Source organism: Phycodurus eques, chromosome 8 (assembly GCF_024500275.1).
Source record: "Phycodurus eques isolate BA_2022a chromosome 8, UOR_Pequ_1.1, whole genome shotgun sequence".
Classification (NCBI taxonomy): Eukaryota; Metazoa; Chordata; class Actinopteri; order Syngnathiformes; family Syngnathidae; genus Phycodurus; species Phycodurus eques.
The window spans coordinates 15,816,516-16,104,873 of NC_084532.1; the positions used below are offsets into that span (position 1 = coordinate 15,816,516).

A 288,358-nucleotide genomic window follows, 5' to 3' on the forward strand; every position below is an offset into this window, starting at 1 on the left:
TTTTTTTCCCACATTCAGGGTGGCACGGTAGACGACTGATTAAGCACTCCCGCATCCCAAAAACATGCGTGGTAGGTTAATTGAAGACTCTAAATTGCTCGTAGGTGTGAATGTGAGTGCAAATGGCTGTTTGTTTCTGTGTCCTGCGATTGGCTGGCAACCAGTTCAGGGTGTACCCCGCCTCTCACCCGAAGAAAGCTGGGATATGCTCCAGCACGCCTGCGATTCTAGTGAGGATAAGCGGTACAGAAAATGGATGGATATTTTCACATTCAGTTTGATCATTTCAGATTCAGTTTGATATATTCAATTTCAAATTAGCTGTGACTGACATCAGGGCACTGTAAGGAATAGCAATCGATTGGCGTTACAGCCAAGGCCGTAAGGGAACGTCGACCTCCTCAACATGGCTGTCACGAAGGATAGCCAGGCTGCTACATTGCCCTGGCGTCTTCTTTTGCTTTCAGCTTGTCCTGTTAGGGGTTGCCACAGCGTGTAATCCTTTTCCATGTAAGCCTATCTCCTGCATCTTCCTCTCGAACACCAACTGCCCTCATGTCGATTTACGTAATGCCACTGTGTCTCTTAATATACTCTCTCTCTCTCTCTCTCTCTCCCTCCCTGGATGTGTCCAAAAGTCTGCTCTCTCTAACTTTGTCTCCAAAACATCTAACCTTGGCCATCCCTCTGATGAGCTCATTTCAAATCCTATCCAACCTGGTCACTCCTCGGGAGAACCTCAACATCTTCATTTCCGCCACCTCCAGCTCGGCTTCCTGTTGTCTCTTCAGTGCCACTGTCTCTAAGCCGTACTTTGTCCTTCATCCTAGTGGAGACTCTTCTGTCAAATAACACAGCTGACACCTTCCTCCACCCATTTCAACCTGCTTGGACCAGTTTCTTCACTTCCTTACCACACTCACCATTGCTCTGGACTGTTGACTCCAAGTATTTAAAGTCCTCCACCCTCGCTATCTCTTCTCCCTGTAGGCCTCACTCTTCCCCCTCCACCCCTCTCATTCATGCACATATATTCTGTCTCTCCTCGGCTAATCTTCATTCCTTTCCTTTCCAGTGCATACCTCCACCTTTCTAACTGTTCCTCCACCTGCTCCCTGCAGATCACAATGTCATCTGCGAACATCATGGTCCATGGGGATTCCATTCTAACGTCATCTGTCAGCATCACCACGGCAAACAGGAAGGGGCTCAGGGCTGATTCCTGATGCAGTCCCACCTCCACCTTAAACTCATCTGTCACACCTCACCACTGTTCTGTTGCCCTCATACATGTCCTTTACAATAGGTCACACTTTTGAGCATACAAAAGATAACTACATGCCGATATGCTACATGTCTGTTTAATGAACATTTAAAACAGTTATTTAATTTAGAAATATAGGTCTTATTTTTTTCTGCGCATTTTCATGTCAGGCACACAGGAAACACTAAACACATTAGAGACAATATGCTTATAAATGTTCATCATTATGTAAATCCATGAAGTGTCAAACATTGCACCTGCAGTATACATTACTGCATCTCAGCTACTTATGGCCTTGTTGCATATCTGATCATCATAAACTAAGCAATATAAAACCATCTCAGTGTTTTTACAATACTCAAACTTGCTTTCTAAAAATAACTATTGTGCTCAGTTTTGTTTGAGGTGGAAATGCTGTAGTTGCAAATTTGATAGTTTGGCAAATGTTTGTTGATCTTATAACACTGATCAAATCTATTTGTCAAAGAAACACTGGCTGCTCTTGTCCAGTTAGGAGCCGATATGTTGAGGACGGCATTGTCTTCAAGTGAATCTGTGGGGAAAATGGGGAGAAAAAAAACAACTTGTCTTTGCAACCCAAAGAATATATTTAATTGTGAGTGCTTGATCCCTTACCTCTCCTACTGCATTAGTAAGGATCTGAATGATCTTATCGTGTGGTGTGGCGACAACGCTCTGTCCATTGATTTCAATGATGCGGTGTCCAACTCGGATGCCTCCTCTTTCTGCTATACCACCTCGCATTAGACTGCAGATCTGAGTGAAAAGATTATGCATTTTATTTTAAAGGTAAATAGGCACAAATAAGTACATGGCGATAACGGTTGCAAGTGTTGCTCTGCAAATATTTTCACATTTATTCATAACTTAGGTTATAATTGATCATATTGTAAATAATTACATATTTTTATGTCAAGATAGTTAATGTGTGAATTAAATGTAACAAATAGGGAATGTCATAAGTTTATTATGGTTGACAATCTTGTAATGTGTTCATGTCCGGAACAAATTTTAACTGTGTTACTACTACAGCAAAGTTTGAGAGCGCGACATCGACATCATTTTGTAACTACGTATGTCTACCTGTCACTCATGCTCCAAGTTATGCTGACGTTTGAAGCCAAAGGGACGATAAATAAGCCTTAAAATAACTTTCTGTGGATTACTGAACTTTTTTTAAACTCTTTTCTTGGCAAGCAGCCAACGAGGTATTTTTGTTTTTCCGATTTAATTTTATGTCGACGCTGTGCGTCTCATTCGTAGTGTTTGTTACTTTATAAATGTCGTTGTCAATGTGTGAGCAAGATGTGCAAAAGATAAAGACGTTGAAACAATAAAAGAACCGCCTGTATCTGTGTTGCTGTGGAGAGCTAAAACCGTGCTGGAGCCTCCGCTATTTGTTCATGCTGGCCAATTTACTGTGTGGTACTAATTTCATTCATTCATTCATTCATTTCTTTATATATATATATATATATATATATATATATATATATATATATAATCAGTATCTAGTTTAGATTTTTGTAGATGAGCCCCATGTTGATCCCAAATATGCAGAGACAATACAATAAAACATGAACATGACTTACAATGCCGTCCTCCACACTGAAGCCTAGCTGATACTTGGGATCTGGTCTCCTGATAATGGCCATGGTGACAGGAGGGCAGTGGACAATGCTGAGCTTAACATACTTCTGGCTTTTCAAGTCCTAAAATAAACACACAATTTGAATGGCCGAGTGCTCAGTGCAACGGTCAATGTTATAATCAAGTCTGTAAAGCATCATAATCCATAAAATATCTTATATTAATTAAGGGGATTCTTGACCTAGAATGATTGTCGTTTAATCACACTAAATTGTCTGAAAAGCACCTTGAAGGTATAGTATTTTTATTTACTGTGCACTTTTTTGTACAATTTCAATAAAATTATTTTAATTTATGGCAGGATATCATTTTTATTTTTTGGGTGTAGGGTTTTTAGTGCTCTTCCTTAGTCTCTTACCTGGATTATATTTTGGCAGGTGGTGATGGGCAGGCCCACCATGCTGGTGCCATTGACGGACATGATGCGATCACCGATACTGAGCTCGCCACAGCGCTCAGCAGGACCTCCATGAAGGAGGTTGGCCACCATCACTGTGGGAACGATAGAACCCCAGCCTGATTCCACCACTGCCAAACCCAAAATTTCCCCTGGAGCCTTGGTGATTGCAACCTGAGCCACAGAAAGATGGTCTTTTCATTATTAGAGTAATGAAATACTTTGACTCAGTTGCGGTTTCTGATATATGCCATGGGCAGCTGCCCAAGGCAGCATCAAGCGCAGCCCATTGATGATCGGCCAGCCAGCCGGCGACTTGTTTTGGAACGGATTCAACCAAAATGACATCCTGACCACATTTTATTCCACCGTTAGCGTACTTTCAGGATTCTACACACACAAATAAACCTTTGAGGACCTAAGAAAGGTGGGTCTAAACAACAGTTTGGCCAAGTTGTCACAAATACTGGTAGGCCTACATACCTCTCTGATGTTCTGGGAGTCAGAGAAGTGGGCCAGGTCTCCATTGTAGAGCTCCTGACTTTCCAGGTAGTCGCTGTACTCGCCAGGCCGCAGATCGCTGGCCTTGATTCCACTGGCTTGAAGGAACTGCTGGTAGGCCACTCCGAATGCCTGGCCAATAGCCTGAGCTATGATCTGAGCCTGCATGGAGACACATAGGCCTTTTTCAACCTGCCATCCTCAAATCCGATTTTGCTCATATCCACATTGTGTCCATTTGGACTTAATAAAATTTGAACAGCAAAGATCACATGAATTCCAATTTGATCGATTCGAGATGGATCCCAAGCGGAGGTGTTATACTGGGTCGGGACGTAATCAAAATTGACACTTGATAAAAAGCACTACCTCTAGTTATTTGATTTACGAGCGCCCCCGATGTATGCGTTTTTTGTGTTAGGAGCCAGCGCTCGGCTGACTTTTTTTTGCTTTGTGTTGCGAGCAAAATTTTTACTTAGGTACGAGCTCCAGGAACTCCCCCACTAGCTGGCGGCAGGAAGCGTCACAACATCCGCTGACAGTCTTGTAACGTAACTAAGTACAAATACGTTATTACTGTATATAAGTACAATTTTCATGGATCTGTACTTAACGATGTTATTTATATTTTTGGCAAATTTCAATTGTATTGCACTATATTTAATAATTGAAATGCATACTTTTACTCCGATACATTTCCCCCCTTAAAAAATTACTACAAAATAAAATCTGAGGAAATTGTTCATTGGTGTGATGCCTGAACCGCGGAGCACAAAGCGTAAGAAAAGTCTTGCCTGTACTGGGGTGTCCATGATAATGAGAGACATAACCAGGAAGTCCACTGTAAATATTAAGCGAGAACATGTGTTATTACTGTGCATTTAGGTACCCAACATTTTGTAGGACAGCATGTGCTAGGGTGGTGTGTTCACAGCCAACTTTAATCATCTCCAACCAAAGCAGCTCATCTCATTCCCTTTGAATGCACCACACGAGTGGCACACTGATAGTCTTTGACATAGCGGAAGATGAAACTGATTTGCTCGAGTCCGGGAGGTCGAAGCACGCAAAGTACGATTAAGGAACTGCAAGCAGACCTCCGTGGGTGGATAATGTAAATTTGGTTAGGGAGGAGATCACAGATCTGAGCTGTGAAGTGGGCACCTGGAGACCGCCCCCCACACGCCCACCCAGATCGTTTGTATATGTGCTCGTCCGCCCCACTTGCCATATTGGCAAACAGGCGCAACCACAAAATCACATCCTGATTTTTGCTTAGTTGCGCAGTTCACAAAAAATAGAGCCCTAAATGTTATCAATTTGAAATTTTATTTTGTACGAGACTGTGGGGGTGTGCCCGCGAGTATACAGCAGATGAATGACATCTCGTAATCACGCCTTCTGTCTCTGATTGGTTTATTTAAACTCCCTGCAGATGAAAGTGAGGAAAACATGGGGGGGAAAGGCAAAAACAACAACTGTTATTAAGTGAAATAAATTAAGGAACTGAGGAAAAAACATTTCTTTGAATTTTATTTTGTTATTTTATAACTGCACATTTCTTTTTACAGTACAGTACTATACAGTGCTATTTAAAATATGTTACAAAAAATGTGGCATGTTTTTTGGGGGAGCTGGAAGGGATTAATGGCATTTCGTCCATCCATCCATTTTCTGTACCACTTATCCTCAGTAAGCTTGAAATAATAAAAAAGTGTTTTTCTTAACACATTTTTATTTAAACTCTCTGCAGATGAAAGTGGGGGAAAAGTCAAAAAAACAGACACCCACCTGTTCCCAATTAGCCTGTTCACCTGTGGGATGTTCCAAACAGGTGTTTGATGAGCATTCCTTAACTTTCTCAGTCTTTTTTGGCACCTGTCCCAGCTTTTTTTGGAATGTGTTGCTGCCATAAACTTCTAAGTTCATGATTATTTGCTAAAAACAATAAAGTTTGTCAGTTTGAACATGATTTGCAAATCATTGTATTCCTTTTTTTATTTATGTTTAACACAACGTCCCAACTTCATTGGAATTGGGTTTGTAATATATATTTTTTGGGGGGGGGCTCATCTTATTCACAGTATCCCAACTTATTGATTTCTAAAAGACACTCTTCCACCTTCTTTCAGTCTTGCCAACTCTGGGGAGGACTAAAACTGGGACAACCGCCAGACCCTTTTGAAATTCAAGAGTGTGCCTCTACAGACGAAAGAAACCAGGCAACTGAGGCCGAATACAATAAAAGAGAGAAAATGGGATCCAAGGAAAAGGAATAAAAACACAATTCAAAGTTACCCTGCCCTGTGTGAAAACCTAATAACTGCTTGGACCATCCTCAGCAGCAACAACTGACAATGAATCCTTCACATCTCTCTAGAGATATTTTGGCCCACTCTTCCTTGCCGAATTGTTTGAATTGAGCAGCAATTGAGGGGTTTCAAACATGATGGGCCTTTATAAGGTCATGCCACCGCATTTCAATCTGACTGACTCGGCCACCCCATGATGTTGCTGTTGTGTTTTGTATCATTATCCTGCTGCAGAACCCAAGTGCGCTTCAGCTTGATGTCACAAACTGATGGCTAAACATTCTCCTTCAGGATTTTTTGACAAAGAGCAGAATTCATGGTTCCACTAATCACAACAAGTTGTCCAGGTCCTGAAGGAGCAAAGCAGCCCAAGACCATCACACTACCACCACCATGTTTGACTGTTGGTATGATGTTCTTTTTCTGAAATGCTGTGCTACATTTACGTCAGATGTAACGAGACACACACCTTCCAAAAAGGCTCAAGTTTCATCTCGTCAGTCAATATAATATTCTCCGAAAAGTCTTGGGAATCATTCAGATGTTTTTTTTTTTTTAAAGTAACACAAGCCTTTATGTTCTTTTTGGTCAGCAGTGGCTTTCACCTTGCCATGGATGCCAGTTTTTCCCAGTCTGTTCTCGGTAGTCTATATAATATTCTCCCGAAAGTCTTGCAAATCATTCAGGTTTTTTTTTTTTTTTTTTTTTTTTTTTTTTACAAAAGTAAGGCGAGCCTTTATGTTCTCTTTGGTCAACAGTGGTTTTCGCCTTGGAACTCTACACCATGGATACCATTTTTGCCCAGTCCCTTTCCTTATTGTTGTGTCATGAACATTGACCTTAACTGAAGCAAGGGAGATTCTGCAGTTCTTTAGAAGTTTTCCTGAGTTCCATGTGTCATTGTTATTCTATTGAGGTAATCTTTGTAGGCCGGCCACTCATGGGAAGGTTCAGCACTTTTACATGTTGTCTCCATGTGAGGATAAAGGCTCCCCTTATGGTTCGCTGGAATCCTAAAACTTTACAAATGGTTTTTGTAACCCTTTCCAGACTGATAGATGTCAAGTACTTTATTTCTTTACTGTTCTGGAATTCTTTGGCTTGTGCTGATTATGTTGCAGCTTTTTAAAATCTTTTGTCCGACTTGATTTTGTTGGGACAGATTCTGTTTAGGTGATTTCTTGCTCGTACAGGTCTGGAGGTAATCAGGCTTGGGTGTGATCATCCATCCATTGTCAACACCGCTTACCCTGGTTAGGGTCGCGGGGCGCTGGAGCCTATCCCAGCTGACTTCGGGCGAAAGGCGGACTACACCCTGAACTGGTCGCCAGTCAGTCGCAGGGTACATATAGACACGGACAACCATTCGCACTCACATTCACACCGTCACTGAGTGGGAACTGATCCCACGCTGCCCGCACCAAAGTCAGGCGAGTGTACCACTACACCATCAGTGACTTAGGTGTGATCAGTGAAAATTAACCAAAAATTGTGATTAGCCACAATTAATTCATGATTTAAAAAATGGGGTCATTACTTCTTCACACAGGGCCAGGTAACTGCATATTTTTTTTTTAATAAATGAAATCACCATTTTTAAAACAGCATTTTAAGTTCACTTGGGTTATATCTGTCTGATATTTACATTTGTTTGAGGATCTTAAACATTTAGGTGGGGAAACTATGCAAAAATATAAGAATTTAAGGAGGGGGGGCAAATACTTTTTCACAGAACTGTATAATAGGTGCTGTGAAAAGACAAAACTTTAATGACTAGATTATGTAAGGCCTGTTACACACTGAGCGACGTGAACCATCGCGAAAAAATTACTTGTGTACTCACACCCACACATCGAAGCGAGCGAGGGAAGTCTGGGCATCCCTGCTAAAGCTACTGCCCCCGCGACCCGACCTCGGATAAGCGGTAGAAAATGGATGGAAGCTTGTGCAGTTTTGGTTGGCTGTTACATCCGCGATGTTGCAACGCCCGTCATTCACAAAGGATTTTAATTTTCACTTGCTGCAAAACCAGTGACCCATGGTCAGCCACTCATGAAAACTAGTTGCCAACCCCACACACTGCACAACCGTTCAGTTGGATTTCATTTACCTCAGTGTTTTCCACATATACATTTATTTATGATGGACCACCACAAATGAATTTTGGCTCCCACTAATAGATTTTGGCTTTTGCTGCGTGGAGACTTTGCCGCTATGTGCTTCTGTGCATCTGCTAATCGATACCACCGCTTTCCTTTCTGATACGAGACTGCAAATACAGTACCTCAAATGACTGACGTATCAAAAATATCTATCTTTGTCTGGCGGGCCTAAGGTTGTGTAATTTTGGTTTTAACTGGATAAACTACCTTGGAACAAGCAATGTAACTGACATACAAAGGGTAACGTGAACACAGTAGAAGGTCTAAATATTTCCATGTTGAGAACAAACTTACATCCACAGAAGAGAAGACGTGGCAGATCATTAAGTACTTCTGAGGCTTGGAGGAGGAGGGGGGGGAGGATGAGGACGAGGCAGTTTCATGGCCTTTACGCTTCCTGCGTGCCATCAGGACCACAATATCACCAATGTCTGCGATGTAAGAAATCATCTGCAAAGAGTGATCCATCATGGCCTCCTGGGTGGAGACAGGATACATGAAAAGTACATTTTGTTGAAAACCGGATAGAAAAGTCTGGTTTCCCTTGAAACTGGCTGAAAGTTTATCATTTACAATAAGTAATAGATTACGTTTCTCTTACATACTCTTTGTCCGACGGAATGTCTTCCTAGGTCATATTTTTTCACAAATCGATACTACCGGTCAGTGCCCATGTCGTCTGTTATTTTTACACCTTTTTTTTTTTTTTTTTTTTTTTTTTAACAGTTTTGAAAATAGCTTGAGAGCAAATCTCAACTCAATTGAACACTTCAACAGTCGTGACTCCACTTCTTCCTTACTACGCATTATGTCTGCTCAAGATTAAAAGTTGCAACGAGTCGGAAACTGATGTCTGTTTTTTATAAAATAACGAGCCTAACAGACAGTCTAATCAGCTCATTGTTTTTTGTATCGTATCACTTACCGCTCTTTGACCTTTGAAAGAGAGTTTAGGAAGATGAGGTACCAGTAACCACAATGCCTTTTCTGTTGTCGGGGGCTTAGCGCTAACATAGACTTTGATAAAAGCGCTGCTAGTGGTCCCGTGTCTGTGTCATTTTAATCAATGACAGCATATTTCAGTATTTTCTTTAGCAAATTAAAATAGCGATTGAACATAATTTTGGGGAGGCATTGTGTTGATGTTGGTGTGCAGCAGGATATGACAGCAATATACAGTATAATACCAACTTTAACGATGCGGTGTTTCGTAAACCGCTATTGATTTCCTGAAAAGTAGTGGTTTTAGATTTGGAGATGGAACGAGTCTGACAGAACGTGACTACATGAATAATAGCTTGTCGATCTGTTTAGCTACAAAACATTAAGGGTAATTATTTAAATTAAATTAATTAAAGTCTTAAAATAGGTTAACTGTTTTGTTGGCATATTAGCTCCCCCCAGAAAAAGAAAGAAAGAAAAACATTTGGGTGAGATTTCATCCAGAAAAAAAAAAAAAAAAAAAAAAAAAAAAAAAAAAAAATCACACCTGTGTAACAGCAGCGAGAACTTTGATCCTCTGAGTGGAAACAAACAGATCCACCTCAGTCATTGGCTGGGTTTCCCCTTCCGGAGCCTGACACAAATTATAAAGGATCAATCAGAAGACCCTCAGATGTAATGTACAGCTGATGTCATATGCAAAATTTTTACATTTACAGCATGAGCACACAGTGAAGTTTACCTTAATACGGTCCACCGCCTCCTGAGCCTGTGCCATACGGGCATTAGTAGATGGGTTCTTCTCAGATTTTAGCTGCGTGGAGCCCAGGTACTTGGCACCAAATATGACTCCATCTAAGAGGTCTTCGGGGTCACATGGACCAGGTACTAGAAGGTAACGCACAAAAACACATAGCATGTAAAATCCCTGAAACAAAGGTTCGGACAAGTAAACCCATTTTTGATCCAGTTGATAAAGTAGTTCAATAGCGATGGATCGCTTCATTTGCACATCACAAGGCAACACATACAGTACTGCAATTGTGACATGACCTGGGAAAATAACTGTTCAATTATCAGATTCCCACATTTTGTTCATTATGTAAATAGCACTGCAGACAACGTACATATATTAAGAGCCTACAAATAGGCAATATACAACCTCTTAGAATTTTTCCTTTTTCCTTATTTAACACTGGAAGGTAAAGCTAAAAATATGTACCTTGGATAGCCTCTCTATTATGAGAAATATACAGAAAGACTTACCATCTTTGTATGAAGGATGATCATCAGCATTCTGTAATAACAACAATCAATACTTGAGTTTTCTAATGAATTAAGAAGGGATTAAATAAATTAAATTAATGGTACGGTAAATTATGCTTTGGCCCACTCAAAGCCAATTCTGATCATTATTATTACACAAACAAAGTTAGTAACAAACAAGTACAAGAGAGATGGCATTAATTTGTGACTCTAACTTACATTAGACTAACAACTATTTCTAAGGTTTCACCAATCAATACATCACAATATGATTTCATGAAAAAAATAATCATCTACACAACCTCCGATGGACAACAACACACATTACACTACTGTCACTTTAAGTACTCCACATGGAAGAAAAAAAAGAAATCATTCTATATCCTCTTAACAACTACTGCAAAACTGGATGAAGAATGTGGCGTTTGCATAAATGAAGCTTACAAACATACACCATTAAATGTTCTATTATTATTTAATGTGCAAAATAAACTTATTATGACAGCTGTAATTTAACCAACCTGCTCGCTGTCTGCAGCAGCTTCCTCCCCTGGAGCCTCTTCCTCCAGTTTCACCCACACCGGCTCAGGACCGCCACTGTCTGGCAGCAATTTGACAGAGTCTTCCCTGTATTGATGCTGCTGACCATTTCCATACAGCCCCCAGAAACTCTGGGCATCTTCCCGGGTGTAGGAAACGGACACTACAGAATCCATTTCCCCTGTGAGGCGGGGGCAACTGGGATGGGGTGTAGCGCTGATGTCTGTGCACTGCAGAAGTCCCAACACATCTCTCTGGTGGCTTTCAGAAAACAACAACCCAGTGGTTTCAGTGCTGTCGTCCGATAAGGTTGATAATGAAGAACATGCCTCAAGATCACAGAGCCCCGAGTGTGGATGCTCATCTGAGCAGGGTGGTGTTCCGGGATGAGGATGAGCTTCTTTCCCCATCATTTGAAGTTGGCAGAGCAAGGTTTGGATACGGGTGTGGTCTTCATCGCCTTTGATTTGGTTAGCTTCCTCATCCTCCACATCTGCATCATTATCATATGTTGTCGGCTCATGGTTATCTTCATCTTCCTCCATTTCCCTCTCCTTTTTCAACTCTGTGTTTTTTGCCTCACGCTCCTGCTGGTGCACGTCAGGCGAAGCCACGGTGCCGTTCACGTCTAGCTCACCTGAGCCAGGAGGAGAGAGGAAGCTGGCGTCATTCAGTTCTTCTGTTGAGCCTGCTTCAGTGGAGGAGTTGGAATTCCAGTCTAATGGAGGAGGCTCTATCATGTTGTACGGATCCAACGCCACCATCCGTGAATCGAGCGCCACAACATCTGACGCTCCATCAATAGAGGTCAAGCTCTGCATGTCTGAGGGTGCAGGGGGTGACACATCCAGAGTGCCGTGGTCAGCGTCCATTTTACACGGAGCCTGTTGGAAGTCCAAATATGCCACGCTGTCATTCACAAACTTGGACATTAGCTAAGTGTCTGATTACACTGGAACGCGGAGCAGCAGTGCAGATGATGAATCTGCTCCATGCTTTTATTGCTCGTCTGGAGCTCTTTGTAAAACACATGGCCCTTGGCCATCGAGATAAACAGCACAAAGTACACTGACAACATGTACGAGGAAGACTCGCACAGTTATCGATAGACAGACTTTGTGTCTATTCATTAAACTATGGAACGGTAACACTAGGTTTAGGTGGCGTGTGTTTAAATGCTTAATATCAACGCGGTTAGACTGAAACTTTCGAGCTGTTTAATTCCACAATTCTTTTCTTGAATTGGAATGTGGTTAAAAGAGTGAACGCGACTCCCGAACAAATGAAATATAACAATTCGCGAATTCAATAAAGACGACAAGCACTTAAACTGAACCGCGAGCTAACACACGTTAGCACTGACGACGCTGCGGGGAACTTTGAAAAGTGGGGCCACAACGATCAACACAAGCTAACAAATATTTGGTCGTAATTCAACGACGGGAAAGGGAAAGGACAACTCACCTGATAATTCGACTCTCGGACTTTCTTTGTGTTCAGAGGGAGATAACTGTTGGTGCCGCGACATATAAATTGGCGTGTGTTGGGTTCTTACCCAGAAGGAGATTGTATTCGTCATACTAACAACAGCTAAACCATGAAATGTGGTATTTTCAAACAATTGGAAGGACGCGATTCAGCTGTATAGTCAAATGGTTTCTCTAATGTTCCGATCCCGAAGATACGAGACTTCAATGTTTACTCGCTGAAGCTGTCTGTAATTGGAGTGCATTCAGGCGTTGTTTAAAAACCCACCCACGAGGAAGTTTTGCAAGCCAAATGAGTTAGTTTGACATTTTTCAAATTTTTAAATTAACTAGTTTGTTAGGATATATTAATTAATATATTTATATCCGGCAATAATAGCAGTGATAAATACGATTTTTATCGTAGTCAAGACAGGGTAGTATTTGTTATTCTTAAATCCTGTATTACCTGAATGCATCACTAGCTCAGTAGGTAACGTCATCAGCGTAACTCAGTCATGCTCAGTCGAACAAGAACATATCGATCTAAAACGTATTGATTTTGTGCCCATCCCAATAAATATGTAGGACATAGTGAACATGTGATTCGTTGTATTAGTTCAGTTGAAAAGGTGAAAGTTATTTATTTGATGGATTAGCTAAGCACATAAGTAAATATTAGGACCAGTCTCCTTCTGTTTTGGAAAATAAACTGCGTGAACTCTGTTGAACTCCCTGTCTTGCCACTGAGGTGGATTTTTTTCGCCTGTGGTTCTGAGCCGATGGTGCCCCATGGAGAACACCGGCTTTCGTTGGGCAGGAATGAATGAAGACTTCGACACACCGGGGCTTTTGGGCCAATTAGATTTATTGAACAAGCCTTAGTGTCGTAGCCGCTGCTTACAAAGCCAGGACAAAGACAAAATCCCCCGAAACTCCTGAATGCCAGTTTATAAAGGTTTAATTATCTGGGCGTGGAATTAACCGGAATGGCCATATTTGGAGTGTTCTGATGGCCACAAGGTGGCACTATGTGTCCATGAAATACCCACACCCGCCTGCTGGCGTCGAACGGACTGACCAGGCGAACAAATGGTACCCTTATCTTGTACAATGCAAAACAGTCCTCTTTGAAGACCCGAACCCCTGTTGGATAATTTATTTTAGTTTTCATTTCATTAATAGGGGGGGCTCAAATAGACATTGAGTGTTGGGGTCAATCAAGTGGGCTTCAATTCTTTTGACAAGAGTGCAGAAATCAAATTTTGTGTTCTCTGTAGAAGTTCATTAATTTCATAAATGCAAAACATTTTTTTAAAGGTAAAACAAGTAAAACAAGAACATTCATTCATTCATTTTCCGTACTACTTATCCTCACTAGGGTCGCGGGCGTGCTGGAGCCTATCCCAGCTATCTTCAGGCGAGAGGCGGGGTACACCCTGAACTAGTTGCCAGTTGTAGGGCACATATAAAAAAAACAAAAAATTTGCACTCACATTCACAACTATGGGCAATTTAGAGTCTTCAATTAACTTATGTGCATGTTTTTGGGATGTGGGAGGAAACCGAAGTACCCGTAAAAAAACCACGACGCACGGGGTGAACATGCAAACTCCACACAGGCAAGGCCAGATTTGAACCCAGGTCCTCAGAACTGCGAGGCAGATGTGCTAACCAGTCATCCGTCATGCCTTATTATTATTATTACCCGTTATTGTGAATTATACTCATCCATGCATCCATTTTCTGTACCGCTTATCCTCACTCGGGTCACGGGCGTGCTGGAGCCTATCCCAGCTATCTTCGGGCGAGAGGCGGGGTACACCCTGAACTGGTCATACAAACAAACAACCATTCGCACTCACATGCACAAAGGGGCAATTTAGAGTCTCCAATTCATGCATGTTTTTGGGATGTGGGAGGAAACCGGAGTGCCCGGAGAAAACCCACGCAGGCACGGGGAGAACATGCAAACTCCACACAGGCGGCGCCGGGGATTGAACCCTGGTCCTCAGAACTAACCAGTCGTCCACCGTGCCGCCCCTGAGTAACCCATTCTTTGCAAATGATGTGTGACCTCTGGGCCTGAACCCCTAACATCTCAGATACTTGCTGTTGTGTGCCCAAGCCACGTGACAACCCCATTCTTTGCAGGTTGTGGGGTTGTGACCATGGACATGACCTGGGAAATATATGAAGCCGTGAATCCTTTGCAGCTGCCCTGGCAAAGCTCACGGGACACGGTCACACGCACAATCGACACGGGGCGTGGTCAGAAAGGACAATATTCACAGGTATGATCACAAATTATGATCTTTGTGCATGCGTAACTAAACACAGGACCGACATGGATTACATTTAACATGAGTAAAATCAAGTTGAAATAGATTAAAAAAAAAAAAAAAACACTCCCACAACTTAAAACACAGGAGAAACACAATTCAACACAAGAATGGTTGTTAAAAAATAAAAGAGAAGAAATAACTAAACAGAAGGCAGCAGGAGATTTTGTCCTTCAATACCAATGTACATGTTCAATAAGAACATTGCGCGCCACCAGTTGCCAATCCCTTATCTACATCATATTTATCTCTCGACTCGGGAATTCTTTCCTTTTCAGTATCGAAAATAGTATTATCTTTTAAGATTTATTGTGGATATCCCATTGCTTTAGAACCATTTTGATTATACTACTACTCTCCATAGTCCTTGTGTGACGCTCATATTCTGCTCCAATCATGTGTAATGTTCTTTTTTACTCATCCTTAAAATCTTTACTACTTTATGTACTTCTTATTATTTTGTTTCAGCATCTCATGTAAAGCATGATACTATTTTTGTAGGAGTATTTTATTCAGGATCACGTAGTCTTCAAAGGCATGCACATTTCGTTCCAAAGAATAATACAATATATACTGTGCTTTTAAAATGTGTATACAAAAAAGGGATTCCACCATCCTTGTTGTTCTCACTTCATTCGACTATTCAAACTGAGGTCGTTGGAACGTCAGTTTGTCGGTTGATGTAGTTCATTTAAAGCTTCATTTACTGCTGCTGTTCTCACCAGTACATTCGTGCTTGTCAGCTTCTTGCTGACGAGAGAATCTTTTGTAACACACGCCACAGCTGAGCGATTTCCCACCAGCGTGTATTCTGCTTACATGTGCCACCAAATGTTCTTTTTGAACAAATTTTGAACCACAAACTGAGCAGACAAAGGGTCTTTCTCCAGTGTGTGTTCTCATATGTCTCTGTAAATTGCCTATTCGAGTGAAACTTTCCGCACAAACTGAGCAAAAAAAGTGTTTTTCTCTAGTGTGTGTTTGCCTATGTATTTGTACACCAGTCTGAGATGAAAATCTTTTACTGCAAACAGAACATGAAAACGGTTTTTCTCCAGTGTGTGTTCTCATGTGTATTCCAAAGTTGCCCTTGGATGAAAATCTTTTTCCACAAACTGAGCAGGGAAAAGGTTTTTCTCCAGTGTGGACCTTCATGTGGTTGGTCAATTGCTGATTACGAGTGAAACCTCTGCCACAATCTGAACAGGAAAATTCCTTTTCCACAGCGTGTATTCTCACGTGCAGTGAGAGTGCTTTCCTATTTGAGGAATTTTTACCACAAAATGAGCAGGCAAATGTTTTTTCCCCTTTTTGTGTTTTGTGTGTTTTCACATGCGTTCCCATATGTTTTCTCAAATGTTTCCATAATCTGAATCTTTGAAAGCAAACGCGACAGAAAATTTTGTACTGTGTGTTGTAAGGGTCACCCTTAGTGTCTCTTTTGCTCTTCAAAGGTTTGTCGTCGACATCACTCTCAGAAGAGTCTGAGTCTGCGTCTTCATCAACTTGCCGAAGTGGACCCGAGTGGCTGTCTAACTCTAATCCACTCCCTGTGGTTTCCATCAGTTTCAGTTTTTAAGATACTGGTTACAGGTTCCACCTTTCTTTTCTTTTCCTTTTCAATGTGATGAAACTGTGATTGTGGAGGTCCACATTCCCGCTTCACACGAGTTGAGGAGCACTTTGCAATATCAGCTTCCTCCGGTGCTTGAAGCTGCTCTTCCCTTTGAAAGGAACGGAGGTCGTTCTTTTCTTTAATGTGAATGTGTTGGGGGTCTGGCACCTCCTGCTTTACACTGAAGGTCCATGGCTGCTGTTCAGGAAGAAACTCATTTTTGCGAGCCAGCATCTGATGGATGTCTGCAGAGCACAAATAACAAAAAGAAAGCAGATAATTTGCAGGTTATAGGTTCACATCTATACTACAAAATGGCATTTTACACTGTATGCTGTCAGTATGACACCCATCAGCTTCTGATCTGAAGCTGCAGGTTAGGGACTCTATCTGCATTCTCCTCACTTTGATCACGATGAAGCTGCGAATACTGAGGTTCACTGTCCCACTTTGTGACCTCCATTCCGTCCTCAATTATTTGATGTTAATTCCCCTCCTGATTGCACCAGCGTTCTTCCTCTTTAAGGCGTGGGAGGGCTCTCGCGCCGACTGCTCCACGCTGGAGGTCTACACCTGCTGCTGATGAGGGAGAACCTGTTTTACTTACAGGGAGCTTAGAGTCATCTGCAGGACACAAGGAATACAAAATGGACCATAGCTAGGATCATTTCCATTTCCAAGTAATATGTATCTAATATACATGCGTATATAGTTGATTGCAAGCCGAATTCTTGTACTACAGTTAGTGTTGCCAATTTGGAGAGACATTCAGTGACTTTTCCGGCCACTCGAGCAACTTTTTTTCAAAAAGCAACTAATTTCCATTAAAAAAAATACACAACAGCAGCCAAGTCATTTTCACATTGTAAGAAAGAATCCCTATGGAAAGTGTGGTGTATTTTTAATAGCATCTGATTTAGTACAGCATAGTGCCTGTAAAAAAGTATCTTGTCTTTGAACTAATTCAAAGAGGGCAATTGCATTCTTGAGACCGTTTGTTTATCCAGCAGGTCTCCCCCGCTGTTTACAGGACAATACGTCCTCTGGTTAAGTCAGGAGCTGAACCAGAAAGTGGGACTACCATTTGGTATAGTGGAGGAGGCCCAACACCTTGACTTTTGGGCACGAAATGTGGACTCGCAGGGATGCGGTTAATTTATAGACGAGAGAGCCACCTTGTGGACAGAAGTGGAACAAACTATAGGTAAGAGGAGGAGCCCTGCCATTCAAACCCACCCAGTGAACCAACGACGGTTGGTCTTTGAGAGTACGCCCACAGATTTTCAAATATTCAGGTTCGAGAGTCACTCTATGGAGGTTGAAATAGCCAAACATGGGACCAATAACAAAGTCACTGAAGTTACTTGCGTTGATTTTCCAAGTAACTTTTTTACGTTACTGATTACTTGATTTTAAAAGTAACTAAGTTACATTAAAAGTTACTTTTTTAGTTACATTCAGCAACTGGTGACAACACCGCCTCAACATAAAAATGTCAATACTTTATTGGAAGTGCATTTTTAACAGTAATTTTAAGTTTTTATGAAAACTAAAATGAAGACAGTCTTTGTTGACTTCACTTAAAATAAATAACTCTTTTTATTTAAACATTTAAATGAGGGAAACTCCAATTTACACTGACGTATATATTTTGCAAATCACACATTAAAGGAGTTAAAAGTACTCTTTCCCTTAATATTTCAAACCTATTATTCTATTCTTTCAAATCTTGCCCGATGGCAACCTTGCACCCGATGGTTCGCCCCCTGAATTATACTATTCAGATTCAGTTTTTAAATGCAATGTTACAAATTAAACAATATGAATTCAAATTACGTTTTTCAAATTCATTTTCTAAATGCAATTATTCAAGTTGAACAATTCAAATTCAAATTTAAGCGACCCAAATTCAGTTCCTGCTGGTACATATTTCACCCCATAGCCTGTGGCCTCCACAGGAGAAACCTCACGATCGGGAAAAATATTCACCTAAAACATAATTACATTTAAACTAGTTATTACTACTTACTCTGCAAACGCACAATTTTGGTCTTTCAATAATAAGCATAAATGTGGTGTGCATGTGGTTTGCAGCGAGTTGTCATACATAGATTACTTTACTGGGAGAAAATCTAGGAAAGCACAGCTGTATCAGGAGAGGTGAGGTTGAAGGTGAGGAATAGCAAATATGGTTATACAAAGGTTATATGTGGAGTTATAAAACGTACCGCGAGAGGTCAGTAAAACGCCTTTTATGTTCATGGTTGTGCATAGTGGCATGCTGTACATTTTAAAAAGCTTTTGTATAGTTATTTTATTTAGTTTTGGTATATTATTGGATAGTGGTATATAGGTGGTCTGTATTACAAAAAACAAACAAACAAAAAAACGGATTATATGGTAGGCAAAACAGCAAAAACAAATTCACAACGACTGCAGCAAAATGTGGCATACTTCCATCCATTCAATTCCTTTACTGCTTCTCCTCACTAGGGTCGCGGGCGTGCTGGAGCCCATCCCAGCTATCTTGGGACAGGAGGCGGGGTACGCTCTGAACCGGTCACCAGCCAATCGCAGGGTACATAGAAACAAACAACCATTTGCTCTCACATTCACACCTACGGGCAATATAGAGTCACCAATCAACCTACCACGTATGTTTTTGGGATGTGGGAGGAAACCGGAGTACCCGGAGAAAACCCACCCAGGTACAACGAGATCTTGCAAACTCCACAACAGGTGAGGCCGGATTTGAACCCCAGTCCCCAGAACTGTAAAGGCTTCTTTATACACGCGTGGACGGCGAACGCGCTGACGTCACTGCGGCTGGCCCACGCGCGCTGTTTTGAAAGTGTGCTGCAGTTCCCCTCCAAGTCGGGGGTGTCGCTACGGCTGGTATTGGATAGGACACCACAGGGTGGAGTTTCCTCTGAATTTATTTTTCCCATTTCCGGTAGCCGTTTTTACTTTCGTTGCAGTAACAAGGAACAAAGCAACAGCAATTTAATTATTATTATTATTATTTTTAAGTACAAATGTAAGACACATTTGGAAGGTCATCTGGTTACATCCGTGTAGTCTGCCTTTCCCGCGATACAGGAGCCAATCACATTGCAGCGGGGCGTGTCCTATCAAGAACTCCAGCGTGCGTGGCAGCCGAAGGCGCGGGACTTTGGCGGTCTAATCCCCGGCTAGTACGCCTGCAGAAACTGCATTTTGGAATGTGGGATTCATAATCACGCGTCGGCCACCCAGCTGCAATATTGCACTTTGCCGGTTGAGATATTACACAATTGCTTCAACGAAGTAATGTCTCAACATAAATGAAGCATTTTCAAAACTAAACAAAAAACAAAGTAGGCTAATCTTGTCCGTAAGAATGGAGTACATCCCACCTTTAAAACGTACTTGCACTCAGCCCAACATACACGTGCGGATTGGCATCGACAGACAGAACGACAAATTTCAAAGTGCGAGTCATTCAATAGAGACAGTTAAAAAATAATAATAATAATAATTAAAAAAAAAAAAAAAAAGCTTACCGCGACAGGATTCAAACACAACGCTGCCCCGTCTGATGCATACTGACATGAGCCGGAAATGGCGAGACACGAGAGAGAGGAAAGAGGGAGGAGAGAGAGAGAGAGAGAGAGAGAGAGAGAGAGAGAGAGAGGGGGGGGTTGCCAACACGACTGACGTCAGCCCCAAGTGTAAATGTTTTTAATTCCAGGTCAAAAATTATTCCTTTTTCCCCTCATGCGTACGATTGAGCATTTTAGAGAATTGTCATCTTTTAAAAACGTCTTTCTTGCACTTTAAGTTCTTTTAGAAATTTTAATGAGCTGTCTTATTTTCCTGTATCTCGTTTTTTAAAAATGCTCTTAATCATGTAAAGACATTGAGTTGTGTATGAAATATGCTATATAAAGAACTTTTCCTTGCCTTGCCAATAAGTACATTTCTACCATCTGTTGAGCTGCAATGGCTTACACACTGCTCATCTACATTAATAGTTTAAAAGAGATGCTTGGGTTTTCAGATTTTTATATGTAGTCACGTTGACCATTAAAAAAAAAAAAATCCAATGCTTTTTTTTTTTTCCTTTTCTTGTTTTCTCAAAGTTCTTATATTCTCATGTCGTCATTTCCGGTGGCAGCTGGTCAATAAGGGGGTAGGGGCGCCAGCTGGGTCACTTTAAATCGGAAAACAAAGTTAAATTATGAAAATGAAATCCTAATAATAAAAATCCATCCATCCATCCATCCATTTTCTGAGCCGCTTCTCCTCACTAGAGTCGCGGGCGTGCTGGAGCCTATCCCAGCTGTCATTGGGCAGGAGGCAGGGTACACCCTGAACTGGTTGCCAGCCAATCGCAGGGCACATACAAACAGACAACCATTCACACTCACAGACACACCTACGGGCAATCTAGAGTCTCCAAGTAATGCATGTTTTTGGGATGTGGGAGGAAACCGGAGTGCCCGGAGAAAACCCACGCAGGCACGGGGAGAACATGCAAACTCCACACAGGCGGGACCAGGGATTGAACCCGGGTCCTCAGAACTGTGAGGCTGACGCTCTAACCAGTTGTCCACCGTGCCGCTAGATATAACATGTATAACAATATTAAATTCACTCAGAGAAATAGTTCCATATGTAAAAATAAATTGTTGGTATGTCAAAAATGAGCCATTTGAGTTAAATAATTGACCAACCAAAAGAATGTTATTAGAAAACCAGTGAGGGTAAAATAAGGATGTTTCTGGATAAAATGTCTTTATTATTCCATAAGTAGCATCTATATGGAGCGTAACTATGTTTATAAATCAATAACCATGAAAGTTGGATAGTTTTCTGGGCAGTTATTGAATATTATAATTACAAAATAAAAGGAAATGTAGGCCCCCTAACTTGGGGAAAAAAAAACTTGGGTGAATGGGTTCTTAATGAATTGCTTTATCCATCCATCCATCCATCCAATACCTGAGCCACATATCCGCACTAGGGTCGTGGGAGCGCTGGAGCCTATCCCAGCTATCATCGAGGAGAAGGTGGGGTACACCCTTAACTGGTTGCCAGGGCACATATAAACAAACAACCATTCACACCTGCGGGCAATTTAGAGTCTTCAATCAACCTAGCATGCATGTTTTGGGGATGTGGGAGGAAACCGGAGTGCCCAGAGAAAACCTACGCAGGCACGGGGAGAACATGCAAATTCAGCACAGGCGGGGCCGGGGATTGAACCTCGGTCCTCAGAACTGTGAGGCCCTGGGGACGACCCAGGACACACTGGAGAGACTATGTCTCCCGACTGGCCTAGGAACACCTTGGGATCGCCCGGAAGAGCTGGACATAGTGGCTGATGAAAGGGAGGTCTGGGCTTCCTTGCGTAAGCTAACGCCCCTGCGACCTGGCCCCGGATAAGCGGAAGGAAATGGATGAATGGGTGGATGGAAAATTAATAGATCACATCTAAGAAAATTGCTATATTTTGTGCAGTGTTGCTCAAAGCGTCCATTACTCAGTACGGCCTTTTTCATCATAGTCTCCCGCTTTCATCTCGATCAAACCAACGAGAGAGGAGATAGTACCCATCAGGCCCACTAGCCATGCAGGGAATTGTCCTGCCCACAGGAAACCATGTGGCATCCAGTGGATGGCATTACTGAGGTCTGTCATACATCCGAGGATCGAAAGCAGCTCTGCTTGCATCTGCCTATGGATCTGACAGCGGCTGTGGGAGGTGGAAAAGATTATTTCAGACAAAATATATCTCAGATGCTGTCCTTCATTACTCTGGCCAGGGGAGTTATGAAAGAAAGCTGTAGCTACACCACCTGCTTCCATCTTCGTCACATTTACTAAGCTTCCTCTTGAGAAGCATCATAACACGGAGTGACCTGAAAAAAAAACACACAAGTTGCATCACAATTGAATTCTGAATGTTAGTGTAGTGTATTTTTAATACGGACTTGAAGAGAGACATTTTTACAGTATAGCAGGATACCTGAAGAAGTGTTGCCTGCTTCAAAGATCTCTCTTTCAATTTACAGCTTCAAAGAGGGAAATTGAATTATTGAGACCAAATCCTTATCCGTAAATCCCCCCCCCTGCAGTTTACAGGACAATATGTCTTCTGGTGTAAAATCAAAGGTTACGACCGCCATTTGGTGCGTCAAATCCTGTCTCATTCATTACTTTGGGTTTCGGTTGAGTCAATGACAAGAGGACCACCTGATGGACAAAATGTCACACCAAGAGGAAGTACTTGTACAATTCAAATCTTAGTGAACCAATCAGGCTTAAGGGCGGTAACCTACGAGTACGCCCACAGATGCGAGATTTATAAGCTTGTGACGGAAATTTCCGGGGTTGGCTGATAGCAAATCTGACCATGAAAATAGCTGTTAAAACACAAAGGCTTGTCAATAAACCTGATTTAGCCCAACCGCCTGTGTCTCGGCGTATTCTTTGCGTCCACTCGAGATGCACGCTTTCTCAGACCCAGAAATCCACCTCATCAGCATGAACAATTCCCAAATCATCATAAACCTTGGTTGGTTGGTTGCTAATTTCATGCTGCCAATCTTATTTTGAGATTGTTGTCACATCTCTGTCTTGCCACTTATGCTGTACATTATTCGTGCTCTCACTGTAGTAGTCTCGTCACTCTGCACTATTTGCACATCTGTTGTTGATCAATACTGGCCACTCATGTGCTTGAGAAGTATCTGCACCATTTGCACTATTGACGCTGTTCCAGATTATCACACGACTAGTCACTTGAAACTGCCTAAATTCTCGGTGCCATTTGCACAATGGTCAATGTACCAGATTATCGCTTTATTGGTTATTTCAAACTGCTCTCCACTGCTAGAGGACATTTGCACAATTGTCAAAAAACTTGTATCTGCATTACCACATTACTGGTAACCTTTCATTGCTTAGTGACTCTCCGTACTGTGTTCACAAAAGTATTTTATGTCAAATTGATGTCTGTTGTCATACTAAAGGGGCTTCAACTACCGGAGACAAATTCCTTGTGTTTTTGACATACTTGGCAAATATAGATGATTCTGATTCCGTCATGTCAATAATGTCTGTAGACAATAGGCATCAAGATACTTCCAGGTGGGAGAAAAGTGTTATGGCAAAATGACAAAATATAGTCTATATACTCTTTTATTGTATTATGCCATATATTATATCCCATTGTTTTGTGTGTGATGATTTTATGACTTCAATAGTCCTTTGTGCTTCTGTTCTTGTGTGGTCTAGTAGCTAAATTGTTTCCTAGTCTTAGTCCTTTCTGTCATACTGTCTCGGTGACTGTACCAACCCCTTTTTGTCTCAAGGACAAGATAACTCTGTGAATAGGTCTTTCTTCCCACTTTCCTCATTCCCCTCCCATTTTTTTCTTTGGTTTAATAAGGCATTGTTATTCCGTGTTCTTCACAGACGGCAGAGACGCGGGCACCTGTAAGCGGTCTTGACTCGCTCTCTCTCTTTGCAAAGATGTATTCTTTTTTTCTTAAAGGGACAGACTGAGTATCCCATCATTGGGTTTGTGGAAGACATTTTGTCACAGGTACCGTTTGTAGAAAATGTTTGTTTGGGCTGTCTTTGAGTAATTTAGCAAATTATAATGGCTAGCCTGCTTTCTTTTTTTTTTGTTTGTTTTTTTGTTTTGTTTTTTAAACATGCCCTTGGCATTCACTTCCATTGAAAAATAAATAAATCACCATTTCATTAATGATGGAGCCCTTGTAGGCATTTTAGGACTCTTTTTGCCCTTTTATCAGGTTAATTATGCCTGGATTCCCTCCACATCTATTTTTGAATCAACTTTCCTGTTGGTAACATCTTTTTTTTGCAGCTAACAAGTCACACATTCAATCTATGGTGATAGAGCACAAGGCAAAAATCATAATTCAAGCTATTCGGTAAGGTTTTTGCCATCCGGAAGATTACGTGACGTCAAGACGAAAGGCAATTGGACAGAGGACCTGAGAATAGCAGAGAGACGACCTCACCTAAGGATCCCCAGCAGCAGCGAGGTTCCCCACAGCACCGTGCCGAACAGCCACCATCTGTCAGACTTCACTCGAACGAGGTGAGCATCAGCGGCCCAGGCCACGTGTTCACACGGGTAGTAGAGCTGGTCAGCCACATTCGCAAGCACTGATATGCAGCGAACGATTCCATCTTTCTCCTTCAGACGACATATAACATGAGTTGGTGATGGCATCACGTGAAAGCAACTTGACATTTAAGCAAACATCCATCCATTTTCCTCATTAGGGTTGAAGGTGAGCTTTGGTTTGGTTTGTCCAACATATCAGTTTACAATACAGTACATGTCATACGTGTAGGCTGGAGCCTATCCCACCTGACATTGGATGAGAGGTGTATGGCAAACAATTCATTCATTTATTTACAGTACATTTATGTATTTGATATCTAGATTAAGGTCCATGTAATAGTACGCTCTTTGTCCTTTTTTCCGGGAGAACTAAAGAGAGGTCTAAATAGCCAAAATGTGGGACCTTTAATACACACACAGCAATGACAAATAACTACTTTTGATAGCATAAGTCAATGAAAATAAGTTGTTCAACGATTGTTCTGCTTATTTTAAAAAAAGAGTTTGGTAACAAAAATTTTGGTAAAAGCTCAATGTTATTAAACGTGAAGACAATTGCAATTTTTGTACAGATTTAGCGGGTTGCAAGTTTGACACCTGTAATTTAAAGTGACTTCAATGAACCAAACATGCATGTTTTGGGAATGTGGGAAGAATCCAGAGTATGGGGAGAACATGCAAACTCCACACAGAAAGGCCAGAGCCGAGATTTGAACCCAGAACCTTTGAACTGCGGGGCAACCGTGCTTATCATAATTACACCATGCTGCCCAATTAAACAGATTTAACTATTTGAATTGTTTCACTACATTTGCAACCTGTGCCACCATAAGAAGAAGAAAAGGACACCTTGGCTCCAAATCCATAACTGTGGGAATAAGCCAGCATGGACAGATCATCAAGCAGCCTCAGCACCGTCCTGCAGTGGCTTAGCTGAGCAGAAAATAGAAGCAGACTTTTTCCAAGGTTGGGGGACGAAGCATCTGCATCTGCCTTGCGTGAAAGAATGCCTCCGACCAGCTGCGAGCCATAGCGGAGCGCCCTGATCTGCAAACAGAGTCACAAACAAAAGACTTCAGTGACATGTATTTCATGTTCTTCACACGATATTTGACTTATATATTTTGTTGAAGTCATAGTTACATGTTATTCATTCTTTTGATTGGACAATATAACACTGACCAAATATATTGGTTTGTACACAGTATTTCCTCAAATAAGAGCTTAATTGATCACCAGGTGCATCAGCCATGCCTCACCGCAAATAAACGCCTTTTTTTGGCCTCAGGAAGAAAAATAATAGAGTGGAATTTTCCACTTTTTTTTTATTATTCAAATGGCATCAGAAACAATGTGTGTGGTAGACATAGTGGTGGTATTTTAAATCTTGATATAATTATTCTGATTTCATCCATCCAGTTTCTTGGCAGGTACATCACAATACACTAGTATAACAATATAATTATAATACCTAATGTAAAATAATCACACTACTGTATATCTTTATATCTTATTACGGTAAACCCTCCTTCATTGCAGGTGTTATGTTCCAGGACCCACTTAACCACAATAAGTGAGAATCCGTGAAATGGAAACATACTTTTTAGACACACTGTTTTTATAACAGTTACAGTACTGTACTTTTTCAAAAGGTCCTTAACACTTTTAAGACAATACAAACACATTTAAAGACATAATATATTGAAAGAGAGCAAGAGCAATGGATAACGCAAAAATATTGGACACATATATATATTTGTTTAATTGAGTAAGAACTATAGTAACACTTAATAAAATAAAACGCGAAATACCAGGACTGCGATACTGAACCGCGATATAGCAGGCGTTTACCTTATTTTTATTTGATGTAACACGTATATAGAGTGGTTCATTCATTCATTAATTTTTCGTACCGCTTATCCTCACTATTGTCGCGGGCATGCTGGAGCCTATCCTAGTTATCTTCGAGTGAGAGGCAGGGTACACCCCGAACCGGTTGCCAGCCAATTGCAGGGAACATTTAAAAAAAAAAAATAAACATTCTCACCTACGGCCAATTTAGAGTTTTCAATCAATCTACCATGCATGTTTTTGGGATGTGGGAGGAAACCGGAGTACCTGGAGAAAACCCACACAAGCATGGGGAAAACATGCAAACTCCACACAGGCGAGGCTGGAGTTGAACCCGGGTCTTCGGAACTGTAAGACAGATGTGCTAACCAGTCACCCACCGTGCATAGAGTTATTTGTGGGAAATTCTAAAAATCCATTCTTATTAAATATATTTTAAAATATGATTCGTGCGTGCGTGCGTGGGTTTTCTCCGGGTACTCCGATTTCCTCCCACATCCCAAAAACATACATGGTAGGTTGATTGAAGACTCTAAATTGCCCATCGGTGTGAATGTGAGTGTGAATTGTTGTTTGTTTCTATGTGCCCTGCGATTGGCTGGCGACCAGTTCAAGGTGTACCCCGCCTCTCGCCCGAAGATAGCTGGGATAGGCTCCAGCACGCCCGCGACCCGAGCGAGGAGACGCAGTACAGAAAATGGATAGATGGATTTGTAAAAATAAAGGCCTTAAGCTCCTCAACTGTAATTATAATAAACACTTGGTACTTTCTCAATTTAAAACAAAGTACCTGGTCAATATTAATACAGAAAGGAAATTCAATTCTATATTATATAGCACTATAGAATTGTGTATTATTATTAATTAATATTACGATAGCACGATAGTGTATTTGTGTTTATCCTCCTCACACTGATGATCACGCAATTCAAAAGTGCAGTTCCACAGCTAGATAATTCGAGTTACAGTACTGTTTACTTACAATTCAGATGAGTTTTTCATACAGTATATGACGAGTGCGCGAGTTAATTTACACAGGTGCGGATTGACAGTTAGCTGTATATTTCTATGCTGCTGCTTACAGGCCACGAGGACACACGCACACACACACGCACGCACCACCACAAACATACTGATCACGATGAGGCTGCGACGAGAGCAGGCGAGAACTGGCTTGATAAGGAGCCGCTGAGGCAAGTGACTGTTATTTGAAAATTCCACGGGAGAAGGGAGAGAGCCGAGTGGCTCCCCCAAAACAATACTGTGTTGTTATTTTGAGTGCAGGTGAAGCATGGAACGAGACACAATACTCACGACTTTATCCCTTCCCCTGTAGGACTCTAAAAACTCTACAAGGCAGTCGACAGAGTGCTGCATGTCTGACACTGACACAAGGTCACAGTGTTGTCAAAAAAAACAAATGAAGTGTACGAGGCTGTCATGCTTGTGTGTAAAACATCGTTCACTTTACATCCTTGTTTTTCGACTCGTCTGTTGGACTTCGACCACGAAACCGCTCAGACTCAAATAGTCGATCACCGAGCTTCTCCATCTGCTGCTCTCCAGTTTGCGCTGAGCACTACTGCCCCCTATTGTACAACTAGTTTATTGCTCAGTTGACAGGTTTAGATGATTTTATCATTCTTAAATATATATTTGTATATTATTTCATGTAAATATTTCTAATTATTCTTGCTTTAAAATTGTTCCTCATTTTTACTATATGTATTTATTTTGTATGTTTCTCGTCAACGTCAGTTGGGGAAGTCGCCGTCATCTTTTGTTAACAATGGTGTCACGTGCATCATAGACAAACGAAAATAGCGAGCAACTCTTTTTCAGCACACTTCATTTGACTAATGGCTTAAATACTAATGAAGACAACATATCAGACAAACATTTACTTAAATAAGATGATTTATTCGAACTGACCTCAGAGGTTAAGCTAAACAAAGGCTCCAAGGATAGTGTCCATTGTATACAATAACTTCACTTCAATGTACACCTCTCCTCATTTGATCGTCGATATGAAAGCTTGATGCTCTTTTGTTTGTAGCCATAACAACTCTGTAACAAGCAGTTTTTGGTTCTCAGGTTTATTTAGCTTTACTATACTGTAGTCTATTTCTAGTCATGTGTCTCTACGCAGGCGTGTCAAACTCATTTTTGTCTCGGGCAGCATTGGAGTTAGGATTTCCCTCAGAGGGCCATTAGAACAGTGAAACCATATAAATGTTTAATCACCAAATCATATTATTACCATCACACAACAAATTGAGGGATAACAAGTTTTAAAATCAGAAGACAAGGATAATAGATTGTTCAAGTATTGTTGAAGTTACAGTTGAAGAAGGGTTCGGTCACAGAAAAACATTATTGTTTATTATTATGACAATTTGGAATTTGGGTACAGATTTGAGCAAAAATCACGGAAGTTGACACGCATGATTTGCTTTCGCGGGCCACATAAAATGATTGGGCGGGCCACGTCTGGTCCCCGGCCTTGAGTTTGACACCTATGCTCTGCAGTATCTGTATTGATGTATTTATTTATTCGTGTGTAGTTCGACATGGAAATAATCAGTGTGCAGTGTCGTCGTGTGGATCTGAAAGAGAAAAGGAGAAACGCGCTAAGAAAATGGATTTCTATGGTCAATCATTGCTGTCATTTAAGTAGACATATAACTCACCATTGGTGTAATCAACATCGTCATAAACGTCCCCTTCCCTGCGAATGAGGAGGGAAAGTTGTAATGATATTTATTGTCATGACAGTTTCCTTTTATTAGTGTTGTATTTTGTTCCTATACAATCCCTTGACTACTTCAACATCAACAACATGTTTTCCATTTTTTCATGTTATGACATTCATATACTGTGGCATCACAGGTTACGAATTAAAATTGTCCCGTTCTCAATCCGAGGTAAGGTTTCCCATTGAAGTCAATGAAAATGCAGTTAATCCATTCCAGCCACAGAACGGCACTATAGTTACTTATTTTGATCGATGTGTGGTTAAAAATAAATTCTGTGCATATAGAAATAGGTGAAAACACAATTTAAGATGATGAAATAACAGTGGGTTCGCTAGCAAATCACTATGCGGTGTCTTAGCCTTTTCAGGAGCAGTAATGTTTACATTCACCGTGGTTACTGCTAGCCCTAAATGGCCAGCACCTTCCACAATGCAGCCCAGCTTTTATGTTGCATTTTAGGCACACACAAAAAAGATCTTCGAAGCACGGAGCCAATGATATTTATGGAGCGTGAGAAAAAGAACACATTTCTGAGCCTTCCGTGGCCATTCCAAGACGGTTCGTGAACCGAATGTTTCTTTAAAAACATTGTTCTAAACCGAATTGTTCGTGAACCGGGTTGTTCGTAACCTGAAGTTCCACTGTATGCAAGTTAGAAAGTAAGAATAACTCACAGTGGAATAAGAAGCTTTCTGGATACGTAACCATCTGTAAGAAATAACACAGGAAGAACCTTACAACATCCTATTTTTGAGCAAATGTTGACATTGTACACTCAACTTTATTTTAAACCATTCACCTGTTAGAAAGTTTCATATACCACAAAAAATACATAAATATGAACTAGGGGTGAGAATATGCATGAATAATCTCAGTGTTTGTATTGTTCCAATGAAAACGGGCTTTCTCATTGATCTTTACACAAACTTCAAGTTGCATTTCATACAAACACCTCCAGTCATAATAACAATCGCAAAAGTGATGTGTTCACTGACATTTTCCCGATGTGCGGTTGTGGCACAGCACTTTCTTGCTGTTGGTGAGCTGGATGACATCCAGAACGTCCCCCAGAGACACATGGAGGTCCTTCCCTCCTGGCTTCTTCATAACAGCGTTAGGATCCATCGTCACGGTGTGCAACACCGTTAGTGGACCCTCGTACTGGCACGTTTAGCACAGGTAACATCGAGAATCATTTGTCTATTTGTTAAAAACTTTTTCACAGCACATTCTGGCATAATGTGGATAATTGCCCAACAATAAAACTATGAGTAATAAAAAAGTGCAAGAAAATATTTACCTTGAATTTTTTCCTTAGCTCCTTTTCCACATTGGCATCAATGCTGAAAAGAAAAAAACCCAAAACATTTTCTGTCATCTGATTCGAAGTTACAGCTTTATCAATGCCAGCCCTAAATCAGATTTTTAATGTGAGTGACTTCCTGTTTGTGGAGGCAAATGATCCAGTCGATTGCCCCCAACCAATCAGACGGAAAAATGCTGACGGTGACAGTTTGAGCATGGAACTAATTCAGGCATTCATGTATATTTCCGAAGAGAAATTTGGTTTTGATTATACGAAGAAATTTGAGGCCAACCAGATTGTGCTCGACTTTGGAGGATCCATTGAAATGCAAAACATAAAGGTGACACGTAATATGAACTACCGCTACCCTCTACATTTACAAATAAATAAATTGTGCACCTTATTTCGGATCGTGGTGGTGGTGGCGGAAAATCCTCAGCTGATAGATGAAAGTCATCAGAGTAATCTGCAAACACAAATAAAATGGTTATTTTGCTTGTCTATGCATGCTGTGTATAGACTTGTCTTCCAATTCTGTGAATTTTGTTTTGTGAAGTACTTCCAATAGTCATTAGTTCAAGAATATTCCACACATTTGTTGAATTATGCTGCGTAGGTTAGTTTTCATATCACTGTTGAAATATGTAATATTAACGTGAATTGATTGTACTTAATAATAATAATAATAGCTTTTATTATTACTGAAGAGAATAAGTGTTGTAGAAAATGTATACACATGTGACTATTACACTGATCTGTATGATTGTGGATTTAAAAAATGTGCATGTGTGTGTGTGTTTGTGTACGTGTGTGTGTATGTACACTAAAGAGCAGTCAGTGCCCACCCAAACCTTATGATTTATGATTATTATTTATTTATTTATGATTTGGAAAAAATAAAAAATAAAATACAATTTTTACACATCTATAAAGGATATAGGATTTTGATATATATGTCACCCCTTTAAGTTCTTTAACAATGCGTTAAACAAAAATCCTTGACACTGTTTGGGGGGGCCGTAAGCAGCCGTTTAGTTTGCTTAGGCTTCAGGCTGGCTCTGAGAGTAGTTTTATCAGGATTCACAGTAACTCCTTTACAGTACTTGTATAGTGTTTGCACTTTGCCACTTACTTTGACTGTGACTCAAACTGCAAATATGAAGAAACAAACATGTTACTTAAAAGGGCCAGAAAGAGTAGTACAGTACAATTGATCAGGTGCACATGAAAGTTTGCATCGTCTGAGCATTTTTAAGGTTAAGAGCGCCAATGCTGCAGGATAAAGATGACACTGCACCTGTTCATGGACTCCATATGTAACTGCTGTGGTGGGTCCGGAGGAGGGGGAGGTAAAGGTGAGGCCTCTGTTCTTCTGGATTGGAACAATTTACGCTTCACTGCCTCATAGTCAACATCCACACATTTGTTACTGATGTAACCATCTGTAGACAAGGAAACAGAGACAGTATATAGGGTTGGGCATCGAGAATCGTGAACCGGTTGGAACCGGGACTAATCTTCCCGTTCTCCCGGAAAAAAAGTAAAAATTACGGTTCCCAGTTCTACAGTCTGGCGACCCCGAAGAAGAAGGTGGCAAAAACCAAGAAAGAAGAACGCGCACAAATACGTGCTTGTGCCCAATGGTGGCGGTGAACAAAAGTGTGTCTTAACTTAGTTAAAATGAAAGACCAGTCACGTCAGTGCAACACTTGGAATACGATTGTACTGTGCAAAAGAGGCTTTCACGATGTGTGGAAGTCTAACGTACTCCCTCCCGCCTCGACCCTCAGCCTACGCCGCGCTGAAATTCAGTGAATTAGGTGAGTGTAAAACAATAAAATATGTCTATGGTAACATTGAGGCAGCTAACAAGGTAAACGGTGGGTTGCACTTTTGCACTGATGGTTTTTAGCGTTTTTAGCGTTCATTTTAGTGTTCAAACCAACGTAAGAGCCGAAGACAGAAAAAAAAAAGCTTACCATTGAGCTAAAACTTCACCAAACGTCAAACTAACGACTTTACATCACAATGAATTGGGACAAAATTCACCAAAACATCTCACGGTATCACAAACGCTAACCTTGTCCCTCATCGGTGGGTGGGTAAAGGAATCAACGTTGAATGGCATTTGGTTCCATTCATAACTCTTTTTCTTGCCTTCTAGGTTTACTTTCATTTTCAAATATCACCGGTGTAGTGTGAAGTTACTTTCCGTGCGTAAAACAGGAAGTCAAGTTTAAACTTGACGTGATAAAACAGTCCCAAATAACTATTGAAACAATGCTATATTTAACGTTTAGCTGAAACATTAATTAATGAATATTAAGTCAATTGGGTTAGTTACACACAAATTGCCTTGCGTGTGTGTTTCTGGGTGTGATTGTGCTCATTGTGTTTATGTTTTTTATTGCTCTCCCGGTGTTTAAAAAATGGCTCACAGAAAGTAAACATACTGTAAAAACCTATGAAACATTGACAATAAAATTGTAAATAAATCACTATAAATTACAAAAGAAAGTCTGTGGTTTAGTGGGGCACAAACACTGTTGTCAATATTGAACAACATTCATTTTGTGATATACATGAACTATTGCTACGCCAAGCTAGTCACTAAAAGAAATTCTGGAAAGACCCATAAGAATCGGCCCCTCAGTTCATATACCCAAACGACCTCAAGTGCCAAGGTTGAAACTCACACTTTCCGTCCAGGGAGCGAGCCAGCCACTTGCCCTCTGGGTTATTCCTCACTCGGAGGATCTCCACCATCTCGCCTTGGTGCACTCTGAGGTCCAGTTTGCCTCCACCGTACCAGTCGTGACGAGCTCTGGTGGTGTGGAGAATTTCTTCCTCAGCTTGCAGCTAAAGAGCAAGAGAAGACATGGAAGCTGATGTCTGGGGTCAATGTTTGTGTTTCAAGATGGACGGATGTTACATAACAGGCGCAACCAAGGATGGGTATCGTTGGAATCGTACCTGGAATTTTCTCCTGAACTCATTTTCTCTTTTCTGTTCCTGCGCCACCTTTCCAGCATCCCAGTTCACCCGCACTTGATCTCTGTATCGTTTAGTATTTGTGGAAACAGTACAACCAAAAGAACCTCAGTGTTAGAATCATTGCTACTTGTTGTTGGGCTAACACTCTTAGAGCAATAACAAAAGCCTAGTTACACGTTTACGTTGCCCGTTGCACATTCAACAACTGAACACATTTCCTAACACGACACTTAAACGTTGATTATCCTGCTGTGGGAAAGTATTACACAAACAAATGCGAACAACTGTTGTAATGTTAGCCCTGATGCTAACACAAACTGAAATGTGTTCTGGCTATTCCACCAATATTGCAGATCACTAAGGTGGTCTGTGTTGCCATGGCAACTGAAACACAAAGGTTCTTCTGACAAGCCTTGTGTGCCATCAAAAATATTTCCTTCCATTTTTTGCTGTTTTTGGTTTACTGGTAAACCTTTAAAGTGCAAACTTACTCATCAATATGCTCGTACACATCACTTTCATCCTGCAAAACAGATTCGGTGCATTTTCAAGTCAATAATAAGCACTTTCCAACATATTATGTATGTCTCAGAATGCATTATTGCAAAGATTTGTGAAAGGTTTTTTTTATATATTTATTTAGGCAGCTTTGCCCCAAATATTAAAAAAAATTTTTAATTCATAATATTTTACCTTCACAGATTATATACTGTCTTTATTTCACATTTGTAATAGTTTCAATCACATGGTTTTGCCCTTACCCTATCTTTCCACTGTGAGGTGCTGTTCCTCCTGGATTCTGAGAAACAGACAAAGGAATAAATACATACAAATATGGTCAACTGTGCTCATCAGTCACAATAAATTAAGTAAACGGCTGAACTGTTAGAACCCAAAGCAGGTAAATTGGCAATCATACTGGATCTTTGGAAGTGTCTTTAACTTAGTATTTTATGGCTGCAACATGTTCCAAAAAAGCTAGTACAGGTGGTAAAAAAGACTGAGAAAGTTGAGGAATGCTCATCAAACACCTGTTTGGAACATCCCACAGGTGAACAGGCTAATTGGGAACAGGTGGGTGCCATGTTTGGGTATAAAATGAGTTTCCCTGAATTGCATTCACAAGCAAAGATGGGGCGAGGTTTACCTCTTTGTGAACAAGTGTGTGAGAACATAGTCGAACAGTTTAAGGATAATGTTCCTCAATGTACAATTGCAAGGAATTTAGGGATTTCATCATCTACGTTCCATAATATCATCAAAAGGTTCAGAGAATCTGGAGAAATCACTGCATGTAAGCGGAAAGGCCGAAAACCAATATTGAATGCCTGTGACCTTCAATCCCTCAAGCGGTACTGCATCAAAAACCGACATCAATGTGTAAAGGATATCACCACATGGGCTCAGGAAAACTTCAGAAAATCAATGTCAGTAAATACAGTTCGGTGCTACATCCGTAAGTGCAACTTGAAACTCTACTATGCAAAGCAAAAGCCATTTAACACCCAGAATGCCGCCGGCTTCTCTGGGACCGAGCTAATCTAAGATGGACTGATGCAAAGTGGAAAAGTGTTCTGTGGTCCGACGAGTCCACATTTCAAATTGTTTTTGGAAATTGTGGACGTCATGTCCTCCGGGCCACAGAGGAAAAGAACCATCCGGACTGTTATGGACGCAAAGTTCAAAAGCCAGCATCTGTGATGGTATGGGGCTGTATTATTGCCAATGGCATGGGTATCTTACACATCTGTGAAGGCACCATTAATGATGAAAGGCACATACAGGTTTTGGAAAAACATATGCTGCCATCCAAGCAACGTCTTTTTCATGGACAAGAAAATGCCAAACCACATTGGCTTCGTCGTAAAAAGAGTGCGGGTACTAGACTGGCCAGCCTGCAGTCCATACCTGTCTCCCATTGAAAATGTGTGGCACATTATGAAGCGTAAAATACGACAACGGAGACCCCGGACTGTTGAACAGCTGAAGCTGTACATCAAGCAAGAATGGGAAAGAATTCCACCGACAAAGCTTCAACAATAATATATACTAATATAGATAACAATTTAACACAACGTCCCAACTTCATTGTTAGTGGGGTTGTACATAAGATTTTGATTGCACTTATTTTTACCTTTGTCCTCCAAGCTTGCAATGTCATCATAAGTGTCATGGTTGATGTCAATGTCCCTGCAATGAACAACACAATATCTTGGGTGTAAATTTAATTGCAAGACAATTGTTTTGTTTTGCTGTTGGTTTTATATACAAATGACGATTTCCGTAAGAAATTCTGGACTTACATTTTGAACAAGTCAGTCTGACTCAGACTTGATCGAGATACTAACAAATACTCACGCAGAAGTAACCTGGTTCTGCTGCCTGCTGGATTTGATGAATTGTGAAGGAGGATTTGATGGACTGGTCACTCCAGGTAAAGATATTTGTCTTGCTTCTGAGCCTGAGGAACCGGAGGAGGTGACAATTTTAGAAAATGATCTGCGTACAATTTGGACTCTTCAATAAACCTAATATGCATGTTTTTGGAATGTGTGAGAAAATAGGAGTACCCAGCGAAAAACCCACATAAGCACAATGACAACATGAAAATTACACACAAGAAGGCCACAGCTGAGATTTGAACCCAGAACTTCAGAACTATGAGGCAGACACTCCTCCCGCATCAATTAATTATTGCTTCATGTGTCATTATTTTTATGCCCAATTTCTTTTAACTAAATGTGAAGCGTGAAGTTAACAACCTTCCGGAAGCATCCTCAATCCCTTAATTTTTAGAATTTATTTTCCATTTTTAAACGCCCTAATTGAGTTAGATATCATCAGAACGTAAGTAATTACGTTTGAATTTGATATAGTTTTGCTACGTAGCGCTAAACTTCTTTTTTACACTTGTCAGTTAAGAATGATTAAAATTGTACTCAAAATAGTGGCTGTGCAATCAATAAAGGGTTCCTTATGTCAACATTTGACGCTGGAACAGATTAATTCACATTCTATAATTTCCTATAAGAAAAATTGTACATACTAAAACAACTTTCTCCCCAAATGGGGTTTTGAGTTGTCCTTTGTCCGATTGGGGGTTTAGATTAAGGGATGTTGTCAGTCTTTGTCAACTGTGGGCCTGTGAAGCCCTTTGAGACTCTTTTGTGATTAAGAACTACACAAATAAACTTGACTTGACCCATGTCCAGATATAATCAAATGTTTATAAAAATATGAGGGGTGTACTCACTTTTGTGAGATACTCTATGTTCTCCAGCAACCAGATACAGACTCACCCTCTCTTGTCCTCCAAGCAGGAAGTGGCCTAGCTCGCTGGGTGACTCTCAGGAATTGCTCCAGTTCAATGTTGTGTGGTCGCCTGGGTTTTAAGGGAAGGGGCCCCTCAGGGGGAAGTGGCTTCCTCAGTGGGATGACATTGCTTGTGCTCCTCAGTCGCAGTGGGAGAGGAGTTAAGGTTGGAGCTGCAGGCAGGGTTTTGGTACCTGCAGGCCCCCTCAGCATCATTTTTTCTAGCATCTCACCCGTCTGCTTGATCTTATTAACACCTGAACACTGGGGGGATGTTCTGACTCCTGTATTTGGAGGCGGATGAGGGGGAAAAAATGGCTCAGAGGGATTGGAGGGCGCCTTTGCTTCTTCTCTTTGGAACTTCACCACATCTGGACCAGCCATATGTGGAAACACTGCCGCTGAAACTTTAGGCAGGGAATTGTCCTTGTCTGCTGATGATGCTATTGCTCTCATGAAAGCAGGCTGTGGAGATTTTGGGAGAATTGCTGTCCGGGCTGCTGGTGTGCAACGCGCTGGCGCTGCTGCTGCTGAACCTGGCCCTCAGAGCCTTGACGTCAACGCTCTCTTCCTGACAGCAACAAGAAAATACATGTTTGTTTCTCAAGCAGAACGTTAGTAGTTGTATGCAAGCCCACATAGTGCACAGTAGTCAGCAAAGTGCAGCACACATTTGAAAAATCAAGAATGGCACAAGAGAAAAAGCATCAAACTTGTCAGATACTGAGGGCAATCCCTTGTGCAAAACCTGTTCGGGTCACCCCACTCATTCTCAATAGAATTTAGGTCAGGGGCTTTCTTTCTTTCTTCTGGTCAACGTCATTTCCTTTTCAGCTTCAGCTTTCTAGCAGACATTTGGAGATTTGGGATTCAAACTGACTGGTATTTGGAAGTGTTCATGAATTCCTCCATCTTGACCAAAGTCCAGTTCCATCTGATGAAAAGCAAGCCAATTGCATACTGCCACAAACATGCTTCACTGTGGGCTTGGTGTTGTTATTTCTACATTTTATTTTCTGCCATCTTTTTAAAATAACATCAATTCAAACAATCCATTCAAAAGAATGGGGGGAGGGGGGGGGGATGTGTGATGACAGGATGACAACCACAATGATTATTGTTGTTTCCATAATTCAAAAAGGTATATACTTGGCAAAAATAGATCACCATAGCCACAGTGACACATGGCAAAGGTTCACTGTGAGTATGATGTCAAGGTGGAAGAAATTCAAAACACTTCAATGGTCCAATACCAAGCACAAGAATGGCATCGACGAGATGAACAATTTTGTTTTTTTGTAATGGCCAAGCCAGAGCCAAGACATAAATCGAATTGAACATCTGAAGAGAGATGTGCCCACGAGAAGGCTTTTAGCTTTCATTAGATTCATATTGTCAACTTTAGTACTCAGAAAGATTTAATACAGTACGTTAAAGCAAAAAGGGCTTCAACAATGTAGTGTTTCGTTTGTGCGTGCTTTTACTACTAATTTATTGTCCCTTTCGTGCCCCCCAACCCCAGATTATTTGTTTTTAAATTTAATTGTACAGGTTGTAAGTGAAAATTGAGGCCGAATGATGTTCATTTTTTTTCACATGAAAAGGACTATTGTAGTTTTGACAAGAATGTGTTCACTTTTCAGACACATGACCCAATTCAAAACCAGATCCAAGTGTTTTAAATGAGACTGCTATCAACAAAACTTCAGACTTGTATCTCCTTTATTGAGGATGATTACTTATAAAGAGAGAGTTGACAACACCCCAGTGATAGAAAATTTAAATAATGGCCCAATATAAGGAATCTTTTGAGTGAACATCTAAATGTAACCTTTGAAGAGCCAGGCGGCGTATGAAGGAAGTGTACACAACCGCACTCTTCATTACCTCAGCCAGCATCCTGCGCTGGTTGCTATAGAAATGTTGGTGTGTGCTGGAACTGCTGCACCAAAAAGCTGCAAGACTCGCTTGCTAGCCGTCTTGCGTGCATAGAACAAAGGGAACACATACAAACTTTGCTTTCGATCTGCACTGACATGCAGTTTTGAGAGTTTGATTGCACGCACTAACTGGACAATTCATTAGGTACATCTCCCGTATATGATGAAATGAAGCTGTGGATCAAACGTTTTTTTTTTTTTTTTTCAGTGCTCAGCTTAATTCGCATGTCTGTTCGGTGCGTGTGTGTCGCTTTACTTGGTAATGACCTTTTTTCTAAATATAAATAGAGTAAATAAATAAATGGTTAAGACATTTTCAGTGAAGCAAACCTAGATTGACCTGCAGATATATGTAATTTAAAATACGTTTTTTAAAATAAAAGTACAATCCTGGACACAGAGCATATTTAAAATGCTAATAATGATACAATACTTAAGAGACAAATCAATGAATGTAAATTTTAAGCAGGGGTTGTGGTTTTTCCAGTCAATCAAGCCCCACTCACTCCAGCTCATTCAGTCCTTGCTTAATCTTGCAAAACAACTTTGTTGTATTGAAAGACAAGACAAGAAGAACATTGTGAAGTACTCTTACCATAATTCTGTTCGGTGATGCCAGAAGTGTCAGAGCAGTTTGGAGGCAAAGCCCTCCATGTTGTGCAGCGATGGCGTTACCAGGTTAATGTGACCTGTGTCAGTGGGCTTGTTGAAAACCAGGAAGTGACAAACACAAAACCACCTGGAGCGCCATAACACAGATACAAAAATGAAAACCTTTTCATCATATATGTGTGTATGTGTGTGTGTGTGTGTGTATATATATCCATCCATTTTCTGAGCCGCTTGTCCTCACAAGGGTCGCGGGAGTGCTGGCGTCTATATATATATATATATATATATATATATACATACACACACACACAGTTATATAGTTCTTACTAAGTAATCATAGTAATATTTTTGCTGGCTAAATGTTTTATTTAGAGTAATGTATTATTTATGTTTGAATGCGCTGCCCATAAAAAAAAGAAAAAAACATTATTATTGTTGTTAACAATTATTATTTTATTATTTAAAATAAGGTGGAACAGTGGATGCGTAGTTAGCACATTCTCTTCACAGTTCTGAGGTTGGGGGGTTTGAATGCTTTGTGGGGTTTGCATATTCCCTCTGTGCTTAAATGGGTTTTCTCTAGGCAGTCAAGCCTTCTTCCACATTCCACAAACATGCCTGTTAGCTTTATGGAATACTCTAAATTGTCCCTAAATTGCGTGAGTTGTATGTCTCTACGGTATGTGGCTGGTGAGCAATCCAGATTGTGCCACACCTCTTCCCCAAAGACAGTTGTGACCCTAATGAGAATGAGCTTTCTAGAAAATGGATGGATGTTTAAAATCATCGTTCATGATGACTGCACACAGAAAATGCGGGTGAGGTGCTCATTCCACTGTACCTGTTAAATTTGTCAATGCCCCTTATTTACAGAAAGAAAGGCAAGGCAGGAGTGCGGGAGTCTCAAAAGAAGAAAAAAAAATGCCATTTTCAAAAAACAGCCAACAAGGAACGTGGATAAAGCAAAACTAAACAATGTCCCACAACCCAAACCAAAGTAACAACGAAACACTTAAATACCTAAAACTGGAAACAAACTATCACTGGTGAGAAGGACGTAGAACAGATAGGGACAATGACACCTGACAATGACATAACGCAAAGACAACGACAAGAAGTGAAAGAAACCAGAGAACTAAATACAAACAGATTGACGAGACAACGAGGAACACATGGACAAGGCACGAGTGGCTGGAGAGAGCTGATTGGTCGACACAAGGTAGATGAGAACAGGTGGACACAAGAACCTAATGAGCACACGACAAACATGGAACACAGGAAAACATGGACCAAAACTAAACACAACCCAAACCAAAACACAGACCACAACAAGATCAGGTGTATTCTGATATCTGATATCAATCTATTCATGTTTTTGTTTGCTGAATATACAAAATGTCATGAAAGAAGGCAAGCCTTTAAATTTTTGTAAATGTTAAATAATCCATAAAATGCGGACATATAACTGTTTAGAAAAGAAGTAATATAGTATTTACCTGAGGGTGCTGCTTTTCCCCTTCTTTTTAATGCATACAGTATTTTGCATTTAATACAGAACAGTGATTAATCATTTTGAATCCTGAGCCTAAACTACATATTTACAATTTCAGTATACATGTAAAGAAAATATACTTTCAACCAGATAGCAGTGTTGACCCAGGCATAAACGCTGCAGAGGGCCTGAAGGAAGTATAAATCGTATTGAACTTCATGATGATTTTAGGTAGCAGAATTTTTTTTAGATCAAGTCAGATTGTACAGGAAAAACGTAAATAGTGTCAAATGAGGTGATCTGTTAGCAGAGTGATTCATGGGCGTTTCCTGCGTTGCAGAAGTCAGAAGATGATATATTCATTTGAAAGGGGTGTAGTGACGGAGGGCTGCTAGTGTCCACTGTGAGCTGCGAGCCTTGAACACAAATCTTGTTGACCGCAGCAGGTGCTGTAATGCCTGCTGATCCCCACGATGACACGTTTATAGGCGCGCTGGACCAGAGTGTCTCAAGTGGACTTGTCCCCCGGTTCCCCAAAAGGCCTGGTTGCTGGCCGCACGACATGTTGCTGGGAGAATACGGGGGTGTGGTGCATCGAGCGCCCTCTATCGGCTGTGTGGGGAAGATGGGGAGGAGCTGAGAGTTGGACAATATTTGCTGCTGAGGTTCTGAAAGATAAGACAATTTTCCAATGTGATCATTTCGCAATTAATGCTCCAGTGTTAACTACTTCCTGAAACACACTTAAATGATCGTGTTGAAAAATCTTCTTTCAGCATTTGCATGAAATGGACAGTTTTTATTTTTGTGAATGGTAATACAGACTGGAATGTAGCCATCATGTAAATAGGGGTAATTTATAGTCATGGTGTTACCTGGAAGAGGTGAGGTGGGCAGGAATGGTTCAGACAAATGGATGGAGCGTTTCATCGTCTCAGAACCCTGAAGAAACAGAGTGAGGGTGTTTGTTTTATTTATTAATTGAAGCTAAAAACCTATCTCATCATATTCTTTAAACGAAGCAAGCCAAAACAAAGACATCCATCCGTCCATCCATTGTCTTCCACTTATACCGAGGTCAGGTCGCGGGGGCAGTAGGTTCAGCAGGGAAGCCCAGACTTCCCTCTCCACAGCCACTTCCTCCAGCTCTTCCGAGGGGATCCCGAGGCGTTCCCAGGCAAGCCGAGCGACGTCGTCTCTCCAGCGTGTCCTGGGTTGTCCCCGGGATCTCCTCCCGGTGAGATGTGTCCGGAACACCTCATCAGGGAGGCGTCCGGGAGGCATCCTAAACAGATGCCCGAGCCACCTCATTTGGCTCCTCTCGATGTGGAGGAGCAGCAGCTCTACTCAGAGATCCTCACGAATGACCGAGCTTCTCACCCTCTCTCTAAGGGAGAGCCCGGACACCCTGCGGAGGAAACTCATTTTCGGCCGGGATCTCGTTCTTTCGGTCACGGCCCACAGCTCGTGACCATAGGCGAGGGTAGAAACGTAAATGGACCGGTAAATTGAGAACTTCGCCTTTTGGCTTAGCTCCTTCTTCGCCACAACGGACCGATACAAAGTCAAGCATCACTGCAGACGCTCCACCGATCCGCCCGTCGATCTCTCATTCCATTCTCCCCTCACTCGTGAACAAGACCCCAAGATCTCTGAAACTCCTCCACTTCATCCCCGACCTGCAGAGTCCGACTGAGGACCGTGGTCTCAGATCCCGGCCACTTCACGCTCGGCTGCGAACTGCTCCAGTGAGAGTTGGAGATCACGGCTTGATGAAGCCAACAGAACCACATCATCTGCAAAAAGCAAAGATGCAATACTGAGGCCACCAATCCAGACACCCTCTACGCCTCGGCTGCGCCTAGAAATTCGGTGACAAAGGGCAGCCTTGGCGGAGTCCAACCCTCACTGGAAACAAGTCCGATTTACTGCCGGCAAGGCGGACCAATTGTGTCGCAGACTTTTTAGCAACCACAAACTAGCTTATATAATGTTGATAGCTAAAAATATATGTTACCATTACTCGAAATACATTTTATCTAAAGTGTTGCTTTGAGATGGCCAGAAAAAAAAACCATCAATAGTTATTTTCTGACCCGTGTCAATGTTTCTGCGGAACACTGTAGAAAGTCTTGATCCACTTTTTCAAACATCTCTTTAATAGTGTCCAGGACAGGCTTTGCCTAGAAAAAAACATAACAAAACTTGAATCTGAGTAGCGTACATTAGTCACACACAATATTTTAAAGTGCCTAAAAAATTGAATATTATGACAAAAGACTTCCTTCCACCAAACAAACAATAACATTACACAAAAGAGTGAAAAATGTCAAGGATTAAAAATGAAGGGAATATGTGAAAAATCCGCTGTCTTCAGATGGGAGGTCTTTTTGTTTTATTTAAATATAACAATTACTTGTAATCAAATGATTGGTTCTCCATCCTTCTACCTGAAACATTATATTCATACCATCACTCAGTGGGAACTGAACCCACGCAGGTATGAACTTGAATCTTTCTTTCACTGCTTATAATATTTCTACTTGCTGCCATCATCGGTTACATAAACATTATAGAGGACTTCCACCAATAATTCAAATACCAGTATTGTAAATATTTTGTGTGGCTTTGTGGGTTACCAGATGGGCCATCTTGACATAGATGAGGCTGTAGGTGTCTGCTTGTTGGTAGATGTAGGCCAAAGCTGTTAGATCCTGCTTGTCTTTGACGAAGGAACTGATCCTACTTCTCTCGTGCTCGTGTTGAAGAGCCTGAAGGACAAAAGCAGGCCGCTTTCAGCTTGGGGCTTTGTTACGTGTATTTGAAACAGACTATATCGTATTTCCAGCAACATGAACATCTCTATTGTATAAGTTCTATGAACATGTGCAAACCTCAAAATGATCAATTCCGTTCCAACACACTGCATATTTTTGTTATTTATTTCTTTTTCATTTCATTGAGTATCATTCGGCTGCACGGTGAATGACTGGTTATATATATATATATATATATATATATATATATTTTTTTTTTTCATCTGCAAATAAAATGTTTTATTCTTCAGCCTATTCCAAATGACTCGTTGGAATTGTACAGCCCAGAAAGAGGGAAGCTGGCCTTAGTGTGGTAATCCAAGCTGGTGTATGCTGGATAAACACAATGGTTGAGTTGCACAAAGTCAATACAAAGGTTTTTCATGTGACTCACCCCAGTTTGCTCGTCCAGAATCTGCAAGCTTCTGGAGGAGACTTTGAGCCAAACGCTCTGCTTGTGCTTGCCCCGTTTCCTTGCAGCTTTCTCCATTCGCTGCAAAGCAATGGTGACTTTCAACATCCACACTTTACACTTTACACTTTACTAGTGTCCAAACGTTTGATTCTACAAACCGCGTACAGAAAAATAAAAGTGAGCGGGGCCACTTTGGCATTCTTCACCTTTTATTCATTTACCATAACACACTAAAACCATTTGCTCACTGTAGGTAAGCATATGCTCAGAATCATATTTTGTAATTATTAAAAAAAAAAAAAAAAAAACAGGTGATAAATTAAAAAGTCAAGGATTATTCAGGATTTTGGGTTCTCCAGCGGCCCTGTATCCCACTCGAACCAAACTGACCTTGACACGGACAGAAAGTGGAACAAATGATCTCAACTCACAATCGATTTGCTGCTGTAACTGAATTATCTTTATTCGTCAGGGTGTTATTAGTAAAAAAAAAAATCTTTGCATTTTGTGCAAATCTAAAAAAGCTCCATTTAAAACCAATGTAGTGTAGTAGTAGTAGTAGTAGACACAACTAAAGAGGCAAACGACACAAGCCGTGGCAATTTTTATTTTTAGAAGATGGTGTGAGCTGCCAAAAACTGTCCGGCGAGCCGAAAATGGCCCCTGGGCCGTAGTTTGAGCACCACTGTTTAATGTCATTGCCATTCCCACAGTAGTTCTCGCAGGCAGCTAAAGGCTAATATGTCCTACCAATATGTCTGAGTGAATTATATAATCAGTCACCCTATGTCAAAATTATTTTTGCCATGTTCGCGGCATGGTGGGCTATTGGTTAGCAAATTATGGACGTCCACTTCATATTTCTTTCAAAAATCTACACAAATTGCAAATTGTATTCACTTTTGATAACGATATTGCAAGTAGTTGAAGAAACTCGTTGACTATTGAATTCAAAACCAGTTATCCATCAATTTGTTGGATATATGCAATAATGTTGAGACGTTAATTCATGTATATGGTTTCCCAGTCACAGCGGTACTATGAGGGGCATCATAATTACAATGTGGCCCTCGACATATATAAATGTCATATATGTGTGCAGCGATTGTCGAAAGACAAACCCAGGGTGTAGCCTGCTTCTCACCCAAAAGTAAACTGGGATAGGCATTGACTCATCTATCATCCATGACCCTAAGAAGGACAAGTATTATAGAAAATGAATACATGGAAATACTGGCCACAGTATGGTAGTAGTCATACCCTAAAACGCACAATGTGAAGCAAAATATGGACATAGGAACTTGTTTTGGGCAGCATGGTAGAGGTCTGTTTCCAGCAGCACACACATTTTGACTCACGCTTAGACAAAGAAAAGGTCTCACAGAAAAATGAGGGCGTGTGAGGGTTTTTGTTTTAGTACAAGGGTTTTCCATCAATAAGGGAACTTTTTTTTATGTGTGTGAGAGGATTTTTGGTGTGTGAGTGAGTGAGTGAATCTTTTGGGGTGTTTGTGTGAGAGCTAAATGTTATTTTTGGCCTTAATGGAACCTCATAAGGTTGTGCTACTCATCGGAGGAATGCTTGTTACTTCACAATGGTGCTACCGAACACATATTAACTACTTAGAAACTTAGTGTCAAATTCAAGGCCCGGGGGGCAGGACACATATAAACAAACAACCATTTGCACTCACGTTCACACCTACGGACAATTTAGAGTCTTCAATTACCCTACAGTGCATGTTTTTGGGATGTGGGAGGAAACCAGAGTGCCTGGAGAAAAGCCACCCAGGCACGGGGAGAACATGCAAACTCCACACAGGCGAGGCTGGAGTTGAACCGGGATCCTCAGTACACTTCACTCGCTTCAGTGACTTTTAATTTAAAATCAAATTTGTTGTTTTATATATATGATGATCAATTTCAGGAGCAATTATGTACATGTAATAATATGATGAGGTGACTATACATTTAGCAGTATATGGTTTTCACAGTCATACAGCCCTCTGAGGGAAACCAAAACTACGATGTGGCTTACGACCAAAATGAGTTTGACATCCCTGCAAGTACAAAGTCGTGTCTCGTGACAGTTTCATGTAAAAATGTTTGAAATCAACCAATCAAATCTTGATTTTATATACTGTAGCCTGTTGAATGCATGCACGATTAACTAAATAATAAAAATGTTTGTTAATATTAGTTAGCTGATCTTTGCTCACACAGTCAGCCATGAACTTGTTGTAATATTATGTCGAATGCTAAAGTACAAGCTGCTGAAGTGAATTTGCACAAAGGCTTTTAATGCATTTTTTTCAATTAATGCATTATGTTTTTGATACAAGAAAAGCTCATTTTAAACTGAAATTTATTTATATTTGTGCTTGTATTTCCCTCACTGAAAAAGTTTCTAGACAAGAAAACACACTTTGTTGCTATGCACAATGTGAATTTAAGAAATAAAAACCATTGACTGTATAAAAAAGGTAACCAATCGGTCAGTCGTAATTAAGTGAAATGTTTTTTTTCTTTTTTTACATTCATACGGTAATTGTTCTTTAACCAAGCAAAAAGATCTAGCTGAATTTTGATATTTGAATTTTCAGTCGGATACTCAAATACTAAAATATTCACGCGCTGCAGCCTTACATTCAACTCAGTTGTTTAATAAAACCCTCGCTTCAGGTTTCAGGTCCCTGTGGGATTAACCTGCAAAAAAAGTCCTCCTCAAAATTACAAAGTTGCATCTCAAATGAAGTCATTGATTAGCAAAACTGACCCTGAAAGTAAAAAAAAAAAAAAAAAAAAAAAAAAGATTCGAGCCTTGTGGCGGAGATATACAGTCACCTACGAAACATATATTAAATTACCGTGGCTTTAAAAATGTGGTCGAGTTGTGATTCCAGTGAGGTCAACTTATTTTCGATACCTTTAGTCTGATCATGGCGTCCTTGCACATCTTCTCGCCACTGGCGTTGGGTACCGTTTCCACACCAATCAGCTTGGCCTTGAAACGCAAACCACCTCCAAGAAAACCTGAGGTAGCATCAAGCAAATTATGGTTTCTTTGTCTTATTAAATTGTCTTACGATCCATCCATTTCCATCGCGCTTGTCCTGTTCAGGGTCGCAGGAAATTGCAGCTTATCCCAGCTGACTGGGTGAAAAAACATACACACTGGAATTTGCCAGTTAATCACAGAGCACATTTGTCCTTACTCCAGGCACAATCCAGTCTACCCCACCTCACGCCTAAAGTCAGCTGGAATAGGCTTCAGTTACCCGAGACTTTAATTAGGAAATGTATGGATGTATTACAACAAATGCAGGTTTCGGGTCAGGTTTTGTGGATTTGGCTGTAAAGATGTCGACAAACAGCGCAGGCATGTTGGTTTTAAGAGTAGGTTGACTCTTAAAAAGCATTGCAGATATGACTGGGGAAGGCTTTTCTTTTTTTTACTGTAAAACTAAGGAATTTCGCTGTGCAAAGTGCATTAGGAAGAATACAAACAATTCAAGCAAAAATGGACAATTAGTGTTTAGCTTGGTAACGATATTCCTGACATGTGTTGGCTTAAATTGAATCATACAATACTCAAAACACTGCCCTGCGATTGGCTGGCGACCAGTTCAGGGTGTACCCCGTGACCTAGTGAGTTGTAAGCAGTACAGGAAATGGATGGATGGATGGATGGACCACTCATAATGTACTGTTTTGACCATTGTTAATCTGCTTGATGATGTCTTTGTTGGTTTGTCTATTAAACTATACAAACAATTTCCATTTATGATGTGGCTGAGTGCGAGCCCGTTCCATATTTGTGATCATCCGACATCTGGATAGAACAACGTATTTTTTCCTTTTTGTTGTTTAGGTATTGATGATGGTATTCCAGAATGTAAATGGTGGGGTGCTATCCGTCTAACCTAACATTTCACATCATTGTCCACGACCCACAAAGTTGCCAGGTACATAACACAACAAATGACAAACAAATACAAAATGGTTTGCAATGATTTTTGTGAGAGAAATGAATTTCCATTTTCCCTTCTCCATAATAAAAAAAAATGGTACAGCTCACCTCTGTGAACCAGGAAGTACTGTAGCCTGTACGGATAGACAAACGAAACCATAGAGTGTTTTTTTTTTTTTTTTTAACCTAGGCAGAGGTGTGGAGATTTACGTACTTCTTATCTCATTAAATTCAACTTCACGCACTCTTCCTTTTTTGACTTTGCTTAGATTTCTCTTGGTGCTTTCTCTTTTAGCTCCTCAATAAATGACGTACAAAAGCTTAGACACAGTATCACATTCCAGCAAGCTTTTACAATGCTCACTATCAAAAGGATGACCTCTGCAGGGGTACGAGCACACAAAAACAAGTGTGTCCTTTTAAAATCACCGCTGCTCATAAACGCAAGGTGTGAGCTTGCGTGAAAAGGGAACAACATCACGACAGAATAAACAGCAACAGAGGCTCCATTAAATGGTGTCCGTGCTCCCCTCACGTGACGTAAGTTCAGTCAAGCAGTTCCGGCTAACTCCATCCCAAAGCTTCCTAAATTCCAGTAAGGCTTTTCTGTCAGACGTCAGCAGTACAACAACTGGAGCACACGGGACACCCAGAACACAAATACTGTCTCAGATCTGACAAACACACCGTGACAGGAGTTTAATTCTGCTCACCAGCCACAATCTTACATACTTGCACAGTCAAATAAGGTCCAATACATTACAAGACCTTTATCAAAAATTCCCCATGCAAATTTTCATTAGAACCGTCAGAGAGGTATTCATTCAAAATTCAATGATAAACATTTATTGTTGTTGTACAAGTGCTCTGCATCGTACTGAGAGTTGTTTCGAATAGTTTGCCTCCCTGGTACCCGAACGAGGTCAACAAAATATTAGTTGAGGGGCAGCATACTGTATATAGAAAATCATCACACATTTTTGGTAACTTCCAGGCAGCTGGAACATTATGACATTGATCGCGAATTATCATCAACTCTGCTTGTGTTGCTGGTTACAGTGTGACGTCGTCGTCACACTGTAACCTCCAACGCGTACCTCTTGCGTTGGACGGCAGCCATGTCTCCACGTCGGTTTGTTGAAACGCAGGACGTCCCCCAACAGAATGCTGCGGCTCCATCATCACAAGTCCTACCGGGAAATCCTCAGCCAGTAGACGCTGGAGAAAAAAACTAAGTGAAATCTAATTGAAATTAGTCCTTCCATCCATATTAATAGAGGAAAAAAAAAATAATCCCAATTTTGGATTTTTTAATTGGGAAGACTGAAAACCAAATCACAAGTGAAATCAAGGTTTGTTTGTCTGACATGCTTGAAGCATATGTCCCTGGTATTTGTCTCGCCTCAAGGCTGAAATGGCTGAGGGTCAAAGGTTGCCCGAGACTCATTAGTCATACATTAACATCTGCCGGGAAGCTCACATTCATGAGACCTTTTGAAGAGGATCGGCAGATTATGGTCCGGTCATGTATTTCTCTAAGGGATGTTCTTTGGCTGGGAAAGGAACCAGAGCCTATGCAGAAAAGATTTTTCTTTTTTTTGCGTGTGTATCATAGGTGCACTTTTGTATTGCCGGAAATAGCTGCTCACTATGGGGTTTTGTGTCTAAGCCCTGTTTGCGCCAAAAATTCAAAGAAGTATTATGGCCACACAGAGAATAATTTAACGAGCGAATGTCAAAATTCCTACAATGACCTAACCACAAAACAAAGGAACAGAACAGTCTGGCACAAGTAGAACAGGAAGGAAGTTAAATATATGTTAAAAACACTCCCGTTTATGATGGCGTTGTATTATTTTATTGTTTGTGAAACTTGCACAAATGTTACTTGACAAGATCTTCTGTAATCATCATCTTAATGGCTTTGTTTGTAACATTTTAACTTTATTTTTGGGAAGTTCCCAACGTACTCTTAAAGTGTCATTATTTATCTTTTTCAATGCGCCTCTCATAGCACAAGTTTAGAAGGAACGTTTGCGTGTTTGCTTCTTAATTTCCACTACAGTTGCAAAGTGCACTTCAATTTATGGGCAAAGCAGTAAACACAAATGATTTAGCAGGAAACATGTTTTAACTGATAAAGACAAGGTGACAAGCTCATGAAGCCTCTCACGATACTTGCCAACTTTACAGAACCAGGTTTGATGGTTATGAGCCATTTTAGGATAAGAGAAAGTGCAAGCTCTGCTTTTATACAAGTAGTTGGGTTTGAAGTGTGAACTCAAACAACCAAGTTTTTTTTTCAAAGATATATATATATATATATATATATATATATATATTTGCTAGAGGTTCGGTAAAGTTGGCAAATACAAAGTTGCAAAGTAGGCAACACTGACAAGCCGCTCACATCAGACGCATCATGGTAACAGAAGCTGTGCTTTCGCATTTGCATGAGACAGAAGAGGCCCTTAAAACCGAGTGATTTCAACCAGAGTGTGACAAGTGGGTATTAAGTGTACAATAATTCTTTTAGGCAGAGGAATTTATTATTTATTTATTTATTAAGACACTTGGGAATGCTTTTAAATTGGGGGGGGGGAGCATATGTTTATTTTAATGTTGTATGCTATCAGTACTGATTATCGACCTCTTGAGTGGAAACATCTGGTCCTCTGTAAGACGTCCTTCACTTGCACGTGTTGAAATCTGTTGAAGGCAGACTACAGTATTTGTATGAGCCAAGAGGTTTTCCTGCACATCTTCTCAGCTATTTTGCCTAAAATTCCCAGAAAGTGAAAGGGGTTTGTATCAGATGATCCCCAAATCTTCTCTAAATAAGAAGGATTATTCCTTAATTGAATTCCAAGCAGTGGCTATTTAGGCCACACTGACAGGAAGGCAGACGGAAAATGACGCATGACAAACAGGACATTGTGCCGACTGTCGTCATCACACTGTAGAGTAGTAAATATCAGTAGGATAAATACTATTGCAAACATAAAAAAACTATTGGTGAACGCGAACATTCATATTTTGAAGATGGATGCAAAGAAAGTTACATGTTTTCAACATCAAAACTGGAATAGCACTTAACGAAAGTCAATTCGTCCATCTTCGGCCTATCCGGGGTTGGGCCGCGAAGGCAGCAGCCTAAGCAGGAAAGCCCAGACTTCCCTCTTCGCAACCACTTCATCCAGCTCTTCCAAGCCGATCACAAGGTGTTCCCAGGCCAACCGGGAGAAAGGGCTCTATTTTCCTGACTGTTGTAAATCCAGTGCTGAGCTCGGTGTAACTCGGTGAGAAGGCGTTTTGGACCTAATTTCGTGGACCGGCATACATCAGCGCATTTGAAATTGGGACGTCTGCACTGGTGCGGACGTGTTTACAGCTGACTTCAATCTTGTCCATTCGAAGTGGCTCCTCTCATTCCCTTTAAACACGGCCCAATAGTCTCGCTGGCAAATTCAATTTGACCGCGGACCTCATATATCTGTATCCCCTCCAACGATCATTTGTGTGCCCCCCCCCACCCCCCACCATAGCTGCGTGCATTTTAAAAAATTAAACAATGATGATGATGATGATGATAATACTAATAATAATGCGTAGATGGTTCCACGGCCGGTGTCGAAATACGTCTGTCATCGTCCGCAGAGCTCGCATTTCTGTCTGCCTGCATGTGCCCCAATCTAATTAATCAAGATCACGTTAGACCATCTGCGCCAAAACTAATCGTGGTCCCAGCAGGTGTAAGTTTAGACAAACTTTCTGAGAACCAAAGTCACACTCCGCCAAGCGCATCGGCAAGGAACGCACCCTCGCTGCGTCGACACACTAATCTGCCACATTGGCAAACGTGCAGCGAGTCTTGCGCTGGCGCGAAAATCAAGATAGGCCCACTTTTACGCTCAAGAGCAGGTCTAAAGTCCAAAGTCTCTCCGATTTGTCCGGGGTCTTCCTTAGGCCTCATCCCTGTGAGACCAATCTCTGACACTGCTTGTACAGGGAACGATCTGCATCAAGGGGTCTTGTACCCTATACCCTAAAGGACTTCCAGAGGGACAAGGTCAAACGCCTTCTCCAAGTCCACAAAGCACATGTAGACTGATTGGGAGAACTGCAATGATCATGCTGAGGGTGTCGAGCTGGTCCCTTGTTCCATGGCTGGGACAAAAACCTGACGGACCCTCGGACACTGTGTAGACAACGTTACCAAACAATCCAATATGTGCCGGTTCTCGAAAGCTAACGCTGTTAGCTAATCCTAAACTGTGTATCCGACAAAAGTCATTGCAGCTCTGCTTACTTTTTGGCTTTGTCATGATAACAGGAGCAACGCACTCATGGGGGATTTGGGGTTTTGTGCTTGACAGTGCCTCTGCAAGATAGTGTTTCAGATGTGTGTGCAACAGTGGGGCAGGACTGCAGAGTGGCTCGCTTAAAGACACAGACAAAGACACACTACCGCTTTTCAGCGATAGGCAGGAAACAAAAGAGTTACTCGGTTGAATAAGTTCACAATAGTTGGATTGGCAGAGACTCAATACTGTTTGTATCCAAGCAATTAAAAAGTCATATATGTCCCCTTTAAATAAATGAAGGATGACCTGAAAATGACCACACAAACAAGAACGCTAATGACCAACAGATGCATTTTAGATTCCTCTGACAACATTTTGGAGTCCTCTCTCACGACGGGAATCCTTCAGCGAAGACCAAAAGTTGTGCTAACATTCAAACATTAAAGCGGATCATAACATGGGACAACTGTTACTTTCATTTCCAGTCTACTGTGTTGACTGCAATGAGATGGAGGGCACTTTCCTTTTCATGCAAAGTGTCCTCTAACGGCATGCGCTCACCAGAGTTGACTTGTGAATGTTTTTTAATGATACAGCCATGGGTAGCACGGTCAGTCTCTTATTTATAAATACACTTTGGATCCAGTTGTGCTTACGCTTATGTAACTCCAGCCCCCCTTCAACTTTGGACTCCCTTGGGATTCTCCCATCGTCTTGACTCACTTCCCTTCGCTACAAACCTCAAGTACCACCAAAAAAGTCTTTCTGCGTGACAGTACAATTACATCAAAAACCATTTGTTTGTATCCATTTTTATGTTTGCCAGAGAGGCAACTCAATTTTTATGACCAACATCTGTGAGACAGCTGTTTTGCAGTTGTGCTGCCGGTGTTAACAGACCAAATTATGCATATTACATATTTGTCACATGGTGAATAAAAAACATTTCACTTTCACATGTTTTTGCTTCTGTGACGGATTTGCTTTCCTGCCATTGTTGTCACAATTCAATGCTTTGTTTGCATGTTTAAAAGGTGATTTCACTGAAAACCATTGAGTAATATGTTTAACTTGCATACCGTGCATGAAAACGCTAAATTGACTAATCAGTTTTCAAATACCGTGTTACGCCTAATAGGCACATACCCATTTTTAACATCTTAACTGAATTTTCAAACATGAGATCGACACATGACAAGGATAAATTCTACAAACGTACTTGACTAATAAAAGTGATTCTGCTTCTGATTCAACTCTTCGAGTCAAGCGATGGAGTTTCCAGGCTTTGGCATCACTTAAGTGCTGTGTTGTCCTTAAGAGGCTGCCAGCTCACTTGCGTCTGCAGCAGCGAGGAGGTGAAGTTTACCTCTCGGCTAAGTGCTCTACGTGCTCTTTATGGGCAGGCTGCAGACAGAAAACCTCAGCGACGCTCCTCATTGTAAACATAAGTCACACTGTCTAAACGTGCGATGGCCACAAGAGTCGCAGCAGGCTCATTTTGCCGACGTGCCGCCTGCTTCTCATGCAACCATTTACAGACATCTCATTTGCATTGCAGTGCTATATTTGACCAAAATATGTAACACCGCACGCTTGCATGTATAACACATCCAAAAGACACTTCGGTTTATGATAATATTGGTGTCCAACGACATGTACTCTTCAGTATCAAAATCAAATCGCACTGGTTAAAGAGCACTTTTCATACAAAGACATGCGTCTCAAAGTGCTTTACCTAGTTCAAATCAATCCCTGCGCCCCCCACTCATCCACACAGATACATATATGCGCACACAGAGTTAAAAAAAAAAGTAAGAAAATAATAATGTAATGACGTATGGCTGGGTACAAAACTCTTTGAGGACGGTGCCACATAGAATTATGTCAGGAGGTCCTCGAGAGAAAGTTGTTACCTCGAAGACTTTGGGGGAAAGGAGCGTAAGGCCAAAAACAAGTTCTGAATATCAAGAGAAGGTCCTCGAAAGATCAAACATAAATGTTTTTCGCTTTCACCTATGAAATTGTATTTATGTTAATTGTAACGTTGTTCAGGTTTCAGTCTTCGAAATGGAAACTACAGAAAAAAGAGGGAATCTTAGATAAACACCCTTGACAAGCTGAACGAGGTAATTTTCCATTGAGTGTGTCACTATATATTTTTTTCCTGATATTAAAACAAATACAGTATTTTGTTCCTTTATTTCTACCTTCCCCAATGTTAGATGACTGCAAACGATGTAATAACGTCAAGCATCCATCTGCAAAAATCTACAATTGGTTTGTGCATGGAACAACGGTATGGAACCACAAAAAGGACAAAAGTTCATATCAACTAATATGAGCGATGTCTTGTATTTTAAATCTACGTTGCTGCATTTGATGGGAGGTGCCCTATTCTTTTGCTCTATACAACAGTATTTCTAAGGTCATACAAGTGGAAAAACGTGCGGTTTAAATTGCACTAAGCCCGAACCCTAATTTGTGCCGTCAGCATATTACGCAACACCGTAAGCGCACGTCACGAGACCTCGGTTTAGTGAGCATCAAAGGATTAAACTTGTTGTTTGCTTTTGCTTTTTGCAACACATACTTCAAAATGGGCAACCGTCACATGTTAACGGAAAAAAACAAAAGAAGATTCACCAGAAGTTACGTGAAGGTACACTCACATTTAAAGCAAAAACTGCAGCTTCACAGACATGTCGTCACTTGTCATCGAAGTTCATGTAGAGGGATTTATTACTTTTACATTTTACGGTGGTTAGCTTATTTTTCCACTTGTGTGACAATTATGGCTGTTGAAAATTGTACGTTTCTTGCAAAATTGTTTATGGGCCAATGTGGCCAACCAAACTAAACGAAACTGACAAACCTAACAAGAAATTAAAACATATATATACTCCACAAAAGACCAAAAATAAAGACATAAACATCTTTTTTTCAAGTTTAAAATGATTTATTTTCCAGATTTGTACATTTTGAAAGAGGTCAATTTGAACTGCAACATAACAGAAGGGTGATTTTTTTTTCTTTTTCTTTTAAGAATACTTTTTTTTTCAAGTTTAGGCTTAAGTTTGTGAAGAGGGCCTAACTTTATTTAAAGTGCACTTGTTTGACAAACGTGTTAAAAGTTAAAACATTGGTTGTATTGTAAATAAAGGTTTTAACGACAGTTTAACTCTGGAACACATTTATATTTAGTATATTTTGATTTCCATGGTTTTTCCTTGGGAAACAAATGAGGTTCTACTAGTTTATTATCTTTGTTTTTTTATTTTGAATGTTAATCAGCACCAATAATTATTTGCTGCAAATAACCAAAGGAAAACCTTGGGGAGGAAGAGTGTGTCCCTTGAGCTCCAAAAGACTTTTGTACACAACATCCGGTGAGAAGAGATCTCTTCGGTCCAGCCGAGGCGGAGGCGCGGTGACGTCATCGCCGACGGCTGCCCAATTGCACGGGAAAAGTGGGAAACCCGGCGGTTTTGCGGTCCAATCAGCGCGCCGATGGGAGGTTGGCCCGCGAAAGCCCGCAGCGTCCCGGCCGCGTAAAGACGCGGCGAAACGCGCATAAGAGGACCACGCGCAGTCAGCACTGGCTCAAGTGCGAACTTCGGGCCCGAAAGGCATGCTGCTGACAAACGCGAGCTTCGCGCTGCGGTCGCGCACGACGCGTCCAAACTTCACGCACGCCTCTGCGTCCTTGAACGACACTTGGCCGGTCGAGCCCTGGAAAGAAGAAATGGCTTTGCCGATACTGATGTTCGCCGGGGGCGCCATTGGGAATATAATAGCAGTCGTCGTTCTGTCCATGTCGAGACAGGACAGGAAAAGTTCCGCGTTCTACGCGCTGGTGTGCGGTCTGGCTGTGACCGACCTGCTGGGCACCTGCCTGGCCAGCCCGCTGACCATCGCCAACTACTTGGACCCGCGGGTGCTCCGAGGCGGGGCCCTGTGCGACTTCCACGCCTTCTTGCTGCTCTTTTTCGGCTTGACCGGCCTCGGCATCATTTGCGCCATGGCGGCGGAGCGCTACCTGGCCATCTGCTGCCCTTACTTGTACCGGCGCTGGGGCGTGGACCGCCGCTTCGCGCGGACCTTCCTCACCTGCGTGTACGCCGCCAACGTCCTTTTCTGCTGCCTCCCGGTGACGGGGGCGGTGAGGGGCAGCTTGCAACCCTCCGAAACGTGGTGCTTCGTCGACCTGAGGACCCCCGAGCCCGTGGCCGCTGTGTACTCGGTGCTGTACGGCGCGGTGAGCGTGCTGCTCATCGCGGGGACCACCGCGCTCAACGTGGCCGTGTGCGGCTCGCTGCTGCTCATGCGTCGGCGCAGCGTGCGCAGGCGCACCGAGGGCGGCAGGAGCAGCGTGCGGGCCAGGTGGAGGGCGCTCTCCTCCGCCGCGGAGATCCAGATCGTGGCCGTGCTGGTCGTGACCTCGCTCGTGGTTCTGGCCTGTTCGGCTCCGTTGGTGGTGAGGAAGGAATCGATTTCGTTTTCGTTTCTTTCAACGAACCTGAAAGCCGCACTTGCATTAAATGACTTCGCTAGTTAAAACTTGTTCCTCCGCCATTGGAGTTTGTAGCTCTTTTTGGGGGGTGCTTAACCACCCCTAAATTGAATCCCAGCACCCCTAAGATTTGAGAGATTTTTTTCATTGGTTTCATGACTGTGTGTCCTTTTTAAACGAGCTACAAAAGTGTATAACCACACAGTACTTGGTTGAAATGTAATGTTTGAACAACAAAAATATAGCACCCCCCCACGCCTCAAAAACGGTTTGTTCCAGCCAATCCCTCGCCTCTCTTTCCGACTTGGCTCGGAGGCTACCTGCACGTGGAGCAACATGCTGCCTTCTTGTGAGATTCAGGGGTGGGGTAAGTACCTGGCTCAAGCCAGGAGATGTGGAAATTCAATCCATTCCTCTTTTGCTGTGCCTCAACATTGTTCTTCTCTTTCATGGAAATGGGAACGGAATCGTGTCAAAATAAAAATAAAATAAAAAAAAAACAGGGAAATTGATCTGTCACTGATGGTGTAGTGGTACACTCGCCTGACTTTGGTGCAGGCAGCGTGGGTTCAGTTCCCACTCAGTGACGTTGTGAATGTGAGTGCGAATGGTTGTCCGTGTCTATATGTGCCCTGCGACTGACTGGCGACCAGTTCAGGGTGTAGTCCGCCTTTCGCCCGAAGTCAGCTGGGATAGGCTCCAGCGTCCCGCGACCCTAACCAGGATAAGCGGTGTTGAAAATGGACGGATGGGTGGAAATTGATCTTGCCTGGCTCAGCGCCCCTAAACCTCTGATCCTATAATCGCTCCTAATATCAATCAAATCGATTAACATTTCATGAAAGATGACAGGCGGCATGGTGACCGACTGGTTAACACATCTGCCTCATACTTCTGAGGGCCCGGGTTCAAATCCGACCTCGCCTGTGTGGAGTTCGCATGTTCTCCCCGTGCCTGCGTGGGTTTTCGACCGGGTACTCCGGTTTCCTCCCACATCCCAAAAACATGCATGGAAGGTTAATTGAAAACTCTAAATTGCTCGTAGGTGTGAATGTGAGTGCGAATGGTTGTTTGTTTGTATGTGCCCGGCGATTGGCTGGCGACCAGTTCAGGGTGTACCCCGCCTCTCTCGCCCAGCGTCCGTTGGGATAGGCTCCAGCACGTCTGAGAGCTCAGTGAGGATCAGCGGGACGCAAAATGGATGGCTGGATGAATGAAAGATGATAATATTCACTTATACGAAGGTGAAAATACATTGGCAGCCAAGCTAAGTCTGCATTTGCTCAATTCATTTATGCACTTAAAGGGGTGTTTGCAGTTTTAAAACTGCTCGCAAGATTTGAACGTCGCCTCACTTAACTAATCCCTCCTTCCTTTGAGTCACTGAGCAAAGCCACGCCCCTCACCGACATGCACGAGACATGCACTATACGTTAGCCACGGCTGCTACGTTGGTTGCATGACTTATTCGTACTAGGGTGTTCATAGTACTTTCAAGCTGAATGTATAAGCAATTAAAAATCAAAAGATGCGATAAACTTACCTTTCAGGCAGAAATGTTGCTAGTTCCGTTTCGGTTCGGAATCCTTTCAGCTGCATGTGGCCCCTCCACCTCGAAAAGGCAGCTTCTATGTCCGCCCCCGTTTTGCCTCGGGATTTGTCCAATTCCTTCTTTTTAGCTGGCGGTGGATATGGCACCATAGTTTCAGAAAAGCTCCTGAAGCCCAAGGTAACAGGTCAACGTGAGGTCACGGAGGCGTGCCCACAATGAATGTGCCCACGAGTGCACGGAAAATGATTGACACCTCGTTGGTCACGCCTTCTATCTCCGATTGGTTGTTTTAGCTCGTGTGTGGTGGTTTCTCCAAAATCAAATTAGCGGTGCAAGATGGAGTCAGAGATGGCAGATTTTTTTCACAGATCATTTTACTAATGTACTGCTGCAATTTTGCAATCTATTGCTATTTGTCTTTATTAAAACCCTCGCAATTGCGCGACAGACATCCTGACCACTAAGGCAGCCTAATGACCGCATTAAGCATTATTTGGGAGTAGCGAATCAAACCAAACTAAGCTTTCTTCAACAACATAATATCAAAATATTAGATTGCAGTTATTAAATAATGCTTTTGTCTTTCAGGTGCGCGTGTTCGCCAACCGTCTGATGCTGAAAGACGACCCCGAAGCCGACCTGGAAGCCATCCGGATCGCAGCCGTTAACCCCATCCTAGACCCTTGGATCTACATCCTCCTCAGGCGGTCTCTGTTTCGCCGAATACTAAGTCTGTCCAGACGATGTCGAACTCGCAGCAGTAGCGCCCTGACCACGCAAGGGCGTCTGTTTTATCCCGAACACACCAAAGACAGCAATGTGTTGAGTCAAATGATGCACACTAGTCTCAGGACTTCGCTTCCTGCGGCCTCTACTGTCTCACCACCGCACGTGCACTCTGTTGATCTTAAATTCAGAGACTGAAGGCTTGTTTGTTTGTTTTTTGCTTGAAGGAGACGCACAGACACTTGTGCTACCTGGCACTTTTGGAAAGGGCCATTAAGGTCCAGAGAAATTCTTCTTACTGTAGTCTACCACTCAGGGTCAGAGGGGAGCTGCTATCCCAGCTGACTTCGGGCAAGGGACTGATTACGCGTCGGACTGATTACCAGTCAATCACAGAACTGACAGACGAAGACAGGCAACCATTCACACACGTTATAAAGAGTTTTCGGTGTACAGTACCTCACATACAGGTCTGTAGAAGGAAGCTGGAGTACACGCAAGCACAGGGAGAAAATGCATACTCCACCAAAAAAACAAAAAAAACAACATGCCTTGTTGGATGTTTAAGTCATAGGACGCTATGAGGACCAAGATGCTTACAGTAAAGTATAAAAATAAGAGAGGGTTGAATATTTATTTGCATCATTTACTGTCACCCAGCATTGACTTGAATCTAATTTTACGTCTGTATTTTCCTCATGTTGCATCAGTCCTCATCGGCTTACCGCTTCGTCCACCCTTTGTTGAGGGCCAAATTGGACGTTATGGGACGTGTCCTTGGTTCCTCCTAAAATCATGATTTGAGCTCGTAAGAGCATAAATATTCTGTAATTCTAACATCTTTGGGATCGCTACTGGGTGGGGAAAGAAAATACTTTTGCCTTCTGTGCAATTTTAGCCACATTAAAATAAGGTCAGACTCCAAAATTCCTGCCTCGCTCCAACTTTGGAAATGCTCTCAAGATCAGGAAGTTAAAAAAAGAAAAAGGGAGTCTGGAGCCTCAGGGCCATCCATTGACATTCTTATGTAGGCTCAGATGTTTCTTTATTTAAATGTCCAGTGTGTGATCTATTTTATTTCATTTATTTAAAACCAGCAATGCACAAATCTTAGTTTTCACGGGAGTGCATTGTGTGTGTGTTTTTTTTTTTTTTTTTTTAAGTGTTTAATCTACATTGAAAAACATTTTAAAGTGGAGTGAGCTAACCAGATGTGCAGTCTGTTTTCCTAAGAAGGGAAGGTTCGAAAGGTTGGTAGTTTAATCCAAATATTACTTCCCAAACATGGAGCTGGGGTATGGTCACCACTGGCACAAGTATTATCCCAGTCTAACGAACTGCTGACGTCAGTGATTTACGTAAGGACCAAGGTGATAAAAGTATTGAAATTAATGTTGTACATGCCTTATTTGTAAGGTTTTCTTCTCCCATTTTTTTGAACAGCCCCATTAAGTTATCGTATGTAATTTACAGTGTAAGATCATTTGGTGCCCCCCCACTGAAAATATATTTACCTGAGGAAAGACATTACATTACAGTTCAGTCCAGTATTCTATTTATTTTTTTTTTACATTTAAAAATAGCATTTTTTAAAAAATCAGAAGCAGAGACAACTGCAAAACAATTTGTACCATGACAACCATAAATAAAAATCTATAAACATTAGCTGAGTAAAATCTCACAAAAATAATAATCATAGTTTTACAGAGAAACCACCCCCTACTAACACATACTGTACATCCCAGTGAGCAAACTTTGTCCTAGGAAAATTAGCTTTGCAAATTGGGCTCACCAAGTTCTTAATAAGCGTCCATTGGACTCCAACTTGATGCTGACAATAAGAAAGTTCAAGAATAAACTTCCAACAGGGCCAGGCCTCCATCCTGCGGTCCTTTGCTTTTGGCAACATCAAGGAACAAAATATAAACAATGGGGGGGGGGAAAAAAAGTCAATAGAATAATTTGCTTGTTCGTGATTAGTATGCATATAAGCAACCACTTGCAGCAGAGAATTTACACCAGATAGTATCTGCGAGGCCACATAAAGAGTGGGCCGTAATTAACTTCAAGCTTGGAAAGTTTTCCGCTTGGGAATAAATACTACACGTCTGAATAAAGATAATTATTAAACCATTTGCGTCAGTTTTTTTTTTATTAAACTTATGATTGGCTGTGGTCTTCCTCATTGGTACTTCCCCTTTAATGCAAAAATGATGTACACTCACTGGCCACAACATTAGGTACACTTGAAAAACCTAATGAGATCCAATACAAAACATCCAGCCAGTTTTGATTGAGAGGTATTATTTTAACAATATGTTTACGGTTGTAGTTTGCAGCGGTGTACAATTGCCTTTTTTTTTTTTTTAAATAAATATTGCTTGTTTGTCATTTTCAAAGCTCCTTTAAAATCGGCTCGCTTGTCTCCTGTTTTGCATGAGTCAGATTAGTCACATTATCTTCATTTTAATTTAACAGCAGCAGATGAACAGATTTTGGGGAGAAATCATGAGACAAATAAACAAATACTTCAACTGACAAAAGATATCTAAAGTGGATTTTTAAAGATTTTTGCAGATACTGCAGCAGTAGTACACACACACACACACACACACACAAGAGAATAGAGTAGTAACTATAGCCAATCATATTTGGTAAAATGCTACAAATGTGAACTGAACTATACCATTATTAACCAAAGTCGGACCTCCTTGCAGAAATGTAGATTTTTGTTTTTTGCCCCTCAAGATTATGTGAACAAAATGTGCACAGAACAAAAATAACAAGTAAATTTACATAAAATGTTCAGACATTTATGCAATAGAAAATTACAGTAGAAAAACGTATGTACTTCATATTGCTGCATTTAAATGCTCAGTGTCAATTTGAAATAAATACATGATGATTGATCAATTGTTTCCATGACACTGATATTGAGCAAAATCTTTTCGTCCATCTCGTTTGCCAGTTCAGTTGACTATTGCACAAACCAAACCTATCCAGGGACTATTAGAGATGGACGTTTCACCTTTGACCCTCACGACAGAATATTTTGTTCTTTCAATATGTACAAACTAGAGACAGTTTATTTATAATTAAAAAAAAAAAAAAAAAGCAACTTTGGTTCGGGCTGACACTATGCCTGGCAGGACAGATATCCCTCTCTGCCTGAGAAGCATTGATGATGAATGAATATTAATGATCAATATGAAAATAACTCATTTAATGGACTGATTCATTCATTTTCATAACTCGATCGCTACACAGCAATGCCCGCCCTTGGAAAAAAGAACCACCACCTTGGTGTTTGCAGCTGCTGGCATATTTTAAAAGGAAGCTTTACAGCGTGTACCTAAATTGCTTTTTTTCCAAACATGTCGACTCATAACGACCAATGCCAGGTATTGGAACATTGTGAGAAGGTGCTCACTGACCATTCTGGGGATCAGAACTCGTCTCACACTTAATTCTAATCAAAGTTTAATCAGATTTGATTGCCGTCTGTGTGTCTGGGCTCAACTTCATATGTTAATATTTTACGTGGCTCGTTTATCTATTTTTTAAACAGAGCTCTAAACTTTTTGAAAACTGTTTGTTTCAAAAGCAGTGTCTTCCAACAGTGTTTTCCTCCTCTTCCCAAGACACACAAAAAAATAAATGCCTAAAATCTAAATATTAAGGCGTTCCTCTATGTTTTGTTTGTTATAAAAATTAACATGACAGGCGTTCTACGTGAGGTCCTAGTTGGAGATGATAACATCCCCTTAGAAAATGGACAATTCAAAACCCATGTTGCGAATGCATCTGAAAATGTCCGGTATGAGTGTTGTTGCGCACCCAGCCACTCAAACAGTCAGGACCAAAGTAACAGACAGGAAAACACCGAAAGGTTTAGACATAGAGGAGCGTGGGAGAGGTCACGTCACTGGCCCCTTCATGAAAAAAAAGATGTCTTTTGCTCTTCCTGTGTGGAACACAGTCTCATGTGTGAAGCCGACCAGAGAAGAACTGCCGCAGGGATGGCGGCTACACAAGCACATGAATGTCTATGAGAGCGAGTCAGAGCAAGGACAGTCTCCCCCTTTTTTGTTTTTTCTTTTTTACACCACATACTGGTGGTTGCTGTTGGAGTTTGTCGTGTAGGTTTGGCGACTGTATTGGAAGTGGTCGGTCAGCACGTTGTTCCAGCTATGCTGCTGCAGTGATCCATGGGAGAAAGGCACTGACCCGTTGGCCTGATGCTTTGGGAACACTGGGTTGTCAATGGACATCAGGTCCTGCTTGCTGCTTGGGAGCAGTTTCTTCTCTTGGTTAGCGTCGTACTTGGCCTGTTGACAGAGTTGGGCGGATGACATTTAAAACATACTGATGGGTATGATGTCCTTAAACAATCAGAGTATCATTCGCTTCTATAATTTTTAAATGGCAATTAAAAAACAGCAATTAAGTTTTTTTTTTTTAATTGGTTTTGTAATCTCACACCCAAAAAAAAAAAAAAGAAAATGAAAGATTTTTCACATTTCAATTTTAGGCTCCGATCAAAAACACAAAATGGAAAAATGGGCCATCGGACTTAATTTGATTTTAATATTTAATTGGTGAGGTTTATGTGACCCGGAAGGTTCAAGCAAAACTTGGGACTATAAGACAACATGACAATTGCTTTCACCACTGTATGTCTATCCGATCGCATTGTTGTCAACATATTCATGTCCACAGGGAACATCACATGTGGACTAGTTGACTTGGGGCATATAACTTTCATTCTTCTTTCAACCACTGTGCAATGATACTCAAGGAACCGTGTGTATGTGTCTTGTTGGTTTTGGGGACGTGGCCCACAGAAAGTCAATACAGTATGGTGCAATTAGACCGAGCTTAAGGAAAACATTCACAAACTGGTTCTGACTTGCAGCAAAAGCATATCTTCCGTGTCAAATGTAATGCATGATACCGATCACAATAATAATTCAAATATGTTCGTCCTTGATGGCTGATGGATTGTGGTCATGGTTATGACTAAAATTGTGGTAGCTAACAACTTAACATATATTTACTAATGCTTGTTGCTAAACCTTCCAGGTCACATAAACACAACCAAATAAACATTCAAATCAAACTCAGTCCTGTGACTCGTTTTCTTTTTTATTTCATATTTTCGATTTGAGCCTAAAATGTAAATACGAAAATGTGTCGTTTGTGTGAGTGTGTGTGTTAGTTACTTTTCAGTTTTTTGGTTCTTTTGATTGCCAAATGAAAACGGACAGAACGAATGATACACAGATTTTAAACATGTTAAATTACATTACAAAGTTTGGCTCCACGCCACAAAGTTTTCCCCCAGCATTATGCATCTTATTTGTAGAGTCTCGAGCCCACGAGTGTCACATTCTCGTCTATTCTTAGCTTCTCTTTAATTCACCAGAACAGTGTTAACTGTTCATAAATCTTTTGCTGAGCTACATGTTGAAGCGTTAATTGTTCACGTTTGAATCAAATCCTTTCACTGGGAACTGTGCAAGAACACAACCAAAATTGTAACTTTGACAGTTGTGCAATGTTACAGCCTGCAGTGAGGAAATCATATGAGATGATTCAGGTATTTTCCATAGGTGACGTGCAATTTAGCGAAGGGAGTGGCTTGAAGTTAGCGAGGTAGTGATAAAGAATGTCGCGTATTACAAGTGCCAGGTGACTCACCTTGTTGTAGAGGAAGACCCCGACGATGGCCGTCATCATGCCCAGCACATTGGTGAGCGTGACCGGGTTGCGCAGCATAAACAGGGAGATGCTGATGACCATGATCCTCTTGGTCGCATTAGCCACGGCGTAGCTGAGCGGGCTAACCAGATTGAGCACGCTGAAGGCGATGACGTTCTGAGCGAAGTTGCAGAAGCCGCTGATTAGCAGCAGAACAACGGTTCTGGTCCATCCCGACATGTCCCACTACGAGGACAGGACATGACATTCAGACATTGTTCAGGGTTAGACAATCCGGTCAAACGCAGCAAAAAAAGGAACAAATACACACCAGATCATCATTGACGAGAAAGACGGAAAGGTCAACCAGGACCCAGGTGGGCAGCATGAATATCACGGCATTGAAGCCCAAAATGTTGAGAAGCCGCAGGTGGTGGATCCGTGTGTCACGCAACACCTATAAAAGAATAAAGATAATTGAAAACACCCTATAAAGCTTGTGTTGCACGTCAAGCCTCGTGAGATGATAGAACCTCATTCCAAACCAACTATGAGGCAGGAACTGCAATAAAATTTCCTGTGAGGAGGAGGGAATGCTTCATATGTCTGGTTCGAATTTGGACTTTTATCTGTGCTCTTATTTGACGCGGCTTATATGAAGTAGTCTGGTGGAAAATTTGAGAAAAAACACCCACGGGAAAGCACATGTTCACCTTCTATGCAACAGTTACGTCATAAACTTACACATGTGTCAACAATCTCAGTGCATGTACCTTTTTGGAGAAGATATTCTGCAGAGAGAAGCAGAGCGTAGCAGCCAGAGCGCTGATCAGGCCCGAAACGTCGAAAGACAACTCTGTCACTGTAGCCAGCAGCACTCCGCCAATGATGGGGATCAGAGCTACGTACACCTTCCATATGGGCCGCACACAGATCGAAGAAGATGCAAACAATAAAACACAGTTGAGCTATTTGGTAAAGGAAACCACTAAGCAGGTTGGAATAATAATATCAAGGGGCCAAGATCTTTTTGACTAGTGCTAATAAGTGTTATACAGTTCAGTTGTGATTTCAGTTTTTAACACTCACATTGGAATAACTAAAACCAAATGGTTATTGGACGTTCCGCACGGAGCAAAATTTACCACCTACATCTTGCTACTGGGAAGCTGCTAACAATTTCCCCCCCAAAAAACATGAACACAAATACAAAAAGAATGTTAACAGAATGTCAACATAGTAAACTACATTAACTGCCTTCCGAACTTCTATTTATTCCATCTAGATGTAAATTCTTATACTAAAATTCAGGTACAGCTGTATACAACTAACATATAACAACATGGCGCTCTAAGAGTATGACACTCCTTACATAAGTGGATGTGGTTACAAGGTTACGAACACCGCACAATGAAATTCTTTGTGCAGCGCACTTAAGACATACGTACTCTTTTTTCATTTGATTGTTTCAAAATTCAAAAATGTTTTGAAATATTTTACTGGTATTATGACTTCACAACTGTGTGAGCTTTGGTTAGGGATAGACTACACCATGTTCCAAGTTACGTACAAATTTCGGTTACGTCGCCGTCGTAGAACCACAACTCTGTCCTACTGTTGTTTCGTGCGCGAACATTTCGTTCAGAAGAACGAATCTTTTTGTGAACGAACTGAACCGAACCAGTTTATGAAATGATTCGTTCTTTTATCTTGGCCGCCACCGTGAGGCAAGCGAGTCGGCTGGGAGCGGAAACGGAACTGCTGAAGCGTTCTGTCACTCACTTATGAATCTTCGGTGAATGACCAATGAGCAGACAGCGTGCAGGCGGGGGCGGGACTTCATTAAACGTACTGCCATGTGATTTGCGATTTGCCCGCGTTGTCACTCACTTCGGCGAATGACCAATGAGCAGCCAGCGTCAGGCAGCGCTGTGCAGGCGGGGGAGGGACTTAAGTGAACTGAGTGAGTTGTTCAGTGAACAGGTGTACTGAGGAACTGATTAGTGATTCGTTAAAGGGAGGGGCTTAAGTGAACTGAGTGATTCGTTCAGTGAACTGGTGTACTGAGGAACTGAAGAGTGATTAATTCGTTCGGTCGCGATCCGTTAGACACGAGTAACTTGTTCGTGGAACTTCTTGGTTTGTGATCCGCTAAGGAGCAATGTACTAGTACGATGAGTGATTCGTTTGTGCAAGGAATGACGTACTACGCAGTGAACGTAGTTCAGGAGTGATTTTAACCGTAAGTCCTGACGTCCTCGTGAGGATAGCTTTCACTAGCAGCTTCAAGCTAACGGCTAATTTTTGAGTCAGTCAAGCACAGGAAAACCAGCATGGATTTAAAATAAATGTAAATGAATAATAAATGTATATACGTGCACATACATATACTTCTATCTGTGTCTCTAATGCGATTATTAACGCTTTTTATTTGATATTATTATTATTAGTAGTAGTAGTAGTAGTAATAAGGGATGGATCTTTAACGGAATGAGGAAGCAGTTGAATGATTTTGTAAAAAATAACTATTTGGTGAATTAATCTTTTGAACAAATCTATTTAATGAACTGATTCGAATGGTTCAGTACACTCAAAAGAACTGCCGTGCCAGTCACTACTCTGTCCTAATTGTCGCTGGGATGAATACATTTTTTTTTTTATTATTTTTTTTTATAAATCTGAATAAACTGAAGATCCCCTGTAATATTTACTAGAGGCCAGGACTCTTTACCCTCTAGTCAAACAAACACCTTTCTGCACTAAATTCTACATGACCATACTGAGGATGATGGCGTAAGTACAGTATTATAGAGTACTTGTATTAGATAGTTTGTCATTTAATTTACCGAAAGTTTAATGTCAAGCGATACTTTCGGCAGTCTCTCGCTCCAGTCAAACAGGACCTGTGGACTAACGCGTCATATTCAGCTCCATTCCCAGTCTGTGTGAACACTTGTGTGCAAAGTAAACATGACACACGGATGGAAGACGCAACAATCAAGATCTCGTTCATCCGCCTTTGTTCCAATACTAAGAAATCGGTCCGTATTTGAGTTGACAGTGAAAGACTACATGCATATGGGAGGGAAAACGACTCTCCAAGCAGTTATTTTGTGATTATATTGTTTTTTTTAATTGGGTTAGATCTAGAGGTCCCTGTGATTGGCTGGCGACCGGTTCAGGGTGTACCCCACCTCCCACCCGAAGATAGCTGGGATAGGCTCCAACAGCCCGCGACCCGCGTGAGGAGAAGCGGAAAAGAAAATGGATGGATGGACATCTAGAGCTGCAACAATTAATCGACAACTAATCAATTATCAAATTAATTTACAACAATTTTTAAAATCAGCTGTTTAGAGACCTTGTTTTACTTAAAATTATCCAAATCATCAGAATTTCAGCCTCTCAACAGTAAATATTTCTGTCGCAGACTGATTATCTTGAACATCTATCTTATCTAAAACATTTGAAAACATCTGCTTTTACAACCCCATTTCCAATGAAGTTGGGACGTTGTGTTAAACATAAATAAAAAACAGAATACAATGATTTGCATATCATGTTCAACCTATATTTAACTGAATACACTACAAAGACAAGCTATTTAATGTTCAAACTGATAATTTATAATTAATTTAATCAACTTTTAATTTTATGGCTTCAACTCGTTCCAAAAAAGCTGGGACATGTGGCAAAAAAGGCTGAGAAAGTTGAGGAATGCTCATCAAACACCTGTTTGGAACATCCCACAGGTGAACCGGCTAATTGGGAACAGGTGGGTGCCATGTTTGGGTATAAAAGGAGCTTCCCTGAATTGCTCAGTCATTCACAAGCAAAGATGGGGGGAGGTTCACCTCTTTGTGAACAAGTGCGTGAGAAAATACTCGAACAGTTTAAGGACAATGTTCCTCAACAAACAATTGCAAGGAATTTAGGGACTTCATCATCTACGGTCCATATCATCATCAAAAGGTTCAGAGAATCTGGAGAAATCACTGCATGTAAGCGGCAAGGCCAGAAACCAACATTGAATGCCCATGACCTTCGATTCCGTCAGGTGGCACTGCATCAAAAACCGACAATGTGTAAAGGATATCACCACATGGGCACAGGAACACGTCAGAAAACCAATGTAAATACAGTTCGGCCCTACATCCATAAGTGCAACTTGGAACTCTACTATGCAAAGCAAAAGCCATTTATCAACAACACCGACAAACGCCGCCAACTTCTCTGGGCCCGAGCTCATCTAAGATGGACTGATGCAAAGTGGAAAAGTGTTCTGTGGTCCGACGAGTCCACATTTCAAATTGTTTTTGGAAATTGTGTACGTCGGGTCCTCCGGGCCAAAGAGGAAAAGAACCATCCGCAGTGTTATGGGCCAGCAGTCCAGACCTGTCTGCCACTGAAGATGTGTGGCGCATTATGAAGTGTAAAATACGACAACGGAGACCCCGGACTGTTGAACAGCTGAAGCTGTACATCAAGTAAGAATGGGAAAGAATTCCACCTACAAAGCTTCAACAATTAGTGTCCTCAGTTCCCAAACGTTTATTGAATGTTGTTAAAAGAAAAGGTGATGTAACACAGTGGTAAACATGACCCTGTCCCAGCTTTTTTGGAACATGTTGCAGCCATCAAATTCTAAATTAATGATTATTTGCTAAAAACAATCAAGTTTATCAGTTTGAACATGAAATATCTTTTCTCTGTAGTTTATTTCATTAAATATAGGTTGAACATGATTTGCAAATCATTGTATTCTGTTTTTATTTATGTTTAACACAACATCCCAACTTCATAGGAATTCGGGTTGTACTTTGGAAAACAAGGTTCAACATTTTTGCTGATTTTCTGACTGATGTTACGGACCAAACAGTAAGCAAATCATAATCACAATTATACCAATCAACCATAATCAATTTATGGCGGTGCATTTTCTGCACAGCCAATTGGAAATGATGTTCCGTTTTTGAACAAACTGAAGGAAATTTAAAAATGTTTTCTTTATCCGATTCATCAATTAATTGAAGAAAAATAGTCAACAGATTGATCGATTACTAAAATAATCAGTTGAAGCCCTATTACATCGTAGAAACTAAGGAATTGCACCATTATTTACACACCCACCTGAAAGGTTCTGTCTGATCAAAACATTTTGCTTCAGGATATTTTAATTATGTCAATGAGTAGCTTGGTTTATTCACACCCATATTATGTGACAATTTGTCAGACAGGAAATCATGCTTACTCAACCTTAAGCACAGACAACTTAAAACAAAAGTAATTTTGTTCTATTTGCATCAACCCTAGTAGTTACTTTGGCACCGGTCACAAGAGGAACTAAACACTCCTCACCTAGGGTTTCAAACCCCCCCCCTATCCTGAGGGGCTGATGTCTCATACCTATAATGTAATATGAGCTGTGGTATAGTCGCACACTGTGCCACATCACCACTGCAGAAACAGTGCTGACAAACAGAGCAAGCCTTGTTGGCTGTACTCAAGCTACTCACCTTGGTGGTTTGCTTCTCCCTCATTATAACTCTTGACAAGAGCACAACCCATATTGGCATTGTGGCCTTGACTAAAATAAGAGACAAAAAAAGAAAGTTGGAAAAGGTCAACATGAAGTTATGAAAATAACAGACAATTATTCACAATATAACCAGGCCCTACAAAACAGCAACTCATGAAACACTAAAATATAAATTTAACCCTATTGTTGTGAGCTTGGGTGAGTAAAACATAAATCTACAGACTGAGCTGGTTTGAAAACTTTGCAATGAAAAATACCACCAAATAACCTTCTGCATTAACAGAAGCATGGAAGGACCCAAGCCTCAAGATTCAACTGCATGGTGGTGGGTACATTTTTCGGGTTTTACATGGATGAAAACTCATTTTGGTTGTTGCTGTTTACAATATCTAATGTGTGAAAAGTGGTTGCTAATTATTTATTTACAGTATTCAAAATCATCATTGTTGCTAAGCTTTTGGTGCATGCATCAGTCACTTTGTTTTGTTTGTATTGTTTGCTCTAACTAGTGGCAAAGTTAGCCGGTTCAGTTTCATCAACCCAGATGCACCATCAGTACAAATTTCAATAAAATTGTTTCAAGACAACAAATGCGCCACATACAGTGTGAGCAGCATTGTCTGGGTGTACAAACCACTTTTTACAGTGTTTCATGATACAGTGCTATTATTTTAATAACACCATCATGGCAGAAACACTAACTCAGTATGCAAGTTTAGTTCTAAACCAGAACAAAGTAAAACCACAATAACAAACACATTTTAAAATTAAAATCTCTCTGCGTCATCAAAACTAAACATTATTATTTCCAGTAAAGCATGCCGTCTCCTGTTTATATGTGTAATGTTAACAGCATTAACTACAAAAGCGCACGCTCATTATCTTTTCAATAACTTTTGATGTTGCTCTTGTATTGGATCTCTGATGAAAGTGTAGCTAATCAAGTATGTAGTGTAACAGACTGAATTGTTCAAGACACTACAAAATATCAAGTAACTCGATAAAACTGCAAAAAGATCAGCGCATTTTGACTTTTAGCATTGCTCCAAGGCTTCTTAATGTCTGTTTTAATTTGAGTAAAATTAAGCATTTAATTCTTTCAAACAGCAGTGTGCCGAACTATTACTACCGTATTTTCACGACCATAAGGTGCACTTAAAAGTCTTAAATGTTCTTCAAAATGGACCGGGCGCCTTATAATGCCTTATGTGTGCACCGAGTTCCAAAATCTGTAAATGTTGTTGTGTGACTTTAATGAGTGCTCCGCTTGACGTTCAAAGTGAAGTGAGCGGCGTGGGAGCCATGGTTGACAGATGGCGAACACAGCTTTACTCAGACTAAGAGTCTTGTAAACGTGTAACGTGAGTACATTGTTAAATACTTCAATAAAGTACAACCGAACTCAGTTTTGCTCCCGCTGCCTTTTTAAAAACCTTGTTTTAGTGTGCATGCATGCTACCATATGTTTTAAGCCAGCGTATGTTTTACCATGCCTGCGCCCAATAATACGGTGCACCTTATGCACGTGTTCAAAACAGAAATAGACCCCATAACTGAGACTGCGACTTTTAATACGGTGCGCCTTATGGTCGTGAAAATACGGCACTTACTATTACTACTACAACAACTATGGTGTGGTGAAATATCAAGAACCTATACTAGCTTTTTCACTGTTTTTGCCCTCAGGCCAAAGCAATCAAAGTTTTACTTTGGCACCATCGTGTAGCATGTTGGTGTCAAGGAACTATGCTAAAGTGAGTTGAGGAGCTTTATTTAGACAAAAGTCATGCTTTGCAAGCATCTTGGTGCCAGGGAGCTATGTTGAAGTGAGTTGTGGAGCTTCATTTCTACAAAAGTTATATTTTGCCACCATCTTGTGGTATGTTTGGCAATTAAACCTTTGTAGGGGTGTCAATTGCAAACATATTTGCAATATTCGGGACAGGGCTTAGCCCCTAAACTGGAACATTGTGCTGTACTTAAGTCATGACATAGGAAGATGTGGGACCAACAGCCAAACTAGAGCAAATCTTTCTAAGTCACTTTACCCAGTGATGTAATTGTAATAAAATGCTACAAGTATACCCCATTAAATTCTGATGACTATCTTTAGTAGATAGTCATCAGAATTCCTGATAGTTACATGACACACAAGTTGATTAGCTACAACAAAACGTAACATGACTTGGCATGGAAATACAATCATTGATCCGGTGATTAGCAAAAGGTAAATACGATGACAGAATGACCATGTTTTGAAATAGCCCTTCCTCCCTCAATTTCACTTCAGTGGTAATTACGTTCATTAGCTCGCTAGCACTCGTGTTGATAGGAGACCAAATTGTGTATTTTATGACTCAAATGACGACGGGCAATGCAAACTAGCACCATTATAACTAGCCACGTCCGTTTACAACGTTCAAGGCAGCGGACTAAAACGAGGCCCACGCGTTAGGTTAAATATAGTGCCGCGTTAGCGAAAATGAGCTAACGTCAGCCGCTGCTATAGACACAGAAGACACTTGGCTAATTGTGGACTTACCAGGTGTGCGCGTATGAAACGGGTACCTTCCATATACTGAAGTGAGCCGACACCGATGCGAAGTATTTCCCGAAAGCTAAAGGCAGAATAGTCCACCAGTAGTACCGCTTGGGCAGTTCTGTTTTGGGGACTCCCCACGCCCGCAACAGCGGCGGCAGGAAGACGACGATCGAGAAAATGTGAAAGAGAGACACCGTGACCGGGTACGGGAATCCATTGAGGATTATCTTGTTGATGACGTTGCCGCCCGAGCTGACGGTGTACCAACATACGCAAAGAACAACTATCCGGAAGCCTTCCCTGACCTGAGTCCTTTCCACCGCAGCCATTTTTCAGAGCGGAGTCAAGTGACGCGTCACCGGCGGCGTGGTTGCTGCGCTGCGCCGGCCACTGAAAGCGAGAAAGAGGAGGGGGCGGAGAAACCCAGAAAACCGGAAAGCAAAACCTATGGAATCAAAGCCTAAGACACTCACCACCTCCAGCACACTGCTTCCGGTTCAACTGGCTTCACAATAAAAGCTCAACGCCTGTACATTTCAAATGGATTTGAGGCATTTTCATCTTCCTGATTCACTTTGCACTAGCTTTGACCGTAACATTTTTAAATCGCAGTCCTTCGCTGATGGAAATCTGACATGGGAGAGGACTGCAAAATGTTTTTAGTAGGGGAAGGACTCGATTAAAAATTTAATGAAATAGAAGCTTTGTAATAAATTAATCTAGATTATTTGCATTTGAATCGTATAACAATATTTGCTCTAAATAGCAACATTGTTTAAGTTCAATGGATTTTATTGGGTCGGCACGGTGGACGACTGGTTAGAGCGTCAGCCTCACAGTTCTGAGGACCCGGGTTCAATCCCCGGCCCTGACTGTGTGGAGTTTGCATGTTCTCCCCGTGCCTGTGTAGGTTTTCTCCGGGCACTCCGGTTTCCTCCCACATCCCCAAAACATGCATAAATTGGAGACTCTAAATTGCCCGTAGGTGTGACTGTGAGTGCGAATGGTTGTCTGTTTGTATGTGCCCTGCGATTGGCTGGCAACCAGTTCAGGGTGTACCCCGCCTCCTGCCCGATGACAGCTGGGATAGGCTCCAGCACGCCCGCTACCCTAGTGAGGAGAAGCGGCTCAGAAAATGGATGGATTTTATTGGGCGACTGAATCAAATAATTGACACAGACAGGAATATTGTTAACTCTGAAAAAAATGCATTTAATTGCATTGCAATACAGAACAGTAGAAAAAATAATATCCCAGTACCATTTTAGGACAGTTTTTTTTTTTTTTTTAGAACAGTATTGTCTTTAAATGTTTTTGTTGTAGTTTGCGTGGCTGTTGAAAAGTTGGATCATATGTCTTAGTGTTGAAGTTCTTCAGTGGTATGAAAACTTTTTTTTGCACAATTTACACAAAAACAAGCTTATCAGGGCTTCCATTGGGTAGTTTAAAAAAAAATAAAATCTAATTGCCATTCATTTTCTTTACCGCCGTTTCATCCAATTCCTCCATTTTGGTAACTGACCTCTAATGTGTGCATCAATGTAATCGTTGTACCAGGAAATCGTGCACTGACAAAAGTTCTGCATTGTGTGAGAAACAAAATGCGAACTAATTCACTTCTTTGTCATTAATGAATCACAATTAATGCATTAAAGTCCCACCTCTAGTTATTAGATAAACAGGCTTTCACTTGTACAGTACTTTTCTACCTTCAAGATAGTGTTTTAACACTGTCTCCTCATTCACATTCTGATGACGCTGCATCAGGAGTAACTAGGGAATAGGGGGTCAGTAACTTGCTCAAAGACACTTGGTCACAGGAGCTGAGGATTGAACCCACAACCTTTGGGTTGGGAGAAGACAAATCTACCACTTGAGCCAATCTAAATTGTAATCATGGATAAAAACAGTGATCATGATTATTTTGACTGATATTGAAATTCAATTAATAAACACGACTAGTCATTGATTTCAAACCTTATTTATACTACTACCAAAACTTTTAATATAATTTAAAGGAACAGCACGAAAATAAATTTGTAACAAGTAAGATAATATTGGTGGCACAGTGGACAACTGGTTAGCACATCTGCCTCACAGTTCTGAGGTCCCGGGTTCAAATCCGGCCTCATGTTCTCCCCGTGCCTGCATTGGTTTTCTCCAGGTACTCAAGTTTCCTCACACATCCCAAAAACATGCATGGTAAGTTAAATGAAGACACTAAATTGTCCATAGGTGTGAATGTGAGTGCGAATGGTTGTCTCTATGTGCCCTGCGATTGGCTGGCGACCAGTTCAGGGTGTACGCTGCCTTTCGCTCAAATTTAGCTGGGATCGGCTCCAGCGCACCGCGACCCCAGTGAGGATAAGCGGTACAGAAAATGAATGAAAGAATATAATTATAATACATTACAATGATAACAATAATATAAAAAAAAAACTATACACACTGCAGCCCAGACTTGGAGTTGTTGTTTTTTTAACTGTAAGCCATGCTACTCTCAACGCAAGTTCGCGTCTTTCATCCTCGCCAGTGTTTACATTCCTCCCCAGGCTAACACGAATGCCGCACTGCTAACGCTCACTGAACAAGTAAACAAAAAAGCACCCAGATTCACCCCTCATTATTCTTGGGGACTTTAACAAAGCAAAACTCAACCGCGGATTCCCTAAATACAAGTAGCACATTGACTGTCCAACCAGGGAAAACAATATTCTAGGCCATTGCTCTACCACGGTAAATGATGCATACTGTGCTATCCCTTGCACAGCTCTGGGCTCGTCTGATCACTGCTTAATTCACTTAATACCAACATACAGACACAAAATTAGATGTGCAAAGCCCATGGTGAAAACAGTGAAGAAGTGGACCAAAGCAGCAAAGATAGAACTTCAAGACTGTTTAGACTGCACAGACTGGAGTGTCTTTGAAACTTCCAACTGGCAAATATACAGTGTCACATGCACATACAGTATATCAGTTTCTGTGAAGATGTGTGTATACCAACAAAGGGATTTCGCACATTCAGTAACAAGAAGCCATTGTTCACTGCCAAACTTCAGCAACTTCGCTAGGCTAAAAAGGCACATATCGAAGTAGGGACAGCCCTGTGTAATCGCGCTAGAAATAAAATGACAAAAGAAATAAACACAGAAATGAGAAATTATGCAGCAAAGCTGGAAAAAATTTACTGCTAACAACTCTAAATCAGTCTTGCTTGGATTAAAATTGCTAACCAACTACAAGCGACCTTCCCCCCAAATTAACCTACCATGCATATTTGGGGATGTGGGACGAAACCAGAGTACCCCAGCACAGGCATGGGGGGAACATGGAAACTCCACACAGGCAAGCCTAGATTTGAACCCAGGTCCTCAGAACGGAGGCAGTTGTGCTAACCAGTCGTGCACCGTGCCCCCTAGGAACAATATACAGTATGCCTGGTAATATTGTCATACAGTGTTCCCTCGCTATATCGCAGTTCACCTGCTGTGGATTCAGCGCATTGCAGAGTTTCTTTCTATATCGCACATAATTCATACCGCAAGACTTTGAGTGTATGCTGTCATTATTTTTTTTTTGGGGGGTGGGGGGGGGGGGTAAAATAGACACTTCCTAGCCTTAAAAAAATAAAAATTCATTATAACATATTCCATAATTTGTCATGCATGAAATTTCTTTCCCCGAAATATTAAATACTGGCCACTCATGCCAGAGTAGCATCTGCTCCATTTGCACACTGACTGAGGAGTATCTGCAACATTTGCACAATCAACATTGTCCCAGATTATCGTACTAGTCGCTTGAAGACTCGGCGCCCTTTGCACAATGGTCATTGCACCGGACTATTGCATTAGTCATTCGAACTGCCCTAAGTGCTAGAGGACTCTGCATCGTTTTGCACAATTGTCAAAAAGATAATAATACTATGTACCTGCATTACCAGATAACTAGCAAACCTTTACTGCTCAGTGACTGTTTTTTTTTTTGTCAATGTCTTTATGTCTCAAAAGTGTTCTCTGTCAATTGACTGTCTGTTGTCGTACTAGAGCGGCTCCAATTACCGGAGACAAATTCCTTGTGTTTTTTTTTGGACATACTTGGCAAATAAAGGTGATTCTGATTAAAGCAAAATAGCATGAATGTATAAAAAGTATAACCTTGTGCTACTGAGAGCTGATCAAGTCAATTTTGAAAAGTAGTAGTAATACAAATATGATATAGTCTGGGGAAAAAAAGAGGCAGGAATGGGTCTTCACTTTTTATTAACACATATCAACATGGTGGTAGTAAACAGCAAATATCAAAATAATGCAAAAGGAAACATTCTGTACATTTACCAAGGTGCCTTTTTTTAATTTATTTTTTTAGGACAAAACAGTTCAAGAAGGCAGATAATATCTAGGAATGACAAAGTACAGTACTTTATCCAGCATGTCAATTTACATTTGACTTCCACTCGAGAGTCCATACAAGTAAACAGCATAATGCATTTCGTCATTTCAATGTGCATTCTACTAGTGAAAGGCGAAGGCAATAAATGAACTTAAACTGCATTATCAGAATGGCTCACATTTTAGTTTTCGAAGGGATGGCTGACAAATAGCAGGTATAGTTTATAGTCACAGAAACACTTCAGAACAGTACAGTATCAGTACAGTATCTTTATATTTTCCAGTGTAGCAAACTTTTGTTGCACTCCTATATGCAAGGTGACATCTGTAATTTTCATGACACTTTCACAACTATCACTCATTTGCAAGTACAGTACTGTAATCCCCTTGGAGGGTTCAGCATGAGGCAGTATTCAAAGAGAAGCTGTAAAAAGAAACAAGGAAACAAAAACAAAATTTCTTCACAGCACAGACACTGTATAGGTGTACTGCTGTCTAGTAACATTAAATAATGTCTACATTTCAGTCTGTCCAAAGTCAACCTCAGATTATTGCAATAGAGGAGATGGGAGGTAAGAAGATCATGGCGAAGCGAGTTTGCAGGCAAACAGTCCAACCAATGACTGGTGTACGCCCATTTAAATTCTCATAGTGCCACAAATAACTCATTTCGTATCACATACATTGGAGGTCCTACTGGTGTTACTGATAGAATCTTATTAGCGCTTCAGATGATCTTTAGAAGTTGGAGGGAATAAAGAATATCTCACCAATCCTGTAGAATCATGATCCAGCCTGTATTGTATGTACAGTTAAGAGGGGGGGGAAATTATTTGAACCCTTTGGGATTTCTTAAATTTCTGCATGAATTGGTTAAAAAATTTAGTCTGATCGTCACCTAAATCTCAAGGACGTAAACAATCACAGGACGGGGAAGAAAAAGTAAGAGAACCCTTGGATTTAATAACGGGTTGACCCTCCTTTAGCAGCAATAACCTCAACCAAATGTTTCCTATAGTTGTAGATCAGACGTGTACAATGATCAGGATGAATTTTGGACCCTCTCTCTTTGCAAAACTGTTGCAGTTTCAGGAGGATTCTTGGGATGTTTGCTTTGAATAGTTCTTGAGGTCATGCCACAGCATTGGGTTGAGGTCAGGACTTCATACATAAACTCGTATAAACCTGGCAAAGTTTCAAAAGTATCTATAAAAGTCTGGATGTTCATCATCAGTCCAAGGTTAGAGAAATTGTCCGTAAATGGAGTAAGTCCAGCACTGTTGCTTCTCTTCCAAGGAGTGGCTATGTTGTAAAATGACTGGAAGATCACAACGCAGAATGTTCAATGAGGTAAAAAAGAACCAGAGGTGGGAACAAGCCATTGCTTTGCAAGTCATAAGTCTCAAGTCTTTGCCCTCAAGTCCCAAGTCGAGACAGGCAAGTCCCAAGTCAAGTCGAGACATGCAAGTCCCAGAGTCAAATCGCAAGTCCTACACTTTGAGTTCCGAGTAGAGTCATTTTACTAACAAAATAAACATAGTTTAACATATATTTATATTTAATATGTATTATATACTGTCCATCCACCCATTTTCTGAGCCGCTTCTCCTCACTAGGGTGGCGGGCGTGCTGGAGCCTATCCCAGCTATCATCGGGCAGGAGGCAGGGTAGACCCTGAACTGGTTGCCAGCCAATCGCAGTGTATACTGCATTTATATATTTAATCTTTTAAAATCCATATCAAAACAAATTTGATGAATAAGTGCATTGAACCTTTACAAGAAAAGGAGGGGGTGGGTCAAAATCTTTGCACCTTCAACGGTGGGGCTTAGTTTACTGCCCCTTCAAAACCGATTGATAGTAGGTTTTCAGTTATTCCATGAAAATGCTGACTTACTTTTTCCTCACTTCTGAAGTGACATCACACAGACCTGTCACAAATAGGAATTTTCATCCAGTGGTGCTGCAATTATTCTACTGACAGTCCCATCGGAATAATCAAGTATAGGTTTTAACCTTTAAAATATATTTTTGCTTGGTTAAAGAGCAATAACAAATACACAAGAGAATTTCACTTAATAATGAACGACCAATTGGTTTCCTCTTTTAAGATAACCAACAATAGTTTTAATAAATTCACATTGTGCATATAGCAGGAAACTCCATTTTCTTGTCTACGAACATTTCTAGTGAGGCAATTTCAACCAATATTAATAGACTTCAGTTTAAACTTGACATTTCTTGTTAGGATAAAAAACATGACCTTTTTTTTTTTTTTTTTTAAAGATGAACTCAAGTTTGTCATCTTAATATAAAGGTACAATATTATCCAACTGTGGTATATCAGTCAGAGCACTAGGGGGCACTGTGTAAAAATATTACATAAAAAGAGGCAAAGAAAAGAAGATTAAAAAAATTGTCGAATAGATGCAAGCTGTGTGCTGATCGATTGGTAAATAAAGTGAAACCCACAAAACAAGAAAGCAAAAAAAATATTGTGTGGTTTAAACAACTGGAGATGCTATATTGCAAAACAACAGTTAAGTTGTGGAACATTAAGCAAGACAGCAGACGACGCCCCCCCCCTCCTCCCCCGCAATGTGTTTACGAGATAAACGAACAGTTAGCTTAGCTTCTACGATTTCCTTGTCTACTGCTACTTTTTCTTCTTTGTATTTTTCAGCAATCAGAATTCCCTGTGGCACCATGTTGCCTCTCACAGGTTAGTCTTGGTTACTATGACAGACATCTGGTTTGCAGAGGAGGAGGAAGGAGATTATCAGTGGAAATGTTATGTCTGTGGTGAGTTGTGTTGGTCATCGAGTAAACCACACGCTATAAGAGCAGGAAGCAAACAGTTGTCCATTTTTTTGCTTGTCGTGTGGGGTCGCTCACATTTTAAAAATCGGTGTCAGAACTCTGTCTGCGTGTACGCCACTTTCATTTGAGACCTCATAAAAATAGAGATTAAGACCTTGTAATCTGCATATCTGAACATGCAGCACCATTAACGTAATCTTCCACTGCTGCACCAAAGGCAACTAAGAATTTCCCTAACACGCACTAGGTGTTCAAATCCAAACAGACATACGGCAGAATGTTCAACCTGCTCCCGTCTCCATGTGGATCTAAGGAGATGCACTCTGTCCACTTGTACCATTCGCCCCGTGTATCATGGCAACCGTTAACCCCTGGCCATTGCTCTGTGTGTAATCTCCTCAAATCTTTACTCTGGACCTCTCTGCTCAGTCCAGGTATGTCACTGCTTGGGAGCGCCGATACCAACACGTGCGTTTCTTTGTCCTCTTCCCTTTGTCGTTCATCTTTCTTCAAGTACTCTGTCATGAAAAGATGTGTACTGGGAGAGTGGACGCGCGAAGACGACAGCATGCTACTCTGCTGGCTAAAGTACGACTGGATGATTTCGTTCCTCGACAGCTCTTTCCAGTTAGTCTGTTGGAATAGACAGAGAGGAACCGGTGGATTGTGCTTTGGTTGCTCTGTGCACTGAGGCTCAACTCTGTGTGCTAGTTTTGCCTTGTCAGCCAGGGAAGAATTTTTATTGGAGGAGGGTTGGATTTGACCTGTTACGGGGTTAAATGTCAGTCTCCCGTCTTTGAACCTTACAGGTTTATTGTTGTCCTCTTGAACCGGTCTGTCTGGTTTCATCACATAGTCCTGAAACCTAAAGCTGCATCTCTTGTTTCTTGCATCAGTAAAAGCACTGTTGTCCTCCATACAGTGAGAGCTACTCTGAAAGTCCACATCAGGAGACTGTGAACCCTGAATGCAGTCATTTAACATCTGAGGGGAAATCCTCAACCCAGAAGTGCAAATATTCTGTGCTGGAGCTGCAAATCCCTGCCTCACACTCTCAGGAACGTGCAACATATCTTGGGTGATACCAGGTTGATGCTGCCCCCCGGAGGAAGTTTGCCTGGCTTGCTGCTGCTGTAAAAAGGATGTTTTTTGTAACTTTGCAGCAGTCAGAGTCATGCTGAACCCTCTGCCACTTGGGTGAGGTTTTGCAGATTTAACATTTAGCAACTTGTCACTGTTCTTTAAGTCAGAAAAGTCCTCATCTTCAGTCGGATACAAATAATCTGAAGAAATGTCAGCACTACTGTAAACTCTTTTGTTTGGCAGCTGCTTTTGGCTTCTATCATTAAACGCAAGTTTGGATATCTTGGCTGGTGACAGTCCTTCCTGGAATTCTTCAGTGTGCCTCCTGTTGCGTGGTTTGTTCGCTTCAAGTAAAGCGCAGTTGTTGAAGTCATTCCTGCTCTTTAATTCCAGACCTGCTTTACCTGAAGTTAGAGCAGTCGCTTCTTTCGGGATGCAAGGGTGAACTAAAGAATTGGAAGCCCATGATGCCTCATTGTGGCTTTTGGAAAACACTCCACTTCTCCCAGGACTGATCAACTTCTGCCATGTCCGCAGAAGCCTCTTGGCCCTTTTTGCAAGATCTTCGTTCTTGGTTTTCTTGCGGACATCATTGATGAGTTTTCCGAGACGAGTTTCCTTTAGAGAGAAGATGGATGTTTTGCCTTGTAATTTAATCACTGAAAACCTAAGTAAAATGTCACTGTACATTAACTTTAAAGTTGTTCTTTTAATAAAATACCTCCAGGGCCTCTTTGGTGATGGGATACTTCTCCAAAAAAGAGATCACCTCCACAACAATCACCATGTTGCATATCTCCTGGAAAAACACATTCATATTATAGTACAGAAATCTCAAACCATTATGTGCACTTTCAATATGTATTTGAATAGCCTCTCAAATGAGCACCTGCATATCCAGCTGCAGTGTACTTGTACTGGTTTCAGGCTCAAGTGAGACGAAATGCAAATGTGCTGTTTTGGTCCAAAATTAAAAGCATGAGAACTCTACTAAAAGGAGAAATGGTGCTTTATCTATCTGTATATTTACATAACAATATATTTTCGACACAAAAACTTGTTCACGTAATAGTTGTCATAGTTCAATACTAAAACCACCTAAGCAGTTTAATACATTTACCATATGTGCTTAAAACTCTCAGTATGCTGGTTAGTGATATGTGGATCAATATTGAAATTTTGATAATGCCGATACCAGATCCTTAAACTCAAGAATCCATTCTCAAATCAAAACAGATGCCTTTGATCCTTGGATTTGAGTGATATTGTACAGTACAGTACAGTATATCATTAACTGGAACACAGTACAAAGTAACTACACTGTTGAGACCTGGTCTACCTGATATGCGGTTGGTGGGAACTACTTTTTCTCCCGCTTGGGTAAAATAATGTGTAAGTGCAGCGGCATGCCACACTACTCAGTCAGTCCAAGTATACCTCTGTACAATGGCATTACGGCAGAGCGTACAGAGGAGTCATGTGTGGAACTATTTCAGCTCCAAACAGCCAAGACACAGTTTGTGATGTTTGTGGAAAATGGTAAGGAGTTGTGGCAACAGAACAAATGTTGTCAAACACCTTCTGTTGGACCACAACACAGAATACAATGCATTTATAATGAAGTGGAGTCGCCGACAAAAGAGGAGAGCACAGTGTCGTTCCTTCAGTGCTGCAGGAAGGCACAATCCAGGTACAGAGGGGGAAAATGTGGTGTTTTAAGTGTCACTTTGCACTGTTGTTGTTGGAGGAGTTCAAATTATAAATACAGTTATTAAATAAGTAACAGAATAAATATGTGCGTTTAAAAAAAAAAGATGCATGATATCATCTTGCAGTAATCTGTATCACTGAGATATCGTCACACAGGCAAAAAGGCATAGCTTTATTCAGGTAAATTTTCCTCCTGAATTGAACATTTCAAATCGATAAAGACTTGTGCCATTAAATTATACAGTTGCAATAAAACAGCCATGGTGAGCTTAGATAAATGCATACTAGAAAAGATGGATGAAAAACAATCACATTTCATCTATAAAATCTAACAATTATTATATATAAAATAACTAATTTACAATCATTATTAAAATGAATATTTTAATATGTATTGACAAACTTGTGCAATTATTGTGGCATTTATTTTATACAGTTTGACCCCTGTGAAATAAAGAGTTTAAAATAAAGTCGGCTAATGTCTTTGTATTATTTGCAGTTATGATTTGAAATACAGAACACTTGTTGCTTTTTTAAACAAACATTATTAAAGTTTATTAAATAACATGATCAAATATCATTAAAGTTTGCAGTGATGTAGGACTGTGCTGCGTTGTGCTTAATGAACCGTTTCTAACATTATGGTCAACTTCAATTCTGCTTTCGCGATCTCCCGTGCTGAACGTTGCAAGTTACACGGAAGCAAACACAAGCCAAGTGAGCCAGTGGAATGCTTGACCTTGCTCTGAATTAGCAAGCAAATATTAGTCAGTCGCCCACTGTTCGACCTCTCCGGTGACCACAACTCCGAAGGCTTGAGGCGTCCAAACTCGTACAAGTAGGACAGCGGTGTACTCACGTTGCTGTGGCCGTCGATGGCTTGCAATAGTCGGTCTCTCATCCCGTGTGGCGTGCCTGGAGCCGCTGTCATCGCTCCACAATAGATAACGGCCACAAGTCCGCTGACAACTCACATGGTCGAAGGACGAGCCTTTACGAGACCGGACATCATATTCGTCATTTTTTTTTTAGTAATATTTTTAAAAAAAAACTTATTTTCGCTGTTTACAGCTGAAACGACACCGCGGTGGTGAATATTGCTCGAAGGTAGCGGCTAGCCTCGGCGACTGGCAGCTTCCATGTCCCTTTAACCCCGCTCAGTTTTACCTTTTGGATTGCAGAGGAGCATGATGGGAAATATTACGACAAACGCGTCACCAACGTTTACAATGGTTGCTATTCAACCTAAAATGACTTGCTCACTTATTACAAACGCCACAACTGTTTAAAATGTAAATAACAATACTGACATTTATGTATATTTTTTTTAATTATTTTTTTTTCAGATTATGTATCCTACAATGTGTGATATTCTCTGTGGTGAAATTAAGGTTTTTCTTCCACATTATTCATTACATGTTCACATAGTCTTTGCAATAGGCCTACTACTTGAAGACGTCCTGAAATTACTTGGATTCCTTCACAAACAAAGTCATAACAATAGAAAAACAGTTTGTTAAACTAGCCATCCATCAATTTACTATGCCACTTGTTCTCCTTGGGTCACGAGTGAGATGGAGTCAATCCCAGATGGCTTTGTGCAAGTGCACAAGCAATTACTGCACGTTTTCATGTTTTTATTGGACACATCATTTAAGCATTAACAACGCAGGTTGGAAAAGGTATGCAACGTAGAAGGCCGTTGTGACTGAACACAAATGTTTCATCGCCTCATCATATTATTACATATACACAACAAACTGAGTGATAACTGGTCTTGAAATCAGATTATTTCTTCAACTTTTGTTCAACATAATAGTTAAAGGTGTTTGGAATGGTCCAATATTCCTCCTGACCGTTGCATGTTTCGTTGAACTGCAACTACAGGAACCATAACTATTTGTATGGTATGAGTTCAAAATTACTGTTTTTGTCTATTGTTGTGACTTAGATGAATCTCAGATCACACTTTATGATCAATTTATCCATCCATCCATCCACATCAATCCATCCATTTTCAATACCACTTATATGCAAAACTGTTCTTGCAACAGGGCTCGTCCTACATGTTTGAAATTTAAAAATTCCATACTTTTTCCAGACATCTCAGTAAAAAATTCTAATAGTGTCTTTGCATTTTTGTCACCTATTTTGTTTTCTTCGAATTGATTTAATCCTTCTCGTTTGTGAGTGGATTTATTTCTTAGAGTAAACTTTGTGCCGCTTCTGTCTCTTCATTTTTCCATCAATTCCTCAGTAGCATCCCTATCCCTATGTTGTAATCACCAAATAAAGTAAATGATTAAATCACTCACATTTGTTTAAAATTCAGTAATTTCTGTCCTGAGTACTTTACATTTACTTTTCAGAAAATCTGATTGGCAGGTTGCTATGTTTGCTTGTATAAGATAACGGCTAATGGTGCTGCATATTAATTTAGAACAATTATTCTTTTGACAGGAACTACTTGAGACATTCGAAGGGTGTACATTATCAGCGATTGAATTTCCTGAGCCAATCAGAATCGAGCATGCACCCAGACCATGGTATAATACTGAACTCTCACACAAACATAGTCACGTTTCTAAGTGCCTTAAATAAAAATTATTTAAAAAAAAATCAATCTATATTTTTTCAAGATAGAATTTTTGGTTGAATTGCTCTAACAGTCAGTTGAATAGAATATTCTTCTATTCAACAGTTTCAATTTTCCATACTTTTCCAGACCTGGAAATTTATGTAATTAAATTCCATACTTTTCCATACTTGCGTAGGAACCCTATTGCAACTGTATGTATAATACATACACGACAGTAGTAGAGTGACACAAAAAATCCTTCATTCTTGGCAAACAAAAGTGTCTCATTCATAATGTACTTATTTTTAGAATTCCTAAACCTTGCTGATTCAGAACTGTACATTTAATTAATAAAATGTCCAAAAACCATTATTTTCCCCAAGAAGTTACTGTAATAATTTATTTTTATTGTGATACATTTACATTGCAGCGAACATTTACTTACAGGCCCAGAGTAGTGGCTACATGTAATGCATCAATAAGCAAAACAGCAGAAAATCTAAAGCTAGATACCTCTTAGATGTGTGTCAAATTTATAGATGTAGATCATGAAGAAAAGAGCCTTTAAAATGATGTTTCAGTGTGTCACAAAAATAGAAGATTTAAGTGTACAACTAAGAACTGGTCATACCAAATTCAAATTCAAGATAGAACGGGCAGCGGGAAACATTTACTATTGTGTTGGTTTTCAACCATACTTTAAAAATAGGTAAACTAAACAGACACAAGAGAGTCCATTCATTTTATGCAATTTACGCACAAGTACAAGAATAACGTGAGACAATAGCCGCCCATTACGAAAGGATTACAATGTCAAACCCCCTATGATGTGTAGGATGAAATAAATAAAGAGATACATTTCTATTTCTATACATTTCTGTAGAATTGTAGAGGTGAGTTTGAGGTTAAAAAATGAAAAAAATGCAGATTTATTTAAAACAAAACAAAAAAGTATAAGTCCATCTTGAAAAATCAGTCATTGGGTGGTAGTCCAGCTACAGCCACCATTGCTCATGATCCAAACAATCTGTCAAGATAATTTGTAGACAAAAGCAAAACAAGTTCAAATTCAATTTAATTCCATTCAAAATTGTGGTAGGGATTGAAAACAAGATGAGTGTTTTGAAAGTGCACTTCTAAGCATTAAAATATAGACAGTGATGGGTAATTCTAAAGAGCACATGACTACTAACTACAACCCCAATTCCAATGAAGTTGGGACGTTGTGTTAAACACAAATAAATACAGAATACAATGATTTGCAAATCATGTTCAACCTATATTTAATTGAATACACTACATAGACAAGATATTTAATGTTCAAACTGATAAACTTTATTGTTTTTAGCAAATAATCATTAACTCAGAATTTTATGGCTGCAATATGTTCCAAAACACTTTATTACATCACCTTTTCTTTTCACAACATTCTATAAACATTTGGGAACTGAGGACACTAATTGTTGAAGCTTTGTAGGTGGAATTCTTTCCCATTCTTGCTTGATGTACAGCTTCAGCTGTTCAACAATCCACGGTCTCCGTTGTCGTATTTTATGCTTCATAATGCGCCACACATTTTCAATGGGAGACAGGTCTGGACTGCAGGCAGGCCAGTCTAGTACCAACACTCTTTTACTACGAAGCCACGCTGTTGTAACACGTGCAGAATGCTGTTTGGCATTGTCTTGCTGACATGAGCATGGGCGTCCATGAAAAAAACATTGCTTGGATGGCAGCATATGTTTTTCCAAAACCTGTATGTACCTTTCAGCATTAATGGTGTCTTCACAGATGTGTAAGTTACCCATGCCATTGCCACTAACACAGCCCCATACCATCACAGATGCTGGCTTTTGAACTTTGCCTCCATAACAGTCCAGATGGCTCTTTTCCCCTTTGGCCCGGAGAACACAACCTCCACAATTTCCCCAAAAAAATTTAAATGTGGACTCGTCGGACCACAGAACACTTGTCCACATTGCATCAGTCCATCTTAGATGAGCTCGGGGGCAGAGAAGCTGACGGCGTTTCTGGGTGTAAATGGCTTTTGCTTTGCATAGCAGAGTTTCAAGTTGCACTTATGGACGTAGCGCCGAACTCTATTTACTGACATTGGTGTTCTGAAGTGTTGCTGAGCCCATGTGGTGATATCCTTTACACATTGATGTCAGTTTTTGATGCAGTGCCGCCTGAGGGATCGAAGGTCACGGGGATTCAATGCTGGTTTTCGGCCTTGCCGCTTATATGCAGTGATTTCTACAGATTCTCTGAACCTTTTGATGATATTATGGACCGTAGATGATGAAATCCCTGAAGTCCTTGCAATTGTACATTGAGGAATTTTGTCCTTAGACTGTTGGACTATTTTCTCACGCACTTGTTCACAAAGAGGTTAACCTCCCCCCCATCTTTGCTTGTGAATGACTGAGCAATTCAGGGAAGCTCCTTTTATACCCGATCATGCCACCCACCTATTCCCAATTAGCCTGTTTACCTGTGGGATGTTCTAAGCAGGTGTTTGATGAGCATTCCTCAACTTTTTCAGTCTTTTTTGCCACCTGTCCCAGCTTTTTTGGAAGGTGTTGCAGCCATAAAATTCCAAGTTAATGATTATTTGCTAAAAAACAATAAGGTTTATGAGTTTGAACATTAAATAGCTTGTCTTTGTAGTGTATTCAATTAAATATAGGTTGAACATTATTTGCAAATCATTGTATTCTGTTTTTATTTATGTTTAACACAACTTCCCAACTTCATTGGAATTGGGGTTGTAGAACTACTATTAGAATAATATAACTTATAAATGCCAGCTCCTTGTGGCACATACATACATCGTCTATTGCATTGAATATCTCTTTTGTTAATAAATTTGTCAATGAGATGTTAGTCACATGTTGTGGGCGTGATATGTCAGCATACTAGTAAAATCAGCTTTTCACTTGGTTGAAGTGTTTGACTGAACTGTGAGAGAGTGAACTGGGACGTCCTACTTTTTGCTGACCACTTATGATCGCATTGGAACGCCTTTGAACTAGGGATGCACCGAAAAATCAGTCACTGAAGAATTTTGGCCTAAAATGGCCCAAAAAAGTGCATTTTCGGACTTGAAAGAGACTCCTTGAAAAAAGAGGATTTTGTGATGTATATATACTTATTTAACTGAAAGAGAAAAATAATTTGTTGTTTTCACTGTCAATTGTTGAGATACGTAAACACCGACAGTGAAATATGTTCACAATAGGAGTATAATAATAGCATGATCAGAAAACAACATGATATAACAAATACATTTCACATAAATTCTCTTTGCTCAAAAGAGTGCACAAATGTGGAAAATACAGTATTTTCACTCACAGAATCATGCAGAACATGATGAAAATGTTCCACAGTGCAATGAAGATGCGAAAGTATCGCAGGCTGAGCAGGAACTCTCGGATGTTGTCACCTGCAGATAGAAGATATTTAGACTCACAAACAGTAAATACATCCACACTTTTATTTTCTTACACATTGATACTCACCTGTTGTTTGACCTCTGGACTCATCTCCAAATCCATGTGATTCTTTCTTTTTGCTGTAGCAGTGTTAACACAATTCAACTCACACTGATCAACGTCAATGTTACTTTACAGCTACGACGTTGGTCTTACACTAATAATATGACTAATTTTAGTCATTGTACTCACAGTTTGAAATTCAACACAGCTCCTGCATTGATCAACAAGGTGCTGGAAAAGAATAAGACAATTAGGCTGTTATGTGTGTTGTCGGCGCACCAGGTAGCTGGTGAGGTGGCATTAGCACGCAGCTAGTTAGCCTGTCATTTAGATCAACAGTTTGCTTCCCACGTACATAAAAAAGCGACAATTGGGCATGTATGGCATTTAAATGTGTTGAACGTATGTACACATGAGTGAATCGATTACATTACCCAAATAACAAGAGATCTCCGATCATCGTGTCAACATCACAGTTAACGCCTCACTTCCGGTTTCGTCACAACGCAGTGTGACCAATAGCATTTTAGCATGTATTATTGGTTTATTTTACCCTCACTTCTGTTTTCCAGGTATGCATTTAAACAACAATTTGGTACACTTCTTCGGAAACTGTTTGTCCACAAACAGACAAACAGACTTCATAGTCAGTCAAAACCGGGATCAAAGACGATGACAAAACAACATAAAATAGACAAATAGAGAGAGGTAAGGCCAACTGCATTTAAAAGTCTTGATTGATTAATTGAGAAGGAATAAGGCAGAAAAAAACAGGAACAGCAGCAACATGGAAGAACCTGAACTCGGCAGCATTAACAATGGCAGCAACAAATTAGGAGAAGAAAGATATTCCTCATCCATGGTGTTATTTAAGAAAATAGTTTGATATTGTCAGCTTCAATAATTATATGTGGCGAATGCTTTTTCTTGTGCAAAAACCACCAGCCTTTGGTGTTAAAAAAATTATCCACCAAATCTTTAAAAAAAAGAAAAAGAAAAAAGAAAAACAGACAACAATGTTTTTTGTTATCTTAGCTCATTATGTATTTTTGGCAACTCAGTGCACATTAACAAAGCTATGGGAACAGCTTTTTTAAAAAAATATATACAAGCTACATGTAGTAGGCTAGAATGTGTTTGCAGTATACAAGCATTACAAGGTAATAAGGTACACTATTAACACATTCACTGCCAGCCTTCCCAGTTAACATGGATATTTGACTTCTAAAGCCGTCAATGGCAGTGAATGTGTTTATAATAGTTGTTAGATAATAATGATGGCTCATTATCAAAAGGGAAAATTGCTTATAATTGACTGTAAAATTTCATTTGTACTTCTTACTTTTGAACTACATTTCAGAGTCTGTGCTTTTTACACAGCAATTTTGAAAACACAAATTTAACACCCTCAGAGTTGACATCAACACTTACCCAGAGTTTATATGGCAAGTTGCAACCACTGGTTCGGAATTAAATCAATAATTTTGAAAGAGTAAACTTTATTAACACTGTGACAGTGTTAATAAATAACTCCAACAGTGTAAAATAATGACTTCATATTGGACTAATTACCGTTATTAACAGTGTGAATGTGTTATTTAACAACTCAGAGAGCGTAAACTATTTGTATACGATAGTGTAGTTAAAATTACACTTTGGGAGTTAAAATCACCTCTCAAAAATTGAACCCTAAAATTTGAATACTCCAGGTTTTACTGTTTTAAGTAAGGAGTCGAATCAATTTTTTAATTTTTTTTTTTACACAACTATCAGTACTTCTAAGTAGGCTGAATATACGTGTGCCCCTCTGTTGGCCGAGAACTCTTTTTCATGCAAATATTGATTGAAAATGTGTCTTTAACTACTGCGTTCAGTCGTTCCGATGTACGTGCGAACATGTATTACGTCGTCAGTTTAGGAACGGACCTGCGTCGTAAACCGAGGACCGAGGAAACGCTGCACTCGTTTGTCCATTTGGTGTTGTAGTGCCATCTAGAGTCAGCAAGTGGCCGCTTTTGTTTTGTAAGCGGTTGCTTCCATTTACGAGAGGATTGATAGATAACATGTATCGTTCGTGTTTTATCACACGGGGGGCATAAGAACATCCGATGATATGAGGACACGTGCAGAGCCGTTTTGGATGTACAGTGTGTGTGCGCGTGTGTGTTTCTCCGGCAGACAGCCCCCCCCCCCCCCCCAAACCCATCCCCATCCCCCACCCCACCTCCCCCTCCCAATAATGTGCCGAAGACGCCAGGAAGCGTTGTTGTGGCAGCTGCCGAGCAACCCTGTCGCCTAAAAAAATCGAAGCAGCTGGTTCCGTGCACATGCCATGATGGGGATGAAGATGATGATGATGATGATGATGATGCAGGGATGAGTGGTATTAATAGGAAGGCTTGAGCGTCTCAGCCTTTCAGTGTCGAGGCCAGGCGGGCCCCGTGGAGAGTCCGTGGACCGGGTTGCGGGGAGTGGGTCTTCCGATCCTGACAAGAGCGATAAAAACATGGATGTGCTGGCTGCCCTCCATTTGGAAGATTTAGCACAAGCTATCTCCAAAATGGGAATGTTTCCTGTCTTTGATTTGGCTTATTACATCGTGTCCATCCTCTACCTCAAGTATGAGCCAGGTGAGAGTCAGAACGAACACTTTTCTATACATGAACGGCTTGCTTTATTGATTTTTCATGACAAACACATCATGTATGTGGGTTATCTGTGATGTTTTCATCACAAAATAAATAAAGCTGCATTTTTGTATTTTGCTATCCTATCAGAAATGTGTGCATGTAAATGAGTGTTCCTTTTAATAGTTAATTTCAATGCATTTCTTGTGATAACCACACTCTCTTTCTGATGACTTTATAAGGCCATTGACCCTTTTCCATAAAGAGTTTGACCTGTTCCATAAAGTGTGCAGCTGTAAAAGTTCTGCTTGCTTGAGTCTGAGCCCATTCACATACACACAGGGAATCACTGAAGTGAATTAAAGCACTTAGGCTACTGACATTGTCCAAGCTTTAAGTCCTTTGAGCGCCAGAGCCCGAGGTGAATGAAATGTGAGAGAAGGCCCCCGCGTGCCAGAAACTTGGGCGAAAAATAGAAGAGCCTGAAATAGATGTCAGAGGGGCTTGCAAAGCCCCCCTCTGCTCTTGTAGGCTTCAGGACTAACTGTGTGCTATGTGGAGTGAATGTTAAACATGAAACAATTTACTACGCTTTGTACTGAAGGAAACAAATGCCTCTTGGTTTCTCATTGGTTGAATCCTCACTGAAGAGGGTGTAAGCACTGGATTTGTTTTTTAAATATAGTTAATGCTTTCGACTTTTTTTCGTTTTTTTTTTTTTAACACTTGTTGCATGTCCAAACAGTTGTCTGCATTTGATCTACCCAAAAATATATGCAATTTTGGAGCTGATTAAACACACTATTGAACTGTCATGATGGAAGTTGGCATATGCTGCAATCCGTCCATCCATGCATCCATTTTCCTTTGTGTTTGTCCTCATTAGGGTCGCAAGTGAGCTGGAGCCTATCCCAACTGACTTTGGGTCAGCCAATCTCAGGGCATACAACAGAAAAACAATCCTTTCACAGTCACGTTCACATCTATGGATAATTAGGGTCTTCATTTGACCATTTTGGAATGTGGGCGCAAGACAGAGTACGGCTATAAAATCCAGCACAGGGAGAACATAGAAACTCCGCAAAGGAAAGCCAGAGCCCAGATTCAAACTCTTAATTTCAGAACCAGTAAACCACATGTTGTCCCACGTAAGCCAGAACATTTGAATGTAATTTTAAATGAATTATAATGAAATTCAGTTTATGTCATACTGTACATTGTTTTTGTGTCGTATGCCACACAGAGAACCAGATCACAGACATGCAGGCATGCATGGAGAGATGTCAGGATTAAAGGGCCCCCAAACGGTGCTGCGGTGATTAAAATGAGGGCGTCGGTGCCTTGCTTAAGGACACCTCGACAGTAGTTAGGAAACAGGACTAGCATCCCCCTAACATCGAGTTGCCATGGTGTTTACAGTTGAAGTCAGATTTTTGGCACCTTTGGATTGTAAATTGTCATTGAAAAGTCAATAATTCAGGTCCATGTCCTTAAAAGAAGAGAAGATTTGTGTTCTTAACAGAAGCTTGCAATGAGTCTGACTGAGTATTAGTAGGAGTGAGTATGCATAGCTATGAAAGAAAGCGGCGTTTTCTGATAGTGGTACTACAAGTTGAATATTTATCTCCCTAAATAAGATGTTTAAGGTTGGGAAAATAATCGATCTGTGCGTATACTCGGCTTAAATGTGATTACACGTTTCGTGAGACTGAGGCCGTAAATTCATGTCATGTTTACTTGGAGAAATTTTGACAGTCAAGTGACTCGTGCTGCGTTGATTTGAATGACTTTTTTTTTGTTTTTTTTGTTTTTACATGAGTGCAGCTTCTTTGCAGTGCACACTGTAAGACCTCAAGGTGGTCAACATTGGTGTAGAACTAGGAGAGACAAGTGTTGGGGTCAAGGGTTTAAGACATGGCTGCCACACGCGAGGCGGGGGAGGAAGATGTGGAGCAGAATCTATTTCTAGGATGGCATCGGATTGCTTTCAAAGTGAGCACCATGACACCCTCGCACACCTGTTGTTAGACATTTGTGAGAAGCAGTTTGCTCACAGCTTAATTAACTCTGTGTGTGTGTATGTATGTATGTGTTTGTAATGTAACGTAAGGTAGTTACCCACTTGCAAGTAATCTTTGCAACAATATGTTTTCTTAAATTATTCTGTTTTCCAAGCAACCCACTATAATACTGTGCAGTAAAAACAACCAACGATACGTTTCTGTCTATAATTCACCTGACTGTTAGTTCCTCATCAGCTGCTCAATACATAAATGAACAAGTCTTCTAACAATATTAGAAACAATGTATTCTCATTGTCTTTCTTTTTTTTTACCCAATGTGCACTTTAAGCATTTTTTTGCGCCAGATGGGTTGGTAAGCAGTCAACTAACAAATGCGTAAAGATAAAAGCGTCCTATCGGGGTGTACACTTGATGATGGTCTGGGTGTGACCATAGATACAGCACGTAGACACACACGGCTTATACAGATAACAGCTTGTGAAGGACATTGCATGATGTGTAAGGTCACAAGAACTAACAGAAGCACCAGGCACCCAAAAATGGCTAAGAAGATTGGATTACTTTTTGGTCATCTTATTGTTGTTGTTGTTATTGTTTTGTTTGTTTTTGCAGTAATTAAAATAAATATGTAAAGAAGATGTCCTCTCAGGCCCAATGAATCCCAAATCCAATCTGAGTATTTTTACATTAAAAGACAATCTCCCCATGGGAGTCTTTTGAATGGAAAAGGTCATTTTATTTTGAAGTGCCTGTAAACTAACTCCTGTGTTCTGTTTTTTTTTTTTTTTTGGTAAATATTTTAAATATATTGTAAGATAAGTATTGAAAATGTGCATAGACTCAGAACAATTTAGTACTGATATTGCTGGGATATAGAGTAAAACTCTCTTTCACCTTCTCAATTGTTCAGATTTTCTGGGTGGGGCTAAAACAGGGACACGCTGACCCAAGAAGGGAAGAGCATGAGTGGGCCAACCCCCACTATATACAAAACGCCGTCTTTACATTTGTGAATACTTGGTTTAATTTCAGGTGACTTAGTAATAATGCCTTGGCCCATTTCTGCCACAACTGTACATCGTGCAAGTAGCCATCGACAACCCGAAAAATGTGTTATTTGGGATATAGTACCTGTGGCCCACGCAGCGAGCCGACCGCGAGTTGGACGGCCCCACTACGAAATGGCCCGCTAAAAGCAGCTAGTAGCTATTAATCACTTGTGGGCTTGTGGACCCGGCTGACCGTCGCTGGCTCCGTCCAATATTCCACAGCCTCGCTCCATGTGCCGCACGCAGATCCACACATCAGAGACTCTTAAGGGAACGTTAACAGTCTATTACGTTTGCTAGCCCACGAGCTAATGAGCTAGGGAGCTCGCATGACCGCGGTGAGCGTCAATACGTCAGCGGCTCTGTCTTGTTGTTGTGTGGGTCCCCTCCCCACATAAGAGACACAGGAAAGTTAACACAGCGGCCCTCGTTATTCAGCCAGTATTTGATTTACAGGGCTCGTCTCCATTGCCCTCAGCGGACTTGCCCACACAATCCTGCAGATCGAGGGTAGGCCTTATTTCTCATGATTTTAGAGCCTTATTTTACATACCGGGAGGAGACCCCGGGGACGACCCAGGACACGCTGGAAAGACTACGTCCTTCGGCTGGCCTGGGAATGTCTCGGGATCCCCCCCGGAAGAGCTGGATGAAGTGGCTGGGGAGAGGGAAGTCTGGGCGTCCCCGCTAAACCTGCCCCCGCGACCCGACCCGGATAAGCGGTAGAAAATGGATGAAATGGATGGATTTTACATACATGGTGATTTTTTGATTAATTCAAATTTGGCGGCCTTTTTATAAACCATATTATTTGTGCTTTGTCAAATATCCAAGACAGTTTTTTGGTCCTTTTTCAGGCATTTTAATAAACAACCCTTGTGTCAGCATTAACTTTAAAAAAAATATATTATTAGTAATACCCCTGTGTCAGTGTCACTCAGAACTGAGCAAAATTATTATCTTGGTATAAGCAAGATTTTTAATACAGCTTTTCAATGGAAAAGACAGTGCCTCCATGGAAGTCTTTTTAGAGGAAGTGGAGGGTGGTATTATGCATGTTGGAAAAGTTTTAAACACGTCAATGGCACTCAGGGGTGGGTGGGTGGGTGTTAGTGGGGTTAGCGACTTTAGCAACTGAAGTTTATATTTGAGGCACCAGCTTCTGACAAGGATTATGAGTCCACAATTAAAAAAGTTGATGAATCTTCTTTATTTCTCAAGCTCAAATGATCTGACTAGTACTTCTAATTCTGATTCTACAGCTTCTATTCATCTGTCTCTGTGTTGTGCAGGCTCAGTGGAGGTTTCTCGCCGGAGTCCCGTGGCCTCGTGGCTCTGTGCCATGCTCTACTGCTTTGGGAGCTACATTCTGGCCGACATCATGCTGGGAAGCAGCCCTGTTGACTATTTCCAACACAACAGCCACATCCTGCTGGCCTCTGGTGTCTGGTGAGAAAGGAATCACTTTTAATCCTTTAATAAATTCACTTTTCCAATACAAGTCACATCAGATTTCCATATGGAAACACCTTCCACAGTTGTTCACCGGGCTTTCTATTAAAAAAATCATCCATCCAGCCATCCATTTTCGATACTATAAACTGTATCGATTATCTTGTTCAAGGTTGCGGGAAGCTGGAGCCTATCCCCCGCCACAGACAACCTTTCACACTCACATTCAAACCATCACTGAGTGGGAACTGAACTCACACTACCACTACAAACACTATAGTTAGGCCAGTGAACCACTACACCGTCAATGACTTGGTTGGCAAAAGGTTTTACAAACAATATTCAAGCTTGGCAAAATTTCCAGAACGGACAATACTGTGCAAGAGCATTTCGCCCTCACTAGTTTTGTTGTTTAAATAAATGATTATCAACTGGTGGGTTGGGACCCAAAAGTGGGTCGCGTAGCCATTTTGGGTGGGTCTTGGACAGCGAGTCAAAAATGACTGGGGGGTTTCGGTTTACAACGGTACCGACATAAAAAAAAATCACTACTACGCTAACTGATGTGCCTTCTTGTATTCTTACGCCGGCTGTAACCTCAAACTGTTAGAATACAAGAAGGCACATCAGTTAGCGTAGTAGTGATTTTCATACAAATATTTATTGTAAATATGGCTTTAGTACTACGTAAGCGTTGGTAAATGATAGACTATGGCGCATTGTGACAAGTTCGGGTTACGTCGCCGCCAGCAGTGAAATATTAAACGTGTATCCCAGGTCAGTCTTGCGTTTTATTTGGGAAAATAACATGAATTTAACAGACATGTGTCAGAAATGTAATTGCATTGGGCATTTAAACATAATTCAGTTTGGTCTGCATCCTTCATTTCCTAAAGAAGAGATTAATGCCATACTGTATTTGTACATGGTTGTCCCGTTGACCCTAACTTTCTAATAAGGTGCTTTGAAAGGCACTTTGAACGTAAGCATGGGTAGCTATTATTGAAAATATGATGTGTTTTCAAAGGCTGTTTTGAACAGTACTGCTTTTTATTGTTTTTAACTTGTGTAAAAGTGGATTGCAACTTAGCAACAGTAGGAAACTGCGGTTCCCAGGGTGACAGCGGTTGAGAAGCACAAGTTTAAACAACCTTTTTGGCAGCAATGTTGGTTCTGATGCATGAACCACTACACAATCTGTGACTGATAGTATTATTATGAACATTATGCATCAAGGACAAACATTAAAAGGTTGTATTTTTTCAGGGGTTCAAAACTACACTGCGTTATCATGAGATGTATATCTAATATTTTGGTTAATTAACTTAACGGACAAAATACCGAAAACGTCTATTAGCATATTGTTGTATTGTTCTCGTGACAGTGAACTGACCAATATTCTCTTTGTAAAGGTAGAATTAGCCCTCGTATCGGATCTCGCGAGTGAAGGACTTCAGTACTACAGTGATGTTAAATTGTCCTTTTAAGATTTGACATAATGGTGTCAGAAAAGTTCAAGCGTCACAAAAGATATATTTCAAATTCAAGTTTTTCCTTTCAAAGTAATGCCCTGGAGTCTAATGCACTTTCCCAGCCTCCTCCGCCACTCCTATTAGGATTTTTCCGGGTCACGTTTATGACGCCCATGAGCTTGGGAAAGAGGAAGAAATTCACACAGAGCCAGGTCGGGTGAGTTGGGAGGTCGCTGCAGAGCGGCCATGTTCTTCCCAGTCAGGAAATGTCAAGATGCTCAGGACATTGTGAGCAGGTGCGTTGTCATGTTGAGTTGTCCCGGCGCAACTCTCCTCATCTCACGCACCTAACGAAGCAAACGCCGCGGGATCTCTTTGTAGACGTGCTGGTTGATCATCTGGCTCACACAGACGTTGAAAACTTGGGTTTGAAATGAATCTTTGTGACACAGTTCTTGCAACTTTTCTAAACACAATGTATAGCGGTGCGAAGCAGTCTCCTTTAATTCTTTTTTGTAAATGTCTGTGCCGTATACAAACTTAGGTACCTCATCTTCTACTGCCCCCTGAACCTCTTCTACAAATGTGTGGCTTTCCTGCCGGTCAAGTTGGTGTTGGTCGCTCTGAAGGAAGTCGTCCGCACGCGCAAGATTGCTGCTGGCGTCCACCATGCCCACCACGCCTACCACCATGGCTTCTTCATCATGGTCATTGTTGGTTACGTCAAAGGTAACTTATCATGGCAGAACAAGCTATCACACCGATCAAGATCAGCATTGATTCAGTCGTAATACAATGTCAAATGTGAAATAAATGGGACAATATCAGATGTCCTTCCTTCATTTTATCGACTGTTCATTCTCACAGGGTCTGGAGTGGCTCTCATTTCCAACTTTGAGCAGCTGCTGCGTGGCGTGTGGAGGCCTGACACCAATGAGATCCTCAACATGTCATTGTAAGTTTCTTCTTTCATGACTGCTCGTGTGCTGATACACAAACCTGCCTCCCATTGGTAGCTCCTGTTGGACTAGAAATACATCACTATTTGCTATATTTAGAGCTGTCACTGACTGTGGGCTGTTTAGAATCTTACCAACCAATCATTCATGTACTGTAAGTTCAGTCAAGAAACTGTCTTATTGTTGTTCGAAATCATTTTAAAACAACAACATAACTTGACATTGAATAATGCATTGATGGCAGAACTGATGCTTAAAAATGCACCAAAGAGGCCTAAAAAATGTCTTGCAACTTGGACACACCACAGAGAATATGTTTTTAAAAAGCCTGTCAAATTTGAATGAATTAAAAAAAAAAACATCCCAATGTATGAATAACGTGTGCCGCTATAGTTATGGTTAATAATCAGTTAACTTTCCCGTGTCCCATTTATGCGGGGACACCCACACACAATAACCCCGAGAGAGGCGCTGACATATTTTACACCCGTTGCAGTGGAGCTAGCTCTTATCTATCTGTCTCTCTCTCTCTCTCTCTCTCTCTCTCTCTCTCTCTCTCTCTCTCTCTTTATATATATATATATATATATATATATATATATATATATATTTACACATTTATATATATATTCAAACCACATTTTTTATTTTATTTTTTCAAACCACAAATGTAATCACCAGATAATGTGCCCTCTGGTGGTTGTGAGGGGTAATACGTCATTGGATGCTTAGAGCAGTTATGTGCAGTAAAAAGAATCAACGTTCATTGTAATTCTGGGACAAAGGCACTTTAAATGATGAATTTTTAAGGATCGCAAAACGATTTAATGGCCACATTATTGCTTCTGTGTCTGTGATGTCATCGTGTTACATCTGTTTATTCTGTAATTACAACTGTTTTAGCAATTTGTTACCATACTGTAATGTATCTCACAAGCTAAAGCATAAGAAATTGTTGAGTGCATGTGTTAGAGGATATACAATAAGATAGTAATGTGTAAAATGCGTTGTTGTGTATCTAGTGAGTTTCACAGCTGGTCAAAACACATGATTTGACCTCAAAGTTGAAAATTCAAAAGTGAGCATCCGGTGAAATGCAAAGTATGGTACATATGTGGTCATACTCTTTTCCCCTCACCTTTTTTGTCCCTGCAGCCCTACCAAAGCCAGCCTGTATGGAGCCATCCTCTTCACCATGCAGGAGGCTCACTGGCTGCCAGTGTCCAAGAGCATGCTCATCATCGGCTTCACCCTCTTCATGGCCACAAGCAAGGTCTGGACTGTGCCGCATGGGAACATGACACATCAAAATTCAGTATTCAGATTATTTTATTGTACAATTGACAACAGTACAGATTGACACAACATGTGATCTTTGATCATTTAGTCCCTAAAATGAGAGCGTACTGATTTCAAATTAGCAGAGATCAAATAAATCATGCTCAGAAAAACGACCACTGTGTGCGGAATGTCGCAGTACTCCTCACTAATTCCTTTTATCTTCAAGTTTAATTCAATTGCAGTTTATATAGAAATAACACACACCTGTAAAATTGTTTAATGTTTGAATTTAGCACGTTTAATACATTAAAGTTGAAGAATGTTAACGTGCCCATTGCCATTGCATCATCCCATTTGTCTAAACGCGGCCCTCGGGAAGAAAAGTGTGGATAGCCGTGCACTATGCCAATGACCTTTTTGGACTGGGAAGATGTTACCTTAAATGTGAGCAAGTCGCGATCTTTCCTTCCTCTCCTCCAGGTGTGGATGACTGCCCGCCACTCTCACGGCTCCCCCTTCGCCCTCATCGAGTCTTGGATTTGCCACCTGCTCTTCCGCTCCCCCCTGGGCGGCTCTGAGGAAGACCATCATCACCCTCCAGCCGCCGCAGCCCCTTCATCGCTCAAAAGCAAAGAGGAACTGAGCGAAGGCGCTCGAAAGAGGAAAGCCAAAAAGGCCGAATAGACTGTGAAACTGCGTCTGACCCGCCATCACAGCCTTCACTCCATAGCGCTCCTTCTCTCTCTCAAGAGGGAGAGAAGAAAAGGTCATTTCACTATTGAGACACTTTCTGTTTGAGCCAAATTGTGCTCAGAGTTTTACGTTTTCATTTACATCTCATAAGGACGGTAAATACAATCATCCACTTCTCAACCTTCCCAGGCCATTTTAAAGCTATTCATAATGTTCCCATCCATGCTCGTCTGTGTGGTCGTCCAAATTCAGGCTGCATATGTTAATTGTTGAAGTGTCAGTGGTTCGCTTTTGGTCCATTTCACTTGTTTCAGAACAGAAAGTGAAGTACATTTCAATCAGAAAAATGCGAAGAAAGCATAATGTGAAAAGAAAGAACTTTTTACCTCGACGCTTATGACTAAGTGAAGAATTGAATAAAATGTTGGTCTTGGTTTTCTTTTACCCATCTTTTCTTCATGCAGTGGATGACATTGAGAGGTTTCTAAGCAATATAAAAAAACTCGTGTTGATGTAATAACATTCAGGAGTTTGCTTTTTATTGTACAGTATTTAGCCAATGACAGAAACTATGATTTGCCAGATCACCACCACAATGGATTTGAAATAAAACCATCAATGTGATTGAAGTAAAGTGACATTTAATTTTAAGAGGATGGTTTCATCAAAATATAAACCCCAATTCCCATGACATTGGGATGCAGTGTAAAATGTAAATGAAAACAGATTACAATGATTTGCAAATCGTTTTCAACCTATATTCAATTGCATGCCCTACAAAGGCATTTAATGATCAAACTGATGAACATTATTGTTTTTTTGCAAACGTTCGCTCATTTTGAATTTGAGGCCTGCAACATGTTGCAAAAAAAGCTGGGACAGGGGCAAGAAAAGACTGGGAAAGTTGAGGAATGCTAAAAAAAAAAAAAAACCCACAGTCCAAAATATGCTGCCATCCAAGCATTGTCTTTTTCAGGGACGCCTCTGCTTACTTCAGCAAGGCAATGCCAATGCCCATGGAGCCCGGCCCGGGCACAGTCCAAAACGGTAACGTGGGTCGCCCTTCCCATGGGCTCACCCCCTCTGGGAGGGGCCATAGGGGTCGGGTGCAGTGCGAGCTGGGCGGTGGCTGAAGGCAGGGACCTTGGCGATCCGATCCCTGGCTACAGAAGCTGGCTCTAGGGACGTGGAAGGTCACCTCTCTGGCAGGGAAGGAGCCCAAGCTGGTGTGTTAGGTCGAGAAGTTTCGGCTTTCTTTCGGCTGGCCTGGGAACGCCTCGCGATCCCCCCGGAAGAGCTGGATGAAGTGGCTGGGGAGAGGGAAGTCTAGTTCCTGCTAAAGCTACTCCCCCCGCGACCTGATCTCTGATAAGCAGTAGAAAATGGATGGACGGATATGGACAAACACCCGGAATAAGGGAGGATGCCAGAGTACCGAGAAGAAAAAAAAACGCACAAGCGAGGGGGGAACAAGCAAACTGGACATTGGAGGGCCTGCACTGAGATTCAAAATCAGAACCGATACGACACACAATTGTGTACACAACAAACATACACTTGAAAGCATCATTATACATCACAGCGGATGAATGCACTGGAAATCAGTAGCATATTTGACAAACATAGGTGTGTGTAGGGGTGGGGGTGTTTGTGATGGCAAAGCTGCTGGGATATGACAGCAAAGGTCCAAGGTGAACCCAAGGTCACACACTGAGAAAGTCACAAGCCTCCCGCTGACAAACTCTTGCAGCTCAAGCAATAAAGCATCACTGATGAACTTTGCAGGAGTTTCCACTTTTCACCTTCACATTCCATCCAGTAATATTTACACTGAAGACATTCACCGATGATTTTCATATTTTGACAGAAGCGATAAGCAGCATCTCTTTATGTTTTTCCTCAAACACGCACAGTGACGCTGACAGATCATCAAGGCGTTTAAGAGCAAAGGAATGTTTGCGCCATCTGCTTAGCCCATTAGACAAAAACAAACAAGAACACACACACACACACACACACACACACACACACACACACACTGGAGTAGACAAAAATGTAACTACAATTGAACAAAATTAATGTTTAAAAAATAACAGATTTATCAATATTCCGACAACATAGTCAAACGGATATAGGTTTTACAGCCATAATATTCAGTATGCGCACTGACTGTGACACAACCCATTTTCCTTTTTATCACCCTATTGATTTTCCTTGAAAATGCATACAGCACACGCTTGTTCGACTGTTTTCGAGCTTAATCTAAACCACAAAATGCATTTGCATTGCTAGTAAATGTCATTCCACATCCTGAAAAAAAAAAAAGGAAAATGTAAAACATTAAACATTGTTAGTTTTAAAGCTTGGGATCATTTGAGTGATATTTAGTTATGTTATTAAATGACAACATGCTGTCAAATTTGTCAGAACACTCTGTACTGTACTGTACAGTAGAGCTCCATTACCAATATTACACATGATGTATGTCATGAGTTGTGCAAGAAAACCTGTGGATTATCATTTCTTGGAATTCCTGCAGAAGGGGCTGAGTGCTGCAATTGGGGATGTCAGTCCGGGAAGTAGGATTTGTGTTGTCGTTGTTTTTTTGTTGTTGATTTATTTTTGTTATTATTATTATTATTATGGAAGGGTGCGGGGTATAAAAACCAAAGCAAGGGGAGGAGATAGTGAGTCTGACTTGGAAGCAGGTTTGCGGAAGTGTTGAAAAGGGCAGAAGCAAGCGCTACACACGTCGCGGCAGCATGTTTTGTTTTCTGGTGCTGACCTGTGTGCTCTGCATGGGACAAGCTACAGGACAGAGAGGTGAGAGAGCGCTTTTACATTTGTAAGCGGTGGCTATTTGGGGTTTGGGGACCACGAGAACCATAAGTAAAAATTCATGCTTGGCATTCAAAAGGGACAAGTCACAGTGAGTACAGTAGAACACAAGCCATAGTGTATAGAGGAAAAAATAATGGGGCGGGGGGTCAGTTCTGGGGTCAAACATTTATTAACTGTCCAGACAGGCAATGGAATAGTGTCAAAGTAAATTAACCCCAGTTCCCTGAACCTCGATACCAGATTATGCCGTTATGGTCACCATTGGACAAAGGTATGGGGACACATCGGGACACTAATATTGCCACTGCTTGCTGAACTGAGCTTTCACGTGATTTCATGCATGGCGGCACTTTGAACTCTGACATTTCGTGACATTGGAGGCATCATTTTCCTCAAATCTTTCTGTAGTGATGAATTTTTTTAGAGGCCACTGAATTGTGCTCTTTAAAGCAAAACAGCTCATAATTACGAGTTACAGTAGTTCTCACCCAGCGTGTTATACATTTATGAATTTGTATTCAGTCATCGTCGTTTCTTTTGTAGTCAGAGAAGTAGAACCTTAAACCATGTTAACGAGTTTTGACAACAAAAAAGAACAAATTCTGTATTATTAACTGCACAATGTTATGGGATGTACAGTACATCGCAATTATGTAGTTTCCGTGAAGTTGTATTTATTCAGTAAATAGTCACTACTAACAAGAAGAACATATTTGCTGCTATTCACACTTCTACAACTCCTCCGGGGGAACAGGTTTAGCGGGCAGAGGGGATGTCGGGGTCGTTGGGTCAACAGCAACAACACATTTTGCTGGGAGATACACTTCATGACTTCAGCACACATACACATTTTGTTTGACGGACCAAAAGAAAAATTGTTGGGCATCACTTTGAAGGACATGAATCTTAGGTTATCGTGTCACACATTCCGTGAATCAAAGGAGAAAATGTAAAGTTGCTCGTCATCGCTGTGTCCAAGAAAACGGCTACACGACAGTTTGTTTTCCTTCCATAAAATCACAGTGGGGGAAAAAATAGCAGCACAGTACACAACATGTTAGCCAGAGGACACCGCTTAAGAGATTGTGCTCGGTAAAGAGAAATCTTCGTCTATGTGCTGTTCAAATTGCTGGGATGATTACATTTTCAGTTTCACTTGAATGCAGCCGCAACATCAGGATGACCATTGAATCTCCCGCTACTTGCAGTCCAGGACTAAAACCTTCCGAGAAGCCTTGCGTCGCGTCCGTATCTGCAGAGTCGATCATGCGGCTGCCATCGTGGCATTTCTGTCTGCTTTTTAAAATGTAGTCAATGCGTAGGTGGTGGATTCAAAGTGAGACCTGCGGTGCCTCTGGAATGTCAGCTATTAAGACTCCTGCGTGGGAATACTGTACATGTGTGTGTCTCACACAAATGCACGCACGCACACACACACACACACCTAAAACTAGTTTCTGTCCAAAAAAATATATACTATACACTAGATACTATAAATATATATATATCATCAGCAGCAGCAGCAGCCATTATCTATCCACCGCAGGATGAAGGCCTCTTCTTCACGTTTCCAACTGCTACGACATTTTGCAATTTGTTGCCAGTGTATTCCGGTGTGTTGAATGATTTCATCTACCCATCTACTTTTAGGTCTTCGCCGTGGTCGCTTTGTGTCCAGTGGTATCCATTTGATAGTTTCTGTGGTCCACCTTTGGTCAGCTCTTCGGGCAACGTGGACAGCCCATTTCCATTGAAGGCTTTTTATTTTTTTGAATGACGTCTGCTGTCTTATCCAACTGCATCTTTTCTTGTCACAAATGCTTATTTTCAACATTTTGGCGTGCCGTGCTCCTTTGGGTTTGTATAACTTTGGCATTCGTAGTCCAAGTTTCGCTACCCTAAGTGAGAACTGGTAAAATGCATTGATCGAAAACTTTTCAAGCTTTATGCGGTGTTCAACTTCAGTGCTTGTATTTCCAACCATTGTTACAAGTTGGCCTAAACAGATAGATAGTTGTCGATGGCGTCGAAGACAAAGTCCTCCATTTTGATATCTTTTTGTGGACAGTAGCGATTGAACGTGACCTTCGTTTTGCTTTTGTTCATTTTCAGACCTGAGCGACGCCTTTCTAACTCTGATTCCTGAATAAGACGCTGTAGTTATTCAGCATCGTAGGAGAATCATTGATGTCGTCTGCAAAACGAAGATGGCTCAAATAAGCGCCGTTAATTTTTAGTCCTTCTTGCTTTTATAGCAGACCTCGCTTAAATAATAGAAATGGGAATTCTTTGCAGGTTTTGTATAAATATTGTGTGCTAATACAGATGATTCCAAAGCATGCAACGCAATTGTTTTCTAATACATATCTTCTAAGAGATTGAATGATTTTTGTTGTTCTTTCCATTTTAGATGGTGAAATTATAAATCAGATTAAAATGTCAAACCTTGCCCTGTGGGAGATAAAAGAGCTTCTGAAACAAATGGTAAACCACTTTCACGTAAACGTGTGTGTTTTTTTTTTAAATACATCTTTTTAAACATGACATCAAATTCTATTAACTCAATGGAAATGAAGCATTTGTGCTGACACAAATGGTAGAAAACGCTGACATGTTTTCTTTAGTAAAAAAAAAACCCCAAAAAATGATACCTGTAGACATTTGTGACTGTTGAAAAAGAGTGGATTGGACTGAACTGATGGAACAGGTTGCACACACCAAACTCCCACCACAACAGTAAAAACAAACTATTTGTATTTTACAGATTAAAGAGATGGTATTCCTCAAGAATACAGTGATGGAGTGTGAAGCCTGTGGTGAGTCACCGCTATCAGTACGGAATACACTACATCAGTGGTTCTTAAACTAGCCGTAGCTTGGGGGGTGGGGGGGGGGGGGGGGGGGGTGCAACATAATTAACAAAAAATATTTTGTCATATCATTTTAAAAAAGTGTATATCTAGGTATGAACACTAACATAATATACCAGTTTCTCCTCCCTACCTTTGCTTTTGGGCCAATTTGACATCCCTCCATGATGAATGTTGTTTTTGTAGAACAAAAGACATATATTTTTGACAATATAGTCCTAATTTTTTAAGGACTAAAGGCGTAATATTACGAGAGTGAAGTTGTAGTTTTGAAATTCATTTGCTTGAATATGACATTCCTTCCACTTTGACTTAAATATCTTAACGTTCCAACGTTATCTTGATTAAAACTTTTCATCCCGACAAAATCCGTTTTTTTACCCCTTGAAATTGGCCACCAACAAGGTTATACTGCATTTTTAGGTTCATCCCTGAAATTTCACCCCGAAGCTGTATATCCCGAACTTTTTGTGAGTAGTGATTTTATTATGCGAGTGGGCTGTTGGGATAACGCCAGCCGGACAAATGACCCTTTGACACCCCAGGGATCCGAGGGGGGCTGGCTCGTCCTTCCTGTGTGCCCAACCCCTGCTACCCTGGGGCAAGGTGTATGGAGATGCCTCGAGGTCCAAGTTGCGGACCCTGTCCAGATGGCATGGAGGGTAATGGCACCCACTGCACTGACGTGGATGAGGTATGGAGAGATACAGTTCAATACAGTGTGTATTTCATGCAGTATTGGTACACCTGGCCATTACACATTCTACATAAAGTGAAAATGACAGAAAATATGGAGTTGGTCTCCCATTTGCAGGTACAACAACTTCCACATTTCTGGTAAGACATTTCTGTCTGTGGGATTTTTGTTCTGGCGTTGTTGACAGGGTTGAGGTGAAGTTTTGTCACCCCCCAACTCGTTCCAAAGTTCGAAGCATGTCGATCAATTCAAAGGAACCAATTATGAGTGTCGATATCTCTTTTCCATATAGTATACTTGCAAACAGACGTTTCAAATTTTGCTTGTGGATATTTTGTGTTATCCTGAAATGTGTGTATTGTATAAATGGCATCTGCAGTGTTCTGTGGTGCCGTGCCACATGGGTGTGCGGTGCATCAACACCTCCCCAGGGTTCCGCTGTGGCTCTTGTCCTGCGGGACACACTGGACCTCAGCTACACGGCATCGGCATTGCTTACGCCGCTGCCAACAAGCAGGTAAACAACATTATAACATAGAATATGAAGCTTTTTGGGTAATCACATAAGCGAGTATATTACATTGAAACGGAAGTATTTTCTAACAATATCAGCCTGTATGAGTAAGTCCCAAACTTATCCCGGAATTTACTAAATATATACATTATACAGGTGCATCTCCATGACTTAGAATATTGCAGAAAAGTTCATTTATTTCAGTAGTCCATATATTATACAGCACAGCACGGCGTTCTAGGGGTTTGCACACCCGCCTCACACAGTGAAGTTTGCATAGTCTCCCTGTGCTTGTGTGGGTTTTCTCCGGGTTCTCCGGCTTCCTCCCTGAGTATGAATGGCTGATTTTCAAAATGTGCCCTGCCACTGGCTGGTAACCAGGCCAGGGTGGACCCCGCCTCTTGCCCTAAATTAAGGTGGGATATGCTCTAGCTCAACCATGACCTGAATAAAGAGAAGCGGTAGAGAAAATGGAATGGGTGGATACATTATACAGATTCATTAATCACACGAGAACATATTTATAAGAAGAACACATGAGAAAATATTTATAAGAAAAAATAATTCATAGTCTGATTTCTTGAGATGCTACGTCTGGGGTTTTCCTTAGCTCCGAGCTATCAAAATCTTATAAAAGAAGATAAAATCACGAAATATTTCACCGTGTGTCACACATCAATATATGAGTTTTACCTTTCGAATTGGACAAATGAAATGAATTTAGTTTTCGACAATATTTTAATATATTGAGATGCACCAGTTTATTACTTGAGAAATCCTATTGAATATAATAAGAATATCGTAAGAGGTTTCCCTAAGAGTTTGTGGTTAATTTGAGATCATCAAAAATGTGAAACTTTCTGAAATGTAGAGTTATTAACTGCGGTTGTTTGCCCTACAAAGGTGTGCAAGGACATCAATGAGTGCGACAGCCACACAAATGGTGGTTGTGTAGAGAATTCCATCTGTATGAACACTCCAGTGAGTATGGAATTTGTGAAATTGTTGGAGTAAATAGAAAATATGCTTTCTGCACTCATTTCTGCATCAAGTGTTGTGGGCTTGCACGAAACAGTGAGCAGTCCTTGATCCGTAATTATTACATACAGTACGTGCCTGAATGTTGTCAATAAGACCAATGCATCATTTTCTTTAAAAAAAATGTAAAAAATGAAAGATGTCCCATCTTACAAAAACATAGTTTCTTTGACTGTGGCTAAACTTTCCACAAGGTTTTGTGAAAACTGGTCAACCAGGTTTTTTTTTTTTTTTAATTTCACTCATTAAACAGTGGTGACCATCTTGGCAGAGGAGGTAGTAACACAAAAATGACCAGTGGTCTTGGTGATTTCATTCACGATCATTAGATCGTGACCAAAACACTATCAGGAGCACTGACGTACTTGTACGTACCTAAATTCTAATATTGCATTTGTTCCATGAAATGGTATTTATTCTTTCAGTCTATTGTCTTCATTTCATAGTGTTTGTGTCGACTGTACTGTTATCAGAAAGTGTAGGTGGATGTTTCATTTTTTTGATTTCAGCATCTATGGGCTGCTATGCCATTGTAATCTGCGAGGACATTCAGAATCAGTAGTGCTGGCCGGTGTAACTTAAACTTTACAACAGGACTGTTTATGAAACCAATCAGATTCAATTGCTAGCAGTCAAACGTGGTGGTGAGGTGATGGTCTGGGACCGCTCAGCTCCTTCAGAACCCGGACGACTTGCTGTGAATTCAACCCTTTCCCAGAAAATCCCGAAGGAGAATGTTCGGCTATCAGTTCGTGACCTCAAGATGAAGCGCACTTGGGTTCTGAAGCAGGACAAAGATCCAAAACGCACCAGAAAAGTGGCTTGAAAAAAAATGAAAGAAATGGCCTGAAAGAGTGGCCTAGCCAAAGTCCGGACTTGAATCTGATTGAGATGCTGTGGCACGACCTTAATAAAATGCCATCCGTGGTCTAAAACCCTCCAGTGTTGCTGAATTAAAAGAAGAAGACAAGAAGACGAGATTATCTCCGCAGAGATGTGAAAGACTCGTTGCCAGTTATTGAAAATGCTGGATTTCTTTCTTGCTGAGGGCGGCCCAACTTGTTAGGTTTCTGGGGCCATTACTTTTTGACACAGGGCCAGGTAACTTTGAATAGTTTTGTTCCCCCCCTTAATAAATAAAATCACCATTTAAAAACTGTATTTTATGTTTATCTGTCTTATCTTTGTCTGATATTTGTATTTGTTTGATTATCTTAAACATTAAAATGAGGAAATAATGCCAAAAATAAAAAAATACAAATACAAATTTGAGAAGGGGGCCAACATTTTTTCCCAGCACTGTATTTTCCTACTTTTATTCGTTTTTGTCATGTTATTTGAACGATATTATGAACTGCTCCAGATGACCCATGTGGCACAGTTGTGTGCTGTTATATTGTGTTGTTGTATAATATTGATGGTTTCTATGCGTGAGTCCCCACCAAAGGCCCATATACCAAATGCACAGTCCACCGCTCTTAGAGCCTAGGAAATGAACAAAGTAATGGAATTCCAACCAATGAGTTGATGTGTTTCATCTTCCAGGGCTCCTTCAGATGTGGCCCCTGTAATAAGGGCTACGTAGGAGACCAGCAACGCGGCTGCAAGCCTGAGAGGGCGTGTGGGCACGGCCAGCCGAGCCCGTGTCCCGCCAGCGCAGAGTGCATCATCCATCGAGATGGCAAGATCGAATGTCAAGTGAGCAAATTCAACTTCCTTCTTCTTTTAACACAACGCGATGATTCATATTTACGCTCAGCAGATGTCCCCACTTCACAATCCATTAGGTATACTTCATTTAACGAGATTTAGTACAATAACTTCATCAAAAAGTCAGCCTTTTAAATACATTATGTACATTTCAGAGTCTGTACTTTTTACTTTCACTGAAGGAAAACATTTGAATCAATACTTGTAATTTTACCAGTCTTCTTTTTTTCCCTTTCTTTTACAAGTACCTGTACCTCTGGTACTTTTCCAACCTTTGGATCCGGGACCTTTTCACACTTCTCCAACAGGTTTCATGGAAATAGAGTTGGTCATTTTGGAGTTATGGATGGAACAAACAAACAAACACATAAACATGACCTCCTACTGTTGTAATTGAGGTAATACACAAATGTTGTGTTGTGGTAACAGTACCTGAGATCTCAACACAGGCCAAAAGGGATATCTCTTTCTTAAATTTTGATGGAACAAACAATCTATCAAGATACACTGTTGACTCGACAGGTAACAGTTGAATTTCTTTATTTTTGGAACTTGAATGGTTTGTCGAAGAGCTGTTCTGGTGCATTTACATAGAGAGTATCACAAACAATTTCAGGATGCTCAGTGGGATACACTGTGGTCATCTACAACAATAACTATTTATATATCTTTCAAAATCCCCTCGAAATGTTGAAACACAACTTGTTTGGATAACTTAAGGTTGCGCATGTCTACTTGATGTTGTGAACTTGTGACCAATACGTATATTGTAAATGGGAGAGCTTGAGTCTGAACACCGGTAACAGTGGGCCAGAGAGAGAGAGAGAGAGAGAGAGAGAGAGAGAGAGAGAGAGAGCGAGTGTGATCCATAAAATATTTGACATGCTCACAGTGCGGAGTTGGTTGGGCTGGGAACGGTTTCCTGTGTGGACCGGACATCGACATCGATGGTTTCCCAGACGAGAAGCTGGACTGTCCCGAGACGAACTGTGCCAAGGTGAGTCGCTTTTAAAGGCAAAACGAAATTCATCACACGGGGAAGTTTTTAGATTCCCATTTCTACAGATGTGCTGATATGTACCAGTTAATGTGATGGAGTACTTTTAAAGCAGAAGTTCTAAAACTATGTCAAGGACTTGAATCCAAACATGACACAAATCATCCCTCGTTTAGCTTCCCTACGACTCGTTCCTCACTCTTTTTTTTTTCTTTGAAGGACAATTGTCTCAGGGTGCCCAACTCTGGTCAAGAGGATGCTGATCGTGATGGAATTGGAGATGCCTGTGATGACGATGCAGATGGAGATGGGATCCCCAACACACAGGTTCTTGCAAGCTATAAAAAAATACTATTATGAATAACTGTATGTGAAATTGTGCGTGTGAGTGTGTGTAAATGAACTAGTGACCTTAATACTTAACAACTGGAGTACACTTTTTATGCTCGTGTGTGTATATATATATATATATATATATATATATATATATATATATATATAGGACAACTGTGTACTGGTGCCTAACGTGGACCAAAGGAACATCGACGAAGACGACTTTGGCGATGCTTGCGACAACTGCGGCGCTGTCAAAAATAACGACCAAAAGGACACCGATGTGGACAAATATGGTGATGAATGCGATGAAGATATCGACGGGGATGGTTAGTATGCTTCATGTGGAACTTAGCGGACATCGTTGAGTACTTATCAACACATGTTTAAAGGATATGAGAACATACTATAGAGGACTGCTGGCTGCATTTATCTCAGGGATCCCCAATTACCTGGATAACTGCAAAAGAGTTCCCAATGCTGACCAAAACGATCGTGATGGAGACAAAGTTGGAGACGCCTGTGATAGCTGTCCCTATGTTCCCAACCCAGACCAGGTCAGATAGCTCTTTAACACATACTCAGCTGCATTAAAACAGGTTTATCTGCCTGGTACGCTGGTGTGCATCCACGTTTAATCATTCAGATGTCAGCATAGGGGAAAATGAGGCAGTGCATCACCAGATATGGTGGCTAGCCTGTGGTGAAAACAACAACAAAAAACGTCACATTTGATTTCTTTCCAACACTTATATTTATATTTAATACAGAGAGTAGCTGGCACGGTGGACGACCGGTTAGCACATCTGCCTCACAGTTCTGAGGACCCGGGTTCAAATCCAGCCGCGCCTCTGTGGAACTTGCATGTTCTCCCCGTGTCTGCGTGGGTTTTCTCCGGGTACTCCGGTTTCCTCCCACATGCCAAAAACATGCGTGGTAGGTTAACTGAAGACTCTAAATTGCCCGTAGGTGTGAATGTGAGTGTGAATGGTTGTTTGTTTATATGTGCCCTGTGATTGGCTGGCGACCAGTTCAGGGTGTACCCGCCTCTCGCCCAGAGTCAGCTGGGATAAGCTCCAGCACGCCCACGACCGTAGTGAGGAGAAGTGGTAGGGAAGATGAATGAATGAATGAACAGAGAGTAGCTATTGACATTTTGGAGAACTTTTCATGTGTGTGTGAGTATGTGCGTTACTTTTATAGTGTTTTTGCAAAGTCTCCCTGTCCTTTTTCTGCTGTATGTGGCAGTGGATCCATATGCTCAAAGTTGTGATTATGCCTCTTTTGAGGCATTTTTGTGCTTTTTTTGAAATGCATTTTATAAGGGAATTAAATTTAATTATTGTACAATGAGGCGGCACGGTAGACAACTGGTTAAAGCGTCTGCCTCACAGTTCTGAGGTCCGGGGTTCAATCCCCGGCCCCGCCTGTGTGGAGTTTGCATGTTCTTCCCGTGCCTGCGTGGGTTTTCTCCGGGCACTCCGGTTTCCTCCCACATCCCAAAAACATGTATTAATTGGAGACTCTAAATTGCCCGTAGGTGTGAATGTGAGTGCGAATGGTTGTTTGTTTGTATGTGCCCTGCGATTGGCTGGCAACCAGTTCAGGTTGTACCCTCCCTCCTGCCCGAAGAATGCTGGGATAGGCTCCAGCACGCCCGCGACCCTAGTGAGGAGAAGCGGCTCAGAAAATGGATGGATGGATTATTGTACGACGAACCCACATTTATCACAGGGAATATACGTTTCAAACCCAACCGCAATAGGTGAAAATCCACGATGTAAAGACCCTATAAAAACGTTTTACACACACATTAAAACACACTTTTTTTTAATCCACATTGTAAATATATTTGAACACAAAAAGCATTAAATGTACAGAAAATAGTTTACATTTTGTGGTGTCTATCTTAGACGCATGCATGCGCTTTTAAGAGGCGGGGCATGGTGAGGTGGCGCGTCTGCGTGTGAGTGTCTCGGCGAGAACTGTGGCCAGCAGCAGCTTCTCCGTGCATGCGTCTACTCCGTTACTGTTCTCCTCCCGTTCAATAAAAGGCTGAAAAGTGCAAGTGACTGTGGCTCCCCTTTCCCACATGTGAGGATATTATAGTTACGTACACTGTAAAAACCCATAAGAAATGATTGACTCAAAAATCTGAGAACGGTGAACCACGATATAGAGGGGGACACTGTAAAATTAAATGTCATAATCCTAATATACATAGATTTTCATGACAAAGTAAGTAATCTCTGACAGCTTGTGGAAAACCATAAGAGCATTTGAACTTCAGCGTTTCTGCTGTAAACCTAACACCAAGTCCTGCTTTCCAGTTGGATGCGGACAACGACCTGATCGGAGACCCTTGCGACACTAACAAAGACAGGTGCCGTCAGATCAATTGAGGCCAAACACGACCAACATCCTGCGCGTGCCAATCAAAGGCTATCTTCCGCAGTGATGGCGACGGTCACCAAGACTCTCGAGACAACTGCCCAGCCGTCATCAACAGTTCCCAGCTGGACACCGACAAGGACGGCATAGGAGATGAATGTGATGACGACGACGATGGCGATGGCATTCCGGACCTGCTGCCGCCAGGTCCTGATAACTGTCGTTTAATCCCGAATCCCCTGCAGGAGGACTCTGACGGTAGGGATTGCTGCAGGTCAATAAATCATTCACATTCACATCTGTTTCTCCAGGAAACTATCTATCCTTGTATCCTTCCAGGCAATGGCAGAGGTAATGTGTGTGAAACGGATTTCGACAACGACACCATCATTGACACCATCGACGTTTGCCCTGAAAATGCCGAGGTCACACTCACCGACTTCAGGGAGTATCAAACTGTGGTTTTAGATCCAGAGGGTGACGCTCAGATTGACCCCAACTGGGTGGTGCTGGACCAGGTTAATTTCATTTCATGCAGTTTAATATTTTGGATGATGCATTGAATATATTACATTTAAGAGTTAAGATGACAACTTTAAAGAATTCAATTTGCTCACCAGTTGAGCTTCAGATGTGCTAAAGTGCTGCCAGCTCATGTTCCTAATGAGCACATAGAATATTTATAAGCATACTTCTGGAACTTGACATTTTCCAAGCTAAAAGTTAAGTTAATTCTACCAAAATATTAAACTGTTTTATTTCAATGTGCTCTGAATAATGGAGTCATTGGAGTCTAAGTATGTACTAAGTTAACTATTTCTCTTCAATGACTGTGCAGGGCAGAGAGATTGTCCAGACAATGAATAGTGATCCTGGATTGGCTGTTGGTAAGAATGTGATCGGCTACTGAAATTAAAGCGTGGATGTACATCTTATTTAAATAGCCACATCTTATATGACCTATTTGGCCGATGTCTTAATGTTGGGTAAAAGCTAAATTGCATGAAGGTGTTCGATAGCATTCTTTTTCACATACATTTGATCTCCCTTCAATACACATATTAAACAGTATATCAGGGGAGTCTACAGTATACGTAACGGTAAAGCAGCACTTCTTCCTTCTCAGGTTACACTGCTTTCAGTGGTGTCGATTTCGAAGGGACGTTTCATGTCAACACGGTGACAGACGACGACTATGCAGGATTTATTTTCGGCTACCAGGACAGCTCTAGTTTTTACGTGGTCATGTGGAAGCAGGTGGAGCAGATCTACTGGCAGGCCAACCCATTCAGAGCCGTGGCAGAACCCGGCATCCAACTGAAGGTAATCAGTGGGGGAGCGATTACCATATAATATACTATATTGGGGCGGTACGGTGACCGACTGCTTAGCACATCTGCCTCACAGTTCTGAGGACCGGCGATCAAATCCCGGCACCGCCTGTGTGGAGTTTACGTGTTCTCCCCGTGCCTGCGTGGGTCTTATCTGGGTACTCCGGTTTCCTCCCACATCCCAAAAACCTGTGTGGTAGTTTCATTGAAGACTCTAAATTGCCCGTAGGTGTGAATGTGAGTGTGAGTGGTTGTTTGTTTATATGTGCCCTGCGATTGGCTGGCGACCAGTTCAGGGTGTACCCGGCCTCTCGCCCGAAGTTAGCTGGGATAGGCTCCAGCACGCCCGTGATCCTGGTGAGGATAAGCGGTACAGAATCAGAATCAGAATCTGAATCATCTTTATTTGCCCTGTCCACAAAAACACACAAGTCCTCTAGCACTTAGAGCAGTTCGAATGACTAATATTGCAATAGTCCGGTGCAAAGACCATTGTGCAAAGGGCACCGAGACTTCAAGGCGTGTATGCGGTTTAAAGTGACGAGTAGCGTGATAATATGGGACAATGTTGATTGTGCAAATGTTGCAGATACTCCTCAATCAGTGTGCAAATGGAGCAGATGCTACTCTGGCATGAGTGGCCAGTATTGGTCAACAGCAGATATGCAAATAGCGCAGCGTGGAGAGACTACTACAGTGAGTGCACGAGTAATATATAATTGGCCCCACAGAAATGTGACAACAAACTCAGACAAAAGAAATTGGCAGCATGTTGCAATGGAATTGTAGGTTAGGTGTTTAAGAAGTTGATTGCAAGAGGGAAGAAGCTGTAGGAATGTCTGATCGTTCTCGTTTGCATTGATCGGTAGCGCCTACCTGAGGGAAGGAGCTGGAAGAGCTGGTGACCGGGATGTGGAGGAAAATGGATGGATATACTATATTGCCAAAATGATTCACTCTCATGCCTTGACTCGCATATGAATTTAAGTGACATCCCATTGTCTGAGAAGGCTTTCTACAAGGTTTAGGAGTGCGGTTATGGGAATTTTGGACCATTGTTCCAGAAGCGCATTTGTGAGATCACACATGGATTTGTCCAAAATATTGGCCGAGGACTTCCAATGGAAGGAACGCTGAATGCTTCAGCATACCAAGGGATTTTTGGACAAATTGCACGCTCCCGACTGTGTGGGAACAGTTTGAGGATGGGCCACTGCAGTCCAGTGCACACAGCAAGACCAAAAAGATATGGATGAGAGAGTTTTGTGTGGGTGAACTTGACTGAGCCGCAGTGTCCCGACCCAAATACCCTTTGGGATGAATTAGAGCAGAGGCAGAGAGAGCCAGATCTTCTTGTCCAACATCAGTGTGTGTGACCATGAAAATGTGTTTCTGGAAAAATGGTCAAAACCTGCACAGAAGAGTTAAAGCTGTTATAGCAGCAAAGAGTGGACTGACCCTATGGATTAAAAATGGGATGTCACTTAAATTCGTGTGAGTCAAGGCAAGTGAGTGAATACTTTTGGCGATATAGTGTATGAGAGTTTACTCCAAATTGGGAAGGATATCAATGGAATCTATCCATCCATCCGTCCTTCCATTTTCTAGCCTGTGGGCACCAGGTAGCCTCCAAGGACTACATGAGTAGCCCACAGGCATGTTTTAAAAATAGCTCATCAGTGAGATTCGTCTAATATTTTTTTTGTGCCACTATTCTGGGAAAAAAAAAAAAAAAAAAAAAAAAAAGTATAGTTCAAAGATCATTATTATAGCGCATGAACAAACCATAGCATTCGTGGAGACATACTAGCGGGCACAATAATGATTAGAACATGATTTACCCCCAAATAATTTGAGCAAATGAGTTTTTCGGGAAGTGTGTACCAAACCGGTACCCCTTCGCGTTAATCGGTACCCAAGAAGTAGCTCTCTCTTTCAAAAAGCTTGGTGTTCACTGTTCAAGCACTTATCCTATTCAGGGTCACGTGTGAGGTGCGGCCTATCCCAGCTGACCTTGGGCAAGAGATGGGATATACCCTGGACTGGTTGCCAGTCAATCAAAGAACGCATATAGATAAACACAGTCACATTCACAGCTAGGGACTCTTTAGTACCCAACTTTGTTTTAGCTGTGAGGCAGACATGCTAACCACATGTGTGACCTCAATGGAATACACCCATAATAGGTTAGATGAAAACATCCCTCTATCCATTTTCTTTACCGCTTATCTTCACTCGGGTCGCGGGCTGATGGAGCCTATCCCAGCTATCTTCGGGCAGGAGGCGGGGTACACCCTGAACCGGTCGTCAGCCAATCGCAGGGCACATATAAACAAACAACCATTTGCACTCAGATTCACACCTACGGGCAATTTAGAGTCTTCAATCAACCTGCCACGCATGTTCTTGGGATGTGGGAGAAAACCCACGCAGGCACGGGGAGAATACGCAAACTCCACACAGGCGGGGCGGGATTTGAACCCGAGTCCCAAGAACTGTGAGGCAGATGTGCTAACCAGTCAGTCACCGTGCCGCGCTGTTGTACTATTTTGCCAATATTTCCACGGCAACTTGATTACAATATGGACAAATATCCATAAATTGCCGAGTCATCTGCTGCACAGGGCCGAGATATTACTCCAGAGACTTACACTCACTGTCACAGTCCAGAGACTTACACTCACTGAATTTGGAAAGGCTGTCAAGTCCAACACAGGCCCTGGTGAGAACCTGCGGAATGCCCTGTGGCACACTGGCGACACAAGTGATCAGGTGAAACTGCTGTGGAAAGATGCCCGCAATGTTGGCTGGAAGGATAAGACATCTTATCGCTGGTTCCTCCAGCACCGACCCGCTGATGGATACATCAGGTACAGTATTTGCGACAAGCAAAACCACACCATGTCTCACACTTGCTCTACTTCCGCAGAGAGAAAACATTTGTTCTCTGCTCTTTCGGGGTAAAGGGTTCGCTTCTATGAGGGTCCTCAGATGGTAGCGGACACAGGTGTCATAATTGACGCCACCATGAGGGGAGGTCGACTTGGAGTCTTCTGCTTCTCCCAGGAGAACATAATCTGGGCCAACCTGCGTTACCGCTGCAATGGCAAGCAACATACAATATTTTTACTCTGGGATGACTGTGATTCTTTCCTCCATTAACCCAGGAGTTCATAGCAAAGGTGTATGATGGAGTTGACGTCAGGATTCTCAAGTTCTTCCACGTAAATCTTTTCCAAGCTTTGTGCACTGGGGCGCAGTCATGGTAGAAGAGAAAAGGGTTCCCAAAAAGCTGGATGCATACAATTGTCCAAAATATCTTGCGACGATGAAGAATTAAGATGGACCCCTCGCTGTTTGATTATGTCGTATCCCAAAATCTTTGTGCCTACAGTTAAACACAAGCCGTTCCAGGATGCTGGTTAGCAAATTACTATTGATTATGATTATTATTATGATTATTATCCAATTTGTTTGATTGCTATTGCTGTTGGAAATAAGTAAAACCAATCAGTGTCAAACTGTCACCATCATAAACATTTTTAGTAATTGTCGAGGCAATGCTTTAAGAAACATTCATGTCATACAGGTGTTCATTTAGGAGGTATTCAGTCTTAACTTTGATGACAAATGCGTAAAGTGATACATTATTTATTACTCCGCGGCATACAAGTTAACCAATGTGAAGCATCCATCCATCCATTTTCTGTGCTGCTTATCCTCACTAGGGTCGCGAGCGTGCTGGCGCTTCTCCCAGCTGACTTTGGGCAAGAGGCGGGGTACAGCCTGAAGTGGTCGCCAGCCAACCACAGGGCCAATGTAAAACAGAAAAACAAAAACACTCTGCCACACTTGGACAACAAGTGACAATGTACAAAGGCTGTAAACTTGTGGCCGTGAAAGTGAGTCCACATGGATCTCCGCACATTCTTCTTAATATTTCTTGTTGAAGCTGGTCCTTCCTTTGGAATAGGCATGGCAAAAAGGCCAGAAAAAGGCAAAACATTCAAGCACAGATAATTGCTTGATGTTTGCAGATCTGAGGTCTAGGCATACGGTAGCTCTCATGATGGTTAGAATTTAATATAATTTATAAACTTTGACGTTTTGTGTTACATAAAGGGTTTCTATGCTTGGTCAGAAAGACAGTTCTTTTGGACTATAGGAGGCCAGTGTCCAAGCAAGATCGAGGAAGAATATACATTTGTTCACAAATTTTTTATTTCTGTCTGCAGACACTTTACCAGAAGACTTCGACACCTACCGTGTGCAGCAGGTTCAGCCGGTGGCCTGAAGAAAATGAACAAGACCTGGGAAAAGCTCCACACACAAAACAGTCTCAGTCTGACAGTCTGATGTAAACACATCAGAAGAGGCCCAGCAGATGAAAACAGAAGAGGAAAGTCAACATAAGATTTTGGTTTAGAAGTTGACCATGTTTCATTTTTATTGTTGAAAAATGCCACTAAAGAGTTATATGGGTTTTTGGTAAATGACGCATGAAGTATGCAGTTAGTCATCCTTGATAAACCTGTTTTATACTGCTGCAACCTTGTCAATTCATATAATGTCAAGTATGCCAGTTATTTGGTCAAACCTGCAGTTGTGGTCAGACGTTTATATATACTCATCAAGGGCATATAATATTAATTGTCCTTTTAATTACTTTTTATTTAAACTGAGTGCGCCGAGTACTACTCCTACTACTAACTGAGTATATACTGCACATACACCCCACTATTGTCCCTAGCAAGGTGCACCTCAACAGAACTGACCTATGCACAAACATTTCACTATTTAACTCTTCTTGGCAGATTGGTAGTGTTCATTTAAAGTGGATGATTTCCTGGCACAGACTCTGCATTTTAGCATCATCTAGAAATAAAAAAAAAAACAATAGGCTCGAGGTCCAGGCATCCAGAACCTTCATCTATTCCAAAACCAGTTTTGATGTGTGATTGGGTTCATAGCCCTGATTGAACACCCAGTTCTGTCCTGATTCCAGCAGTGCAGACATTTATTCGCGGTAAACTTGAAAGATTTGGAGAGAAGTCTTTTTTCCAGTTCATATTCCATCTTGTGCATTGTACCCGTACCAATGGCAACCCCAGAGCATTATGCCCCCCACTATAATTGACAGTTGGCATATTGTTTTTTCGTTTGAAAGCCAATATATATATATTGATATATATATATATATATTGAAAGACAATATACAGCAGGGTTGAAACATGCATGTCCACAGCAACACGCTGCCATGTTGAGAGTTTTGCAGTCAACACATTTGGCAAATCAAGACTATGTTCAGAGAAATGTGTCATCCACAATCAATTTAATTTACATTTTTCTTTCAGCTTATAAACAAACAGTCACATTAGGAGAATCACATGGCAACAAATAAATACCTACAGATAATTTACTACGACTTACAGGACAACAGTGATAAAATGCTATTTTCACTAGAAGCTTTAAGAGGAACTTAAACTGCATTTCTGAAGCCTTTTACACTTTTCAATGAACTGTACAGTTCTTTAGAAAACTGCATGTAATTAAAGGGACCATTTATTCAGACCAAAAAAAACAAAAAACAACAACATACAAGCAATAAGGACTGATTGAAGGATACACCTTCGAAACACAGAATGCCTTTCTTTGCTTTTTGAGATAGTTCAACTCTATGACATTTGAAGCCAAAATGAGTGCATGTTGTGCTAAATAGTCCTGCAGGTAAGACACATCTCAAACCAAAGCATGCAGAGAAGCCAAACGATCAAGAAAGCTTCACTTTCAAGGTGATCTTTCCATCCTGCAGTTCCTATCCATGAGCCTGAAGGGTTGCTCTTTGCCATCATCAGCATTTCACCACAACCATCAAATATTGCAAAAATTCATACATGACCTCACAAATGGTTTCCACTTTAAAAAAAAAAAAAAAAAAAAGGGGATAAAATGTTGACTGGTAAACAAGTTATCTTTTGCAAAACCACCATAACTATTCTCCTAACTTTTAAGTTGTATTAGCTGCCTAACTTGTGTCTGTTCCACATTATTCATGCATTCAATCACACTTTCTATCAGCAAGCAAGCTGAAAAGCACCCCCAATGTCTGACACAATAAAAACCTTTGTAACAAATACATCATAACCTGTTTTCTTGCAGAAAGCATCTTGTGTAGCGCAAGATTATGACAAAGCATGCTGTTGTGACATCATAAACATATTTTTGCTAACTTTGTAGATAGACTGCAGCACTGTATTCTGGCAGTTTGTGTAGTGTCCTGGTAGTTCTTTATGCAATAATTTATTTTCGTTTGCATTGTCATTATTTAAACAGATAACTACAACATAAAGCTTGAGGTGATTTAGTGCATGTGGGGCAAGAGGGTTAAAACGACCAACAAGAATTACATTCGGCACGACGTTTCTTTGCAACAAAACAGCACAAACTGCACCAAAGTAAGCCCTTTCTATGTTTGCATCCCCTAAAGTTTTAACAGATCCAAAAAAACAACAACAACAAAAAAAACATCATCATCAAGACAAGCCGAAATATAATTTACAAAAGGAAAACAGAGAATACATTTTTTCTTTGCCATGAAAATATCTCCGGAGTATACATCTGGTGTGAAACAGTCAGCATTCAAATCAGGCAAATAAGTCCCTGTTTAGAAGCCAGGAAGTAAAGTGCGAAGCAACTAGAGGACTAAACATTGCACCAAAACAGGGTAGGAATAAACAAAACACTTCACATGGCCCAAAACCTGACATGATAGGCAACAATAGAAAAAGGGAAACAAATAAAAACAATCATAACTGATGTCACTTGAGCATAGAGTGATAACGTACATGGGATACAATCCTGCTTAGTGTGTATCAGGTCATGCGGCCTACTGGAAAGCAGAAGCTTCAGGTCCACTAACACAAAACAAACAGTGCACATGCCCAACTGCCATCTTTGTGAGACAGAGCCCTGCATCCATTTCCTTGACAAGTGTGCGGCAGAAAGGGGTTGGACAAATTTTTCTTACGTGAAAACGTGCTCGTACGTGGTAAGATGCTACAGCAGGAAGAGAAAGACCGCAACCGGACGACGAATGAGGATCTGAGTTCAGTCTAACCAAATTTCCCCGTGTCATTTGGCGACTAGGATACCGCCACACTTAGTACATTCTTTGATGAGTCACGAAATAGCATAATACAGACTTGTAGGTCACTAAAGAGGGAACAGAAATGACTGTTGCACAAGGGAAACCCTACATGCATCCCTCTTTACTTCGTGACAGCAGGTACACCAAATCCAAGCTATCAAGGCCTTCTTGTACTGGTTTGAACTCTCAGATTTTTCATGCATTTTGTTTTTAATGTATATGTACAACGTACAATAAGGATTATTCAGCATGACAGACAAATGACAGAGACGTGTGTTCACCTTGACTCAAACACACATTGATTGTGTGAATAAAAACTGAAAAGAACGTCTTAAAAAGCAAAAATCCAGCTCAGGTTTTCTTGACATATCTGGACCCCCCTTGTCTTTTTATTTGAAATGATTTCATGTAAGCAAAGACTGAATAAAGTGTGTTAAGTGTCCCGAAGTCAGTTTCATTCAATGGAAATGTTCCAAAAATAAAAAATGCAAGCTAAAGATTTAGTATTGGGTCTCACATACAACAGGCCAGTTGCAGTGCATCATGTTGAAGCAAAGGTACAGTTCCCATTCCTCATGAATATCTACGGTGCGGAACAATCACATCGACTATATCAAGTTGATGCTGTGTACCTTTGTCCATGAGCAATTGCATCATGCCCAAGCCCACTTGTCAAATGAACTGGTCTTTGTGTGCTTGAACACTATCTAGATAGGATTTACAAAGCTAAAATTTAACTCAAATTCTAAAGCTTAATTAAAAAGTAGCTAGTCTACAAAGCACTTGAAGATTTAACAGAAGCTCCTGTATATGTCCGTAATATACCGTTAACAGCTCAATTTCAGTAGATCTACGAGAGCAACAGCTTTTCTACTAATGTGTCAGACAGCATGGGAGAACCCTAAGATGGAGTTTTCCTTTAAGCGTCATGTTTTAGTCTCGCTTGCATAGGAACTGAACCACACGTCTATTCAAAGTACAGCAGACCCATGCTTGACAGTATAAAGATTGCAAGGACCCTCACTCGATCCTGGAGCAGAGACTTAATGCCAAGGGTTGAGCAATAACCACAAATGATCAGCGTGTCTGTACACAAATGCTAGAACGTACCAAACAAGATCACACTGCGCAATAAACAACTCTCAGGGAAACTCTGACAAAAGGCCACCAGGGTCGTTTTCTGCTGAATCTAGAAGTAGAGCGAGCTGCTGTGACCGTAGATAGATAAACTCTTTGTAAACATTAATTGGAACATCTGTAAACAGTTTTTAATTCTACCATATCCCTGATAGTTTTAGTGACCATTCCTGTTGTTTACAACATAGAGATCAGTCTTGTTAAAGATGGCATATTATACACCTAAATATACTAAGTGTTTCTAAGAAACACCAATTTATGCTCGCCTTTGAGTTTCCTATGTCATGAAACTCTCAAAAGAGGTACTGTAATATAAAGATTTTCTAGGAATTGCACATTGGTATGAAAACGCCAATCAGGAGGGGCAGTATGCCTCGTGTGGTAACGAGCAGTGTTTTTGTTAGAGCTTCCCTTTTAAGGAGCAAAAAGCCTCCCCATATTTGCGGTCCTCACAATTTATCCATATTTTGGTAAATTGTTTTCTTCACCCTCTTAATAAAACATCAATAATTTCACTATAAAGTGTACCGCTACAAAATACAGTACATTGATTTGTCAGACCTTACACAACATAATCACAAATAGCACTGAACAAAACATATGCCTCTGTCAAATACAATAAAATGTTACAAGAAGTTACGAAAATGTTGTCACAGACACTTAACAGTAGAATACTCATGTAAGGCAAAATCAGGTGATTTTCACAGTGAGGACTTTAAAAAGAGTTCAGATTTGAGAGTTCGCCGGTTTAAAAACAGACCGCTTCCTTCACTGAAAGACCAGTCTGGTGGCTTTTCTTTTTCAGAAAATTAATTATGTTTTCCAGTTAAGTGATAATACCTGATCTTCTAAAACAACCCTGCTTTTGGAGCCTGTGTGTTTTTCAGCACAAGGTAAGATGATTTGACCGTCACTTCTGGGCTACAGCAACCAAAATGGCACATTGAACACTGAAGAGCAACTATGGGGAGGTTTTCCACTCCTTCATTAGACAAGTAGCTTAAACACATAATTAAAATGTTCAAAATTCATAAACAAACATAATACATCAGTGCTTGTTTACACTATGCCTACCGAGTGCATTTTGGCATCAGATGTATGAAACTGAATGAAAAAATATTCATACAAATAAATAACATTAAAAACAGCATCAAAACACAGTGCATGATCTAAAAAAACTAAACAAAAAACATTTGGCTCTCAAAAATAAAGCTTTGAGTGTGATTAGTTTGATACAGGGTAGAAAACCAACAGCTTTTCTTCCTTTTAACATTGCCAGTATGATACGTATGGTTTAGTTCAATGTCTCTGCAGCTTCCTGCTACAAGCAAATATAAATAAAAACAAATATTTAAGTGAATATGAAGAGGAAAAAGTGTGCGTTTTTGGAATATATGTGGCATTTAATGGAACACTGTAAACACAGCCGTGCTAGCGAAAGCACTGAGCGACCAATCTCTTTTAAAAAGGACAGCAAGGCCATTAAAGCCACAGGACGTCCTTTTCGCTGCTGTCATTTGGTGGCGCATCATTGTGTCAAAGGGCTTTTACGGAGTCGAGGGCGAGGTCGGACCACTGGATGGCCATGCAACGAGGGAGAGGGTTCAACCCTGCCCTTTGTCTCTCGTTCTCCATTCACAAGTTAAGAGTGTTTTTCTTCTTGTTGCTCACCGCCACAGTCAGTCAGCGTGTCATGTCACAGTCTGTCCATCCTGAACGTGTCCTCGGTGGCGGGGTCAGCGAGCACCATGTCAGGGTCGTTGAGCATGTGCAGCCCATCCAGGGTCAGGGGGTCAATCTTTAACTCATCCAGTGGGAACTGAGAGTCTGCATCAAAGCTGACGTCACCAACGCCTGCCAACGAATTGGTGAGCTCTTTGGAGAGGCTCGGTGGCGACTCACCTGTGACTGGAATGTGTGACATCAAAGAGACAAGTGGGTGTGGACACTGTGTTGCTTGTTCAACCCAGTGATTGAATGCTACACTGACCATACAGTCATACAATTGTATTACATTAGAAAGTACGACATGTAAGAAAAAGGAAGTACGACAGAGTCATTCAAAACTAAATTACATTGATGAATTTGAGTTAAGGCATCATATTGCTGGAAAAGTACTGTATTAGTATACAGTACTTTTCAGTTTTCATTAGTATACAGTACAATACTGTCATAAAACAAAGATTTTGTTATTCATATAAAGGGAGAACACAATCTACAACAATAATGTGTGATTACTATATTGTATTACCTATTTTGACAATGTTGTACAAAAGTGAGGTTGCAACTTCTTGATTTGTTTTAGTAGCATCACCTTAGGTGTAATGACAAAATAATCCTGATGACCAAGAAATGGCATCAGGATTTTACTGAACTCACTGGTTGTGGTCAGACCGTTACATACAGTACATTCATCCTGGGTATTAATTATTAATAATTTAGGGATTCTAATTATTGATTTGAACTGGCTTTTGTTTCAGGAAGGAATGATTATCTAGCGTACTTTGGATATACATAGGGGTTGGATATACTAGTTGACCTTAACTCTCAACAATAAAGATCACAACAAGGCATCGACTTAATTGCTAATCATTGTTTTTGGCTTCAGGAGGAGGCAGGACCGCTTGCAGCAACATATGAGTGCACAGAGGGAAATTAGGCCATCGCCTTAATGGATTTTATTTAGAAATGGAAATTCTTGATCAAAAACTAAGACCAAAAATGAGGAAACCAAGGCCGAAAACAAATTACTGGGCCAATTATAAGTATTAGTAAAAACCTATAGGAATTCTCTTCCAGAACAATTTGTCTGAATTTCCAAATTTTTTAAATGATGTCATTACCATGGGACAGTTATTGCAGTATATTATTTAATAGGATAAAAAAATTCTGCATAATGTTTTACTGCACAACATAACCATTATGCTGTTATCGTTCATAAGATATGGATTCAATAGTTAGCACATCTGGTCACCAGCCAATCGCAGGGTACATATAAACAAACGACCATTTGCATTCACATTCACACCTACGGGCAATTTAATATTCAATCAACCTACCATGCATGTTTTTGGGATGTGGGAGGAAACCAGAGTACCCGGAGAAAACGGGGAGAACATGCCTGCTCAAACAGGCGAGGACGGATTTGAACCCGGGTCCTCAGAACTGTGAGGCAGATGTGCTAATCAGCTGTCCACTGTTCCCCGCAGCAGTATATTGTGCAAGAAATACTGTATGTAGCAATTTCATCATAAACTGAGAATGAAAAAATATTTTGATGGTACAATGAGGTGTAATTGTAATTCTGTCATTATCGTGGTCATCCTCAATCTGTTTTTTTTGGGGGGGATTTTTATAATACTGTCAGGACAACTCTCGTGTTGCACTGTATTATTAGTACTAGCATTGACGCGCATGTTACCTTCTCTCAATTTGTAGAGAACACTGTCTTAAAAATGTAAGATTAATTTCACACCTGTCGGCTCTGGGGCAAAAACCCATTGAACTAAATACAGTATTCTAAACTGATATATGTAGCAAAATAGCATTTGACTCTCGCTAAACCCAGTATGGACTGGATATTTTTCTAAATCCTTGTGTTCTTGGTTTTAAACAGTACTGTATTCCAATTTTCCGCAGCTTGGAAACAGAACAAATTGATATTCTAAGTGATAGAGCACTTACAAAGAACACAAGGGATCCCTAAAAGAACGTAGTAGTGCAACAGTGGCACAATGAAAGAAAACTGCACAAGATACCTGTTAGGATTATGTTGGGAATGTTGCCATGGCTACTGTAGCCAAGCTGCTGAGAGTCTTGTAGGCTGCCACCGCTAAGACCCATCATGGCGGCTTGAGTATAGTTGAGGGTGGAGCACTGCGTGTACAGGCTGGTAGAACTTATGGGGTTCTCAATCATGTTGAACTGCTCCAACTTTAAAATACAGAAATTGAGTAAATTCAGAGGTTCACTGACATGACTGAAACTGCTTTTTTTGTCCATTGCTATGTATTGAGGGCACCGAGAAAGTTACCTGGTGAGACAGAGCATTGGTTTGCCTTGATGCCACCTGCTGATCGTAGAAAGAGTCGCCAAATATGCTGCCCACTACAGGAATGTGCTGTAATAAAAATACAGAAGCCACACAATTCAGACTGGTTGTGAAACCAGCACCAACACATAATAGTGGAATGTGTCCAGTGTAAAGTTATTCAGGCCTTAAAGCAGACAGACACCCCAAGCAACAGAAAATGCAAGCAAAAGGTGAGTCAAGTCACAGCCATAGCACTGAGCAGTGACAAAAGCGAGTCATACTCATGAGGAGGCCTGTCAGTGATCTGATTTTCTAAAAGAAAACAAGTGAATAATTAAATTAACAGGTAGTGGCCTGTAATGGGTTTATGAGGATTAAGATTGAACACACATTTGCATGGATGCAATAAAAAAAAAAAAACCCGACAAAATGTGAGGCCGAAGTATGATGTAGTTATTAATGCCACCCCACTAGAGGTGACCAACAACAGTACTGCAGTGGTGCACTGAGCTCAGCAGGCCTCTTCATGGCAAAGTACAGACATCTGATTAAGGAGAAATTCCAGTACTGTAGGATCACCATCTTGATCATATTGGTTTTGAATGATAGTACATTAGGGTTCTTGCCTTGACATAGCTTAATAACTTTGACTCAAAATGTTTAATATTGATTACAGGCTGAGGGCTGGTGAAATAACTACTGACTCAGCACCCCAAGGAAGGTACTACAACTAGGCCACTATGACAGGAGGTTTAGAGGTATGGGGTGGGTAAGAATATTGATTAATGGATGCATCGCAATATGCCTCTCCCACATTCAATATTGATTCTGGGAATCCTCTGAATCAATTCATCACTTGGCCACTGCTGGGCGCAAAAATCTACACGCGCACACTTGGTAATAGCCAGAAATGAAGGGGAATGTGATATTGTTAAAACAAATTGTGAGGTTTATCACATCCTATGTTTAGATGCACTTTTTCAGTGGTCATACAGAACGGTCATGTTTTTTACTTTTGTACTCCATATTCATAAATTTATTATTCTACACATTTTCATATTCAGATGTTTTATTGCTCAAAAATGGGAGGTGACATACCACATATGTTCACATGGACATTGAAGAATTTTCCACAGGTACTTTATTTGTATATTTCTACTCACTGAATAGACAATGCATTTAAAATAAATCAATATCGAAGCAAATCACAAACTAAAGAATCAAAATCGAATCAAATCGGGATGTTCTTAACAATAACCGGCCCAAATTGGGTAAAATCAAGTAAAAAGCGAGGCTTTTCCTCTCTTTCGGTGAGGCCGACATCCCTCCCCCAATAAGCATTTTACTTTTTCCATGAGCCATTTGTTTACCTTCATTTGTTGTATCACCCTCAGTTTTTACATTCAATACACTTAACAGTAAAATGTCACACCAACTAAAGGTAGCATTTTATTTCCCACTGGCAATAAATTGGTTGACTAGAGAGAGTAGATTAAGACCACCACCCTGCCTGAAAATACTGGAATTTCACCTTAAAATATATATATATGATGAGATAAAAGTTGAAAATAGTCAACACTGTGTGACTAGCTGTCTGCAATGGTGGAGTTTCTGAAAACATGCAAGTACACTACAGTCCAGACTTTCTATAAATGTATATTGCATGTTTTATTACTTATTTAATAATATTTTATATTTAATGTGATTTTGTTTTGTTTACTGTTTCTAGACACCAGATTTTCCTTTAATATCAATGAAGATATAATTAGATACATTGACTTCTATTATCTTTTATTAAAACAAACTAGAAGAGTAACTGTAAAATTTGTCAACAACATTTTAATCTACCTAACCAATAGTTGTGCCAAAGTTGCTTTCCTTAATGTGACCCTTTTATGTGAGAGGGTGAAGTGTAAAAACGCATGCAACATCCCTATTCCCTCTGCCAAATGTTTTCTGGAAAATATGATGACTTTCTCCCAAAAGAGTTATGTTCATGTGAATAGCAGATGTAATAGAAAACTGCTCTCTAACTAGCTGCTAAAATACATCTGCTCATGAGTTATGAATGCCAAAGGGGCAAAGATGAACAACTCTTCGAGGAGGTCTAAAGATTGGGACCGCCATCGACAAACTGGCCGTAACAGTTAACAGTGACAATTGCGATGTGGAAATGAGTTATGTACACCACGGCTGATGCAGAAGGATGAAAAGCAGCCCATCAAGTATTAGTCCCCTGCCCCCCAGGAACAAAGCCCTTCCCCAAAAAGCAGCTAGCTTGCTGGGTGGGCTCTTACTTGAGGTGAGCCGCCAGGGGAGAAGCCTTGATTGGAGACTGGGGAGGTTGGAGACTGAGTGGCTGGTGAGCCAGTCTGATTACGATACTGTTGGAGGGAAGAGGATTAGCAAGCACTAAAGGGCCTATCTCACTGGCGGAGATGTCGCCAAGACTGCAGAGGATGATCAGTCGCGACGACTCCAGGACCCGTTTCCAGACAACGTGACAATCAATTCACCCGGAAGTCACCGATATAGGCCTGTATACAGTATATATATTGTTTAAATAAATATATAATGTATGTGTGTGTGTGTGTGTGTGTGTGTGTGTGCATGCTGTACGTGCTCAAGTGGCGGCGCACGAACATTGGGACAGTCTTCTGAATGAGGAAAGCGCTTTAACGTCCGTAAAATACAAAATATAAGGGTGATTGTGGGGATATTGTCAGAAGTTGAAGTTTATGTCCACATAAATTTTGGTGACAATAGCTCACAGTTTTGTCACATTAATCTTTGTCTATGTAAGAGAAAAACAATGTCCACAAAATCCTCAACATTGGGGTGATCATTTTGATATTTTCAGAGGTTGAAATGGCCGCAAGTAGAGATGTCCACATACATTTTTGTGAAAGATAATTGCAGTTTTGTGACATTAATCTATCTAACGTTAAGGTTTTTCTCTATAGTTAGCATATAAATGAGTCGCCAAACAGTCTCCAACAAAATTGAATATGTTCAATTTCACGACTCCCTGGCAACCCGGCTAGTCTCCAGGAGACACCTCTGCAAATAGCGGAGACTCAAGTTGCTATCAGGTCACCAACTAGTCTCCAGGCCAGTGAGATAGGGGTCTAAGCTCCATGCCAGTCACACACAAATCTCAAAGGATGGGGATGTGAGGTGCCATCAGATAAGGCTTGATTCACTATGTTGTGTAATGGAACGCTCGCTGACAACAATATGGCTGTGTAGATTCCCACTTCATCGGCAGTCTTTGTAAATGAGAAAAAACAATCATCCTATTGTGTACGAAAATTTGTAGTCGAAAAAAGTCAAAATACTTCATCATCATTGTTCTACAGAATTCTACACGAGGTTTGGGTTTCTTGCTGTCTTACTGAGCTGATGCTGGCTGAGGTCTGGCTATCCGAAGATGGGCTGTTGGCACTGGCGGGGACTGTACCAGTGGAGGTAGGAGCAGGCAGGGTGATGAGCTGGATACCCTGCGGTGGCTGCTTCTGCAGGTCGCTGAGCAACTGAGCCTGGGCCTGAGCTGTCAGATGGTTGAAAAGAGGGAACTGGGAAAGCTGTTGCTCCAGGGTTTGCTGTTCTGGTGGAAATATCTACAGGGAAACCACATATGGAAGTAGTAATTCAGGATTTGAATTGACAAGTTATGGCCACAATAGAGTTGGGAATCTCTCCCCACCTCATGATTTGATTAAGATTCAGAGTGCAATGATTAAACTTTCATCCCAGTTTCATTATACACTGTGCAATGACAACATTCATATTGTTGTCACCAATTATAGATGAACCTCAAAACATATTATTTAACACATACTTTTGCAATGAATGTCTTATTTCCTTAACTGTGAAACATAACTTTGCTAGCCTAATAACATAACTGCCCAAGTATTTTTTTTTTAACGTTTTCAGAAAAAAAGAAAAACAACAAATTCAACTAACAAGAGTCCAGTTGCCTCGAGTCAACCTTTGCAGAATAGATTACCATGACCTGGAAGACTGAGAAACTACACAGAAGGATTTTGTTTTTTTTAATGTATTTATTTTGTGACAGTAAGTTAAATGACTCAGGCAATTAAGGTCCTATTATGCCAAATCGTTTTGTGACCTCAAAGTAAAGCACACTTGGGTTCTGCAGCAGGACAATGATCCAAGACACACCAGCAAGTTGACTTCTAAATGGCTTTAAAAAAAAAATAATAATCACAATGGTTTTGTAGTGGCCTCGTCAAAGTCCGAAGTTAAATTCGCTGCTCTCAGATAGGGAGCGTTTTTTTTCATCCACATGTAAGAATGTACATACGTACTTAAAATATAGTCAAGAACGATACTACATTATAATATACAGTCCCCTCCAAAAGTATTGGAACGGCAAGGTTAATTCCTTTGTTTTTATTGTCTACTGAAGACATTTGGGCTTCAGATCAAAAGATACGAAAGGGACAAAAGTTCAGACTTCCAGCTTTTATTTCATGGTATTTACATCTAGATGTGTTAAACAACTCAGGACAGAGCACCTTTTGTTTGAACCCACCCACTTTTCAAGTGAGCAAAAGTGATGGAACAGGTGTTGCCTTTTAGATTGCTTAAACATTAGATAGTGCTTGTTTTTGGCTTATGGTTTCACCTGTGAAAACTGCCTTTGCTATTAAGCAAACATAAAGACCAGAGAGCTGTCTATGGGAGAAAAGCAAACCATTTTGAAGCTGACAGAAGAGGGAAAATCGATCAGAGCTATTGCACAAACACTAGGCATAGCCAATACAACAATTTGGAATGTCCTGAAAAAGAAATGAACTACTGGTGTACTGAGCAACAGACATCAAACCGGTGGGCAAGAGTATCAACAGCAGTTGATGACAGAAACATTGTGAGAGCTGTGAAGAAACACCTAAAGACAACAGTCAGTGACATCACTGCCAACCGCCACAGGGCAGGGGTGAAGGTATCACAATCCACTGTTCGAAGAAGACATATACAGACCATACCACAAGATGCAAACTACTCATCAGCAAAAAGAATCTGAAGGCCAGATTGGACTTCGCAAAGAAGTACAGAAATGAGCCACAAACGTTTTGGAACAAAGTTTTATGGACTGATGATACCAAGTTTAACCTTTACCAAAGTGATGGAAAAGTCAATATATCGAGAAAAAAAGGATCTGCTTATGATCGAAAACACACAAGCTCATCTGTGAAGCACGGTGGAGGTAATATCATGGCTTGGGCTTGCATCACTGCTTCTGGAACGGGCTCACTTGTCTTGATTGATGATATAACTCATGATGGTAGCAGCAGAATGAATTCTGAGATCTACAAAACCATTTTGTCTTGCATTTTACAGAAAAATGCATCCATATCGGAAGAAGCTTCATCATGCAACAAGGCAATGAATGACCCAACACAAGGGACTTCAAGGGGAAAAAGTGGAAGGTCTTAGACTGGCCAAGTCAATCACCAGACCCTAACCCAATAGAGCATGCATTTTATCTCCTGAAGAGGAGCCTAAAGGGAGGAACCCCCAGAAACAAACAAGAACTGAAATAGGCTGTAGTAAAAGCCTGAAAAAGCATTTCAAATGACGAATGCAACAGTCTGGTGAAGTCAATGGGTCGCAGGCTTGATGGAGTTATTGCAGGTAACGGTTATGCCACCAAATATCAAATGTTATTCACTTTAAGTTAATTTAATGTGTGTGTATATATATATATATATATATATATATATATATATATAAAACAGTCACGGAGTTGTTCTGAAGCAACTCCGTTATTTTAGGTGTGTTTAGGGTCATTGACTCGTTGGAAGGAGAACCTTCGGCCCAGTCTGAAGTCCTGAGCACTCTGGAGGTTTTCGTCCAGGATATCCCTGTACTTGGCCGCATTCATCTTTCCTTTGATCGCAACCAGTCGTCCTCCCCCTGCAGCTGAAAAACACCCAATGGCATGATGCTCCCACCACCATGCTTTACTGTTGGGACTGTATTGGACAGGTGATGAGCAGTGCATGGTTTTCTCCACACATACCACTAAGAATAAAGGCCAACAATTTCTATCTTGGTCTCATCAGACCAGAGAATCTTATTTCTCACTATCTTGGAGTCCTTCGGGTGCTTTTTAGCAAACTCCATGCAGGCTTTCATGTGTCTTGCACTGAGAAGAGGCTTCCGTCGGGCCACTCTGCCATAAAGCCCCGACTAGTGAAGTGCTGCAGTGATCAACTTTCTAGAACTTTCTCTCATCTCCCGACTGCATCTCTAGAGCTCAGCCACAGTGATCTTTGGGTTCTTCTTTACCTCTCTCACCAAGGCTCTTCTTCCCCAATTGCTCAGTTTGGCCGCCCCAAACGTCTTCCATTTAAGGATCATGGAGGTCACTGTGCCCTTTGGAATCTTAAGTGCAAAATAATTTTTTTTGTGGCCAGATCTGTGCCTTGCCACAATTCTGTCTCTGAGCTCTTCAGGCAGTTCCTTTGACTAGATAATTCTCATTTGCTCTGACATGCACTATGAGCTGTAAGGTCTTATACAGACAGGTGTGTGGCTTTCCTAATCAAGTCCAGTCAGTATAATCAAACAAAGTTGGACTCCAATGAAGGTGTAGAACCATCTCAAGGATGATCAGAAGAAATGGACAGCAGCCGAGTTAACTATCTGAGTGTCACAGCAAAGGGCCTTGTGATATTTCAGTTTTTCTTTTTTAATAAATCTGCAAAAATTTCAACAATTCATTTTTTTTTCTGTCAAAATGGGGTGCTGTGTCTACATTGAGGAAAAAAATGAACTTAAATGATTTTAGCAAATGGGTGCAATATAACAAAGTGAAAAATGTAAGGGGGTCTGAATACGTACCCACTGTAAATGGTGGAAGATTTGCACTTTACCTGCCGTAATACGGTCTTCAATGCTGTAAATGTGACGGTCAATGTCAAGAGAGTACTACGTTAACCACCACCCCCCCCCAACCGCACAATTTCTTTTGTAAATTTACACAATATACGTCAATTTCTTTACGAGGAAAATCCACAGAATTCTGTGGATCCGCAGACTTTTCACAGTCCTGTTTAATCATCTCGGTTCCAATACTTTCGCTCACTTGAAAAGTGGGTGGTTTCAAACCAAAGGTACTCTGTCCCGAGTTGTTTAACACATCTAGATGTAAATACCATGCAAAAAAAGCTGGAATTCAGAACTTTTGTCTCATATTCATCTTTTGATCTGAAACCCAAATGTCTTCAAGTATACAACAAAAAACAAAGGAATTTCAGGTTGGTTTCAGCCCGAGCACTACTTGGTTGGTTTCAGCCCGAGCACTACTTGGTTATGTGTGCCACATTGACTGTTGGCGTCGGTGCACTTCCGTAGTCTCTTTTCACGAGCATTATGTTATTTGATCAATTAATTAAATGTATCAATTGATTCGCAAATGTTTATATTTGCATCGGGATTCATCAAAGAAACTAAAATTTTTCCCACGCCTGCTTAACAGAAGAAAAAGTGCAACAAATGCATTCAGGAAACTGTCATGGGTAAAATGTTAGCGCCAGATTTTTTTACATTTTATCCCCTTTAGTGAAGCCTTTGCAATACCACATAAGAACAACAAATAAAAAAAAGTAGGTTTATATTACATTTCCCAAAATGTTGAATGATTTAATTTTCCAGGATACATTTAAATTTCATTGCGCAGTAAAACAAGGACAGGGGACAAAACATCACCTGCGTGATAACAGGTGAGGAGAGGGTGGGCGACAACTGCTGTGTGGACTTATGAAGATGGAGGTCGGTGGTTAGTGTAAGTGGCACCACGGGAGGCTGACGGCGGTGTTCTGTTACAGTCATGGTGGGCTGAGAGGAAGTAGGGATCCCTAGGATAAAAGAAAAAAAGGCAAGAGCAGGTTTAAGAGTACAGCAAAGAAGCAGCTCCAGATCGTTCAACTAGAACAATAACCAAGACGAGGTAACTGCCCCTCGGTAGACTCTAACCAAATCCCCCAGTATTGAGCAGTAGTGCAATTCCAAAAGATATGTTATCATAATGCAGGCCATGTGGCTTTTTTGAGAACTGCATCTGGGTCACAGATAAATCTTAGCTGACAATTTTCAACACGATAAATAATTCCGGTGACATTTTAAAGTAAAATATGAACGAAATTACCTATTGTACTTATTATTATAGATGTATTCTAAAATTGTTGGTCATGTTTAAAAATGCACGCTTTTAGTTGTGTTCGGTGTTAAAAAAATATGATATGGCGTTCACGGAAATACATTTTAAAATGTGGCTCTCATAGCTCTTTTAGCCAAAAAGGTTCCCGACCCCTGTCGTAATGCCTTAAATTGACAACATACACTGCTATATATCATCTCATTGCTTCATTATGCAGAAATTGCAGTGCATAAAGAGTAAAAGCCAACAGCTTACATATGAGCTAAAGTGAGCTGCTGCTGTTGTTTCTAAAATAATGTGCTGTTCATAATAAAATGCATGTAATTTTTTTTCTGTTACTCGCTGCTGATTGCAGTTGATACCATGACTGGCTGCACTGATTCCTAGATGAGTGAGGTTGGTGGTCAGGCTGCCTGTGCTGGTGGACGAGTTGAGGGACGGGAAGGCAACTGTGTCTTCAGGGTCCAGAGGGGTGGACAGCGGGGGAGGGAACTGGATATTGGTGAGATCAGGCAATGAACCTCCTGTGTTGTGTGCAGCAGGCAGCACCGCAGGGTTCACTTCCTGGTCTGGTGATGGAAAAATACTAAAAAAAACATTTTTAATCAGTTATGAGAAAGTCCTCTCTGACAAAGAGAAGGAGTCAACCACCAAGAAGATCATGTAATGTATGATAGACACTCACTTGATTCCTGGGACATCACATGTGTTGTGGTTTGGTGAATCTCCCTGAAGAAAAGAAACCTCAATCTCCAATTTAAAGCTTTATATAGATGAAGTAACACAATACATGCAGTCCTTCCCTTTTCTATCAGTACCTTCTTGTCATCCCACAGCTGTTCCTGTGCATCGTTGTCTGCATTTGTCTCCAAGCTCTCCGTCCCGGGCACTGTTAGCAGCAGGACTAATTAATGAAACAGCCAGATACAGTTGCTTGCTATGGCAAAACACAATGATTCACATCAGGACGAGAAATGAGTCATCAATATCCAAGCTAGTAAGGCAGAATACGGTTCACTGCTCATGATTCCAGGGAGCCTAAAAATAGCAAGGTGACCACCAGGCAGACTGGGTGGGGGCCAACCAATTAAGGTTTCACTATATCAGGGCTTTGCACACGTGTGGAACATCAGTGAATTATTGATCTGCTTCCCTACATCACCTCGAGTAATCTCCATTCAGAGATTCCACTCCTCTGAAGGCAGCGAACTACATAAGCAGCAGCTTGCTGAAGCAACGCACCGTATCTTTACAGCTATATAAATATTTGACAAATGGTCGAGATCTGCGCCCGCTAAAGTAGAACATGTGGCTTTGTGAAATTTTGTATATAAGGACTGTATTTAAAGTACTTTTGTGTTTTTGCAACCATATATTCCAATACCTCTTTTAGGTTGAAGCTCCTGTGATCCACCAGCAAACACCTCTTGGGATTTTGGATTCATGGCGCTCTGGTGTAAGGCAGAGTCTGAATTTGTCCTGTATGAGAGATGTTTCACCTTAATGGCTTTTCAATCTCTAATGGCAGCATAGTGTATTTAAAAGGTCCTACCTATGAAAACAATTGTTCTGTTACAAATATACAGTATATTGCCCATAACACAACTTGTGTGCAGCTGAGCTTCATGTAATTTAATTTTTGCAATATTGTTTATCCTGGATTTCACTCAGGAAATTGGCAAAGGGGAGATGACTTACCTTCTCCAGCTTGTGTCTGGTGGCGGAGAGAGGTAAACAGAGCTGTAGGGGCAGCTGTCGATGTGAATCGAGTTAGGGCTAATAAAGAAGGAGGAATGAAAAATTGACCAGGGCTTAAATTCATGCCTCTTGGCTCATTAGACGAAATAGAGCCAATCAAGAAAAGAATTCCACCCATTTGTTACCTTCCAGAATAAATAAGGTTTGAGTCAGTGCCTCATTATTGTAAAATTAGAAGAGTAATAGAAGTGCACTGTAAAGTATCACCCTATTCATGCAGGGAAAGAAATTTCATTGCCTTTTCTTTTGAGAAACTACCATTGAAGAAAACAAAACTATGTGTCCAATACTTATCTTGCTTCGTTCTGTGTGACAATAACAAAATTGTATATCCCAAAATAGCCTGTATCCCGATAAAGATATACATATATAGAAAACAATAAAATTAATACAAATACAATTAAAAAATAAATATGGAAGAGTAGTGGAAAAATACAATTCAAGTGGTAGTCCAACCAGTTAAGGAATGCAATAAAGTCCAAAGAATTAAAATAAATACAATAAAGTGCCCCCCTCCTTGAGCATCCACCTTATCGTGGTGGAGGGGTTTGTGTGTCCCAATGAGCCTGCACCCATGGGGCCCGGCCGGGCACAGCGTGGGTCCGCTTTCCCATGGGCTCACCACCTGTAGGAGGGGCCATAGGGGCCAGGTGCAGTGTGAGCTGGGCGGTGGCCGAAGGCAGGGACCTTGGCGATCCGATCCCCAGCTAGAGAAGCTGGGTCTAGGGACATGGAATGTCACCTCTCTGGCAGGGAAGGAGCCCGAGCTGGTGTGCAAGGTCGAGAAGTTCCGACTAGATATAGTCGGGCTCGCCTCCACACACAGCTTGGGCTCTGGTACCAGTCCTCTTGAGAGGGGTTGGACTCTCTTCCACTCTAGAGTTGCCCACGGTGAGAGACGCCGAGCAGGTCTGGGCATACTTATTGCCCCCTGGCTTGGCGCCTGTACATTGGGGTTCATCCCGGTGGACGAGAGGGTAGCCTCCTTCTGCATTCGGGTGGGGGGGACAGGTCCTGACTGTTGTTTGTGCCGATGCACCAAACAGCAGTTCAGAGTACCCACCCTTTTTGGAGTCCTTTCTGGGGGTGCTGGAGAGCACTCCCGCTGGGGACTCCATCGTTCTGCTGGGGGACTTCAATGCTCACGTGGGCAAGGACAGTGAGACCTGGAAGGGCGTGATTGGGAGCAACGGCCCCCCCGATCAGAACACGAGCGGTGTTCTGTTATTGGACTTCTGCGCTCATCACCAATTGTCCATAACGAACACCATGTTCAAGCATAAGGGTGTCCACACGTGCACTTGGCACCAGGACACCAGAGATCGCAGTTCGATGATCGACTTTGTGGTCGTGTCATCGGACTAACGGCCGCATGTCTTGGACACTCGGGTGAAGAGAGGGGCGGAGGTGTCAACTGATCCCCACCTGGTGGTGAGTTGGCTCCGATGGTGGGGGAAGATGCTCACGTTCCGGGGGAGGCGGGGGACATCGAATCCGAGTGGACCATGTTCTGCGCCTCCACTGCTGAGGCGGCCGACCGGAGCTGTGGCCGTAAGGTGGGCGGTGCCTGTCGTGGTGGCAATCCCCAAACCCGTTGGTCGACAGCAACGGTGAGGGATGCCGTCAAACTGAAGGAGTCCTATCGGGCTTTTTTGGTCTGTGGTACTCCTGAGGCAGCTGATGGGTACCGGCTGGCCACGCGGAATGCAGCTTCGGTGGTCGCTGAAGCAAAAACTCGGGCACGGGAGGAGTTCGGTGAGGCCATGGAAAAAAACTTCCGGACGGCTTTGAGAAAATTCTGGTCCACCATCCGGCGTCTCAGGAGGTGGAAGCAGTGCACCATCAACACTGTGTATAGTGGGGATGGGGCGCTGCTGACCTCGACTCGGGACGTGAGTCGGTGGGGAGAATACTTCGAAGACCTCCTCGATGCCACAGACACGCCTTCCCATGAGAAAGCAGAGTCTGGGGTCTCTGAGGCAGGCTCTCCTATCTCTTGGGTTGAGATCACCGAGGTGGTTAGGCCCCGGGGGTAGATTGGATTCACCCGGGGTTCCTAAAAGCTCTGGATGATGTGGGGCTGTCCTGGTTGACACGCCTCTGCAACATTGCGTGGACATCGAGGACAGTGCCTCTGGATTGGCAGACTGGGGTGGTGGTCCCCCTTTTTAAGAAAGGGGACCGGAGAGGGTGTGTTCCTACTACAGGGGGATCACATTCTTCAGCCTCCCTGGTAAGGTCTATTCAGGGGTGCTGGAGAGGAGGGTCCGTCGGGAAGTCGCATCTCAGATTCAGGAGGAGCGGTGTGGTTTTCATCCTGGCTGTGAACAGTGGACCACCTCTACCCCTCGGCAGGGTCCTCGACGGTGCATGGGAGTTCGCCCAACCAGTCTACATGTGTTTTGTGGACGTGGAGAAGGCGTTCGACCATGTCTCTCTGGGAATCCTGTGGGGGGGGTTCTTCGGGAGTACCGAACCCCCTGATACGGGCTGTTCGGTCCCTGTACGACCGGTGTCAGAGTTTGGCCCGCATTGCCGGCAGTAAGTCGGACTCATTTCCGGCGAGTGACTCCGTCAAGGCTGCCCTTTGTTTTTCGCCTGGAAATTCTGTCCATAAAAGTTATGAACAGAATTTCCAGGCGCAGTCGAGGCGTAGAGGGCGTCCGGTTTGGTGTCCTCAGTAGTGCATCTCTGCTTTTTGCAGATGATGTGGTTCTGTTGGCTTCATCAAGCCGCGATCTCCAACTCTTACTGGAGCGGTTCGCAGCAGAGTGTGAAGCAGCTGGGATGAGAATCAGCCCCTCCAAATCTGAGACGATGGTCCTCAGTCGGAAAAGGTTGGCATGCCCTCTCCAGGTCGGGGATGAGATCCTGCCCTGAGGGGATCCCGGATACAAGCGTCCGAAATGAGTTTCCTCCGCAGGGTGTCCGGGCTCTCCCTTAGAGATAAGGTGAGAAGCTCGGTCATCCGGGAGGAGCTCAGAGTAGAGCCGCTGCTCCTCCACATTGAGAGGAGCCAAATGAGGTGGCTAGGGAATCCGATTCGGATACCTCCCGGACGTCTCCCTGGTGAGGTGTTCCTGGCACGGCCAACCGGGAGGAGACCCCAGGGACGACACAGGATACGCTGGCGAGACTACGTCTCTCGGCTGGCCTGGGAACGCCTCGGGTCCCCCCAGAAGAGCTGGATGAAGTGGCTGGGAAGAGGGAGGTCTGGGCATCCCTGCTAAAACTACTGCCCCCGTGACCCGACCTCAGATAACCGGTAGAAAATGGATGGATGGACAATGTAACACTCAATTATGCCTCCCATTTAACCAGTAAACATGCTATTAAATTAACTGTTTTAGAGGTTAGATTTTATATTAAATATTCTGACATGAAAATAAAACCTCTTAATACAACTTGCTTTTTTCTGTTTAGTTTCACATCCTTAACTATGTACTTAGTATCTAGTCATGTGCGGGTTTTTTTTTTTCCTCACTGTTGTTTTGATCGTATCATTATTACTTTGTCGCAACTTCATGCTATCTCTGTACAGTTCTTCATGTCATTAAGTGGTAGAAAAGATTTGACATTTTCAAGTTATTAATAACAACTTGTAGATGACATGTTAGCGCTTTCCGGTCAGTGTCTGAGTTTTTAAAACCAAACCATGGAATTATGGTTCTCTCTTTTCAGCACCACCCATGTGGATTCTGTTTCCACTTTGTTCTCTGCGACGCTCACCACAGGAGCGGTTTCTGAGCTGCATTCTGTGGGGGGTGCAATCGACAGCCGTCGCACAGGGCGCCATTCAGTTTAGGACCACCTCCGGTTCTCCGCCTCTACCATGATTTGTTTACATCGATGCTCCACTTGCAGTCCTGTAAAGGCTTCTTTATACTCGCGCGGACAGCAAACGCGCTGACGTCACTGCAGCTATCCCACACGCAGTTTGCCTTTATACTCGAGTAAGTAATACTTTTGAAAGTGTGCTGCAGTTCTCCTCCAAGTCGAGGGTCTCGCTGCAGCTGGTATTGGCTAGGACGCTACAGGGTGGAGTTTCCTATGAATTTTTTGGGCCATTTCCGGTCGCCGTTTTTACTTTCCGTAACAACGAACAAAGCAACAATGGCGACCGTGGAACAGAGTCTGCTAGAACAAATGGACCTAGATGACCAGATGATACGTTTAATTATGCTGCAAAATCGATCGACAAGGCGGCGGCGTAGGTGCTATGTGGAACCGGGAGGAACGTTAATTACATCACAGCATGTGACTAAAACGGACCTATCACGAGAGATGATCTCCGCGGCATTCTACGCGCAGCAACAATTTTTGCCGTGTGCGCGTCAATCTACGCAGAGGGGCCGCGTGGACCAATTCGTCGGTCACGTGATGCAATGCGGGCGTTGTCAGCCGCACGACCGCGGGAGTATAAAGACGCCTTAACCAAGTATTTGCGCATGATATAAAAATGCTACCGCAAAGTAGAATCATTGCTGAATTCGATTAACTTTCAATCATTGCTCATAAAATATTAATTTAGAATCCGAGGTGTAGGGCATATAAAGACACTCTTATCACACAAAGTTCAAATTTCTTGGAGCGCACTCAATTACAATTACTCAATTCACAGTGGTTTAGCTTTACTGAACGTTGAATAGACAGATGATTTATGTATAAATACCTCAACTGTTCAAACTTTTAAAAAAAAAAAAAAAAAAAACAATACTTTGTCCACAGTGTGTACTTAAAAAAAAAAAAAAAAGGATATTTGGCGTCCATGTTTGTCAACTGAAAGAGGTCGTCGGTGGGGAGACGTGATGCGATTTCGGTCACGGTAAACCCGATCCACCAAACCGTGGTGCCTGGTTGTGCGGCTGGTGTCCAGCACAGAATTCTAGAGTGAACACACTCACAGGTCACTGAGGGCAACAATAAACCTATCTCACACAACATACCATAATGTACCAGAAAGGTCTCAGGATAAATGGTGCCAATGTGTTCATTTCAAAATGAGTCAAGCCATGGGGCCCATACTGAAGCTTGAGCTGGCAAATGTACCTTAGAATGGAAAGCCATGACAAGCAATGATATACTACAAATTTTGACAACCAAATTCCACTGCAGTGAAGATGTAAACAGCTTGCTTCCAAGATCCAAAAGAACTCCTGGTCCACCAAAGCATCTGATTTGCATTTCTCAAAACAAAAAAAACCCAAAAAAACAACAACAAAAAAACAACAACAAAAATTCCAAAGACTGGATTGCTTTTTGTTTTACTAAAACCAATTAAATACCATCCATTATTTTAAGTTTCCTCTGGACAAAAACAAACCAGCCGAGAAAGGCTAAGGGCTCACCTGAAAAGGCAGGTCAATGTTGCCATTTCCAATCTGATTGACATTGGGCAGTGAGCCTCCATAGTACTGTCCACGATTCTGCCCTAGTTGCAAATACTGGGTCTTCTGTAACTGCAACTGTGCAAAGTAAAATTGCATGACAGCATGAGTGCATGGCGGCTCTGACTGTACAAAAAGTAATGCAAAAAACGAAAAGATGCCTATTAGTCCCCAGTTAAAGATAATGCATTGATTAACTGATCAATAAAACCTGATGACATCAGGCAGATGGGGATGTTATGTCAATAGTTTCAGACAAAATTTTCCATAGTAAATAAACCCATGTATATTAATGCCTGACAGCTGATGATATGGTCAGAATTGATATGCAACACACCTGACATTCCCATATTTAACCACAATCATTTAGGTTCAAACAAACACAAGGATGGAGTGCACTCCAGCCAGTCTAGATGGAATTATATGATCTGATGCAGTGAAATGCTGTCCCAATGGAAACACAGAGACCAAAAATCTATTGTTTAACCAACAGTGACTAACATTTCAACGGATGTTTTCACTGATGCAGCCTATATTTCCAAAAATACAGCCGAAACATATTGGATTTCCCAATTTACTGAGTTAAAATCACGTTACTTCAAATCTGTCAACTTACATAGGAACAAACTAGGTGTTCAAATATAATTTTTCCTTCATCTTAAATAATCTAATGGGGAGAAGGTCATACAAGCAATGTAGATTTGGCATTTCAAATTATAAAATAAGAGAAAATAAAACCTACAGTATAAAAACAGCATAGATTAGTTGTAGAAGTGATAAATGACGAGCCTCTCTCCGAATGTTTACTTGTTTATGGATAGACTTGATTCAACATAAATCGATGACAACGATTGTCGACTGGTGAGGTAGCCAACCTACCCAAAGAATAAGCAATGTCAAATAAAATCATCATTTATTTACTGGCTAAAATGAGTTCTATGCTAGTGTGCTAGTGAAGGACGAGATCAAAACAAACCATAGCTGGAGAAGGCGACTAACATTAACGTTAGCTCGGCTTCACAACATAAAACCTTCAGGGTTCTCCATCAATACCGACAGTTTATTGTCAATTAATTGCCTGGCTTTGTAAAGTCTTGATTTACGAGCCAAACGATTCATCTGCTAATTAACTGTCAGGCGGTCCCTGTACACATCAACTAGTTAAAGGACAGGTGCACATTCATTTTCAGCTCCAATGCACTAACTAGGCTAATTAACGCAAAAGGTGTCGTATTATTATTGGCGCTTTACTTGCACATTTTCGTCAAAAGGGTCACTTCGTAGCTGTGTATAGTTGCTGCAACAGACGCATTCACTTCGCCTTTTAGCTCATAAACGTTCACATTTATTTTCGCAGCATTCGTTAGCTGCCAGACAGCGTTACAACAAAATGCGAAAAACGGGGTTATGCCCGTCTTACCCGTGCAGCTCTGGTGATATTCAAGTCTTTCATGACCTCTTCAAATGCCGCAGTCTCTTCCGCCTGTTTCTGGGTATGCAAAGCGATTTTTTCGCTAAATTTGCGGGGATTGTTCGAGGACGCCATCTTTCCCTCTTCTCTGAATGGAATGTTACGTTACGCACCACGTTGGGGCCTTCTGGTTTCGTCATCACGTACAGGAGTGACGTCAATGATGCAGCCACGCCCACCTTAACCTTCTCAATATGCCCACGTTTCCATGTCTTGGTCCAGTAAATCTTTTCTAGTTTATGTGGATGAATATCAATGTGAGACTTCCGTCATATTCTGTGGAGTCTATATAATGTAAGTGAACAATAAACCTTGCACGAAGAGTGGACCCAAAACATCTAGTTTATGTGTAACTAAAATACTGTTGAGTTCCCACACTATTTGCAGAATATCGGCGAGAAATTGACACTGACATTGAACTGCTATAGGCACTACTTTTCAATTAGACAGGGCTATTAAATCAGTGGTTGTTAACCTTGTTGAAGGTAGTTTTATACGTGCATTCATGGAACCCTTCGTAATTGGAAAAATAATCTATGGTTTAGGGCGGCAAAGTGGACAACTGGTTAGCACATCTGCCTCACAGTTCTGAGGACCAGGGTTCAAATCCGGCCTCGCCTGTCTGGAGTTTTCATGTTCTCTCCGGGCCTGTGTGAGTTTTCTCCGAGTACTCCGGTTTCCTCCCACATCCCAAAAACATGTACGAAGTGAATTAATTGACAACTCTAAATTGCCTGTAGGTGTGAATGTGAGTGCGAATGGTTGTTTGTTTTTATGTGCCCTTCGATTGGCTGGCAACCAGTTCAGAGTGTACCGAGCCTCCTGCCCGCAGTTACCTGGGCTAGGCTCCTGCGCACCCGTGACCCTAGTGAGCATAAGCGGTACAGAAGATGGATGGATGTGTATGAATGTATATATATATCCATCCATCCATTTTTTGAGCCGCTTCTCCTCACTAGGGTCGCGGGCATGCTGGAGCCTATCCCAGCTAACTTCGGGCAGGAGGCAGGGTACACCCTGAACTGGTTGCCAGCCAATTGCAGGGCACATACAAACAACCAACCATTCGCACTCACATTCACACCTACGGGCAATTTAGAGTGTTCAATTAACGTGCATGTTTTGGGATGTGGGAGGAAACCAGAGTGCCCGGAGAAAACCCACGCAGGCACGGGGAGAACATGCAAACTCCACACAGGCGGGGTCGGGGATTGAACCCTGCTCCTCAGAACTGTGAGGCTGACGCTCTAACCAGTCGTCTGCCGTGCTGTGTGTGTCTGTGTGCGTGTGTGTGTGTGTATATGTGTGTGTGTATATATATATATATATATATATATATATTTTTTTTTTTTACTCCTCAGAACTGTGAGGCTGACGCTCTAACCAGTCGTCTGCCGTGCTGTGTGTGTCTGTGTGCGTGTGTGTGTGTGTGTGTATATGTGTGTGTGTATATATATATATATATTTTTTTTTTTTTACATTTTTTTGGGGGGGACCAATCAGCGAGTTTAAAAAGACGATAACCAATCCAATCACAAGATGGAGCAATGTGTATTTAAATGGAAATTAAATTTACCATATGTACTGTATACTGAGTATCTTTAAAAGTATTCTCTTGTCGAGTGATTCCCAACCAGTGTGCCATGAACAATCTTCATGTGTGCCATGGAAATTTATCAAATTTTACTTAAGTGCTCAAAAAAATTATTCATTTACAAGAAATAATGTATCTTTGTTCCTCTATTTATGCCAGTGAGGCATAGTGACACAGAACAAGTCAATGCTCTTCTATTAGATGGCAGGAAGTACATACAGTAATTACTGTGTATCTACTTTTTGTGATATTTTTGTTTGTTGGTGTGCCGTGAGATTTTCCAATTGTAAAATATGTGCCTTCCCTCCATAAAGGTTGGAAATCACTGCTCTGGTCAGGTCATGTATTCTAAAGCTGTCCTTCGGGTGCCCGAAAGCTTGGTTTATGCTTGGCGCATCCGCGAAGTCCGCACGGAGAAATTAGGTCATTTCAGCAATTGTGCGGAGTCCGCAAGGCCCAGGTTTTCCGCACCGCAAAAAAATATGTCACTTCGCGGACTGTCCCGCACTGAAAATCATGGCGAACGAGCAAGAGCGCCTACCAGCGAGTGTTTTCTACTTCTATTATGTTTGAATAGTGTTCATATGCCATAGACGCGCCACACTGCCCCCTAGAGTCCGGAGGAATATCGCCTAACAGCAGTGCCAAGATGCACACATTATAAATGCTGCAAAGGTTGTGTTGGCTTGATTCCGCGTCTCATTTCCACGCGGAACATACATGCGTCAAGCATAAACCAAGCTTAACTCATGGAGCTGTAACCCCATGTTCATTGTTGACCCTTTAGGGCCACTGCATTTCTGGCTTGACCATTTAGGCACACTCATAGTGCTAATATCAGTTTGAGAATAAAGCCCATAGGCTCCAGCACGCCCGCGAACCTAGTGAGGAGAAGCGGCTCAGAAAATGGATGGATGGATGGAATAAAGCCCAATCTCATCATTGACCACTGCCGTGATGGACAGGGACTCTTAAATGAGTAGGGGAGGGAGAACAGAGTGAAGCAGTTGACAGGCCAACAACTGACTATTATTATTTTTTCTTTTAAACTTTTGCAGTGCCCCATGTGCCCCATTCCCCACGTGAGCTGTTCATCGGCTGTTAAATTTAAAAAATAGAAGCAACAAAGCAGTGGTATTTAAGGTATTGTTATACTATATTATATACTCATATTTTTTATTTCCCTCATCGATTCATCTGTCTATATTAAAACCTCTCTATCCTTACCAACTGTACAGTACTTCGTTCCAGCATAGGCATAAAGTAATGAGTGTGCAGTGACCTGTTTATCTTGTATGCAGAAAGTGAATATTAGTACCAATACATACACATACTATAGTTGCTTATTAACAAAAACAGTTTCATACTTCATCTCACCCACCCCCCCCCCAAAAAAAAACAAGCGCTCGTTTTAAAACATGGTACAGCTTAGATAAATGATTGCATTCCCATATGACTAGACTTCCCTTTATATCACACTTCAAAATATAATGTGCTTTTGCTGACAGGGAAAAGTGCACGTTAAACTGTACATCCTTAGCCGCTTGTATATGGTCATTGTCTACCATCTGTGGCCATTTTCAAATGTTTTCCTAAAAAATACCAAGTATAACATTTCCGTCTGTTTTGAAAAGTGCAGTAAAAATGCCAATTTGAGACACTAATGATAGATCATTTGAATGCACATAGGAACATCGACTCAAAAAATAAAATAACATAAAAACTACAAGGGTAAATGCTGTTGAGGAGACAGTGACCTTTCGTACACAAGACAAAAGCACTTAAGAGCTGACATTCACATGGACACAAATGTGTGAGGTCGTTGCCACAACAGGTCCAAACAGAGGAATTGTAAAAAGATTAATAGTTTGAATATGATTTGACCTGAGAAAACATGAGCACAGGAAGAGAAAAAGTTAAGGACTTGGTGGTTCTCAGTAAAAATACATTATGTCATTGATGTACAGTTGATCCGAATCAAGGGGATAAGTATAAGCTTTAGCAAGTTGGTTTGTGACCGATTGAATTAAAAAAAACATGATTGAATTAAAATAAAAACATACTATGTGGTTTCAGAATTAAAAACATAATAGATTTAAACTTGTAAATTACCAATTAAAATGCCATTAATTGAATGCACAATTATTTTATATTTGCATGATAAATGCAGATGAAAATGATTACCTTATCAATATTGTAGCTGTTAATGACAATCATAGACTGGAGTTTATTTGCTGTATCAAATTTCCCCAAATCAAATTTGAGATGATCAAAATATGAAATCCAACAAAAAGAAGTAATACAAGTGAGGTGATGTGAAGTACTACAGAAACTTCACATCAAAATGTCTTATGCTATGAAGCTCCACCTATAATCAAATTGAAGTCACCTCATTTCATGACAAACATTTAAGCTCCTTGTCTTGAATGAAATCATAGAAGTCTGAATAACACACATTTTCACAGCCAAGAGGTCAGATATTCAACGTGTGTCTGTGGAAGTACAATTGGTATACAAGCAATCCCAGCAAATGATTCGGGAAAGTGCAAATCCCTCTCCCACTCGTCAGTCTCTGTGTTGTACACTTGGACGATGCTTGTGACGTTGTTCAAGTGCCAGTTGTAGCCCCCGACAATGTATATCTTTCCGTCCAGTAAACAGCAGCCCGCCTCAGACTGCCCTGCTCTCATAGGGGCTGACGGTGGTCCACTGGTCACTCTGTGGATCGTAATACTCGACAGCCAGCACATCAAAACAGCGGTCCACATGGTCCATGCGTCCACCCAAAGCATAGACCCGATCCCTACTGCATATCATGGCATGCAGCACTCTAGGTTCATTCATGGGCGCTCTAAAGTTCCACTGGTCGGCCATTGGGTCGTAACAGTGAAATGTTTTCTTGTCATCCAAAGAGACACCATAACCACCGGAGATGTACAGCTTTTCTCTACAGGGAGTCCCTGCATGACCCCAAATCCTCCGTTTTAATGGCTCCACGTAGGTCCACTCATTTTTCTTTGGGCAGTAGCACTCCACAGATGATAGACTACCGGATCGATTGCGCCCTCCAGTGGCATAAAGTTTCCCGTTCAAGACATTGAGATGAAACTGGATGCGAGCCTCCTGCATTGGTTGGATGCGTAGCCACTGGTTCAAGTGCGGATCAAAGCGCATACAGCTGTCAACAGCCCCCTCACCACTACGATACTGCAAATGTTGCCCACCCACAACATACACAAAGTTATCAAGGACAGCGACACAGGCGTGGCTGGCACCCTGTGTCCATCTCAGTCAACTCCTTGAACTGGCGAGAAGCAATGTCAGGGAGATAGTACACCTTGGTGCTCACTGTGCGGTCGTTGTCAGTGTACGGGGTTCCGCCAAAAGTGATGATAGACACAACATCGGAACGAATGAGCGTGCGTGGAGACTGCATCTCATGCTGTCGGAATGGAAGAATTTGATAATTGAAGGCCTCCAGGAGGTACTGGCGGCACTGCACATCCTCCACCATGATGTCTACCCTCTGAATACTGTCCACCAGATCAGATGAACGCATGAGGGGGAACCGCACATGGCAGAGGACATTGCTGGCTTGAGCACGGCGAGACTCATCATGCCGGAGCCATCGGATAGCCGCGTGGAAGAGATCAATCTCGCTACAATTCTTCAGCTTGTTGCTCTGCAGAAAGAAGACAAGGCGCTCCATTGGAATGTGCAGGAAGTCCTCCTCCTCAGCTATTTGGAGGAAGTGGCGAAAGGTGAAGGCATCCACCGACGCCTTGAGGGAAGACAAGCTGAACGTGGTTGCCATCTGGTCGATATGTAGGCATGTCTTAACACTCATGGCTGACTGGAGAAACTCCTCACAGAGTTCCACAACAGGGACCATCTGAAGGAAGACAGCTGCTCCAAGCACATCTTGAATACAGTCCAGATCTAAAGTGACTTCTGAACTGTAAGCAAAGTCTATAATATGCTTCAGGCCCCGGGCAGACAAACCTTTGAGCTCAATGGTATTTTGATTTGACTCCTTCATGCCTCCAGTGAACATGGCCCTGCAACACAAAAACAAGTGCAAATGTTAAATCTTTTAATGACATACTCCTTCTGAACTCAGACTCTGCAGCTACTTCCCTTAACAAGGTCATAGTTCTTATTGATATGAAAACAGTACGAGAGATAGCATCGTCAGCCATCAGCCTCCTCTCTAAAAAAAACCTTCAAATTTTGGCACAATGGGCAGATATCCTCCACATATTGTTGGGAATCAACCCATTGGCCTAGACTGCCAGGACATTTCCCATGATGCACCAAATCTGATGCGCCAAATCTATTCCCATTCATAAATATTACTTGTGCTTATGCCTCAAAGCAACACAGAAAAGCGTAACATATAGGGTTGCAAAAAGCAGATTTGTGTTTCAATTTACGCGTCAAAATTAGCATTTTGTGCCTCATAAAAACACATTGAAAAGCAATACTGCAAATCACAGATTTTTAAGTTTTTTCCGCTGAGCATGAGCAGGACACAGCATGACTGGGCCATGTGTGGCAGACGTTGACTGGCGGAGTGGCTGCCTCCGTCGCTGGGCCGAAGCCAGGCGAGGAGTGGCCTCGTCGACGGAGTACATGGCAGGCCGGCTGAGTCGACCGGGCCGTCTTGGTCTTGAACACCGACACAAGGATGGAGGGCAGGGGCCCTGCGTTGGCAGGTCATCAGTGCCAATGTCTGTGATGTTGAATTTTAATTTTATACTTCTAATCACTAGTCTTACTGTCTGAAGTGTTTGCACCTGGGACACCTGTGTCAAAACCTTGGACACTAGTCTGCCTAAAAGACACTTATGTCCTTCTTCATTTAAAGGGGACATATTTTGCCAAACCCACTTTTTCTAGTATTTGGCATGTAATCTTTTCTCTATGGTGCCTCAGTAAACGTGAAATATGAATTAAAATGATCCACAAATTCCTGAGATGCAGACATTTTTCTGCCGAGGGGCCTGAAATCAGGCCATTAAAAATTCTCAAGCTGATCTTATTAGCGAAGATCTCCGCCTACCTCTCCATTCCCGAACCAGCGCTGTCAATTTAACAAACGTGTGTGCTCTCACAAGTGGGTCTTCTACATGGAGGAAACCAATGCAAAGGAAAGGGGGCGGTCTTAGCCAAATAAAAAACAAAAATGGACAAAGCGGATACAAAACTGGGTCAAAAAGAAGTAGCTGTCAGATGCGCCTTTTCTGGACACTCGTATGACAAAGCTAAGGTGTTTTGTTTTTAATAAAATTAAAGCTTTTATTTATTTATGTCCACGTTAGAGAGTCACTCTATGGAGGTCTAAATAGCCAAAATATGGGACTTTCAAAATAGCTATAAGTCAACCAGATCAACGTCCTAATTATGCCGCTGACAGTACACTATTAGTGTTCATTGCAGTTCATATTTTAAATTAGTTGCTTGTTCTCTATGGCAATTGTTGTTGATGACAAAAAAAATAAAAAATAATTGTGAAAATTTATGCTTTTACTTGTTTCTTTTTACATGGGTTAAATACAGGGACCTAAAGCAAAGGAGGGCTTCATCCTGGTTATGAACAGGCCTAAAGGCCTGCCCACCCTGGACCCCACAAAACCCCTGATATACTCCTTCCTTCCGTCCCTGTGGGATTAACCTGGAAAAAATGTCTCCCCAAAATTAGAAAGTTGCTCTTCAAATGAAGTCATTAATTAGCAAAATATTCTCTTCAAAGAACATTTCCCACCATTATTATTGGCAGTGGCAGTAGTAGTGACTAAGAAATTGTTAAAGTGGGTTAATTGATTTGTTTTTAATGATCAATGATTACATCCGCTATACATATTTCTGTACTTGTGAAGTTTGGCCTATACAGTAAGTATATTTACTCAGATCAAAATGTGTTCTGAACAATATAATTTTGAAATGTTTTGGTTTTCTGACATTTTCCAGTGCATTACCTTTCTCTCCTCACCAAACAGCCTTCAGTGTAGTTGCACTAAATGTTTTGCTTTGAGTGCAAGCGTCAGGCTTATTGCTGGGAATTTAAAATGTAATGGGCACTGAAATTGTCCTGTGATCCACACTGACCTGAAGTAATCACTACAAGCAGCCAGAACAGCTTTGTGGACCTGGAAGCGCTCCTCATTGATGGCGAGCACCACATCAAGAAGTTGGCCTTGAGCCCTCAATATCGACAAGCCCTGGAGAAGAGTGGTACTGTGGCTGGGGGCTGAAAATGTGCAGCGCAGGGTGCTATTCTTGCTAGCCATACTGGAAGAGAAAAAGGCCTGGGCACTTTGAGTGAAACAAGGGATCCTAAACTTTTCATAAAAATAACTGAGATTCACAACTGAATTAGGCAGGTATTTAAGGTCTGCTCGACAAGAGAATTTAACATAGTGGATGATCCCACAACACGGTCATAACTATTTCATTGGCAATCATTAAAATATAACAAAAATATAAATATATAATTTATGCAGGGTAGTTTCTATGCTATATTAGCATTAAAGCTGTCCACATCCAATATTTTTAAAACTGATTATTCTATCAATTATTAGATTAAATATCTATATATATATATATATATATATATATTGTTTTGTAACATGGGAAAAAATGGGAGAAAATGCTCATCGTTGTTTCCCTAAGTACGAACCCCAATTAAGTTGGCATGTTGTGTAAATAAAAACAGAATATAATGATTTGCAAATCCTTTTCAACCTATATTCAACCGAATACACTACAAAGGTGATATTTAATGTTCAAACTGATAAACTTTAGTGTGTTTGTGTGTGTGTGTGTGTGTGTGTGTGTGTGCGCAAATATTCACTCATTTTTAATTTGTTGTCTGCAACACGTTCCTAAAAAGGTACGGACAGGGGCATGTTTACCACTGTTTTACATCACCTTTCCTTTTAACAACAATCAATAAGCGTTTGGGAACTGAGGACACTCATTGTTGAAGATTTGTAGGTGGAATTCTATTCTCTTCTTGCTTTATGTACAACTTCAGTTGCTCAACAGTCCGGGGTCTCCGTTGACGTATTTTGCCCTTCGTAATGTGCCATGAGGCAGGTCTGGACTGCCGTCAAGCCAGTCCAGTACTCGCACTCTTTTACAATGAAACCATGCTGTTGTAACACGTGCAGTGTGTGGTTTGGCATTGTATTTCTGAACTAAGCAGAGACATCCCTGAAAAAGACATTGCTTGGATGGCAACATACTGTATGTTATTCCAAAACCTGTATGTGCCTTTCAGCATTAAGGGTGCCTTCAAAGATATGCAAGTTTCCCATGCCATGAGCACTAAAACACCCCCATACCATCACATATGTTGGTTTTACACTGATAACAATCCTGATGGTCCTTTTCCTCTTTGGCCCGAAGAACACAACGACCATGATTTCCCAAAAACAATCTGAAATGTGGTCTTGTCAGACAACAGCACACTTTTCCACTTTGCGTCAGTCAATCTCAGATAAGCTCAGGCCCAGAGAAGCCGGCAGCGTTTCTGGATGTTATTGATATATGGCTTTTGCCGTGTGGTCGAGTTTTAACTTGCATTTGAAGAGCAAAGAACTGTTTTAACAGACAATGGTTTTATGTAGCGTTCCTGAGCCTACGTGGCAATATCATTTACACAATGATGCTGGTTTTTAACGCCGTGAACTTGAGGGAGCGAAGGTCACGGGGGTTCAATTGTGGTTTTCGGCCTTGCCACTTGTGTGCAGAGATTTCTCCAGATTCTCTGAATCGTTTGATGATATTATGAACCGTAGATGATGAAATACCTAAATTCCTTCCAATTTTACATTGACAAATGTTGATCTTAAACTGCTGGACTATTGCGCAGTTGTTCACAAAGTGGCGAAATTCGCCCCATCCTTGCTTGTGACCAACTGAGCCTTTCGGGGATGCTCCTTTTATACAAAATTGTGACACTCACCTGTTTCCAATTAACCTGTTCACCTGTGATTGTTACAAACTGGTGTTTTTTGAGCATTCCTCAATTTTCCCAGTCTTTTGTTGCCCCTGTCCCAGCTTTTTGGAACGTGTTCTATCAAATTCAAAATGAATAATATTTGCCAAAAAAAACAACAACAATATCATTGATCAGTTTGAACATTAAAGTTAGTATTATTTTTTATTATTACTGTAGTGTATTCAATTGAATATAGGTTGAAATTGATTTGCAAATCATTGTATTCTGTTTTTATTCACGTTTTAGACAACATCCCAACTGCATTGGAATTGGGGTTTGTAAAAGCAGATGTTTACAAATGTCTTATTTTGGTTAAACTCAAATGATAAAAAGTCTACTTTCATGAAGGACTACACAAATCAGAGAGCATTCACTGCTGGGAGTCAGGACAATTTTAAGTTAAACAATAGCTCTATGAATCAATGATGTGAATAGCTGTTGATAAATTTGATGATCGATTACTTCTCAATTAATGAATTTATTGTGACACTTCTAATTAGCATTCCGATTTTTGTATTAGTCACTCGTGCATAAGTTACAGCCATGTAGAAATGTCTTAATGATACTATATATTACAAAACACCAACATTTGTTTGTAAAGGCTGGGCTCTGACAAATAATGTAATTATATTCATTACCTATTATTCATTCTTTCACCTTTAATAAATTATGTCGTTAACATGAAATGCCCATAACCGTTGAGCTCAGCTCGTAACTTGCGATTCTGCTATTTATCGGTTTTTGTAAGCGTACAGTTGTGGTTAAAACAATTCAAACGTAACTGTACAGTATTGAGAATATCAGTAGTAATCAATATTTAACGCTCATACTGGCCTAGCCCGGATAGATCCTCGGTGTTTCCTGTTTTCTAGGCCTGCTGTTTCTGTTCCTATGAGGGCGAGTAGGGTTAAAGATGCTTAAAGAACCTCCACCATCCTGCCCGACCCCGAGGACTAGCCTAAGCCCCACCGACTCACTCACCTGTTTAGCGAATGTGTCGATGCGATGGCCCCACCATCCGTCTCCGCCATCTTCTAGCACAGGAGGGAACCCATTGAGCATTTTGCAAGATGTCTTCACAAGATGAATGGGACCCGCTGTCGGGGCATGGTGTTTAAACAAAGTGTAATGAGTTATTAAAAGGGACGGCTCCTCAGACTTGACCAGGAGAAAGCGGTCGACTCCTGAGACTCGTTGTGAACGGTGACGACATCACCAATGGCATTTACCCAATAGTATCCGCCCTCCTATTGTATTGTCAGTTTAAGGTCGCTTGGTGGCGCAAACGTCATGCGTCTGGAAATCAAAGCGTTTGAAAGTATGAATCAGGCAAAGTATTATCACACAAGTATGAAAAGGCGTTTCCTTGATAAGCTTGATATCCCTGTCGAAATATATAAAAAAATATAATATATAATATATATATATATATATATATATATATATAATATACACTATACATACCATATATTTATAGTTATATATACATGATATATTTTCATATTTACATAACGCGGTCGATTACTTATGACGTCACCGAATCACATTTTTGGGAGTAATGTGATACTTTGTATCGCGTCACCGGCATCACGGCTCACGAGTAAGACAAGTCAGAGCACGAGTACTGTTGAATGAGTAGGGCACGCCGGTAGAACGGCTGTTCTACTCGACTATCTTACAAGTAAAACAATTTTCCACTACTAGTGCCAATTTTGGCCTACTAGTATGACCTTAAGCCACATATCAAGGATATCAAATAAATGCTCAAAATGGCTTTGATATTAAGGACATTGAGTAACTGAATATCCTATTATAGTCCATATCATTGATAAAAGCTGAAAGTCATTTGAGCATTTATTTGATATTAAATGCTCCCATGGCTTTATGATATCCTGCTTAAGGTACTAGTATGTTCTTTGTCCTCACCTGTAGGGCAACTTTGGGATTGTGGTAGGACGACGACATGTTACTAGTGAGGCAAAAGTGTGTATTAGTTGACAACTGTGTGTTACTGCGCCTGCTGCCAATGATATAAAATTATTCTAGTTAACATCTAGTGCTACAGAAGGAGTACTAGTAGTGCATAGATGTCAAAATTGCACAATATGTCAAAGATGTCCTACCAATGTGCAGATGTGTGATACAATAGTGAAAGGCAGGAGTGGAAAAACCTTACCATAGACACAGTCGTTCTACTAGTGTGCCCTCGTTGTTCTACTAGTGTGCGGAATTATCTTACTAGTGAGGACAAAGAACGTACTTGTACTTGTATACAGAATAAATGCTCAAACAGCTTTCCATAGACAGGGGTTCTTCAGTTTACGGTTCCCACGTACAACATTTTGAATCTGATTTGAGTTGCTATCAATGAGTCCTGCAAGGGTCCAGGGGTTCTATGTTCAATTTTCTGAGCGTGTACAGTCATAAGATGTGGAACGCAATGAAACAACTCATGAAGCTTAATTGCTGCATTTGATGCTTTATTGAAATGCCTTTTTCATTGCCATAAGATCATCATTTATGCTTATACTCGTTGAGTTTCATGATTTCATAATGAAGTTCGGTGTAAAATCATAACTGGGGATCTGTCACGATTAGTAATCGTATGATATCGGACTGGACACAAACGCAGACGGAGGAAGTAGATGAGAATGGTTTATTAGAGGGTAGCTTAGGGTTTGGATATCCGAGGCGTGATGGTGCCCCGTCAGAACGAGGAATGTGCAGGAGGCGGGAGTGAGGGCAGGTGGAAGAGCTGGACGGTGGGACTTGAACGGGCAGCGACGCGGGTGGCACGGAAGGAACACTTGGAGACAGAGGAGAACACTAGAGGATCAGTACAAATGTGGGTCATCAAGTAATCAATCAAACACATGAGAAGGACTCACGAGAGTCGGCTTTTGTAATACAGATGAGCGTCAATACTCTGGCGCTGGATTCCTGGATCTGGCAGCCTTCTATACAGGGAGTGATAAGTGCTGATTGAGATTAGGTGCACGGGCGAGGAGGTGGTGACTGCTGGAGAGAGAGAGAGATAGAGAGAGAGAGAGAGAGAGAGAGAGAGAGAGAGAGAGAGAGAGAGAGAGAGAGAGAGAGAGAGAGAGAGAGAGAAGCGAGACACAAAGCGAACAGGAACGGCACGGCACAGACCATGACAGGATGGTTCTTTTTTCAGCTCCTGCATGCCATTATTTCATTCTTTATTGTATTTTTTGACGTCTTCACCAAAGAGACCCTTTTGTGTCATCACACTTGGCTGCCAGTAGTAATCATAGGCCAGTTGGTTCAGCTTGTACTCAAGACCACTGTCAACAAGATCTGTTTACTCTGAACCACCTTGCAAGGCAAAAAAAAAAAAAAAAAAAAAAATCAGTGCAAACAAACCACTCATTGCTTATCTGTTTCTGTTGATTCTGTTCTTCTGCTTTGCCCCCATGAGCAAAAGCCACTTGTGTCTCCAAATCATATTTAATCAGGTGTGTCTAATGCTTTTAAAGCATCTTTCAGCTGGAATGTTCGTGGGGGGAGGAAATGAGCTGTGAAGATTAAATAAGGAATGAGTCAAAGGCTATCAGATTTTTTGCACTGCATCAAATTTTATCGTATACTTATGTTGTTGTAGAAATATGATTTCACTTTCAGTCACCTTTATTTAATTAGCCTTTGCACAAGCATCTGTCTGTCTGTCTGTCTGTCTGCATGCCTGCCTATCTATCTATCTATCTATCTATCTATCTATCTATCTATCTATCTATCTATCTACCTATCTATCTATCTACCTATCTATCTATCTATCTATCTATCTATCTATCTATCTATCTATCTATCTATCTATCTATCTATCTATCTATCTTGCTTGTGGTTTGCAGTGATGTAGAACTGCAATACATCATACTGAAGCTTTTTCTAATATCCCAAAGTCATTAAATAAGGAAAACAAAATATGAACAGCTCTCAGTATGATGCAGTGCAGTTTTACAGTTGCAAAGTATAAGCACCATAATAAACAAATTATCACCTCTCAGACAAGTTTATTACCTTCATAAAGGCAGAATTACAGAAGTGGGATACACATCTTCTTCTAGATTTTGTTTGGTTTATTTGGGGGTGTAAATATAGTTTTTCCACTCTGACATTGGAGATGCAATTGGGGGCGGGGTGCTTGTCGCTTTTTCGCTTTAAGACCAGCAGATGGCGCTGATAACACTCCGAGGTCCCACCAATGGGTGTTAGTGTGATCCCAGTGTGACTTGGCAGAGTCGGGAGAAGAACCGAGCTCATGTCCCGGAGGAACTTTGGCTAAAGGCGCGCTGTTTCCCGGCTTTCGTCGGAATTCTTCTCTCTGTGTGGATACTAGAGCTGTTAAACAGTTCCCGGTGCGTAATTACGCACGGAGTTGTAGGCGCGGCGTTGTTGGCTGAGGAAAGCCGCGGACAAAGGGAGGCAGGCTGGACTACAACTGATTTGAGAAGAGAGGACTACTGTCGGAAGAAAAACGGGGAGTCGGAAGTGATTTTTCCCTCCACGGAAAAATTTCTGTTGGAGCGTTTTGCTGGAAAAACAGTTTGAAGACCGAGGTTGGACAACAGACGAGGGGGTTTTCGGTGGAAAGGCTTTCGGCATACCGCACTCATTTGAGGATCCTCCTAGCATGGGGTAAGTTTCAGGTTTTGTTTCCTCGGCTGTTGTCTAGGCTCTACTGGTCCACTGGACGACGTGATAACAGTCACTTTAATGATTTGCACACATTTCTTTGTTTTCGTCGTTTGGAAAGGCTGCATTTGTAAATTTAAAAGCTTGACGTGGTTTCTTACACCTTGCCCGACGTGACCCCAAGAAGGTCATCTTCAAACGTAGGTCGTGGCTTACGTAGAAGAGAAAGAAAGGTACATAGTAGATATTATTAACCATGTCAGGGACTTTCGGGGTTTTAACATGGGTTCAGGTTGCTCCAACTTCTCAGTATGTGATGAAACACACAAGCAGAGGTCACGCATGTGTGCAGTTTGCAGCAACTATACTAATTTCCTGTTCTCTATTCCTCTATTTCCATCCACCGCACACACACACGAACACTACTTGGCTGCTTGCTGCAAAGTGAATACTTGGTTTATTTGCATGGGGACGCTCAAGCTGCTGTGTGTTTCTTCAGCTGTAGAGTTTATATTTGGTTTGGCTGATACAAGCTGCCAATAGTTTGGTTCAAACACACTGTCACCCTCTGTACTAAGCCAGTTTCCTCTTAACTCATTCACTGCGAGCCGTTTCCTTAGCAGGGAACCACTAGACTGCCAGGCATTTTCAAGCAATTTCCCTGATTTTTCAAGCTCCACAAAATATTATATACTGTGACGATGTAAACACCAAAACCACCAAACGAAAGATAAAACTCTGTTCTTTAGTAATCAGCAGTCAAACATAGGCTACTTTCAGCCAAGTCTGTTTCTGGAAGAAAAACTAAGAAAACAGCCTTTTAGTGAAAGCAGACACATCAAGCAGCACAATGACTTTGACAACAATATTTTTTTTTATCATTTGTGAAAATCTCAAACATCTGAACATAAAACAACTGAGAGAGTACTTTTGAGAGAAACATAAGTTATTTAAAATTATAATTATGTCCAGAATTTGCATCAGACAAAAATGCATGAACAAATGGGGCTCCCACACTTTCCTCCAAATTCTCCTCCTCTACTGTTTGCTCAATAGTCCAGGTTTTTATTACCTTGCGCATAAAATCTAGCAAAGGTTTAGCCACATATGGATTTTATTCTTCGGTGGCAGTGAATGGGATCTTGTGTGGTTGTCATTCTCCTTGAAACCAGTCCCTACTTCTGCTCGAAACACAACCCGTGCAGTTTAGAAATATAACTATTACTATAAAAATACATTGTTGAAATTTCTGACGTGGAGAAAAAAATTCAATTACCTTTTTTTGTTTGGACTGCGTACTGGAATGGGAGTCAAAGGTCTGCTGGATGCATAACCTGTAATTTTTAAAAAATACATATGATTACTAGAGAGTACTTTTTATTGATGTGTTTTGCAAGGGTAAAAAACAAAAACATAACTTTTCTTTGTCGCAATCCTAAAATACGTTTGACTCGCGGGTGTTGAATTCCTGCAAGATGGACGAAATGGCAAATTAAAAATCAGTACTGACAACAGAGCTTACCTTGTAATGTGAACTAGTGGGACTAAATTATGCTTTTATGTAAGGATTGAAGGAGCGTGCTAGCTATATGTAGCTAACGCGAGCTGCAAACGAGTTACCTTCGTCGGAGGAAGCTCTGGATGAAGCTCGGCTGGCTATCCAAACGGAGTTCACTCATCACGAGTCCGGATCCCATTTTCTCAAATCCAGGTTGGCAGACGATCAGCTGGCAACCGGCCGAGAGCGTTTAGCCATACGTATGGGCCGGCCTTTTGCGCGATCGCTTTGCAACAAAGTGATCAACTCGGCGCGTCATCCTTTATTCCCCCGCATGATCTAAGTCTTCATTCCTGTCGGTCACAGGAATATTTTTCTTGCCTTGGCGCAATACATTTTGAGTATCGAAAGCTTTTTTTAATTTAAATATATATATATATATATATATATATTTTTTTTAAATAGATTTTTTTTCATTTGTCTCTTCTCATTGTCTGTTCCGCCCTGCCCCCTCCTCCTCCTTCCTCTTTTTCAATCTGAGGAAGGGACGTTCACCTCAAGGCATTGTTGCCCTCTGCAGGGTGCCATTCCTCATTGCTGTTATCTAGAGGCTTGACAATCTTACACAAACTGCACAAAACCCAATGGCGTTACTGCAGTAGGAGCGGAAGAGGGCCAGCTTGTCCTTGTAATCCGCCAGAAGTTGCTGCGCCACGGTAGTCCTTGCCCGGATGGATAGAAGGCGCAGTTTCATAAAACGAAAGCACCAAGACGAACCTTGCAAATATTAGATTTTAATTTCTTCTGCAAGCATTCTTGCCCTCAGTCGAATGGTGACTATAGAGACTCTTCTCCCGGCTGTTCTTTGCTCATTAATCCATTGCTCAAATTGGCCTTCCAACTCGGGTCACCTCGCCTTGTTTCCTTGGAAACTCAGCTTCGTCTTCTTGACTTGGCGAAGCTCGTTATCCTGCTTCCTTCACTTGCGAACCATTGATTCGTTGATCTCGAATTCTCTCGCGGCTACCCGATTCCCCTGTTCCTCCGCGTAACTAATAGCTTGCAGTTTAAACTGTGCTTCGTAAGCGTGTCTCTTCGTAGGTGCCATTTTCGGGGGTCCTTAGCCAAACGATGCACATACCGGCGCTATATACCTACTGGCGGCGTGTCTTTAGCGTGCTGTGTCACGCGCACCCTTCCCCCTTTACGTCCGCATGCTGTCCTCAGTCACGTCCGCCTTCCTCTATATAAGCAGCGTGTCGGCAGGAAATGCTCCCAGTTAATCAAGCGGAGCACTCATTAAAGTAAATATTCTGTGAAATCTGTAGTCCTCCATGAAAGCAGACTATAATTTATTCATTCATTAATTTTCCGTACCACTTATTATCACTAGGGTCGTGGGCGTGCTGGAGCCTATCTTTCGGCGAGAGGCGGGGTACACCCTGAACTGGTCACCAGCCAATCGCAGGGCAAACGCCACCATTTTTATCACTGAATATACTTCCAAAGGTGCTTTTGACCTGAATATTTCACCAGATGTTGGGAACAACCCAAGTAATCCATACATACAAAGAACAAATAAGATCACAAATTAAGTTGTGTGTAAAAATGTGAAATGACACAGGGAAAAAGTATTGAACACATGAAGAAAGGGAGGTGCAAAAAGGCATGGAACGCCGACAACACCTAAAATCTATCAATAATCAAACTGTAATCCAGCCCCTTGTCAGTGGAAATGAATATAAGCTGGTTCAGTCCTAATTGATGGCCTACAAAAGGTCTCATTGCCAAGGTGTGAGTCAAGACACATCTCATGATGGGTAAGAACAATGAGCTGTCTCAAGACCGTCGCAAAGTAATTGTTGCAAAACATAACGATGGCATTGGTTACAGGCACATATCTAAGCTTCTGAATGTTCCAGTGAGCACAGTTGGGGCCATAATACATAAGTGGAAAGCCGATCATACCACCATAATTTTGCCTCGATCATGTGCTCCTTGCAAGATTTCAGACAGAGGAGTGCAAAGAATAATCACGAGTTGTCCAAGAGTCAAGGACCACCTGTGGAGAGCTTAAAAAAGACCTGGAATTAGCAGGTACTTCTTGTCGCAATGAAAATAGTGAGTAATGCACTCAGCCGCCAAAATAAAGCTGCTAGAATGGCCCAGCCAATCACCTGTTGCTATGTATAAACTGTATTAATTGTATTGACAATGCTTTAAGTCACATGTACTGTCATAACTGTGATGCAAATGCAAACAAAGTGAAGCACTGCATAATAAAACAAAAGTAGTTATTTCTCACTGCTTGGATATTTGGTGGAGAGTGGAGGCTTGCTGAAGGAAAGTCAATTGCATGGATTATGTATTTGTGTTGTACTCAGTTAAAAAAAAGTACAATCTATAAATTTAAGTTAAAAAGTTTAAATACTGTATGCCAAAATATGATGGATGTGTGTACAATAATAGCTATCGCTGAGCAGCTTTGACTTACTGTACTGAACAGTACATAGTACCAACATGGGTTGGTAGTTTTCTACCACTTTCCTATGTCGCAATAGGTTAACCTCTAATGGAGCTAAAGTTTAGTTTTCAATTGTATGGCTATCATTACAAAATAACAAATTCAAAAAGCATATTACACTACACTTGTGGAGTTGCCCTTTAACAGAGCTGAAGTATTGTGAGAAATATGTTGAAATCTGGCATTACATTATGCGCGATGACAGATGTTTAAAATGTATAGTGACTTTTGTGGCATGTTTAGAATCAAAGACAAATTCCAAATTGTACAACTTCAGAGGTGCTTGAATTTAGAGGTTGTAGTTTATTTTTCTGGGCCGTGTCTGTGAACACTTGTGTAAAATGTTCTTTGCTTTACAGTCTTAACTTCTTTTACCCTGTGTCCTTAACTTTCTTCTGGTTCTGCTGCAGAGGAGTTGGCTTCCAGCAATAAAATGTACCCACTACACCGAGAGAGGTACATACACACCCCTGCCTCCCTTGTCTTACAGCCATGCATGCCAGGGATGGGCAACAACAACAAGTGATCTGTAAAGATCTCCTACTTTATTATTAGCGACTGTATATTGTCTCACTGATGATTAAGATGACACCGGTGATTATGAGCATCACATACTTTTAATGTTTATGTCCATCAAAGATTTAGGTTAAGCACCAGCAAAGAGTCTATTTCTATTTATACTGTGAATATCGATGATGTTTGTTTCTTCAGATATTCCTCAACATTTTGTTTTGTCAAACGTGTATATATATATATATTTTATATATACTTGGGATATATATATATATATATAGTGCAGCAGAGAGCAGCTTTTGCATTGATGTTTGTAATTTTGATGAGGCTCCTGAAACAACATTAGGCCTTTTTCTGGAGGTAATTGGGATCAGTGTGCCCATCCCTACTGTATCAAACAATTATCTTCGCATCTGCATGTTGAGCCTTCTCATTGTGGAGTGAGTGTATGTGTGATGTGATTCATAGTTGTATTTCATTCAAACCTTGTTAATATTTTTCATGTGATGATAAAAATGATTATTATAATATATATGTACGGTGGTAGTCAGTTTCCCTTAAGTTCCTGCCCCTTGTTGGAATAGTTTCTGACATCTCTTTACCACATAGATTTGTGAAACAAACTATCAGGCATGTCAGGTTGGGCAAGGTCACTCTGTGATCATTAATCAACCTTAATGACCATATTGAGTGGTCATAAGAGTCCCCTCATTTATTGTGGATATCTTATGTCAACTTTAACGTGCTTCATAATTATACAAGATGTGTCAGAAATGTTCCAGGACTGCTGTGACAAACGATGTACATATTTTAAAACCAAATTAAAAACACGTTTTCCCCTCCAATGTTGGCCAGATGTTCAACAAGCACATCAACAAAGAGATCTTGTGGCATTTGCTTTGTGAGGTGCGCAAGAAAAGAGAGTTGTGGTATGAGAGCTTCATGGCTGCTTCCCCATGACAACAACATGTTTGCTCACAATTCCAGATAGAATCCCGATAGAAATTAACTTACAGAACAATTTATAAAAAAAAAATCTGTATTTCCATATGTTCAAAATGTTGTCAAGAACATTACTGTGGAACAGTTATTGCATTATATTATGGTATAGGCTAAACATTATTCTGCATACTGTCCAATTGCACAACTTTATCATTATTCTACAATCATATAAAAACGGTAGAAGTGGCAAACTATATTAAATTAGTTATTAGTTGTGTCCCAGTCTGATCTTTGAGATCGGAACTCGCTCCGTTGAGAGTTTTCAATTGCGCTGTTGATATAATGTTTGATCGTAACGCAGCATTATCTAATCTTAGCTGTGCAAACTCCCAAGTTGTTTTTGAGCTCGGTGATCTCTTGGAGCAGCAAGTCGAGTGTAATTGATAATTTCTTGTCGATTGAGTGGAGGACACTGGCTCGAGTAAATCTTCAGTCAAAGTAGACAAATCTGTCTTCTTCCTCTTCAGAGATTGCTGAGCGCGCGAGCTGGGATTCTCCATGACAGACGGGTTAGTTTTGACGTAACTGTCGGTGAGCTTATCAAATGCCTCCCTGCTAGTTACTGTTCTTAGCGAAGCTGTTGTGGTGAAGTGGGTCGGGGTGGTGGGGGGGGTTGGGGGATTCAAGGCCAAAATCTTTTAAACAAATCTCACTTTTTTCCCCATCTTAAATGTTCCCTGTTACACTTAACCTTTGGTTATAAATATTAATTTTCTGTCTAAATTTGAACATGACATGGAATATTATACAACTGTCTAAGACAAATAAAACATATATACAAAATATTCATATTAAGCATGTATAAAATTACCATGTAAAAGCGTTTAAGTTTTCCAGTTCCAATTTACTGCCAGGGAGTTGGTAACGAGAGTCCATTAAATTATTCATTCACTTGAATCCTAAATGTGGTACAATTGGTGTGTTGTTTTCGGATGGGGGTAAGTGGCATGTGACTCTGTTTCTTGTCAGACTTTATGAAACAAAAATAATGCCACACTGCTGAAGTTTTGGCCTTTTCTTGTCAATGATGTCATCCGTTCAGGCTGACAATGTGCTAATGTGCTGTAAGTGTCAACCTAACTTGGCATGGATTCATTTTTCAGCGTGGAACCACTCGCATTATTATTGGATATTCGTATTGTCTGTTAAAACATGGACGGACCGTCGTATGCATAGCTGCTAAACAGCGAGACAAAGATGCCCATGGAGCATGCCACCTCGTCGTTGGTGGCCCCCTTTATCCAGAGAAGCATACGCTGGCTGCAGGTTTTTGCTTGTGTTATTTCAACATCGTATTTCGGTTGGGCCGCAAAGGTCTTCCGAAAATGCACTTTAGGACAATTTTGGGCATTTTTTTTAAATTTTTTTTTTTTAGGGGAGCGGGTAGACAGGGATTGAGTAGTACTGTCATTCGCGAATGACTTGTTTGCACGAACAAATCTTTTGCATAAAAGTACTGAATGGAATCACTTCATGAACTGATTAATTCCTCTCTCAGTTCTGCGAGCATGTGCTGCCAGAGAAAATGCACTGCTAATGGTGACACTCGCAGGGTGGTGACGGTTGGTGAGCGCAGAGGGGCTGCCAACGAGGCGGCGGGCTTTGTGGGCATCTCTCTGCGCAGCGGCTACGACAGTTCGTCAGAATATGTCTTCACGTGACACCAGTTCATTGTGCAAAAAGGATTGGGGGGACCGCTTCCATAGAGAACTGTGCCAAATCAGGTGATTGCACTGTCCTTTACTGTAAGTCAGGGGTGGACATTACATCTTCAAAAGGGCCATGTGAGGAATTGAAACGGTTGTCCAGGGCCACACCAAACAATACAACAAAACAGGACTCCCAAATCATTACCTGGGGCAAATACCCACTTACCTCCACCTTGCACATGTGCACATCAAATTAAAAGCAGCGTATACTTTAAGTTTTATTTTGACTTCATGAAGGCTACAAGAGTTGTTCAGAGATTGGACGGGCCAGATGTGGCCCACAGGTTGTACTTTGCCCACGTGTGAGGTAAATCTGAATTCATCCATGAGGTCGGTGGGTCGGAAAAAACAATGAGAACCAAGTGACAACCTCTAGTGCTCCTTTGAGAACCAGACTAAAAGTACCTTATGGGCACCATGTATATAGATGTTATTAACTTATTACCATAACATCTGCAATTGGCTGGCAACTAGTCAAAGGTGTACCTTTCACTCAAAGTCAGCTGAGATACAGTATCCTCCAGCTCTCACGTGCACCCCAAACAAGTACAAGCTCTGTAGAAAATGGATGGATGATTATCATAACATCGACATATAATCATAAATGATAACGAACACCGCTGATATTAATTTGTTCCAGAAATTGTGAATCAAAAAGCCCCTGGCCAAGAAATTGCCTGCTTAACAATTAACAATATAGCCTGCAACATTCTACATTAATAATAGTAGTTATAATAGCTAGGAAAAGTTTAAAAAAATAAATAAATTCTAACTGGTTACTGGTGAAATCCTTTTTTACAAATTTGATTATAAAACATGTTGCTTTTCCCCCCACAAATCACAATTAATGTTCAAGATCCTGTGTTGACATTCCTTTTGTACTACATCAGTGTTCTTGCATTTGTACTGAAAGAAAAATGCTTTTTCACTAAGGAATGGCATTTTAGGATATCATTGGAACCAACATGAACACATTTGTTCTTTATCAATGTGACTTAATGCTGCTCTCTAATAATGAAGAACCACATAGAAACTATTGCCATAGAAACATAAGGAAAGGTCGCTATGCTGTCATGTCAGCTGGCTTGCTGGAAGGGAGCGTTCCAACGAGTCCCAGAATGTTTCTCTTGACAATGATCTTGTCTGACACCAATACCCACAATTGTGCTTAAGCACACATAACAATGTAAAAACCGCTTGCACTCATTGCATGTCGTGGAGACAATCAATTTGTGGCCATAGACTCTACTCATTGGCCTTCTTTTTTTTTTTTTTTTCCTGTAATGGACTAGATAAAACCTTTAGTCAAAGAAGTCAAGTAAATGTCCACATTTATAAAAGACCACCCAAGTTCTGTTAACTCGGGTTGTAACCATAGCACAGGAACAAACCACAGTGGCCCTACATAGCAAAGCAACAAAAGAAATAAGCGATGCCTTTATATGAACATGCTTGTGACCCCTTTAATTACTGAGCTGTAATCTGCACATGTTCTCTGTGCACTCGTGCACGAATGAACAGCAATGAGTGTGTACGATGGAGGGAGTGGAGGAATGGATGCACTGAATATGTATGACCTGGAAAAGATGGGAAATGATCGATTCAGATGACCTGTCACAGAATTCAGGCCCCTGGCTCACAGCAAGCGGAAGCAGACCCCTACAGTGACAATCAACAATTAAAAAAGAAAAAAAAAAAGAGTAGCAGCTGTTGAACTTTTTATTTTCTTCATTATCCCTGTTTTGAGTATTTTTGACATTGTAGGACAACTGTACAATATCAGTTTAAGTTTTAAAAACTGATGGTCAACTACAGAAATGGCAGCCAGTGCATCTATGAAAGATAATAGTATTAGATCTGATTGTCCTTAAATTTTACCTTAACCTAAATTGAATGTAAATTGTGTAGCTGAATTTGAAAACCTAGTTTCTTTGGTTAAAGGACCTTGCTAATCCTGTGAATATTGGCACTCATTACATAGGTCTGGACTTACAAATGATGTCTGCAGGAAAAAAAATGTCCCCAAAAGAGACTGTAGAAATTTTAAGCTTGCTTTCTGATTCAATATTTCATTTTCAACTAGATTTTAGCCCGTCGACATTTTGGACACGTCAGCCTGGGACGTCAAGCGCAGAAGGCGAAGACATTTCCTCACTGTAACTACTACATATTCTGTGGTGTCTCAATATTTTTTTTGTTTTAGACTGTAGTGAAACATTTAAAAAGTTTTTTTTTTTTTTTTTTTTTTTTTTTTTTTTTTAAATTGATGGTTGAAATGGGATTAGGGTTACTAACACTGATGCGCAAGATGCATTTAGTGACGTTTATAGCAAACTTTAACATTTTTTGGAAGCGTGGAAAAGGTCATGGTTGTCTGCAAATTGTTAAAAAAAAGAAAAGACTGCTTATCACTGAAGCACTTTAAGTCTATGGTATCGACTTAATGCAAAACATCTTGCAGCAAGCACAAACACCACAGCTATCATTGGTTTGACCACTACTTTTACAGGCCCTTTCCAAAAAAAATTTAATATCATGAAAAAGAAGAAATCTGCACTTCCATAACTCCCTCCGGTTGGCCGGTTGTCGTGGCGTCTCAGTAGGGCCGGCGCACCGCCCTGGGTCCCTCGGTGTGGGACGTGTCCTGCCCGCCGGGCTGCTCTCTGGTGGACTCCTGAGCCCGATCCCACCTCTCGATTGATTGGATGAGGTCCTCAGCCACCGCGGTGCAGGCACAGCAATTACAGGACACTTCTGTCAGTCATTGTGCATGTGAAACCATGTCAATTCATTTACATGTGCCCGCAGGCACACACCCCTGGGACTTTTCGCTGAGTGTGCGACCACTCACTTATTGCGACAAAAAACTCATTAATATGCAAATTGATTTGGTATCCCCTCACTCACACTCTCATCCTATAGACGTTTATAATTTACATAGCCCTTCCACCACACTTCAGTTGTGCAGCCGGGTTCACGACCCTTTTTCTGCATGCTTCCTCTCCTGTCCTTCCCTCACAGAGTGTAGCACTACTGCCACATACAACACTCATATCTAATGTGTCATTGTTCTAGATATATATGGATTTACTTTTCTCATCTTGTTTAAAGTTAGTGCTTTGTCTTTTGTTTTCTTTTCTCACTTCCCTCTAGAAACTTTGGTCTGTTCGACTGATCGACTGATTCTCAATAGATATCCAATATAATACTAAGAAACCACAGCGGCAGCTTAAAACCTCCACTGTGATACAGTAAAACTGTTCCGGCATAAAAGGGATACAGATCCTCCAATCTGATTGGCTAACAGCCAAACGGTAGTTGAGTGTGTATTTGTGCTTGTGTTTCTTTCTTGGTGTTTTCATCACAGAGAAAGAAGGCACGCACATTAAAGAGAGTCATATCACGGAAATGGTTTCTGCTTGATTTGTTTTATATTCAAAAACATAACTTCTTGTCAAAAATTCTTAATTACAAATTAAAATTAGTCGCATTGCTATTCATTATAAACCTAATTTACAGGTGTCAAACTGGTGGCCCAGGGGCGAGATCCGGCCCACCACATAATTTTATGTGGCCCGCGAAACAAACAGTTTTTTGCTAAAATACCAAAATTGCAAATTGTCTTCTCTTTTAATAACATTGAGGTATTCCAAGCATTTTTATTATCAAGGCCCTTTTAAAGCAAATTGAGTAATAATTGAACAGTGTTTTTTTTTTTTTTTTTTTTTTTTTTTAACTGGCTTCTGATTTTAAAACTAGTTATCCAACAATTTGTTGTGTCTTTGTAATAGTCATACATTTATATGGATTCACAGTCATAATGGCCCTGCGAGGGAAACCATAACTACGATGTGGACTGCGACAAAAATAAGTTTGACACCCCTCCTCTAATTAATTGCCCTTTTTTTTGGTTGAGTCCCTCAACTAAAATAAGTTTCCTTAATGAGTGAGTATTAGAAATGAAGTTTTTATTAGTTAATTTTTCCTGTTTTATAAATTCACACAAAAAGTTTTCTGATTCTAAATTTGATGAGTTTTTGAGTATGGGATAGCCCTTAAAAAAGATTCATTTGACTAATTAACAAATGATTAAAAAAATGTAAGCAGTTTTAAGTTAATTACAACTCAATTTATCCATGTTTCAATTTCTCATGCGTAAATATAACATGCTGTAGTGTTTTAGAATCTCGCGTCCAGTCATATACCTCCATCGTTAAAACAACCTGGCTCTCAATAGTCTATTTAAATGTCTTTCGGTAATAAGGACTTCTTGCAATAACGCCACACTGCCGAAGTTTTAGCCTTTTCTTGTCAATGATGTCCATCCGTTGAGGCTTCGGCTGCCTCGCGTTGTTTCTTCCAAGGGAACATTTGTTTTTTCCAGCGCTCTCCCACATTTGCAGCAGTGGGCTACAAACATTAGTCGTCATGTTTGTAGCTCATCCTCAGCCTAAAATAAGATTTGATCACACTATCTCTGTCCATTGTGTAGCTGTAGCCTTGCCTCTACCATCATCTTCGAAAGTAGGTGCCCTTGATTTGCTTACCCAACTGTTCAGTATGGAGGCATGGCTACTTCGAGCGCACACAAGTAACTACTTCGTGTGCATGCTGTAACTATTTTGTGCGCACAAACTATTTTTTTTCTTTTTTTTTTTTCTTCAATGTCATGTCTGAGGCTCCGTATATAACTGCTTTTGCAAACCATAAATAGGCAGTTTTTGACAGTGTTCAGCTTGATTGATTCTGTGATTGCCTTTCAGCATGCTCCTTTCTTGTCAAATACAAAACAATGAAAATAATTCCAGTTCCACTAATATTGTCTGTTTCCTAGCAGTAATTAATTCTTGTCGTTTTTTTTTTTTTTTTAACAATAGCTGCTAGAGGGGTGGGAAAAGGGAAAAGAGCTGACTGGACACTTGACTGTACTTTTGTAAACTAGCTCTTCCCTGTTCACAGCCATGTTGGTGAAAGTAGTGCACAGCAGCGAGGGTGCTGTTTGGACTATGTAACCAGCTAAAAAAAATATCGATTTTGGTTTCATCCAAGCAATAAAAACCAATAAACTTGGTTTCATCCAAGCAATAAAATCAAATCCAAGCCCACATCTCACATGCAATAACATGTAGGCTTTACACGATCAGGATTTTTGGGTCCAATCAACAATCAGCAAGTTTTAAAAAAACGATAACCGATCACGAGATGGAGCAATGTGTCCATTTACATGACTTCTTAATTTATTGTATATACTTCTGTACTTTATGACTTGTTCATTTATCGTATATACTTGTGTACTGTATACTGAGGACTGTATCCATCCATCCACCTATTTTCTGTACTGCTCATCCTCACTAGGGTCGCGGTTGTGCTGGAGCCCATCCCAGCTCAAAATTATTCTCTAGCATTTTAGACAAAAGTGAAAATATCAATGACCTCTAGGGGGCATTCAAGGATTGGCCACTGACATAAGTTTAGGTCATAACAACATTACAACATGACAGAAATACTGGGTGCTAACTTACTGTAATTAAATTACTTTATTGCAGTTAAATTACTTTAATAAATACTGTTAATGACATGCTTACTCTAAGTTTCTCACTGTCCCATCTATATGGACGGGTTTTGTCCAGCGTTTGCATCTGTTTGGCTTTTCCTTTTTTTTTTATTTTGTTTTTCACGCTGCGTTGCTTGAACGCGGCATGCTCCTCCTAGTGTACATTCTTCAGGTGTCCGATCAAATTTGTGTTGAAGCGTTTAGATGACGTTCCCCACGACGTACTTCAGTTGTGCACAGACTGCAAATAACTTACATGTTGTTTGTCTGAGACACCACAAAATATTCCTACACCGATGACGTGTTTTTAACCGACAAGATTGAAAAAAAAAAACAACTTTATTGGCCGTCAGATAGTTACAGTACTGCACCACAAGACACGTGACAAATCTAAAAATAAACTAGCTTTTGGATACACACGCAACAGCGACGCAGAGTTAAAGGTCTTGTGCGGAGCCGATCGATGACGTCATTAATCGGATCGGCAAATTATGACATGAAAGCCGATCAGCATAAAATGCTAATTATCGGCCGATACTAATCACACCGATGAGATCGGCGTAAAGTCTAATAACATGTACCTCTGATCATTCATAAGCCTGTACATGACAATGTAAAAACATTTATTTAACAAGGAATAATAAGCAACAGTGTGTGAAATGGCATAGTGTGTATAATTAGCATTACATAAATCTGGAACTTGAATGTTGAAGCACTAGTGAAGCTGCATAATTATACATTTTGATACTATTACTTACGATGTAATGTCAGCTAAAATGAAAAGAATGTAATTGTGCTTTATTGGTTTAAAAACATGGGACATTACTTATTAACTTACACACCAGAAACAAAGTATTTGCCTCGAGGTAATACTATATAAGATATGCTTTGGCTGTTACTCCCTTTTTGTATTTTACTGCCCTTTATATTAATGTCAAAATTGTTCAGTTTGTGTGTATCTGTCTCCCATGCATCCAGATTTATCATCACAGTTCCTGGAAGCAAAAAGCTGCACAGTTTCAGGTTAATTGGATCAGATGTATTGCAAAGTACGTGAAACTGTCGATATAATATCAGGCAGGTTTTCCTGTGACCGGCATGCCGCTGTGCAGTGTTTGCTCGTCGTTACCTCAGGGGGGATTTTAATCTTGTTTGAATCTGCTCGTTTCGTCGAACCTCCATGTGATGATTCCTGTCTGAGCTGATTAGTTCAAGAGGCTTTTCATGAAGCAACAACAACACAAGCCAAGTAAATGAGAGAATCTCCATTCCCGTGTGATTGGGTGTGACGAGTGGGAGCTGATGAGCTGTCAATCATCACTTCTCATTAAGATGAGAGGACGACAGGGGACATTTTGGCTGAATCTCGTTTGCTGGGATGATAATTAATTCAAATTGGCTTATTTTCTTTTCTCCGTTATTCAGTTGAGCAATTGGTTTCACTGAGGAAAATAAAGCACTTTTCAAGTTGTTTTAATTTGCTTCATCAATGATAATTAGGGACAGCATTGCTCTTGTCAGTTTTGCGTGCCACTCCAATTTTCTTGCAGTTTCTTGGTGGCTTTGATGGAAAAAGTCATAGGACACACATTAGTGAATGAATCATTTGGGGTTATATTACCAAGACATTTTGGAGAAGTGTAAGCTTCCAATGTTTTGTATTGGCTCTTTCAAGATGGCTATGCCCCAGTTCACAAAGCAAGGTCTATAAAAGGATGATTGGATGAGTTTGGTGTGAAAGACGTCCCTGATCTCAGCCCCATCAAACACCTTTGGGATGAAGTAGAACAGGGACTGGTGGCATGGTGGACGACTGGTTAGAGCGTCAGCCTCACAGTTCTGAGGACCGGGGTTCAATCCCCGGCCCCGCCTGTGTGGAGTTTGCATGTTCTCCCCGTGCCTGCGTGGGTTTTCTCCGGGCACTCCGGTTTCCTCCCACATCCCAAAAACATGCATGAATTGGAGACTCTAAATTGCCGGTAGGTGTGAATGTGAGTACAAATGGTTGTTTGTTTGTAGGTGCCCTGCGATTGGCTGGCAACCAGTTCAGTACCCCGCCTCCTGCCCAATGACAGCTGGGATAGGCTCCAGCACCCCCGCGACCCTAGTGAGGAGAAGCGGCTCAGAAAATGGATGGATGGATGAAGACTTTAAATGTAGGTCTGAATGTGAATGACTTATGTTTCTGTGCTGTGATTGACAGGTGATCACGACTCCAATGTGTACCCTCTTTCTTTCCATGCATTAGCCCTGAGAGGCTCCAGCTTCCCTGTGACCTTCAAAATTGTTGAATGTGGTTCTCCACAAATTAGATTTAATAAATTGCCTTGAGACTTGAGTTGATCCTGTAACTGTTGAAGTGGCTTAGTTATGCACAGCGGGAACATATAGATCAGAGTCAGAATCCAAACCTGGTCATTATCTTTCAGGAGATGGGTAAAATTATTTTGAAAAATATTTTTGGGTTCAAATAGCTACAGACAAAATGTTAATAAAACAGCTGAGCACCAGAGGGCAAAGCCATAAAAATATGGCTCTCTGGCTAATAGTGCAATAGTGCCACTGCCAACTGTATTACTCTTTCTATATTTAGAGAAAATTTAGACCTTCTACAGTATTCTTTCTTGTTACCACTTCTGTGGTATGATCACTTTTAAGGAGAGCAAATGATCAGTAGCATTTTAGAGCTATGCTGCTTTCATGGGGCATAACCAACATTGACTTTTTCATATGTTTTTTTAATATTGGTGCAATTAAATATCAAGTTGTACCATTATAGGGGCTGTCCCAAGGGGAATTGGTAATTTGGTTCCATCCCTCTGAAATTTCCATCTTTTCCAGCCTTTATTGAGCAAAGGTACCCCATGATGATCTCTCTCAAGGCACGCGAGTTTGCCACAGCATTCTGGTTAGGAATCACTGCTCTAAATAATGCGTGTTGTTTAAGCAGTAATTAAGCAACCTGGCTCTTATCCAATCAAAAGGGGAACTTAATAAGTAAGAGCCGGATTTAAATTACAGTATGCATTCAGTTAAGTGCTGGCTCGTTTGCTTGCATGTCTTTCTCTCCTCTCTTCAGGTCTTTTTTGTTGCTTGTGCAAATACTTTATCTACAGCCAGAAGCTTTATCCCTTCAGGTTTGATATCAACTCAGTAGTATGTTCATTCCTGCCATCTGTGAGCTGTAGCTTGCAGGGAAAACTTTCTCCCAACAACTGCTGACAGCTTTTTTTTAAATTTACCAAACCGAATGAATGAATTTTACATTAATTTGGATGCTTATTTCAGGAATGTTTGTTTGTGTTTTTCAATACTTTATTGACCAATTACAGAACTCAAGTGGCACATTATTAACTTACCAGTTGATGTCTAAAGGCCAACTATGACCTGTTAAGTTGAATAGTTGCTATATTTCTATATTTTCAAACAAACTCTTTGTTTCATCTGTTACTCATATTGAGTCTCTATGTGGTGCAGCATTGGACACAAACTCTACCCAGGGGTGTCTCGGCTCTGCTGCTTTTGTCAATTATTGCAGCTTCAGCAACAATGACTATTGTTTGTATGCAAATGGTGGATAATTCCAAGCAAATCCACGTGGAACAAAGCTTCATATAGCCACTGCTGACCCATATAAAGGAACTTTCTTAATAAGAGCCGTGGTTTCGCTGGCCCATCTTATCCTCATTAACATCATAAAAGTGCAATAAGCGTTTCACATTGCATACATGGATGATATAAGAGCTATAAAAACAGTGAAATATTGCTTTCAAACATCTTTTCCAGGCTATATTCCACCATCCCTATAGCTATATAAGATACTTCGGTACTTCTCAGTTCGATTACAATCCATTCTCTGACGCAGCTGTAACTTTGAATTGACTTTCAAAACAAAATTTCGCATACTATATTTGGAGTAATTTGATTGTAACAAATTACTTATTCCAAACACTGCAATAAAAACTGTATTAACACTCCATCATATGTTTTAAGTAATATTTTAAAATAATTTTCATTCAAATACAGTATAAGCAGAACTCAACAAGTCCAATATTAGTCCGTTAGAAACGGTAAATAACTTAAAGACTCTTAACTTAATGACTACTCCTCACTTGTAATAAATGTTGCATCACCGATGCACCTCATGAATCTTTTTTTTATATTACCCTTTAAACTGTAAAAATAAATCAACCATTATTAGGGGTAGAATAACATCATAGTTAAATGTAATTATTCATGCATATTTTGTTTCTATACAGTACGTAATTTTTTTTCTTACGGTATGACTACTTTACTTTTGAAACAGTATTTGTAATACATTTATAAGAATTCATTTGAACCTGTGTTCATACTGCAAAACAGAGCAATGAGAATAGTCCATAATGGCTGATATATTCACCATACAAACACATTGTTCCCAACTTTAGAGTGTAGAGTGTTTTGTTATATCTGTGGAATTTAAAACCCTATAATTAATCTATAAAGCAAGACATAATTTACTGCCAGGTCTAGTACAGACTGTATTTTGAAAGAGAGAGTGGTTATAATTTAAGGGGAAACTTTAATTTCAAAACAAAGTACTCACATACACATACAACAATTAAAGGTTTTTGTGTTTCCATCTGTGGTGTGAGAATGTGGCTCTTCAACAATATCCAAGCATAAACCTGTTCAAAAAGGAAAATAATCTGAACAAGGACAGGGAAGAGGAGGGGTTTGGTTCATCACCAGGGTTTGGAATTAGCTACAGTACTTGTAGCATGACTGTATTGATTACAATCTTATTTATTGTTATTGGTGAGATGTTATATTATTGTTAACTTTGTTATATGAGTAGGTTATTATGGAGAAGTCGATTGTGTAAAGTATTTTGTTTATTATTAATAACTAGTGTATTAACTACAGTATATTATGTTAATATTAATTTCTACAGGGAAAGTTAATAGTATTACATTTTGGATAACTACCTAATGTGCTTATTGTGACAAGAAAGTGTCTTGCATATTGGTGTATGGTGTATATAATTTGTGATATGTATAGATAATAGTATACGAAATATTCTTAAATATTGTTCATATTGATAACACTGGTATGTGGTAACAGGTATTTTCACTTTAGAGGCTCAACTAAACAGGTTCATGCCCTGAATTTTGAACAATGATGATGTAACATTCAATTTACAAGTACTTACTTTTATCAGTGTCTACTATTCAATTTACAGTAAGCAAAGTTTGTAACATTTGATTTAATTAATAAACAGTTAACAACTTGGCCTACAAACATTGACCAATGAAGCATAGATGGAACTTCAAAGCTGTTTAGACTGCACTGACTGGAGTGTCTTTGAAAATTCAGCTGGCAGCCTGAATGAATATACGGACACTGTCACATCCAAAATCAGTTTCTGTGAAGAGGTTTGTGTAAAGTCATTTCGCGCATTCATTAACAACAAGCTGTTGTTCACTGCCACAGCAATTTCGCAAAGCTAAGGAGGACGCATATCAAAGCGGGGACAGGGCCCTATATAATCGAGCTAGAAACCAGCTGACTAAAGAAATTAACATTGCAAAGAGGAACTATGCAGCAAAGTTGGAAAAACAGTTTAGCGCTAACGACTCTAAATCAGTCTGGCATGCACACTTTCACACCCCACACAGCCACACCACTGACCACAATCACACCTCTGACTTCTGCGTTAACCATCCACGAACAGGATGTGAAACGCATTTTCAAACAACAAAAGATTAACAAAGCAGCAGGCCCAGACCATGTGTCCCCATCCTGCCTCAAAGTCTGTGCGGACCAGCTTGCTCCAGTCTTCACACTGATCTTCAATAGATCTCTGGAACTGTGCGAAGTACCATCCTGTTTCAAACGCTCCACCATCATTCCAGCCCCCAAGAAACCTACAACCTACATCATTTTGATCTTTTTGCACAATTGTCAAAAAAAAAAAAAAAAAAAATAGTACCGGCATTACCAGATAACTAGCAACCCTTTATTGCTCTGTGACTGTTTTTGTCAATGTCTTTATGTCTCAAAAGTGTTCTATGTCAATTGACTGTCTGTTGTCGTACGAGAGCGGCTCCAACTACCGGAGAAGAATTCCTTCTTTTTTGGAGATACTTTGCAAATAAAGATTATTCCGATTCTGATTCTGAACAAGGGAAACTGATTTTGAGATTCAGCGATGGAAAAGTTTCCTAAATCAGTTGACAAAATGTAGACAATTTACAAAGGAAAAAAAATTGTAACCCAGTGTAATTAAATTAGGGGGTAGAAACGGGTACGTTTATACTTCTTTCTACTGGCTACTATTGTTGGTCAAGGCCAATGTGTTACATACTAGCATTGTAAAGCTTGTTGCCTGTGTCAGGGCTTGTGAATGAATTGGGTCATTGACATCCAATATTCATGTATTTTAAAGGGAGCAGCCCATCTTCAGCGCCCGAGCTCATGTTTTCCAAATCGACCCGGCTACCAAACGCAACTGGCTGCCGGCCAGCAAGCATGCTGTCACCGTGTCCTTCTTCTATGACGCCAGCCGCAACGTCTACCGCATCATTAGTGTGGGCGGGACTAAAGTGAGTAAGAGCCCATCACACACATTAGTGTCCGAATGAGCACATACTGCATCTAAATTAGTCATGCATAGATCACACTTGTAAAGAGATCTTAGAGACAGTGAGAGTCCCACCGGGGGTTGCTGGAGTGTTCAGAGAGTTCATCTTGCAGCACAGTGCTTTGGATAGTGCATAGTATTCTTTTTTTGTGATCCACCACCTGTACTATTGTAATAATAACTCCAATAATTGTAATAATAATTAAAAATTTGGATAGTGCTTTTCTCAACACCAAAAACACTAAACATAGGTGCACAGAAAAAGATACAAGTTACAAAAAAAAAACGTAAGCCTTGGTGGATGCAGCGAGGCAAAACTGTCTCTCTGCAGAAGGTACGGGTGGCTAGCTAGGAGGATCGCTTGTGATCCTGTTAGAAAGCAAATAAAGTAGAAGTCACAAATAATATTGTTATTATAACTCGTTTTTCATAGCTTTTTGTATGTGGTTATACTGCGTTTGTGTACCAATATTCATTATTTTGAGAGATATGCAGTCAGTGCCACAAGTTCAATGCTAATTTTCGTTAACTCATCAATTGTGTTTTTGAAGAAAAAAAGAAGAAAGAAACGTTGGCTGTGACATATTGGAACATTCAATAGGTCTAATTTTTTTGTTTTGTGTGTTAAGTTTTACAGTGAACTTCAACTGGAATGTGAACAAACAAGTTTAAGCAAGCAACATTAACTCTTACTCCTTGCTACTATGTTGGCACCTTCGCAACCTGTTGTGATCATGTGGACTCTGCATGCTGTCAGGGCGCTGCTAGATAAAAGTGCTTGGACGGAGCAAGGAATGGACTGCTTGTATTAGAGTGGTAAAATCTGAGATTTTAGATCCAGTCAGATATGTTTTTTTTTCTGGCATCGGACTAATTTCCGATCTCAAAGATTGGATCAGGGCACCCCTAATCTCAATATTGTACAGTATTTGTTTTTAACAACACTCTGATCAACATAACTAGGTGAACATAACTTTGTTCTGGGGCTGGAATGGATTAATGGCATTTCCATTGATTTCTATGTGAAACATAACCACGGTTTGTGAACATTTCAGTTCGCGAACGGAATGACGGAACAGATTAACTTTGTAAACCGAGGTTCAACTGTACTTACACTTTTACTTCTCTGTTACTTTGTACACATTCCTCCTGTATTTATTTATGTATTTGTTCTTCATGACAATAGGCTATCATCAACAGCACCATCACCCCGAACATGACGTTCACCAAAACCTCCCAGAAGTTTGGCCAATGGGCTGACAGCCGGGCCAACACCGTTTATGGCCTTGGCTTCTCCACAGAGCAGCAACTGCAGCAGGTAAAAGTACTTTTATTTATTGTTTGATTTATAAACAGATGAGGAAAGGTTAATGATGTAAACATCAGTGCAGATTAAGGCTGATAACATGTTTGACCAGTTTTGCTAGTAGGAACAAAGCTTCTGTGCTCAAATACTGTAGCTGTATTTTGGAGAAGATCTCAGTGCTTACTAGGGGTTGTTTGACTTGACGCTATGGTGATAATAGTCGAATCGTTGACTAATCGATGATGTCTTTTATATTTTTCAACTTGTCAACTAGCTATTAGAGCAACTGTTTCAGACTGTGTCCGACATATGCTCCCCCACCGGTGCAGTATTTGTTTTTGTTTAACTATTAAACATCACCAAATAAACAATAATTATCAGCTAATTAAGAGTAATGGTGGGGGGCGGGGGAAGGATTTTGCACTGAACTTTAATGCAAAAATATTTTTTTCAATTAAAGAATAATCAATTCTAAAAATATTCAATAGTGACAGCCCTAGTTTGGTGAATTTGCTAATTGATGACTGACGTGAGAATTTAAGTTGTTTTTCAGCTAGCGTTAGCGGATGCCTTTTCGAATGGGTGTGCGTTACGCTTGCGCTTTTGTTATATTTGTGGAGGGACTTGCATTTGTGGAAAGTGACCGTGCTACCAGTCTTTTTTTTTTTTTTTTGTAAAATATTTCCACATGCTTGAGGCACTGCTAGCTGGCTGCACGGACCCACAACCTGCCGCTTTCAGCAAGGCGTCTGTGTTCTTAATGCCAATACATGTGATTAGCAATTAATCGACTTCAATCTCTAACCGTCTTTGCGCAGTGGTAAAGTCGACACATCGACTAATTGGTTAACCCATAGTATACACAGATTTGTAAAATCAGCACATATTATTATCGTATGCATGCCAGTCCAGTAGTTATTGTTAATAATATTAATAATAAGACATTTGATTCATAGAGTGCCTTTCATGACTCCCAAGGATGCTTTACAAATAAAGAAAAAAACAAAAGGCTTGAGCATTTATTGCGAGAGCCACAGACGCAACGCCAACCACCGCCACGGAGTACAGACAGTCCCTGGCGGGACCAGCATTGGCCGCAGTGGGGACGGTGATGTAGTCCATAGCCCTCCACCAAGACCATGATCTTCGCAGAAGGAGGCGTCCAAAAGCCAAGCCCTAGGACCTGTATAGAAGTTCATGGCAGCGCCACAACGGAAGCCGGAAAGGAGCCACCGCTGGAAGGGGACGGTGACCACGGCAGAATGAAGCGTGGCAGATGACAAATGCTATGCTAGCTACATAGAAAAGAGGCAACCGTACCCAGCAAGTGTGGATCCGCGGCACTGAGACAGGTGTAAACCAACCGGGCTCCACCTTTGGCGATGGTATGGCAATGGATCCTGGTTAAAGCAAGCCATCCATCCATTTCCTGAAACGCTTCTCCTCACTAGGGTCGCAGGTGTGCTGGCGCCTATCTCAGCTGACTTGGGGCGAGAGATGGGATAGACCCTGAACTGGTCACCAGCCAATTGGAGGGCACATATAAACAAACAACCATTCACACTCACATTCGCATCTACGGACAATTTAGAGCCTCCAATCAAACTACCACATTACTATACACCAACCCATGTTTTCGGAATGTGGACCTGGAGAAAACCCACAAAGGCACTGGGAGAACATGCAAACTCCACACAGGGAGGCTGGATTTCAACCCAGGTCCTCAGAACTCTGAGGCAGATGTGCTAACCAGTCGTGGCGCCTAAAGTAAAAGAAAAAGAAAAACTTTTCGAGAGGGAAAAGCAGCAGCCAAATGCAACAGCGTACTCTCCTTTTGGTGGGAGGAAACTTATATCCTACAGTTGGCTCTGTAGCTATTATGATTCAGTATTGTTGTTCTCCTGCTAGTGCGTGGCTGAAAAAGAAATGCATGTGTACGATGACTTCAACAGCTCTATTGTATTGTATTGTACTGATGTAAATAAAGGTATTTTGAAATTGTATGGGCCTCCAAAAGGCCGCTGAGGTGCATAGACTGCCAAAATACAACAAAGAACAGTTTTATGTTGACGCTATTGTTGATGAGGGGTCAGTCCTGCTGAACAGTAAATAGATACTTGAATACTATCTATTTCTGTTGAAAAGACCCATATTAGTCCCTAAACAAAACATTTTTTTGTATTTTGTCAATAGATATCTTAACAAAGCTGCTGCAGTGAAGAAGTGATTTTGGGGTAGGGAGGGATTAAGGGATTCATTTGTTTGTTTTTATTGCAACAGTGAGTTTTGGGTATATACAGGCAAACAGCTCTTTCTCCTCCTTGTCCACCTCCAGTTTGCAGAACAATTTAAGGAGGTGAAGGAGGCGGCCCGGCTGGCCAGAGAGAAATCCCAGGAGAGGTACGAACTGGCCAATCCTGCTCTCAACATCGCTGCCCCACAGGTGAAGCATGAGCGCCGATGCACATTGTTTACACTACTGTTATTGCCCCGTCATAGTTTAGCAGCGGTCGACTCATGCTAATTTTGTATTTTGCTCATTATTGTGTTTTAATTTCTGCTCTCTGAGTGTATATACCCTTGCGTGAGAGGGAAACCTTGCAATTATACTGTATCTATATTGAAACAACCGAATACAATGACAGCCAACAGATTCACTGGTGAATGTAGCAACTCCTTGTTTGTAGCGCTGTAATGAAGATTGACAAACTGCCACAATTGAAACTTTACACTTAGGCGATGATATTACCTTTTTTTTAACCAAAATGCCAGGACTACAGATTGCAGCATATCCTATTCAACACAAATTCATCCATCCAGCCATCCATTTTCCAAACCTCTTGTCCTCACTAGGGTCACGGGCATGCTGGTGCCTATCTAAATTAACTCTGGGCGAGAGGCAGGGTACACCTTGAACTGGTCTCCAGCCAATTGCAAGGCACATTTAGACAAACAATCATTAAATCAACACAAACCATTGGTTTCTATTCACATATACAGAAAACCATTAAGTCCTCTGCTTTGGAGAGAGGCATAACTGAAGGTGTTTGGAAGGCTGGTAATAACTGAGTGAGTGAGAGAAGAAGAAGGTGGAGCTGAATCATTCATAATTGAAGGCAATCTGGCTGCTGTTTGGAGGACAATGACAAGATTTTATCCTGCCAACATCTGTGGTTTCATGGTAGACTGTAAGCATCATAGGTGTTTGCTGGTCTTAAGTGTTCGTACCAGTTGCTATTGTTTTTAGACGCCTCAACTGGCCGCCACATGATGACAACAAGCAATCAATTTAATGATATTTAATAAGTTAAACATATATTCATGTAACTATACACTCTAGAGCGGTCCCGTGGCCGACTGGTTAGTACATCTACCTCACAGTTCTGAGGATGGGGTTCAAATCCCCGCCTGTGTGGAGTTTGCATGTTCTCCCCGTGCCTGTGTGGGTTTTCTCCGGGCACTCCAGCTTCCTCCCACATCCCAAAAACATGCGTGGTAGGTTGATTGAAGACTCTAAATTGGGTGTGAATGTGAGTGCGAATGGTTGTTTGTTTATGTGTGCCCTGCGATAGGCTGGCGACCAGTTCAGGGTGTACCCTGCATCTCGCCCGAAAATAGCTGGGATAGGCTCCAGCACGCCCACGACCCTAGTCAGGATAAGCGGAACGGAAGATGAATGAATGAAATAATATTAATATCTCACATTTTGGCTGCATATAACATAATTGAAATGACAAAGAACAAGTAACAACATTAAAGGCATGACTCAAACACTGGTTTTCTTTCAAAAAGCTGCTCAGTATCATTCGACAGATTAAATATTTTGTAATAGTGTGAGTGGGAAATTAAATTCCTGCATGTCTGCTTGTCATACAAGTGCTGCTTTATAATGGAACATCGACTGCTGTGTAGCTAAACCTGCACAAACGAACATCATTGTTGTCCCTTTTTGTAAATAAACCCAGAAACAATCAATTATTTAACTCTTCATAGCAGGAAAATTCGGACTCAAACAGATGGATTAATGACATTTGGATGTCACTGGTAGCTAAGGGCTTCTATCATTATGGAAACCGGGAACCCCAGGTGCTAGGTCACAAACATGGACCCAGACACATCAGCATGTATTGATTTTTAGATGAATGCCATTGAATGCATGATGGGAATTTAGGATTGTAGTAGTCTTAAAATGTGCAACACCCCTTTTTTCATAAAACAAAAAATACAGGGGTGGTTTTGGGTTCCAGTCTTGGCTCAGGCCCTCCTGTGTGCTTATGTGGGTTTTCTTTGTGTACTGCCTTGTGACTTCCTCCTACATTCCAATTACATCCATATTTGGTTAATTGAAGACATGTCAATTGTTGGGAATGTTAGTGGGAATGTTTTTTTTCCTTCTCTCTCTCTCTCTCTTTTTTCTTTCTCTCTCTCTCTCTCTCTCTAGCTATCTATCTATGTTCCTTGCAATTGGCTGGAGACCAGTCCAGAGTTTACCCAGCTTCTTACCCAAAGTCAGCTGGGATAAACTCCAGCTCACCGTGACTGTAATTAGTATAAGCACTATAGAAAATTGATGGATTAAAAAAAATAATAATAATGATTTGGAATAAAATCAGGAAGCAATCTTGTCTTTTGTCATTTTAATGAAATCTTTGCAAAGAGAGAGACAGTCAGAGAGGAACTTGCAGTTGGTTCCTGCTTCTCCCCGTCTCTGAAGAACATGGAAGAACAACGCACAGTTAAACTCAAACTGGAGGGAGTCAAGGAAGAAAGGTTCACTCAGTTATCTTGTCCTTGAGAGAAAAGGGAGGCTGGTAGAGCCACTGAGACAGGATGAAAAATTATTATCTTTTCTGTTCTAGCATGACTGTGCCAACAGTGCACTAAGTAAGGATATTAAAAGATGAGTTTGTTATGGAAAAAAATCTTGTCAGCCCCAACCAAGCACTAGCCTTCTCAGAGGCCCAAAATCAGTGACCTCATAAACGTTCTTCTGGATTAATGAGCAAAACAAAAAGACTTCCCAGAAGAAAGAAATACATGACCAACTCCATATTTCCTTTCATTGTCATTGCCAGGTGTCCCAATACCTTTGCATATATAGTAAAGTACATCATGTCAGCTGGATGCAGAAGCTGCTGTCATTTGTCTACCTCGTGATTGGATCCTACATCATACATAGTATCAGTGCAGATGCAGACAGAAAGGGAAACGAAATGCTAGTCATCAATATTTCAAAACAATATCTTGGCATTGAAACCACACTAAAGGGTGTGTGTGTTGTGCCGTGAGAGGCACAGGTGATTCAAGGGAAGCCTTCCATGTACTGATGCATGGAGCCATGAATAAATGAAGGAGGCTTGTGGTCTCAATGAAGCTCAGAATGTGAAGACAAGAGCTTTATGTAAGCTCAGAGAGCAAAATGGACTGAGGCTCGGATAAATAAATAACTAGTGTAATGTACTTGGAAAAACAGCAGCACAAGACACATCACGCTAAAAGCACCCAGGAAAGCAACAAAAATATCCGAGATCTCATCGGTTGCAAAGCCTCTTCCCAAAATTTGTATGTTAAGTCAGTTTTGCATTCGACAACAAACCTATGAACACACACTTAGTATTTAGACATGATTTATTTATGTAAGTGGGCGAGGTTTTTTTTTTTTATCTATTTCATTGTCGTGATTTTAATAAACTAAAAAAAGCTTGAAAAATGAATAAAATACAAAATTTATAGCTCTGGTTTACTTCCCGGGATCATCTATCAGTCAGCCAGCTTGAGGAGAAGTTTAAATTTTTCACTTATTTTCTTCCTCATCCAGCAAGCACATGATGACTGTTTTTTATTTCTTGCTTTTCATTCCTTTTCACTGATGCATCATGGGATGTGGACACCCTGTCAGCTGTCTCAGGTATGTGAAACATCACACAAACAACAATATTAAGGCGGGTATTTTGTGGTATTCTTAGTCATTCATCTGTGCTGCATGGATGATTTTGCTCAATAATTTATCTGCAGTGTGATCAAATCTGACTTGAGAGCAAATGTAACTTCAGAACAGAGCTGGTGGTTTCCACAAAGAAAGCTCTCTTTGTTACCACTGGCAGCTAAAATAAAAATATGACTACCTCTACCAAAGAGATTTAATTTTCATTGGCTTGGGTTTGTCCATTTGGTTTTCTACTGTTGATATTGTATTGATGATCAACCAGATTTTTTAATGAGGAAGAAGGTATTATTGAAATGATATCTCCATTATGTTTAAGAGGCATGATGATATTAAAAATGATCAACATAAAAAAATCCCTCATTAATTATGGGTGAAATTGCAAAAAACATCCTCCCATCCATTTTCTGTAAACTGCTTGTCCTCATTAGGGTCACGGGTGACTCACTTTGGGAGAAAGGGTACCCCACCTCTGCCAATCGCAGGGCACTTCTAGACAACACCTATTCACATTCACACTTATAGACTGCTTAGTCTTCAATTTAACCTAACAAGACAAAGTACCCAGAGAAAACACGCAAGGCAACCACAGTTTACATAATACAAACTCGACATTAACATAGGACGGCATGAAACTGACTGAGGCTTACATGCTCACCACAAGGGTACCGTGCTGCCATGCAAAAAAGCACATCTCTTCAAAATCCTTTCCAGGCTCTGTGATCAAAGCATACATCAAAAAGATGCTATGTCAAACCAGGCTTGACTCAGATTTAATCTAGAGTTTGTCATTTGGTGGCAATATAATATCTTTACTCCCATTTATCACAGTCAGACACTTATGTGTCATCCTAATTTGCTCTGCCCATGTAGGAATTTATTAATAAATGTTGCAACAACTGATGAAATATTACCTTTATCTGAAAAATCCATCTGATATACTTCTCTGGTCATTTAAAACCCCTCAAGAGCAGGAAATAGACATTCTTTAAAAGATCCTGTCAAGTCTTTGAACTTGACTAATGAGCTGTTACTTGCTAGTTTGTGCAAGAGTATCTCAAGCCTCATTCCCACTCAGTCTAGTTGAGAATAACATAAAGGGGTAAAACAATCCAGTGTATCTGTAATCCCATTTGATTTAAGCAATAGAGTGAATTATTCAATTTTGTAGATGCACAGACAAACCCTTGGCCCTGGGAGTTGACCACAGTTGTCTTTTGCTTTGATTTTGTTGCTTTTAAATTCTTTTCTTGGGATGTCGTACCCCTCTACATTTGTGGGCCTTGTGTTTAATTACATGCCTCCATATGGACACACAGGGCTGCAAAGTATGACATAATACACTATCCTCTATGGGGGAATACGAATAGGCTCGCTCAAATTAATATTACATGGCTTTTCTACTACTGTAAATGCAGAAGTGTAATGCCTCAGCTGTTATTTCACCTCCGGCTTACGTTTTTACACAGTAGAGAAAAGAGAAGATGGAGTAAAAATCTACATCCTCTGGAAAATCTGTGTGTTGGGGGGAGGGGGGACAAAAACCACAGGTGGTTTTGAGTTAAAAAATATCAGAAGATTGCAAGTACAGTTGAGCCAATGGGTGTGCTGTCATAATACACATGATTTACAATTAAGGGTAAGGTGAGTGTATTCAGACATTTATATTTTACAGTACGATGCACTCCTTGTAAGAGTTGTTTGGGAGGGTGCTAAATCAGGTCACCAATTTATTCGGGACATGTTCACATGTATTGCTGAATAAATTTATGAGACAACCAACTACCCAATGTGAGGTTTATGACACAGCTTCCCTAAATGATAGTTTCTGTAGTGGTTGATACAACAGTATCAGATCCTCTTTAGCTGAAATCAAGCTTTAGCTGATAATATATACTATTGTTATCCATTTTGAAATGTACTGTTGGACAAAAAATATGTCTTGCTTTAGATTGTAAATTATAGGTTTTAAACCTCTAAAACATTTTTATTAATTACTGCATAATATATTGTCATTATTCAAGTATATATCACAGTGCTTAGCCAAAATCACATTAATTCTGACAAATTCATGATATTTGTGGTTAAGGGGCTGAAGAGTTGAAAGTGCAATTGAGCACACATAAACAAACAACCATTCACACTCGCATCCACACCGAAGGGCAATTTAGAATCTGCAATCAACCTACCATGCATGTTTTTGGGACGTGGGAGGAAACCGGAGTACCCGGAGAAAACCCACACAGGCAAGGGGAGAACATGCAAACTCCACACACGTAGGGCCGGGATTTGAACCCCGGTCCTCAGAACTGTGATAAGGATGTGTTAAACAGTCGCCCACCGTGCCGCCTTGTGAAATACAGTTTTTTAAAATATGACTGATGACTGAACAACAACCATCATTAATTTATTTATGGTTATGTTTTGTTTAATGATGATGCTTTTCTGAAATGATTGACCCTTTAATTTGAATCCCATTAAAATAAAATTAAATGTGTTTCGCCTGGTCCATGTTTTCTTTAAAGAATTGTACCCATCTTACAAATTTTGCCTGGGTAATCAATCATATCAACTGTGTGTTTTCTAATTTACTAAATAAAAGTGGGGCTGTGAATTTCAAAATAAGAGCAAGTAAATAAATAAAAAAAGGATTACATGTTCAAATAAAGTGCTTAACTTCAGAAGAATTCTTTGGGGGAAAAAAACCGAACAAAATACAGATAATACTTAATGTTTTGATCATATGGGTAGAAGCAAAATCATGCATTGTAAAAATGCATTATACATAGGTAGAAGGGTTTTCCAGAATTTGGGGGTGCCCCTTATACATGGGTGCGCATTAGACACGAGAATTTTCGGTAATTGTGCGTTCATCCATGTTTGTATTGGAAGGCTTTAGAAAATCTGTAGATGTTAGCTGTGATACATTGTTGCTGTCTTATAAATGGGTATGTTAGTTTAATGTTAGTTATGTATTAAGCTTCACCTTCAGATTTCCTCGTAGTCATGTCATTTCACAAATAATTGTGCAATTGTATTGAAATCAAATTCCAATATGGGTCTGGTTTTATTTTGGCATGCTCTATCAAAAGTGTGTTCATGTTGCTATGCGCTGCATGGAGCCTGTTTACAGATGGGACAAATCAATGAGTCTTTGGTCCCATGTGGTTGTGTGTCCTCTGTGATTTTGGTCCTCCATATAGTGAGAGTCCAATGGGCATGTCATCAGCTAAAGCATGAGCCACTAAGCTTGAATCAAATTACTTCTGCATGATGTCATAGCAACGTCTGCATGATGTCATATCAAAATCTACAATCAATCCCTGCACAGGCGCTTGTTGGTGTATTGGATCATTTGTAATTTAATTCGAAGCCTGCTGTTGAAATAAAATGATGTAGCAAAAGTGCCGTTCAAACATCCAGATAAGAATTGTGCTTGGGATACTCTTGACTCAAAATGGTACACTGTACAACAACAAGCATTGTCATGTTACTTGTTATCCTTTTGCGCATTGTTTTATGCCATGAGAATCTCTCATATTGGAACAAATCATTCATCCAGCCATCCATTTTCTATACTGATAGTCCTTATATGGGTCATGAGAGAGCTGGAACCTATCCCAGCTGACTTTGGGTGAAAGCCGGGGTACATGTTGGACTGGACAATCAATTGCAGGTCACATATAGACAGACAACCATTCACATTCACACATATTAAGACTCTTCAATTAACCTAAAATGCATGGTTTTTGGAATGTGGGGAGAAGCCAGAGTGTCCAGAGAAATGCCACACAAGCATGGGGAGAACATGCTAACTCCACACAGGAAGGCTGGAGATAAGATTCAAACCCGGAATTTCTCTATTGTGAGGCAGATTTGTGACTACAGTGCTGTCCTGGAACAAAACATCAACAAAATAATTATTTTGGTGACTTATTAAGCAAACGGTTTGTATTTCTACGGGTTCTTGATGGTCTAGGAGCTGTCGGAGGACCGTCATTCTCCACCACTGCTGACAGTTAACGGGCCAGGAGAGGAAAAGCTGTTTCGCAGTAAAAGTGCAGAAGTGGAGCTTACAGTGGAGAAGGAGAGGGTCAAGAAGATGTTGTCTGAAGGGTAATAACACCTACATTTTCATTTTATTTTTGAAAAGATTTTCTTCAGGGTACCAAATTAAAGCGATTGTTCAAGGTGATTAAAATATGTTCACAAATTGAAATGATCTCCGAGAGCTTAAGATATTAATGCTCAGTTTTGTTTGACACTGCCAGAGAGAGATTGATTTATTCAATACTGTGTTTGTAGTTTGCAGTGGTGTAGAACAGCACTGCGTCATACTGACGTTTCTAAAATTTTGCTACGCCAATGTAGCTCAATAAGGTAACCAACGTAGTTTAAAATTAAAGGCAGAATATTTAATACTGTACTTCTCACCTCTCGACTGGATGAAACACCTTTTAAGCCATTATAAGACTGAGACTTAACACATTTCAACGCATTTTTCATAAACGTCACAGTGAACAAGTGTTTGAACTTCTCCAAACAACACTTCGTGTTTTCCATGGTCCAGAGATGAGCTGAAAGCCAAACTGGTAATTGGGGGTTGATTCCCAAATCAGTGCCAATTGAAAAGGGGGCTTATACTGACTGATAGGAGAGCAGAGCGTGAAAAGGAGCATCAAGTGTCCATAATCCGACAATAGTTAGATTAATGCAGATAACAGTCGATGTTTTTATGAACTTGTGAAACTAATTGCTCAAGTTTACTCCAAACTCAGAATCCTGATTATCAGTGCTTTTATAGTGGAACATTTAGGAAGTCATTTATCATGCATGCATGCACTGTTCAGAAGTAAAAATGTTTCTCCTTGAGCAGATGACTGCACAACAAGCGTTCAAGCCTTTCCTTCCACATTCCTTGTTGTACACAATAGAAGACACAAATCTGTGTGATGTAATTTTTATGTGGAGCAACTCGGAATGAGTGCTCCACTCAGAAAAAACAACTTCGCCTGGATGAGATTTAGTCTTTGTGTTTTGGAAAAATCTTCGCATATTTGTGGGGATCTCCAATTAATGGGGATCTCCAATTTTTGTCACATGACGTTTGAACCTGTGTGTTTGTTTGTTTTGTGTGTCTTTTACCTCTCGGTGATCTGTATGATGTTAGGAAGAAGAAAAACACTTCATGAGCAACAGTTATCCAGATGCTATTATTTGATGACTCCAATAAGCATGTGCAGGGTCTTGTCCTCTTTTGCTATGGTGAGAAGCTACACAGTTGCTAAGATGAGGAAAAATTTTACTTTTTGTATTTCAAAGCTCTCTGGTATATTTCATATCCTCACTAAATCCTGACCTTTACCACCATTTCATTTCAATGGTGAATTTCGTCTCTGATACAGTGATGCAATTCAGTTCATGGCTTCCCCCCGTCCAATAAAAGTAGATAGTAGACAATCGAGGCTTCAGTTATATATTATATTCAGTTAGCGAACTAGCTTAAACTATTTTAATGACTGTATTTGACTATTTCTTCCTATGGTTCTCCCTACAGTTTTGATGTAAAATGTTACTTAAAAGCCACTCTATGAAATACATATTTATTGTGGTAAATGTACAATAGACACCAAAAAACAAGGTCAGTTAAACCTTTAAATGTAGTAAAAGAAATTACCCATGTTATAAGGTCTGATCATTTTCGTGTGTATAAGTTCTGCACACAGCTTTAACATAAGCATATTAGCACTAACATATCATCAGAGGTGTCCAGGATGGTCCATCAATTATACACCAAGGTCACCATGGCAATGACAGAGATGTTATTCTTCTAATTCATGCCCATGAAGTTTGAAGATGTTATTGTAGGGCAGAATTACATAACAATAACATATTGGTGCTTAAGGTATATCATTTTGTGCAAGATTACATTATAATGTGCCTCTCAATGAGATCGGGTGAGATGACCATGAATGAAACTTAATTTCATGTCAACATATTATCAGCTAAAAGATGAGCTCTCGGGGCAGCAATGTGTGCACACTGTAAAAGCCTTTTAGTCAAAACACTATAAATGCACTGTTTGCCCTTCAGTTTCAAAGCAGAACAAATGCCATAATAGGATCAAATGGTGCTTTGCACATACTCAATGTGCCTAGCACAAGACAGAAACTCACATTTGTCAGGTTGCTTCATTTATAGTAGTATTCAGGATAAGATAATCCTTTGATGCCCCAAAAGGGAAATTCAGGTGTTACAAATGCACACACCAGATTGTTCAAAGGGTATGTAATATATTTAATGTAAGATGTCTTCTGATAATTGGTTACTATAGTAATATAAAAGAATATATTTTACACCATTTCCCGATTCGTGTAAATTGCTAATAGTATCAGATTGTCTATGCAGCAGCTCTGTATGCATTTTACTTTGTTACAAGCAGCAACAGCCAGCTTTCCCCCCCCCCCCCAAAACACACACACTATGGCCCAATTCAGGCAGCAATTAGTTTAACAGCTAAATGAAAATATATTTCCTAGAGCTATAAGGGCTTGAGTACAGTTGTTCACTTTAAAAACAGGTTGACAGGGTTGTCTCAAAATAACTGGATTAAAGAGTTTGAGGTCAGCTGCAGGCTGTCCATTTAATACGTTTGGCGTGTGTGTGTGTGTGTGCGCGAAAGAGAGAGAGAGAGACCGCTCCCACCAAAAAACAATTTTTCTTTCCCCAGGTCTGTGTGTGAAATCAACCTAGAGGCAGAGCTCTTCACCTTACAGGACAGTAACGCCAAGCTGGTGGCAGCGCTACAGGAAGCCAACGGCAGCGTGGAGCAGTGGAAGCAGCAGTTGGCTGAATACCAGGAGGAGACTGATCGCCTTAGAGAGCAGGTGGCCAAATTACAAAGCTTTGTTAGACCGTCACCTGATATGAAAGTGGCATGGACCTGAATGTTTTGAATCCTCTAGTGGTGATGAGATGTTGGTACATTTCCCCATTAATTGCGGGGGATAGGGACAGAGTCCTGCCGTCAATATTTGTCACCGTTTGCCATTTCTTCTGTCACCGTCTGCCTTCTACTAGTCAGCCAATCACGTTACAACATGACCCAGTGAGAGTTCTGTCTTACCAGGTATGCCCGTTTGTGTCCCCGTGGCTGTTGGGCATTCTGGTAGAAGTGTGAGTTTCCACATTCTGCTCGCTGTGCATCATGGATTTAAACAACATTGAGATTTGAGCATTCCTGACCTGCTATCTGTGGATTACGGAACATTGTGTCACTTTGGCAAACTTCCCTATCCTCAAAGTCTGACCCTTTCGACTACGAAGTGAACTGAGTTGGTCCTAAGTCACACTCGCCACGTGTCAATATTGATAACTCGCAAGTAATTTACGTTCCCTAAAAAGGTTCGTAATTGCCTACAGATCCCACAAGATGGCAGCAAAGCACTACATTAAGTTCCTCAACTAAGTTCTGCAAGAGGCACGCGTTTACTGTATACATTTGGCCTACGGTATCGATTTAGACTCTACCGACCAATCGCGATAACTAAGCCACGATACTATGATGATAAATGATAATGTTGTTTTTTAATGCCTCTGAAATCATGAACAATAAGGCCCGTCCTTATCATAATTTCATTTCTTGTTTCTCTATTAAATAGTTTTTCTTTACTCTGCGTTATGGATCCTCCTAGGTCTGAAATAAAGAATAAATAGCTGCAAGAGCAGCCTGGTTTACATGGACCCTTCGATTCGATATAAGTTGTTTTTATCAAATATTTTTTTAAATAAAAACAATCCCAACTCCTGTGCTGAATAGACGACGGACTTCCATCTTGATAAATGATGTGACGTTCACGATGAAGTGCGCATGTCACACGGCTGTTCCGACTTAATGAAGTGCACATCAGGTATACACCCAATCGGAATATATCACGTCATGTAAACAGTTGACCAGAGATCTTCAATCAAAATTATTTCAATTGGAATGACAAAAAAAGCCTCCATGTACACTGGCAACTGTGTGGTTGGTCCGCTGAAAACAAGCCCTTTACCGATCAATAAAATATACAGAAATCAGTCACCTTTCGGCGAAATTCACCGTTTTGATCTCAAAATAGGCCATTTACGTAAATCGTATAGATCCGCTGAGTTTTTCTGGAGGGGTAGGGTCACCGTCGCTGCAGTCATAGGCTGTTTCGTACTTGAACGCTGGCAGCTAGATCCATTACACACATCCACCATCCACACACGGATGTCATTTCTGAATATTACTCCTCGGCGGACTAATATGTGAGCGCATCGGCCTGAGGTTCCGCCTGTGTGCTTGGGACCTGCTTTGGACAAGTCACAGGAGTTGACGAGACCAGGAAAAACACTTCTGCAGCTAAGAAGTAACGGCACTTTTACAATTATCTAAATGTCGCTCGCTACTTTTATTTATCAATTAATGCTTATTTATCACCCATTTTGTGCCCAAGACTACGACTTTGACTTCCGCATCGGGCGCTGTTTGCGCCAATCCAATTTAACTCTTTCACTGCTAGCCGTTTCCTGAGCAGGGGACCCCTAGACTGCCAGGCATTTTCGAGCAATCTCACTGATTTCTAAAGCCCCGCAGAATATTGTGTACTACGATGATGTAAACACCAACCACCAAAAGAAAGATCAGACTCTCTTCCTTTATCAGAAAAAAATTGTTTGTCTCGAGCTTATACCGTTCTTTAGTAATCAGCAGTCAAATATAGGCTACTTTCAGCAAAATCTGTTTCTGGAGGCTAAAAAAAACTGAGAAAACAGCCTTTTTATGAAAGCAGACACATCAAGCAGAACGCCTTTGACACCAAAATGTTTTTTCTTCAGTGAAAATCTCAAACATCTATTATTTACAAGTATAACTACTAATATTTACAAGTATAACTTTGTACAGAATTTATATTAGACAAAAATGCATGAACAAATGGGGCTCCCACACTTTCCTCCAAATTCTCCTCCTCTACCGTTTGCTCAATAGTCCAGGTTTTTATTACCTTGCGCATAAAATCTAGCAAAGTTTTATCCACATCTGGATTGTATTCTTCGATGGCAGTGAATGGGATCTTGTGTGGTTGTCTCCTTGAAACCAGTCCCTACTCCTGCTAGAAGCACAACCTGTGCAGTTTAGAAATATAACTATTACTATAAAAATACATTGTTCAAATTTCTGTCATGGGACGTGGCGAGAAAAAAAGCTTTCAATTACCTTTTTTGTTTGCACTGCGTATTGGAATGGGAGTTGAAGGTCTGCTGGATGCATAACCTGTAAGTTTTAAAGAATACATAAGATTACTAGAGAATACTTTTTATTGATATGTTTTGCAAGGGTAAAAAAAACAAAACAGAACTTCGTCGCAATCCTAAAAGATGTTCGACTCGCGGGTCTTGAATTTCTGTAAGATGAAAGAGCTGGAAATGGAAAATTCAAATCAGTAGTGGCAACAGATGTTACATCTATTTCTTCCTCTTCTTCCTCTGAGGGAGGGACGTTCACCTCAAGGCATTGTTGCCCTCTACAGGGTGCCATTCCTCATTGCAGTTATCCAGAGGCTTGACAATCAGACTGCACAAGACCCTCCCCCTACCCATCCCCGTTAAAAAACGCCATTGACGTCTTTGGACGGCATTAGCAGGGAATAGATGGATTCTGAATGACGTGTTTGTACAGCATTGGCAGGGAATGAGTTAAGTGTGAGTAAGGTTTAAGTCTAGTTCACTAATCAAACTACACAAGTCACATGACCTCACACAACGTCTTCTGTTGGGGTTCCCGGGCATAGGTATTAACACTAGATAAGCCAGCCTGGCTGATGTAGTTTCAACAAACGTTTTCAGTCACCCTTGGCTATTTTCACTTGACTATGCACATTATACGCTGACTGGTATACTATAGATGAGGTACACATTCACACTCCAATGAAATGTGTTGCGATACAACAAATATTTTTACTAAACATCACAATTGACAATGCCAGAATGGTATTAATTTAACAATTAAATTAAATTACAGTATGGTAGAACTGCACTGCATCTTTTAGTGAGCCATTTCACGGTTCATATGCACATACTGTACGTGTAGAGGTTAAATCTCCACACAGACATTGACTCCTCCAAATTGCAGTTGTTTTTTTATCCTGCCCCTTGTTGCTCTGGATATTTCTGTTAACAGGCACGTGATAATTGCAGGGCCAGCGTTTCATCTTTAATTCAAGAAACAACAATATGGCCTTGGTCAATCAAAACAACCGTCTTCAAGGTGACTAAATAGAGTGACGCAAAAACTATCATCACTAATTATGAAACACTACCCTTGTTTAGTGCCACACTGCGGCTTCTTCCATCAGGGGGAGTCCAGGTGAAGGTTACCCCTTAAAAAGAGAGAGACGCTCTGCCGCAAAGTCAACCAGGTGGTAGGAACTAGAGCAGGCCTCCAGGGTTTGGCATGGGGGAGGTCAGACACACCATACTGTCCAGTTTCCTTTCCCTTCCGTCTCTGCCCCACTTAGAGGAACATGATAAATTACTGTTACGACTCCACGGATCCTTTTAAATCCCTTGTTACATTTTTTCATTGTTTTTAATGGAGGAGTGGGGGGTACGTTTTCTGTCGATACAGTACATTTTTTTTATATGGCATATTGGTATATGATGTTGCTGCATAATCTAATGAGATCCAATATAAGTGCTGTTTAAAAACATTCTCCCAATCAGAGGTTAACAATACAAGATTTTTGATTGAGACTGTCAGGGATGAATTATTTTAACAATTTTTATTGTGGTTGTAGTTTGCAGTGGTGTGGAACTGCTCCACACAATATTGACAAAAAATGCATAAGCAGTACCTAATGAAGTGTCAGCTGAGTGTTTTTAGCAGAGCATTCTGTCCTTTTTTTCTACGATCCTTGTTGACTCTCAGTTTAATGGCGATCAGTATGTTCCCGTATGTTAGGGCTGCTTCAAACAAAAATATTTGTACCCCAAAGCAACACAACAGAAGATGCAGGTTTACAGACCATTAAACAAAGGGAGCACGCTAACGTGAAAAACGACTACTAACAGAAAGTGATGTGACAAAAGGTTAACGTGAAGACCATCTATCAAACGGGTACTTAAAGGTCAGAGGACAACGATGTTAAAATATTTCTTGATAACTCTAGAACCCCTTTACAAACCACATCTGCCATTTAAAAGTGATTATATAGCAGATATACAGCAGTTAAATCGATAAATATGATGCAGACTGTCCCTTCTGCTTTTTGCATCCAGCGCGTTCCGGTCTTCGGCTCTATCCGGCACTGTGACATCACACGAGTCAAACAGTCTGTTCATTCGGCGTTGTTCCATGGTGTTGTTCCCGTTCTTGTATATTTGTTGTCGCGTGATTTAGCGATGTCACGATGGTTTATTGTGTGGCATTTGGTTGTACAAATGGTTCAGGCGGTGGCACAAGTTTTTTTTGGCTTTCCAAGTGAAAAAGGAATAGGTGACTCGTGGATAGGGAAAGTCAATGGTCAGCTATGGGTGCCCAGCAAGCATTCCAAACTGATCACTTCCAACTGGCGCGTTTTGAGAAAGACTTGGCAGAAAGCATTGGTTACTGAGGTAGAGGCTGAAATCAGCTGCGGTGCCAACTATCTTTCCTACGGCCATCGGGACTTCAACCTCCAGCAAGAGAACTAAATCTCGCAGCCGCTGCGGTGAAGCGGCGCAGACGAGGTGAGGATTTTCTTGTACCGTATTTTCATGACCATAAGGCGCACTTAAGTCTTACATTTTCTCCAAAATGGACGGGGCGCCTTATAATGCGACTCGCCCTATGTGTGCACCGAGTTCCAAAATCTGTAAATGTTGTGTGATGAGCGCTCCGCTTGACTGACTGGGAGCCTTTCCTGCCGACATGCTGCTTATATAGAGGAAAGGCGGACGTGACTGAGGACAGCATGCAGACGTAAAGGGGGAAGGGTGCGCGTGAAGGAGGATGCTAAAGCCACGCCCCCAGTAGGTATATAGCGCCGGTATGTGCATTGTGCAAAACAACATCGGTTTGTCTAAGGACCCCCGAAAATGGCACCTACGAAGAGACATGCTTACGAAGCGCAGTTTAAACTGCAAGCTATCAGTTACGCAGAGGAACATGGGAATTGAGCAGCCGCGAGAGAATTCAACATCAACGAATCAATGGTTCGCAAGTGGAGAAAGCAGGAAAACGAGCTTCGCCAAGTCAAGAAGACAAAGCTGAGTTTCCGCTGAAACAAGGCGAGGTGGCCCGAGTTGGAAGGCCAACTCGAGACTGCGCCTTTTAATATGGTGTGCCCTATGGTCGTGAAAATACGGTATATACCTACGACTCTTTTATGGTTACTTTGCACTGGGGAGTAGGAAAAAAAGACCCACGCAGAACCTTTCAGTACTTTGGTCTGTACTTTTGCATAGATGGCAAGCCAACAGACACGCCAAAGACTTTCTGTGCAGCATGTTATAACGCTACTCGAGCGAGGGGCACACAATATATAGGAGTACTGCATACTATGTAAAGGTTTGTGCCGTGTCACTGAAATATATATGAATATATAATACATATAGTTGTGCTAAAAAATATTGGCACCTCTAGGGTGCCAATATGTCAAGCCATAACTAAAAGACCTGCTTTTGACATAGCGCCATATCGACCCATTGGCCACTCTCTTTTTCTTTTGTACAGCTGCTACTTGACTGCTTGTCGTCGTCACTGTCATGTTCCGACCTCCTGATCGGCTCAAACGTGTACGGTTTGATGATGCCAAGTTCAGTTGAGTGCTGTACGTCAAAATCCTCCTCCTCCTCATATTCCAACGCATTCACACTTCTCCGCTTTGGCGTACAACCGGTGCTCAAGACATCTCTGCAAGTCTAGCCGAACATGCTGCCTGTGTTCTTTGAGATCTCTGGGGAAAAAATGAGAATGTCATTCAAGTAAACAAAACAGAAGGGACCAGTCATCTCGCACAGTACATCACTGATAAAGTTTTGGAACACGGCGGGGCATTCGTAAGACCCAACGACATCACCAAATATTCAAACTGACCCATGGGAGTATTGAAGGCCGTTGTTTTGGCAAATATTTTTCTGACAGAATAAGTAAGGAAGCAATCTTGTCTTTGTGAGTTTTTATTACAAAAAAGAAAGAAAAGTCTTTGCAAAGAGAGGAAATGGTACAAATCTTACGAGTTGTCACCCCTTACTGAAGCCCAGACTAAAATTCCCCTTATTATGTCGAAGTGAGAGACAAAACAAAACAATGATCTATGTCCGGCTGCAACAAGTATTACACACACAGAGCTAGTAGTCACAACATAACAACATAACAGTAAAAATTGATCAAACTACTAAAGGTTACTACACATTGCTAAACACTAATGATCAAAACCCAAAACATTATAGTATAACAGTAACAGTATAATATGCAGTAACAAAACAACCCTACAGTCATCCAGAATTTCACACCTCAGGTTTAAGAAAATACCTCATAAGCGGGTTGTAAGTCAGTCATGCAGCAGAGTTAGACTGAGGGCTATGAATCATGAATCATGGTCATCATTTGAGTTGCCAATGTCATCCAAGCAGCCCCAATTTGAGGAAATAGTGAGTATAATATCTTAGTACCTGTACTCCAAACCTTGTGATCGGTGGGGACATCTGTGCCCCAAACTGGATCGTGTTCCTTAAATTGGGCTTGTCTACGATGACTGGAACGAAATATGGCAGAGATAATGTATGAGTGGTCTGTTAAAGCAATAGGAGCTCACCGACCTGACCAATCGGGAACGTTTCTAGTGCTGACATATAGGGAAGACAGGTAGTGTCAAGAAGAATTTCGGAATTGTTCAGAGAGGAATTAGAGACAAAGGTTGTGCATGGTACAGATATAGATTGGCAATAAGATTTTGGTAACTTCCCAACATACACACGCTGGCCAAATAGAGTTTTGTTCATAGCAAAACAGCAGAATTTCACTCCGGGACGAATGTGAACTGGGCCAAACAAAGGCACTACCCGAATCATTAGTGGATTTAAAACCATCAAAATTTTGGGTCACATTGATGTAGGGGAGAGGAGAACCTGTTTCAGCAAACACGGTTTGGTCAAGGTATTTTGGACTTCAAAAGAAATTAAGATGTGAGGAAATAGTGATGATGCATTAGGATGTCAGGGAGTCACATGTGCTAAACGTGTTGAACATATATTTTCCAACACACCGTCTTCCAGTCATCACCCTTTCTGATTCTCACTAAATGATAAGCATTACGCAAGTCAAGCTGAGTGAAGATGGTAGCAGAATCCAACGGAATGCAGAGTCCAATAGCGGTAGCGGGTACCTATTCTTGATAGTAATATCATTTAGGCCCCTGTAATCGACACAAGGGCGAAGTGTCTTGTCCTTCTTATCAATGAAAAATAATCCTGCTTCTACTGAAGATTTCCAAGGTTGAATGAGCCCCGTGGCTAGTGCGGACAAAATATACTCTGTCAGAGCTTCCTGTTCAGGTTTGGACACCAGGTATATCTATACTGGCAGGACGGAATGAAAGTTGGAATGCGCGAGAGTGTAACAGAACTGGCAAGGCAATGGCAACAAGCAATGTACAATTTCTCTGCATTTTCCTCCCGCGTCTTCCATGCTTAAATGCACTGCTAATGACAAATAACCGGCAGCTGCATCGGGGGAGACTCCGTCCACCGGCCAGCACCCAGGGACTGCAACACAAAGGGAAATTCTGCACAGGAAACAAGCAAACAAGACAGGATATGACACCTTATACTGTCATGTGGAGTTAAGTAAAAAGTTGGGGAGACAAAACATACAAATGGTGAATCTGCATGGCTTTTATGAAGCTTTTGACCAGGATATGGCGTATTACGATGAAAATGAAAAAAGGTTATTTCTCGAAATGTACCAGTGACCCGTGTCACACACACACACACACACACACACACACACACACACGTCACCATTTCATTCAACTTAGTAGCCATTCAGTACGCACTTAAGCAAGCAATAATGGTGGCTTCAATTTATGCAGCACCAATTTGCAGTAGTCAAAATTAGTCATGAGTCATGCACAGATTCTGAATTGTTTTCCTCTTATCTCTGCAAGCTGGTTGGGCGGCTTTGTCCAGTTCTGTAGAATTTTGTACACTTATTTTACAACCTGCAGTGCAAAGCTTCATAAATGCTCGATTATTATGATATGTTTGAACTGTGGTTATTTAAAACAACACTTGAAATTCTATATTGATTTTCTGATAAGCCACTAATTGATGAAGACAGTGTAAGTTATCTGCTGAAATTAAGTCTCCTGTTTAACATGGCCAATCAAGTCCACATTATTTAGCTTTTTATGTCATATTTAAATGTGTTTAGATGCAGACATATACAAAAAAATTGATCATACAGTACAGAGAGCGCATTGAAGGTAAAGAAGCAGCAACATTTGTCCTAATACTGGTGAGCGTGTTGGATAGTTGTTTAAGCTATTTATCGTCAGAGCATGTATAGCAAGTAAACAAGTACTGTATACAGTTTTTTAATTAGTTACATAGCTGTTTTATATATATATAATATGCTAATTCCAATGGAAATTGAAACCTCCAGTATCACTGTAGAGGCAATGAGCATATAATAATAAATAATGTAATTATTAATAATTAAATAATAAAAATTATTAACATAATTTAACATAATTGTAAACATAGTGAATCCTGACGTTGAATAAGTTGTTTACCCGGTGTTAACATAATAGCTCACTTTTTTTTTGTCTTTTCCCAAATATATATTTTAAAAAATAAAAGTGGGTTGGATAAGGAAAGCAGCTTACATAAGTGTTCTCAGCGTCAATTTTGATATTTTATAGCTGTGACTACCGACAGTCAGACAACAAGGAGTAGAATGGATCAAGAGAATTTACATGATTCATATGGAGTATAAATGTAGAGCATAAAATACATAAAGAGTCATACTACTTGTCTGTTTTGATTTTACTCAGCTATTAATATACCGTTTGCATGTGTGTGGGCAGGCTGCTAGTAAACCTTCACTATTCCTATTTTTTAATAGATTAGTGAGGAGAAGCGGTACAGAAAATGGATGGATGGATGGATAATCTATATTTATGTGTGATTTTATATGATTGTGTTGTAAAACCCATTAAGTGACCTATTGTTCCATGCTGTTGTTCCCGTCCTTGTATATTTGTTGTCGTATGATTTAACGATGCCACGTTGGTTTATTGTGTGGATTTTGGCTGTACAAATGGTTCAGGCAGCGGCAAAAGTTTTTTTTTTTTTTTTTTTTTTGGCTTTCCAAGTGAAGAAGGAATACTTGGCTGCTCGTCACTGTCTGATCGGCTCAAACATGTAGGCTTTGATGATGCCAAGTTCAGTTGGGTGCTCCTGTATGTCGAAATCCTCCTCCTCCACATATTCCAACACATTTCTTGCCATTGCTTATAGTGTGTAGCGTGCTGTGTTTGTCAGTTGCAACGTCACTTCTGGTAGCCCTTGCGGTGGCTAGAGTAGCCGCACCCCGGTGTCTTGAGCTTCGTGTATGTTCGGGGAGGGCTCGTCATAAAAACCTAATTTTTAGCTAAACTATGGTTGAAAATTTGCTGGAAGTTACGTGCATGTATTACATAATATATAAACAATGCAAATATGAATTTTAACGGACCCCATAACAGCTTTGTCATCTGGCCTTTAAGGGAGCAGTTCGGGGTATTAGTGTCTTGCTCAACGACACCACAGCCGTGAGTCTGGGAGATGTTGGTGGTCCCGTCAGGGTCTTGAACCTAGTTCCTAGATATTGGGGGAAAGAAATCCCGCGTCTAACATTACCGGCGCGTTCACACTGAACAGCTGCTTGGTGCATGCTATTTTATCACGCCCCCCAGCTGCCAAGCCGCAGAGGTGAAAGTTCTCTTTGCGTCCGGTTTCAATAAGAATAAGCTGTACTTCTTACCATGCTTCTTACACGTGTCATGAAGGGAGGACGAGGAGGGGATAGGCGAAGACGGTGTCAGAGCCATGCTAATTGCTAAGCTATCGTGTCATGCAGTCGCAAAACATCGAAATAAGTGATTTGGTGAAACAAACTTGCTACATAGGTCTGGCTGGAACCGTGTTTTCACAGAGAGTAACCAACTTTTTTAAAAATAGGCCAATTAATACGTTAGAGATATAAATATAAAATAATACACGTCCACCCAGGACGCCGCATCTGAACCGGAAATTAATTAGTACGTCACTGCATACGTCACTTTAGAACATGGGCAGGTTAAAAGTATCTCATTATTATTAATACATATTTGTAATGTAAGATAAAATTTATTAGTCCCACAATACGGAACTTTGCATCGTTTCAGCCGCAATTGCGGATATAGGAAATATATATATGTAATTTAAATAGCATGCAAGAGTAGACGTAATTACATTTATTCTTACATGTACTACTTGTACGCGTAGAAGTACATTGCACAAAATAGAAACTGTTGTCCAAACATAAACTATCCACTTCAGTCTATCTGCAATGTTATTTGTTTGTTTACAGAACAGAGTGCTGTGTTTTAATTTTGGCAATTTACTTCTGATTAATTTGCTTTAATAGACATGCATTTTTTGTTTGTTACCGGGGCTGAAAACAGAACTGGCAAATGTGAATGAATCCATAGACACAGCTGTTTTTGATGATGGAACGTCGAACTCTCATATACTGGTACATTGATTCGGACATTGTTCTGGAAGTGGATTTTTATTGGTTGGCAGCTCTGCTTAAGTGCTATTTGATTAATTGCTTCGTTGTGCCATGTTTTGTTTGTTGTTGCTTAGGAATTACATCACAAGACCTTAACCTTTTAACTGAGCCATATTTGGAAAAGAAAAATGATATGTCCCACCTAATCAGAATCACAATCATCTTTATTTGCAAAGTATGTCCAAAAAACACACAAGGAATTTGTCTCCGGTAGTTGGAGCCACTCTAAGTACGACAACAGACACTCAATTGACAGAGAACACTTTTGAGACATAAAGACATTGAGAAAAACAGTCACTGAGCAATAAAGGGTTGCTAGTTATCTGGTAATGCTGATACAATTATTATTTTATTATTATTATTATTTTTATTTTTTTGACAATTGTGCAAAAAGATGCAGAGTCCTCTAGCACCTAGAGCAGTTTGAATGACCAATCTCGCAATAGTCCGTTGCAATGACCGTTGTGCAAAGGGCGCCGAGACTTCAAGGAGTGTATGCAGTTTAAAGTGACGAGTAGTGCGATAATCTGGGACAATGTTGATTGTGCAAATGTTGCAGATACTCCTCAGTCAGTGTGCCAATGGGGCAGATGCTACTCTGGCATGAGTGGCCAGTATTGGTCAACAACAGATATGCAAATAGTGCAGCGTGGCGAGGCTACTACAGTGAGTGCACGAGTAATATATAATTGGCCCGAGAGAAATGTGACAACAAACTCAGACAAAAAAAAAAAAAGGTCATTTTCACTTTTACTGTGGTGCATTAGGTTCATGAAAAATGCTGCATAATTGACACTACTTTTAAACCTTAGGTTGACTTTTATGCCCTGTGACAACTCTTAAAAAGAGCATCCTAACCTGTAAATGGAAAACAATACACCAGCATGTATACAGTAGCTGTGTACGCTTGTTGTGCAATATCCCAGTGATGAAATGTGTTCTAATAATTATCAGTGCATTGTGTTGTAGGTGGCAGAGTTAGAGGCGCAGCTTGGCCATCCTGCTGCTGCTGCTCACACTGACAAAGAGGAGCTTAGCCGCTCACTGGAAGAGCTGGAAGCCCTGCTTAGTGCCAAAGACCAGGTACAATATAAGTCACAAACCTCCCGCCCTCCATCCATATTTGCCCATTATCCACATTTTAATTGTGGAAGTTCCAACCAAATATACATTTCCAGATGTTGATGTATTGCTGTAGTGACGCTCAGGAGATCTGTGAGATGTAAGCTTACTAAACATGACAAAATGAAAGATGAGACTGGAGATAATTTTGTTGCATCTGCATGTTTAAAGACCTTGCATAGATAATATGACAGGCATTGTAAGAAGAATGAGAAGAGCAACAACCTCTTGGGAATATTTCACTTGAATGCCTATTTGATTCTAGTCAGAGAAATTTGGTTTACAGTATTCATAAGAAACAAATGTGGGATCCCTAAAAAAAAGAAGAAAAATCATGGAAGCTCATAGCAAACAAATACAACCCCAATTCGAATGAAGTTGGGATGTTGTGTTAAACAAATAAAAACAGAATACAATGATTTGCAAATCATGTTCAACCTATATTTAATTGTATACACTACAAAGACAAGATATTTAATGTTCAAACTGATAAATTTGATCGTTCTTAGCAAATAATCATTAACTTAGAATTGTATGGCTGTAACACGTTCCAAAAAAGCTGGGACAGGTGGCAAAAAAGACATCCCACAGGTGAACAGGCTAATTGGGAACAGGTGGGTGCCATGATTGGGTATAAAAGGAGCTTGCCTGAATTGCTCAGTCATTCACAAGCAAAGATGAGGCGAGGTTCACCTCTTTGTGAACAAGTGCGTGAGAAAATAGTCAGTTTAAGGACAATTTTGAGATTTCATCATCTACGGTCCATATCATCATCAAAGGTTTCAGAGAATCTGGAGAAATCACTGCATCTAAGCTGCAACGCGGAAAACCAACATTGAATGTCTGTGACCTTCGATCCCTCAGGCGGCACTGCATCAAAAAGCGACATCAATGTGTAAAGGATATCACCACATGGGCTCAGTAACACTTCAGAAAACCAATGCCAGTAAATACTGTTCGGCGCTACATCCGTAAGTAAAAATTGAAACTCTACTATGCAAACCAAAAGCCATTAATCAACAACACCCAGAAATGCCGCCAGCTTCTCTGGGCTCAAGCTCATCTAAGATCATCCGGACTGTTATGGACGCAAAGTTCAAAAGCCAGCATCTGTGATGGTATGGGGCTGTGTTGGTGCCAATGGCATGGGTAACTTACACATCTCTGAGGGCGCCATTAATGCGGAAAGGTACATCCAGGTTTTGGAGAAAAATATGTATATCATACCCCTATGAAAAAAGAAACAAATGGACCTAGGTATCCCTTGCCCGGACGCGGGACACCGGGGCCCCCCTCTGGAGCCAGGCCTGGAGGTGGGGCTCGAAGGCGAGCGCCTGGTGGCCAGGCCTGCACCCATGGTGCCCGGCTGGGTGCAGCCCGAAAGGGTAACGTGGGTCCCCCTTCCCATGGGCTCACCACCTGTGGGAGGGGCCATAGTGGTCGGGTTCAGTGCGAGCTGGGCGGTGGCCGAATGCCTTGGCGATCCGATCCCCGGCTAAAGAAGGTGGCTCTTGGGACTGTCACCTCTGGCAGGGAAGGAGCCCGAGCTGGTGTGTGTGGTTGAGAAGTTCCGACTAGATATAGTCGGACTCGCCTCCACACACAGCTTGGGCTCTGGTACCAGTCCTCTCGAGAGGGGTTGGACTCTCTTCCACTCTGGAGTTGCCCACGGTGAGAGGCGCCGAGCAGGTGTGGGTATACTTATTGCCCCCCCCGGCTCGGCGCCTGTACGTTGGGGTTCACCCCGGGGGAAGAGAGGGTAGCCTCCCTCCACCTTTGGGTGGGGGGGGGGTCCTGACTGTTGTTTGTGCCTATGCACGAAACAGCAGTTCAGAGTACCCACCCTTTTTGGAGTACTTGGAGGGGGTGCTGGAGAGTGTTCCCGCTGGGGACTCCATCGTTCTGCTGGGGGACTTCAATGCTCACGTGGGCAATGACAGTGAGACCTGGAAGGGCGTGATTGGGAGGAACGTCCCCCCACACCACCCCGATCATGTTCCGCACCTCCATTGCTGAGGCGGCCGATCGAAGCTGTTCCCGTAAGGTGGTCGTTGCCTGCCGTGACGATAATCCACGAACCCGTTGGTGGACACCAACGGTGAGGGATGCCGTCAAGCTGAAGAAGGAGTCCTATCGGGCCTTTTTGGCCTGTGGGACTCCTGAGGCAGCTGATGGGTACCGGCTGGCCAAGCGGAATGCAGCCTTGGTGGTCGCTGAGGCAAAAACCCGGGCGTGGGAGGAGTTCGGTGAGGCCATGGAGAAAGACTACCGGGCAGCTTCGAGGAAATTCTGGTCCACCATCCGGCGTCTCAGGAGAGGAAAGCAGTGCACCACCAACACTGTGTATAGTGGGGATGGGGCGCTGCTGACCTCGACTCGGGACATTGTGAGTCAGTGGAAAGAATACTTCGAAGACCTCCTCAATTCCACCAACACACCTTCCCATGAGGACGCAGAGTCTGGGGTCTCTGAGGCGGGCTCTCCTATCTCTGGGGTTGAGGTCACCGAGGTGGTTAAAAAGCTCCTCGGTGGCAAAGCCCCGGGGGGTGGATGAAATTTGCCCGAAGTTGGATGTTGTCGGGCTGTCGTGGTTGACACGCCTCTGCAACATCGCATGGATATCGGGGACACTGCCTCTGGACTGGCAGACTGGGGTGGTGGATTTTTAAGAAGGGGGACCGGAGGGTGTGTTCCAACTACAGGGGGATCACACTCCTCAGCTTCCCTGGTAAGGTCTATTCAGGGGTGCTGGAGAGGAGGGTCCGTCGGGAAGTCGAATCTCAGATTCAGGAGGAGCAGTGTGGTTTTTTTCAGAAGCTCGGTCATCCGGGAGGGGTCATTCAGTGTAGAGCCGCTGCTCCTCCGCATTGAGAGGAGCCAGATGAGGTGGCTCGGGCATCTGTTTAGGATGCCTCCTGGACGCCTCCCTGGTGAGGCCACGCTGGAGAGACTAAGTCTTTCGGCTGGCCTGGGAACGCCTCGGGATCCCCCAGGAAGAGCTGGATGAAGTGACTGGGGAGAGGGAAGTCTGGGCGTCCCTGCTAAGGCTACTGCCCCCGCGACCCGACCTCGGATAAGCGGTAGAAAATGTATGGATGGAGAAACATATGCTGCCATCCAAGCAACGTCTTTTTCATTGACGTCCTGCTTATTTCAGCAAGACAATGCCAAACCACATTCTGCACATGTTACAACAGCGTGGCTTCGTAGTAAAACAGTGCGGGTACTAGACTGGCTTGCCTACAGTACAGACCTGTCTCCCAGTGAAAATGTGTGGCGCACTAGGAAGCGTAAAATACGACAACGGAGACCCCGGACTGTTGAACAGCTGGAGCCATACATCAAGCAAGAATGGGAACGAATTCCACCTACAAAGCTTCAACAATTAGTGTCTTCAGTTCCCAAACGTTTGTTGAATGTTGTTAAAAGAAAAGGTGATGTAACACAGTGGTAAACATGACCCTGTCCCAGCTTTTTTGGAACGTGTTGCAGCCATAAAATTCTAAGTTAATTATTATTTGCTGTTTATCAGTTTGAACATTAAATATCTTTGATTAACAGTGATGGGGATTCCCATGTGACATTCTGATGTAACTATTTAAAGGAGATCCATAGTCTACAGAGCAAGAAAACTGATGTGGGGGAGCTAGAGAGAGAGAGAGAAGAGGCCATACAGAGACTCCAGGTAAGTTTTTTGCTTCTCACCTCTTTGCCTAGGTTGCGACACATTGCAGTTAACAGGAACAGCTTGTGTTGCTGGGAAAAAGGACTAACACAGTTCAAATTACAGACTAAATGGGGTGTCGTTTGCTCAGCGTTTTGACTAAAAGCTTATTCTATTATTTTTATTTATTTATTTATTTATTTATTTTTACAATGCACACACTTTGCTGAAGGTTAAAAAGTCACTCCATCTCCTTGTCAAGCATCTGATTAGAAAGCAGGAAAATTGAGTAATTAAAGAAACGCTATGTTGTAGTTGTGCTTCATTCGGCTTTGCCATCGAAAAAAGGACCCACGCATCCACAGAGAGGACATGCAAACTCCACGGAGAAAGGCTAGACCTGAGATTCTAACCCCGAACCTTTGACCGCCATGCAGACGTACTTGGCACATGTTCTGCCATAAGGGTCGCAGGTGAACTGCAGTCTATCTCAGGTGACTTTGGGGCGGGCAAAAGGCAGGGTGCACCCTGGACTGGTCGCCAGTCAAAAGCAGGGCCTTCTTCCAACTACAGTAGACTAGTTTGTGTTGCTTTTGCTGAACAGTTGTGGCCTCCGCTGGCACAGGGAGGAATTGCAAGATGCAGGCAGCTGTCACAGGCATTTACAAACTTTTTCGACTAAATGCCCAAATTAAAAAATGGGTTCGTCTCTGGGACCCAAATTTAAATTATGTATTATAATAATAATAACAGTACTTTAATGTATTAATTAATACATTATATATTTCCATAACATACACATGCTTTACATAAACTGACGATGAAGAACACTGAGTATTACCTTTTTACAACACGCATGAATAAAAAAAGTTGTGCACCTGCTGAGTACATGGTCAGAAATTAGCAATAAAATAGGACAGCATTTTGCAATTTATAACCAAATTTTTTAAAAACTTGACCTGTCCCAAAGTTTGGTCAGCATATTTTAACACGTCTGTCTGGAAGACAAGTTCCACCACATCCTACAACAGGCTAAACAATTACACAAGAGGAGTGTGAATAACAGACAGAATGCATGGTGGCATGTCTGCCTGACAGTTATGAAATGTGGCTTCAATATCTATTGGGACATCTCTGTGTTTGTGTGTGTTTTTCTTGGTACTTGTGTGTGTTTTTCTTGATACTTCCTCCCACGTTCCAAAAAATAGGCTTGTTAGGTTCAGTGAAGTCTCTAACTTGTCCATAGGTGTGATTATGAGTGTGAATGGTTCCAAGACCAGTGTGTACCCCACCTCTAGCGCAAAGTCAGCTAGGATAGACTCCAGTTTTCCATTACCCTAATGATGACAAGCGATATGGATGGATGAATGGAGTCATATTTGCATGAAATGGCTCCACAACAAACTAGTCACTAAACTAATACAAAATGGAGTTGCTCTGTTCAGTGATGCCATTTGTTAGGTTTCCTTTCAAGGCTTAGGACTTCAAGGACAAAACAAATTACTTTTCCATCTCAATGCAGGAAATATGGCCAATGCATACTGCTTTGCTTTGATTAGGTATTTTATCATTTTTAGCCCCGGTCTCAGTTTTGATTTTTGTATATTCATGCTTAACCTTTGCTGTCTTTGTGCCCGTTTCATAATCTGTTCATTGGGAACTCGCCACGCAGAGTTGTTTCATAAAAACCTCAATTGTAAATTTAAATCTGGATTACAAACAGATGAAGAGCTGCAAATACTGTAGCCTTGAACAACTGGAGTAAAACTTTTCCCCAGTACATGATGAAGTAAAGAATGTACTGACTTTTAAGCAGAAACTGAAAGTGGCTTTTGCATGTCTTATATGTGCCAACGTGTCAAATCATCTACTGCGCTTTAACAACTGTCTTTTCATTATTTTGTACAGTCATGAAGACACAAGTGTACTGGTACCAGTCAGTTATGCAGAAAAATATACAGTGGGAGGAAAATTATGTGAACAATTTGGAATTTCTTAACACAACAGTCACCCTCTTTTGGACAGATGGACTCAAGTATCTTGATGAACTTCATCCATCCATTCTCTTAACTGTTCATCCTCACTAGGGGGCGGGCATGCTGGAGCCTATAGGCCTCTTTATACTCCCGCGCTTGCACCCACATTGCATCACGTGACTGACGCACTGGGCCGTGCGCCCACTATGCGACACTTGACGCACACACTGCACAAATTGTCACCGCAAGCAGAATGCCGCGGAGATCATCTCTCGTGATTGGTCCGTTTTAGTCACATGCTGTGATGACGTACTAGGCTTTCCCTTTGGTTCCTCACTATATCCATCCATCCATCCATCCTATCCCAGCTGTCATCGGGCAGGAGGCGGGGTACAACCTGAACTGGTTGCCAGCCAATCGCAGGGCACATACAAACAAACAACCATCCGCACTCACATTCACACCTACGGGCAATATAGAGTCTCCAATTAATGCATGTTTTTGGGATGTGGGAGGAAACCGGAGTGCCCGGAAAAAACCCACGCAGGGACGGGGAGAACATGCAAACTCCACACAGGCGGAGCCGGGGATTGAACCCGGGTAATCAGAACTGTGAGGCTGACGCTCTAACCCAGGGGTGGCCAACTAGTCAGAGACTAAGAGCCACTTTTTTTTTCTGTGTTACTGCAAAGACCCACATCATACACATGGGTACACATGAACATCATCTTTTAATCATGTATGCACGCATACACAGACCTCTGCTCAGCCAGATCCAATGAAAATAAGCACACCAACATGGTAATATCAGTAATTTTCAACAGTTAACATTGTGTGCACTGTCTCACACACACAAACTCTCAGTTCATTTTTGACGCATGTCATGTGACAGCTCCTGAAGAGCCGCATGAAACTAGTTAAAGAGCCGCATGAGGCTCGCGAGCCGCGGGTTGGCCACCCCTGCTCTAACCAGTCGGCCACCGTGCCGCCCTAACTTTAAACATGCAATGCCTTTTTAAAGACAGCAACGGCTTCCTCCTTGGTGTTCCCCCATGAACCCCATTCTTGTTTACATTTTTTTATGTATGGTGGGATTGTCAATAGAGATTTTGGCATGTGCCAGTGACTTCAGTAAATCTTCAACTGGCACTCTAGGGTTCTTTTTTTTTTTTTTTTTTTTTTTTTTTATAAAAGAACCCTAGAGTGCCAGTTTTCCAGCTTTATACAAGCCAACAATTCTTAATCATATGTCTTCTGAGAGGCATGGTACGCATCAGAACATGCTTCTTCACAAGCGACAATTCTAATGTGGTATGTGTTTTCTCGTGGCCAGAGGAGCTTTAAGCCACACAATCTTGCCCTCTTGTCTCATTTTGACAAGAGCCAACTCCAGGTTGTCTCATACCTGACAATGATTAGCTCTTGGAGAATCCGTACCCTCGAGGTTCACTTTTTCTTCCTACCTTGTGAATGTTAACATGTTATTATTTTCAGTAAAAATGTGAAAACATATAATTGTTTGTGTGGTATTAGTTTAGACTATTTATGCCTATGATTTAGATGATCAGACCACATTTTATGACAATTATTGCAGAAATTCAAACTTCTTCCTCGTACTGTGCATTTTCTCAACTAAATTTGATTTATAGAGCATACCACTGCAGCTGAAAAAAGTGCTGTAGATAAAGATGGAACAGGAAAATCTGTTGTGATTCATCTTGTTTGCCTAGACTTTATTGAAAAACGCAGTGTTCAGACTACTGTATCTGCAGTTAGGGATAACCATTTGATGATGAGGAAAATGAACGATCAGTTCATTGATTGGTTTGGTCCAGAAAATGGATGGATGAAATATCTACAATGGAAATGCTAAATTGTCCAAAGGTGTGATTGAGTGTGAAGTTCATTTACCTCACATGTAGGGTGTACCTTTGCCTCTTGACTGAAATCGGATGGTATAGGATTCAGCTCACCAATGACCCTAATGAAGACAAGTTATGGATTTGGAGAATCTTTCTAAATGTTCTGAACTCCTGTTTCCATGCCTGTGTTGCATCGAGCAAAATAATGCTGCCCAGAGAGGAAAGCAGTGCAGCTCATTTAAAGAATCAATTCCAGATAGTAGAAATAATTCTCAATTAATGGTTGCCCATGTATTTGCAGGACCTTGAGAGACGGAACACAGAGCTGGAAGGTCAAATTGAGAGCACTGAAAAGACGCTGGCCTTCAGCAGAGAGGAACAGGAGAAGGCGGAAGTCGAGGTCCAGCATTTCCTTGAGGCCCTCGATGTCAAAATTTGCGATCTGAATGACTTAAGACAAAGTCTGGCAAACCTTGTCGATAAGTAGTCCCAACTGCAGGCGGTGGATCTCCACAGTGAAGGCACATTTTCTCTACTCTGATCTCATTTGTATTTTACTGACACAGCAGTTTAGATCTTTATAAGACCATTGTATGCATGAGAAAACTCTCATCGGTGCATTGCGAAAATAAAGCCTCTGTACAGGATATTACAACATGCACATGGCACAGAAATTTATAGAGTGGCTACAAACGAGCAATTATAAGAACAAAATTTAGTGCCATAAAACTGTTCACTGCTTAGTGTAACATTCAGAAAAGAGGGTTGGATGAGAAGCTCACATATTTTGTTTGACATAAAACCAATAACAAAGAATTTGAAATGTTTGCAAAAGCTGTCATTTGTAGCAAAAACATGGAATTACGGTAGTAAGTTTTTAAAGACATTTCAGGCCTATCACAATATTTGGTTTTATGAACATTAATATTTGTGTGTGTGAGACATCATTTAGCCATGATTTCTAAATTACTTCTAGTGTCATCATCCTCTTACAGTGTAGAGAATGCACTTGGTTGGCACTAGGTCAGGGAAGGGACAAATTGAGAAAAAAGGCCTAATTCCAAGTCAGCCAGTTAACCATCAATAGTCTGGTCTGGAATCCCTCCAGCCAGACTCACACTGAACACCCCGAGCCATCTGTGGAACACCAACATGCATTATTCCCTCACTTTATTTTGACTGCTCCTCTCTCCACTTACTCTATTATTCATGTTGATCACTCTTATTATTCATGTTGATCGATGCCGTTACTCTCAGCCACGATGGCCACGCAGCAGGTGAAATGCTGCGAAGTTGAAGCACGAGGCTGGCAGCTTTACTCCGTCTCTACTCTCATCTCCTCACTTGAGACGCCACCTTGCACCCCGATGTTGACCTGACCTAACCTGAGTTGCACTTCATCAATGCCAGTGCCAAGTTTGATTTTGCTTACATGTCAGTATTGCAATGATCCAGTTTAGCATTAACACCACTACAAGATCTGTCCAGAGAAGCCATTCAGCTGAGACCACTGTGTGATCGTTGCAGTAGCAAATAATGTTTATAAATCACGTGTGCGTGCACAATGTGACTTTTCATATAACAAGGACAACTGCGGTAGTTTACTAAATGGGTACTTAACTGACTTGCCGGTCAGCTCTGTGAAACTGATGCAAACAACATTTTTGCTTTATACCTCCTGGACATGTATGCATTCTTCATTTGAACATAATCTGGGTACAAATAGGCACAGGTTGTTACATGATGCATTTAAAGTGCTTTAAATGTGATTTAAGCAGGGTTCTCGCAAAATCTAGAATTTTACCTTATTGTATTAATTTATCTGTTTAATGGATAAGGTGTTTATTACTTTTCTTATAATATCTGTAGTGGTCAGAATACGAATTCACTCATAACATCTTGTGGCCATACCCCTTATTAACACCTTCCACTATGATTTTAGCCTTGTCGGCTTTATCTGACCTCAGTAGCCACTTGCAAGCCTTCTTGAATTAGCAATAAAATTTAGTTTGTGTATTTAGGTTTTCACATGTCATTTGTGGGTTACAAAAATGGCTTTTTTTTGGGCCTAATTACAACAATGTCTAAAACACCCCCCCCCCCCAAAAAAAATAGAACATAAAATGGCTGCACATCCCATCCTGCGCTCCACGCAGTTAATGCCAAATACTTAACAGCACAAAAGCCTATTCAAATGTACCATGTAAGTCTAAGTAAGCTGAGAAGTTTATCCTGCACTCAACCATCTCAGTTACCTAAAAGCTAACAACCATTTCTATTTGGACCATTTACACTTGTGACATTCCTTAGTTACAAAAAAAAAGTACTGTATTACCGTATATACAACTGCACATTATGGTCACAGGAGTATTATTTAGTAATTTCATAGGTTTATTTCCTCTTAAACACCCAAGCTTGATTCCACCTCACGTTCTACTTTTCTGTGGATCATGTTGTGTTTACACTGTCATGACACAAGACTGGAATGAGAAATGATGCACAGTAATTCACTTTTCTTTTTACACACTGCAGTAACACCTCTTTGAAACAATAGAACACAGAACCAAAGTGTCACCATCTAAACTAGAAATACCACACCACCTTTATAAAGAAAAGTGGTCACTTTCATAACTGCATTATACTGTATTCAATTTATTTGACCTACTGCATCCCTCTAAATACTGTTCCTAACTGTCCTCCTTGGTAGATAAAAAATAAGTGGCACATTAAGGCCACAATGCAGATTTCTCATGACTGAATTTGAAGACGTTTGTATGTGACATTGAATTGCTTATTTGTAGAAGTCGTGAATTAAAATACATGCTTTCACACGTCTATGCTTACTGGTCATTTGGCATGCCTGTCTGACCATGCTGTAACTTTCTATCATTGATTTGTTAATACTGTACTGTAACAGGTTATCATCACGTCTATTAGTAATGTGCATTTTGCACCGTAAACAAAGAGGCTAGTTTTATTCTAAATGCAGGTCTCTCATCAGTTGAAATATAGGCCAACACATTTTCATCGATACTACAAAGTGCTTAGATGTGTGAGCAGCCAGCAAAAGCATCATACAACTGACAAAGTTAGCTGGCTTTAAGCCTGAGTGTACAGTAGACTGTACTTGAGTGCTGCCAAAATATTTATTACAATTGACATATTTCCAAAACTTTTCCTAAGGTTATTACTGTAAAAATATTTTTCAGCAAACTAAAAAAAAAAAACCCAAGCTCAACAGAAGGGATCCAGTGGATGAATGACACCAACCAGTCAACTGGAGTTTTCTTAAATTTATTTAACACAATGTGGCATGCACAGCTGAGAATTGTATAAATATCTACTTCAGCTTCTTTTTAGGGCGAAGGTTGTTGGTGTGCCCACACTTCTTCTTGCGGCAGTTGACAGCACGTGGGTGCAGACGGGCATAGCACCTGAGAAACGAGAGCAGAAGTCAGTTTTCAAAGAAACCTGATAAACATGTTTGTGCACAGAATGGATCTTACTTAAAACATTAAGCCCAAATATTACAGTAAGAATATCGCAGGGGTGAAACTAAGGTTTTCAAAACCTACTTGCGGCAGATCATCTTGTCGCAGTTGTATTTTTGAGCCAGCTGTCTGAGGGAAGGCTCAATGATGCCACCACGCAGACGCAGCACCAGATGAAGAGTGGATTCTGTTGGAGGACGGTAAGAAACAACTTGCAGTTAGTCAAGAACAGCTTTTAAGAACTTCCAACACATCAGTAAAGTAGCTTCAATGACCAACACATTTTCTAACTTCTAAGATCTAAAATCCAACTTGTCATACAGTTCAAAAAGAAATATTTGTCTTTTTGAGTGAAGCTTTGCGTTCCACAAACCGTTACCTTTCTGAATGTTGTAGTCAGACAGAGTGCGTCCATCCTCCAACTGTTTGCCAGCAAAGATCAGACGCTGCTGATCAGGGGGGATTCCTACACACCAAACCGTCAGGGGATCATGACAAAGTATTGCACTTGCCGATGTATTACTTCTGGTGCAATACCTCAGTAAGATGTAGGATATCAATTTTGCTCACCTTCTTTGTCTTGGATCTTTGCCTTGACATTTTCGATGGTGTCACTGGGCTCGACCTCAAGGGTGATGGTCTTGCCAGTCAATGTCTTCACGAAGATCTGCATGTTGGCAGGCTAAGGAGTGTCACAAGCAGGAGGGATGTTAGCGCAGCGTATGGAGCGAGGCGGCCAAATGCTTCAACAACCTGGCTGCGGTAAGCTTGAACTAACACGTCGTTCGCGACCCCCGCATACACACACGTAACTTTGTCATCGTTAGTCTACGTATTGTATGACACAGTCGAAGGCCTTGTGACAAAGACGGCGTGGTTTGACTTCAGGTTTGTAGCATAGGCAGCTAAAGCTAACGTCAGCCAGAGCGAGTTCGGCTGAACTGCGCGCGAGCAGCGGCCTCGCCACATGCTGACTGTTAGCGTGGAAACTCGTCCAGCTATAGCCCTGTAGCGGTGTACACTTAGTCACCATTCAGACTTTGTTAACACCGCGCTAAAACGAACAAGACGTGCATTTCGCCCGAATAATGTGTATTTCGATAACTTATGGGGACGAATACGTATCGGACGAAATGCGTACCCACCCGGCCGCTAGCTGAGCCTCGACGAAAAGAGGCCGGAAAAAGCTGTCACACCTATACGTCACTTCCCCCTGCCGCAGCACTTCCAAATTAAAATCCCAGCGTTAATATTTCCTTATTTTTTGCCAGTAAATGTCAGTGGTGGGAGGTAACGATGTGCAAATATAGTTCGTAACTGTATTTAAGTAGATTTTCAGGTAATGCATTTTTAATTGAGTATTTTTCTGACGACTTTTTACTGTTCCCTACATTTGAAAACATCTAATTTCTACTCTTTGTTTTGTCAAAAAGGCTTGTTACTTTTTCAACCTCCGTGGATGACGACACGACATAAAAATGCGTTGAGATGTCAATCAACTGCGGTTGAGCAACATGGAGGAACGTGAACCAGGGTGCATTAACGACAATGACGCAACAGGTTCGGAGAAGCAAGATATTCCCCAGTGGAAATAAGAGAATTGTTTAGATGAATTCGTTGTGCCTGCCAGCCTAAAAATCATGAGCTTCTGTTCAAACATTCCTGAAAAAAAATGATATTTTCAGTTATCATTTGATAATTAAGTTTTTTTTTTCCCAGTTAATAACGTTAGCAAAACCATAGTACCACGTTTTCATAGGGTAAAGGTTGAGTCAAAGTTAGCTGCCTCAAGCAACAACATGCATCAAGTCATGTTTTTTTTCCTTCTAATCAGTACGAGTGCCAGCTAAATTAATAAAAGAGGTTAACTATTTTGTATGCTGGGATTTTCCCGTTGTGCCATGTTATAGGAACGTATTGTATATAGCGCCTGTCACTGACAGTAAGAAAAAAAAAAATATGTTGTTTTTTTTTACCCCTCAGAGTCTATACTTTTATTTTACCTTAGGAGTTGAATCAGTACTTTCAACATTTACCAGACCTTTTTTTGCAAGTACCTGCACTTCTACTGAAGTACAGCGTGTCCGTACTTCTGCCACCTCTTGTGAATGTAATGTACTGCTTCATTGTACTGAGTGTTTCTGCCATGTTGGTTTCTTTTTGAGCTATGCAAGTGGTAAAAAATAATAGTACACCTCTCAATATGATACAGTGACAGTCCAATTGTATTTGACCACAGATCCTTTATTGGTTCTCGTTAGACTGCAGATGTACCTGAGGTGACCATTCATTCATTTTACAAACTGCTTATCCTCATTTTAAATGAAAACAGGCATACAGTATAATAAACACTAAAAGTCATTTATTTTTTTTCCAGTTCATTTGAGACAAATATGCACTCAAATTCACTTAAGTTAAAACACGAGTACAGGCAAAACATGCAAACTCCACACAGGAGAGCCCAAACCAAGATTGGAATCCATCACCTCTAGACTGTGAGGCGCATGTGGTAATCAGTCCTTGACTGTGCTGCCCAATGCACGACACACACAGGTTTACCATTAGTCAGGGAATATGAGCGACTTCGCCAATCTGGGAATACATTTCTTACAAAGTACCAATGTGTTCGGAAAGGTGTCTAGTAACATATTTAAAAGACTTAAATTCAACTCCTATGGCAAAGCCCATGAGAGCTGCTGAACGTTGGGGTACCTGGAAGCTTCTCGGTGAAAAAACTGAAAATGTTTACCTCTGCCCTCGGCAGACTGTGAGGGGTCAAACTAAGGTCTTTTCAGGATTCTGAATCAATTACAAACATTGTTTTTATGACTTATGGCTGTATTATGGTATTTGTAGAGCACTGCTCCTCTGAGGTTATATGGGTAATGCTAAACAAATATGGGTAATGCTAAACAAAATTCTACTACAAGAAAATGCATGCATTGTAATTCAGCAGATTTTATGGAAAGCAAGTTGAATGATTGAGGTCACCCAAAAAAGTACAATCAGAACATTTAAAGATAACCTAACCCTTGAAGAAACCTGGCCTCACTACTATGTAAAACATAATTTGACAAAAAAAAACAAGCTGTTCCCTCAGTTTTGAATGTTAAATTTAAGTGTCACACAAAAAATTTTTCATATTATACAAATTATTGAAAGGTACATAAACCTTCCACTTGAGGTGTACATAGTCGAAAATGAGTAACAATGTCTGTCTCTTGTATTGAGCGGGGGAAGATAATTCCAAATGGTAGAGAGTATTTGTCTAATAAAATACTTAAATGATTTTTATTACCATAACATAATATTGATTAAATGGCATTTATTTAGCTTTATAAGAGGAAGATCATTACAAAATACATTCTGCACACAACATTGAGTTCCCAATCCCCATTTAAACCAAACATATTGAAGCGTATGAACATCTGCAGTGTGATTTCTCAGTAAATAAAAATGTAGGAAAAAATAAAAACATGTAAAACACAACATTCACTGATTTGGTTCTTTGTAAAACTCAATTGTTAGGTGTTTCTAAAAATAAATGTTATCTATTCCAAGAAGCACCTAACCTTGGGGCATTTTCAAAAGTAGTTCAAATACACTATATTGCCAAAAGTATTTGCTCACCTGCCTTGACTCACATGCAGAGGTGGGTAGTAAGAGCTACATTTACTCTGTTACATTTACTCAAATAACATTTTCGATAAACTGTATTTATCAGAGTACTTTAAATGCACCGTACTTTTTACTTTTACTTGAGTGTTTATGTGAAGAAGGATCGATACTTTTACTCCGTTACAATGATCGACATGCCATTCGCTACTTTTATCATTATTGTGTGTGCGTGTCTATTTTTAGATTCTATCTTCGCTTTCCACATAGGGCGTCCGTTGCCCAATCAAACGGGATCACAAATGTAATTTAACTCCAATTCACCAATCAGACGACACATGGCAGTCACATGACAGCGGACGAACTTGCAGAGCCAAACAAAATGACTCATTTAGGGGGGGAAAAAAACAGCCGCGCGACTGTTAACTTTACAGAATATGAAAAACAACAGATTTGTCATGCAGCTCTTCAAATGTGACTGCCCAAACTTGGATATTTCAGCCCACTTCTAACTTGAGAAAACAGCTTGTGGTAAATTGCAGATGTTTTTGCTGTTGTTTGGACAGTGGATATGGCAAAATGAGCTATGGTGTCGCACACACACACAGCCAACAGTTCTTCATGAAGTCATTCAAGTGACTAAAGCAAATAATGTTTCTGTAGGGCCCAATGTATGTGTTGTTGGTTTTTGAGCAGTTAAAAATTGAAATGGTGGCAGGTGTGTGTTGACTTTCATATATTGGTATTATATTTTTTTATTATCATGCTCTAATTTTAAAAACATCAGAAGTTACTCACAAATTACTCTTTACTTGAATAGTTTTGTCATTGTACTTTCTTACTCTTACTCAAGTAAACATTTGGATGACTACTTTTCACTTTTATTTGAGTCATATTATTCTAAAGTAACAGTACTCTTACTTGAGTACAATAGTTGGCTACCCACCTCTGCTCTCATGTGATTTTTAGTGCTGTCCCATTCTAAATCCATATGGTTTAATAGATGATGTCGGTCTACACTTTGCAGCTGTAACAACTTCAACGCATGTGGGTAGGCTTTCAACAAGGCTGAGGAGAGATTTTATGGGAATTGTTTCCCCATTCTTCCAGGAGCATATTTGTGAGGTCACACACTGATGATGTTGGATGAGAAGGCCTGGCTCACTGTCCACTCAAAATCAACCCAAAAGTATATCGGGTTGAGGGCAGGATTCTGTGTAGGCCATTCAAGTTCATCCATACCAAATTCTCTCATCCATGTCTTTATGTAAATTGATTTGTGCATTGGTGCACAGACATGTTGGAACAGGAGGGTGTCATCCCCAAACTGTTTAACTGTCCAAAATCTCTTGGTTTGCTGAAGCATTCATAGTTCCTTTCACTGGAGCTCAGAGACTAATATTTCGGACAGTTCCGTATTTGTGGGAACAGTTTGGAGATAGCCCCTTCCTGTTCCAACATGACTGTGCATCAGTGCACAAATCAAGGTTCATGAAGACATGGATGAGAGAGTCTGATGTGGATGAACTTGACTGGCCTGCACAATCCTGACCTCAACCCTATAGAACACTTTTGGATAAATTAGAGTGGAGACTGAGAGCCAGGCATTCTAGTCCAATATCAGTGTCTAACCTCACAAATGCACTTCTGGAAAAATGGTCAAAACTTCCCATAAAAACACTCTTACACCTTGTGGAAAGCCTTTCCAGAAGAGTTTAAGATGTTATAATTCCAGAGGGTGGACCAATGTTTTATCAAACCCTATGGATTAGGAATGGGATGTCACATAAATTCATATCTGAGTCAAGGTAGCTGAGCGAATACTTTTGGCAATATAGTGTATGTTAATGTTTCCAGGAATTCGCTTAACCTACTCTTTCCGTTTTATGCATTTCCGACGAACAAACGCAGATACAGTATGCAAGGAGCGTGGAGGGCTGAATTAGGCAATGTGAAAGTCCGACCTTTGCAGTTAAGTGGTTGAAACATCAACCCTGTTTACACTGTCAACTTCAAGATGAAGGTTGGTGTATGTTTGCAGAAGGATTCTTGAGCATGACTGACTACATGAGCCCTGAAACAATCTGTTGTGTCACAGAAGCATAGCCTTCAGTCTTTGACCTTGATATGCAGGCTTATAAAAACATGAAAATTTAAAGAAACTATTTCGGTATTGTGTAATAAACTCGGCTTTAAGATTATTTGCTGCCATAATTGTATCTCTTTCAATTTATTTCAAACTCACATGCAGTATATTGATTTTGATTTTGTTTTACTTAGTATCAATCACCCTTTTTGTTTCAACAGACATGTTTAATCATTACCACTGGTTCTACTTCTATCCATAGCCTGGGTACATAACAAATACATGTTGGCCCTAAGATTTACTTTGTGATAAAGTGGAGTGGTTTTACAGTACTGTATACTGCAGTGATGTTGCATGAGATTAAATTATTAGATTGCACTAGAACACTACATTAGTAATCATCATGAGGTGGGGTCCCAGCATGGTTTATACATGCAGTAAGACCTTTCATGGTTGAGACACCTTTAAGGTGGGCACGAGGATTAGACAATAAACATACTGTGGACGACAAGGGCAAATAGAAACCGACGCCCATAAGGTTTGCTACTTGACTGTTGATCAAATGTCATACGTGCAAGTCCTTGAACTGTCCTAGCTCAAGTGACACAATAATGAAATAATATATAAACGTAAAGTGGTAGTTATAGTCAACGCGTGTCAGGAGACTACAGCAAATGTAGAAAAGAATACCAGGAAGTAAAAATAACTAATGTTCTCCAGGAAAACTATCAACAACAAATTGATGCCTTCAAAATAAAAGTGTCTCGCATTCACATCCACCAGCAAATGAATTGTGCACACGATTACCAGTAATTGGGGGATTACCACGACACATGTTTGTTTTACTTCGAGATTTTGATAAAACATGTTCATCTGAATGCATGTTTCTATAAAAGCTGGCGGATAAAACCGAGCCGTCGCAATAAATCTTAATATGAAATGCTAAATCATTCCAATCGACTTCCCGTGCTCGGTGGGCGGACGTGACCGACGTGCGCCCATTGTGATTGGTGGATGGGTGACACGGTGTTACTGGGCGCTCAAGCCTGACAGACATGTTATTTAAAGATTACTACTTAAAGCACACCGAAGTGCTGTCTCCTCACACACAGTTTACTTCCATTCTCTTCGGTTGTTCGAGAGAATTCCCCGTGTCCCGCTGGTGAGTAGTTAACATGGACAGGGTGACGTTACAAGGTGTCTTTTAACAGCTTTCCCCGTTACCATTTCTCGATCCTGATTGGCTGAGATGTGACATTGCCATATAATCCGTTTCGTATGGAAGTATGCAAATTCCCATTTATTAATGTCAGCCACGTGTAGAACGTGTATTAATAACCACGGTTATTAATACTTATTCTACAGTTCTGCAGTTGGAGAGATTATTTCTATTTGCAGTGGTTATTTCTGTAGTGTTGGACGGCATAAACTAAGCAAATAGTTTATTTTGTATGTGGGATTCTCCTTTTGTATACGGGTATTTTCTCGGGTTTTTACCCTCTGAAAACCCCGTGACGGGATTCAGTGTGCTAATTCTAGATCTTATTTCCCTTGACACGGATAGAAATGTCACTGAACCCAATTCAGTCTTTCAAACTGGAGCTGGACGGTGAGGGCGATGCTGCCTTCACCGGAGGAGAGGTGTTGTCGGGCCAGGTGGTGTTGGAGCTCCGCAGGGACACCAAAGTGCACTCCATGAAGGTGCAGGGACGAGGCGTAGCTACGGCACACTGGCTGGAGAACCGCGGCATGAACTCTGTATATAACGACTACACCTCCAGGTTCACTTACTTCAGGAAGAGGCAGCATCTGATCCGAGGTCAGTAATTATTTTCTCATGTGAAATATGCGCAGTTTGGCTCAATAAAGGTTGGGAAACAGAAACTACTGAGTAATGTAAGCCCTAAACATACACTGGGTACAGAAAGTTTTCAGACCCCCTTTAAATTTTCACTCTTTGTTATATTGCAGCCATTTGTTAAAATCATTTAAGTTCATTCCCCCCCCCCTCCCCCCCCCCCCCTCATTAATGTACACACAGCAACCCATATTGAAAATTTTTGCTGGTTTATTAAAAAAGAAAAACTGAAATATCACACGGCCATAAGTATTCAGACCCTTTGCTGTGACATTCATATTTAACTCGGGTGCTGTCCATTTCTTCTGATCATCCTTGAGCTGGTTCTACACCTTCATTGGAGTCCAGCTTTTTGATTTGAATGATTGGGATTGCGTAGGAAAGCCACACCCCTGTCTATATAAGACCTTACAGCTCACAGTGCATGTCAGAGCAAATGAGAATCCTGAGGTCAAAGGAACTGCCTGAAGAGCTCAGAGACAGAATTGTGGTAAGGCACAGATCTGGCCAAGGTTACAAAAAAAATCTGCTGCACTTAAGGTTCCTAAGAGCACTGTGGCCTCCATAATACTTAAATGGAAGACATTTGGGATGTTCAAAACCCTTCCTAGAACTTGCCAAAGAGAAGAGCCTTGATGAGAGAGGTAAAGAAGAACCCAAAGATCACTGTGGCTGAGCTCCAGAGATGCAGTCGGGAGATGGGAGAACGTGCTAGAAAGTCAACCATCACTGCATCCCTCCACCAGTCGGGGATTTACGGCAGAGTGGCTCACAGAAGCCTCTCCTCAGTGCAAGACACATGAAAGCCTGCATTTAGTTTGCTTGAAAAAATCAACAACAAAAAACACCTGAAGATGGTGAGAAATAAGATTATCTGGTCTGATGAGACCAAGATAGAAATTGTTGGCCTTAATTCAAAGTGGCATGTGTGGAGTAAACCAGGCACTGCTCATCACCTGTCCAATACAGTCCCAACAGCGAAGCATGGTGGCGGCAGCATGCTGTGGGGGTGTTTTTCAGCTGCAGGGACAGGACGACTGGTTGCAATCGAAGGAAAGACGAATGCGGCCAAGTACAGGGATCTCCTGGACGAAAACCTTCTCTAGAGTGCTCAGAACCTCAGACTGGGACGAAGGTTCACCTTCAAACAAGACAATGACCCTAAGCACACAGCTAAAATACCGAAGGAGTAACTTCAAAACAACTCCGTGACTGTTCTTGAATGGCCCAGCCAGAGCCCTGACTTAAACCCAATTGAGCATCTCTGGAAAAACCTGAAAATGGCTGTCCACCAACGTTCACCATCCAACCTGACAGAACTGGAGAGGATCTGCAAGGAGGAATGGCAGAGGATCCCCAAATCCAGGTGTGAGAAACTTGTTGCATCATCCCAAAAAGACTCAAGGCTGTGTTAGCTCAAAAGGGTCCTACTAAATACTGAGCAAAGGGTCTGAATACTTATGGCTGTGTGATATTTCAGTTCTTCTTTTTTAATAATGTTTTTTTTCCGTCACTATGGGGTGCTGTGTGTACATTAATGTGGGGGGAAAATAAACTTAAATGATTCTAGCTAATGGCTGAAATATAAAAAAGTGAACAGTTTAAGGGGGTCTGAATTCTTTCTGTGCCCACTGTACATCGGTCAGCCAGCCAATGAATGAAAAGAAATCTATAAATTCACAGATCACAGTGCTAAGTCCAAATAGTTCTACAGATACGAAAGTGAAATTTAACCTGAGGTTTATATCCTACCCAGTAAACAAACAGTGGATGGGAGTTAATGTTTCATCAAGTGTTTTGAACACAGTGCAGTTTGGTCTGACCAGTCAGCCTGCTGGCCATGATCAGAAACATTTATTTATTTATTTATTTATTTTGGGGGTGATAAGTAACTAAATTCTTCAATGTCCCAATTCCCCTGTAAATGCAACAGTTTGAGACCATCAATCGCTGTCTCTCTAGGACATTAGAAGGATATTAATTAACTAGCTGATTGTAGCAGTATGACTTAATTCATCCACCCATTCATTTAATACTACAGAGTCAGAAGTGAGCTGTGGAGCCTATCCCAACTGACTTTGGGCGAGAACACCCTGGACTGATTGCCAGTCTATCACAGGGCACATATAGACAGTCAATCCTTCACAGTTACATTGTCACTTCAGTGCAATGTAGATTTTCAGTAAACCTTATGAATGTTTTGGGAATGTGGGAGGAAGCTCTAGTAAACTGAGAAAACCCATGCAAGGATGGGGACTACATGCAAACTCTACAATTAAAGGCCATAGCTGAGATTCGAATCCAGAACTTCTAACTGTGAGGCAGATGTACTGTCCACATTTTATTTTGTTTCCAGTGTGACTCTGAAACTTCGTTGTACAGTAACATTGTGAAAGGTGGCGATGATCATTGCTGTGTGGTGCAAGGAAAAATGGCATCATTACTACATTGTCCATTTTGCGTACCCAAGCACGTGCCTAAGGAGGAACTGTGCCCAAATAAATCTCTTTTAACTATGTTGGGGCCTGGGAAGTGTACGGAGTACTCGTGCTAGTCAATCAATCAGGACTTTGTGTGTCAGGTGTGCTTCACGAACGTATATATCACCCAGTGTGAGAAATGCCCAGCTTTCAACTTCTAAACTAACATGACCATCTTTAGTTGTAAAGCTGAACTTCACGGTCATGCATAACAAATACCTACTGTAAATCATCACTTATCTGTTTTTATTAGTTTGATCACTAACCCGACCCAGTGACTTGGGCCAAAATGAATGTTTCCAACACTAACAAGCTGGCAAGCTAGCATTAACAAATTGATTGTTTGGCCTTTGTGTGCCAGGCCCACTTTCTCTTCTCGACAGTTTGATATTTGAGGAAATGCAAAGCAGTTTTCTTAGGACGAGAGAGAGAAAATTACTGATGACAGTTAACTGTTTATGGTTTCATGTTTATAAGCTGCTCAAACATGGTGGTGTGGGGGTCATCAAACCAGGTCATGAGACTAGAGTGCAACGAGGAAGGAAGACCGCATGGGTGGGGGCAATTTGAAAAATGCAGGCAGCCTTACCGTGACGACAATTAAACCAACACATGGCACTTTCTACTCGCCCTCGCCCAGCACACAGCTGGATGCAACACTTGAGTCATTCGATGGTATTTGGTCATTTAATTTATATTTATCTTTCACAGAAAATGTTTTAGTCCATGCAGATTCTATGGCACATTGTTTGGGGAATAGTTAGTTGTACATGTACTGTAAATATATTTAATTACATTTTATTAGTACGTCAATCTTTTTCGATTACAGTTTGGTTTCACTCTGCAACCTAAGCTTCATACATAATTATTTTCAAAGGCAGTTTGACTAATCTTACGGAGACATCCTGACAGCCAGTGCTGATCAGCTTGTGACAGGCTTGTTGTTCAATTTATCAGGACCGCTGCTGTCGTTAACCTGCCAGCAGGTGGCATCACTGGGTTTTGTTCATCTCCCTAACGATCCAGACATCAGTTTTCTAAAGCCTGCGGTATGAAAGGCCTGGTAGACAACCAATCATTCACATGCACATTCACAACTCAGGACAATTTAGTCTAACATGCATGTTTTTTTGTTTTTTGTATGATGCGAGAAAACCCCTGCAATCACTGTGACCCGAATGCCCTGTGCTGACCACCTCCTAACCAGAAGGTGCTAAAGGTTTTTAAAATCCACATCGATTAAAAAGTGCAGCACAGACCTCTGTGCTGTCTCTTGCTAATTTGGCACCGCCCACAATTAGACATACTGAAAAGGAAAGGGCGGTTGCTGTTTGTTCTCACATTCGAGCATCACCCGCCAAGTTGGGCCCTGCAGCTGTGAACGCTACATCCAACTCAACACCTGGTGGCACTATAGAGCTAACTCCACGCCCCAGTGGACTGAGGAGTAAACAACTTTGTTTTCCAATAGTCCGATTTTTGGTTTTAAATTGATTAGGACTGAGTTGATGTGTGATTGATTAATTCCCCTAATGAAAAGGCTTTAAAAGAAAAAGATAGCTTCTGCTCATAGCTGAATTTGGAGGCTTTGACTCTTGCAAAGCCCTTTTTAAAAGTGTGACTTGCAGCATGGAGTCAAATCCTTCCCAGGTGGCGAAAGGGTTAGTAGCGCATCTGCTTTTTTTGGTCAACCGAAGTAGCACGTGTTGCTCACCCTCCTGCTGACCTCCATTGTACTCGATCTAATCAAGTCACTGTGCTTGGGCAAGACAAGCTTCCACATGGCACTAGGGCAGGGGCATCCCTGCCTCATGCCCTCAAGTGCCTCTTATAAGAGCTCTTTAGCTGTCTTCAAGATTCTCAGTAGAAGAGGCCTCTTACAGGCATCTTATTTTGTGAACAGTTCGAGAAACACAGCCAAGACTTTATTTGTATCTGATCAAGGACCAAATGTATGACAGTAGCATTAGTGCAGTTGTTTTTCCATAGAGACATTCTTTGTGCATACCTTTTCTTGATGTTAAGTGTGTGTGGTTGATCGGCAGTGTGTTGGAAAGTGACATGGAAGAAGGGGCATAAACTGCTTTAGTCCAGCCAGCGTGTAAGTATTTTCCTCTTCAGGACTCTTCTGAGAGGTTCTAGATAACACTGAGGCAGTTTTCTGTTGAGAAGCTGGAGCCAGCAGTCATGATGATCAGACCCTGTTTTCCTCGCTGCTTACCTCCACACCCAGGCTGCTTGTTTTGAATGCTGCCTTCAATGTTAGCCAGGAAATGTGGCTGTCATGAGACGAGCGCAAAACAATCTCTTCCACACTTAAGTTGTGAGAAGAGTTTAAAAAACTCAAACGACAGATTAATTCGATGAGCTGCCATTTGTGTTATTTGAGTTTCGTTTTTATTCCATATCAATGCTGACGTCACAGGGAATTTTGGTACTAGGTCTTTGCCTGCTCATGTTTTTGAAGCTGTTAGTTTCTCTTTTGACTTTGATCACAACCCAGTTACGTGTACAACCAACCAATTATTTTTCTTTCAAAAATGTTTTGTTAATATTGGATGTAACCGATTCATCGGATAGGTGTAAGATATTTAAAATTCCAATTCAACACAGACACTGATTGGACAGCTGACGTTAGGGGAAAAACAAGTACTGAAAAGTCGTTGCGAAGAGGCAGTCCGCGAAGGCATCATCGGGCAGCCTTCAGCCCTCTCCTGAGGTTTACGTAATCAACGTGCACGCGGCCCCGCCCACTCTCTCCCTACTTCAAATAGGCCTCGAACCGAAACTGCTAAACAGTCTCAACTCCAAACGAGCAAGCGACAGCATCCAGTTAATCTCACTCACTGCCCCCGCACGCCGAAAGGAACGACTTCAGAAGCTTGGCAACAATGATTTTCGACAAGTTGAAAAAGTTGGACATCGTCTTCGACGCCCCGGACGTGGACTGTCCTCCCGTGTACAGCAACGGCGACGTGGTGTCCGGCCGGGTGGTACTGCAGCTCACCGGGAAGAGTCGCGTGGACTCCCTGAAGCTCCACGCCGAAGGTTTCGCCAAAGTGCACTGGACCGAGTCTCGCTCGGCCGGCTCCAGCGCCGCCTACACGCAGAACTACAGCGACGAGGTGGAGTACTTGAACCGGAGAGAGGTGCTGCTGCAGGCAGGTCAGTCCTCTCCTCTCCCCCGGGAAGGCTGCAGTGAGCGCATCCGATCCCGTCTGCGAGGTGCACTCACGTGCAGCACAGTCGGGTTCTCGAGTCCCTTCATGCTAAGCAAATGCTTAACACTTGCTCATTATAAGTGACTTTCAGGATTATTGCCTGTATTTCCGTTGACACGGGAACAGTGTGTGGTTAATAAATAAATACCCGTGAGGCGTCTTGTTCCTCAAAATGGTTCTGATGTTTTCATCACTTTTGTACATATTGCTGATTCTCTATAGACGTTTAGTGTTGATACGCAGTTGAAGTGCACTTGTCCCGATTTAAATTTAATAGGAAGCTTTTGTAGACGTTTTCTTTCTCCTTAGTGAAGTAAAACATTTTGCAGAAGTTATCCACTCAAGTATCAAAACAACTGTTAAAAGGAATAAGGTCAATCTTGTGTCGTTTCCTCATACTCTTTCATTCCTTGGGCACACAGATGTTTGTTGAAAACATAAACAGGAAATTCACTGCCAAGGCTTTCGTCTTTTGTTGTACAATGCACAGCTTCTTTGCTTGAGTTAAAAAAATCAACCTTAGAACCAACAATATAACAGAGCCATCGTATCTTGTGCTAACTGCCTGAGTAGTATGGCGAGAGTCTTTTTCTGCAGGTGTGTGTAAATACATTCAGCCACTTGAGCCATCAATCGAATTTGACAGTGATGGTATTGTAATGGGAGCTTCGGGCGACTACGGGGCACAAACACATGGCGTGTGTTAAACAAAAACACGTGTTCGGCAAGTGGGGGGGGGAAACGAAACACATCATTTGAGAAGGGCCTGAGGAAAACATGTTCCCCGTCAGCACAATGGAGGAGGAACCGCCCCTCAAAGCAAGCGCAGGCCATGTGATTGTGGAGAAAGAGTTATATTTCAGTGGAGTCTTGTATGATTTCTGCTGCGCTGTTTAATTTGTGTCTGAATGTTGTCAGAGTATATCTTGGTCTCAACCTTTGATGGTTTACAAATTATTAAAGGCTAAACCAGATAAACAAGTTTAAGGAGGATTAACTTTTATGATGGCATTTAATCACTTGACTGTCCCATTATCTGTTTTTGCCTGTTATATAAACAAACAAAATATGATTAACACGAGAGAATTGAGTCTAAATTTAGCTTTTTTTTTTTGTCTCATTTCTCTCTCTAGATAATGGTGACGTGACCATCCTTCCTGCAGGCAGACACGAATTCCCGTTCAGTTTCCAGCTGCCAGAGGAGACTCTGGTCACCTCCTTTGAGGGCAAACATGGCAGCATTCGTTACTGGGTCAAAGTGAAGCTGCACAGGCCCTGGGCCACCGTCAGGAAGATCAAGAAGGAGTTTACTGTCATTGAGCCCATTGACATAAACACACCAGCGCTATTGGTGAGCCTCCCCATTCTTACGCCCTTTTAGTTCAACCTGGTTTCTTCATTTTTGTAGTACACTTGCTAATTTAAAAGTTTGATCATTCTCAGGCACCACAAGCTGGAACGAAGGATAAGATGGCACGGACGTGGTACCGGAACTTTGGACAAGTGTCTGTCACAGCGAAGCTTGACCGCAAAGGTTATACGCCTGGTAAGATTGCGCCAACGAAAGCATATTTGGTAACTTGGGTATTGGCTCAAAATGGACACCTTACATGGCTGGTCCTAGCTAATCGGCAACGAAAAATAGGTAAACGGTGGACGCCGGTTCCTGACCCACCAGCGATGTAGCGAGACCAAATAAATACAAAAGTGTTACCCTTCCTCACGCTTTAAACACACTTGATTCTTTTTAAAGCATTCTTTAACGCTTGTTCTCACATATCACACAGTTCTCCAACTAAGAGACAAAGCGCGCTTGCTTCATTCATTGTCACTCACCAATTGAAGTTTATGGTAAAACCGACGCATAAAAAAAAAAAAAAAAACACCCAAAGGTTTAACCAAATTATATACTTTCATCTAACTAAAGTCTACTAGTTTAATGTTAACCTATAATGGGAAACGTCATAGGCAGGCTACCTTAAAACACAGCAGCAACACCTAAAACAGAGCATACAGCATTACTCACAAGCATATATTTTCTCTGCTCTACGATGATTACTGCACCTTAGTAGGGGACCCCCTCTGCCTCTTCTTTTTTCTTTTTTCTTAATTACGCTGCATCTACTACATCCAGCAGAGCTCAGTGCTGCCCTGCATGTTAAGGCACAACGTGGTCCTACACTTGAAGGGCGCAACTCTGAATTTGGACTTACCTGTACTGTACAGTTAAAAAAAAAAAAAAAAAAAAAACATTAAAAATGAATGCTTCAAAATAGGTGCGAAAGATGAACATGTTATAGACTCACAATAATAATGTAAACATGTATGCAAGAAGTACTATGATTTTATCTATCTGTTGTGTACTTTAGAAGTTGACTCGGCCCTAACGGTCTGCTCCTCTCCACAGGTGAGGTCATACCTGTTTTTGCAGAGTTTGACAATTCTACTTCACGGTCAGTCGTGCCCAAAGCCCACATCACTCAGACTCAAACGTTCATCGCCCGCGGCACCATAAAGCAGAAGTGCGCTGTGGTGGCCACACTGAGCGGTGACGCGGTGGGCGCCAGGTGCAGGGAAACGTGGCACGGTCGGGCTATTAAGATCCCCCCTGTGGGTCCGTCCATCCTTCAGTGCCGCATCATCAAAGTGGAATACATGCTCCAGGTGAGCCCAGCCACCGGATCATTTATGTTTGCTAGATGCGTATTTCTGCTGTTTTGGATCTGCCCTCCTCACAGACAACACTGCAATTTGTCCCTTTCTTCTACCAACAGGTGTGTGTCGATGTCCTGGGAACCTCCAAGCTGTTTCTTGAGCTGCCTTTGGTCATAGGCACCATTCCGCTCCATCCGTTTGGAAGCAGGACTTCTAGCGTCAGCAGCCAGTATAGTGTCAATCTGGAGTGGCTGCGTATGGCTATCCCAGAGCAGCCGGAGCGTAAGTTGCATTCTTTGTATCAGTCAGGCTAGAATGGAGGGCACAATTACTGAACATGGGCATTTGAATTGACTTTTAAATACCGTTGTCTATCAACAATCTGTTTACTAGATATTATTAGTCCGTTTATGGATCATGTTTATAATGCATGAATTGCTAAATGTTACTAAATTACAAATTTCCAAATATTCCTAATCCAAATTAACACAGCAACAGGCTCACTTAATATGATTGGAAAAATACCTCTGATTAAATAATCCAATAATGTTGTCAAGTTGAATCAGTGTCGAGGCATTTAGTTTGATGGTTGTTATAAATGAACTTGCCACAAAGCCCAGTGCCAACACATAAAAACATTTTTACGCTGAGATTTATTTGTTTGTTAGTGGAAAAAGGGCAGGTTTGATTGTTTCAAATGCAGTGATGAGTCAGCAGACTAACTTTGCCTGTTTGCCCGCAGCTCCTCCAGAATACAGCTCTGTGGTGGCAGAGGGGGAGGCCGAGCAGTGCAGCAGCAGCGCGGTGGCCCAACAGCCGGCCGAAGATCTGAGTGGGATCCTCGAGCGGCCCCTCATGGCCTTTGTGCAGGAGTTCCGCTTCCGACCGCCACCTGTGTACAGTGAGGTGAGAGAGTGATCGACATGTACCTCCGCCCGCTACTTTGACTGGTTTGACGACAGATGACTTTTTTCACAAAACTCTTTGAAAACAAATGCTGACATTTCTGAAAACGCTGTGTGCGTCGTTATATCATTATGGGTTGTTTTGTTCACATTATATTTAAGTAGAATTTTCAATAAATACATTTCTTCAGGTTCTGATTTGCTAAAACGGTTTTATGGTTGGGGTTTAATAGCATGTGCTGGACAGCCTGTGAATGCATTTTGGAGAGATTTTTCTCAAATGCCACTGGTGTGGATGGTGTTTTATTTTCACGCCCAGAATGGAGAGTTTTTGTGTTGAGCTCGACATTAAATGTCTTCTCTTTTATTTCTACAGGTTGACCCCAACCCTCAGCCTTCCAACATGAGGCCTCGCTGCATGACATGCTGAAATGCAAGACCCTGCCTGAGTGTCGAGCGACTTCCATTAATTCTATGAATCAGGAGATTTATCCGATTCCTCCTCTTTGAAAAGTGGCACCTGGTCGTACCGGTGTCATTGAGAGACTGCCGTGAGCGCCACAGTGAAAGTTGGCACCCGCCGCCGGGGGCTGAGAGACGGAGGAGCAACCCCCCACTTTGTTTCCAGTCTTCATGTGGACTTTCTGTGGTTCTGCTAAGATGGAAGCAGCAGCTCCACATCAGTGATTTATTTATGTTTTAATCCTGATGATGTGAGCTACAAACACTTCCCAATCAACAATTCCCTCACTTGAAATGAGATTTAAGGAATTGAGGACATGTTGAGGTGGGGTGTAGTCACTTGTATCGAGTGCGTTGGGTGTCAAGTGCCTTGTTGTAAATTGACATTTATGATCACATCGTCATCTTTGAATGGTGTAAAGAGAAGTGCAATTATTGTTCAGTCTCTACGTCCCTTTTACCAGACTACACAGTGGAAGCCAAAAGGTGCCTGTGATGATTTCTACCGTTAACCCAGCACATACTGTAAATGAATGTGTATTGACGGTTGGAGCTAGATGCGTGTTTTATACATGCAGTAAAAAAATGTAAAAGGGAAAACTACATATGCCTTAAACATCTGTTGTTAAATAAGTTGTTGTTCGGAAAGAAAATGGAACAAAGACAGTTTTATTATGCAACGTGGATGTGTCAGATAGAGGATGCGAAGTTTTGTTTGCACAAAGCAGAATCAAAATGAGCTCTTAGTTTATAAAAGTGCACGAGGCTTACTGATAAGCTCCCCTAGCTGCTAATAAAAAGGAGGTGACACAGACCTGAACCGTGTGGTTCGAAGTTGTTGATTTGAGCCAGATGCCTTGTTGGTCTTAGCCGCTTTGGGAAGCTCAACTAGAACACACTTAAGACAAGCTTTAAGCCGGAGATGCCTCTGGAGTGAATGGACAAAGAACATTCCAAAAACTGACTCTGGGATTATTATGACTTTTCCTCAATTAAAAGACAACAACAACAGTAATGAGTAGGAAAGAAGTCTTCAGGGTCAGCAGTGTCATGCATGGAAATTTCAATGAATGTATTTTTTTTAATACAAGTTTGAATTCCGATCTTGCCAAAGTTTTTTTTTTTTTTTTTTTTTTTTTTTAAATCAAATAAACAATACAGAAGTAATGCGTTTCACTTGTGCCTGTTTTTAAGTGTTGCATGCGAGTGACATGGTACTTGGTGTTCAGCAGTGGAGCGAGTCAAAAATATATTCTTGCCAGAGGCGCTGCTAACTGGAGGCAGGCCACACCCAGTAGATCAAAACAACAATTACAAGCCGAAGTCGTGCCACTGACAGTTCTTATTGTGAACTTCTCAGGCCCAAAACTTCCCATGTGCAGTTAGCCGTAGCTGCTAAACCTCATGTCAGATTGAGTGAAATGTGGATTTCCTTTCCTCTTGCACTGTTTGTTCAGCCTCAACACTGATCCTGGTTATTTTTACCATGTGTAAACATAACTTACACACAGCTCACTGATTTCTACACTGTGTGAAATAAAGCCATAAACATGACTTAGGACCAAGTTACCGAAACTCTATAAGGTTACAACCAGTGGTGGTAAATGGCAAAGTACAAATACTTTGTTACTGCATTTGGTAGAATTTTCAGGTCTCTGTACTTTTTCTGAATAGTTTTTACTTTCACTTCATCTACTTAGTCAAAACAGGCTCATTACTTTTTTTCAAGCTTTTCTGACGAGGATAGCTTAAAAAAGAAAAATAGAAGGTAGAGTCAACCACCGTTGCAATCTAAATGAAGATCTTAGGATCTTATAATGTGGGAAAAAAACAGGGACAGCAACGACATGAAAGGAACATGAACAAGGGAGCACTACAATGAGGGATAGTGCTCATCCTCGGCCTTAAGAGAATTGTTTCTTGTCGGTTCTGAGGATGATTTGTGGCGAATGCTTTGTGTCTTGTGCCCGCCTTAAAAAAAAAATAAAATCACAAAACGCAATACAGTATATCGCAAATACATGGAATGGTTTTAAATAACATGCTAAACTGTTGAGGATCTTGTCTGTCAAGATCAGGTGCCTTGCACACTGGAGGATGACTTATTCTGAAGAAGACGTTGCCTGGAAATTCACACACATTCTGACTTGCATATCTCAGGCCTTGACATGCACAGCAGGGCTTCCGATCTACTTTTATGACCTGATTAAGTAAAAGCTTGGGAAGAAACAAAGCCTCAGTCATGACCTCAAATTAGAAAATCCAGAGCAAAATTAAAGGGTAACGTTTCATCCTCCATAGTTATTTTGTTTTTGGTCACTCTTTGTTTGCTTCAACAACAGAATCTGGAAAAGAGATAATGAAGGTAGGTTTGTCAGCAGTGTACCTTTTTTAAACATACACAGACCCAAACTCTTCTTAATCCGCACTGATTGTCGAGTGAGTAATTCAGGTTTCGTGGTCACATGACACGCCACTGTGCCGACAATGTTCTTTGAAACATTGTTTAGACGTACGACGACCACTACGATGGCTTCTTTGTCCCCCTCACTGATTACATTTTGGAGAGGCAATGCTTTATAGCACAACGTGGTTGCGTCACACTACAAATTGTAAACAACCTTGTTTGTCTCTGTCCTCTATGTGTGTTGTGTGAGGGAACCTGTTCTAAAACCAGAGAAGATAAGATGACTTAAGTTCAGTTTGTGACGTTCTTAAGCTTTAGAAAAGTAGATCCTTTGGAGATGAGTTCATTGTGTCGTCCATTAGCAAATAAACTTTGGGTAACTTACTCTTCTTCTGTATATGATGTTGATCACAAAATACACTAGAATAAATCATCGCCTTTAAATCCTGAGTTCAGATGGACAATATGAACTGTTGCTCCTTTAAAATGTAAGCACAGGTGATAAAAAAAAAAAAAAGATGAATGCTTTAGGGCAACAAAGTGGTTAGTGGTTAGCACATCTGTTTCACAGTTCTGAGGTTCTCGTTCGAATCCCGGTTTTGGCCTTCCTGTGTTTTCACCGGGTTTCCTCCCAAATTCCAAAAACGTGCATGTTAGGTTAATTAAAAATTCGAAATCGTTCCCACAGAATGTGTGATGGTGAGTGTAAATGGTATCTATGTGATCATTATCATCTGCCTCTGATGACAGCGCATGGGACTGATTGCGAATGAATCTGAAATAACAAAATATGGTTTGAAGTGATGGTAAAGTGTCAAAAGAATAAGACAGATATACAGTATAGTGGTAATGCTAGTTCTGTAGATGTTTGCTCTGCAGGGATGGAGATAATATGTTGTACAGATTGTATCAACATGCATGTTGAAGAGATAGGCCTCCAACCTGTTTGATGACTTCTTCTGTTACTCACCTGCAGGTGAAGAGAGATTTTTACCTTAAATAGAACAACAAACATCAAACTCGTGACGTTAGGAAGGATATAGCCCTCAGGAGGCAATGCACCTGATTCCCATCTGCTCATTTTCTTTACGGCTTCTTCTGTTTAGGGTCACAGGTCAACTGGAGTGCATCCAAACTGATTTAGGGTTCACCCTGGACTGATAACCTAATAATCACAGGACTGACACAGACACCCGTTCACATTCACGGGGTATCTAGGGGGGTCGTCAATATTCTAAAGTACATGCTTTCCGACTGTGGGAGGAAGCGGAGGAAGAACATGCACACAATGCACTTAACCTAGGACAGAACCCAAGACCTTTTTTTTGCTTTGTGGTAACAGTGCAAAACACTGAATCGCTGTACTGCGTTCCGGATTTGAATTTTCCAAGAATCTTCAGAGAAGAAGGACATTTCATTTTGCAGAATCTAAAATTGAAAACAGAGTAGAAAGAGTGACCACTGCCCATTTGTATGGCCTACAAAATCCTCATCTTCATCCTTTATCTATCTTCGCTTGTCAAATGCATGATGATTACTCACATTTCTTTCTTGACTTGCTGGCTGATTTTATGTCTTTTGAAAATTCCATGTATTTGCACCAGGGATTTGGCGCCACAATAAAAAGAAAAAGAAAAACAAACAAACAAAAAACAAAACACCCCTTTGAAACCCTCCACTTCAATGCTGCAAATGGATTCCCGGTCAGTACCCCAATACCAAACCCAGATTTAAAAAAATTAAAAACAATGGGTGGGTTCTATCACGAAGGCCATCTGGCGTAAAAACTGTGCCAAACAAATCATGCAAGGGACTCACTAATGGAACATTTCTAGGACCTCCCGCATTAGAATCGTCACGGTAAAGTACCCCTACTTTGCAAACAGTTCAAATATTCAAAGCAACTCACATTTTCATATAATCTTCTAAGCCTGTGATATGGTACCAATGTTGGCGCTTACTGTAAATTCGGTTTGATTTCAAACCAAGAATCCTTTTTTACATTTACATTGCAATGAGATGCCCACCCAGGACTAATTGACAATCTTTACTATGTTATGTGTTTGATGACACGCAGTATCCTGTTATTCTGTGAGTTGTTGATTTAATTTTGTTTGGCATGTCTGGAATACACTCAAAGCCACATTATTGTTTTCTATTTTCAACTTTGGTCGGAATTGCTGCACATTACACAGACAACTCAAGGACGTTTGACTCTAAACTTCCTCTTTTCTCCTTGCTACAATGTCCGTCTAATTTGTGACTCTCCAGTTATCTTTTGCTTTGAAGCGGCGTTATGGTCCGATCGAAATAAAGTTGGCGTCGCTGTTGGTACATGTGAACACAACATGCATCAAGTGGATGACTACAGATTCATTGTCAAGGTTGTTAGGAAGTTGATAGCGACACATTTGACCTGTTCATCTTCTGGTATTTTATTGTACATTCTAAGCCGATCACGACATGACTGGAGGGGGCAATGGCAGACAAACCAAAACCAGCCACATTTGCTTTTCCTCCTTTTGCATATCAGAGTGATACGGGTTTGTTTTGGAAGATTTATTAGGCACTTTGGTGGAGTGGGAATGATGAGAGACTAGATTGTATTGCAACTGTTTTGTCTGTGAAGCCAATTACACTTTGTGGTTAATGGCAGTAAAAGTCTTTGCACATTGCATTAATCAGAGTAGGAACCTCCATGGGTTGTGATCAATAACTCCTGTAGTCGAGAAATTAACCAATGAATCCATTTCATTACTAATACAGCATCCGGTTTGAATACAGTTCAATTTTTAGTTCCACGGTTATTATCACACATGTTCTCTTTGCCACTACTGGTGCGCTGTACCCTGGTTCCCTCTGTGGTTGCATCACAAAAACACCCGAAAAGCAAAACATACATGGAATGAATATTTTAGATGCTTCCTGATCTTACGTCTCAAAAGTATTGATTTTGTTTGACACAAATTTTGACATGATATGTTGACATATATGTGTCACATCACACATGATTGCAGTTCAACATTTAAGTGTTTGTGTTACTTTTGAGGCATATTTTCCCACAACAATCAGCTTACAAACTGTTCAACGTTTATGTTGTTTGAACACAGAACTTGCATTGTATTTTTCAACTAATACATGTTTGAGCTGAGAAAAAAAACATGTACGCTACCAATGAAAAGCACATTTTGTTATTTGATTTTGTTAGAAGCTAGTGAGTCATGGCACTGCTATGATGTGCCATAAAAACAAGCAGAACAATAGTGATACTGATATTCTGGGTTCTTTTTTCCTAGACAGCACATCTGCACTGAGCCGCAAATGCCGGCAGGTTCTGATGTTCTGATTTTCGTGCAAGCATAAGGCTCGCCAATTTGGCAGACTGGTCTGCCCCAAGGTGAACATTTTTGGCACAACGACGGTGTGTCCTTGGAGATGTGCCTGCACTTAGATGCCTCCGTGGAGACTGTCACTGCGCCACATTTAAAGGGAATAAGAGGAGCCGCTCTGATTGGCGGCGAATGAAGTCAGCTGTAAACACACCCACAACGGCACAGCCCGCCCACTCTCGAATCCGCCGGGCTGCACTGGTCTACACAATTAGCAAAACCGGGGTAACGCAAAAATAGGGCCCTCAGTGTTTCTCACGAAAGAAAATTATTTTCTCTTTACAGCCACACAATAAAAGTAAGACGAGTGCTCTACGCTTTTTTACACACACGCACAAGCACTAGACTAAATTCTTTTGACTCCCAGCATTCAAATGACCTAAATAGCTAGACACTCATTAAGAGAGATCATATGATATGGCAGTTGAACAAATCAGACCTTATTTTGTTTCTGATTGTAAAATGGGCTTTTTAATGCACTGGGATTTTCAGCGCAAAAAAAAAAAGTACAAAGAGGCATTTTGTTCACCCTTCAGTAAATATTCATTTCTACACTGGGAGACTTTGGAGTGTCTCTGCTCTGCATGTGATGAATAGGAGATTCATAACTGCCCGCTATGAATTATTCTTTTGATGTGAAGGCCAAAAAGATGATCTGACCAATAAAAGGGCTGCATGCAGACGCCCACATCCCGCTGAAACCGGTCTGCATGCAGGCGGTGTGACGTCAGGACGTTGTTGACTCCAAAAAGACATGGGGATCGGCTTGCACTTCCCCTCCTTCAAGACTTCATGGAACTTCAGCGGGCTTACAGAGAACACTCGCCCCTTGCCACAGAAGTGAACTGCACGCAAAGCTGTTCACCAGAGTATTCTGGAAGAGGGGAGAAAAAAAAAATCCATGTTGGAATCAACAACAACCCAAAATAAGATGAATAAAGAGTTTGTTTGTTTGTTTTGCTAGTAATTCCTAGTTTCACAAAATGTACTTCTTGTTGCCTTGTGGTGTTAATGATCTGTCTCCCTTTGTTTGAGAACTCTGCAGCACACTTTGTTTGGCACTCTTCTAAACACAGCCTTAAAAGCATGACCTCACATGGTAAATTTGAACTGACAAGTCAAATGGCAGACTTGGGCGGGTGTCACTCATCACAGCCACTCAAAATGTGATTTTTGGAGATAATAAAACCAAAGAGGAAAAAAAATTGACAGACACTAACTATCAAATCCACACCTCCCTGACACGAACACGCTTAAAGCTGGCATTATTTATCAGTTGCCATGGCAGGCGAGTGAGATAGTTTATTTTGGACTCTAGTGACTACAGCACTGGTTTCACCCAAGGCACAATTCTACCAACTCCTTATGTGAGCAGACATACAAGTTTCATTACAGACATCCATCCATCCAACTTCCAAGCCGCTTCTCCTCACAAGGGTCGCGGGAGTGTTGGAGCCTATCCCGGCTGTCATCGGGCAGGAGGCGGGGTACACCCTGAACCGGTTGCCAGTCAATCGCAGAGTACATACATACAAACAGCCATTCGCACTCACATTCACACCTACGGGCAATTTAGAGTTGTCAGTTAGCCTACCACGCATGTTTTTGGGATGTGGGAGGAACCCGGAGTGCCCGGAGAAAACTCACGCAGGCGCACGGGGAGAACTCGCACACTCCACACAGGCGGGGGCCGGGGATTGAACCCCGCTCCTCAGAACTGTGAGGCAGACGCTCTAACCGGTCGTCCACCAAACATAGAAAACGTTTTGCACATAAATGTATTTTTAACACAAATAGTTATGAGACTGCTAATTGGTTAAAAAAGAATTTAACAACCTGGGAGTCGCATGCGCTTTCTACGTACAGTTTAAAAGCATCGAGATTTGTCTCATATTTTCAGATCATAGTAAGTAAAGGATATTGTAATGCGAAGACCATCACTGTGCAGACATCATCTAAATTCTAGAATAAAGAATAAATGGATGGGGGAGGATTAAGTAGAGTCACTGATGGTGTCGTGGTACACTCGCCTGACTTTGGTGTGGGCAGCGTGCTGAACCCATTCAGTGACGGTGTGAATGTGAGCGCGAATGGTTATCCGTGTCTATATGTGGCCTGCGACTGACTGGCGACCAGTTCAGGGTGTAGTCCGCCTTTCGCCCGAAGTCAGCTCGGATAGGCTCCGGTGCCCCGCGACCCTAACCAGGATAAGCGGTGTTGAAAATGGATGGATGGATTAAGAAGAGGTCTTCCCATGTGACACATCTGAGAGACATTTATGAAGCAAGAGTAAAGTCTTTCAGTTCGAAGCCAGTGGTGTTGCTCAGACATTGCAAATGTATTCCCTGTGTGTTATTTAAGTAGAGGACATACTGTAACGCAAATTATTTCCCCTCCCTTGCACGTGGTGAGGATGTTTGACTGGGGAAGCTGGCGGCACGCCAGGTCTGGAATGAGAAAAGTTCTCTCTATAATGTGACAAACATGAAAGCAGCACGGAGGAATGTATTTTTCTTGGAAACGCTGCAAGATTATCACGTAGTCCCAAGGCAAAGCGTGAAGAAAACAATAGTGGAGGTAAGCTGATGAGAGGAGTACCTTTCCACGTGAATGTATTGCTCAATTATTCCGAGCAAAAGGAACACTATGTGCCATACAGTACAAGAAAGAAAAGGCATGTGTGTGTTTCTTACAGTACGGCGCAAGGAGGAGGTTTCAAGTATCTCCAACTATCCTCTTCCATCATAACAAAGTTCCACTGCACTCTTTCAAAATTAGATTAAGATTGAAAGAAAATTGAGAAAGTGGGATGGAAAAGAAACTTGAAAGAAGAGGTTAAAAAAAAAATCAAAAATAAGAATTAGACAGCATATCTTGCTACGGCCTGGAAAAAGCCAAGTGAAATGATTACCATTTGACGCAGGAGCAGAACATCAACAAAGAATTCATTTACACTGCCACGCGATATGACAACGCACTCCTATACTAGGTAATGTTTTTTTGTTTTTGTTTCTATCTGGAGTTAAGGGGAATGAATTAAAGAAACAAAACGTTTATTTTTGGGTTTTTCCTTTCCCTACAATGGTATAATAACCCACCGTGATAAAGAAGAACCAGTAATAAGGTTCGGTATATGGTAAACTATACAGTGAGCCCCCTCTATTCGCAGGGGGATAGGGCCTCACCCAAAAAGGTTAGTAATTTCCTATAGATCCCACAAAATGGCAGCAACTCGCAAGGCTGTGGCCTCACTAAATGAAGCTCCCGTCAATTCAACAAAATTACTTGGCCCCAGAAGTAGCTGGGTGGCGCCAAAGCAATAGTCTTATATGAGACATGGCTTTGATCTGGGCACAAAAACAGCAAATAGATGAGTTTTAGAGCAAATAATGGACAAAAAGTTTCCAAGATAAATCTGTGAACATGCGAATTTGCAAATGCTGGACTGCTATCATGCAGGGGTTCAATATATACTGTACTATATAACATAAATACACCAATCATGGCATAGTCATGCTATCATGATATTGTAGCGTTCAGATTTTCACAATAGTCACTGATGGTGTAGTGTTACATACAATATAAGCAAAATTCGGACATACAGTTGTGACAACGCTTGTAACTCAAAATGTTTGTATCTCAAATCATCTTTCCCATTAAAATGAATGCAAATGGCATTAATCCGTTCCAGAGATACCAAAATACCCTACTTTTATTTGTGCTTCTGTTTTTTAATAATGAAATATAGCACCCTCTAATATTGTACTTTTAAAAAACATAGAGTAATAACATAATTATAATACTTCTTGTACTACTACTGGAAGTGACTCAGTAAGATGCTGTAACATTAGTCATTTTCATGGAGAATAAAGAATATACAGTGTCATGAAAAATTGCTTGTCCCCTTCTCAAATTCTTATTTTGTGTGTATAGTTTCCCCACTTTAATTTAAATATCAAAGATAACCCAAGTAAACATAAAAATGCAAATGATTTGATTTGTTAAGGGGGACACAAACTATTCAAAGTTACTTGGCCCGGTGTGAAAAAGTAATCAAATAACGGCTTGGTCCACCCTCAGCAGCAACAACGGAAATCAAGCATTTTCCATTGTCTTTCACATCTCTGTGGAGATACAGTATCTTGGCCCACTCTTCCTAGCAACAATGGAGGGTTTTCGAGCATGAACAGGTCATGCCACGGCATTTCATTTGCATTCAAGTCTGGACTTTGACTAGACAACTCCAAAACCTTTCTTTTTTAACATTTTGGTTTTTTAAGCCATTCGGAAGTTGACTTGGTGGTGTGTTTTGGATCGTTGCTGCAGAACACAAGCGGACTTCGGCTTGAGGTGGGGCGAACATTCTCCTTCAGGATTTTCTGTTAAAGAGCAGAATTCATGGTTCCATCAATCACAGCAAGTCGTCCATGTCCTGAATTGACAGTGCAGCCCCAGACCGTCACACGACCATCACCGTGTTTGACTGTTGTTATGACGATTTATTTTATTTTTTTTCTGAAATGATGTGTCACATTTACGCTGGATGTAAGCAGACACACACCTTCCAAAAAAGTTCCACTTTTGTCTCGTCAGTCGATTTTTTATTCTCCCAAAGGTCTTGGGATTTATTCATATATATATATATATATATATATTTTTTTTTATTCTTTTTTTTTTTTCAGTGCAAGAGTCATTAACTGAGGTGTGGCAATGGACAGTGCAAGACAACCATTTAAATCTTGTTGAAAGCTCATGTTTTGAGTGGATAATTGACATGGAAGGTGCAATTTCCCTGAATTGTAGACATCATTCCCGAAATTGAACAAAGTGGTATAAGCTAGCTAGCGATCCCAAAATGTCAAGAAACTCCTGTATTTATTGGAATCAGGGATAAGAACTGCATCCCTTTCCTGAGTCATCTGACAAAGCATTTCAGTCCTTTTTTTTGCATTTCAATACAAATACAGTGTTCTCTTTTTTTTTTAGTTTTGCACTTCCTACGACGGCGATGTCTCCCAAATGTATACATGAGTTGTAACGTCTATCTATCTATCCATCCATCCATCTCTCTCTCCCTCCCTCCCTCCCTCCCTCCCATTCTATACCGAAAGTGGTTGGTTGAAGTGCGATCTCTTGAACTTTGAATCATTTTCACCTCTCATCCATTCATGATGGTGCCTTGGGAGAAAAAGGCTGGAATCTGACGTCATATTTTATGGGTAAGTAAACAAAGGCGAAGTGAGGGAAGAGCCCTCAAGTAAACAGTGCTGTTGTCAAAGTTAACAGTGCTTTTTGCAGAGAAAAACAGGATCTAAGGTCAGGTTTGGAGAGAAATGATGATCGTGACTGATCTTAGACATTACATTATAATGACCTGACATTATAATGACATTATAATGGCCTACTGTATATGATTTTGAATAAATGTGAACTCCGTGATATCAGGTATGTGTCAATTGAAATGTACATATAAAGAGAGAAAATTCTGAAAGGTACATGTAAATAGCTAAAAATTGGGATCCTAACCCATCCTATGTTTAATGAAGGCTCCCTCTTAACCACATAGGCAGCCGTGAGAAAGCCGGGGCACTCAAGTGTTTTGATCCGGCCGGTGGCTCATGTGAAGTCGTGTCAAGGAGGTGGGGGCTTCCCCCTCTCATGACTCGCTTTTAAAGAGTGCACATGGGGTCGTGCACGTGGAGCTGTCCACTGGCTTGCGTGGGCCCAGTCTGGCCAACTTTATAGAGTCAGTGTGAAGTTCAACAGAAACGCTGGAGCATGTTTATATAGCACACACATAGCAACAAAAGGGTCTTATGGGGTATTTTTTTCACACCTCGGCTGAATGTTTCCTAGAATTCAACAGTCTATCCTCTTGTCGTGTGACTCGGAACAGTGTAGGCAGCACACTGTGCTCCTGTACAGTATACTGTATGCGCAGCATTATTTAGATATTCAGTCGTAGTCGAGCTACACGAGAGATTGCAACGTCACAGGGCAATAATCCTAAAGGCAGGTGGTTATCTACATGCTCAGTGCCTGCAAAGATCCAGTACCATTAAAAGGTAACAGCCATCTTGAATAACATGAATGAATATAAACAGGGAACAAATGTCACTGTTTCTAGCCCAACCTAAAGTACATACCAAATTGTATGGTATGTTGGGTTTAGGTTTTATTTTAGGTTTAGTTTTTTCCAATATGATTCTTTTTAATGACTGAGTAGGGGTGTTAAACTCATTGTTGTCATGGGCCACATTGTAGTTCCGATTTCCAATTTCAGGGTTTGGTAGTAAAAAATCTCAACACTATTATTTATTACATATGACAATTTGAAATGTCGGTACAGATTTGAGTGAGAATCGTGGAAGTTGACGCAGATGATTTGCTTTTGCGGGGCACGTAAAATGATGTGTTGGGCCGGATATGGCCTTGAGTTTGACATAGACAAGCCAATATAGCTCATCACACGTGTTGATCAGTTATATTGCGTGGTATTGTGTTTGCAATAACAAACACAGCTTGGCATTTCAAAAATTACCATAAAGAGCATTGATGGTCACCGTGTACTGATACTGGATGAGAATCCATTAAGACAATTATCTGGTGTTATAAAGTTGACTGGTGTGTGAAATTCTAAGAGGAAGGAAGGAGCGAGCACACAAAATCTGTTTGCAGAGGATTTAAATAGAGCCTCTATCACTGTTCTGGGTCTGAAGGTCTTTCGTCACAGAATGTATTGTGAAGATTGTCTTGCAATATACATCACAAGCAACCCACAATAGTCAGAGAAATGTTGTCTTTTTCTATACAGTCTGTTGGGCAAGTATTGTTTAAATGGTTTGAAAATCAAATAAACAACAACTATCCATCTGTAACCTAGTTTGAAGCAACTTGGCAAAACGTTAAGCTCAAAGGTGCTATTGTTAAGGTCAACTTGCTGATGCTAGCGGAAACATTGCCTGTGGTTGTTTCGACTTGCAACACACTACAGCACATTCATCTCATACGGTGATGCATAAGCATCGACAGTCGCCATCAGTAAAACATAAACTGCTATCACTTGCTTTAACAAAAAGAGGCTGCAGACTGCAAGAGGCTCGATGCATTGCTGGAACGATACATTCTGGATGGGTAGGTTGCCTGTGGAAAATGAAGGTGTCCTTCCTTTGCTGATGCAATTAACAGTAATGCTCCTCTTGACAGACAAGATTTCATCCTAAATTATGTGCCCAGTCATGTCACAAACATGTTAGAGAATAATCTGGGTACTGACTAGACTAAAGACCTCTTTGTTTGTTTGTTTGTCTGTAGCTAAGTTTCCAAATCAGAATACTATTTCCTGGTTAAACGAAAGATGGTGCAATGCAAGGTAATTTTGAGTCTATAGCACACTCACTTTATTGGAAACTCACAAACAGTGAATCAGATTCAGAATCATCTTTATTTACCAAGTATGTCCAAAATAAAAACACAGGGAATTTGTCTCCGGTAGTTGGAGCTGCTCGAGTACGACAACAGACAGTCAATTGACAGAGAACACTTTTGGGACATCAAGACAGCCACTGAGCAATAAAAGTAGTTATCTAGCTAGTTAGCTAGTAATATGGTAATGCCGGTACAATTATTATTATTATTATTATTGTTTTTTTGACAATTGTCCAAAAAGATGTCCCCTCGCAATTAGAACAGTTTGAATGACTAATATAACAATAGTCCGGTGCAATGACCATTGTGCAAAGGCTCGCCAAGACTTCAAGGAATGTATGCAGTTTAAAGTGACTAGTAGTGCGATAATCTGGGACAATGTTGATTGTGCAAATGTTGCAGATACTCCTCAGTCAGTTTGCAAGGGGTGCAGATGCTACTCTGGCATGAGTGGCCAGTATTGGTCAACAACAGATATGCAAATACTGCAGCGTGGCGAGACTACTACAGTGAGTGCACGAGTAATATATAATTGGCCCCACAGAAATCTGACAACAAACCCAAGACAAAAAATAGGCGGAATGCTGCGATGGAATTGTAGGTTAGGTGTTTAAGAAGTTGATGGCAAGAGGGAAGAAGCTGTTGGAATGTCGGCTAGTTTTAGTTTGCATTGTTCGGTAGCGCCTACCTGAGGGAAGGAGCTGGAAGAGCGCTAAGAAGCTTAGAGGAGAGGAGTTCGGGGATGATGGTGTTGAACGCTGAGATGAAGTCCACGAACAGGATCCTCGCGTAGGTCTCCGCGCCGTCGAGACGTTCGAGGATGAAGTGCAGTCCCATGTTGACCGCATCATCGGCAGACCTGTTTGCAAACTGCAGGGGGTCCAGCAGGGGACCTGTGATGCTCTTGAGGTGGTCCAGCATGAGGCGTTCAAAGGACTTCATGACCACAGATGTCAAGGCGACAGGCCTGTAGTCGTTCAGACCCGAGATTGCAGGTTTCTTGGGGACTGGAATGATGGTGGAGCGTTTGAAACAGGATGGAACTTCATCGCTTGTAGTTGGTTAGCGATTGTAATGCATGTCAGGGGAGTGGGTGGCATCCCCCTGGCAGGGTTCCCTGTGGGATGGGCTCGCTGGCTTGGATTGACAAACATGCATGTGATGTGGTGTTCATTCACTAATAGGTTCCATCGACACACCATCGGCTGGAATTGCTTGTGCTGGGACAACGAACAATATCAGAGGTTATATTAGGATATCAACTCACAGGGTCTTACAAGTGTTTATAAAAGCATCCCACCGCGCCACTCATCAGTAGCGCTGCCTTGCTCATTTCCCACATCCTGTCCTGTCCTGCCCTTTTCTGTCCTCTCTCATCTTGTTCTGTTGGTTAGTTGTTGCATGTCCTCACTGGGTGGCCCCTCCCACCATCCACAAATATGAACACAATTTGACTGTTAACTAATGTTACTTGTGGTCAAATATCGAGACTAACTATTGTTCTGCTGCGGTTCGCACCCCTTTTCCCCTTGTCCATTGTGTCCGTGTGTGTGTGTCCCCAAAAACCCTTTTCTGTCCGGCTGCATTTTCAATAAACATCAGAATAATTCAAAATAAAGGGAGTCTTTCAAAGTTCCCTGTTGCACAGCAACACCGTTCCAGCACAAAAGGCATACAGATCCACCATTCTGCATGGCCATGCAGCTAAATAGGGCAGGTTACAAAACAAAAAACAAACGAAAAAAATTAAGCGATGGCAACCGCCGACCGTACTTAACTGATCTTAGTTAGTGCAGAGTCAGTGTGAAGATTAACCTCAGCGATAAGATTGCAACATGTAATATGTTATTGTACCACATAATAAGTGAAAATTCAGCACAGTTATGCTTCAGATGTTTTTCCCGTTGGCACGTACGGACCTGCCAATTGTCTTGGCGCACACACCATCAGACTTTTGCCGTATGGATGTGAGTTGGTGCAATCGCGAGGGCCACATCCTTCCCGGGCCTCCACCCACCATCTCACAGCGTAGTGCTACTTCAGAGGAGCGCCTGCTGCTTCCATGTCAGAGGGCAACAAAACAGGCTTTTCCTTCAGCAGCTAATCCCTCACTACATCTTCAACGTCTCTATCCTGAGAGGGGAAACTGAGAGCCGAAACCCGGTGTGTCTGTTTTTCCTCCTGCACAAAAACACAAGGCGCATCACCGGGTCGCACAGAGGATGATTGGCTGTTTGCATCTTTAGAACCAGTTGAACAAGCTGTCAGGTGCTTGTTCAAATGCACAAACACATTCTTTTGAGATTACTCAATTGGATCGTTAGCCATTGTTTTGAAGACACAGAATTTCTTTGTATTACAATATCCATCCATCCATTTTGAATCAAACAACCATGAGCCAAAATCTGAACCCCAAAACTCAGAACTGTGAGGGCGAACATGCTCGCCACTGCCCCTTTACAATATGCTTGTCTTGAAATCTAAATTGAATATACAGTCTTCCAACAGCTATTGCAAAACTAGTCCTATAACACTAATCCTTTTATTAATATACAATTATATTATAAAATATTTGGAGCTAATAACCTTGGCACAATACATTGATTAATTAAATCACCGTATTTTCACGACCATAGGGCGCACCGTATTTGAAAAATAGTGTGTGCAGTAGCAAGTGTAGTGACGGCGACCGGGGAAGAGTAGCGATTAGCGGAGGACCCGTTGACGTTGAACGTGCAGAGGAGCTAATAAAGCCATTAAAGCAGCAAATCGGGGCTTCGTGCCTTTATTGTTGCCGCCACCCAGCTCCGCTGTGCAACGAGAGAAGGGAGTTAACCCCGAGGAGGACAACCTCGGCCCTGGAGAAGGCGTCTCCCGACCACGGTCAGGTGACCGTAGCAGGAAAGGTTAATACTTCGTATAAAGAAAGTAAAATACATTCAAATAAAAAAATAAGATGTAATGCTGTACTTACCATTACTGCTGAGAGTGTGAAAAAAGGAGGGCGAAAAAGGCAAAGATACACCCGGCGCACAAACACAGACAAGCACTATGCACTAGCTAAGCAGAAACACTATGGTGCCGGGACAAAATGGCGGACGAGGCACGGGCGTCGTAAAGTCGAAAACGTCGTAGGTCGAGTACTCGAGGACTTCCTGTATAAGCAGCGTGTCGGCAGGAAATGCTCCCAGTCAGTCAAGCGGAGCGCTCATCAAAGTCACACAACAACGTTTACAGATTTCGGAACTCGGTGCACACGTAAGGAAGGCGCGCCGCATTGTAAGGCGCCCCGTCCATTTTGGAGAAAATGTAAGACTTTTAAGTGCGCCTGAAAATACGGCATGTATATTTCGGAAAAGCGGAAAATGAACAAGCGGAAAGAATTTTATTTTAGCTTTTTATCCTTTTACTTTTGAAAACTCTTATTATAAGCACATACGTAATAGTTAAATGGGCGGAAAAAAAACAAAAACCGTACCTAACACTATTATCTTATTATTCATCCGTAATTTCCAATGTTGAAAAAGTAATGGAAATGTACCAATCTGCAGGTTCCACTGCACAGCGATGGAGATGCAAAGAGAGAAAAAGTGTAAATTGTTTGGTTTTGCGTTGCAGTGGTCAATGAACATATGTGCGGATTGTTTTGATACTCAACGTAAGTATGGACTGCCAAACATGAGGTCTTTTGGACTGACGGCTTTTGTGGAAAAACAGATCTGACCCGGCACGCATCCCAAGGGAGACCCATGGGAATCCCCCAAGACCCCCTCTTTCTTCTCTCTTTAATTCTGAAGTCAATAGTACAGCTGGAGAGGTCATACGGTCACCCAGCTGATTTAGTCCCACGTCCAGGTCACATATACGCGCTTTATTAGAAAAGGCCAAGTGCTGTCGACGTTGTCATCCATTTTCTGAGGTTAACATTTCTTGTTAGGCTAAGGCGCAGAAAACTACAACTTCGCAGAATACTGTATATTGACCTCGATTCCATTGGAACATATCAAAACAAAACAACAAAAAGATTCCTCCGTTGTTCCTGATTTGGGCCAAACATTTGGAAACCTGCGAATGCTACCCTCAAAGAGTTAGCAGACTGCATAATCTAGAACAATGTTCTTCCGTGTAAATGTGGAGGCCAGGGGCAACGCACACTCTCTTACACAAACACACACACGCGCTCGCACGCACCTACGCGCACACATAACACGCTCCTTGCGCTTTTGCCTTGTTGATTTAATTCACCCAAACATATCCATCCATTTTCTATACCGCTTATCCTCGCTACATTACCCATCAAATACGTCAACTTTCTGAAGAATGTTACAGTTTTTAGTGTGTGATAAACATATACGTACTCCCTTCTTTTCCCCCCCATCCAGTTTCTCAAAATACCTAAATGTCAAGATGACTTTATGCGTTTGTGTTAATCTTCACTGTTGCATCACAAGTCACTATTATCGTCATCTATTTCATTGGCAATTCTCGGTATGGCTACAGATGACAGTAATGCAGCGTTGCATCTGCCTTGCAATCACACCACGGCCGCTCCTCGGTCATTTACTTGTCAAATGCACAGAAAAACATAGGAAATAGAAAGCTTAGAAAAACAGCCCTGAGGGATTACGCAAGAAGTCTGAGGTCAACATTGTAACTCGAGAGACGTGATGGGGAGAAGAGAATTATGACACCTATAGCTGCTAAAGCGAAAAAAACCACTGAGGAACAACCATAGGATGACGGTGAACAAGTAAAAATAGCAAAAGTGGGGATATGAACTGTAAGCAAATACTGACGTGATTGTTCAGTAGCGTAACTAGTACGTGTCTGAGAGGCGACGTGTGGCACTGAAGCACAACGAGCAATCTTTGTACCTTAAGCAGCCCAGGAATATATATATATATATATATATATATATATCTTCCACACGAGGCAGAAATTCACAGTCTGGTAGTTGGATGGATGCATGGAGGAAAGAAGATAACCAGACAACATTTTCGAGCTGCAGTGAGGCCATGCTGTACTCGTGCTCACACGTGGATTAGCCAAGAGAACATCCTGCCAAGGAAACCTTTCAGCTTCCCCGTCCCACGGACTCTCGAGGCCTCTTGAAGACTCGACGTATTGAAGTAGAATTAATATCATGCTAGGAAAATAAGAAATGCATACAAACTTTGGGTGTTTGGGTCTAATATATGCGTGTCATGCACCAAAAATGCACCCCGACACCTATTTTCACGCTGTATGGGAATGTACACCAATTCAATGCTTTTGGTCTTCGGTTATACAAAAACTCTCGTCTATTTTCAACTGCAGGATTCCACTTTCCCCAAGATTGTGCATACTTGGCGACTTAAGCATAATCGACCTCCCTAATAATTATTCACAATCATCACTTGTCGCGTTAGCTACCGCTAAGAAAACAATTCTATTAAACTGGAAAAACAAACAAGCTATTAATGTCAATCAGTGGCTAAATCTCATCATAGAATATATTACGTTAGAAAAAATATCAGCAGAGCGGAACAATCAATTAAAAAATATACTTAGATAGCTGGTGTCCTTTCCTCAACATGCTAAATCTAGACTCTTGATTCCTTTGCCTGGGTAGGGTGCCATTTGACAATAGCAAGACTATTTTGACTGAAAGTAAACAACGGAATTCTGTATTCTTTGTTGTTGTTTTATTATTATTCTATTTCTTTATTTCTTTTTCTTTTCACACATTTTAGATCGGTTTGCATGGTGAGAGGACACATGCGTGCAGTGGGGATCTTCTCCTCTTGTCCCCGTGTTTGCTGTCCCGGCGTCTGTGGGGGGGGCGGAACTTTTTTCACTCCTTCCTGATCCCGGGGGGACCACTGGGGCGACTTCCTGGAGAGCATTGGTGGTGACTCGCCCATGTTCCGTGGGTGCTGGAGCGGTGCCAGTTGGCGCCCGCCCGGATCCCCCGCTCTGGCTGCTGGTGGGGGCCGACTGGTTGGCCAGTTGTCGGGGGCGCCTCGGTGGGGCCGGCGGACTGCCCTGGGTCCCTCGGTGTGTGACGTGTCCCGTCCACCGGGCTGCTCTCGATTGATTGGGTGGGGTCCTCAGCCTCCGCGGTGCGGGCACAGCAATTACAGGACACTTCTGTCAGTCTTTGTGCATGTAAAACGGTGTCAATTCACTTGCATGTATCCGCAGACACCCCCCCCCCCCCCCCCCCCCCGGGACTCTTTCGCTGGGTGTGGGGTCACGCACTTACTGCGACAAATAACTCATGAATATGCAAATTGCTTGTGTATGCCCTCACTTATACTCTCGTCCTGTAGACTTTTATAATTTACATAATTAATCCCACCACACTTCAGTTGTACAACCGGGTTCACGACCCTTGTCCTGCATGCTTCTTCTCCTGTCCTTCCCTCACAGGGTGTAGCACTACAGCCCCATGCAACACTCACATTTAATGTTTCATTGTTGTAGATAATGTAATGACTTACTTCTCCCATCCTGCTTACAATTAGTGCTTTGTCTTTTGTCTTTGTTTCTCTCTCCCCTCTAGAAACTTTGTTCCGCTCGACTGATAGACTCTGAGTCTCAATAAACCTCAATTATAATACTAAGAAACCACAGCGGAAGCGTGCTTAAAAACTCCACTGTGACACAGTAAAACTATTCCGGCATAAAAGGGATACAGATCCTCTATTCTGAACAAAAAACAAAACAAAACAAAAACTGGGTGTGCTTGATTCACAAATGTTTCAGTTAAATGTGATGGTTTAAAGCAGACAATCATTCATACAACATTCACAATGATTCTAATTAAAACCGTGTTTAATGTCTGCTCAATGCATGAACAAAACTCTTTGAAAGAAGTTTGGTTTCGTAATTGAATTACAGTTGTGACAACTGACAACGAAAAGTCTCCACAGACATTGGACTGGTTGAATTGCGCCGATGTACTGAATTATTTTGATTAGACATTTTAATATGGCATGAATTTGTTCCATTTCATTTTACATGTCATCACTCCAAATTATACCCAAACACACAAAGATGATGATAGTGAAGTAATGTAAAGTGGCCAAACAACTTGACAACTATGACAACTTGCCCAATCGAATGAGACTCAATACACTCGCAGTAATAAACAGAAGGTGTGATGTGCGTGCGAATGGTTGTTTGTTTGTATGTGCCCTGCGATTGGCCGGCAACCAGTTCAGGGTGTACCCCGCCTCCTGCCCGATGACAGCTGGGATAGGCTCCGGCACGCCCGCGACCCTAGTGAGGAGAAGCGGCTCAGAAAATGGATGGATGGATAATTTCGTACCTCACTGACAATGCCAATTAATTAGAAAATTACTATCTTATTTGATACTTGATATTATCTTTATTATCTATATTATTATTAATATTGTCTTGGATATCAGTAGGCGGTGCCATTTTGTGGCTGGTCAGTGCATACCTATATATTTGTTAGAACGATTTGTGATGCAAAGTGTGAGCAAAGACGTCACACAACAAGGGCACAAGCGAACAGTTATTTGAAGCGCACACAGGTGAGCCAAGTCACTTGAACCCTTTGCAAAACAGCCATACGACATTGGAACACGAGCAGATCCAATCTGAGGTGCGCTGCATGCATGGCAACACACACTTGGATGCATTAGTTGCACATTTGTCCATATTGATGGCGAAATGTACAGTATGCATGCTGAAGTGCGACAGGCAAGCGTCAACTGCTTTTTGAATACCAGGCTAGTATTCGTTGACCTGCGCCCCCTGCACACGCACGTGCACACGCATGCACATATACACGCACACACACACACACACACACACACTTCCTCTGTCCAGCGCTAGCTGTGCTGAGACCTTAGAATTTAAGCGAAACAACACAAGGAGGACGTGCATCACTCTGTGTGTGCGAGTGTGTTGTAGAACGAGACCGATCTGATGTTTATGTTTGTTGGCAGGCACGAAGGCATGTAATTTCATAAATTAGCAATAATTTTAATTGTGCAAAGAACTAATGACAAACAATTTCATTTAAAGAAGCAACATAATTAACACCCAAGTGTGCATCGTAGTGTTTTCCAGGGTGTGTGTATACATGATTAAAATGAGCTCCGATCATTCAAACCAAGGTAAATCAAATAATGCAAACGTTTAGGTAGTTGCGCTCAATATATATATATATATATATATATATATATATATATATATATGTATAGAAACACATATATAATGTAGATATAACATACAAACATATATGTATAGCAATGAATTTTGGATAACTAGCCTCGTGCTTAAATGATCTCATTAATTTTGTTCAATTTTACTACAGGTCAAAATGTTTTTCTGTGGAAATGTTCTGCCAGAACTGTTTTTGACTGACACAAGACAGATGTGCCTTTGCAAAGTGCAGACAAACTGGATTTGAGATTCAACAACAAAAGGGAAATGAAACCACAAGTGTTGGCATGTGCATGCATGTCTGCTGCGGAGACAGCTGTTGAACGTCAACACACTTCTCATTGGCTGAGCTGTTGTCAAGCGAATTTAATCGAAAAAGAAAAAAAGAAAAGAAAGAAAAGAGTGTGTTCAGCCAATGAGGACAAAGTGAGAAGTTCCCCCAGCCTTTGCTTATCTTTGGCTGTGGTGGTGACGTCACATGGGCTTCAAACAGCAGTAGAAATGAGACGGAACACTCCCCTCCCAGATTTGTGCCTTTCTAATTTGATTTTAATTCTATATTCAAATCTATCAGATTCATTAAAAATAAGAAAAGCAATAAATTGCCGAGGGTACGACCCTTTTTTCTTTGAAGCCTCAGATTTAAAATAATCTCATAATGGAGTTGATTGACCTGTTTTACTGTGCATTTGACTTTCTACTTATTGTTTCTAATTTATTTCTCAATATTCTTATACGATGCTCGTCACTCTTGTAATCAGTATTTAAAATATTATTATTCATATACGCAGATGTGCATGCTGAAAATAAACGCTAAAATGTTGTATTGTTTGTTTTTCATTTAATTAAAAAAAAGTCATAAAAAAAACGTCCTAAGAAAAGTAAAAATGAGACAAAACACACATCCCAATAAAAACAGAGTCTCACATTCAACAGACGGGTGACCTACTTGCAAGCTTTTGTACAAACATGAGAATTAAATGCTTAGACAAAATTAGAAACTGAGATGTTTAACTCCTCTAGCCAGTTCTTCTTCTTTGATGAATATACAGCAAGTTGTTTGCGACATCGTTTTCTTTGAGTGAGTAGATTAAGGCAAAACAATAACCAATTACACAACATGTCAGTCAAATCAGTGCAGTCATGTTTGAAATTATTACTTTTTTTGGTATATTGTAGTACAGTGAGTCTCGAAATGTTGTATATGTACCACCAGTGGTAAGCCAAATAATCCCTGCCGATACAGTCCAGTTGTATTTAACTTTGTAGAACAATACATTTGCATTTACTGTTTGTTTTTAAACTTTTGTTTGGTTACATTTTTATTTAACTTTCATGTGCAATACATTTTTATCGAATCATTATTTGAGTTCAATTATTTAAATTCCATTTTAAAAAAGTCCAATTTTTGATGAACACCTTGGCCTACTGCGCTACTGTATTTGACTGTTGATCATTATGGTGGTGCTCAGAGAGCAAAGTTTTCGTTTTAGGTTGGCACTTGGTGTAAAAAGCATGGGAATCACGGATGTTGCACATTCTCAACCTCAACAACCCCCGCAAAACACAACCAAAATAACCAAGCTAATGTTAAATTACTACCAAATCGAAAGCGAGCGGCATCACCAGTCATTGCACGGGGAGAATTATTGATACAGCTCCTGTACTGGATCTCCCGAGACAGTGCGGGTATTTCTAATGAAGTGGCGGCTGATGGCAGCATGCAAAGACGCATAAAAGCAGACGCAACAATTGGAGACATCCAGTACTACATGAATAGAAAACATACATTTGATTGACCTGCTGAAATGCAAAAGACAAGTGATCAAATACAGTTAAGAGTTTTCCGTCACAACAGCGCTTTACTCAATGTGTGTTTACAGGCAGCTTTGTTTATGTCCTTGCCGGAGGGAAATTACGAGACCTACTGGGTGAGAGGTCACGCCCAAGTAGGTGACTGACAAGCACAATCAAATCATTAGCTACTTGACACTTTAAATCATGGATGCTGAACGTATCTCCCTAAAATGCAAATCCACCATAACAATAAGAATGTTTGACACATTTCTGATTTTCTTTTTAACGAACTGAAAAATCAGCCGAACTTTCATTATTACCTCGTCCCCCTGTCAGTATTTTAAAGATTTTTTTTTAGGTTTTTCTGCAAGGGCTTGTTGTATACTCATGTGGATGATGGAGGAACATTCTCTGTGTTTTGAGTTGAAGTTCTACAGTTATTTTCAGCATCAGACAACATTGGTGTAAGTGTAGCCGTGGCCAGAGTTTCGTGCGAGTGGCGATAACATCAGCTGCTGCTTTGTGCTGCCAGCAGCCAAATGCTCTACACTGTTGCGTGTAGCACAAAATGGCACAAAAGCGTTTCCTGTGCTCCATGTGTATCATTGTGTTATCTAAGTATGTGTTCCTGGAGGATACACCCCCCCCCATCTCTTGTGTTTGTCTGGGAAAATGTCTTTACATTTCCCTATTACAGCAAGGTCAGCCACAAAACACCACTCTCAGTCGCAGCCGGTACAGAATGTAGAATGTGTACAGTAAAGATGGGCATAAATTCTACAGTGTTAGAAGTTGTTTTCTTTTTATTTTAAAACCTGCAATGCAGAGGGAAAGAAAAATGCTCTTCTCGTACACACCAACTGACAGCCACCAGCAGGCTGCCCACACTTTACGTTTAGGTCAATGCTTTTCCCCTTCAGTCCTGTAGATGGCGTTAATGTACGTTTTCAAAGTGTTGTCAACAGTCAAACAAATCAAGAAGAAGATGTTTCAGCCATGTGGACTTGGAATGCTCAAAATGTTTCATTGAGTAACATACCTTCCTTGACATTTGTGCCTTTAACTGTGGCAAACACACACACCAGAAACCTTCATACGCCCGGCTGGGAGCTGTCAACAGGGGAATGGGCAAACTCACTCAGGCTTTCTTCCCCCAGTGCGTGGCCCGCTGAAGACAGCTGATTATTTGCGGCTTCATGCCCACAGATGAAGCAACGCCTCCTTTCAGCCTCTTTGTATTGGGCTTAATTAACTCTTTGCCAATTAAGTCATACATAGATAAACAATACGTCAATCCATCTTCTACTGCGTATTCTGTTTAAGGTCAAGGGTGAGATGGAGCTTACCTCAGCTGACTGTGGGCAAAAGGCAGACTACAGCCTGGACTGCTCCCCAGTCAATCACAGCGCAAACTGTGTTATATTTCCATGTATTTCGTATGTTATATTCCAAATGAGATGACCGCTATCCATTTGTTATGTTGAGAGAAGACAACATCACTGAATGCCGCATTCGCCATGCTCTTCCAGGTCAGCTTCATTTAGTCTATGTCCTAATCAAACCTTCTAGGAGGAACCGTAGGGCCTCCAAAAAGCGTTTTAAGCTTAAGCTGGTAAACACATAGCTTTTTCTTTTTTTTTAAACCATCATAACTGATTTTATTTGAAGTCCCCACACAGGATGAGGAAAACAAATTGGGCGAATATGTTCTTTTTGCTGATGTACTCGAGATGACCAACGCATCGCACCGCACACAAAACGATGTCTCCGCTGGCAATTGCCAATCTACAACTCGCTTGAAACCAGATGTCTGTTACAGTACCGAGACTGACCTGTGAGAGGCGGCATGGTGCCACAGGGCATCCGGACTGCTGGAAAATACAAAGACGAGGAAAGCGTAGTAATAGACAATAATAAGCTAGGCCAATAATGAGCTTTTCTAGAGACAACATTGCAGATGCAAACTCTTCTCCTTGTCATTTATATTGTGCTGAAGTGCTTCGGAGACTTGTTATATAAACACTCAACATAACCATTTGCTATTGTATTTGTGTTTGGCAACACAGCGCCAGCATCAGGTCGCTTCCTAATTGGCTACCGTCGCATGTCACATCATAATCATGTCTGTGGATCAGCCGAAACTTAGTGATCATACATATTGAATATTTAAGATTTAGGATTGTTGGCCCCAACCATTATCCGAGCAGATTGGGGAGGAAAAATCACTCCGAGACATCCGACTGGCCTTTGGTGGTGGTAAGGCAAAAAAAAAAAAAAAAAATAAAAAAAGTTCGACTTTTTTTTCTGTCCAGAGACACTGTACTTTCTTAAATCATGGAACGTCATAACAAGAGAAAGATGTTGAAGTGAAGAAAAAAAATAAAACACTGAGTAAATACAGACATAATAGTGAGCTCTCATAAGCACATGAGTGTGTGCACATATGGGAGGAAGAAGTAAGAGGAAGAAGGAGGCGCGGGGAGTGATGCAGCCGCCAGCACTGGCTCACTCCGGTTTGTGCTGCTTCTCACTGGCTTGGCCAATAAGTGAGGGTGCGACTTTAGCAGGCAGGTAGAAGGATTTAGGGCCCAAGCGTCCTATAAAGTTTTCACAACCCTGGCGGGTACATCGTTGCCATAGTAGCTGTCAGCACATGCTGAGGTCAGATGCCCAAGTATCATATGAACATCTGTGCAACATGAACAGTGGTACTTCTTGTTGTTTATTTCCCACTGGCTGACTGTTTTGCTGACCGTTTGACTTATTCAGGTTAAAATTGCAAATGCCAGCTCGTATTGGCATGTCTTTCTCCAGAAATCCCCTCCGGCCCCTCCTGGGCAAACATAAGAGGTTCACAGTCCAGCTGGGCAACATAACCCTACAACATTTTGCGGTGGTACTTCAGGGCTCGGAGCGATTCGAAATACCCAGACCAACCCCGAATGGAGGTTGCTTGGTAGGCGCCCGACCCCTCTGTTGTTAACTGACATTAGATTCTTCTGACCTCACAAATGGACACAAATTCCCACACGAAGACACACTCCAAAATAGATGCAAAACAAGACAACTACAACATTTCTTTCATTTTCACTTCCTGTAGGTGTAACCCGCTATGTGTCCCGCTATGAATTCCTAATACGTTGCTCCTTGTCAAGACTGGCATCGATTCTGAAGGCAAAAATGAAAAGCCTCAGATATTTTGATTGCATTAGTCGGAGGAACACACACAGGCACATGCACAGATAAACCCCGAGTACATACTGTAAGTTAAATATTTACTATTGTTTTGTCTTAACTGGATGCATCATTTTGGCAATTGGTGCCTTTTCTGGCTTGAGCACCTGCCGCCTCCCCCAAATGACTGTGCACGTGCCTGAAAACACACAGTAAAAAATAAGTAAATCATGGACAAACTGTATGCTGAATGATGTCAATCCAAGACAAATACAACATGTGTGTCTAGCTGTGTCTAGAAGGCTCCCTTCAAGGTTTGACAGCAGAAAAACATTTTCAAAACATTTTCTGCAGCACATGGAGCCAAAATACAACACGCACAGCCATTCATCGTAAAGAAAATGGCCGCATTATAATTGTCCGGAAAAAATATTAAAACACGACTGAGGAGTTTTGCGATGGAAAAATTGGTACAGCCTCACCCTAGTCCAGGTGCAACTGATTTTCAGCCGTGGCAGAAGGTGAGACTTCACGACATGGATTAGGTGGCAAGGCGGAATTGGATTTGAAGACGGGTTACTTGATCTTCATGACTATTCAATAAACGAGTCATGTGAGCTGGTTCATATCCATGCACACCGGCACGACACTCATGCGCAAGCTGAGGTATTCTCTGCTCGGAAACTGACTTCCCTCTCATATTCATTTGGATCTCAGTGTTTTACCATCGCGCAACGCAGTCAGTCAAAGCAAACTCTTTGCTTTTCATGACGTTTGTCTAGTTTAACACAACTGAATCTGAAGAAAATTTATGTGAAGCAAAGATTTTAAAGCTCCAATAATTTACCGGGGATGAAGAAAGCCAAACAGATATCTTATGTAGGCGGAATTGCTCACAGGAAAGCATAAGCCTGAGCGAGCGCCAAGAATAAGGTGTGTGGCTTCTCGGAATATAAACATTGATGTATGCAACAATGCAGAACGATCACATGTCAAAGTCTAAGTCTTGTTTACACAGGTACATGCAGGAAGACTCGAAGCTTTAATTCATCTAACATAGCCAACTATGTGCTTCAATGCTGCTTTTTTGGTTTGCAACAGAGTTCAAATGGGCTCAGCAGTTAAGTTTTCAAAAAAGGCGATGTTGCCTGTTCTCTCCGTGCATGTGTTTTCTCGGGGCACTCGAGCTCCCTCCCACATTCCAAAAACGCGCATGCTAGGATGTCATTGAAGACTAAATTGTCCATAGTTTTGAATGTGGATTGTTGCTTGTTTATATGTGCCCTGTGACGAGTCTGAGGTGAATCGAGGCTCTCACCCGAAGTCTTCTGGGGTGAGCCTCGGCTCAATGTGCTACACTCATGAGGACAAGCGTAATAGTAGTAGTAACGTGATAAGTGACCTCCATCTTTGTGGAATTTTCAAAAAAAATAAATAAAAAAACATGGAATGACTCTTTCAAACACCTCTGAAATCCTCCACAGCAAATGAATTCATGAAAAAACAATTGATGATGAAAGTGCAGGACCTATTCTTCTGCCCACACAAATAATGTTCCATATACGCTATTCATGGCAAGTTTTTAGGGCAAGTGACGCCATTTGAAACGTCAAGGTAATTCTGACGTGTCGACTTGGAGAACCTCTCAGAATTTCTGCCCGTACCAGCTTATTGGTGGGTAACTTTAACTGAAACTTGTCAGGCACTCAGAGAAAGGATTCCCCGAGTGGCAGATGAAACAAAAGGGTCATTTTGACCAGATTTTCTCCAGAAGATATCACACAAAAACATTCCCCCAGAAGGCCAGTTTTTTCCCCAAACACAGCTATTCTTTATCCTCTGTAAAAAACGACTAACATTACTGCATCTTATTGAGCAGATGTGACCGTCTTGCTTCACGTATGCATGTATCATACTGCCCCCTAGTGGCCAGAAGGAGCCAGAGGGAACTGCACAATAGATTCATGAAATCAAGATACACACACTGTTTCATGCTTTACATTCAAGTCAATTATTATATTGCTATATATTTTTATAAAGTACAATACTGTAGTGTTTTTTAAAAAAAAAAATAAAATAAAATAAATTAACCTGTCCTGTTCAACTGCATGGCCTTGCAGAATGTTGTCTCTATATGTATGCCTTTTGTGCTGCAACAGCTTTGCTGTGTAACACGGGAGTTTGAAATACTCCCTCTGTTTAATTTTATTTATTATTTTGGTTTATTCTGATGTTTATTGAAAATGCAGCTGGACAGAAAAGGGTTTCAGGAGACAGACGGCGGGACAGAACGGACAAGCGGAATAGGGCTGCGAACCACAGCAGAACAATTAGCTGCACAGTCTAGAAATATAACCACAATTAACGTTACAACTGTCAAATCATGTTCTTATTTGTGGATGGCCGGGGGGGGGGGGGTCACCCGGTGAGGACATGCAACAACTAACCAATAGAACAAGATGAGAGCGGACAGTGGGAAATGAGCAAGGCAGTGCTACTAATGAGTGGTGTGGTGAGATGCTGTTTAAACACCTGTAGAACCTGTGAGTCGCTATCTTAATATAACCTGTGTTATTATTAGTTGTCCCAGCAATTCAAGCCTATAGTGTGCCGATGGAACTTATTAGTGAACGAACACCATATCACATGCACGTTAGTCAACTGGTGTACGGAGTTGCTGAGCCGGCACATTGAGGAAAGGTGGAGTGGGGGCCGCCCCCTCCGACCGCGACGGGGGGCCGAGCCACCGCGCCCATCCCGCGGGGGAATCAGTCAGTATGATGCCAGCCCGACCAAAGGGGACCCCGAGTGAGATGAATGTGCCCAATGTGCAAAATACGGTATGTACAGTGTGAGTAAAATAAAATGAGAAGAGTGCGCGAAGTATGACGCTAGACTCCTGCGGGCCCGGCCGGACCGGCTGGAAGACCCCAGAGAAAAGGGGGGCAGCCCCCACCCCCAATTTACAGCTAACTTCCCCCCCACCAGCCACCACCCAGCGACCAGAGGAGGGCACAGGAGGCAGGCGTGCCCACCACAGGCCCCGAAGTCAGCCGGGGACCCCACACAACCCGAGCGAGAGAGGAGCGACAAGCATGGCAGAGCACCCCGGGGAGAGGGAAGAGGAGGACACCCCAGAATGGGGCCAGCGGGCACCTCCGCGGTACCCAGAGTGCTATTTTTCTCATTAAAAAACACATTTTGTTGTTGTTGTTGGTGTTTTATGGTGGATTATGGCATTTCCCTTCATTCCAATGGGGAAAGAGTGTTTTGAATCCTGCGAACTGATTACAATTGTGAAAAAATGCATAATATGTGTCTTTTAATGCCCATGAGTGAACAATCGAATCTATGTACTGAGATAAACGACAGGAAAAGGTAGACGTCTACTCGAGGGAGTGGTTTGTTTGTTTTGTTTGGAGATGACAGAGTGACGAAGTGGAACTTGGTTCTATTCGAGGCACGGCCACTATAAAATAAAATACCTCAGTCGATATAGTGGGCAAGCAACGCTGCTGAGGTGATGAGCTATTGTCAGTTGCTCCGTCCATCCATTTTCCATAGCGCTGGTCCTCATTAGGGTTGCGGGTGAGCTGGAGCCCATCCCATGGAGCCCATCGATGGACGAGAGGCCAGGTACGCCCTGGACTGGTCGCCAGGCCGTCGTAGGGCGGGGAGAAACCCCACGGGAATACGGGGAGAACATGCAAACGCCACACAGGAAAGCCCGAGCTCACATTCCAACTCAGAACCTCTGAATTGACAGGCAGACGTACCAACCACTAGGTCGACGTTCTGCCGAGGAGAGTTGTCGCGGCATCGAGAATCAAATAATTTCACTACTGACAAAGCGATCATAACATCCATGGTGGGATTTAAGATTATTTGATTTCAATTAGGGCAGCTGCTTCATTTGTCGACACCTGACTGTGGCCATGCACAAGTTGGGACTGCTTTGCATGCAGAAAGCCTCTTAAGTTACAGGGTGAGGTCAAAGGTAATGGACATTTTGCCGTGCAGGCCCACAAAACTACTGCAGTTTCTACTAAGTTGATACATTTGACTTTTTGAATCTATTCATTCGATTATCTTTTGTTTGTGTCTTCTGTCAGTTGCACTCGCACGTGTTTCCGACCGAAAGACGTACGGCCCAACCTGTTGTCAGAATGAGCCTCTCAACCCTCTTTACGGTCATGCTGACTGGAGATGTCAAATATATTAATTGTTTGTGTGCGTGTGTGTGTATGAGAATGAAAATAAGTTGAGGGTCTGGCAGCTGGCTGCATCCACTAATAGCATCAGTTCTCATGATGTCTGGATCGGCAGCCAGCGTGACCTCGCCAACCTCCCGCTAGCACCGACCACGATGTGTCGCAGCCACCTCCACCGGAACAATATCTCTTTTTGTCCTCTTGACACGAGACCACCCATGGGTCCAACCATTACGTATTCTACAGTATGCTGTTTAATTCAGTTGAGGGTCATAGGGAGCTGGAGTCTATCTCATCAGACTGGGGGCTGTCAACCAGTCCACAGACAGAAAACCATTCATGCTCTCATTAATACTGTCAATTAATGGGAAGTGTTTGTGCTGCACTGAGTCATACTGTACGTGGTGCTTGGGCAAACTTTGCTGCATGCTAAAGATCATTGGCCAGATTTTCTTGGTGTACACGCTCGGGTTTATATTACAATTCCCAGCCGGAACTGCTGCTTTAAGATTTCAATGTAGATTATTATTATTATTTTTTTTTTTAATCAGTCATAATTGAGCCACTTTTGACAATTTGCAGGTGACAGCGGTTGTCACGTTTTTGCCCCACATGTCCTGAGGCTCAGGGTTCGAATCTTGACTCCGGCCTTCCTGTGTGCAGTTTGCATGTTTTCCCTCGTCCCTCTTCTGCAACTTTCTAGTAGGCACATGCAGTAAAAATAGACAAGGGCAACTCAAACAGGCTCACAGAAAGTCGCACAGTGTCCGGGCAGAGGAATGTGGGGCATGTGTGCAAGATCATCAATACATTTAATATGAGACGTGGAGGTCCCCTTGTGATTCAATACATAACTGCAAGGGAACACCTACATGTCGCTATTAGACCTTAATTGTCCCGACATGAGCGGGGGTCTGGTGGTGGGGGGGGGGGGGGGGGGGGGGTATGCGGTTGTGCGGGGAGTGGGCCCTTAAATGTGCTGTGGATCCTCTTCCACATGTAGGGAATGTGTATCCAAATTGTGCCTGGTGACCATCAGCGCATGACGGCGCGCTAGAGGAGGCGGCGGCGGCGGCAACTGAGTCAGGGAAGAGAGAGAGAGAAGAGGGCAGGACGAGGGAAGCGAGGAGGGGCACGCGGCCCACGCTGGATCAGACCGGTTCTGCGAGCACTCACCACCACCCCAACGCTCCTCCTTCATCCTTGTCTCCAGTTTCCTGTCTTCATCGCATTGTCTCGACAGCCGACGAGAACATAAGTAATGAAGACTGCTTTACTTTCTTGCGCAACAAACTTCACTGAAAAATGGGCTCCTTGTAGACAATTTGAAAGTAAACGGAGGATTGACTAACAAAGTGGGTATGGATTCTACAGCTGTAATTGTTGACATTTCAAACAACCCTGAGGAGGCCGCAGATGTAAACATTCAAAGCCTGAACAATGTTTCCGCCCCCAGGCTGCAAGCAGGAACATTAGACGAGAACACAACAGCTCAACGCTGCAAGATTGGTGTGCTCCGTTGTCCACACATCATTGCAAATTGCAGAGCAAGTATCAAAACTGTGTGGCGTTTTCAGCTTGGAGAATTCCAAGCGTCTACATTGCGCATGCTTTACGATCTCCACAAATTTCACTTTTTGGCCCCTGCGGCCCTCTGGCGCAGATATGACACTCTTCTCATGTGTTCAACTACTCGGTGCAAACACATGCGATCCAGAAGCTTTTCATGGCCGTTATTTGTGGGCTCTCGTGGCCCAGCTCGTGTGCACAAACACGCAGCCCTGGTGTCAGCTAGAAATCCAATAGCGCCACTTTCTACTTAAGGCTTGTTTACAGCCCATGAGCGATAGTGGCCACATTCGGGTGGCCAGTAAACACACTGTCCCGTCTCCTCATGTCATTAGCATCCATCCATCGCTTTTGATTTGACTGCCTTCAAAGCACATTGATGTGATGAGTGTTTTTCTCTCCTTTTCAACTGTATGTAGTTGTTTTTGCACAGTTGACTTTGGGGCGGCTGCTCCAATGTGAGTCACACATGTGCGCAGTAGCCATAAATCAGGATGTCCAACTTCCATGCTGAGTCAGGAAGTTGCTATGAGGTGGTTAACTGTAGCAGTCAGGGGTGTACAGTATGCATGTACTGTACTATGTATAGAATGCACACATCTGTTTACGTTGACTTGAGAATGCAGAAGACACGGTCACAATAAACAGACCTTTCACTTCAAGAGTTGTCTGTGCTCTATTTTTCTCTTCCTCCTCAAGGTCATATCGTGTAAAATAGGCAAGGAGCTTTTGTTGGAAGACGGTGTGACTGAGAAGAATCCGTCTTGGACGCACAGCACAGGATCTAGTTACTGTTGAAAAATGGATCATCCGTCCTGACGGGCAGGACTGTGAAAGTCATGTGCAGGAGCAGCAGGCGTGTGCATACTCATCCAAACATCTAAAGTATCAAGAGCCCAGCATCGCGACAGATGCCAGGAGACCTCTTTAGCACAAACGTGTTCAGACGGAAAGTCCACTGAGAGCAGTTCATTGCAAAATGTTTGCCCACTCTGTGACTTGAGCGCACATTCTCAGCCCTGTAAACCAAAAACAGCTCTGCATAACTCCAAACTGTTCCACTTAGCACCCGCCAGGGTGTCATGATGACCATCAGATGGAAGCACGCACAGTCTATCTACGGCCTACGCATGGCAGCGCTGCGAATCCCATCACTGGCACAGAACATCACGTCCTGTCCGCCCTGCAGCTGCCAGAACCAAAATACGAGTGTCTCATCGGTCATTTGTTTGCCGGATTCACGATAGCCAGGAACTGACATTTGACACGTTTTAATGCTTACTGTACATACTGTTCACTTTCTACGCCACCAGTATGTTCCAGGTCAGTTTTGGCGCAGATCAAGAATATCTTCATAATAATAGTCGATATGAAATTATGGACTTTTCAAAAATGTATTCATAGTTTGTCTGAACACTGTAAAAAATAGATGATTCCTCCTTAACCAATGTTTCAGAGAAAATGAAAATGCATTGTAATTTGCTCTCTTGCAGGTACTTGTTTTTGACCGCTGTATGACGTCTGTTCTGTATGTTTAGTAAGTATGAGTATTTTTATGCTGTTTCACTCTTTCACGGTGTGAAGATTAGCCCATGACCCTTTTAAAGGCCAACAGGTACAAACATTCGCAGGACGTGTGCAAATGTACGTCTGACATTAAGGGACAATAGGCATACTACTACTCATATCATCATCATGATCATGATCAGAATCAGGGTCAGACGCATAAAATAGAAACATGATTAATGCACAAAGAATGAACAGATTACTCACACATTTTATTGCTGGCTGTTATAGATTTAATACATCCATCCATTATCTGAGCCGCTTCTCCTCACAAGGGTCGCGGGAGCGCTGGAGCCCATCCCAGCTCCAGCTATCTTCGGACAGGAGGCGGGGTACACTCTTGAGCTGGTTGCCAGCCAATCGCAGGGCACATAGAAACAAACAACCATTCGCACTCACATCCACACCTACGGGCAATTTAGAGTCTTCAATCAACCTACCACGCATGTTTTCACGATGTGGGAGGAAACCGGAGTGTTCGGAGAAAACCCACGCAGGCACGGGGAGAACCCCGGTCCTCAGAACTGTGAGGCTGACGCTCTAACCAGTCCCTCACCGTGCCGCCTAGATGTAATGCATCTGCTTTAAATGTTATGGGTAAACAATAATGACCTTACATCCCAGAATACAATAACAGACAATAGAAACACATTCACAAGTAGTATACTAACTGCCACTAATTCACTAGTTCCTCTATTCTGCACAATAAAACATGGGATAAAAAACAACAACAATATGAAGCTATAACATGGGAGTGAGTTATCGCCTGTTGTGAATTTTGCAATTCAGGTAGGTTGTTGAGAACAGCAAGTTGTGCAAAAAATACCGAAACAACTGCACAGTTGAACGTGTCAAAGCTTTAGAGGAGGTCAAATTAAGCTGCCCGAGAGAAGCGTTTTAGGTTCATCCTGAAAGTCTCACCCCAAAGCCGCATTTCCGTAACTTTCTGTGAGTATTGTGTAATTATTGACCAATAGAAAAGCTGTATCAAACATTTTGCCTCTGTAGCAAAAATGGGAAGAGGGTGTGCTTGTTTTCTAAACTTGGTCATGATGTGTTGGCTCTTTGTATCCATGAATCAGCTGAATCTCTGCTGGACATGCCGCAACAACACTCGTCTACATGAACTACAGTATGACTCATATTAATGTCATCTAGTAAAAGAGTGGTGAGAGGAAAGAGCGCAGTTGTTAAGACGGGCGCTCCCTGCACTGCACCCCACTACTATTTTTGTGAGAAATCAGCTGATGTATTAATGTGATGTGATCAGCAGAGAGACATACATTTTTCTCAACTGTATTTACAGTAGGTGCAAAATGTTTGAACCTGAACTGTTCACATTAAAACAATAATACACAGGTATCTGAAGTGACTAGAGACTTTCAATTTCTCCATTTTGTTTCGGCTATCCTTGGTAAAGATGTGAGGCCATCAGTATTTGAGAGATTTGGATTTGCGGTTTTTGTAAGCATATCAGTCCTTAGCTCAAAGCTCGCCAATTGACATTGGAGCAGCATTGCAAGTTGCCGCCTGGCAAGATGTTTTTCTGTCCCTCACTGCAGTTCAGCGCCAGTTTGAGAAGTTTTATCATCATCACACTGCTCCCAACACACAGTACAATTTATGCTATCCACGGCAAGTTTCCCAAAACAGGATTTGACAAACCACACAGAGGAAGGACTAGCTACTACCACCACTGACGAAAATGCTGAACTGCTAGAGCAGGCGTTCACGCAAAACCAAGCAACGTCTATCTGGAGGGCTGCGCTGGAACTCAGCATCAACAAAACATCAATTGAGCGGATGTGATAAAGCTTTACCCGTACCGATTCAGGGTGTTCAAAGGCTTCAAGCGCAAGATGATGATGCTCCTGTGGAAATGTAGGAATTACTCATCCACCGTTACCAAAACTGCTGCTCAGCGACGACCTATTGTTCATCTCTCAGACCGAGTGAACCGACACAAGAGTTGATTTTGGGGAAACTCAAACCAAGCAGAAATTCTTTTGCATGAACAAGACTCTCCTAAGCTGGTGGTTTTGTTTGCTATGTCTAGCATTGGGCTGACTGGACCTTTTTTCCTTGCACAATGCATCCGGTAACACGACCACCGACACTTTTGATGACACTTCTCAAACTGTTGCTGAACTGCAGTCCGAGGGGACAGAAAAACATCTTAGCGGGCGGAAATATTGCAACGCTGCTCCATTGTTAAGTGAATGATATGCTTACAAAAACTGCAAAGCCTAAGCAGTCAAATGCTGATGGCCTCACGTCTGTCTAATGACAGCTGGAACGAAGCAGAGCGAAGGAAATGCACTGTATAGTGACATTTGGGACACCCCTTCCAGCTGTCCATCCATCCATTTTCTTTACCGCTTATCCTGCTCAGGGTTGCAGGGACCGAGCTCCAATCCCAGCTGACTGAGAAGAGAGGCAGGGTAGACCCTGGACTGGTCGCCAGCCAATTGCAGGGCACATCTAGATCCACATTCACACCTTTGAACAATTTAGTCTTCAATGAACCTAACTTGATTTTGGAATGTGGGAGGAAGTGCAGTACCTAGGGAGACTGCGTATAAGCACTGGTAGAACATGAAAACTGCAAACAGGGAGGCTGGAGCTGATATTAAAACCCAGAACCTCAGATCTGTGAGGCAAACCTGCTAACCAATACCGCACCGTGCTGCCTCAACAAGAATACAATATTTCCCTTTTGCACGAGTACTAGAAGCCTGCAGCACTTAACTTAGAGAGAAAGTTTTTTCTTTTTTTTTTTTAATGAATTCATATCAGAGCCTCATATTTACAGTACCTCTTTTCAGTGCTGCCTACATTACTAATGCAATCAAGTTATTATAATGGATATTATTACACCTATTCATATACAGTGGGTACGAAAGGTATTCCCGACGGAAGCCTCTCCTCAGTGCAGGACACATGAAAGCCCACATGGAGTTTGCTAAAACAAACACCTGAAGGACTCCAAGATGGTGAGAAATAAGATTCTCTGGTCTGATGAGACCAAGATAGAACTTTTTGGCCTTAAGTCTAAGTGGCATGTGTGGAGAAAACCAGGCACTGCTCATCACCTGTACAGTCCCAATACAGTCCCAACAGTGAAGCATGGTGGTGGCAGCAGCATGCTGCGGGGGTGTTTTTCAGCTGCAGGGACAGGACGACTGGTTGCAATCGAAGGAAAGATGAATGCGGCCAAGTACGGGGATATCCTGGACGAAGACCTCCTCCAGAGTGCTCAGGACCTCAGACTGGGCCGAAGGTTCACCTTCCAAAAAAGACAATGACTAAGCACACAGCTAAAATAACGAAGGAGTGGCTTCAGAACAACTGTTCTTGAATGCCCCAGCCTGAACCCTGACTTAAATCCAATTGAGCATCTCTGGAGAGACCTGAAAATGGCTGTCCACTAAGTTCACCATCCACCCTGACAGAACTGGAGAGGATCTGCATGAAGGAATGGCAGAGGATCCCCAAATCCAGGTGTGAGAAATGTGTTGCATCACTCCAAAAGAGACTCGTGGCTGTAATAGTTCAAAAGGGTGCTTCTACTCAATACTGAGCAAAGGGTCTGAATACTTATGGTTGTGTGATATTTCAGTTTTTCTTTTTTAATAAAGCTGCAAAAATTTCAACAATTCAATTTCTTTCTGTCAATATGGGGTGCTGTGTGTACATTGATGAGGAAAAAACAAAAATGATTTTAGCAAATGGCTGCAATATAACAAAGAGTGAAAAAAATTCCCGGGGTGTGAATACTTTCTATATCTACTTTGTTCACAGTTTCAGGATGTGACTGCAGAATTTGTGTCAGCAGTTGGTACAGGAAGCCTCCTCCAAAACAAAGAACTTGCCCTCAGCCCGTTTTCTTACATGTTCCTCTAAAGACAGGACACCTTTGAGCTCTGAGACGTTACAAATGATAGTCACATATTTTCATTTAGAATATCACTTTGACTTCTACTCTGCTTTTCAACGCAGTCAAGAGAGAGAGAGTGGAAATATGAAAACTGTTGACTTATAGCATCTGTGGAAATGTGTAATTTATTGGAGAAATGTGACGAGGGAAAAAAAGAATGATGAAAGTCGGTCATCATCCTGTTGCTGTGTGAGGCTCTCATTGAGATAAACTAAATTTGGGAGTTCAAGATCATGTTGGTTTTCAGTAAAAATTGCAAAATAACTGAATTCATTCTGTTTCACTTTCTTTTGCTGGTGCATGTATAAACCATGCATCCCATGCGACCCAGGATGAGTGTCAGATTCATGTGATTATATTTCAAGAAGGTCGTTTTCTCTTAAAGCAAACTGACTCTTTTTGTAATGCTGCGTATGTGAGAGAGAGAGAAAAAAAAGAATATTCACAAATGTCACACGTACAAAATACCCCCCCCCCCAAAAAACAATGACATTTATTATGGAGGCGGTAAATAGAAATAACCATTACAAATGTGGTTGCATTAGTGCGTACGCATCTATATTATTTTGTTGAAGCAATATTTACTTCCATGCCTGTATGTTGACTGTATTTACACAGCCCTATTCAGTTCACCCCACATTTGACAAAGGGATTTCGATCTGGGTCCTAGCTGAGCCATTGTTGTATTAAAAGGTGAACCAAAAAAGTTGCTGCAGTCATCATGCTTCAATTTGCGTATGACTCCATATCGCCGACCTCTCTTTTGGTGATTGTGTGTCATGTCATGTCTTCCTCGAAATTTCTGCAAAAAGTCTTCAGTATTTGTAATTTAAGAAACGGGTTGTATCTTGCCACTTACCCTCATAGCATGACATTTTGATGAAACCCCTGCAGCTCTTTTTAAATGTTTTGTTTGCTATCTTTTTATCTTCTTGTCCAATTTGGGAAGGGCATCCATGCAGTTCTTTGTAACGTGACACTTCTCTTATTTTGGCCCAATTTTCATTGCGATGTTGACGTCGTTATGTCCAATGCATTGGTAACCAATTAATACATTTAAACAATTAGATCAACTGCTGCCTTTTGCTTTTAAGATATACAACATAACAACTCCCAGATAAGATGAACTTCATTTGATGCTTGGAGTCAAGATTAGTTGTGCGAGACTTGAAGTTGAACTGACTACAATTTAGCCTGAGTAGGAATGGGACTGATTAACTCTGGACACATTCTTATGTGTTCCAACGACCTCATTTAGAGTTAACCAGTGAAACATTGAAGTTTGTGTCTCAACAATATTATAGTTATCTTTTTAACTTCCCTGAAATCTGGGCGTAATTTTAACATTGAATCAGTGATACACTATAGCAAAGATTTGGACTGGCTGCATACTGACTACTCTCTGACAACAACAAAAACCATGTCACGCATGGTTTACAAGTCTGAGATTCCTATCACCATAGTAGAGCTCCCTCTAGTGGGCTCAAAGTTAGTGTACATTGCACCCCGTAATTCCCCAGCACAAACCACACTCAAAACGACAAGAGTTCCCCACACATACAGTACATCATGTCTGAAGGTTTTGTGAGGTACATGTCTTGTGTTGAAAAGGTGCATAGAGTTACAGGACTACTGTGCAGCTGCTGTGTGTAGTCTTGGGAAAACTAAATGTCTGCCTACAAAAAAAAAAAAAAAGACAACACTGCTATTTTGTTAACTTCTCAGATTTGTATTAATGCAGAAGTGAAGCGTCCATCCATCGATGTTCTATAGCACTTGTTTTCATTAGCATCACAGGTGAGCTGGAGACTACTTGGGCTGACAGTTTTGAGTTTTCAATGAACCTAAAATGCATGTTTTTGTAATGTGGAAGCAAGCTGAAGTACCCAGAGAAAACCCACCCAAGCACAGGGGGAACATGTTAACTCCACATAGGAAGACCAGAGACCAGTTTTGAATCCAGAACCTCCAAACTGTGAGCAAACTGTGGTGGTAACCATTAGCCCATCATGTTGCCAGTAAAGTAAACAAACCAATCAGAGGACATTTAACCTCTGATTTTAGGACTAAGGATAACTTTTGTTCATTCAATAGCATCAGTTATGTGAATTGTTTCTTTTCTTGTTCAGCGCCAGATGCTCACCAGTTGTGGAAATTGCATTTGGTCCAATTGCGAAAAATAGTTGACCTTCCATTGGCCAGCACTACGGAAGGTCCTGGGCAGATTAGATTGACAGCTGCACAGAGAGGCTGATATCTGATGGGACAAAATCTCTTAACATCCCACATAGACATATTGGAAGCAGTGAATAGACCGTTGGGAAGGAATAAATTAATACAATTTCATTGAACACAGAATGAATTGATAGTGTTTAGGCCTTGCTGACGTTGATGGCTCAGCACTGTGTTCGCCTACTAGTTTTCTGGAGCAAAGAAAAATTGGAGTGTTTCAGCAGACAAAGCTTAACTCGGCTTCAGGTAAACCTCATGTGACCCAACGGTAGTTAGTTGTGGATCCAGTCGTGTGTTTTTGCGTGTCACATGGTATCAGCACAACTTGAAACCAAAAGTATTCTTCTAACATCCGTCCATTCTCAATTCCGCTAATCTTTCAGGGTCACGGGGTGCTTGAGCCTATCCCAGCTGACTTGGGGCAAAAGGTGGCCTAAACCCTGAACTGAATTCCAGTCAGGCGCAGGGCTCGTATAGACACAGACAACCATACACCCACACCAACACTCAGTGGGAACTGAACCCACACTGCCTGCAGATCTGCTAATGAACATATTTTAACATGGCCCTGTTACATTACCAGGTCTACCTTAGCCCAGAATGACATCACCAGGACAACAGATGCTCTTTGTAAATACACAAATGTTATCAGCAAGACACACCTTTGATTACACTCTTTATTTGTTGAAGCCTCTTTAGTCTTCAGGTAAAGATGAACAAACCGTCCATCCATTTGCACGAGTCGGAAATTAACAGTTGGTACATTTACATGAACAGAAAATGGAAATTCAATAAAAACTCAAAATGAATAGAAGCCATGACATTTATTAATACAGATCAGACAGTGACTTAACAGCAATCTCCTCTCAAAGTGAACAGTTAGAGTGAAAGAGAAACTGGCAACTGTCCTATCTGTGACAATAATTCTCAGCTTTAATCATTATGCGCTGGGCTTCAAGGAACTTTTAAACCAGCCAAAATCTTATAACAGTGTTTGTTAGTGCATGTAAATGACGAGGGTCTGGGCCAAAATTTACATGACACCTCATGTTGTTGGGATGGTCACAACATGTAAAAAAGCAGAAGGAATGTGAATGGAAACATCAGCGTCTCCCCCCTTTCGTGCATTTGGTCCAGTTAGGCTGCTTGACTGAATGGGCGTCCAACGGGACCCAACAGGGCCAGGGAGGCTGCTATGGCACGACCAACGACTTCAGTCAGCAACAAAAAGGCAGCCAACTGAAAAGACTCCAACATACTTTGAGCAAACACAAGCACACCCACACACAGTCCGGAGGCTGACAGCAGCCGGGATAAAAAACAAATGGTTGGCACCAAAGACGGACCGTACTCCGCCTGCTAACCGCTAAGGCTTTTCTTTTGAATTCCAATTGGTGATTTATGCCTGATTTTGGGCAAGAGGCAGGGTACACCCTGGAGGGGTGGACAGCCAATCACATGGCACATACTGTAGACTACAAACTAACTATTCACGCTCAAATTCACATACAATTTCGTCATCAATGAACCGAACACATTTGTTGTTTTGAACGTGGGAGTGAACTGGAGGCACACGGAGAGCATGTAAACTCCACACAGGAAGGCAGGAGTCGAGATTTGAACCCCAAACCTCACAAGCAGAGCTGCTAACAGCTATTCCACCGCGCAACCTTTGTCCATATACTCTTCCTAAATAAAAATTATTCTAAAAAAAACGTTGCCACTCTCTCTCCTCCGTATCAGCTACAATTGCTTTTTGTAATTGGCTTGTTAAAGTGAGTACCGAGCAATAGAGTCACCACTTACATACAATATGAACTGTGTGCTCTCCAGCTCCACAACAGTCAGAGGTATTTTTCTTTTTAATATGCTGAAAAGCAAACAAGGTGTTGGTACAGTTGTGCAAATGCACCTTTCAATTTTGGCAATAAAGATGGACTATTGGCGCATGGGAATATAAGGGAACTATTTGAAACTCAATACTAAATCAGTGCAACTTAAGCCAGCATGTAGCGGAGATATGCAGCAGGGATATGCAGCAATCTGTGACCATTACATAATTCAAAATAAAATTACAGTATCAAAAGATGGAAACGACATGTATGGGAAGAACATGCCCTCTTTGGTTCTCTTCAGAACGACGGACATATTTCACAAAGAGATGCCTTCAGGAGGAATTTGCTTTCATTAAAAACAAATGAAATACTTGCAGGCACCAACTGGATGTGTTGATAATGAATGAAATTAGATTCGCATGACACAGGCAGAGAGTCCAATAAAACCCCTGAGTGGGGAGGCAGAAGTGAAACAGACTCTAGAGGGTCCGTGCACGTCGTTTTGGCGCGTCAGCGTTTCGACTGGACCAGAACAATTACAGAGATCACACGAAAATTTAAAACAAAACCTTTTTTTTTGTCTCTCTCTTTCTTTCTGTTTTTACCCCCTTTGCGAACTGTACAAGGTTATTAAAAAAAACAAAGAATAATTCGTTTGAAAGATTTTTGTTAGGACACTGTTTAAGTTAGAATTCTATAAAGAAAAACACAAATGTGTTGTTTTGGGTTAAAGTTCAATGCAGTACTCCTTTTCAAATCACGACATATGCTGTTATTGCGTCGTCATAGACAACAATATATATATATATATATATATATATATATTTTTTTTTTTTGCAATATAATTCAAATGAAATCACTATAATTGTGTAGAAGCGCTAGAACCTCACTAAGAAGCCGTTCCTCTTTTTAGTGAGGCTTGAGGGCTATAACGGACCGAACAGAACTGAAACTCTATCACCTGCAAAGGAGGCCATATTGTATGGATTTACTCAGGCCAGGTCCAGTCTCCTGTTTTGCTTCACCTTTCCTTCTTCCATCTAGTCACAGTCCAGATAGCCAGAAAAGGAACACTGCATTTCTCCTCTGTGCGATCCTTTGCGCAGGCGAAGCGAGGAACTCTAGGCTGGGCCTTCCTTTGGAGGACACAGGACTCTGGGATGAGGAGGTGGACGAAGATGAGGCCGAGCTCTTGAGGGAGCTCAACGTTTTGCTCAACCAAGAGTTCTTGGCCGCTTGGATCTCGTTCATCAGGACTCCTCGCTGGTGTTCGAGCTCCTGCGTGGCCACAAGAAGAATCTCAGCGCGTGAGAGTGACTGCATCAAAATGACTGTTTAGTGTTCCTGCTCACCTGAATGCGACACTTGGCCTCCACCAGCTGTAGTTTGGTCTGTGCCAGCTCCAGTTCCATCTGCCTGAGCTGCTCCTTCAGTCCGTCTTTTTCCTCGTCCATCGGCTCGGAGGTTGCGTTGTCGCGGCCCGGGGACGACACTTGGAGGGACCGCAGGGTGCTGAACAGGTCTCGGCAGTGCTCGCAACCTGCGACTTTACTCTGCACAGAAACACGCATACAAGCTAAGAGGAGACTAACGAACTCAATACGTTCTAGCAGGAAAGTATCCGTGACAAATCATCTGGTAAAACACAGCCTTGTTACTGCCTCCAAGTTGCATTTTTCATATTGACATTGCTTTGTCCTGCTAACAGTTTTTTTTTTAATAAATATTTAATCAGAACTTTATATACTGGAGATGTTGACACCATACATAATGACGCAAGGGAAACAACACATCTCTTTAAAATATTAGTTCTGAATAAATGTTCAGCAGTTATGTCAACGAGGTTCCATTAAGAGTGGATTCAGACTGTGCAGTTGCGAGCAATTTAGATGTCAATTTTTTGAATGTATTTTTATTTTTTTCTCTGTCTCATTTCCCTCACATTAGATTTATTTAGTATCCAATTAGATGTCGTGCTCTTACTTTGCCTGAACTGTATTTGAATTGTGTGGCCCGGTCCTAAAGAATAACACCTAACGAATTAAAAGAATAAAAAAAATCTCACCCTGACAATGTCCAGCTCCTCTTTCGTTGCTGCCTGCTGCTTTTCCAGCCTGGTGCTAAGTTGGGAGCAGATCTGAAATTCAGACCAAGCTGCTTAGATAACAGATGAGGCTTGAACCATAGGATGCACTGAAGTACTGTACTGTACTTTGCCTGATAAAACAAATTGTGATGATGCTATAAATAACTCATGCGAATGTGTTCAAATTGACCAAGTGATCAAGGCTTCAGGGGATGAACCGACGATATCTGACCTGTTTGTACTCCGCTATGATGGCTGTGCTTTTCTTGATCTCGAGCTCGGCTTTCTCCAGCTCCCTCCTGAACACTTCCTTCAGCTGATGGTGTCAACAACAAGACAAGGAAAGAGAAAAGAAAAGGCCCAGTTAAAATGACAGACGATGGGAGAATGAAGCACTGTGAATAACAGTCAATCTCTTCTCTCTCAATAATGGCAACACATACAGTGTAATTGCATTACATCATTGTCTCTGTGGACATAAACAGTGGAACATTTATGTCTACGGCACACCTGCACAGCCTAATGGCCACTAATAAGCTGCATCAAAAGTTCTTCATACCAATGAAAATTTTGATCTTTGCTCTTTACTCCTACAATGTATCTAAATAAGGTAACCAAAGAAAACACTTCACTGAGTGGTGCAGTTAAGTACCTTTAGAGTTACCTTCACCTTCCTTACGGTTTGTGGCATAGAAATATGAAATACTGTATAAAAAGAATAAAATCACTGGGTGTGAAGTTTGAGTGGAGTCATTCTTTTTGGTCCAGTTTCTTTTCGGGAATGAATCTGAACACAAGAACATAGCAATCACTTTCAATATAATGATTGTAGATCAAAAGAACCCTCATGTTTGAAAAGGGGGCAAAGGATGCCAGATTTCACATTGACCATCTATCGCAGCTATTTTCACAGCTTTTCCCAAACTCGCCATCCCGTGTATAAGGGAGTTTTTCCTAACATTTATCAAGCCAAGGCGCATATTTGGGGGAAAAAATAAATTAAAAAACTCTCCCGGTACACGACCAAACAAAAATGTTACAAAACGTCTACATGCTAAAATAATCGTGTGGTGGTAGTGCAAGAAGAGCATTTAATTGTTACGTCTGTCACTATTTGAACAAATATACATTATTTGTAGGAAATACATAATTTCTGGACCAATGAAGTTAAACTGGATAATTTATTATGGCACACTAATGTGCAGTTGTTTGGAATCACTGGTGTAAAGTGCCAATGTGAACTGAAGGGTTGAAATCGACCAGTGACGTTTTTATTTTTATATTTACCTTATTTGGAGTCATACAACATTAAAGGTGTCCAGACGACATCGGCTTATAAGACACAAAAATGAACAGTAGACAGAAATCCACAAATATATCAAACAAAGACTGTCCTCTTGCATTGCAGCCAAGCTTTTAACAAAAACTGAGCCAAATAAAATGGCTTATACTTGGAACGAATAACTTGCTGCTTTCCAACGCAGTATAAAAGAAGTAACGAAGCAGGAACACGGGCAGTGTGTCACGGCAAAGCTGGAAGCCACGACCGCATTGAGTGTTAACGCTACCTGTGGCCTTTGTGTTGACAGCAAAGGTCACTGTCTCAGAAGCTTGCGCTAATGTGCAACTCATGTAATTATCTAAACGTGCAATGCCTCAACAGCTGTGTGCATTACAAACATGGCAATGTCCAGCTTGGGTGAGTTCTTTCTGAAAGTCACAGGTGAATAAATGCTTGTGCTACTGTAATTCCTCTGATGCGCCAATTCTGCGGAAAGGCAGTGTGAGAGGGGCCGTTACCTGAGCTGTCTCCTCCTCCTGTTGTCTCTTCTCCTCCTCCGTCTCCACCAGACGCTGCTTGTTGCTGAGCAACTCTTTGTTCAAAACATCGGCCTTGTCTTCTGCCTGAATGCACATAAACACACAAACGTACAACCCTTACTACACAACAGATGTGCAGCTTATTCCGTCACATTGCACAGCCACCTTTGCTTAGCCAGAAAGGCGGGATCTAGTATTTAAATAGTACTGAGTTAACTGGTCGTATTAGTATAGGCCTATACATTCATATTATACTGTCCAACACAGGCGATTCAAAATATGATCAGCTTTGGAAGTTTGTTGTGAAAGATTGGATTTTAGAATTTCAATTACCTGGTCAAGATCATTCCTTAGGGCAATCTTACTGGTGACCAGTTCGTGGGCCAAGTCGTCATTCTCTTGTTCTAGCCGCATACTGGCCTCTTGAAGACGGCGGTTCTCCCTCTATAAGCAACAACACGTACACACGTACCGATGACAGATATAAAGGGCCGCGTGAGATAATTAAAACATGCATGTCTCATTAACTACAGTATAAGGTCTTTCTATGAGAAAACGGCTTCTGATAAAAAATATTACGTTTTAGTGTTTGTTTAGATGCACTTTCACAATACTCAAAACAAAATCTCAAATGCACAAATAACTAAAGGACCCAAAAATCTTCAGTCTCAATTCATTTTACTCAATTTCTTGCGTATCCCAAAAAGCAAAATTCAAAAGACCCCCCCCCCCCCAAAATAAACAAACTAAATAAATAAAACCTGGGCAACAGCATCGTGTTAGCGTGGCCATTGTAGCCCTTCACTGGCATCTCATGACTGCCTTAAACAGCCTCTCACATGACAACGTTGACTTAATAATAAGACTGTTGTCGTTGTCAGCAAAAGTCATGTGACAGAGATAACTTTTATACAACAACAAAAACCTCTTTTGCCTCGAGCTGAGAACTTAGGTCCTAACATGCAGACGCTGACGTACGTATAAATAGTGAGTTTGAATGAAGTGAATTCCTTGGAATCAGGATACATTTATCTAATGAGACCATCAGGTCCTGGAAGGAACAGAGGTAGTTTGGATGTCACTCTTGCGAGCCAATTTGTTGCTTCCTGTCAGCAAGCAAGTCTAATTAAGGCAATTACAGTGAGATCCTGTCGGTAGATTCTACTGTTGCAGTTGCCCGCACATCATGTTTTTATCTCTTCAAATACAGTCGGATGAATTCCTTTGACTTTGGACACTTTCATTGGAGAAATTAACACACGAGCTTCATATCACATGTTAATATCCTCACAAAGGTATGCAATAGTTTGCAATATTGTCTTACAATCAATTCTTTGAAAGAGAGCAAAAAGATATTACCAGGACCTGCAATCCCGAGTCTTGCTATCAAGGCTGCAGCACACAAACTAAACTAACCCATGATCCTGATAGGAGTTTCCCCTCTCGCTCCAACAATTTCCAGCCTCCCTCTCTCTCTTCCAGCTTTGGTTACTCTTATAAACCAAGATAAGCAATGGTAAAGACTAAGTACAATTGCATGAAAGAAGAAAAATAAAAATAAAATGGAGAAAGACTAAACCACAGAAAAATGGTGAGCTGGTATGTCCCCAACAAAGACTTCCGTCTTGGTCTCAAACAGCCTCTCTATTGGCAGAAGAGGAAACTACTTATTTCAACATCTTATCAAAAGTAAACAGTAAACTTCCTTCTTTCCAAAAGCAGCTATTTGACAATTCTCACTCGTTTCATAATACTTGGTGCAAGAGAATTTGTAGGTTTTTGTTTTCATTATGACATTTGATCCATAAGCAAGCACATTCTACTTGAACAAAAAAATAATAGCGCCATGAGAGAATACCTTACTTTTTGCAATGAAATGAATTTAACAGGTGCTTAAAATGATTGCTTTGGAGAAAACAAAAATATAAAACTGTCCAATAAAACTCAACAAATGAGAAAATGTGGAACACAGAAGCAGCAGCTTCATTATCTGAATGTTCAAATAACATTTGAAAGTGCAGAAGAGCTTTGACAGTACCAGGAATAGATATGATACATGTTTAACAGTGATAAAAGTCACATTTTAAGCCTGAATAAGTCCAACTGAAAAGCAGGACTTGAGAAAGCTACACTCACAGAATTGTAATCTTAGTAACGACACCAATTATAATTTTGAAAAATACACTTGAAAAGGGAAATTAAGGAAGTTTGTAACAAACAACGATGTTTAAACAATGTTCCAGTACCAGAGGCAACAATATTATTTAACTTATCCACCATGCAAGATGACTGCTGATGAAGAAATACAGGATACGCAGAACCCAAAGTTGTATGTGTGTTTGTACCTGGTATCGGTCAATGGGGTCTTCTTGTTGTAGCTGGCTCTCTTTCAGCGTCTGATATTCTTTCTCAAACTTCTTGAGCTTCTTTGTTGGAACCTAAAAAAACAAATGCACTATTCATGCATACACACATCCAGTCTCAGCGGCTTGTGATACAAAACAGGGCTTATTTAACTTGGAACCATCCCCGTACAACATCAACTCCGTCCTCAAAAAGGCCCAGCAGAGGATGTACTTCCTGCGGCTTCTGAGAAAGCACGGCCTGCCACGGGAGCTGCTGGGGCAGTTCTACACAGCGGTCATCGAATCAGTCCTGTGTTCTTCCATCACAGTCTGGTTTGGTGCTGCTACAAAAAAGGACAAACTCCGACTGCAACGGACAATCAAAACTGCTGAAAGGATTGTCGGTACCCCCCTAACCGCCCTTGAGGACTTGCACGCTGCCAGAACTAAGACAAGAGCGTGCAAAATCCTCTAGGACCCTCCGCATCCCGGTCACCAGCTCTTCCAGCTCCTTCCCTCAGGTAGGCGCTACCGATCAATGCAAACTAGAACTAGCAGACATTCCAACATCTTCTTCCCTCTTGCGATCAACTTCTTAAACACCTAACCTAAATTCCATTACAACATGTTGGCAATTTTTTTACTTGAGTTCATTGTCACATTTCTGTGGGGCCAATTATATATTACTCGTGCACTCACTGTAGTAGTAGAGCCACGCTGCGCTATTTGCATATCTGTTGTTGACCAATACTGCCCACTCATGCCAGAGTAGCATCTGCCCCATTTGCACACTGACTGAGGAGTATCTGCAACATTTGCACAACCAACATTATCTCGCTACTCGTCACTTTAAACTGCATACATTCCTTGAAGTCTCGGCGCCCTTTGCACAGTGGTCATTACGCCAGACTATTGCAATATTAGTCATTCAAACTGCTCTAAGTGCTAGAGGACTTTGCATCTTTTGCACAATTGTCAAAAAAAAAAAGGTACCAGCATTACCAGATAACTATTAACCCCTTATTGCTCAGTGACTGTTTTTGGTCAATGTCTTTATGTCTCAAAAGAGTTCTCTGTCAATTGACTGTCTGTTGTTGTACTAGAGCGGCTCCAACTACCGGAGACAAATTCCTTGTATGTTTTTTTGGACATACTTGGCAAATAAAGATGATTCTGATTCTGAAGCCAACTGTGAAATATTTTTTAGTCAAAAGGGAATTCTATATTTATTTATTTATTTATATACAACTATACCAGTGGGTCAATATTTGATCGATGAGGAATGCTATGCATTGTTAGAATAGCCACAATGTTAGTTTGTGTTCCTTACATCACACAACTTAGATCCAAAACGATGTCATTTGTAGAAGGGGTAAAAAAATAAATCATCCTACTGCAAAGGTGTAAATGAAAGTGGCAAAATATTAGAAACACCTCTCAATGTGATGCAGTGCAGTTCCACAAAAATAAACATTGTTAAATTAGTATCTCTTTGGCCCTGTCAATCAAAACTGAGCATTATTATGATTATCATCTCCGCTCAGTTGAGTTTACTAGACTCTTTCTTCAGTAATAGAAGCAATAAACAGCATAGTAATATAATCTTCAGTCTTTCACCACAATTACAAGAATCAACAGTGTCACTGCTTGCTGCCTATAAAAACAAATATAATATTTTGAACGAACTGTCACCCTTTAAAGTGATCGTTGCTTCTGACATCATTGTGGTATTGTGGGTTTTGCTGCACAGTTCCTAGTCTTCACTTTTGCAAGATCAATTCTTTCAAATGTTACAAGCGGAAACCATTCAAGATAATCTCAGAACAGAGTATGCACATAATAATAAAGTTAGATACAATTTGATATATTTTATTTTGCTTTATATGGGAACAGTCTACAATCAATTTCTTCATATATTATTGTGTACCTGTCTCGATATGTGATGTTAGGATTTGAAACTTTTTGATCCATTTTTTTGTTAGAAAATACAAGCCACTACAATCGCTTGTACGTATCAAAGTAGACAAATCAAGGACACACCTTTAAACTGAGAACTTCATATTTAGAAGAAAACGTTCCCCACTGTTGAGCTAAATTAGGTTTATTATTATGACCTACATTGCAAACAACATATAAATGAATTTGGCTATGAGTGAATTCTAAAGGCTGATCACTCCTGAAATGATACAATCTAATAACTGGCTTTACTTCCAAGTTTGTCAAAGAAAATGCAAGTGGTACATGAACTGCGCTGTTTCAACTAAATCAGCTGAAAAAAAAAAAGACCTGCCGAAAGACTCACTGATATTGAGCTGTTTTTGTGTGGGTCTGCTTCAAGCGGGCTGTAATTTGAGCTCCCCGGTGTGGAAACAACATCTCCATAGTGCCAACTGTTACTTTTGGGGATTCTGGTCATGCGTTCTCTTTGTGATGCCAAGGTGTGTCTTGTTTGTGTGATCAAGTCAAACACCTGACTCACTGAGGGTTGCAGTTAAATATCTCTGCAAACTAAAACCACAATAATAATAATAAGATGAGCTCTTTGTTATTGAATCGTGTTTAAATGTGCATGTGGACCGAATGTTGTGACCAATCAGTATACTGTATATTTTGGGTTTCATCATTCAACAGGGTAGTTATGGCAAGGGCGGATATGCTGCTCTCCTTATTACACTCCAGTTTACTCTCCAAATAATTCTATTGCTATTTGGGGGGGGGAAAAAAATGGAAAAAACAAAAACAAAAATATGAGACCAAATATATAATATTTGGTCTCAGAAGGTTAAGGGCTATGAATCAACAAAAACCGAGGTCACATATATAGTATCACTTGAACATATTGCAATGGTTCAGTGTTTAGCACAATACCTCATAAAACTATAGTTCTATTATCTGACCCTTCAAAAAGAGTCTAGCTTCTAACCAACTTAGATGTTTTTTTGCAAACTCTGCATGTTGCACCCAAAGATCACAATTGCTGACAATGATAACTATTGGAGCCAAATTCTATGCCTAATTATTCAAAATGCCTTGAACTGTGTACTGACCCATTATCCACTGGGAGGACCTATTAAGGTAAATGAACATGACATTGTAATCTATGCAACACACATTTTCCTCACAGATAAAAGAGAATGTGTGCCTATTCTGCTGTTATCTCTATGGGAAGAAAAGGCAGCTTGGTGTACGCAGGTCGACCAAAAATATTAACATATGAAACCAAAGAGGACAAATTAACAATGTGTTACCTTGCATGTTGATAAGCTTTGAATGCCACTAATGCATGTTAGAAAAAAAATAATAACAGGCCTCTTGAGGTCCTAAAAATACGATATATTCAGGAAATGTTCCCTGGCAATAAAAGTTTATTTTGGCAAATTGTGTAATCTGACCGCAGACTGAAGAGCTGTATGAATGCACCTCATCCCTTTCCTGGGATCAATCAACTCTTACTACTACACCAAGTGAACCGCATCACAGAGCTATCGGGGCGAAAAAAAGGCGGCAGAATATACTTCTATTTCAATGAAAAATGTTGTGCCGACCGACGTCTTGGCGCTCAACACACACTGCAGCCCGAACTTGGAGTCGCTGTTTTTGAACTGTAAGCTATACAACTCGGCACGCGAGTTCGCCTCTTTCAAGGGTGTCAACAATCCTCCCCAGGCTTACACGAACACCGCATGGCTAACGCTCGCTGAACAAGTAAACGAACTTGAAAAAAAGCACCCCTCATTATACTCGGGGATTTTAAAAAAGCTAAAATCAACTACAAACTCCCTAAATACAAGCAGCCCATCGAGTGTCCTACCAGGGAAAACAACATTCTAGACCACTGCTATACCACGCTAAATGACGCAACCGTGCCATCCCCTGTGCAGCTCTGGGCTCGTCTGAGCACTGCTTAATTCACTTAATAATTCACTCATTCATACAGCCACAAACTTAAATGTGCGAAGTCTATGGTGAAAACAGTGAGTAAGTGGACCAATGATGCAAAGATAGAACTCCAAGGCTGTTTACACTGCACAGACTGGAATGTCTTTGAAACTTCAACTGGCAGCCTGGATGAATATACAGTGGCACATCCGATGATCAGTTTCTGTGTGTGTTCAAATAAAGACGTTTTGCACGTTCAAAAATAACAAGCTGTGGTTCACTGCTAAACTTCAGCAACTTGCCAGGCTAAAAAGGTCGCCTATCGAAGTGGGGACAGAGCCCTGTACAATCACGCTAGAAATAAGATGATAAAAGAAATTAACAAAGGCAAATTATGCAGAAAAGCTAGAAAAACAGTTTACTGCCAACGACTCTAAGTCAGTCTGGCGCTAACCAACTACAGGTGACCATACCCCCAAAGTGGAGAACAAAAGAGTACTAGGTGACTACTTGATCACCTTCTACTGCAGATTCGAAAAGGACACTAACACAGCACCATACCACCAACCACCATCACACCTCAGCCTTCTGCATTGGCCATTCATGAATAGGATGTGAGCGGCGAGCCCAGACCTTGTGTCCCCATCCTGCCTCAAAGTCTGCGCGGGCCAGTTTGCTCCAGTCTTCACAAAGATCTCCAATAGATCTCTGGAACTGTGTGAAGTACCATCCTGTTTCAAACGCTCCACCGTCATCCCAATCACCAAGAAACCTGCAATCTCGGTCTGAATGTCTACAGGCCTGTCCCCCTGACATCTGCAAAGCTTTTGAGGATAATATAAATATGAGTAGGGTTGGGCATCAAGAATCGAGAACCGGTTGGAACAGGGACTAATGTTACGGTTCTCCAGGAATCGTTCAAATTTATAAATTTCGGTTCCCAGTTTCGATGCCTACAGTCCGCCGACCCTGAAGTGGCGAAAACTAACAAAGAAGAATGCACACTAAGACGTGCTTGTGACCAACGGCGGCGGCGAACAAAAGTGTGTCTTAACTTTGTTAAAATTAATGACCCGTCGCCTCAGTGCATTCCAAGATTAGATTGTGCAAAGGAGGCTTTCACAACGCAGGTCTTCAGTGAAGTCAACTCTCAGTCAATTGGGTGAGTGAAACAATAAAATACATCTATGCCCACATTGAGGTAACAAGTCACAAACGGTTGGTTGCACTTTTGCTCTGATGGTTTTTAGCCTTTATCAATGTAAGAACCGATGACAGAAAAAAAAAAAAAAAGCTTAACATTGAGCTAAAACTTCACTGTAGCAATATTACGTCACAATGAATTGGGAGAAAATTCACAAATGTCATCTCACAGTATCACAAACACTAACCTTGTGCCTCATTGGTGGGTAGGGAAAGGAATCAACGTTTTATAGAATTTGGTTCCATTCATTAAAAAAAAACCTACATAAAATTCACCGGTGTCGTTTGAAGTTACTTTTCATGCCAAAATGCTGAGTTCCGGTGCATACCCTTCGGAATAAAAGGCAACAAGCTCAAAACAGGAAGTCAAGTTAAAACATATAAACCATTTGATGTGATAAAACAGTCCCGAATAACAATTTTAACAATGATATATTTAACTTTTAGCTGAAACGTTAATTAGGCAGGATAAAGACTGAACACTAAGTCTACTCGCTCTTTACGCATTTCCACTGGCAAAAACAATTGCAACTAGCTACTATGAGGTATGATTTACGGCAGTGGTTCTCAACTGTTGTTAACCTGGGACCTGCATTTTCTATTGTTGCAAAGTCATGACCCACTTTCATAGAAGGTAAAAATAATGAAGACTTTTTGGGGGGTTTAAAAATAGCCTCTGATAACATATTCACATTATATTCTACTTTTAAATGTCGTTTCCAATAAGTTTGCTGTACTGCCAAAGGCATATTGCTTGCCATGAGATCCGCCAGCTAAAGACTGAGCTGCACTGTATATGTTTACAGAGTAGACTTGTGGCTAAACCACAAGGAAGTCTAATTTCTTGTCACTTTCCTACGCTGTTCCGTGTGGAAACTTTGTACGCCTCTGTACTGTGACAAAAAAAATCAGAATAGGAATAATACAGTCAGTGTAAAATTCTTTACTAGCTGTCTGCGACCCACCCAAAATTGGTCCACAACTGACTTTGGGTATTAACCCACCAGCTTAGAATCACTGATTTACAGTGCCTGGTCAGCTGGAGTTCCAAACACGCTGAGCCGATACCAAATGTGTGAGCAGATTTGGAATCATGGTGTCACACTGTAAGAAGTGAGGATAGATTGCTAGAAATTACACCAATGAACATACAGGTTAATGTTAGCTTACTCTGTTGCAGGGTGTTTTCTTGCTGCCTTGTTTCATTTCCATGGCCAAGAGCCACATGCAAAGAATTAAAGGGCGATTATTATTTTCCTTCATTGTTGTTGTTCGGGATTCTTTTTCTGACTGATGCAGTACAGTATGTTTTTCATGGTTTCTCATGACTACTGGAGCGGCACTACTTTGAAGTGGGAAACAGACCGCCAAAAAGCGAAGGAAGTAGCGCCAAGTACAGCAGTGCAGTGAAAAAGGAGCAATAAAGAGAACCATTTGATAACTTTTTGAGTAAGAAACTGCAGCACCTACAGTATGTGTGAACACAGTAAAGCCTGCATTGAAGGATTGTGCTATCCATGCTAAAGCATCACATTTATGAAGATTTCACCCTAAAACCAGAAATAATTAAATAAAAAATACATCCATGTACTGTCTATGCAATCTCCTAATTTACAGAACCGCTTAAAGAAACACTACAAAGCATGAACATGAAAATGAAAATACACCCACTTTAAATGAAAAAAAAATCATGACGCTCAGTTTTGATGGACACTGTCATAAAGGTATTCATTGCACATGTACGCCATTGTGATGGTGTAGAACTGCACTGCATACGAAGACCTATATGAACAAAGTTCACACAATAATATTAGAGTAATAGAAATCAGTTATACCTTTTTCAAAACCAAGTATTATCATATATCATTGTACTGGAGCTCCTAAATGTGCGGGTGGGTTTTCAATGCATTTGAATTCCAGATTGAGACAGCTTTTTTTCCTTAAATTGCTATACAAATCCTCATTTGGTCATATTTCAGTTGCAAAGCTTACTTTCCTTGTATTGTTTACTATCAAGCCACATTCAAAATGCTCGGAATTCAGCTTTAGACTGCTTAAGCAACAAATATGGCCACTACGGACACTCTGCTCAAAGCAGCCATTCTCATACTACAAATTATTTATTGAGTATAACTCTGACTCAGGAAATGTAATTAACGATGTGGTGCTGCAGGAGATGGTACTGAGTCTACTTTTGAGATTTCATGACCTGGATCCTTCCAAATGAAAATGGAGTTGATCCCAAAACCTAGGTCGAGATCACATGCTGTAGCTCTAGTGCCCTACTGGGTATTATTTTGCTAAATGTGTGTGGCGGCACGGTGGACAACTGGTTAGAGCGTCTGCCTCACAGTTCTAAGGACCGGGGTTCAATCCCCGGCTCCGCCTGTGTGGAGTTTGCATGTTCTCCCCGTGCCTGCGTGGGTTTTCTCCGGGCACTCCGGTTTCCTTCCACATCCCAAAAATATGCATGGTAGGTTAACTGACAACTCTAAATTGCCCGTAGGTGTGAATGTGAGTGCGAATGGTTGTTTGTTTATATGTGCCCTGCGATTGGCTGGCAACTAGTTCAGGGTGTACCCCCCCCTCCTGCCCGAAGATAGCTGGGATAGGCTCCAGCACTCCCGCGACCCTTGTGAGGATAAGCGACTCAGAAAATGGATGGAAATGTGTGTGTTAGTGTGTGTACATGCGTGCACGCCCTTGCGTGTGTG

At 41.3% G+C, this 288,358-nt stretch overlaps 15 protein-coding genes across 27 annotated transcripts in view; 5 read left to right on the top strand and 10 right to left on the bottom strand.

Annotated features, from left to right (window-relative positions):
- Positions 1 to 1,345: 1,345 nt before the first annotated feature.
- On the bottom strand, positions 1,346 to 12,978 carry si:ch73-40i7.5 (amyloid-beta A4 precursor protein-binding family A member 3). Its single transcript, XM_061683778.1, has 11 exons — positions 12,520 to 12,978; positions 11,037 to 11,939; positions 10,516 to 10,546; positions 9,992 to 10,137; positions 9,797 to 9,883; positions 8,602 to 8,784; positions 3,816 to 3,995; positions 3,294 to 3,506; positions 2,878 to 2,997; positions 1,901 to 2,041; positions 1,346 to 1,817 (listed from the first exon to the last, which is right to left on the bottom strand). The coding sequence occupies exons 2-11, from the start codon at positions 11,925 to 11,927 to the stop codon at positions 1,746 to 1,748; spliced, it is 2,064 nt and encodes a 687-aa protein (XP_061539762.1). The 5' UTR covers positions 11,928 to 11,939; positions 12,520 to 12,978; the 3' UTR covers positions 1,346 to 1,745.
- Positions 12,979 to 15,084: 2,106 nt separating this feature from the next.
- On the bottom strand, positions 15,085 to 27,983 carry pex11g (peroxisomal biogenesis factor 11 gamma). Of its 2 annotated transcripts, XR_009769046.1 has the most exons (7): positions 27,790 to 27,983; positions 25,474 to 25,671; positions 24,515 to 24,693; positions 22,319 to 22,381; positions 22,073 to 22,215; positions 16,884 to 17,057; positions 15,085 to 16,723 (listed from the first exon to the last, which is right to left on the bottom strand). XR_009769046.1 is itself a non-coding variant. In XM_061683779.1 (5 exons), the coding sequence occupies exons 1-5, from the start codon at positions 27,850 to 27,852 to the stop codon at positions 21,999 to 22,001; spliced, it is 720 nt and encodes a 239-aa protein (XP_061539763.1). In that variant the 5' UTR covers positions 27,853 to 27,983; the 3' UTR covers positions 21,076 to 21,998. The 2 variants fall into 2 exon arrangements, 1 of the variants encoding a protein (XP_061539763.1); XM_061683779.1 differs by lacking the exons at positions 15,085 to 16,723; positions 16,884 to 17,057 and having other exon boundaries at positions 21,076 to 22,215.
- A 391-nt stretch (positions 27,984 to 28,374) lies between these two features.
- Positions 28,375 to 37,408, bottom strand: si:ch73-40i7.2 (FYN-binding protein 1). The gene is made up of 15 exons (XM_061684769.1): positions 36,831 to 37,408; positions 35,890 to 35,992; positions 35,666 to 35,721; positions 34,293 to 34,330; positions 34,023 to 34,054; positions 33,511 to 33,592; positions 33,234 to 33,396; positions 31,835 to 31,979; positions 31,670 to 31,686; positions 30,937 to 31,003; positions 30,532 to 30,574; positions 30,227 to 30,392; positions 29,906 to 29,939; positions 29,166 to 29,203; positions 28,375 to 29,081 (listed from the first exon to the last, which is right to left on the bottom strand). Exons 1-15 carry the CDS (start codon positions 37,297 to 37,299, stop codon positions 29,056 to 29,058), a joined length of 1,479 nt encoding a protein of 492 aa, XP_061540753.1. The 5' UTR covers positions 37,300 to 37,408; the 3' UTR covers positions 28,375 to 29,055.
- An 18,479-nt stretch (positions 37,409 to 55,887) lies between these two features.
- Positions 55,888 to 61,314, top strand: LOC133406074 (prostaglandin E2 receptor EP4 subtype-like). The gene is made up of 2 exons (XM_061683337.1): positions 55,888 to 56,865; positions 59,042 to 61,314. The coding sequence occupies exons 1-2, from the start codon at positions 56,020 to 56,022 to the stop codon at positions 59,375 to 59,377; spliced, it is 1,182 nt and encodes a 393-aa protein (XP_061539321.1). The 5' UTR covers positions 55,888 to 56,019; the 3' UTR covers positions 59,378 to 61,314.
- On the bottom strand, positions 60,718 to 73,353 carry slc35e1 (solute carrier family 35 member E1). Its single transcript, XM_061683338.1, has 6 exons — positions 72,963 to 73,353; positions 70,396 to 70,467; positions 65,653 to 65,790; positions 65,211 to 65,336; positions 64,880 to 65,125; positions 60,718 to 63,507 (listed from the first exon to the last, which is right to left on the bottom strand). The coding sequence occupies exons 1-6, from the start codon at positions 73,287 to 73,289 to the stop codon at positions 63,280 to 63,282; spliced, it is 1,137 nt and encodes a 378-aa protein (XP_061539322.1). The 5' UTR covers positions 73,290 to 73,353; the 3' UTR covers positions 60,718 to 63,279.
- A 3,866-nt stretch (positions 73,354 to 77,219) lies between these two features.
- LOC133406197 (mediator of RNA polymerase II transcription subunit 26-like) lies at positions 77,220 to 84,122 on the bottom strand. Its single transcript, XM_061683624.1, has 3 exons — positions 83,827 to 84,122; positions 81,979 to 82,056; positions 77,220 to 81,875 (listed from the first exon to the last, which is right to left on the bottom strand). Exons 1-3 carry the CDS (start codon positions 83,896 to 83,898, stop codon positions 80,418 to 80,420), a joined length of 1,608 nt encoding a protein of 535 aa, XP_061539608.1. The 5' UTR covers positions 83,899 to 84,122; the 3' UTR covers positions 77,220 to 80,417.
- A 2,151-nt stretch (positions 84,123 to 86,273) lies between these two features.
- On the bottom strand, positions 86,274 to 89,543 carry smim7 (small integral membrane protein 7). Its single transcript, XM_061683811.1, has 5 exons — positions 89,477 to 89,543; positions 89,232 to 89,273; positions 89,067 to 89,119; positions 88,900 to 88,990; positions 86,274 to 86,572 (listed from the first exon to the last, which is right to left on the bottom strand). The coding sequence occupies exons 1-5, from the start codon at positions 89,500 to 89,502 to the stop codon at positions 86,557 to 86,559; spliced, it is 228 nt and encodes a 75-aa protein (XP_061539795.1). The 5' UTR covers positions 89,503 to 89,543; the 3' UTR covers positions 86,274 to 86,556.
- Positions 89,544 to 91,264: 1,721 nt separating this feature from the next.
- tmem38a (transmembrane protein 38A) lies at positions 91,265 to 101,187 on the top strand. Its single transcript, XM_061683872.1, has 6 exons — positions 91,265 to 91,672; positions 96,035 to 96,191; positions 98,211 to 98,395; positions 98,534 to 98,621; positions 99,781 to 99,898; positions 100,387 to 101,187. Exons 1-6 carry the CDS (start codon positions 91,549 to 91,551, stop codon positions 100,588 to 100,590), a joined length of 876 nt encoding a protein of 291 aa, XP_061539856.1. The 5' UTR covers positions 91,265 to 91,548; the 3' UTR covers positions 100,591 to 101,187.
- A 2,133-nt stretch (positions 101,188 to 103,320) lies between these two features.
- comp (cartilage oligomeric matrix protein) lies at positions 103,321 to 120,233 on the top strand. Its single transcript, XM_061683041.1, has 19 exons — positions 103,321 to 103,422; positions 105,851 to 105,924; positions 106,205 to 106,256; positions 106,856 to 107,004; positions 107,387 to 107,524; positions 108,425 to 108,502; positions 110,105 to 110,257; positions 111,162 to 111,266; positions 111,486 to 111,593; positions 111,769 to 111,928; positions 112,038 to 112,156; positions 113,930 to 113,982; positions 114,055 to 114,248; positions 114,330 to 114,508; positions 114,829 to 114,877; positions 115,117 to 115,313; positions 118,019 to 118,191; positions 118,288 to 118,427; positions 119,557 to 120,233. Exons 1-19 carry the CDS (start codon positions 103,362 to 103,364, stop codon positions 119,613 to 119,615), a joined length of 2,241 nt encoding a protein of 746 aa, XP_061539025.1. The 5' UTR covers positions 103,321 to 103,361; the 3' UTR covers positions 119,616 to 120,233.
- A 410-nt stretch (positions 120,234 to 120,643) lies between these two features.
- Positions 120,644 to 144,543, bottom strand: crtc1b (CREB regulated transcription coactivator 1b). Of its 4 annotated transcripts, none has more exons than XM_061683043.1 (14): positions 144,395 to 144,543; positions 142,936 to 143,052; positions 142,345 to 142,472; positions 137,528 to 137,587; positions 137,214 to 137,308; positions 136,648 to 136,718; positions 136,515 to 136,558; positions 136,192 to 136,415; positions 135,379 to 135,527; positions 131,034 to 131,258; positions 129,936 to 130,022; positions 127,639 to 127,725; positions 127,364 to 127,538; positions 120,644 to 125,513 (listed from the first exon to the last, which is right to left on the bottom strand). In XM_061683043.1, exons 1-14 carry the CDS (start codon positions 144,518 to 144,520, stop codon positions 125,302 to 125,304), a joined length of 1,800 nt encoding a protein of 599 aa, XP_061539027.1. In that variant the 5' UTR covers positions 144,521 to 144,543; the 3' UTR covers positions 120,644 to 125,301. The 4 variants fall into 4 exon arrangements, with proteins under 4 accessions (XP_061539027.1, XP_061539026.1, XP_061539029.1 ...); XM_061683042.1 differs by having other exon boundaries at positions 136,648 to 136,733; XM_061683045.1 differs by lacking the exon at positions 129,936 to 130,022 and having other exon boundaries at positions 136,648 to 136,733.
- Positions 144,544 to 147,306: 2,763 nt separating this feature from the next.
- Positions 147,307 to 155,242, bottom strand: klhl26 (kelch-like family member 26). Its single transcript, XM_061683486.1, is given in 5 exon segments — positions 147,307 to 148,732; positions 148,734 to 149,309; positions 149,311 to 150,097; positions 152,148 to 152,330; positions 155,026 to 155,242. Coding segments are annotated over 5 exon segments (1,830 nt in total). The 5' UTR covers positions 155,076 to 155,242; the 3' UTR covers positions 147,307 to 148,498.
- Positions 155,243 to 158,267: 3,025 nt separating this feature from the next.
- homer3b (homer scaffold protein 3b) lies at positions 158,268 to 212,461 on the top strand. 3 transcript variants are annotated; one of them, XM_061683077.1, is made up of 11 exons: positions 158,268 to 158,700; positions 163,130 to 163,175; positions 177,925 to 178,081; positions 179,306 to 179,437; positions 181,761 to 181,868; positions 185,325 to 185,333; positions 189,349 to 189,485; positions 192,100 to 192,256; positions 204,160 to 204,273; positions 207,917 to 207,997; positions 212,116 to 212,461. In XM_061683077.1, the coding sequence occupies exons 2-11, from the start codon at positions 163,153 to 163,155 to the stop codon at positions 212,299 to 212,301; spliced, it is 1,104 nt and encodes a 367-aa protein (XP_061539061.1). In that variant the 5' UTR covers positions 158,268 to 158,700; positions 163,130 to 163,152; the 3' UTR covers positions 212,302 to 212,461. The 3 variants fall into 3 exon arrangements, with proteins under 3 accessions (XP_061539061.1, XP_061539062.1, XP_061539063.1); XM_061683078.1 differs by lacking the exon at positions 185,325 to 185,333; XM_061683079.1 differs by lacking the exon at positions 163,130 to 163,175.
- Positions 212,462 to 215,092: 2,631 nt separating this feature from the next.
- uba52 (ubiquitin A-52 residue ribosomal protein fusion product 1) lies at positions 215,093 to 216,538 on the bottom strand. Of its 2 annotated transcripts, none has more exons than XM_061683080.1 (5): positions 216,451 to 216,538; positions 215,876 to 215,987; positions 215,685 to 215,771; positions 215,390 to 215,492; positions 215,093 to 215,248 (listed from the first exon to the last, which is right to left on the bottom strand). In XM_061683080.1, exons 2-5 carry the CDS (start codon positions 215,976 to 215,978, stop codon positions 215,155 to 215,157), a joined length of 387 nt encoding a protein of 128 aa, XP_061539064.1. In that variant the 5' UTR covers positions 215,979 to 215,987; positions 216,451 to 216,538; the 3' UTR covers positions 215,093 to 215,154. The 2 variants fall into 2 exon arrangements, with proteins under 2 accessions (XP_061539064.1, XP_061539065.1); XM_061683081.1 differs by having other exon boundaries at positions 216,447 to 216,497.
- Positions 216,539 to 222,033: 5,495 nt separating this feature from the next.
- On the top strand, positions 222,034 to 233,743 carry arrdc2 (arrestin domain containing 2). Of its 2 annotated transcripts, XM_061684381.1 has the most exons (8): positions 222,034 to 222,168; positions 222,571 to 222,825; positions 229,699 to 229,916; positions 230,009 to 230,111; positions 230,973 to 231,229; positions 231,340 to 231,502; positions 231,963 to 232,126; positions 232,502 to 233,743. In XM_061684381.1, exons 2-8 carry the CDS (start codon positions 222,573 to 222,575, stop codon positions 232,553 to 232,555), a joined length of 1,212 nt encoding a protein of 403 aa, XP_061540365.1. In that variant the 5' UTR covers positions 222,034 to 222,168; positions 222,571 to 222,572; the 3' UTR covers positions 232,556 to 233,743. The 2 variants fall into 2 exon arrangements, with proteins under 2 accessions (XP_061540365.1, XP_061540364.1); XM_061684380.1 differs by lacking the exons at positions 222,034 to 222,168; positions 222,571 to 222,825 and adding an exon at positions 228,128 to 228,509.
- A 39,541-nt stretch (positions 233,744 to 273,284) lies between these two features.
- Positions 273,285 to 288,358, bottom strand: part of rabgap1l (RAB GTPase activating protein 1-like) — a 110,023-nt gene continuing 94,949 nt past the window's right edge. For 3 of the 5 annotated variants that reach the window (XM_061682938.1, XM_061682937.1, XM_061682940.1), the window contains 7 exons: positions 280,563 to 280,655; positions 278,551 to 278,661; positions 278,197 to 278,301; positions 276,629 to 276,712; positions 276,376 to 276,447; positions 275,663 to 275,863; positions 273,285 to 275,588 (listed from right to left, as the gene is read on the bottom strand). In XM_061682938.1, coding sequence (XP_061538922.1) covers positions 275,355 to 275,588; positions 275,663 to 275,863; positions 276,376 to 276,447; positions 276,629 to 276,712; positions 278,197 to 278,301; positions 278,551 to 278,661; positions 280,563 to 280,655 — 900 coding nt within the window. In that variant the 3' untranslated portion in view covers positions 273,285 to 275,354. Of the gene's footprint in view, positions 275,589 to 275,662; positions 275,864 to 276,375; positions 276,448 to 276,628; positions 277,184 to 278,196; positions 278,302 to 278,550; positions 278,662 to 280,562; positions 280,656 to 288,358 lie in introns of those variants that run through there. The other 2 variants (XR_009769002.1, XM_061682939.1) reach the window with 2 other exon arrangements.

Excerpts from the sequence above, each read along its gene's own strand:
- si:ch73-40i7.5 (XM_061683778.1), bottom strand. The coding sequence starts at position 11,927 with ATGGACGCTGACCACGGCACTCTGGATGTGTCACCCCCTGCACCCTCA. Across the intron at positions 2,998-3,293 it reads CCTGCCAAAATATAATCCAG|GACTTGAAAAGCCAGAAGTA; the intron begins GTAAGAGACTAA and ends TGTTTATTTTAG. Across the intron at positions 2,042-2,877 it reads TCAGTGTGGAGGACGGCATT|ATCTGCAGTCTAATGCGAGG; the intron begins GTAAGTCATGTT and ends CTTTTCACTCAG.
- pex11g (XM_061683779.1), bottom strand. The coding sequence starts at position 27,852 with ATGCAGCACTCTGTCGACTGCCTTGTAGAGTTTTTAGAGTCCTACAGG. Across the intron at positions 22,382-24,514 it reads CTGCTGCTGGGGATCCTTAG|GTCACTCCGTGTTATGATGC; the intron begins GTGAGGTCGTCT and ends TTTTTTTTTCAG. Across the intron at positions 22,216-22,318 it reads TGTGACGAAGATGGAAGCAG|CCGCTGTCAGATCCATAGGC; the intron begins GTGGTGTAGCTA and ends CACCTCCCACAG.
- si:ch73-40i7.2 (XM_061684769.1), bottom strand. The coding sequence starts at position 37,299 with ATGAGAGCAATAGCATCATCAGCAGACAAGGACAATTCCCTGCCTAAA. Across the intron at positions 31,980-33,233 it reads TCGCTCCCTGGACGGAAAGT|ATGGTTACATCAGTAACAAA; the intron begins GTGAGTTTCAAC and ends CCTTGTCTACAG. Across the intron at positions 29,082-29,165 it reads CGATGTTGATTACACCAATG|ATCCACACGACGACACTGCA; the intron begins GTGAGTTATATG and ends TTTCTCTTTCAG.
- LOC133406074 (XM_061683337.1), top strand. The coding sequence starts at position 56,020 with ATGCTGCTGACAAACGCGAGCTTCGCGCTGCGGTCGCGCACGACGCGT. Across the intron at positions 56,866-59,041 it reads CCTGTTCGGCTCCGTTGGTG|GTGCGCGTGTTCGCCAACCG; the intron begins GTGAGGAAGGAA and ends TTTGTCTTTCAG.
- slc35e1 (XM_061683338.1), bottom strand. The coding sequence starts at position 73,289 with ATGGCTGCGGTGGAAAGGACTCAGGTCAGGGAAGGCTTCCGGATAGTT. Across the intron at positions 65,791-70,395 it reads GGGAGAAGCAAACCACCAAG|GTGTACGTAGCTCTGATCCC; the intron begins GTGAGTAGCTTG and ends CCCATATGGAAG. Across the intron at positions 65,126-65,210 it reads TTCTCGTCAATGATGATCTG|TGGGACATGTCGGGATGGAC; the intron begins GTGTGTATTTGT and ends CTGTCCTCGTAG.
- LOC133406197 (XM_061683624.1), bottom strand. The coding sequence starts at position 83,898 with ATGACAGCGGCTCCAGGCACGCCACACGGGATGAGAGACCGACTATTG. Across the intron at positions 82,057-83,826 it reads CCATCGACGGCCACAGCAAC|GAGATATGCAACATGGTGAT; the intron begins GTGAGTACACCG and ends GTGTTTTTCCAG. Across the intron at positions 81,876-81,978 it reads TCACCAAAGAGGCCCTGGAG|GAAACTCGTCTCGGAAAACT; the intron begins GTATTTTATTAA and ends TTCTCTCTAAAG.
- smim7 (XM_061683811.1), bottom strand. The coding sequence starts at position 89,502 with ATGATCGGAGATCTCTTGTTATTTGG. Across the intron at positions 89,274-89,476 it reads GGAGATCTCTTGTTATTTGG|CACCTTGTTGATCAATGCAG; the intron begins GTAATGTAATCG and ends ATTCTTTTCCAG. Across the intron at positions 89,120-89,231 it reads GCTGTGTTGAATTTCAAACT|CAAAAAGAAAGAATCACATG; the intron begins GTGAGTACAATG and ends ACACTGCTACAG.
- tmem38a (XM_061683872.1), top strand. The coding sequence starts at position 91,549 with ATGGATGTGCTGGCTGCCCTCCATTTGGAAGATTTAGCACAAGCTATC. Across the intron at positions 91,673-96,034 it reads CTACCTCAAGTATGAGCCAG|GCTCAGTGGAGGTTTCTCGC; the intron begins GTGAGAGTCAGA and ends TGTGTTGTGCAG. Across the intron at positions 96,192-98,210 it reads CTGCTGGCCTCTGGTGTCTG|GTACCTCATCTTCTACTGCC; the intron begins GTGAGAAAGGAA and ends ATACAAACTTAG.
- comp (XM_061683041.1), top strand. The coding sequence starts at position 103,362 with ATGTTTTGTTTTCTGGTGCTGACCTGTGTGCTCTGCATGGGACAAGCT. Across the intron at positions 105,925-106,204 it reads AAGAGCTTCTGAAACAAATG|ATTAAAGAGATGGTATTCCT; the intron begins GTAAACCACTTT and ends TGTATTTTACAG. Across the intron at positions 108,503-110,104 it reads CCATCTGTATGAACACTCCA|GGCTCCTTCAGATGTGGCCC; the intron begins GTGAGTATGGAA and ends TTCATCTTCCAG.
- crtc1b (XM_061683042.1), bottom strand. The coding sequence starts at position 144,520 with ATGGCGTCCTCGAACAATCCCCGCAAATTTAGCGAAAAAATCGCTTTG. Across the intron at positions 136,734-137,213 it reads GGAGCTTCAACCTAAAAGAG|TCCTGCTGCTAACAGTGCCC; the intron begins GTATTGGAATAT and ends TTCATTAATTAG. Across the intron at positions 125,514-127,363 it reads TCCCAACATAATCCTAACAG|TCACAGGTGAGTCGCCACCG; the intron begins GTATCTTGTGCA and ends CACACATTCCAG.
- homer3b (XM_061683077.1), top strand. The coding sequence starts at position 163,153 with ATGTACCCACTACACCGAGAGAG. Across the intron at positions 204,274-207,916 it reads TGCTTAGTGCCAAAGACCAG|GAGATCCATAGTCTACAGAG; the intron begins GTACAATATAAG and ends AACTATTTAAAG. Across the intron at positions 207,998-212,115 it reads AGGCCATACAGAGACTCCAG|GACCTTGAGAGACGGAACAC; the intron begins GTAAGTTTTTTG and ends ATGTATTTGCAG.
- uba52 (XM_061683080.1), bottom strand. The coding sequence starts at position 215,978 with ATGCAGATCTTCGTGAAGACATTGACTGGCAAGACCATCACCCTTGAG. Across the intron at positions 215,493-215,684 it reads TGACTACAACATTCAGAAAG|AATCCACTCTTCATCTGGTG; the intron begins GTAACGGTTTGT and ends GTCCTCCAACAG. Across the intron at positions 215,249-215,389 it reads GACAAGATGATCTGCCGCAA|GTGCTATGCCCGTCTGCACC; the intron begins GTAGGTTTTGAA and ends CTCGTTTCTCAG.
- arrdc2 (XM_061684380.1), top strand. The coding sequence starts at position 228,236 with ATGATTTTCGACAAGTTGAAAAAGTTGGACATCGTCTTCGACGCCCCG. Across the intron at positions 229,917-230,008 it reads TAAACACACCAGCGCTATTG|GCACCACAAGCTGGAACGAA; the intron begins GTGAGCCTCCCC and ends GATCATTCTCAG. Across the intron at positions 232,127-232,501 it reads CGCCACCTGTGTACAGTGAG|GTTGACCCCAACCCTCAGCC; the intron begins GTGAGAGAGTGA and ends TTATTTCTACAG.